This window comes from Schistosoma haematobium, chromosome ZW (genome assembly GCF_000699445.3).
Source record: "Schistosoma haematobium chromosome ZW, whole genome shotgun sequence".
In the NCBI taxonomy this organism is placed as follows: Eukaryota; Metazoa; Platyhelminthes; class Trematoda; order Strigeidida; family Schistosomatidae; genus Schistosoma; species Schistosoma haematobium.
Window position 1 is genome coordinate 48,811,513 of NC_067195.1, and position 214,910 is coordinate 49,026,422.

Consider the following 214,910-nt stretch of genomic DNA (forward strand, 5'->3'; position numbering starts at 1 on the left):
TTTTTTTATTCATTTTTTGTCTTTGTTACTGTTTTTTACGTAAGTAACTTGTTGAAATACCTTCTGCTGAGAATTCTATATTGTACCAAAACATAGTATTGAATAAAGCCATTAATAATAATAATAACAGTAAATTCACTCTCTAATTCGCCAGCCAGTTTTAATACTCCATCTGATGAGTTTTAAGAAGTCTTTATAGATGGTTTCGCCGATGCCTTCCCAAGCAGGTTATGCATTTCTCTCGACACTAAGATGGCATCCTATGCCGCCTCAGTTTGAGGATCTGTTGATGTGATGTTAATTTCGATAACGACATACTGAAGAAAATGATTTAGATTCAGTTGACTTTAACTCGTGTCGAGGACATCTATTTTTTTCTCGGTCGTGCAAGTGCGACTCGATGGACAGTGACCTATCTGACATTTATGCTACTTAAATAGGCAGAATCGCATATTATGTCAAGCACCGCATAACCAACAATCATTAGTTTGTTTATTATGAAGTTTCCCGAATATTCTGAGGTCTCAACCCAGTGGTAGAACTGACATCATTGAAGATTATCTGCGGATTTACCTGCTCAACCAACCCATTGTCGTGTCTGATTGTTTGCAGCCGTTTACATTCGCATGTAAGTGCCCCGAGTGTAACGTCTGGATCTTGATCCAGCTGGTTTCAAAATCTAGTTCTAATCTCAGCATTTTGTGACGACTGAAGAGCTTTGATGAATACTAAGCACTTAAATTAGTCATCTGTCGACTAACGTAACTTGAACCGTTTATATTTTGTTGACGGCATCTGCTAGAGCACTATTATCATCAAGTTCACGTCTCATCAAATTTAGACGCTTTAAAATTATATGCTAGCTATGGCAAGATACTTTTATGCGAAGACGCACTTCCGACCAGTCAACTAGTACAGTGAGATTAAATAACCGTATGGTGCACTGGAAAGTGTTTTGCTCATAAAACAGGTCGATCCGACATGTTAATTTTTTCCACTCAACCTCATCAAGAGTATGACAACATACTGTTATCTTATCTACTCCGAAAGGATGGGAATAATTCGAGTCATATCCGAAGATTCTTTTTCAGATTCAAGAAAGAAAATCAGCGAAGATCTCACAATGGACCCAAAAATTATAACCACATGAAAATGTTCTCTGAAACCTGCTATTTTACTCCAAACAAAAACCACAGAGAGGATACGATAAAATAAGAAGTTCAGCATAGCCGGCTTGATTGTTGACATACCCTTCGCGCTTCGTAATTAATAAACTTCTCTAACCCCACACTGAGTTAAAGGTCGGAAAGAAATCTGTGGGATTTTGTGAGGGAAAATTCTTATCTACTGCTAAAAACTAACCACGACACAACTTGTTTAGATCACCTTATATATCCAGGACCCTACTTGAATTTATCAATGACTAGCTTGCATAGGGGATGGGAACCTGTTAACAAAAGCTTCTTCCACTACTATGTTTATTCATTCGAGCTATCTGATAGATGCTTAATCTTAGGAGACAAACAAAAACTAGTTGACGCGGTTATCATATATGTTTCGTGATATTGATAGAATAAACCAGACAAGTAGTGAATAGGTCTTTATTTAAATCTTCACGCAGTCACAGTGGGGCGTTGGGATTATTTGTTCAGACAAACAAAGCCTCTCAACATTCAGTATACGATAATAGGAAATATGACGCCTATACAAAATAAGGAAGTGGATGAATACTTGAAATATACTGTTTTGACATATGCTTAGTTGTTTGAGGTGAACTCTTAACCAACCAACCTAAGCTATTACATATGTACAAGTGTGATATGTGAAAAGGGCAACGAGGTACAACCCGGACTCTAAATCATCCTTACTACATCTCACGTTGACAGATCATAAGAATGACGTCGCAAACCCCCATTATATGTTACCCCTAGGTAAAGATGACCATGTAGCTCTAGCCTTTGATTCCCATATAGTTGTCAAACACGAGTTTGCCAGTCCAATTCAGACCAAATGTCTGGAGAGCAACTATGCGACATGTACATTTAACGTCCTCAGTAAACTGATCAATAGTGTCAGGGTCCCCATTTAGAACGGCTTTGGATGTATTCAGAAATTTAAGCACAAAAGTCACTGTACCACAAATCCCGTAGACTGTACCAAAGAGTTAGAGAAATTCCACACCGTGGTTTGGAAAAAAGGTCTGTGCTGTTCTCCGTAAGAGGAGAAGAATGTGTGAGAGACTTAGGTCACAGAGATGAAAAAATCAAATTATCGGGAAGCTTGAAATAATAGTGCCTCGACCATCTGGAAGTTTAGAAGGTTGCAGTAAGAAGAACTTGGTAAGGAGTCTATAGAATACCCTAAACACTTATATTTGTACACAAACCAATTGATTAGGAAAATAGGAAATATTCCAATATTATGGGGAGATATGAGTGTTGCGTCATCAGTAGAAGAAGATTACAGTAAATCTCAGCCATTCTCAAGTTACTTTAGCAATGCATATAACGTAAATATGCTTTCCTCTTCATTCCTTACGAGCCACACACATTAAACGCTGTGACCACTGAAGAACTCGATATCTTTGGTCTGCTAAATGACCTTAATATAGGCAAATTCATGCAACCCAATGAAATACATCCTAGGTTATTAACAGAACTAGCAATTTTTGTCACGAATACCTTCAGAGTAATTTTTACTCTATCTGTAATCCGAAGTGGATTATCGAAAGACCAGAATATGCTATAGTAAGACTTATCTTCAAAACAGGTACAAGCATGGTTGTTAGAATCTTAGAAAATATTGCTTGGAAGGAGCCGTCTACTTATCTCGAATAAGGCCGAATTTTCTTCGGAAAAACAGCGTGGTTTTAGAGCAGGTTACTCATATTATTAGAAGTACATGAAGGTTGATGCATCTTTAAAGATCAAAAGTTATCTAAAGGTGTAGCCTATACTGACTAGAGCAAGGCTTTTGACAAAGTCCCTCACAACCAGCTGCTATGTAAGTCAGGTAACATTGGGATTAGAGGCATTTTATTTATTATGATAAAGAATATCCTAGCTGGGCACCAACAAAGAGTACAGGTGAACTGAAACTTCTCTAGCTGTAAAACTGTGTTTATCGGAGTGCCTTAGTGTACAGTTATGAAACCACTGTTGTTTCGCCTGTATGTAAATGACCTTCTTAGTCCCACATCATCACCGGGGGTGATCTTATCCGCAACGCAACCATGTAAACTTAATGTATCGCACACTGTCGTTTGTGCGTTCAAGTAACCACAGATTTTGCCATTTGATAAGGTATTTTTAATTAAATAACCAGATTATGTAGTTAATCTTGATCTGTTTTTAATTTTTATTCGCCACGTCCGACTGCGTTACACTGTTAGTCCATTGCACGCTGGGATGATATCTCAAGTCATAGTGGGTTTATTCTCATAGTTGATTGTTTCCAGATAGACTGTCAGTGTATGATTTTACTGAAGAAAGGTTTGTTGTACTGTAAACTATGTTTCTATGAACAACTGCCTGTTGTCTTCAGTATGAAAGCAGTATATATGTATCCTTCTTTTTTTCTTAGTTAAGTTCAACTGGCCTATATTTCCTGTTTTGGTTTTATCGGCTTAATTATGTCCATTTAACTTCTTTGAGCAACATGTCTTTGCAAGTGAAACAACAACTATGACACTTGCTTAGTTTAGTGTTCTTGGTTGTCGTATAATTCAGTTTCGTTGAAAGAATTATGATATACTTAAGTATAGTGCTTGAAGCCTGTAACGAAACAGATCAGTTTAGTAAGTAGAGTTGCCTGTTTCCAATGTGTATACGAATTCAGATCAGTCTGATTAAAATAGGAAAAAACGTGCCTTTGATGCTGTTGCTGTCATACATTTGTAGCGTGGCGTCGAGTTGAGATTAACTATGAACACCGCTACCAAGAAACACGTGCCAAATAGATCAGAAGGCGTAAGAAGCTCGTTCCAAATGACTCCATAAAATCCCCGAGAAGCCAAATATCAGAAGGCAATTAATGGACCAAGTCGAGTTATATTTGCTGGCGATCTCGTGGCATCGAAAGGATACCGAGATCGTGCCAGGACACAACCTTGGTTACAGAAGGTAACCGAATTCGCGCGAAGTTACAATTGAAGTGTCAGTATAAGAATGGAAGCACAAAATAGCTGTCATTAGCACAGTCAAACAAAAGCACATTAAAACAAACACTGGTACAGTTGGTTATAATAATAATTGTTTTTATTAAACCAGTCGTGTTCTCGTGATAAATGTGAGTCACTACACATTATAAGATAGCGATAAGTATGTTTGGTGTTTATTTCTAAACTGTACATCTATCACTGACCATATTTCATGATCACTGTCATTAAATAATTTCCCCAGCAATAACATCGGTAGCAAGTTAGCTAAGCGTCTGAGCTTTTAGTTACCCGCAAAACAGCAGTATACAGTCTTAGAAGATGAGTGTTCTGTGTCTCAATTAAATGCAGCTGGCTGTGGACAAATGTTAAGAATCTTTTTGACAACTGGGACTTTTAGTTTATCAGACACTTACTCTGCTTGTATGTTCTCCTGTTAAACTAGACGCAGATGCATGGGAATACTTAAATGGGAGCAAAATAATAACAGCATTGCAATACGGTACTAAGCCCATGTTATGCTTTGCTCAAGTAATAGTAGCTGACGTTATCTAATATTGATGAACTCAAGGTAAATCACAACTGCATAAATTCTTTGCTAAAAAACATGTGATTTGGTTATTTATATATTCCACATTTCTGACTAAATTCATCAATATTTTTTCTTTAGAATGCAACAGTAGTGAGCCTTCACAGACATTAAAAACTGTTTCGCCCTTGGAACTATGGCCCTATGGAACTGTTTACGGGAGATCCAGCGAACAGCAGATGATAAAAAGGATGCTGGACTTCCATTTTAGTCTCACAACCACTTCCAGTATTTTGTGACTTCTTTTACTCTTTCGTTTGGAAAAAAACAACAAGAACTGCAGCTTAACATTACCAATACAACTTTTAAACAGGAACTTGGTTTAAACCTTTGTTTGATATTCGATTCTTAATGAAAGTTCTTGAATAAATTTTTGAATCTAATGCTACTTTGTTTTATCTACATAATCGTTGCAAGAAACTTGTGATAAGCGAGCCTCTCAGCACCTAGTTCATGTGTTCAAATGGTTGTGGACTGAATAGAAGAAGCTTTCGCTTAACAGGCTTCCGCGTCTAGTAGCAGGGGATCACCAATACCTCAAGGCAGGAAACTAGGTATGTTAACAATAAAAGAGGAAAAAGAAATCGGTAAATCATAGTATGATACTATACTTAGTCCTTAAGAATAAATCCAGTTGCCTCTTAAAGGACTCCTGGGAAGTCGCTTGGACTAGCTCAGCCGGCAGAAAATTCCAGCATTTGACAACTCTTAAGGGATAGAAGTTGTGCCTACAGTCCGTTCCGCTATGTTGTGTCTCTAGTTTCTGGGTGCTACCCCTTAGGTTAGTGTTGGAACTAAGCTTAATTAGGTGTTTTAGGGTATGTCCAGGAGTGTTAAGGTTATTGTAAGCCATTAGGTCACCTCTAATGAGTGGAGGTTAAGTGATTGCAGGCGCTTTTCATAAGGTGACTTGGTGCATATCTTCGTCATTTTCTTGCGAGACTTACATACTCGGGTCCTCTCATAACTTATTCTAACCAACATGGGTTGTCACGACAGCTGATGGATGGACACGCGTTACACATCCTAACCGTACCTGCGTCTTATCTTATAGCTTCTAATTCAAATGACAAGCAAGCAATGCCTCTACCCGCACTAATGAAACACTAACTAAAATGCACCCCGTATGGTACCTTACACTGGTTTACGCACTCGGTTAGCTCTTTAGTGAGAATATTAATACGGTCCTGTTGAAAATCCCATGAACCCCTTTACCTTCATCAAAACAAATAAGTCTGTATTTGCTGCATATAGCAATTTTATTATTCCAAAGTAAGATATAACAGTTAGAATTGGAGTAAAATGGCAGTATACAGCAGATGCACGTGGTACATGTCTTCATCGATTAACTGAAATAGAGAATACGGATATTAGCTTAACAGGCTTATTTAGAAAGACTAGTGTCTAATTTGAACTTACTGCGTGAGAAAGTTATACTGGAACTACGAATGTTGTAGAAATAGAGTTTCTCGGGGCGTACGAAGCACTCAGACTGTAAGACAGTTGTCCAAAAATAATTCGAATATGAAGGTGAAAATTTGCAGGTACTTTTCATCGTAAGGGTGAACATATTAGGTACCAGTTGACATCATACCGTAAGAAAACACAAATTTGCGAGTGGTGAAATACGATCTATAAAAAAGTGAGCTTAATAACAGTTAATTACCTTTTTACTCCCTGATCATGACACTTCGGCTTCCTTTTATGGCCAAAACAGCAAACATACACTACACACTGGTAGCAGATTTCCCGCTTTTCAATGTTAAGCTTGCTTTAACACACTGCATAATGAGTACAACCCCTCTATTACTGCTATATGGCATATTTTTCATAACAAACCCTCTGCAATAGATTGGTAGCATCTGTGACTTCATCTATAGTTGTCGGAAGTCTGGGTCCTTTCGAAATCAATACCGATATACCCTACTCCTTGGCACTCTGTATTAGTTTGACTCGTTGGTGGGATAGTGTTGTCCATAATACGGAAGAAAATTTAAAAAACGCAGATTGTTTCCTTTCGTTTTGCCGATAACATCATAAAGGACAGTTAGGAACGAACATGCGAACAGTTAGAGTCACAGGCGGCAGCAACAATTATTAAAGCTAAATGAAAACGAACTTCAGCTTTGGATATCTAGGAAACAAGGTAAAACATAACCGATTGTCGTTTAAAAACGTAAGGTCTTATGTTAGTACTAGCCAGCTTAGCTGAATAAATACAGTGACTTCATTAGCAGCAGGTAAAACCCAGAAAACAAAGCGAAATCAGGGAAACTTTTGCTCCAACGTTCAGAGTATTACACTAACTTTTGGATTTTAGCACACTGAAACATTAAATTCTGTAGCTACACAAAAGAAATAGCGGAAAAAACACAGAACGAAGAAAGCCCGCCGACATTTTATAACACAAGACTAGCCAGATTGCCTGAAGAAATACATTGATTTGAGTAGAAGCAGCAAAAACCCAGAAAACATCGCTGATTCGAAATAAACTTCACACCAACATATAGAACATTACACTAAGTGCGGCATTTTAGCACACTGAGACATTAAATTACACAGCTACACAAAAGAAATAGCTGAAAGAAGCACAGAACGAAGAAAGCCGACCGCCACTGCTTACGAAGATGGCGGATGTAATAATTCCCGCCTCATTCTGATTGGTTGCTAAGCTGAAGGGCACATTTACGAAATTGAGTTGCCTTTAATTGCAGCCCATCACCGGCCTTTTCATATGCTGACGATGTCAAGATATGGAAAGCGATAGAAAATAAGGGTGACTGTTAAGAGCTGTAAAATGATCTACAGAAATTACCAGAATGGTCTAGAATACAGCAGTTGCTGATAAGTACATCCACGTACATTATGATCTATATTGATCACCGGGCACAGAGACAGATACGATGAATAAAACTGAGCTACATGTTATCCGAACACACAATGATCTATAGGTCATCGTTGCCTGGGGCTTAAAAACTATTCGAAAGTAATTAGTTACTTTTATAAATTTTGATAGAACGGTTAGATCGACTCCGTCTTGTAGTTGCTCTTGTAGCGGTAAATAAATCCCCAAAATAAATAGCACTAAGTTTTCGACATTGGATGCTGACCATATGTTTTAGTGGACTCACCTAGCTGAAGGCGCTCGGTCAGGCATCCGCACCAGATCACGTGTGGTAACGCCGTGCTCAACATCAACCGCAATCGCTAGCCAGATTAGATCAGAGAATTCCGGTATATTGGTCATCGCCAAATATACTCTTCCGATCTCCTCGACTCTGTCTTTTGATTTCTCTTGGTGGGAACGAAATATATTAGAAGGTGTTACTGGTAGAAGCGTCGTCAAACACTGAATACCTGTGACATCATCATTGGTGAACCCGACGTGATCTGGTACACCTAATTGCAACTGTGAGTCTGTTCCTTTTTGGGATTTTTATATATCATTGCCTTATTTTTTATTTTTTTTTTAACATTGTGATTTTTTTTCGTGTTTTTTCTTGGATATATATATATATTTTCCCCTCGTTCATTATCGTACTTCATACTTCATCATGACTGAACAGACACCCAAAGTACTCAAGCTTAAGACTTTGTCCCCACCTTCGTTTCAACTGATGCCTTTCTGGCCCGACAACATCGAAGCCTGGTTTTGCTACACAGAAGCCGACTTCTCCGAGCACGGCTCGATCGACACACGTGCACAATTCCTCGCAGTAGTCAAGGCACTACCGCGCGAATTCAACAGGTACGTAACACCTAGTATGTTTACTAGTGATGTTTCCGATCCTTACGAAATCTTAAAACGCTCGATTCTTAAACGAGGAGATCTAACCGATCGACAAAGGTTAGATCAACTTTTCAATAACATCGACCTGCAACACGGTTCTGCGACAGACATGTTGCAACGGATGAGAGAGGTTATAGGCCTAAGAACTTTCGACGAAGGTCTATTCAAACAACTCTTCTTGTCAAAACTTCCCCAACAGGTGCAAGCAGTTCTGGTCTCGTTCCAGAACAACGGCTTAGACGAGCTAGCTGCATCTGCCGACCGCATTCTAGAAATTACGAAACCTTCTACTACCGAGGTATTTTCAGTCAAAGAAAAGCCTCACACGACTCAGAATGATATAACCGACTTATGTCACACACTCACGCGTTATCTTAGTCTTTGTACCGACCGTAAGAGATCGCGCACACCACGTAGAAGCATTTCTCGTAAGCGATCTGTCTCTAGACCACGAGAGACAGATAACCCCGACTGGTGCTGGTATCATAACCAGTATGGAAAGCTTTCCAGAAATTGCAGAAAACCCTGCAATTTTCCCAACACGAAACCGACTGGTTCGAAAAACAATTCGGGAAACTTCCAAGCCGGCACGCGTTAACGGCAACCGTAGCCGGCGAACAAAGCCGTCTGTTATTCGTCACAGATGTGACAACGAGAGTTCGCTACCTCGTCGACACTGGCGTAGAAGTTAGCGTTCTCTCAGCAAATCCTAACGACCGGCTTCACGAATCGACCCTAAACTTACAGGCGGCAAACGGAAAACCGATCGCTACGTATGGCAAAAGGTACGTTTACCTTAACGTGGGTTTACGCAAACCCATCCACTGGATTTTCGTTGTTGCAGATGTTTCTATACCAATCATTGGTATGGACCTTCTACAACACCACAATCTGATCATCGATACGCGCAAACGGAGGCTAGTAGACGGGAACACTAATTTGTCCGTTTGCGTAACTTCTTTTACTGGTTGTAGAGTATCCCCAGTCACAGTTAAACATATGATAGACCCACTCTATCAACCACTACTCGATAAGTACCCTGGGATACAACAAACGCAACCGAGATTACCGTGTGTAACCAGCAATGTTACACATCACATCACGACTACAGGACCACCTGTATTCTCTAAAGCACGACGACTAGCTCCCGAAAAGCTAAGGTTAGCGAAAAACGAATTCGATCACATGATGGACTTAGGAATCATACGACCGTCAAGTAGCCCATATGCATCTCCGTTGCACATGGTCCCTAAAAAGGACAGCAACGATTGGCGTCCAACTGGTGACTATCGGCGATTGAACGCGAAAACCATTCCCGATCGTTACCCGTTGCCTCAAATTCACGATTTGACAGCTACCTTGAAAGGTACAACTGTCTTTTCGAAAATCGACTTGGTTAAAGCGTATAACCAAATCCCTATGGCTACTGACGACATACCGAAAACAGCTATCATAACTCCTTTCGGACTCTATGAATTTTTGCGAATGCCTTTCGGTCTAAGGAATGCTGCTCAAACATTCCAAAGATTCATAGACGACGTTTTTCGAGGTCTCAACTTCGTACACGCGTATGTTGATGACTGTCTAATCGCAAGTCCGGACAAAGAAACACATCTCAAGCATCTGGATCTTGTTTTCGAACGACTTCAAAAACATGGCATTACTGTAAACGTTCAGAAATGCCAATTCGGAACCGACTCGTTAGACTTTCTGGGACACACTATCGATGCTCAAGGCATTCGACCTCTTAGGACCAAAGTGGCGGCCATTCTGGATTACCCAGAACCGACCACCGTCAAGCAATTACGCACGTTCAACGGCCTCGTAAGTTTCTATAGACGTTTCATACCGAAATGCGCATTACTTATGAAACCTCTTACCGAACAACTTCGTGGAAATGCGAAATCCATTAATTTGGACGACACCGCACGAAAAGCATTCTCCACAGTTAAGGAACTGATTGCTAAAGCAACAATGCTCGCACATCAGGACACCCGAGCACCCATTAGTATCGCAGTAGACGCATCCGACTCAGCAATCGGAGGAGTCTTACAACAATGGGTTAACAACTCCTGGCAACCCTTGGCATCTTTCTCTAGAAGGTTGCTAGACACCGAATCGAGGTACAGCACATTCGGTAGGGAACTCCTAGCTATGTATTGTGCTGTACGGCATTTCCAACACTACATCGAAGGTCGTGAATTCACTCTTTTCACGGACCATAAACCGCTCACTTTCTCGTTAAGCTCTCCTTCTGACAAGTACTCTCCCCGTGAGTCTCGACAACTGGACTACATTTCGCAGTTTACTTCAGACATTCAACATATCTCTGGAGCAAACAATGTAGTTGCAGACGCTTTATCTCGCATAACTTCCTTGAACGGTTTCCAAGGAATCGACCTTCCTAAACTCGCCGAGCTTCAAAAAGAAGACAGTGATCTTCAGCACGAGTTATCGTCCACAACACTTAAACTACGCATCAAACAGATGGGAACAGGTAAGGAAACCTTACTTTGTGACACATCTACAGGTAGGGATCGCCCAATCGTGCCGAAACATTATCGACGCAATGTCTTCAACACATTGCACAAACTTTCGCATCCAGGTGTTCGTGCAACCATCAAGCTTATAGCAGAAAGGTTTTGCTGGCCTGGAATGAATAAAGACGTGAGGGAGTGAGCACGCTCCTGTGTAAGCTGCCAAAAATCTAAGGTTATCAGACACAATAAATGTCCCTTAGGCTCGTTTAAAACTCCCGATGCTCGTTTCGACCATGTTCATTTGGATTTGGTAGGACCTTTACCAGATTCAAATGGATACTCTTATCTCTTAACCTGCGTTGACCGTTTCACTCGATGGACAGAAGCAGTACCTATTAAGGACATCACTGCTGAAACAGTGGCCCGCACCTTCGTCGAACGATGGGTAGCAAACTTCGGTTGCCCTTCAACCATCACTACAGACCGCGGACGTCAGTTTGAATCTGATCTTTTCCGTCGTCTGACCACACTTTTAGGAATCACTCGCTTCCGAACGACCGCCTACCATCCACAAGCAAACGGGTTGGTAGAACGTTTTCACCGACAACTGAAAGCTTCGCTATCAGCTGCAAACGTTTCACAATGGACCGACGCTCTTCCACTCGTCTTACTAGGTATCCGCAATGCAGTGAAAGCTGACATTGGATACACTGCGGCTCAACTCGTTTATGGAACGACACTTCGACTTCCAGGAGAATTCGTGGATCCTTCATCCTCTTCAATGAACATGGATCTAACCTCCTACACGAACAGGCTTACAAACGCAATGCGTTCAGTTAAACCTGCTTCCACTCGACCTCAATCAACTGATGTTTTCGTTCAACCTGGCTTACGATATAGTACACACGTTTTCATTCGTCGAGACTCGCATCGACGACCATTCGAATCAGAATACGAAGGACCCTTCAAAGTTCTTTAACGTGAATCTAAGTACTATATAGTCGATAAGAACGGAACAAACGATAGCATCAGCATCGATCGCTTAAAAGCAGCGTATTTAGAAGGAAATCCTATTCACGTCGATTTTCCTTCGATACAATCGAACGACACGACTCCGACACTTACAATACCTCATCCGACAACCAACACACACGATGATACTTCGACAGTATCCGAAAATAAACTTAAAACGACGCGTTCTGGAAGAAGGGTGAGATTTCCAGAACATTTAAACGACTATTGCACGTAAGGCACTTCTCGACATTTTATATTATTTTTTTAAAAAAAAACAATTTTAATATGCTTATATATTTTTATTTCTATTTAAAAAAAACAAAACATAAAAACAATTTTTTTAATGCTATTACGTGTTCATGAGTTTATTTTCCATTTTTTTTTCCGCCGACATTGTGTTTTTACGCACATACGAATGTATTTCGACATGCACTTACATTTTATTTTTTCTTTTCCAGGACGGCTGGAAAAGAACGATGACGTTTATGAGGATCCGAAATTTTCATTGTACATTTTCTTTTTTTACTATGTTGTACCTCCGTCCCATATAGTAAGGAAAGACGACCAGACGCTGCTAAATTTAGTAAGCTATCAGAAGAGTGTTTACCAACGACAAACTCGTTGGGTTTAAACTTCTGGCTGGCCACGTCTTAGGGTCGTCACTGCCCCACTAGGGGGGGAGTGATCTGTAGCGGTAAATGAATCCCCAAAATAAATAGCACTAAGTTTTCGACATTGGATGCTGACCATATGTTTTAGTGGACTCACCTAGCTGAAGGCGCTCGGTCAGGCATCCGCACCAGATCACGTGTGGTAACGCCGTGCTCAACATCAACCGCAATCGCTAGCCAGATTAGATCAGAGAATTCCGGTATATTGGTCATCGCCAAATATACTCTTCCGATCTCCTCGACTCTGTCTTTTGATTTCTCTTGGTGGGAACGAAATATATTAGAAGGTGTTACTGGTAGAAGCGTTGTCAAACACTGAATACCTGTGACATCATCACTCTATCGAAATATAAAAACTACTGTAACTGCCATGATATAGCCACTAAAAGGTCCGGAACCCTGTGGTTCAAAGAACCGCGACTGAGTCGGGTCCCAGAATGGCAAACGTGCCGTACAATACTCGACTGGCTAAACTAAACCTATTTCCATTTTCATAAAGAAGAATCAGAGGTGACTTGATCACAGTTTTTAAATTACTTAGTGACAAGTTTGTATTTAATATACTCTCATTTTTCTCGTCTTTCTGAATATAAAATTTTCAAGGACACTGAAAAAATTCGCAATCCCAGAATAAATTACTTAGCATCTGACTATCGAATCATCAACGAATGGAATCCACGACCTCAACACGTGATTGAAGTTCTACTTGTCTACGCTCTCAAAAGCAAATTGGATCAGCTGAGAGATCACCATCTCCAGGACAACACTTGGACACCTAGCCTGTCCTTCCAAAACCGAAATTGAATTGAGACTGAATTGCCGAGCGGTCAATTTAGTTTTCATGTATACAGAAGGTCATGGTATGTTGCAGTAAGCATTGTGGTTGTTCTTTCTTAACGTATGTTCAGTGATGTTAGTGTAACTTCGAGGTAGAGTGTCCCAGTCGACTACTTGATAAACGTTTCAGGTTACAGTCTCGAATATGATCCGTTCTAAGAAGACCAGGAAGATAAGACTTGCTAACACACAAGTTGTTATTTGAGGTACTGGATATGTATATGAGATCACTTTGTATTCTATGAAAAAAGAAGAGAATTATTTGTTTTGCTCGGTCACAGTAAGGTCGAATTGGCACCATTTGTCCGCTCAATTCTACCACTTAAATACTCAATATATTTGAATGGATCACATTTAGTAAACAGAAGGCAATAAAATGATAACTTGAAGTCATATTAAAGCACATGATCCATCTATTTGCATAGCAATATTCACTGCTTTCTGAATTCACTGTTATCGGACCCGACTCACGTGCCTTGATATACGATAAGTTTAACCATTTGACAAATGGTTAATGGAATTGCCATATCTCAAAATCTTCTTTTAATGTTTAGTCGCTCTCTCGTTTCAGATGAAAATTAAAAGTGCAGCAGTCAAATCCTTTGTGTTTACTATCTTAGTACCATATAGTTCCCGTTATTTCGTTGAATTCACTCGATCGTTTTGTGACCGTGTTGAAATTCTTGTCAATACTGTTATTCATTCCGATTATATTCTGATTCACTGTAGTGTTATTTAGAATTAGTGTAGAATTAGGTCATGCAGGCTGTATGGCATGTTTTAATAGATTAATGTACGCAATTATCGAAATAGTGAGTTAACCTGTTAATAGAGGACATTTTGAAGTAATTGAGATTTAAGTTGCTCGGAAAATGTTTCGATCTGAGATTACAGACTTCCTAGTCCCATCTGTACCTTTCTGTAAAAAGATTCAGTAAATTCTTAGCACTGAACTTGCATCCTGAGCTGTCTATTTGACTACGAAACATCAACAGTGTGCTGACTTTAGTTTCTTTATGTGAGAATGGGATGTAAGTCCAAAAATAAAGCGCAAGTGCCTAGATTCGAATTATAAGCTGTTGTTCAGCTGCTCAACAACTGATGGGTTGTGCTCACTACAAAATCCTAAAATTCTGGGTTCGGTATTTTGTGCAATGTTGAGGAGCTCCAATTTGGACCAAAAGTCCACCCAGTAATTCTTAATTTTTATTGGTTTTTCATTGAGTATCAGTTTATAGTGAAAAAGTCCTCACTTATCAGAAGGGTGTTACTAAAGAACCTGTTTCGGTATGGGCACCCAGTCAGTATTACACCCCACACACAAATCAAGTGACTTGTGTGGCGCATATGTATTCGGTGCCCCCTTTGTACCAATACTCATATGTTCAAATAAATAAAATGCTTAAGATTGATTAATTAGCTCCTTAGTGTTTTTTCCATTTTTATATCCATTTACCTTTTGTCTCGACTATAGCTTCCACTTAATTTCAGGGCGTGACTAATTTATGGACGACCTTTGAACGAATCATAAGTGACCTTGAGAAATATTAGCCAATCAGCAAACAGTCAGTACAAAGTAAAAATGTGTTGTACAAAACCAAGGAACTAAAGTGGATACACTTCTTATACGTGGTTCAAAACCTTGTCAAAGTTAAAAAGAGATTTAAAGGTTCTAAAATCGTAATACATGCAGTAGAGGAAATCATCCATACGGCTACAAAATAGCCGGCCTCTGGAGCCGTGATAAAGTCTCAAAAACTCTTTCAGCCTCGACCACATAGCTTCAACATTGTTTATGTGCACTCCGGTTGTTGAGTGCACAAAATGCTACTTGTGGATAACGGCACGATGCACATAACCAAGCCTATGTAGGAGTCTGTACACTCTCCAAACATCAGTATATATTGTAGTACATAGCTGCAGCCAGTGTTACTGGTGCTTTTATTATCCAGTTCGCAATAATTGTCACAATTTGCCTTACTTCGGAATTATATATAGGGTTTTCATCACAAACTGACATCAGCTATAATGCCAGAAATTTATTTAGCCAAATGGATGAAAGGCTTTCGCGTTAAAATCCGAAATCTATTATCTTTTACCTGATTGATTCGTCCATAAATTAAAGTCGAACCGTTTTATTTGCTATAGCCGCTCAATTATCACGTTTTTTACAAAATTCCCTGTAAATCGATCATACGTTAGCATTAAGCACTGAAGTTGGCGCCGTAACCTTGAAAGCTCTAAAACGCCTCTGAATCGCTCGTCCATAAATTAGAGTCTCGCCAAATTCAGTAATCAAACGTTCCCATTGTAACTATCTTATAGAGATAAGTTTTGATTATTTGAACACAAGCACTGGTACAAGGGGGCGCCAAATATATGCGCCACACAATAAGTCCAGTAGTAGTTATGATTGATTTTTGTAAGGACTGTGATACTGTCAGGGTGCCCAAACAGAGGGAGGTGGTCTTCTTAGGAGGTCACTCCCCGAGCCTTTAACCCAAAGGTCTAATCCACAAGGCAGTGGAGCAACGTTAGGAGATGCAGCCCAATCGTAGCCAGTGACCAACAATAGGTTCATACGCCATTTGTTCCTTCAGGATACTGGAGCCCATGTGCACTATTGGTTTGGAATCAGGATTTTCCAACTCCTCTAGTTAGAGCTTCCATACCCAATAACCCGGTTAAAGCACTGGAGATTCGCTTTTCGTCCTCTCAATCTCGTAAATAACACCCCTCCCACAAGGAGGTAGTGAGCAGAACTCCCCTGGCAGTGGTTGTTTACGCGTGGTCATGTGAGAGCATTTCGAGAGGGAGAGCTGACTCTCCCCCACTCGGCCGTACCTTGTTTATTAAACATTGTTATAACATGCATATAAGCTGAAAAAGTAGGGACGATTGGAAAATATTTGACTTAAAATCAACACCTCAAATCACAAATCTCTAACTCCATCAGTAAGCGACCAAAAAGTATCAACTTCCCAAAATGCAATAAATCAAGTTTGCACGTTTTATCTGTACTCATTTTATATCATTGTTGTAGAAAACAACAAACTTAGTTCTAGTTTACTTATATATATGGTACCGCTGTGTTCTCAAAAATATATTGTTTATGTGGTTAGCTTGTCATTGCTCTATTGTCCTTTTTTACCCAAATATTCATCGACTGAGTTTGTAAAGCCTAGTTTTGTATCATTATAACTCATTAAACAAAACGTTCGGGTTTTCTTTAAGGCTATTGTCAATAGAAAGAAGACATATGCCATCATTCGTGCAATATACAATCATAGCCACTCTCCTGAAGACTTTGAACGTGAATTAGATTTTGTACTAAGTCGTAAAGTGTGTATGGTCATTATTGAACCAGAATCTCTCGGTGAAGTAACGTGGCGATGGATTCGTACGGGTAACTGGTTACATAAAACAGCTGTTATATCAGGTAAGATTTTTAGCATTTTACCATCATCGCCAATTATAGTTTCATTGTATATTTTTTACTGCATTCGAAATAATGAAGTGCCTTATTTACTGATAACCGTCTACAAAATATCTCACCCTGTTTCCCGAGTTATGTGTTCCGAAAGCTACTGTTCAAACTTTTATCATCATAGTACAAGATTACTTCGTAGGGATTCTCCCCACTCATTGCTGAATGGGAGATGACTGTATTGTGTACATCATATGCCTAGGATCTGTTTGTTTGCTAAACGGAATCGTGGTTCTGAACATTTCGTTGATGTTGCAGAGTCAAAAATGCCGCATTCATATTACTTACTTACTTACGCCTGCTACTCCCAATGGACCATAGGCCGCTGACCAGCATTCTCCAACCCACTCTATCCTGGGCCTTCTTTTCTAGTTCCTTCCAATTCTTGTTCATTTTTCTCATGTCTATCTCCATTTCTTGGCGTAACGTGTTCTTTGGTCTTCCTCTTTTCCTTTGACCTTCAGGATTCCATGTGAGGGCTTGTCTTGTGACGCAGTTGGGTGCTTTCCTCAATGTGTGTCCTATCCACTTCCAGCGCTTCTTCCTCCACTGGGATCTGGTTCGTTCTTTTCCACAGTTGGTCATTGCTAATAGTGTCCGGCCAACGGATCCGAAGTATTTTGCGTAGACAACTGTTCATAAAAACCTGTATCTTCTGGATGATGGCTTTCGTAGTTCTCCAGGTTTCTGCCCCATACGGTAGAACTGTCTTGACATTTGTATTGAAAATCCTGACCTTGGTGTTGGTTGACAGTTGCTTTGAGTTCCAGATGTTCCTCAGTTGTAAATATGCTGCTCTTGCTTTGCCGATCCGCGCCTTCACATCTGCATCAGATCCACCCTGTTCATCAATGATGCTGCCCAAATACGTAAAGGTTTTTACATCTTCCAAATCTTCTCCGTCAATTGTGATTGGATTGGTGCATTCTGTGTTGTATCGGAGAATCCTGCTTTTCCCTTTGTGTATATTGAGACCTATTGCTGCTGAGGCTGCTGCCACACTGTTTGTCTTCTCCTGCATCTGTTGTTGCGTTTGGGATAGAAGGGCCAGATCGTCTGCGAAGTCTAGATCATCCAACTGCATCTTAGATGTCCATTGTATCCCGCGCTTTCCTTCAGACGTTGACGTCTTCATGATCCAGTCGATCACCAGGAGAAAGAGAAAGGGTGAGAGTAAGCAACCTTGCCTAACACCGGTCTTCACTTTGAACGACTTTGTCAACTGTCCTCCATGCACGATTTTGCAGTGTAATCCATCATATGAGTTCTGTATGATATTGACTATCTTCTGAGGCACGCCGTAGTGTCGAAGAAGTTTCCATAGTGTTGTTCTGTCCACGCTATCAAATGCCTTTTCGTAGTCAATGAAGTTGATGTAGAGTGATGAATTCCATTCAATTGATTATTCCACAATGATCCGTAGAGTTGTGATTTGGTCTGTACACGATCTATCCTTACGGAATCCTGCCTGTTGGTCACGAAGTTGGGCGTCTACGCAGTCCTTCATCCTGTTTAACAATACCCTGTTGAAGACTTTTCCCGGTATTGAGAGAAGAGTGATGCCCCTGTAGTTATCACACTTGCTGAGATCGCCTTTCTTCGGTATTTTGACCAGAAGTCCTTCTTTCCAGTCTGTTGGTACTTGTTCCTCATCCCAAATCTTATTGAAGAGAATGTGGAGTATCCTTGCAGTTGCCGCTACGTCTGCTTTTAGTGCCTCTGCTGGGATGTTGTCCGGTCCTGCTGCTTTGCCACTCTTGATTTGTCTGATGGCCATGCTGATTTCTTCAATTGTTGGTGGGCCAACATTGATTGGGAGGTCCGTGGGTGCTGCTTCGATGTTGGGTGGGTTCAGTGGAGCTGGTCGATTCAACAGTTCTTTGAAGTGTTCTACCCACCTGTTTTGTTGCTCTTCAATGTTGATGATTACCTCGCCTTCCTTGCTTTTCACTGGTCGTTCTGGTTTGCGGCGATTTCCAGAGAGTTTCTTTGTCGTGTCATACAATTGTCTCATGTTCCCTTCTCTTGCAGCCTTTTCCGCCGTCGTTGCTAAATCTTCCACATATTTACGTTTGTCGGTTCTGATGCTCCTCTTCACTTGTTTGTTTATTTCCGTGTATTCAGCTTGTGCCTTGGCTTTTTCTGCTCTTGTTCGGCTGGTATTGATCGCTGCCTTCTTGTTCTTCCTTTCTAGAATCTTATCCAGTGTATCAACAGTGATCCATTCCTTGTGGTGGTGCTTCTTGTGACCCAGGACCTCATGACATGTTGAAGTGATTGCCTCTTTGATCCCCTTCCAGTTGCTCTCCGCAGTAGTTCCTTCTCCATTGAGTAGATCATGAAAGGCCTGGAACTTATTGCTGAGGACTATCTTGAATTCGTTGAGTTTGTTAGTATCCTGAAGAAAGGCCGTATTGAACTTTTGTGATACTGTCTGCCCCGTTGTCCAGTGCTTCTTGAGTTTCAATTTCATCTTGGCGACCAGTAAGTGATGATCTGATGCTATATCAGCTCCTCTCTTGGTTCTCACGTCCTCTATAGTCCTCCTGAACGTTTTGTTGATGCAAATATGGTCGATTTGGTTTTGTGTAGAGTGATCCGGTGAAGTCCATGTGGTTTTGTGTATGCGTTTATGTGGGAATATGGTGCCGCCTATGACCAGCTTATTGAAAGCACATAGATTTACAAATCTCTCACCATTTTCGTTTCTTTCTCCCAGTCCGTGTCGTCCCATGATGTCTTCATATCCAGTGTTGTCCGTTCCAACCTTGGCGTTGAAATCTCCCATCAGAATGGTCAGGTCCTTTGTTGGGCACTTCTCGACTATTGACTGCAGCCTATTGTAGAATTGATCTTTAGCGTCTTCATTGTAGTCGTTGGTAGGCGCATAGCATTGGATGATGTTCATTGAAATGCCCTCTTTCTTTGTTTTAAACGAGGCTTTGATGATCCTTGGTCCATGAGATTCCCATCCTATAAGTGCATTTTGCGCTTGTTTGGACAGCATCAATGCAACTCCTTGTGTATGTGGTGCATTTTCTTCTTCATGGCCGGAGTATAACAGGAACTCTCCTGTAGTTAGTCGTTGTTGTCCAACTTGTGTCCAATGTGTTTCACTGATCCCAAGTACCTCTAGGTTGTATCTTCTCATTTCTGGAAGGCTCTTCCGGTGTCCCACATTGTACGAACATTCCATGTACCTAAATAAATGGTCGCTCTGGTTGTCAGAAGGGGCATCGGCCTCATAACTTCCGAAGGGATTCGGCTTTCATCATGAGGCGTCATAATTCTTCTAAATGAAGATCTTCTGACTCCCAGGGCAGAGTTTAAAAGGTTTGAATAATTTTTTCTGGTTAGCGTTTTTTTAGCGAGTAAGTTTTCTACGGGATGGGGACGCTAACCTCATGCCCAACCCTCCTTTATCCGGGCTTGGGACCGGCAGTAGCCCCCGGAGGGACTCCAGGCGGAGTTCGCATTCATATTAGTAAGGTTAAAATAATATCCAGTTCTATAATTCGTTAATTATACCCAAGTGACAGTGTAGCACAAATTATCCATAAACAACGTGAGATCTAGTAAAAATGTCTGATTGTCTAAATTCCCACAATTTACATCAGCGTAGAGAGTCATTCATGAACAACGTCGAAGCTGGGGCACTTGTGCTTCTTTAAAAGTTTTCACACCACATCAGTACAACGGCATCAAATTATCAAGATAAATAATGGGGTAGTAGATGTGGTAACAGTTCTTGCGATAATAGGAAATATTAATTGCAGAATATACAATTCTATAAGGAAATACTAATTCGTGGGGTAGTAAAAAATTTAAGACAATTCGCAAACTTAGTATCTGAAGAAACAGAAAGAAAAATTACTAATTTGAGTAACATATGAGGGTAAGTAACATCAACTTCATTGGGAGTCTAAATATTAAAAATTTAACTCAGTAAGAATAAATGTGGTCAAGAGTGAAATATAGAATATGATACAAAACTCAAGGTTTACAAGGTAAAGAATAAATGTAGATACTATTGTCTGGCAGCCTTAACTATTATACTGTTCTACTTAATTTGCATTAATTCACCCATTATTTCAGATACCTTCTGAGTATTCAATTGAAACACAGTGAAGTATTCACTTTTCATTGTCAGCCAAATCCAATGCTTGCTAGGGATACCCATACACGAGTAAATGGCACATAACGATGAATAAAGTTTAGTGGCCAGTAACATGTGCTCATTTGTTAGATAATCTTAACATTCCTATGGGGTTATAGCTCAGTTGTAATTGATTTCGAATTGCCAAACTGCCTGTCTAAACCTTTCTTCGTATCCTTCATTTTGGGTGCCCCGTTGGTATCTACATTCTTCATATAGCAGCTATGACCTAAAGATTAATATTTGTACTTATTTACGGATTCTAAAATGCGAATAAATATTGTTAATGTTTTTACCAAACATATATAGCCGTGCGTAGTTTCATTCCATACTCTTATAAATGTAAATATGAATTTTTATTTTCCAAAAACGGCCATCATTTTTTAACTCACTGGTGATGAGTGTTGATTTGTCAATTATTTTGACACATGTAAGTTAAAAAAGATCGATCGTAACGGATTTATTTGTAGGAGTATTTAGAATAAATGTGTACTGACTTTTGTTAATATATAATACTGATGACCAAAAACTGAATATGTTTCGTTTTAAATTTGCTTGTCGTTTTCACAGGAATAACTGCTGTAACTACAGCTGGCATTGGTTTGATGTGGAATTCTACATTTTCTAAAGTATACTTTCCGTTAGACCTCGGTATTCGTTTGTTTCCTACTGTTCGAACAAGTGGTGCCTTGATTACAATCACACCAAGTGTTATACGATTTATTACAACTACATTGAGTGCAATTAGTGCCTCTGCTGCAGGATTATACGCATTGTTTTGGCAATGGGATCCATGCTGTAAGTATCAAGTTGCACCATCGCTAGCATCTCTGCCAGTTGGAACAGCTTCCTTTGTAACAAGTAGTAGTCATGTATTGACGAATTCACATCCAGATGATAATTCGCCAGGCAGCGGAATGAGCAACGGTGAAAGCCCCAGTGGTTCTTCGGAAATGAGCAATGGAAAGCGTACTCGAGCTATCATTGCAGAGAATCATTCCAATTCAAATAGTCCTCCATTACGTCCAGTGGTTTTAGTTCATCGAGATGATGGAAGACGAAAAATACTGCATAATGCCGTCTCTCTGACCTCTACTCTAGTCGCTTGTTATATTCTTTTTAGATGGTCTAGACATTCAAATATGATTGTTAGTAACCCTTAATTTTATTGTATCTTTCTCCATCGTAGTCTGTCTGTTTTCTTATGTGTAATAAACAAACTAACCTCTTTCTCCCGACATGTAGAGAACAATTTCTTCCTTTTAGATTATTTTTTTTCCTAAAATCTGCGTTACAGTATCCTATAGTTTCATAATATTTTTAACTGTCGTGTACTATAAGTATTTTAGCAAGCATTTTTACAGTCCATATATTTATTTTTTTGCCCTTGTATCCATGTTAGTATGGATTTAATTAGATCACTTTTTCGTTGTTATAAAAAATTACTATTAGTACCGGTCTCTTATTATTTCTATAGTGAGAATCACTTATTGCGCTTTTTTATTAGTAAAAGGCTCACATGCCAATTAAATTGTAAATGTATTATCTTCATAACAACTCTCCACATAACAAAATTGAATCTTTCTTGTGTTTCTTAGTTTTTATGAACTACTTGAAAGATTTTCAGTTTTATGCTTACATTTCAATGTTCGGCCACCAAATATCGTGGTTTTTCTGGCTGTATCGATTTAAAGCACTATGTAAGTAGATTGTTTGTAAATGTTGCAATCACAAATTTGATAACAGTTCGGTCCTTATAGCGTACGCTTAATGATTTGTACAAAAATATTAGTACTAACAAAGAACGACAGGGTTTGCAGACAATATTATCAATTTATTGTGTTCTCTTCAGTTACATTTATGACAGTAAATTGAATTATTAACATTTTCGGAAATTCAGATACGAATCATTCAATAAATTGTCTGGGAAAAAGAGGTAGAACGCTATTTGAAGGTGAAAAATAACTCTGAAGGAGGATTTTTTATCAACTGTGATGTTTTTGAAATATTCGGATAGATGGTTCCATTATGCCTTGTAATCGGATTTCTAAAAACAGGTTGGTAAGAAAAATGACAGATATTTCAAAATAAGTTCACTGAACTGAAATCGTAGTTAAGAGAGGAAAGGACTTGTATTGTTTACTGCTATTATTGGAGAAACTAAAGTTTAACAACTATCGTTTCTAAATCGCTAATAACTTCAGTGAATATAGTAGAATTTTTCTCGCTACTGATAGTTTTGAATACTTATTATATGGATCGTATATGATGGATGGTACCATATCGAGCTATGATACCATTTGGTCCAATGTGAGAAAGGTTCTTTAAATACGCTAATTGATGCCTCGATATTCCTTCTCTTGTACTTTTCTCTCTCTCTCTCTCTCTCTCTCTCTCTATATATATATATATATATATATATATATATATATATATATATGCATTAGATGAGTTATATATTTTCCTATCTTTATTATTATTATGTTTGTTGACGTGGAGATATACTCACATTCTAGTTAGGCCAGTCACGTGTCCTTAATCCAGGTTGTGCTGACGTCCTGTCGAATAAACACTGGGAGAGTATATAGTGTAGATATTTATCTAAACTAAATTAACGTACCATTTGTGTGGGAGAAAACCGGACGTTGTATATATATATATATATATATATATATATATATATATATATATATATATATAACTATCGGTGATGGTTGCGTTATTTCTCAAAGTCTCAGCTCCGTACAGTAGAACTGTCTTGACGTTCGTATTGTAGATTCTGATTTTGATATTGGTTGACACTTGTTTTGGGTTCCATATGTTCTTCAGCTGTAGGAACGTTGCCCTTGATTTGCCAATCTTTATCTTTACGTCTGCATCGGATCCTCCTTGTTCGTCGATGATGCTGCCCAGGTAAGTGGAGCTTTCCACATGTTCCATAGTTTATCTATCAATTATGATTGGGTTGGTGCTCTCTATGTTACATTTGAGGATCTTGCTTTTTCCTTTGTATATGTCAAGGACTACTGATGCAGAGGCTTCTGCTACACTGGTTGTCTTGACCTGCATTTGTTGGTGTGTATGGGATCGAAGGGTCAGGTCATCTGTGAAGTCCATATCGTCTAGTTGCATCCAAGCTGTCCATTGTATATGTCTGTGTGAGATTACCGTGATCGATAAAGATGTCGAAGATTCTAGCAGAATATCATGAATTCATTTTATTTCGTAGGTTATCGTCAGCTGCTTACAACCTGTGATATTTAAAAATCATAATTACATAATGAGTTTAAATTGCTAACTGAATATTGTAAATATATACCTAATGTGAAAGAATATTCTACAACATTAATTGTGACAACAGTTCAAAAGTGGGTTAGAAACAATCGATTACATAATGAATAACATTGAGGGAATGTAGTGAGTAGAGTTCAGTTGAAAGATTATTAATTTGAAAGATAGTTGAAAAAATAAAATAGAGTCAATGATGTAATAAATGCAAAAGAAAAAGAAAATAAAATTTCATGGTGCAGTGAAGGAATATTTATCACCAGGCCGATGTACCTGCCAAAGCAGCTACATCGGCCGAACTGAAAGGAGAGCATATCTTAGATTCTTTGAACATGTTCCAAAAAGTCTTAGAACAAGGGAAAGAAAGACCAAACATCTTGATACAGGACATCAGGTAGATACCTTACAATCCTTTAGGGTGATTAGTAAGCAGCCAAACTCCAGTCTTCTGAAGTTTGCTGAAGCCATTGCCATCAGGCGTCAAAAACCTGACCTATGTATTCAAAAGGAGACGGTGGTTAATCTTTCCTTGCCCTGGTGACAAATATTCCTTCACTGCACCATGAAATTTTATTTTCTTTTTCTTTTGCATTTATTACATCATTGACTCTATTTTATTTTTTCAACTATCTTTCAAATTAATAATCTTTCAACTGAACTCTACTCACTACATTCCCTCAATGTTATTCATTATGTAATCGATTGTTTCTAACCCACTTTTGAACTGTTGTCACAATTAATGTTGTAGAATATTCTTTCACATTAGGTATATATTTACAATATTCAGTTAGCAATTTAAACTCATTATGTAATTATGATTTTTAAATATCACAGGTTGTAAGCAGCTGACGATAACCTACGAAATAAAATGAATTCATGATATTCTGCTAGAATCTTTGTTCTTGCTCTTTTCAAAATGATAAAGGGAACTATGTGTATGAAAAGATGTCGAAGGTGGATAGGGTCTAAACAGGTATCCAGAAACTAGACATATATGATCAATATATTTAGGCATCTTAGACTAACTATTAAGTTTAGCTTTGAAAGAGGATGCGTCTACAATTTGTATACTGTTCAGGTCATTTATGTGTTTATTAGTTGTAAGTTTGATGGTATATAAAGTCATATCAAATAATTTAAATATTTCTCACACACGATTATAATAAATTTCTTATGTATGATGGCGAAGTATATTCATACAATTTACAATTAAATGTTTTACTTCTGGAATACTAATAGTGTACACAATCCAACAATTCTGCAACCGGAACTCATCTCTATTGCATATATTCTTGGGAAATCCTTCATTTGGAAATCAATTTAATTCATGATTTTATTTTAAGCATATACAATTAATAATCTTTGTGGTTAATCAAGTCAATGAATTTATAAAAATAACCAATACATCATCTTCATGTATTTATTTTGCTAAAAGTACTAATTGATTAATTCGACAAATTATGATCTTTAATGTTGATCAGTTCAAATTATTTTCGTATTGTTCATTAATTAAATGTAGAATCCTATTTTATGGAATCTGAATTAACATAATAAAAGGAAATTAATTTTAAATTAACCTAATAATTTAGGTTACGCATATTTAGTTATAATCCCTTACTTCCAATAATGAAATTAGAAATGTTCTAAATTCAATTAACCCTTTTCCTCACTAATAGAAGTTCAAGATTGTTAGCTATTAAAAATTAATAAATCTAGTTTAATTCATGTTAAGCATTCTTGTTGCGGAAAGCATAAACCTTATTTCTAAAATTAACATAATACATCTAGTTAATATAGTTTATTATGGACAACAGATACTCATTATGGATTGTAAATATACTGCTTTGTATTTATCACTTATGTTGTATGAGAACTATCGATATTATTTGATTACCCATCTTTATGTCTAGTGTGAACTTTATAACAAGAAATTTTGAACAAGTCGATATAAAGTCAGACTGTTCAAGATGTACTACAGAGATAATATTACCAAAACAAAGATGTTTTCTAAGATTCTATAGTCTAGAGATTTCGTTTATGTACTACTATTGGCTTCTTAATTTATTAGAAGATACATTTTAATCATAAATAAATGTGAGTTATTACTATTTTGATGAAAGATATATTTTAAACATAATGAAAATATTCACATGAAACCATATTCAAAGGATTGTGATACAGTGAAATCACAAACAATGGTAATGGAGTGACTCACACTACATTCACTTCAATTCCCTATGACTAAGCTTTTAAGCGACTTGTATGTAAATATAGGCGTGAACGTGATTTCATTAATCAACAGTAAATATTTCTTTAAATAAGCTATACAGATAAGTAAATTTTAGCAGTAAAAATATTTAGCTTTAACAAAAACCAGTTTCTACTGAATATCAAAGACGTATTATAATTCTGTAATTTAGTAAATTCCACTTTAAATAGTGAATTCAAGTCATATCCTTAATGAGGATAATGACATTTACTAATGTATGTATCACTAAAAACTGTCTACTACTTTAAAATAAGACTTGAACAGCATTCTCATTTTTAATACGGGCTAGTACTTGTGTTTTTCTTAATTTAAAAGAATAAGGTCTAGTCCACTGAGGTTATATTAGTTTAATGAAGAGGTAATATTCTCAATTATGACATTAAGAGGTAAATAATACGATGTTACAGACTCAAACCAGGGACTCGATGTTAACAAGCTTTTCAGAATACTAGATCTTGGATCTATTTATTTATTTAAAATACATAGGTGCTGGTGCAACTGGGCCCCAAAATAAATATGCATCACACAAATAAGAAAACAGAATCATAAAAAGACAAAGAGAGGTGAGAAAGTATAACCAAAATAAATGGAAGAGAGCGGTATATAACAGGATAGATAATTTATTTACAAAATACAACCAGGAATAATTCTTTCAGTAAGACAAGTTCTCACTCCTATAAACCGTCATTGGCTTGTGCTCCGAGCCATACCTTATAACATCTAGAATCACTGAGTCGCATCTACTTTATGACTTAAACTAGAGTCCCAATTGACTGACAGACGGCAAAGCTGTACAGCTTCCTTTTATACCAAGGTGTCATATCATAAACTGACCACTTCTCAGCTTTTTCCACAAAGTTCGAAAGGACAAAATAACGAGATGGTCAGTTTATGAAATGGCCCTACATATTTATCTTTATAGAGGATTGAATTCATGAAACGTTCAGGAGTCGGGAAGCAAAGCAAAGATTTCTTTCAACCCTATAATTATACGTCTTGAGGAGATCACCAAAAAGGACTGAAAACATCTCAAGCGAAAATAATTTATTCAAGGTAAGCCTTGGACTGTAAAAATACCACTTAATGCTATACTGCAACATCACTAAACTCTACATTTTCACACCTTCCATTACGCTTATTGTTTGATATTCATCAATCTGAATTTGTCCTAACCAAAGTTACTTGCAAACCATGTTTATCCAGATAACGTAAAATTAGACATTTTTCACAAGGATTACATAGCAATTTATATCTATTTGGTCAAGCTCGTAAACGGTTGTGTAGTGTAGACTAATTTCCAGAATAGAAACTATTATCATTATCATTAGAGTTATTAGAATCCCTTACTGTACCATACATTTACTACCTAATATGGTGATTGTGACTCGATCATATTAAAACCGTCTGTCTTCTGCAACTAAATTCGATACCGGGTGTAATCATCACGAGTCCCATAGTCATAACCAAACTATGAATAACTAATATTTGACTCCTCTTTCTCAAGTCTGACTGATAGGGTTAATACAGTTTTAAATAAACCATTTTGTTGGGACTGTGAACCACTGAATGAAAAGTTTGAAGTTAACGTGCTCTCCTCACGAGATTTGATGACAATACAAACAAGTCCTATGTTGTGGAGAGATAGTTACCAAGTCCTGACTGGTTATTACTATTTGTCTAGTTAATCAGTCTGTAGGATTAATTCTGAGCTATTCTCTAGACCGTCGAATACAGAGTCTTGGTTTGACCAAAGTCAGAACAAACAAGCTATTTGGCTAGATAAACTTTATCTGTTTCTAAAACAAATTAACATCGCTAGTGTACAAACAAACTGTACGGTCTATCAATACAGGGAAAAAACACAAATAACATACTGAACAGTAGCCAGAGGATAGGAAAAATGAATCAACAAGTAAAATTTTGTTTTACAATGGACATCAAACTGTGATTGGTTAATAAAGAGATACAGTAGTACAAGGTCAAAGGGAGTTAATGTGGTGGTGGGCGTTTCCCTTTATTATTGGTGAGTTCGTCTATCGATCACATTTTACACAGTCTATAATGTAAATATACAAAATGAATAATCTCTAAAATACCTCCTACACTGATCTTACTCAATGTTATTTTATGTACTTTACCTTGTTTTACGAAGTCAGCGTGATTATGTATTTGCGTGAGAAATCAATTGCTTTACATTGAATAGTAATCTATAAAAAGTATCACGTAACAAAGTGTCACATCGAAATTTTTATCAAGGTTTAATCAAGTAGTAAAAGACAAGATATAAAGCGATAGATTGTGATATTTTGGTACATCAGCCAACCTAGTAGTTTGATTGCACAAAGAATAGGTGTAGCATCACGGAAACAGCTAGATCATATTGTCTGTTCTGTTTATTTGGTAAACATATGATCACTTACAACTTCGATTGAATGAGATAATGTAAAAACCATGTAATATTCAGATTCACACTCTCTAAAATCTCTGGAATGTTGACAGTTTGAACATCCTCTTAAAAAATAAGCCTCAATTCATCAAGGAGAAAAACTATAACTGCAAAAAGCCCTAAGATTGAACTTTAAATAATTCCGTTTCCCAAGTAAAAATGGTTCAAGGCTTATCAAAAATATGTAATCGAACACCCAAATTATCAAATATATATATACATAGTTCACTTGTTAACTGTTTACTAAACAAGTTGTCCAATCATGTTAACAGTGTTGAAAGTGAGGCTTGGTGTTGTGTGACGAGTCATTCGGTACAAAAAGTGGAAAGCTTAAAAAAGTAATTCTGGTTTCCGATATCTACAAAATAATACTAAGAACAAAACGGACTAACATTTCGTCACATAAAACAAGCGAGCTTGTCTGAAGGAATACACTGAATTTAGTAGCAGCAGCAAAAATCAAGAAAGCAGGGCGGATTTTAAAAATTCAGCTCCAACACTTAGAGCATTATATAAATTGAGGAATTTTAACGCACTAAAACAATAAATTATGCAGCTATACCAAAAAAAAACAGCGTAAAAATGCAGAACGAGACAAACCAACCATCGTTGCTTATAAAGATGGCGGCAGTGATAATTCCCGCTTCATTCTGATTGGTCGCCAAGTAGACTATCAAAATTACGAACCGGAACTGAGTTTAATTCGTCATAGAAACTGTGGAAATAACAGTTGTATGTCTGTATATTTAAATGTGATGTGAGAAAAAATCATTGAACATATGTCGCCTCAGGGATTGTGATGGAATTCAACAATCTGATAGGATGTATGTATCAGACATGCCATTGGATGCATAAAATGAGAATAAATAAAAAAGTGAGTATAAATTTACTATTGTACAGTTTAGAAAATAGATTCACTGAAAAGAGAAATCTTCACTGAACCATTTTTTTCTTATTTCGAATAAATGTAAGTTTGTGTTGTTGAGTTAGCCAAGCTAATTGTCCATCGTATTTTCAGACCAACTAATTGATTGGACCAAGTGAAATTAATCATTGTTGTTCATATAATACGAGCCAGAAATCAAATGTTAAATGGTCAGGCTTGTTTATTAATTATTAGTCGCCATATAACTAATTGTACACCACCTCGCCTATTCATACTGCTTGGATTTGTCCATATGAGTGGGGCTTCAATTTTTTATATAAATCAAAAATGTTTGGGGGATTCGTTTGCCATTGAAATAAATTGTTCGTCTAGACTGTTAAATGTAAAGCTATATGTTACTTGTGTTTTGATGATTTAGGTATATGCTTCTTACCTTCACATTCATCTGCAGTGATGTTTCACCTACATATGCGCACTACAACCACTACATTTGATCCAATATACACAATTTCGTTGTTCCTCTTTTGATATTCAGTTTATGACTTTCACTAGTTCAGAGTATTGTTTGTTTGGAAGAATACTGCTATATTGTGATAGTTCAGGATCTTTATGATTTCTTCCGAAGTTACTCTGGATATAGGATCACTACCGTATTAATCCATTCTTTCGGTTTTTCTTTTCTCTTATTTTTTCAAAACACGAATATTTTATTTAATAAATTCTCTTCAGCTTCTGCAATTAAATATCCAAGTTAATAATCCAAAAAGTGGCCAGAGTTAAAGCAAAGTACATCGTTTCAAGTTATATCAAGTGAATTTAGGATTGTTAAATAAAATAAAATTGTTAATAAGTATCATTACCAAGGTTTAACTTGATAATTTTGAATAAATTGAGCATTGGATTAGTTCTAATCTGGTTATTTATTCTCTGAAGAAGTGGCTTACACTAAGTCACGAAACGTCAGAAAATCTAATTTTTCTACTCATTGGGATATTACAAATATATTATTTATTCATAAAATTGTTAATGTTAAGATGACTGGTATGCAATGTTGAATCAGCTTATATGTTAAGTGAAATTATGAGATCCATGATCAGAATAAATCTTAATCTGATAGGGTGAAGGAAATAATGCTGTAATTATAAATTAGATCAACTGTTTAGTGGAAGGCCATAGAGTGTAAAAATTCATATGAAATTGGTAATAACTAATAGAATGGGGTGAGAGAGTAGATTAATTACTTATTCGGGAAATTAGTAGTGATTTTAAACCAATAGTAATAATAATACAAAGATATGTGAAGAGATAACAAAAACAGATTTATTTGACCAAGAAAGTCTGGAATTATTTTGATCAAATTAGGTTATTCATTAGTTAATGTTAATGTTGATTAATTGGTGCCGAGTTAGGCCAAGGTAAGAGAATCAATTGAAGATACTACTTATGTACACATAGATCCGGTTTATTAATCCGGATGGCTACTGCTTCTACCGTTTGAAGGACTTTGAGTCTGACAGGCTTCAGCAAAAAATCATTGGTCTGAGAAAGACTAGCTCATAATGGCACTATGACCAGTTTGCACTAAATAAGACGATATCAGGCCGTTAACTTTCCACACTTGTCCTTTGCTTAGTCACGCTGGGAGGTGTTCGCAAGCACGAAAATATGAATTCATAGAACTTTAACCAATATAACTTGCTCCACTGTACCATACAAAACGCGGTGGTCATTCAAGGTAATTCTTCTTCTAGCATCGATGTCACCATTGGGTGCGTAGGAAAAGCTAGTCGTAGTTCTCCAACGTTGAGTGTTTATTAGGTTGTTCTACTTAGGCTGTGGATTATTATTTCACCAGCTACATCCCCTCTGAATTGTAGACGCACGAACATGGATTTCTTAATCACTATTTTATTTCTTCTATTCTAATCTACGTTATCATATGTTCGTTTATAAACTTTCCAGCATGTCTTTTTCATTTTCATTCTTAATTATTCTTCTTACCAAGTCCTTAAGATTATTATTCATCATCAAATTGGACATAACCAAATTCAACTCAGTTTGCCTTTCATTCCGTTGGGTAACGAGTTGCTAATCTCTATTGATGATAATCTTAGTAACGATGACGTTTATAGAAGGGATAAGTGTTGATTTGTAATCTATGTATTTCCTAGAATACGTTGGCTTTTGGAATATAATAATTACTAAACAGTCAGTATGTTTCCTTTCAACCAAACAGTCGAGAAAAGCTAGTTCGTAGTCAGAGGATTCGATCCTTTTAGTAAACTTGATTATATTAGATATACTGTTGCTGTTTTAAAGAAGTTCATCTAATTTATGTTATCTACACACCTCAACCAAATTTTCGGTGAATGGGGACACTTTGAGATCACAGTTGTTTCCAATGAATGAATAAATTAGTTCATCAAACAATCAAAAACCGGATCAGTAACTAAGCACTGCTTTTTCTAGTAACAACCGCGTATTTATAATAAATAGATTCTATCTCGCATTCACCAATTAATGATTCTCAAAGTTAACCAACAGTTTGTATAAATTCACCCCAAACATTTTATGCTTCTTTAAAAAGCATCAATGAGACCAATTGAAAGTTTGGAATAGTGATTGGGTATCTAAAATTTTGAACGAATAAATTTACGAGATTTCTTCATGAAAGATCAGTAAATTACAAGATTAAGTGAATTTGCCTGTACAGTTATTTTAAGAATAATAAAATAGTTGTAATGGTTGAACGGAGATTTTGGAGGGAATGAGAGAAAAATAACGTATCACTGGTTGAGTTGGAAACTACCTATCTGTATTTCTGGAAAAGACTATCATTCTGTTTTAGTGAAGCCTAAGGTGTATAACTTATAAGGATAATATAAGGTGTATAAATTAGGATCTATTTGAACATTCCTTAATTAATCATCAACTCATCCTCATAAAAGTTTAATGAAAATGTTTTCATTATTATGAGGAAGGCTACATCATATGAATAGGCAGTTAAACTCCCAACCTAAGATAGGATTAATGAATTTATTATTAAATAACACGATTGAACTAAATTAAATCAAGTTTACAATCCATCACAATTCCAGTCCATGTATCAAACCTTTAGATCACTCTGATCCCAGTTCATCAGTCAGAAGATAACTTAGTTATTTCACTCCGATTTATGACATAACAGTAAAGTCATATAAATACTTTAAACAGTCAAATATATCAAATGAAAGTCTGTCAATTAATTTTGTGTTAATAATGAAACGAGATCTTTTCAACGAAATCATTTACTTAAGCTGTACATTCGTATATATAGTTATATGGGAAATATATGTCTATAGGAGGATAGAAAAGATTGCATCATAAAATGGATTCAAGACTAAATAACAAATGAGGTTACGTAATCAATCTTTTCTATCCTCGTATAAAAATATATTTTCCATATAACTATATATACGAATATACAGCTTAAGTAAATGATTTTGTCGAAAAGAAAATTTTCTTCTCTGAATTTTCTTTTTTTATTCAATGAAACAAGAACTTTTGATTGAATTAAAAAATAAATTCAGATTTATACAAAATAGTTTATAAAGATAAAACAGTAAATAGTTACTCTTTAACGATCTAATCTCTACAAAATAAATATAAATGTTAGGCTAAAAGGTTCAACATAGGTAATACATACCCTTGTGACTTCCATCATCATTCCGACTCGAGCGACACATCCACCATTGTCGTCAGCGAGTTACTATCTCACAACTGAACCGGTTGAACTCCACTGGTCACTGCTCCTCCTTAGAACTCCGGGATATACCTCTTGAAGCTAGTCACTAGTGAGCATATGTTGATTCATATCAGAAAGGTTCTGTGGAGATAAGTTAAAGGTATACTTTTTTTGGTTTTTACAGTTAACGATATCTACTTGGTGATGGATTCGATAAATATTATTTTAATGAAACAATATGAGTAACTGATCTTTCGAAATATAGCCAATAAGTATTTCTGTATTTTAAAAATGTTTTACTTACGATATTCTCTCGTTATTATCATCTTTCATAACACTATCATTCTTTCGTATGATGTACTTTTTACTTTTGTCATCAATAAATAACGAAAGAACTAAATATTACTTAATATTCAGACCCTTTGATTGTATCACTCACTCAATAGTTGGATAATATCATGAAATACAATTACAAAGGAAATAGTGAAAAAACTTTTGTATAATGTATTGTTTTAGAATGAATATTTTCAATATTGAATTCCATATGATTTGATGATGAAACAAAGGTATATACTGTTAATATTAACATTAATTTATAAACTTTAGTGCTCTAAATAATTTCAATGTATAGTCTAAATCACTTGATCTACTTTAGTATTAAAATTTATTCACATTATTTTCGTTGAAGACTGAAAAATTTGAATATTTACCTTAGCATTGTAATAATTGTTTACTATATTTTAAAATTTATAATCTTCATACGTAGATTAAAGAGAAGTTATCAATTCTTAAACACCATAACATGATATGAATAATAAGTTTCATAAGTGGGTAAGAACTAATGATAGGGAGTGAAGTAGTTGAGTGTGTCGACCACTTCACTTATCTTGGGAGTCTCATCAGCTCTTGTGGTCTGGTGGGTGATAAAATCTCAGCACGGATACAAAAGGCTTGACAAGCTTTTGACAACTTGCGTCATTTTTGGCGTCGGCGACCAACCAAAGGACGGGTTTACTGCGCAGCAATTCGTTCCATCCTACTTTATGTCTGTGAAACATGGCCTGTAAGAGTAGAGGATATTCGTAGGTTACTAATGTCCGATCATAGGTGTCATCGAAAAATTGCTCATATATCATGGGACAACCGAGTAAGTAATACAGTTGTTAGGAAACGGGTATTAGGTAAGGATGGAAAATCAATTGATGCACTAGTGAAACCTCATCAGTTGAGATGACTAGGACACGTATTACGTATGCCCAACCACCAACTGACCCGACGTGCGATGTTTTATGATGTAGGAGTAGGTTGGAAGAAAGCCAGGGGCGACCAGACCAAAACATGGCACAAATCCATGAAGTCACTGACCAGTGGGCTGAGCCATGTTGGTAGGTGTAGACTACCTGGTTGAGATTCGCGAGACGATAGCAACTGATGATTAGAGACCTAGAATGACATGGTTCAAAATCGTTTGCAATGGTGTGAGCAGGTGCATCCACTCTTTGAGTTCTCCCAAATTCTGATCTTCTGAATTCGTCATGTCCGTTTTTTCTCCTTCAAAACTAATTTCACTGGATTATATTCCCTGAATAACATCTTCAAACACTAATGTTTCCGATTACTGATTACACTTTTACTACCTCTACCACTATGGGATTTGAATCGACAATTGTAACTGTGTGATATATGGTATGGCAACTGGAATCGATGTACGTACGTAAGAAGTTCTACGTTGTTGCTGACTGACTTACTGAAGAAGTATCGTAACATACTTTCCTCATTTCAGTTTAAAGTTAAACGGTACATAGGGATATATTTCTCAAGCCCTGCCATTCAAAATATTTTCTTTTTTAATCTGACATGTTCAGATGCGTGACATTGACTTTTTACCAACAGACAGCTGACGATAACAACTGTTTTTTAAAATGTTGTTAGTGAAAATTACATCCCAATATGAGGCAACAACCCACCAAATGAAGGAAAAAAATATGCGAAGGCACTAAATATTGCATGTAATGTCGACTACTACGTTAAGCCTACATAACTTATTCGAGCTTCTGAAGAGGCCAATTATTGACTTATCAACCCTGACTGTTTTTAAATGAGCGTATTTGTGTGTACATCTTATCCCACTCATCATATGTCTGTAACTTAGTTGTAACTATCAATATATTGGTTAACGGTTCGTCAAACGGAGTTGGTTCACACACCTTCTTCACTGTGTGTCATCTTGCTTCGCTCTCTTCTCTTCGCTTCATTCCTTTGATTATCTGTTCAAATCAATGAGTGTACAAAATATACGCATTCAAAATTCTTGTATTTGGCTTATTTAATTTCGTTATTCACCAACGCGGATTAAGTCGATAATTATATACGAGGATCGGCGACATGCATGCATGCATTTAGAAATGATCGAACTGGAGTCAGATATAGGGTCACAAAAATCACACTTAGTGAACATTGAAAACTTAACGGATACCAATATCTTTTAGGAATAAATGGTCTATTTCTTGCTCATAAAATTAACAAATGAAAAAGGGAACTCATTTTTGTACATATCAGATCTGTTATGAATTAACCCAGATAAAAAAATCAGTATCATTTGTATTACATTGTGAATATTTACTTACCCGAAGTTACAATGTATTTTATTATTTAATGACAAGTTGTAAAAGTAATGAATTAACTAAATTCTATTCATTTATTTTTATTTATGATGCATAAGACACATGAAATGTATATAAAGAGATAAAATATCATAAAATAATTAGAATATCTAACTTAGTAAACTGTAAGTGAATAAAGTTGAAAAAGCATCATCCAGTCATATGTAAATCAAATTACCACTATATATTATGATGTAATGTTTGTAATATTTTGTCATTAAAATGAAATCAACTAAACTTTGTACACTGAAACTATCCAACACCAATAATAAAAATAAATTGGTAAATAAAATATACGGAATTTGGAACGAAGTCAAAAAGGACAATATTTATGGAATACGATAGATTGATTGCATTTCGCTATTTTTTTTTATTTAGCTACATACAGGCTGGTAATTTGAATGATTTAAAAATATCAATATAGTTTGTAATTTGAATATATGAATCGTTAGTGAAACTATAATTGATGCACGACCTTTGAGTGACGCCTTAGTGACTTTAAGAATGTCCACTTACTTACTAGGGCTAAATGAGGATTAAAAAGTAGTATAAAGAATAGGGATTATGATTTACAATTGATGGTTAGGATTAAGAATTAGGTTTATGATTTTTATCACGAACTGACATCAGCTAAAATGCCATAACGCTATTTAGACAAATGAGTGAATGAATTTCGTGCCAAAATTCAAGATCTGTTATATTAAATCTGATGGATTTATCCATAAATAACAGTCTCACCTAATTGTTAATAAATAAATAATACATCATTTGGAATGTACATTAAGAAAAGAGTTAAAGTTTTCACAGGGTTTCCATATATTTAATTATTTTTCATCTAACGTATTCTTTATTGATAAGTAACTCATTTCTTCAAGCTACAATTTTCTTACATAATTTGTAATAACTAAATTTATTAATTTATATATAATAAAGAGAAAATAATGAGATAAAATGAATTCACTGTATTCTACACACATTATCATTCTTATTTTATTTAAATCTAAGAAAGTAATTAATTGCACAAAATATATTCAACACTTAATTATATCAGAAGGGATTTTGTGGAGATTGTAGTACTTCCAATAGATCATGACCCCGTTGCGTCTTTTAGTATGCTATTTGGTAACTCTCCCCAAGGATGGTTTTGCACTACATATATACGTTTTGAATTATTTGTTGTTATCGCTCGTTTCTTGCCATTCCAAGCTTGGACTTCTCCCTCTAGTTAGCGGGGCTAGGACGCATCAATAGCTAGCTTACTGGTCTTTGGTCACCGAGTCTTGTTCTCGTTCGCAGATCAAGTGAGCTCGTGATAGCTTCAATTGACTTATCATCTCAACCATTGAAATTACTATAATATCCACAAAAACCTTTCTGATATGAATCAACATATGCTCACTAGTGTCTGGCTTCAAGAGGTATATCCCGGAGTCCTAGTGAGAAGCAGTGATCAGTGGAGTTCAACCGGGTCAATTGTGAAATAGTAACTCACTGATGACAATGGTGGATGTCGCTCAATTTCGTGGATTGGTTGAAGTTAGACATTAACAGCGTTGGATGCCGGATCAGTAGTCTAGTGGTTAAGCGCTCGTGGGGGACTAGTAGGTCCTGGGTTCGAATCTCGCGAGGCGGGATCGTGGATGAGCACTTCTGAGGAGTCCCACAATAGGACGAAATGGCCGTTCAGTGCTTCCAGGTTTTCCATGGTGATCTATCTTCAATTGACTTAATTATATTTCAATAATCATCAAAATAAGATAAACAGACTAATTAATATGGAATTCAGTTAATAACTTAACGTTTAGATATCCGATATATTTCATGGGTTATTATAGTTGTCTAGACTTCAACTACGCTTCAAATACTCTCATTTATATATTATTAAGTATTGCGTTAACATACTGTTTGACTAAGCAAAACAATTAGTTTTTGTACAGATCAGTATGTGGATGAATTAAAGCATACCATAGAGAATAAAATGACATCATTCTATAACCTTTGTTATTCTTGTTTTACAAAGGTTTATCAAGGTAACCAATTGAATTAAGCTTATGTGCAGTTAGTTGCTAACAGCTACCAAATTGTTGTATAAAATTTGACAGCGTGAATAAAATTCTTAAATTCTCCAAGGAATGCTTATGTAAACTGTAGGCTTCGAATCAATACTTAAATCAATTTACTTTTAGACTCCTTAATAAAACATATCCTCAACGCTGTAGAGTCGAACCCAGGAAGTTCATGTCTCCCAATGAACCCAAAACCTTCAAACTACTGAGTCAAAATCCAATGGTTTACATCTCTAGCATTAATCAACCCAGTTCTACTAATGATGTCAATCTCACTACCCATATGCTTTAACTCTAACACATCGCTTAAAAGCTCGTGCTCTATAATTCGTAACTTGCTATGACTTTGTGAATATAACCTTCAGAATAAACAATTTTCAAAAGCTCTAGCCTGTAAATAAATTTATGGTAAACACTGTTGTTTCATCTGCATTACTAAATTCTCGAAAATAATTAGTGAAGATAATCTTTATCTTCAAATACAATGTTGTATGATCAAGAAGATTAAAACGATAATAGGAATGGGTTTGTACTGTTAATATACGGACCGACAATAAAGATAATGAGTACCTCCCAGAACCTTATATCTTACTAAACTGGGAAATATCAGGACACAATAACTGCCCTTTGACTGAGATGAAGTAATATTTAATGAGGTTGACTCCTTATATACAGATCTTCCAAAAAGTCTAGCACTACAACGAATGCTTTGATGACGATTGATCTAACAATAACACTTGTCCAATAGTTATTCCGATCACGTAATAATAAAATCAAAACCCAGAAAAAGAAAATCTCTTATTTCACTGACTAATGTCCTGAAATATTGATCTCTAATTCAGCCGCTTCCTATCACAAACAAAACCAGAATGTGATTTAATGTCCGGTTGGTTATCTTCAATATTAACGCAGATTGTAAAAATATGTTTTGAGAAAATTGTTTCATTATTAACTCGGATTCTATATGATTTTATATCTTCCAGTGTCATATTTGTTTCACGATGTGAGTTAGTTTGTCTGGACAGTTTTTTAAAGCCATTAACAAAACAACAAGATTCATCTATTAGCAATGTCTCGATGATTTAATATATGTCTGGAACAAACAACTTTCAGTCGAATTTCTGAAACACCTAAGAAGTGTTGACTGATTCCAAATTATTAACCGGTGTAGAACATTTCTAAAATAAACGTTGATGAAGGGCCAAATTATTTTAAAGAGCTTGTAAGTTTAAATGCCTTTTCAGTCCGATTTTCACATGCTTTACAACCATTATCTTACCGCCATAAAAGATGCTTTTACATGCAGATTTATTTGTTTAGCACCCTGTTTTATGACCATTTTAATGCAATGATTGTACTCCTAGTAAGTTTCTTATGACGAATCCGAAAGATCATCAAGTCAACATACGGCTCTTACCTCTGAATTATCCCGAACAGCAGAAGAGGAAACTGTTTTTATAGGTAGTCACTCTGATTACTAGTAAGTAGAATTACATTATAGCTGATTTCCGTCTAACAAAAGATACAGCTACAGTTTAAAGAACACTCCAACCGGAGATCTCCGACCAAACCTGTCCTGAGTTCTCCTTTCTACTTGTTGTCGGTGCTATTCATGGTCTTGATTTCGGTCTACAATTTTCGATATCATGTGTTCTTTGGTCTGCCTCCTTGTCTTTTGTTCGGAGGATTCCAAGTTAGGACTGTAGGATTTAATTCCAAACTACTCTCTAGACTGTCGAGCACAGAGTATTAGCTTAGCCAAAGTCAGAACAAGTTATCTATTTGGTTCAATAAACTGTTCCTAAAACGTAAACTAACACTGTTAGCACACGGAATAAACAATTATTACAGTCTATTAAACAGGGAAAAAGAAAGACATGAATAACATATTGAACAGTAACTAGAGGATAGAAAAATGAGTCAACGAACTTAATATCGTTCAATATAAACATAAAACTATGGTTGGTGAATAAGCAAAGCATAGTCATACAAGGTCAAAGAAAGTTAATGTTATAGTGGTCGTTTCCTGTTGTCATTGGTGGGTTCGTTTATCGATCATACTTTACAAGGACTTACCTCGTGACACAATTTATTGGTTTCCTCGGTGTGTACTATCCATCCTAGTGTCTTTTCCTAATCTCCGCACTTTTAACGTCTGTGTTGGAAATTCTGAATTTGGTCTTGCGTGAGGGCTATTTTATGTTCCAGATATCACTTAATTATAGAGATGTTGACCTCGTCCTGCCAATTTGTCACTCTACATCTGAACCAGATATTTTTTGATTATCAACGATGTTGCCCAGATATGTGAAGGTTCCACCTCTTTCATAGATTCACCATCAGGTGTGACTTGGTTGGCGTTCGTCGTGTTGTACTTCAGAATCTATAGGAAGGTCTTTGTGCGCTCTTTTGATGTTCGTTGGTTTCAACAGCGCTGGCCTATTCAAGAGCTCTTCAGGGTGCTCTACCCACCTTTTCCGCCGCTTTCGAATCTCGGCGATCGTTTTACCTTCACTGTTCTTGACCGACCACCCCGGTCTACTACGTTTTCTTGATAGCTTCCTAGTCGTTTTAAATAGTTCTCTCATACTTCCTTCTCCTACAGATTTTTCTGCTGAAGTTACCAGGCCTCCCACATATTTTCGCTTCCTACCTCTAGTGCTTTTTACAGCCGTTTCCTCCTGTATATTCAGCTCATTTATTCGATTTCTTTGCTCTTATTTCTCCTAGTTCACCTTGAGCAATGATGCTTTCATGCTCCGTGATGTCCATTTCGACCCTGGCATTTAGGTTCCCCATTAAGTTGGTCATGTGTTTTCCTGAGGATTTTTCTACAATAGGCTAAAGACACTTTCATAAAATTGATCTCTAGCATTTTCGTTGCCATCATCAGTTTGTCCGTATCCTATAAGCGCCTTTCGCGCTTCTTTGCATGGCATTAATGTAACTCTGTATGCAACGAGCATTGGCTTCTTCATAGCCATAATAAAGTAAAAACTCCTGAAGTTAGTGTTTTGTTCGGCTTGTTTCACTTATTTAAGGTAGACCTAGGTCGTATTTTCTCATTTGCACTACCATTTGAATGACTATCTCGATCTTCCACATTGAATTTGTTTGATCTACTACGGATTTTATTAATCTTATTGAGCTCACTATAAAGTATGTTTGAATATCATAACTTTGTAAAGTAATAATACTAGAGTAAACATGAAATAGATTTATCGAATAGTTATGTCCATGTTTCGAAAAAATTAAAAGTAAGAGGGTTCAAACACCACAGATTTATTATTCTGAAAAGGGTAATTCCAAGTATAGTATTTCTGTTATTACCATTGAAGGATCTACGTCGGGTTTGATCGAGAAAAGAAGTTTTAAAAAAGAGAACAGAATCAGTTGTAGTCTGAAAGATGGTCGTTGGTGTAGCTGAGAACGTGAGGTGAGTTAACAAACACAGCGCACTTCGAGTCACAATCAACTAATGAAGTGTATTAGCACCGGGAAAGTAGTATTGAGATTTAAACGAAAATCCTTTATAACCAATAATCAAAGAAATCATAAACTGAATAGGATCTCGAAAAAAGCAAGATCGAAATTTATTCAAGAATCAAGGCCTTCTGACCATCATTACAAGTAATTGTGTTTCATTTGGGTTTTTTGGGGAAAATTTAGCAAGGTACTTTCTTTTTTATCACTGTGTATTATTGGACAAGAATTATCACAAATGACAAATAAATGTTATTGACAAAAAAATACCCTAAGACTAGCTTTATATTAAAAACTCCGTGATTCATGGATAAATGATTGTTCAAGTATCCATGCACTTATAAAGACAATCCTGACCTATTCTTTTGTCTACTGTAAAACAATTTAAACGTTCAGAATAAGAACCTTAATAGTAATAAACGGTGAAAATTAATGGCTTGTATGCTAAAAATGACTTTCGTAAACTTCGTTTTCTAGATTAATAAACATATCAGTCGATCAATTTTCACAACACATGTATGTAATACGAGTTGATGTTAACAAGATAGTGAAGAACTAACATCGGAAACTTCAGCAACATCTATTATTAAGATATTACTATTGACAAGCTTTGATTTTGTTTATCTGTTTACTGTAGTATGAGACTTTCGAAAGTAAGAATTCATATGCTGACTGCATAATAAAAACATTGCAAACCGACTCTTTATTTGCATCGATCTCTGTCAAACCAATCAAGTTAATTCCGGTGCCCTGAAAACACCTTTAAAATTCAATTTTTAGCTCGCCCCCAAATCTTTGGTACGGTCGAGCATGGGGAGAACCCACTCTCCTCAAAACGCTCTCACATAGCCACGCGTATAGTCACTGTTAGGGAAGTCCTACTCATTGCCTTCTCGCGGCTGATGTGCTGTTTGTGAAATCCAAAGAGCGAAAAACGAATGTTCGGCGCTTCAACAGGGTTGGTGGATATAGAGGGTTCATCTAGGGGAGTTGGAGAACCTTAACTCCGAACCAAAAGTTCACATGGACTCCAGGACCCTGAAGCAAAAGATGGCCTATGAACCTATTGTTGGTCACCGGCTACCATGTGACTGGATCTCCTAACATCGCTCCGCTACCTTGCAGATTAGGCCTTTAGGTTAAAGGCTCGGGAAGTGGCCCCCTAAGAAAAACACTTGCTTCGGTCCGGGCGCCCGGGCAGAATTTAAGCCCTCGCAAAAGTCGAATGATGAAGTGTGGCGCATTAAATTCGGTGCCTCTTTGTACCAATATTTATGTGTTTAAACAAATATAACATGTCTTAATGAAGTTGTTAAGTCTAAACAAACTGATATCTACGATAAGTACAAAAAAGACATAGAAGTTAGGTGATAATTAGGTTTGTTCAGTTACTGACTGGAACAAACGAACATATATGTTATGAGTTTTTAGCTAACATCTAATATTCTCCAATGTTAAAAATGTCAACATTTTGAACTTTGTGCATAGCTTTATCTTGATGACCATCATGGAAGGTGGAAATAACTTCAAGTTAATTAATAACCTCTGTCTGTATATGTACAAAAGGCTTTATAAAAAAGTATTTTATGAAGAGACACCATTAAAGCAGAGTGAAGATGTAATAGTGTTATCTCCCGATAAGAATAATGGATGGTAATTTTTGGGATCCATTTATGGACCGATACTATGAGTATATTTTTATCGTGTAATTGTCATGTAACTAAACTGTTCATATTCATGTCCCTTTTATTATAAGTTTTATTTCGACCTATGAACTATTATTATACGATTTACCATTCTTGACTTATTCCCTACCTGTTAATCACTACCTCCCCCACTCACAGCCACTTTTGGCCAAATATCGTACAAATGTTAGTTTCTATTTTATGGTACGTTGTGGACTGTTTGATTGGTATATAAACCCTGTATGTTTGAAATAAAAGACTCATATTGCAGAGGCTGAGATTGGCGTTCTGGACTTAACTGGCTGGGCTAGACAGGAAGTAGGGCCAATCAGGACTCTAGGCTGCTCGCACATGTTTTATGCGTCACTGGTTCGGTCGATAATTCACTGCTCTCTGACTGGCGGTATCGTTGCGTTATCCAATAAACAGGGCACACAGGTTCACAAGTTATAGCAAATAGTACATAAAAAGAGGATGTTAAGTAGTTTGGTTGCTTTATCAAATGAAGCAAAAATAACAAAATATTTGTTACAAATATGGATATCAGTCTATCAGCAGTGTTTCTTGGTAATTCCTACTTGAAATCTTGCCTTTCACCTCTAAACAATAGTAAGCCTCAAAATATTTTCTTCCTATACAAATGTGGTATTCCGTAATATTTTAGACTAGAAAAAAATGATTCGATCAACAAACTCATTACTAGTCATATTGACAACCAAACAAATTTTTAGAGAATATATACAAGAAAACACTTTATCACGATAATCATGAAAACGATTTCCAGGAAGCATATGCTTGTTGAGAACAAAACATACTGAAAGTATCTATCTAAGTGAAACGGATTCTGGACCAGTCTCAGTACCAGATCCATTTGATTGAGAGTTACTGGACATTGCAGGACCAAGTGTCGGAGCTTCAGGATCACCACGTACAGCTCGATATTTAGCCATTTCATTTGGAAATTGACGAGACAATTCGGACATAAGTAACATTCGGAAACGACGAAGGCTGTCTAATTTTCCACGGACTGCCTCATTCTTGGCTAGTGCTTGTTCCATGCACTCACGAGTGTACAACTGAGGGTTTTGACCAGCATCGATTTTGGAAAATAATTCAATAGGAACATGTACATCTTGCATTTCAACTTGCATACGATCCACATCCTTTAAAAAGTAAGCAGAGTGTGAAAATCACACAAACATAAATTTACAGTAAATTCTAAAAAATGACAGTTAATTTTTAGCAGTCTCATTTAACTTCCATTCAGTTCACTTCTCCGGAATTTTACAAGGACAAATACAAGAAACTGATAACTGTTATGACGCGAAACATTTCACTTTGATAGTTTAAAAAGCTCTATTTTTGAGGAGGTCGTGGATATGAATTTCTGAGTCTTATACTAGGACGAAAAACACGTCCAGTGCTCCTTGGTTTTAAGTAGTTGTCTAGTCAAAATCATTACGCAGTGTTAATTACGAAACAAATGTTTTTCTAATGTGGTGTAATAAGATCAATATTTTTGAATATTTTAATGGGATAACTTAGTATAAAACACTCAAATATCACAAACTGCAGTTAGAGAGTCTTATACTTAATATATCTATCTCTGAACAACGACAAATGAGCACTATGATGCCATCATAAGAGAAATAACAAGTTGAAAATTTGAAAAACAAAATTCGGTTAACATCACAGATAATACAATTCGACAAGAGATTTTATCCAATGACTGGTTATTGTACTTGTATCAGTTTTAGAGAGGATTAATTGAGGATAAATGGCTTTGACTATGGTGTTGATGCATGCAAATATAAATCCCCCGAAATACTATACTTTTTTTTAAATTGCAAAAGGAAAAAACGAAACGTCATTTTAGAGCTGTAAGCAAGTAGCAGTTTGAAGCTGGCTGTATCCAATATGAAAAATCTTGTTAATAAAACCAAACGTTTACTAATTAAGTTATGATAATACTCCGTTATATTCCTAGCTCTAAAATTCATGTACAGAATACCAGGTGTATGACATAAACGGTATGAGGAAATTCACTCATTAATACTTGAACACTACACTTTATCATGACACAAGTGTTGTTATCCATAGTTTGACATAACATTAACTTTTTTGAGAATGGTCTTTAAAGTCATAGATTGTACCACCACTAGAAACGAAATTACAATTCGGATAGTAATGTCCGTGATCTTATTAGGAAGAAAACTTTAACACGTTTTGTATGCGGTCGCAAAATATGTATACAAAACTGTTAAGTGTCAACCAGTCCCATTGCTTTATCTCGTTCAATTTTTTATTGATGTCAAGAATAAATGGCCTAATAAAATATTTTAAGGAGGCATGGATATCTAAGCAACGGATTAGCCATGAAAACGATTTGGTCATACTTTCCAACGAGCTATTTTAATTACGATGGATGGCATTAAATTCAAAAGCAAAACAAACTCTCCTGGACTGCATTCCGATAGACAATCACTTATGTATCTCTATGCACTCGTTGATTGGAGTTTTGATGAAATAAAGGATGAATTTCATATAAATCTTCAAAAAGCTAAATGTTCAGATGTGATAATAATGGCAGGTGCATTTAATGCTCAAATAGGTAGTTTAAATCAAACTAAAAGATACTAAGGTGAATCCTATGGTGTCGCGGCTCAGAGAATAGATAGTAAAGACTGGTTGCTGCAACCATTCTTGGATAACCGTTTCTAGCGACCATCAGGTATAAAAAAGGTATTGACATGACGACTCCCACAATCGATCTAACGATGAATGCCAATAGACTGCACTGTCGTTAGATATCGTCGGAGGCTTGATAGAAGACTGCAGCTTATTCTGGAGCACACCGTTAGACTCTTATCAAGCTCTATTGAGGTAGATTAGTGGTTTGGGCATTCGAATGTCTAACCCTGCTCTACTTCGGTTTGAATAATCAAGTAATATCATTAGCCCTCATACTTAGTGTGGTTCATATCCACGTATCTGAAAGATGAGTTAGGTTGAATTTTAGATTTCAATGCTCTAATGCAAGCACCTGTTTGTCTGCGTTTTGCTGGACGCACAAAAGTCACAGTAAGAAGACCCTTTGGAGTTTAGATTAATGATGAAAAAGTTAGCAATATATTTCAAGAACAACTAGAGAAGCAGTGAGTCAACCATGTAAGTGGTATCCTCCCAGATGTAGCTCGGCACGATATTCAAACAGCTGTGGAAGCAGCAGTGATGTATACCAGTAACATACACCGCAAGGTTAGGAAACCAGTGGATTTCGGTAGCGTCCGCTGAAATAGTAGATGGCTTAAAACGCGATGAAGAGCAAATAGATGTAGACTGACAAAAATTCTATGAGATGGTCGTGAGGAGTGGTGAGCAACTAAACCAAAAGTGATGGAATAGGTAATAGTAGACACGTTTTGGAAATTATCAAGGAAACAGGTAATAAATATTTTGGAGTTAGTGAGACTAGTTTTGAAAAAGATGGGAAAATGACCCACTTTCAACACAAGAAGCCGGAACAATGAACAGAACACTTCGGACAGTTTAACTGCTCTCTAGCTACCACTCAATGATCAATTTTCACCAAACAACCTGAATGGGACGTCAAAATAAGTACCCCGACTCATAAAGAGGTAGAAGCCATAACTAAAGTGAATGAGAACAACAAGTGCTGATGGGCTAACCCCTAATATCACTAAAAGTCGTGTCCCAGTTTTGGAAGTTTGATGAACAGAAATATCAGCTAGTTTAAGAACTGTGTGCTTTCCTAAGTGACTGGTTAAATTTCAAAGCGAAATAGTGGAAATTTCGTAGACTGAGCTATATATAATAGATAACAGTGTCTGCGATTAAACACTTAAGTGGCTCACATATTTTCAAGAGGAAAGTGGATGTTAATGGAGAGAATAATGCTAAACGAACTCTAAAATAAGGTTTAAAGACACATATGATTCTGTGGTTGTGAGAAAAATGGTGAGACAAATAAATGGAATGATAATAAAGATATTTTTTGAATACATAGTTTACACTGAGTGATTAAGGACTCTAGCTAAAAGTCCACGGAATTTGCATATGATCAATGAAAATCCCGATTACATTACTTATCATTAACAAAGTATTCAAAACCGCCTACATAGGGAATAACCGCAGACGAGACTCAAAATGTGAACTAAGTGGTGCATGATATACCAACTTAATAAGGAAACTTGCATAATTTAGCGAACTAAATGGTGAATGAATAACATTGCAAAAAACAGTTAAGGCCACATTATTTATTCCTAACGAGCCAGGCGGTCGACTGCTTAACTAAGTAAAAAAAATATGGTATTTGACTGAGTAAACATTAAGATTTACCGTCAAGAATATTAAAATCAACAGTACCTGTAATTTATACACTAGATCGTTGATCTTTTTCTGAAACGACACACTTGGTTGATAGTCACAAACAACAATTCCAGCCTCCCTACAATGATCAATAATACTTTCGATGTTTTCTTCCAAAATTTCGAAACGGTTACGATCGACCATGAGTGGGTTAACAATTATTAGTGAACAACGGAAACAATAATGAGACCTTCTGTAGCGAAAAGTTGAGCAGGACGACAACCGTGGATTTTTATACAATATTGATGTGAACTACACAAAACCAAATGCTTTTGGTTGAAGCATGTAGGCTTGACAGACAAACAGGAACGAGTTACAAGAGTGTATTACAATATACACTCTATGTGGGGCTAATATGAACCGATTATTTCCTTTGCATTTGTTTCTCAATGTTGAGATAGATGTTTATGGTTTTCAGCACAATCCAATCAGCCAACTAAGTTCAAACTCAACGTAATTCAAACGGACAATCTGAAAGAGAAAATGTAGCGCACAATCCGGAAAAACCCGAAACGCCCGAATCAGATTCAGATTTGTGTAGTAAGGACAGAAAGCCTACGGCCTATGTTATTCTTTCTCTAGTATGCTTCTGTGAGTGTCCAGTTTTCTCTTGAAAGAGTCAATTGAAGGTGCGGACACCACTGCTTCAGGCAGCAGGTTCCAAGTATTGATGACTCGGTGTGAAAAACTGTATGCCACGGGTATTTTGTTCGTTCTTGGCTTTTCTACTCGCCTGCTATGTCCTCTGAGGTGTCCCGATCTAGTGGGAAGAAAGAGAGAGAATAAGTTAGGTCCGAAATCATTTCTCAGTATTCTGTACATCAAGATTAGATCTCCCCTTAGTCTGCGATAGGACAGAGTAAAGAGGTTCAGTTTTTCAAGCCGCTCTTTATATGATAAACCCCGGAGTTCCGAAATTGCACGCGTAGCTGCCCTCTGTACTTTTTCTAGTATGTCTGAGTCACCTTTTAAACAGGGGCTTGCAGCCTGAACGCAGTTCTCTAACTTAGTTCTCACTAAGGATGTGTATACTGTGGTGAACATGGTAGTGTAGGGCCAGTGAAATGTCACTGAGCTCCAGCCAAATCATCCGGCAGTTGGATCACTGAATGTCGAACAGATCGTCGCTCCCTGCCAAGGTCATGTACAACCGACGCGCATTAGTTAATTGTATGTCATGGACTGGCCCATGCGGCAGTGGTCTTACTTTGGCTTGTATCTACTTTAACTAATATATTTCTGTAATAACGTCCTTTGTGTTGTACAGTCTTCAAAGCATCTATAGTACCTTGTTACGTCAATGGGGGTAGTCCACGTAAGGTGCTGACCACGAGGTGTGACTTCGACGTTAGTTGGTTCGTCACACTATTCACGTCTAACTCGAGTAGGCCTCCAATCATTTCGACATAGATCATCTACGTTGGTGATCTACACTGGTGAGCAAGACTTCGAATAACGCAACCTATCACTATAATCTTTATTATTGTATTCTATACTTATTCTTTTTCATTTTTATCATCGCCTATGTTAATCTGTTACTGTGAACTTTCGTTGCTTCATGTCAATGTTGATTAGCATTTAAACCTAAATAATTCGTTCAATCGACAGAACTAACCAATCAACTACGATTATAATCGGCTATCGTGGTTCTTTAACAAGCATTAGCAGCATGTAAATGCTCCTGTGTAATATGTCTGTTAAAATATCAACCACTCGTGAGTATAGCCACAAGGCAACACGAACGCATATCTCTTTGTACCTTATCGACTGGTATAAATAAGACAAGATTAACTATCGACTATAAATTCATCTTTCTGCTTAACCACTATCCACTAGAATGTTCTGCTTTTTTTTACCACTGCCTGCCTAATTTCCAATTGCTGAGTTCCATGGCCAAACAGAGGATACGAATGCTAGAAATTCACGTCTACAACGCTGTGTTAATCGAAAAATTTAATCAACAGTACCTCGTACATAATCCAGATTCAAACTACTGCCTACTTCATTACTTAAAGGCAAGGGTAACCCAGGCGAGTTTCATAATTTCATTAGATTATTTCGTACTATATTTATGATGCGTGATAACATTTCGTAGTTGCTTTCACGTAAACTAGTCATATATTCTGTCACTGCCGTCAAGTTTTAGTCGAAATCATGTACATTTATGACTCGTTAGTCGACATACTGTGGTGAAACATATTGCATGTACACGAGCACGCTTAGTCCATGTCACAAGTACACATGTTGTCGTACTTAATATGTCACTTAACGCTAGGTAATAAGCTCTTTGTATCAGCCTTTTACGAAATGGCCACGTTACCTGGACCCTCTAAACCTTAGTTACATTGGTGGTTACCATTTTAATTAATGTTTATTATGCCCCTTGTATTTGCTAATAATTCACACGGTAAATCATGGCTCGATTTCCTTATTACACGACAGTCATTTTAATTCTATTTTCGGTTTATTTACATGCGATACGGGTTTGGAAAATATCTAAACGTCCTCGAAAATTCTCCACGAACCCAACCATAGTTTCGTATATGTTTTTATTCACACATCCAACTGTTACGCTAATCATACCTAAGCGAACGTTCAGTGCAACTGTCAATATACGTAAGAACGATGTTATTTAGACTTGACATTGTAACACATCTGAACTATTGTAGTTGTTCTACTTCGATGTCGTACTTCATTTTATGAAGTATTGTTTCCTCGTGGCTGTTATTTAACAGATGATCCCGGTACATCAATCGGCTGTTCAACTACTCGACGATTTACAACCTGTCCAGTTCAATTGGTGGTCTGACGACAATATCATTCGCGCGAATCATCAGTTTATGCAGTCGAGCGAATCTCCTGCAAACTGAAAACGATATTGTCGCCTCTATCCCAACACTGACAGCGTTTTTCACGGGTATCATTGACATGAGTCCAGAGTGACACTCTTGGTTTCTTATGTTCTTTTCGATATTTTTCTGTTCACTAACCGAACAAACACGCAGCATTCACCGTTTATCATCTTTTAGAGACTTCATCGTGCCACCTTTGCTGTGGATTTGTAGCCTTCAACCCTTACTGACTGTAACAGCAGTCATCGACTTTTCAAACTGTGACTACAAGTTGGTCAATAGCTTCGCACAACGAAATAACGACCACTCTTCACTGTTATACTTCTGTACTTACGGTTAGTCTGTTAGATATAGATATAACTAGAATTCGACACTAATTAATGGCTGTCAACGACACTGCCCGACTTACAACTTTAAACTAATGACAGTACAAATATGGACATCGATTGATAATACACTTATCCTACTATCGCTATAGCATCATTACTCTTGCGGCAGACTTAACGTTTGTCATCGGAGGAACTGAATTACTTGTCAAGGCTATATATTTCAGCGCGACTTGATAGAACAATAAAACGTTTTGTTCTTTTCATTATTTCTATGGTTAATCAATTTACGTTTAAGCAACGACCTACTAACATATTATGACTCGCTGTTTCCCGACCAGTTTCTGCCGCCTCCTTTCCATTTGTTTTACAGATAAGCAATACCTGGAGAATTTATAATATTCGTTTGGCACTCTCCGGCGCGCGACTGCTCCCAACATGTTTGGTACCGATTCAGACGGCCGCTGAATCTGGTGGGGGAGTATTGTAGGGCCAGTGAAATGTCACTGAGCTCCAGCCAAATCATCCGGCAGTTGGATCACTGAATGTCGAACAGATCGTCGCTCCCTGCCAAGGTCATGTACAACCGACGCGCATTAGTTAATTGTATGTCATGGACTGGCCCATGCGGCAGTGGTCTTACTTTGGCTTGTATCTACTTTAACTAATATATTTCTGTAATAACGTCCTTTGTGTTGTACAGTCTTCAAAGCATCTATAGTACCTTGTTACGTCAATGGGGGTAGTCCACGTAAGGTGCTGACCACGAGGTGTGACTTCGACGTTAGTTGGTTCGTCACACTATTCACGTCTAACTCGAGTAGGCCTCCAATCATTTCGACATAGATCATCTACGTTGGTGATCTACAGTAGTATCTAACTTAGTGAATGTCCTTTTTAAAACCCAGAGGGTTCGAAACCCCTTAACTGCGACCTCCCGGCAATGGGCCGTCGTCTTAAGATCATTGCTCACTGTCACCCCTAGGTCCTTATGAGGCCGGACTACGGGTAATGACACATCCCCTATGTTGTACGTATTAACCTTTGAATCCCCCAAGTGCATGTAGACACACTTTTCCGAGTTGATAGGCATCAGTCACTCTTTAGACCAGTTTATCATATTATTTAAGTCCGCCTGAAGAGTAAATGCGTCTTTGTCACCAGTTATTACTCGCCCGATTTTTACATCGTCAGCGTATAATAACATTGGGGACTGTACTATACTTGTAAGATCATTAACGTACATTATAAAAAGTAAAGGACCTAGGACGGAACCTTGGGGTACTCCACTAAGTACTGGTCTCCAGATGGAGCACTTGGGATTTATTCTTACTTTTTGCCTACGACCTACTAGGAAATCCTTAATCCATTTTAAAAGAGGTCCGGCAATACCAAGGTTTGCCAACTTCAATAGCAGTCTATTAGTTGGCACCTTGTCAAAAGCCTTACTGAAGCCTATGTAGACAACATCCACTGAATTTCCGTTGTCTAGCGCATTAATCCAGAGCTCCCTAGCTATAAGGAGGTTCGTTGTACAGGATAGACCCTTTCTAAAACCATGTTGTGCCATGTTCAGCGAGTTACTGGTTTCCATAAATGCCGTTATGGTCCGTTTGATTATTCTTTCCAGTATTTTAATTACAACACTGGTGAGGCTTACAGGTCTGTTATTCGATGGAACTTGTCGTGGACCTGTTTTATGTATGGGAGTGACGATTGCGTCCTTCCAGTCCATAGGTAGCACACCTTGGTCAAGTGACATTTTGAATATCACAGTCAGTGGGGCTGCGATATATTGGGCAATATGTCTCAAGATTTTAGGGTGTAGTTCATCTGGTCCTGTTGACTTTGTAGAATTATGGTCTACTATGATATTAGTACTGCTCTAATAATGGACCTAATCCTAAATTTTGTAGATTTGTCATGATATAACTGCCTAATCTATAAGATCTTACGTGGAAGTCACACCATCGACTACACCAACTCATTGTATCGTATCAATTACCAATACATGATGTAGAACAAGGTTAGGCTAGAGAAGGAACAATATATTTAATATGAATAGAAGATATAAGGTAACATTCAGATGGACCACGCCTGCATGGTCGAGCCATGCCATCCGATCAACTCCAGTCCATTCAATTCATTGTTCGCGCCTTCTCCATTCTTAGGTATTTCTCCGTGTTAAATATTGAATATCTATTTTCTGAGTAGTCTTGTGTGGTTATGGTCAAATACCATTCGATGGAACTTGTCGTGGACCTGTTTTATGTATGGGAGTGACGATTGCGTCCTTCCAGTCCATAGGTAGCACACCTTGGTCAAGTGACATTTTGAATATCACAGTCAGTGGGGCTGCGATATATTGGGCAATATGTCTCAAGATTTTAGGGTGTAGTTCATCTGGTCCTGTTGACTTCTCCATGTTTAGGGTGCTAAGAGCCTTAAACACATCGTTTTGGTCGAAGTCCACGGTGAGCAGCTGGTTTGTTGACTCTGTAATTGGGTCTGGTTCTTCCTCTAGAGGAGGTTCCTGAGTGAAAACTGCCCCAAAATAGTCAGACATAACCTCTGCTTTTTCCTGATCTTCCTCTATCATTTCAGATTCACTTCCTACTTTAATTAGGTTGGGAATCCAATGATGAATCCTTGTTCTGTAGTTTATGTACGAGAATATCCTCTTGGGCTGCTTGAGTGCAGATTCTGCCAGCTGCATTTCATATTTTCTTTGCGCTTCCCGAATTTTAGTTATACACTCGTTTCTTATCGATCTGTAGCGTTCCATCGTACCTGCTGTGCCAAGGCGGATGGCAACATCCCAGCATTTCTTCTTTTGTCTTAGTAAGCGTCGAATATCCCGCCCTATCCAGGGATGTCTGTGTTTCTTTTTCTTTGGGACAGTCCAGGGTATGTATGGTTGAGTTACCCGATTGTATAACTGCCTAAATAGAGTCCATGCCTCTTGTACTGATGCCTTTGAGTCAATTTCCCAGTTCTCAGCCGATGCTGCGGAGTTAATTGCCTGCATATCTGCCTTCCATATGTTAGAACGGGCCGGCGCAATTGTTTGACAAGCAATCTCAGCCATGAATTTGAATAAGATGACTGCATGGTCACTTCTCCCAAGTGGTGGGAGAAAAGCCATTTGACCAACATCATCACCGTGTGTGAAGACTAAATATAAAAGAGAAGAAGAGTTGCTTAAGTCGTATCTTGTGGGATCTCTAATTTGTTGGAATAATGCTAGTCCAATCGAGGTTTCTAACAGTTTGCAGTCGAACGACGATATGGATGACCCTACTTCTAAGTTAACCCAGTTTATATATGGTGCATTAAAGTCGCCTACTACAAGGCTTTTACCGTTGTTACACCAGGACTTAAGTTCACATAGGAGAAAATCATCTGCTACACATTCTGGACTGCGATAAACTACAACTATTTCAATATCTTGCCTTCGGCATTTCAACTTACATCTCACCAGTTCACACGTCCCTGAAACATGTGCTACTGTCTCAGCTAACCTTATGGTTAGGGTACTTTTCGTGTACACAATAACCCCGTCTCCCCTTCGGTTTAATCTATCAGCCCTACTGGTTATGAAACCAGTCAACTGGATTTCACTATCTAATACTTCTGACGTTAACCAAGTTTCCGAGACAGCAATAACGTCCGGTTTTTCTTTATCCACCACTGACTTTAGCTCCGCCATTTTATTTAGTAGGCTGAGAGCATTTGTGTAGCACACTTTTAAGTCTGTGGAGAGCTTTCCCTTGCCACCCAGAGTGGCTTGGGGATCGTTTTGCTCCGAACTTTTACAATCTGAAAACCCTTAAGAACGAGGTTTCTTTCACCGTTTCGGCGACGCTCGTTTATTTCCGCTTCTGCAGCCCTTCTCTTAATACGATCAGCTAGGCTGAGACCCTCACGGATATATATTCCGGATCCAATCAGTTTACGTGAATTACTTAGAATCAGGTTCCTTTCTTCCACCGTGTTGAATGTAACCTTTAGGAGGCGGTTTTTCGGAGGACTTTCGGAATCCACCTTTTTTCCAATTCTATAAAGCTTACAAATACTAACTCCTGAAACTGTATCTGAGCATAGTTTACTTAATGATGTCTTAATATGATTGAGATCATGTTCAAATCTTGCCTTTGGTTCAGTATCTGAAGATTCTTTTATCTTATGAAAAATGACTGATCTATCAGAGAGATCTGTCCTGTCACGCAGTGAGGATTTTTCTTCTGATAACATCCCTTCCAATGCCTTGGTCACCAGCTGCGTTTTGCCTACAGCCTTTTTCTCCTTATTTTTTTCTTCTTACCGAAGTCCATTTGTCGCCACTCAGAACAGCCACACCTGGACTATGTGGAACGGTGACAGTTTTATCCGGATCTTCTATTTCGACTAGAGGTGTATGACTGCCGATGTCAATATCAAGCGACACTTCATTCCTCGTTAATGTCAACTGTGATTTCACGTTCCCGTCAACCGCAGTCAGGTGTTTAACGGGTCCAGTAGCAGCACTTACTACACTGACACATTCTTCATCGACAGTGCTCCTGTTATCAGTGCTTCCGCCATCGTTTTTCTTGTAGGCCAAAGCCAATGGGCCCATAGCCTCCTGTATTAGTACCTTTTTATCCGTAGAGCAGAACATACAAAGCCAATGCTAGTTAGGCTTCGAGCATCTTTTGTAACCCGTCGGACTTAGTCGTGTACACATTTTGTGATACCACTTTTTACAGTCGTCACACTGCATTCCCTCCTCAACGGAGAACAAACAATTTGGTTGCCCACATTTGTGAGTCTTACCAACCATTGTAATTCGATTTAAAAGGTTTAAAAACAAAAAATGATCACAATGTGAACACAAGTGTTAGTCAAGGACTAAAAACAGGTACTCAGGACAAAATTTAGCAAAAAATTTCAAACTCTAACCAAAGTACTCTTAGTTAAAGTAGACCAAGAATGCTTTTTAGTGTAATAAGTACCCAAAGCAAGTATAATCACAACAAGTACAAAAATCACTGCCCTTTTTGAAACTAGCGTGTCAGTTTTGAAACGGCAAGAGGCTAGGTGACCTATCTTAGTCCTGTCAAGTATGCACTTTCAGGTGATCCAACTATATTTCGGAAGAGTCGACAGATGGAGCTGCAATCATGTGCTGAAGTAGTGAATTCCACTCGTTGATGATTCGATGGAGAATTCGATAGCCAGATGAAAATTAGTTTGTTCTGACACCGCGAACCATTTCAGAGTGTCCTCGTAAATTCTCTGTTTACGAAGACGATAGAAATGCGGGTATATCAGGTGCAAGCTCATTGCTAAGAATTTTAAAAACTGTGATCAAGTCACCTCTGTTTCTTCATTGTGACAATGGGAATAGGTTTTGTTTAGCCAATCCAGTATCATACGGGAGCTTCGCCATTACGGGAATCTGCTCAGTTGTTGTTCTCTGAACCTTTTCCAAAAGCTCACTGTTTTTTCTAAGAAGAGGCTAACTGCTTGTATGCAGTACTCAAGTTTAGGATGCACGAACACCAAGTCAATAAACTTTTAGAATCGATATGGTTAAAGGCCCTACGTATTGACCATAGGGTTTTAAAACCTTTGGCGGCTATTGCACGGCAGTATGCAGTAGTCTTTAAGTCTTGGCCAATGATGACTTCTAAGTCATTGTGTGTATGGACAACAGGTAGTTCAGGGTTGTTCATCGCGTATGTATCTGTATCTTGATGACCGATATAAGTCACAATACACTTGGAAGTACTTATCGACAACTGCCAGGTCTGAGACTATTCAGATAATTTTCCAGGTCATTTTGGAGTTCTAAGTTATCACCCTTACATCGTATCATTCTCCATATCTTGACATCGTCAGCATATAGCAAGACCGATGATGACAGGAGAGGAGGAGGATCATTTACATACAAGAGGAATTGCACAGGCCCCAAAACTGTACCCTAGGACACTCCACTTAGCACAGTTTCCCAGCTAGACAGCTTGGAGTTCATCCGTACTCTTTGTTAGCGGTCAACTAGAAGTCTTTTATTCACATCAATAAATTGCCCCCAACCCCGACATTTCTTAACTTATACAACAGGCGGTTGTGGGGATCTTTGTCGAAAGATTTGCTGAAATCAATGTAGGCTACGTCTACAGGTAACATTTGGTCCTTAAGAGCGCACCAGCTTTCAAGAGCCACTAATAAGTTAGTGATACAGGGATAACCTGTTGTAAAGTCATGGTGCTTTTCCGAAAGAATCAGGTTTTCATCGAGTTACGTAAACAGATCCTTCCGAATAATCTTTTCTAAAATTTTAACAACCACGCTGGTTAGGTTAACGGGCCAGAGGTTCTCAGGTTTATAACTCGTGCCTGTTTTGAATACAGGACTAACTATGGCGTAAGCTTGTTCCTTTAGCCACCTAAGATATATTTCCTCGGGTCCCATGGATTCGCTTATATCAAGCACAGTTAGCAGAACAAAGACATCGAGTTTTTTATAGTCAAAATGGTTTCAAATATTTTTAAATGGTTCTAAATGGAATAGAGAAAGCTTCCGCTTAACGGGCTTCCGTATCTACTGGCAGTGTATCACCTAGGCCTCTTGGTAGAAGCCTAGATATATTTAACGGCAAAAAGAGAAATATTAATAAACTATAGTGAGAGACTTTTCCCAGCCTTTAATAATATACTATTCAAAGACTCATTGGAAGTCGCTTGGACTAGCTCGGCTAGCAGCGAATTCGAGCATTTGACTACTCTAGTAGCAGTGGACCACCAATATCTCCAGGCAGTAACCAAGGTATATTAACGATAATAGAGGAAAGGGAAATCGGTAAATCATAGTAAAATATTATCCTTAGTTATTATTATTATTAGAAGCTTTATTCAACATTATATTTTTGGTACAACATAGAATTCTCAGCATAAAGTATTTCAACAAGTTTCCTTTTCTTATACCTTGATCGATTGTGACGATAAATTTTGAATGATGACCAGTTAGATGTTAGGAGTTCGGTAATCCACATTTGGTTAATGTTCATTCGTTTCAATGCATATTGCCGGCCACCATGATGTCGCTGATTGTACCTTTTTGTATCCCGTATAGCGAAAGGTTGTAAACTTTTCATAAACGCGCCTGAATAGATTGTGTTCACAATAGAGATAATGATGTGCTAAAACAAACAACAAAACAGATAACTTGATGAAATATCTAGATCGGAGGAACAGGTAGCCCTGATATTCAAGCAGGCCACCTTCAGTTCTTAAGAATATGTCAGGTTTTCTCTTAAAGCACAAATGGGAAGTCGCTTGGACTAGCTCAGCCGACAGCGAATTCCAGCATTTGACTACTCTTAAGGAGGAGAAGTTGTGTGTACATTCCTTTCTGCTGTTTTATATCTCTAGTTTCTAGATGTTACCCCTTAAGTTTTTGTTGGAGCTAAACAGAAGTGGGTGTTTAAATGGATGTGCAAAATTGTCAGGGATGCTGTAAGCCATTGGAATGTCACCTCTAAGACGCCTGTACTCTAATGAGTAAAGGTCTAGTGATTTGAGGAGCTCTTCATAAGGTTTGATTTTGAGTCCTCGAAATGATTTCGCGTCCCGCCGTCGGATACGATCCAAAAAGTCCTTACCTTTTTGGAATAGGGGATAAAATACCATGTTTCCGCATTCCAAATGGGGACGAATGAAACTGTTGAAGATTATGTGGAAAGCCCTTCCGTTAAACTGGTCAAAAATGCGCTACAGCTCTGCCAGTACAAAGTATTCTCGGAAGGAATGTTTGTCAAATTTACCGTAAAATTTCAAATCATAGGGTGCCAGTACTTTTAATTTTTTTCAATTCGGGAAGTTTCTAGATGGGAGTTACATAAGTTTTATTCATATTCTGCAACATGTCTTAAATGAACTACTTTTAAAGGTACGTCCGTTGTTGTCCGCACGACTGTGAAGTCTAGTCACATCCTCCTGAAGTGCTAATTTATCCTCTCGGGTGTAAACTTCTGTCTTAAGTCTCACATCATCAGTGGAAGGTAATGAATCTGACGAAACCTGCTGTTGAAGATTGATTATATGAATTAAGAAAAGAAGAGGTTCTAGTACTGAAACCTGGAGGATCCCATTAAGAATTTCCCTAGCCCTAGAGAAAGTTAAGTTGACTCTAACCTTAAAAAGTCGATCATTTACATATGAAGCAAGTCAATCAATTAATTATCTGATACCTAATCGTTTAAGCCTATTGACAATACACATATAACTGACCATATCAAAGGCTTTTGAAAAGTCAAGGCATATGATTTCAACCTTCTCCATGCGATCAAAGATGGTTGTTCACAAAAATGACCTTTTCTCAAACAGTGTTGTTGAAGTGAAAAGAAGTTTGTGGATAGTAGGTGTTCACGTAGACCGCTGAGTCAGGGACTCCATAATTTTTGTAGATACTGAGATAAGTGCTACGAACCTGTAGCTTGAAGATTCGCTGCGACAACCTCCTCCGAAAGTTGGTGTGATGTGAGCCAACCTCCAATTTTTTGGTAATGGGCCTCTGCTTGGCGAATGTGAGAACACGCTAAGCGGTGTTGTCAAGATTGGAGCTGCTTCCCTTAGCATAGCACAATGGACCATATCCTTGCTACACAACCGCCAAAGCGCGTCAAATTAGAGAAAATGCACTTCATTATTCGATGATTATTCGAATATATCTAAGTATACCTTTTTCTTCGACCTCTGTTTTAGATGGCTTTGGAGTCCTCACATTAGTTGTTTTGGACTGTAGAGTTGTTAAAGACTCTATCCGTGAATTAATTTTTCGCCAATGGTTTAAGTATTTGAGGATGGACGAGGGGAAGTCTTAACTTAACGATCTTCAGCATCTACTAGCAAGTTATAATCGATGCTTTTGCATACGAATCTAGGTATGTGAAACTTCCAGAGTTAACAGAATATATCGGTGAATTAGTGTAATATGCCGTTCTGAGTTCTTGTGGACACTTTACGTTCATGGTAAATGAATTCCTCGGAAGGTCCCAGGACCGCCTTGATCGCTAAAGAATTCTAAATGTCATTAGAATATCGAATCTGAGTCACCTGCATTTAAAGGAGCAAATATTCAGCAAATAAAAGCGTTCGTCATGAGGCCTAAATTTGAGTTCTCAAACTGACTTGAAAGCTCGCCTTTTGCTGCTGCCCCCCCTCCATGGCAAAGTGATTGGTAGAAAATGCGATTGTGTGATGCGGTAAATATCATCGGGGGTTCGTGTCGCTCGCATAAAGCGTTCCTCAGTTGATTTACTTAATTACACCAGTTACTCCCAATGAAGCATAGGTCGCCGACCATCATTCTCCTACCCACTCTGTCTTGGGCTTCCTTCCTAGTTCTATCCAATTGCTGTTCATTCTTCTCATGTCATGGATAATTTATCAATACGAACACAAGCTTTACCTATTGTAAAATAGGTTAATGAGCCAGACAGTTAGTAGTTTTGATGCACAATTTTACTGGACAGAAGCGGGAACGAAACGATCGCTTAATTCGTCCGAACACAGACCTCTAAAGCCGGCAACATCGTTAGCTACTATTTAGCTCATCAAACAACAAAACTTACATGATTGTCAGCCCATATTATCAGTCCTTGACTTTCCCCAAACTAGTGAAGTAAAAGTAAGTCTAAAGAGTAACTCTCGCCAGTTAAAATGAGTGTCCGATTGGTAAAATTGGTAAATTTCGCGTCAAAGTTCTCATGGAGTTTACCGCGACACTAACAACTGTTCATGTCATTTCCATAGACATGAGTTCGGAGTTGTACTCCTTTTGATTACAACCTATGCTCTCCATGATAACCACATGAGCAGCACTAGCTGTTTATCATCCTGTAAGTATTTGTTTAGCCAAAAGCATTGTACACCACCATATCACCTATATTTGTAGCACATAAGCTCAGTCGATTTCGACAATTTATGATCACTTTATTCCAACTAAGTTGGTTCGTATATTACGCCAAATTCCATGCTTGCAGCTAACTCGTTGTGGTGTTTGAACAAACTAATGATACTTTTGTACTTGTGGATTGCACGATTTCGAATTCCAAATACAATACGTTCGTTTGTGCTTGTGTCTCACTTCTTAATTCAATTGCGTTATTTCTGGGACTCTTAATTCGTGCTATAATTCAAATAATTGAAACATTATATTGGCGTCGAGATGGAGCCTACATTGGAAAAGTTGGATATTCATTCAACTTCGGAAGCTTTTGAGGATTATTTGGAAACGTTTGAAATCTGGAGCATGACTAAGAAAGATGTTAAAGGTGATAAAATTGTGGCACATTCCCTGACATTCATTGGGAGAGAAGCGTACAGCTTATTAAAAACTTTGGCATATCCAGAAAAACCTATCTCACTTTCTTATGCAACTCTTAAGGAGCTATTATTAAATCATGTAAAGTGCACCAGTTTTGAATGCCATGAAAGGGCGCAATTTCATAAGATGGTTCGTCAAAATGACCAAAAAGTTCAGGAATTCATCCTTGAATTACAGAAACAAGCTGCCAAGTGTAATTTCGGTGATCAACTTCATGTGCAACTGAGAGATCGATTAATTGCAGGAATTAACATACCGAGTTTGGAAAGAGAGTTGTTAAGAATGCCAAACTGTTCCTTTCAAGATGCTAGAACTGCGTGTATTAACTACGAAGCAGTAAATAAACTTGATATCCAGTCGATGAAGATTTCTAATACTTTGCTTAGTTGTCATGATGAACTACAATCTCAGGGTCAATCAAACTTGCGTTCATTTAATAGTGATTCCTATTCTCGAGTAAATATGAAAGGTGTTGCAACAAGGAATTACAAAGCAAATCACGAGGGTGAGATGAAGTTTGATAAATGTTTATCATGTGGAAAGTTTCATTCTCGTAATTCATGCGCATTTCGTAGTGCTAAATGTTTTAAATGTGGTGAGATAGGACACATTCAGTCAGTATGCAAAACTACTGTCCATTTCGCTTCAAGTAGTACTAAATCTTGTCATTTAAATCTCAATAATTCGGATGTTTCTAGTGATCATTTATCCTTGTCTACTGTTTCGAAAGGTAATGCTTTTATTCAAAAGCGACTATATACATCGCTTAGTTCATTTCATGACTTCATTGTGGACACAGGCAGTGTAGAGTCCATCATTTCATTCAAGAACTTGAAATCCTTAGATCCTAACGTTGTGGTATGACCCACTGAAGTATCAATACTGGGGATTACTGGACACAGACTGCCCATACGAGCATGTTGTGAATTGCTAATAAGAGGTGATAATTCTTCATACATGCGAAACAGGACTGTCAATATTAGGTTTAAAGAATTTTAAAAGGCTTAAAGTGGAGTTGTCCTTCCTAGTTTCTAAAGAAAATTCTGATACTTTACTTAAAGATTTGATAGCTATGTGTGCCAAGTGCGGTGGAGGTATGAAAATTCAGCCTATAATACTTCAAGTACAGGGTGATTCAGTCTTTCTTAAAAGACGAATAATTCCTTATGGTATTCGAGAAGCAGTACATAAGACATTAAATGATTTGTGTGCGAAAGGCATAATTGAACAAATTCAGTCTTCAGCATGGGGTACTCCTATCGTTACGCCACTGAAGTCGGACGGCGAGACCCCTAGAATTTGTGGTGACTATAGATTAACTCTGAACTCCCGTTTGTTGAAGCAAACGTGCACGACGGTAGAGGCTGAAGATGTTCTAAATCGACTTCATGGTTCCAAAGTGTTCTCGAAAGTTGACCTAAAAATGCTTATCTTCAAATTCCTTTAGATCACTCTTCATCTATTTTGACAACAATGAACACTCCGTTTGGTCTGTTCAAATACAATTTCCTTCCATTTGGTCTAAGTTGTTCTCCAGCCATATTTCAGGAAGTTATGAATAAAGTAGTTAATGATCTTGAAGGTGTTGAAGTTTATCAAGATGATCTCATTGTTCATGGTTTTAATAAGGTAGTTCATGACCGGAGACTTATTGCTTTATTGCGTCGTTTAATTGAGAAGAATATTACAGTGAATCCAAATAAGTGTTCATTTTGTGTATCTAGTTTTGAATGCCTTGGATACCTAGTTGATGGTAATGGTTTTAGACCAGATATGAAACGACTAGCTTCACTGACTAATGCACCGTCTCCGAAAAATCTTACGGAATTACGTTCACTGGTGGGTGCTCTTCAGTACTACTCCCGTTTTATTCCTAATTTTTCTTGTCGTGCGAATTGTTTATTTAATATTTTGACATCCAATTCATTCAAATGGAGTGAGGAACAAGAGTCATGCTTACGAAGTTTACTAAAGTTTCTTCAAAGGGATGCTGTTCTTAGAACGTACTCCCCTAATGCATATTCTGTGCTTATCACTGATGCATCACCTGTGGGAATTGGTGCAGTTTTGGAACAGGAAGGTAGACCAGTTATTTGTGTTTCACGCAAACTTACTGTTACTGAACAAGGATATTCACAGACTCAGCGAGAAGCATTAGCTGTGTTTTGGGCTGTTAAAAGACTTCATAAATATTTATTCTGAAAGAAATTCACTATTGTTACTGATCATGATGCTTTAAAGTTTATTTATCATCCTGAAAAATCATTAGCACGTTCCTCAGCAGCTATGGTTCAGCGATGGAGTACTGCTTTGAGTGCATATGACTATACGGTTCAGCACAGAAGTGCCAAACAGATTCAACATGTTAATTACATTTCTCGACAGTCATTACAAGATAAACCTATTAATACTTCGGATTGTTTGTTAGTGCAACCTTTACCAGTGAGACGTTCAGATCTCATTAGAGAAACGCGTATATATTTTGGATGTATACTCAGTGCTATAAGGAAAGGTTGGAATGCTAATTTGAAACGTAGATTTCCTATCTATTTTTCAAAGCGGGATGAGCTATCTACTACTCCTGATGGTATTCTGTGTTTAAATGATCGTGTTGTCATTCCTCCTTCATTGCGTAAATCTGTTCTTGAAGATCTTCATAGTGGTCATTCATGTGTTGAGAAAATGAAGTCCTTGGCAAGGCTCACATGTTGGTGGCCACAGATAAATGCAGATATATGTCGTACGGCAAACAATTGTGGGAAACGTCATCAGTTGAAAAGTCATCCGTCGACGTGGGTGCCATGGTCAGTATAGTCTGAGGCCTGGCAGAGGATTCATGCTGACTATTGTGGACCATTTCTTGGTAAATACTACGCACTAGTAGTCATTGATTCTTTTTCAAAGTGGCCTGGAGTATTTTTACAACTTCACCAAATTCTGATTTCACAATACAAGCATTAAGAAAGATGTTTAGTCGAGAAAGGGGTTCCCATGGTGTTGGCGACTGATAATGGCTCACATTTTGCTGCAGATGCAGTCACTACCTGGTTGAACGGTATAGGGTGCAAACATCTGTTTACTGCTCCCAGACATCCGTGTTCTAATGGTCAGGCATAGAATTTTGTTAGGGCATTAAAGACTGCTACTGATTCTATAGCCCCCTCAACATTTAATGAGCTGGACAGGGGGGTAGATACCTTTCCATTGCAATATAGAAATGCCAGACATTCGGTGACGAAGGAGACTCCAGCGAAGCTATTGAAAGGAAGAATTCTTCGGTCGAATATGAGATGTTTGGGGTCTGCAGAAGTTACGTACTACCGAGGAAATGATCTTCGACCATCTACGGGTATTGTTCTGAAGAATGTCGGAAAATCGATGGTGCGAATTCTAGACATCGATGACTTAAGTACACACAGTCGACATATAGATCAAATACAATTTCAGGTACCAGGTGAGTCAGTTCCAATTTCGATTGTTAATTCTAATGCTAATGAGCATATTCTAGATAATACAGAATCCTTATCCAATACAATGTCAGACAGACTCAGGATGAATTTGAGAAGAAGACGTACGATTGATTACAAGCACTCAGACTCCAATTTAAGCTGTGGAGGATGTGGTGTTTGAACGAACTAATGATACTTTTGTACTTGTGGATTGCACGATTTCGAATTCCAAATACAATACGTTCGTTTGTGCTTGTGTCTCACTTCTTAATTCAATTGCGTTATTTCTGGGACTCTTAATTCGTGCTATAATTCAAATAATTCAAAACATTATACTCGTATGCACTATCAGCCGGCAAACAATAATATAAATAATTATTTATTGTACATCAAATCATTGAGTCTAGATCATGTCTCTCACGGACCCACACACAATCAACAAATTACTGATAGCTATCCGTAGGAAATTCACATGATTGTAACCATTTTGACGTTCGGAAATCATTTTTGATAATAATTCGTATGTATTGGTAGTTTTATCAAATCCTATCACAGTTATGTAATAAAGAAGGTCAGGAAACTCTCGCAACTAAATAAACCATAATAAACAAGTCAGATTGAGACACTGGTACGAATTCTTCCTCTCCGCGGTTTCATTTTTGTTCCTTCAGTTAGCCAACTAGTGCAGATGGAAATCCACTCATTCCAGCATGAACGTCAACCGGCTTTCTAATTTACACCAAAGATAACACCATTATCAATGTTGATACAATATTCACTGATTTTCTATTTCTAAGCATACCGCCCACAAGTATAGCTTTTTACTCATCGGTTATTACTGTGCATCTTAATGTGGCTTGTTCAAACATCTTTAAAATAAATCATTCTTCATCATGATCTCACTTTTTTGCCTTTTAAATATTATTCACGTAGATTTTCATTTTGAGCCTGCTGAGAATTAAACTAAACATTTTGGAATTGTTGCATGTATTTCTCGATCAGTTGCTGCCACTTTCTTTTTGATTTATCTTTCACCATATCAATACCTATGGATTCTTATAATTGATTTGACAACGCCCGGCAAGCGACAGTTCAACTCGGCTTCGTAACGAGCCATAGTCACATTGATTCTGGTGGGAACGTAGTGTAATGGTACTGGTTCCTAAACGCACGATTCTGGAAGCTGAACATATTATTACTGAAAAGATTTACATCCAACATGTAACGTAGAGAAGGTCAGCAGCAATGAACACGGCAACATGGACTGGCTCGGTCATTCATTTGCGGTCACATAACCTCCCACTTATTGTATCAAACATATTACTCTTCGCTCAGCTCAAATGTGTTCTTCAGAAGTGCTAGACGTCATATTGCTGATGATCGCGATCGTACAAATCAGTACAGACAGTGAAGTGACTTCCACATAATATCGTATAGATTAGGTAGTCAAATCATGACAAATCTACAATTTTGCGATTACGTCTATTATTATGGCAGTACTAATACCAAAGTAGAGCATGATACATGTTGTTAACTGTAAAAAAAACAAAAGATGACCAAAATACAGAGCGTAGAACAAAGCAGTAGCAATGATGGGGTTTGTAGAATACGGATCTGGCCCATAACATACCACCAGCATACTTCTCTGGTTGGTTGCCTTAGATGGAAGAGGGAAATTCAATCTTGATAAGCTACAAATTAAGTTATAAATAACAAGACAGATTAATATTACCAACAGTCTCAACAGAGTAATTGTAAAAGAACTCTACAAGTCAATAAAAAAACATGTAGTGTCAGGTAGTAGATCGCGAATTCAAGTTTCAACGAGGCATCCAGCACAATTCTCTTATTTCAAATATATGATGGTGATGATTCAGATGATAACGTGCTGGATGATGATATATGACCAGTAAATTAACTTAAAAACTCAACACCCGAGCTTCTTAGTGGCATATCATCAGTCTGAGAAGCTATTTCACGGAATTCGACGCTCAATATAAAAATCAACATAGACGCCCAAAGGAGTTGTCCCTTCCTGGTGCGAGAAAACTAACAGTGGTCGATTCATCATGGCTGGATTGGGAACGGTTTACAACATTTAACTTCACTTACCTCACTGCAATTCTCAGAATATTCCTGAACCAGCATATTTCGCCATCGAAATTTAGGTTTCTCATCCTTGCATATAGTCAAAGAAATGACGCGAAATCATCATTCAAGTTAAAACTTAATTAACTTGAAAAGCACAATCCTAGAAGGTTGAAAAATAATCATTCAGGAAAACGTCCTTTCCCTTAACGAAACCAATCATGCTTCAGGATATCTATAGCACAGCCTGTGGTAAAATTTGCTGCTTACAATAAAGCCTTTCCACCCAAGCTGAAGTTTGAGCACAATGAGTAAGTATTGATGAGGTGATGTGATTTGACTTCGGAAATACCGTCAATCCAGTCCGAAACAGTAATATTTACTAATAGTGAAGAGCTTGTGAGTTGCAGATTCCTCTTCATGTTAATCCAGGTGTTTCCTTCCGATACTTGGAAGAAGCTGGAGGCAGATATAGTTACTTTTGGAAAAAGGTACTTCGCGCCGCACGACAAGACTTTGCACTAGACCTGATGTTGTTTGCACTTAATATTAACGTACTTTTGCGCATCTCCAGATCTCGAATGTCACTTCACACTGATAGTGCTAAAGTATAACGAAAAGTTGCAGAGTAAGATGATATTTTTGCACATTGAGGTAACATTGATACTTTACTACGTTAGTCTAAACACATGTTTAATACCTACCAGTCCAGCTAAGTATATCTACACATGCGTCGAACACTCAGCCTCAGCAGCAACTCGTCGATAGTCCTAACTATTAACGGCCTGAAGGTCTCAATACGTCCTGAATTTAGAAAAACCGCTTTCTGCCATTCGGTCGAAGTCAGGAAAGTTAGGTCAAATCCTTCAATAGGCCAGGTGCGGCAGTGATCATTGTGTGTTACGACATACATAAGAACGCTTTAAAACACCACTGATTATTCCAGTGTTTGCTATTTAACAACCACTCGTTTCTGAGATACTTCAGAAGGTTTAATTTAGCCACTCTCTTCTTGTGGTTCAAATGACAGAGTAGAATGAATGTTATATGCCACACTGAGCCTAAAAATTTCTCAGAAACTTCATATGGTGTAGGACGGATGTAACGAGCTGTTTGTCGATGAAGTTCACAGTCTTTATTGAATTATGTTATTCTTAGTTATAGAAGGGTATAATTATTGAGACATAACTTCTGAATCTGGAAGATCAAAGTGTTGGCTTATAATGAATGCTATCAAGAAATAAGACTTTGAACAATTTTCCCCAGTACTTATAGAACTAAAGTAAATCTCAAATTGTGTTTTTGATGTATCCAGAAGTACCATTATTAAAGACACTAGTAGGATTTACCAAAACTTGGTTCCAACTGCGAAAATGCGTCATCTGTTTCGTATTCTGTGAAAAATGGATGCTGCTCTACTTCGTTGTTTCATTGAGTTGCAAATGTGATAATATAAGGGTGAGGGGGAATGTGAACTATGCAATACACTAAGATCGTCGCACCCTTAATCCATCCATGACCCGAATTTCAAGCTGTAAGTTGAACAGAGCAGATCTCTTTTTTAATTGGATGACCATTCCAGCTTCTGTTCTCTAATCTCATTTCATTAAATATATATCCCGTTCAAAGTGAAGAAACATGGTACAAACACTTTCTCAGTGTGATGTCTTGAATAAACCTTGTAAACGACTTTGATTATTTCTGAGACCAAACTACCTGGATTTACTTACTATAAAATCTTAAGAAAAACAGACAACTGAAGCATTATATAAGCTGATATTCGGGTCCTTCTAGACAATGCGATAATGAATAACCCAGTATGTTCTAGGTAGACACATTAAATCGGCTAATTTTTCGCATTCTGCTTTTAATAATGTTGAGACAGAGGAGCCTTAAGATGGTTTAATTGTATATTCTTACTGAGTCATTTTGAAATGTAATAGTACCAGCAGGACCTCTTAACTCCCAAGTGATCCTAAAAGCACTGATTTCAATTATTTTGGGGACCTGGGTTCTCGGTATATTTTTGCTGGACAATATAAAGTGGTCTTGAGATGGACTCTTGAAGTGCTCTGACTGTCACTTTAGGCCAAGCAAACAAGGTAGAGAGAGTTCTGGCGGCTTATATTATCCTCTTTATGTGGTCCGAAGGCCACTTCATTAGATGTAAACTACTACTTATGGGTCCCAGCCTTAACATAATAAGTTTTTCTTTCGTGATCTTCAAAGTTTTTGTCAGAAAATTCGGAAGCTAAGCCAACCGGACACTTTGTAGAAGTCTAAGAGGCCTGATTTCAGTTGGTCGTCGTGACCTACTGAAAAAGTCCATGTACCTCAAGCAGTCAACATTTTTGTACCACAAGGCCCGTTAGGAAGAAAACAGTGTTTTGATTCGGACAAAGTGAGGTTGTTGAGAAGATTGTTCCGAAGTGATTATTCGATTACTATTTTTATGATATCCGTGTTTGCGATAAACCAGGAATTCAGTAACTGAGATCTTCCAGCAGTTCACCACTGTTATATACTGCATACATACACCTTTGTTTGTAAGATAATCGAATCACACCAAAAAAAGCTTGAAGAAGGCAGAAGGGTGAAAAGAAGGAAGATCTGAGTATTACTTAAAGACTGTAGGTAGGATTTCATCAGAGTATGCAAATTTCTGAGTTTAAACTGCAAACATCTTACCACTGCAGAGCTGCTTGAAATTTTAAAAATAATTTTAGGACAAGACAAGGTTTTTCAAGCTTAAGGAATGGTGAGTAATAGTTTTACGATACATTACTGATTTGGGGGCTTTAGGCGCTAAATTTATATGCGCTGTACCGCGCGTGATACGTTGAGTGTAGATTTCTATGGCGCAAAGGATTTTCCAGTCCTTCCGTAGGATTCCAGGACATTTCCCTGCTTTTCGTAAAAAAGAGGAGCATCTCGATATACAGGGGTCGAAATATAGGGTTTCTGTCGTAAGGAATGCTTTTTATTGTTGATATTCTTAGTGTTCTGATTATGGATTTCCTTCTAAACCTACGTCAGTTGCCTATGACCCTGTTATCGATATGTTAGCTGTCCTTACGCGTGATGGCAACATTTATATGTATCCTTTTAGATACGCTGATCAGTCTATTGCCTTCTCAGTCTCAACCGCGTTGCGTGTTCATATCAAAGACCGTGTATTTTTATATTTTTTATTTATCATACTAGGTCTTTTAGCTGTTGTGATTCACTAAGCTGATGTATCAAATATACGGGTAGTTTCCAGCTTGTTTTCAGACATCTAGGCCGTGTTTTTTAATCCACCAAATTCTCTGTGTTGATTTGTTTGGAGATTTACGAATACGATTGGGCCTTCTTAATCAGTAGGTTTGCAGCTATGAGTAGCCTTATATATTTTGGGTTTTGACGAAGAAGTCAAGTTCACTTTATGGCAATTCGTGTATCATACATTTCACTTTTCTGTATTGCCATAACTTATCTAGACTGCTCTAAAAGTTGCTCTTGTAACTGATGAACCTACCATTTTCGGCTGGTTTTCGTCGAAACGACATTCAAAGGCTTATTTTATTAGTACCTGCGAAATACTTATGGTGTGGTATTAAGGTTCATCATGGGTGTTGAATATACATGTTCTAAAATTTTGAAATCGCATTTCTTTAGATTGAGAAAGTAGGTAACTTATAGACAAGTTTTATTTGTGATGTCATTAGGTTGTAATTCTCACTTGAAAAGTCGAGTTCCTAGATCCTTTAGTCTTCGTTTAAATACAATTCCTTAACGCTTTTAAGATACGGGAAACCAGGAATATCGTTTTCTGCTGTACATGAAACGAACGCTCAGTATATTCAAGTGGTTTTCTTGACTGGCAGTGTAAGTAGTTTATATTATATAACTGTTTTAGAGAAAACTGGTTACATTGACTGATTCAGATGATATGTATTTATGGGAGTTGACTTCAGTCAGTCAAACATCTTGTCAACTGGTCCAAAGATCATGTCTCAAAAGAATTATAAGTCAACTAAAGTCTTTGCCAAGTGGAGTTCCAAGTATTTCCACCAATAACGAAGAAATTAGTCACGTCACTGCTTTGTGCTACGCCTCCGACGGTCGTAGCATCCTGATTGGAACTGATAATGGTTGGGTTGCCTCTGTTCGTTTAAATACAAATACAGCCACTGACGACTTCACGAAATTCTGGTGCTTACCTTCAGCTGATGATGCAATTAATCCTTCTCGAATACTTGATGGGTAAGATTTGACCTATTTTCGATCTTTACTTTGTTCGGTAACCCACATCAGGAAATTATTATTTATGGAGTGGTTTTTAGCCTTAGTAGTTCTGGCCTGTTTATCTTTTTTCATATAGTTCGTTTCTCAGACTTAGACTGAAAATTTTAGACAGTTTAAATATCTACTAAGTCAATCACACTTATTCATCTGAGTTGAAAATTGTCATGTTTGGATTGCTAATTTATCTCAAAAACAAAAGATAAACTCGTAGCTCATAATACCAGGTTTCTGGTATCTGCTATTCGATTTGATTTGTTCGAACCTTCGCGTCATAATTAAAGCGTTACATTACAGTTAGTTCTGCAGTACGAAACAATGTAAGTAGTCGGAGTGACAATTTTGTCAGGACGTATTAAATGTAAGGAAGACGAGAAAGAAGGCAGCTTCATATGCGCAAACGAGATTCACGTTTAAAAAATCTATGGGATCCGGTGGTTCTTTTGAAGACACTGAAGAAGTGGGTCAGTATTTTGTGCAACGTTAAAGACCAATGGACATTTGCTTATGGCCTTTTACACATGTCAATAAGTTCATTTAGTTTTTTAATAGGACTCGCAGAAATATAAAGCCTTAGAACAAGACGAAGCATGTTAAGTTACTGTGTTTAGGCTCTTAAAAAATAACATAATTCTACCAACTTTCCAAATTATTTATTGGTTTCTAACTTCGTATAACTTTTCGGAAAAGAATTACTATTCCCCTGGAACGTTAAAATAAGGTAGGCTTTTAAATCATTTCCTTTTTCAAAAAGACCTGATGTTTTTACCAATAAATAGATAAATTCAACTCGGCAATCAAGTGTGGCTGTTTGCTAATCATGTATAAAGATTAACCTACATATGTTGAGCTAATCCGTAACACAGCAGTCGTAATCTATGAAAAACCAATTGTTTCACCTTTTCAGGTGCATTGTATGTAAGTGGTATGTATCGTTTTAGGTGTAATAATATTTGGCATTAAGTATGTTCTACTGTTGTTGGCTCTACGTTTCATGAACTTGACATTTGATGTTAAACTTTCAAAGTCATTTCAAAATGTGCATATGAATGCTGTCTTTTGTTGTTCTGAAGTTTCTTATGTTACTGAGTATCATTTACTGTATGAATCTTGACTTGAACCTAATACATTTACTTGTTGTGGTTCCTTTAGCAGTTATCGGCGTTTTTAATGATAATTAATGACGACAATTCATGTAATCAGTTTGGTTTCCCATATGTCCACTTTCCAGCATTTCACCTGATCGTCGTCAGCGTCTGCGGGCAGATGCAGTGGTGGTTTTATTAGAAAGGCCAGGGTTTCCTGGACAGTTATTAATTGGCTACAATTCTGGTCTAAGTTTATTATTTGACCTCCGCTCAGATCGTATTATGGCACTATTACCGTGGCAACATGGCTTGGAAGCTGCCGCTTGGTGCGGCGGTAGTGGCCAACCAAATAGGTCAAACCCAACATCTCATCAACCCCAATTAGGGATGCGTCTCTTGACTGCGCATTCGGACGGATCTCTGGGAGTTTGGAGTTTGAAGGAAATCGGCTTCGGTACAACAACAATATCTCCCATTCAACCACCCTTGCTTCAAATGGAAGAAGCTCCAAGCATGCCTTATGGTAAGTTGGCTAAATTCTAATGATTTCTCGTTTAATTTGCCATAGATTCAAGGGAGATCAAAGGTTTTATTTATTTAAACATATAAACATTGGTACAAGGAGGCACTAAACAGATATGCGCCATATAAACCATTCGATTTGTGTGAGGGCTGGGATGCTGCTGGGACACCCAAACTGAAGCAGGTGGTTTTCTTAGGGGGCCACACCAGGAGCCTTCGACCTAAAGGTCTGATCCAAAAGGTAGTGGAGCAACGTCAGGAAATGCAGTACCATGGTAGCCGGTGACCAACAACTGGTTCATATTCCATTTGCTCCATCAGGATACTGGAGCCTATGTGCATCACTGGTTTGGAATCAGGATTTCCCAGCTCCCCCAGGTGGATACTTGATAAAATAAGATGAATTCATGTTATTCTACTTACCTTTTCATTTCTTGCTTTGTTCGAAATAATAAAGGGGGACTATGTGTATGAAACTTACCCCAATTGTAAACGGACGTTTGTGAGGTTTTTTTGATAACTGACGGTACCTCAGTCAGTCAGTAACAACGTAGAACTTCGTACGTACGTACATCAGTGCGAGTTGCCACACCACATTAGCACAGAGATGCAGTGGTCGATTCAAATCCCGTAGTGGTAGAGGTAATAAGAATATAAGCAATAATCGGGAAGATCAGTGTTTGGAGATGTTACTTAAAGAGTATAATACAATGAAATAAATTTGGGAAGAGAAAAAAAGAGACGAGGAATAAGGAGATCAAAATTTGGGAGAACACAAAGAGTGTATGCACCTGCGCCATTGCAAACGATTTTGAGCCATGTCATTCAGGGGGGGACATATGTCATACAGTTATAATACCGTTTCTTGTATTGCACAAGAGTAGTTGGTTGCTACATATATTATCCAGGTAATGCAGTTTCATCTATTGCTAAGTATATCAACAGTATATGGAGTTTGTTTCTATATATGATATGTCAAGAAGCTTATTTGTCAAAGTTGGTTTAAGTTAGCATTGACATGACATAGATCAGTGTTTCCTGAACTTTTTTTCTACAATCCAATCATTTTGAAATTATGTGTTCTTCGTTTTGATTTCAAACAGGCTTTAATAATTAGTTCTCTGTGGTTAAATGCATAGTTTTCATCGATTTCCTTGGTTTTTCTGTTACTACTGTCTCCAGATGGAAGCTTAATAAAGCCTCAACTTCTGTAATCTAGGCATTCATCTATCAGTCATAGTATAATGTTTTAAATTCTGTTTAATTTGAATTAAACATTCAAATAATATTGACTGTTGTACATAACATCTTGCGACCAATTAACAGATTTGAATATAGTGTCTGGAGTATGACTTTTCTTGATCTAACTCTAAAGCTTGGAAAGTGTATTTTTTGGGCTTTGGTATGTCGAATTATGACTTCTTATTTGTAACATTGAAATAATTTACTTTTTTTGTTAGGACCTTTCCCGTGCAAACTGATCAGCAAAGTCTTCTGGCTTCCATCTGCTCTGTAAGTTATCCTTTGATTTTTACAAGCTAGGCTCTATGCCTTAAAAAAATTCCATGTGATACAGAATGCTGTGAGCAGTTAGCATAAAAAAATGTCACCGTTCATTAAGCTTTACTCCTTAAATAACTCTGTTCCCCGTGTCTATTTCAGGCTCATTATCTTTGCTTATAGACGTAATATAAATTGATGTGTAATTTACTATATCGTTCAACATTCACTGTAATGTTAGTTAAGATAATGGAATAATCATTGAAAACAGAAGTTGGTTTAATTTCTGAAAGAAAAGCTATGATAAGTTGTTTCAAAATTATGACGTAATTTAAGTTTTTCATGGATAATACACTTATTTTTGTCATATCTTTATTTATACGCATAATGATTTGATTAGGCTTATTTGTCGTAATATTCCAAGAGAACACATGTTATTTATTCGTATTATCCATTATTTTGTTTATTCTCAACAGGGGGGGTATTACTGTATTTGTTGGTGGAATGCCACGTGCCACTTATGGTGAACGTCATACTGTAAGCATATTGCGTGGATCCAATATTGATCAAGCTGCTAATGCCAGTGTTGTTGCTGCCCGACTTGCTGTGGCAGCTGAAGCTGAAGATGATGATGAAATACCAGAAGAAAGTTCATTATCAGCTCCTCCTATACACGTTTTTGATTCTGATGCACCTGAACATGTATGTTTGGACTTACCATCAAGTCTTGTTGATTTAGTTCCTGTTGGTTCTGTTGACGGACCTGTTCAAATACTAATACTTTTATGTGAAGAAGAAATGGTTGTGATTGATCTTATAACTTCTGGCTGGCCTTTTATGCGTCCTCCCTATTTAACTTGCTTGCACACAACATCCCTTACTACATACAATTTAATTACACAGGTAAGTTATATAGAATTTCACTCATTTGTTTGATAACAATATATTTGGTTGAAATGGTTCAAACAACCTTTGAAAATGTGTACGCAATGTAATTTGAACTCGTTTGCTCTTTCGGTGTATAGTCGTGACTCACATATAGTTTGTTAGCTTATTCAACTGATAATAGGGAAATAATTCTCCCTTTGAAATAAATTAAATTTTTTCTTCACTATTTCATGTTTCATTTATTACATTTGACCGTTTGTATCAGCTTTCTCATGGTTTGTGCGTTAGTTATGGTCATTGTAATTCTGTGGTTTTCTTTTTTTCGTATACGTCTATTGTAATCATAAATTCTTATGGCGATAAAATGTCTCAAATTATATACTACTTACAAACCTTCACTGAAATGCTTATTCCTAGTTTAGGTAAAAATTCAAGATTTTCATTGAAATTTCTGTTTAAAAACTTTCGTTGGTTTTATATACTATACTGATGGGAACTGTGATATGTATGATTGATACACAGATTCGTACAGATTTATAAACATCGTCAACGTAGAGCTGGGCACTGCTCTGCGTTGGCCAAAGTTCCCATGCTTGATTAGCACGAAAAAATAAAAATAACAAGAGATCGAAATAATGTATTAGTAGTAACAAGAAAAGAAAAAACCTTGAGGATATCATTTGAAAGAACAGTGAAAAGGTGCGTATGAGGGGATACTGAAATCCAAAGCTATGAGGAACAGTGAATCCACTTGCGCCATCGCGTGAACCCTTATGAACCATGTCACCAAATGTTTCTAACCACCACGAAGACCTCAACCAAGTAGTCTGAATCTACTAAAATGGCTTAGACCAACAGTTAGTGACTTCATGGACTGATCCAACGTTTTGAGTTGACGGCCCCTAGCTTTCTTCTAAACTTCTGAATTAGCAACGGCCGTTTTTCAAGGTAGACTGTGGTTAAGCACACCAATTTCCTCTCTCACACACGTTCCATTTGCCTAACCCCAACATCACTCATTCAGTCATTACACAAAACGCGAGCAACGCTCCGAAAACGCCTATTATCAAAAACCCTTAACCTACCCATCTCTTCTACCTTCACAGACCACGTTTCCCAGTCATAAAATAGAGTGAACTGTACCTCCTGTCTGTTTTGCCTCTGACAACATACGATTTGTACGACATTCTACATTTTACTTATCCGTCTGTCCACAAGTAGATATCAATGATATTTTATTCGGTATAATTATGTATCCGTTCAATTTGTCACACTAGAAAAGAGTAGCTGTGTAAACTAGAAAAAAGGCATGTCACTTACAAGGATTTATAATATCCTAGAAAGATAGCATTTTATGGCCTGCAGTTAATAATGTAAATATAGGATTCCCAAAATTATTAATATTATTTGGTGACAATTTTGAAAAGTTCAATGACGAAAGGTGTAAAAAAATGGTTCATTAATGGAGGGATGGGCTTGAATAATAGATCTAAACTAGAGTCGATTTAATTTTATTCCTCGGGACCGAGCACTATTTTAAATTATTTATAATATTTATTCCGCAAATTCATTCCTTTTAGAATCACATATTGCATCCCTAATGTTTTCTACGACTACGGATACTAATACTATTTATACTGCCTTGCCATTTTGTTTTGATAATTTCATCTTGTTGTTATGAAAACTTTATATGAAGCACATATCCCCCAGTCTCTATGTTCCTCGAGACTGACTGACTGAAACTAAAGATGATGTAAACTGGTCATTTACACTACTTAACTACCTAGAAATTAATCAAAACGATCATTTCCACTGTGGTAAGGCACTGTTAGATGGATTAATACCAACCTTAATGTAGGGTAAATACCATTTCAAAAAGCTGCTGTTGTCAGAAAAGTGGTGGAAAACCGACGCAGACCTATTTGTGTATCTGTTTATCTTAATGGATGTTTATCGTTGATATCAGCGTAAACTAGAGGTATTTTCTCTAAAGTAGTTTTTAATGTTACTATCTGTGTACAATATCCTGGCATAAAAATCTTTACTTACTGACTTTTCTGCTTTACTAAACATTGATTACAGCTGTCAATAAACTGCTACTTTAGTGTACATATAGATAGACAAATATTTCAATATGAGACCTCCAGTTTTTTTTATCTACATAAAGTATGTCTATATAAATTCACAAAACATATTGTGATAAATTTTCTTTCCCAGTAAATTTGCTACTTAAATTTAAAGTCAATACTCCTTTACATTGTAATCATTTTATCGTACAAAATAGGTTAGCCCAACCTTGCTGTCAAATCTTGAAGCTGCTGGTGCTTACTATGGTCCTGAAGGGCGTTTTGGTCGTGGAGGAGCAATTGCAGATAATCCATCAGGTGGGGGTTGGTCCTCTCTCCCTTGGCCAATACAAGGTGGTCATGCATTAATTAATGGATCTCGGTTGTCTACAAGCTCTTTGGGTGGAAATATTCTGTACACAGATGACTTACTTCTTACTGGTCACGAGGACGGTTCTGTTGCATTTTGGCGGCTCAGTGCAGGAGGCTGCCTTCGACGCATTTATACCTTATATACAGCTATATTATTTGAAGATGTCAGCCAATTGGTAAGTCGTTAGATAGTCATTTGTTATCTATGTGATCATCCGCCAAGATTTGAATTTACAATTCTATAAAAAGTTAGCACCGAGTGTATGGAAACACCAGATATCAATTTATATTTGTAAAGTCCCAGTGATTAAAATTTTGATCGTTCCAATTTTTCACACCTCATTTTTATTTACAAACCTTTTGTTTTGAGCTCGTATGTGTAAATTTGTCTATAGTTGTAGGCCTTGTATCCCATAGGTGCATAATACCTAATAAAGTGTATGAACCAGTTGTTTATTCTACTCGATTCACTTACTGAAACTCAGTCAGTCAGTCAGTAACAACGTAGGACTTTGTACGTACGTACGTCAGTTCGAGTTGCCATACCATATTAGCACAAAGATACAGTTGTCGATTCAAATCTCGTAGTGGTAGAGGTAGTAAGAGTATAAGCAGTAATCGGAAAGATTAGGGTTTGAAGATTGGATGAGTTTTCGAGCATCTATCAGTGCGGTAGATGCTGCTGAGATCCAGTGTTTCTCCCTAACCTTATGGTTCACCTTACTTGCAGACATCAATGTTGTTTCCACAGCTTCCTCGGGATGGGCATCACTCACACGGCTGACTAACTGTTTTTCTAGTTGTTCCTGAAATATATTCTTAGCTTGGTTATCATTAAGTAGGACCCTAAGGGGTTTCCTTGCAGCGTCTTTCCTACGTCCAGCAAGATATAGACAAATACGTGCTCGCACTAGAGCGTGATTTAAATCTAAGCATGTGCTCCAGAATGAGTGGCAGTCTTCTATCGAGCCCCTCCATCGGTGGCTGATAGCAATCTGATCTATTTGGGTCCAATGTTAGGACGTATTCAAGGATTGCCATGTCAAATGATCTTTTGCTTATGCTTAAAGTTAGTATTTGCAAGAAAGAGGCGGTTATCTGAGCATAGCTGCAACAGACGGTCGCCAGTATCTGTTCTTTGAGCCACAACACCATTAAATCCCCACCAAGGTATCTTTCCTTCTCTCTTAGTTTACCTACTTTAACATTAAAGTCACCATCCGCTGTTACTATGTCAGAGCGCCTAACATTTTGGAGAAGGTCGTAAATCTTTCTACAAAACTCATCTTTTTTATCATCTGAGCTGCAGCCAATGGGAGAGTAGGCAGAGACGACGAAAGGGCAACGACGAGTGTTTCTATCTTCCCGAGTCTACTGGAATCCAGTCTAAGAGGGCTAGTTCTACCATAGGACTCAATGCTATATCTACACCTACAGCGAGGCCACAGGAAGCAGCACCAGGGCTTCCAGATAGACGAAGCGTGAATCGAGATGGTTCTTTATTTTGATATGGAGAGGTCAAATGTATGACGCTACTTGGATCTTGTATGCGCGTTTCGGAGACGCAGTACACATTAATGGCGCGAGATTTTAAAGTCCTAGCTAAGGAAGCCTGTTGTTCTCTATGGCACAATGTTCGGACGTTAAAAGCTTCTTCATGTAGTTTAGAGTGTGGTTTCAGGAGACGAGGAGTAACGTTCCGCGTACTCGAATCGTTCGTATTAGCGGCGCGAGGTGATAAAGGGACGTGAGAAGGGTTAGTCGAGGAGATAAGAGAGTTGTTAGGAGGTGTAGGAAGGATTTGATTGTGAATAACTTGGTTTCGTGTGCTGTTATGGGTATAAGAGCTAATGTCACTTCCCTGATGCCCACACCGTGGAAGGGTATTTCTTGAGGAACCTGAAAAGGAAGTTGGATTAATGTTGGCCTCAACGACCTGGGAGCGTGACTGCAGAGCCCAAGGGACAACTGCTTGAGGTCGGTCGCGCACGATCTTTTTGTGGGTTTTTTTTACGTGTTAGCTCCGTTCTTCAAAGGGCCTTACCGCCGAAGACGAAAATCCGTGAGGTAAGGTTAGGCGTGACGTTTTTAGGATCAACCTTTTCTAACCCCTTCCTTCCTTGTGATAAGTCAGCAGGGCTTCAGATGCTGGTTGTTCGAGGAAAACACCTTACTGCTGTCACACCCCTCTACAGTCAGCAATACGACTTCACCCTCAGATCATGAGTTGCTGCTTTTAGTCTTACCGTTCTCCAATCGACCTGCCTGGCATGGTAGAACCTACAGGAACATATGTTCCAGCCAATATAGCTCGGTTGGGTCATCACGACAGGCATGCCCGACCACCGCGTCAAAGTAGCAGCTACGGTCGAGACTTACTGAAACTACAAACAATAAATAGAAAAAACTGGTTTACGTGAATCATATATACAGTGGTTTCTTTCTAAAGTCTCACAATAATAAATTCATGGTTTTTAAGACACATCTTGATTTCCAGTAATTATGAGTCCCACGCTCACCACTAATCAATCAATAATGAATCTGCATTAGATGATGACAAAATGTTTGTCCGGTTTTATAGGTAAAAGTGTTGAGACACTGTTAAAAGTATCGAACTCGTATCATCTTTCTAGCTTTCGTTGAGGAACATTATCTACGTATGATAATCTGAAGTCGATATATTCTAGTTGAGAAAGGTTTATTTTTATTTTTTGTGCAAAATAACGTACAATCATTAGGTGGTGGTGTAGTGGTTAGAAGCGATTATTTATGAACCAATAGATTTCAGGCCTGAACTTCACCGCACTTGCCTTGGTTCAAGAAACCGAGTAGTGTCACCAGCCTCAACATAAATAATGTAGCTCAAGGGCGAATACACAAACCTATACGTGGTAAATGATTTGCACAAATAAAAAATTCTATCGAATTTTTCGTCTTCATTCATCTCAAAATTAGTGTATTTCAATCTGTGTTGCTTATTCGATTTCCAGACTTCCTACGAAGCTTGCTTCAAATACTTTAAGCTTTATTTTTAATTGGTCATTATACCTACACTAAGTATCAAAAGCCAGCTATTTCAGTAATATTAAAGTACCTTTTCCGTCTCTCTTACATGAATGATAGTTCACTTCAAACGTCTTATTAGGATGATGGATTTTTAGATGATCAGGATTTATCCTCCTAAAATACTCCAGTTGGTTTGACTACCTTTTAAAAAAAACACAACCGCTTATTTGTACGACATTTAGAACAAGTCTGTTATCATCAGTTGTCGTCGAATATCACATGATTTTGCGCACCGCTTCATCATTTAAAGTAATCTTTCCAATTTGTCTATTTACTTTAGGATCATCCTAATGGTGTTGATGATGATGGCGATGCATGGCCTCCCTTTCGTCAGGCAGGTGTATTTGACCCTTTCATGGACGATAGCAGAGTAGCTATACAATTCATTTATCTTGTTGATAATACACTGGTTGTGGGTGGAGCTGCAGGTCAGGTAAGATATATATTTCATCATTTATCACTATTCTTATACCATAAGATTTGTCCACTTATCCCATCTAAAACTTTAAATACAAAATAATACCAGTTAATGAAAATAAAACGACTGTTGCTTTTTCACTTTACAAGATTATTAAGTTTAAATGGATTTACCTGTATAAATGTGTGACAATATTTTGATAAGAGTTTGTAATATTAGAAAACTGCGAGTTCAGTCTTGCAATTGGGTTTCTATTTCAAATACTGGTATTTTATAGTTTTTGAATGTCTGATTACTTTCTTTTACCATGTAACAAGTGAAATGCTTTCTGTTCAATCAATTGTACAAATTTATAGGTAAAATTGTTATACAGTTTGAAAGATACTAATTAATTATCTGTGTTAAGTTTTGTTGACTGACTTTGCCAATGATAAAACCTCATACCTCAGCTCGTGCAACAGTTGAATGCAACGTGAATGTTGTTGATTTGAATGTATCCATAGTGTAGGTTCCTCTTTAGTTATATTATTTTTCCCCTTATCCATCGTGAATATTGTTTACTACTAGCAATATTCAATACTAAATTTCTCCATACAGAAATCGGTGATAAGATTTTCATTTAAATCGTAAACAATCTTCTATATACGTATTATTAGACAAGATTTTATAGGATTCGTAATTTAAACTGATTAGTTCTGTGTGTAATGAATTTAATAATCTGTGTGAAAAATTCATTGTTATATTAAGTATCAGTTTGACATGACAAGTGTTTGTTGTGATTGAGATTTAGATAACTTTGTCATATAGCAATATTTTATACAAAAATGTAATATGTTTTCAAACTGTGTGTAAATGTAGTGACTGAAGTAATCTTGTTTCGATAGAGTACTTCGTCAGTTTTGTATTTTTTCATGTGAAATAGAATAAATCATAGTTAAAACTGACTAATGGAGATCCGTGAGTATCTTTTGATTCATTAAATGAACTACATTAGTAACTTGGATTACAGCAACCCCGAATTCCGATACTTTTGTTCTTCGGCTTCGACCTCTATTCCTTTTTTCTATATGGTAAGTTTCTTTGTGGATTGCTGTCATAATAGGGCATAAATTCTCGTTGCTGTAATATAGGCTTTTTTGGCCAAGCCTTCACAATATTATTAGAGGCTTTAATTAATGATAAAATGCTCATGAAAATAGGTAAATAAATCTTCATCTCACTGATGTAATTAAATACTGTAGTTAATCTTATTCAACCTGTCTTTAATTATATCTATTCAGCAATTAAATATTCTTATCTGAAGGAGTTTGAAAAATATTACCTTATTAGTATTTTACCAGTGAAATTGCTAATCCATTTTACTACTTCACATAGTCAAATTTTCTTCCTAGTTTCTAAATTCCGATTGAGCTGTGGCTAATTGGTTAAACTACTCATTTTTAAAACACTAAGTAGCAGATTTAAACCCCCTACTGTACATACCTTCATTTTGAATAGCTACATACTAAAATTAACCCTCATCCAAATTCTCCCAAAACCTGGAATCTCCATCTGTACTTGGTTATTAAACTTCCCAAAGGAATAAAATCCATTCCAATTGTTTTGAGTTACTAAACTACCTTTTTTATTTCTTTGTTTACATAAATCTTTTAGTCGCCGTCTAACAATACATAGTCATTATATGCTATCATATATTATTGCTTCTTATTATTTTAAGCCTGTAAAAACTTTTTATTTGTGAATAAAGTAAGACTTCTTATCGAGAAGTGATGAGATTTGATCATGAACTAGAAGATCTCTAGTGCTGTTACAGGTATGAAGACAGTTGTCATTCCTTGGTTTCCCACACCGTGGAATGATATTTCTTCCCATCATGGGAAGGCAACATCGCTGCAGATGCTAATTGCCCGATAGAAGCACTTTACTTCCGTCTCATCTCAGTAGAGTCACTAGTACGACTTTTCTCTCGGACTATGAGTTTGCTGCACTTAGTCTTACCGCAGTATGACATAGTTCACAATCGTTAGCAGGTAAATTCACTCTTTGTCTTCCCGTCGTTTCTAAGTTTCTAAATTGCTCATAATTTTTCTGTATTATTTCACTAATTTATATTTTCTCCTCGAGTCGTATGTTCGATGTCCAATCTTCTCTATTACCAATAGTGCTTTTAATACATCTACTACTCTGGGATTTGTTTTGACGATCTCGTCGCTCTGTGCTGATGGGGCATGGCAACTTGAACCGATGAATACACATGGCAAGTTGTACATCGCATTTAACTGACCGGTGGCATTTTATCAAGTTTATTTATATATAGATGAAAAAAAGCGAATGGTACCCTTCTTTTTTCGTCCATGGATCAATTTAATAATCTGTCGATTAAGTTTGATTGATTAGAACCGTGTTTTATATCCAATAAATGACTAACTTGACGACTTTACACAAATTTTATTCCATTAAAATGAAAATAAATTTATGAAAAATTGTCAACAATTCCTTTACCTCCTCGAATATTCATTATATTGTTTACATAATAAACAGTATATAACGTTGTCTTTATCAGTTGTCATCTTTTATATTTGTGTGCTTTAAACTATTTGTTAAACTCTCTTTTATAACCATTCCTATGTCAGTGATCAGTGTTTGACGTGAAATTCTAGCTATCCATTTTATTGATCAACCATTTTGTTATTTATCCTACAACACTACTAAACATATAAGCCTTGTATATGTTCATTTTATTATCATACACGATTTCGTACATTTCTTGTATCATAAATTTAGAAAAGTGAATCCTTTTTAATAAAATCATTATTTTGTTATATTATTTTGTGTTGTTATTTCCTGTATATATAAAAATGTATATATTTATTACTTCAGTGACATATTGACGATGTTTTACATTGTAAGCCTTGTCTGTTAGTATTCATTTTCTCTTTATTTTACGTCTGAAGTATCATGAAATAACAGAATATTTATAGCTTAGTGTAAACTTGCATTCTTGTAATTTTTTCCATCTATAAGTCCCTAAATTTACAGTATTTGCATAGTGTTTTTTTGTCAACTATTCGATTATGCAAATTTTCTTATCCTTAAGTCACTTAGAAAACTCATGATATATATTTCAGTAATGAGACGATAGCTTTCCTATCCAAATCTGTTTATATACACTAATAAACATTTTCTGATAAAATGCATCTCAATTTGTTATCAGTACTATCTTTATGGTCCATTGTATCTTCCTCTACACGTTGTTAGTAATTAGGTATACTGTCTTGTTATAATATGAATTCATTAGAAGCTTACTCTTTATGGATCATTAATTATCAGTTTATGTGGCTGTAAAATGTTTATAAAATTTTTTATCATATCCATAGTTTGTACATTAACATGAAAGTAACTATGGCGTATTCGTCATCGGTACAGTCTTACTTATAATCTAATGATTATTTTAATAGGATCATTTTAAAGGTCCTGTAATTGTCCAGACTAGTTGTTGATAGTGGTCGTACTTAAAAGTAAGTTTGGTTTTAATTCTTATGGATATACTTATAAAATTGAGTCGGACAATCCAAAATGTCACATCGATCGTTGGAGTCATACAGTATTGGACTGAACCATATAAGTAGTACTTAAGCTGTACTTAATCTTTTCTATCACTATTGACACTATTAATCTTTATACTACCCCAATATTTGTGTTGATAATCTGATCTCGTGCTGATATGCTGTGAGAACGTGTATCAAGCACACATTTCCCAAGTTGTACATTGCTTATGACTGACTGATTTGTCAAATATCAAAGGTTTTCATTTATAGACTACTTGAGTAGTATAAAATGTGTTTACCTATTTTGAATGAAATATATTTGTATTTAAGTTGATGTTTTACTTCATAGTGTTGATAGGATCGTTGGATAAGTACACTAGATTTTAGTGTTGAGCAACTGACTTTCGGATTATTGCTGGCAGTTAATAAAGCTTTCTGTAAAGTTTCAAATAATTCTTATTGATGAGTACAGGAGTTATTTATTTATTTAAACACATAAACATTTGTACACTCGGTTTGTGTGAGGGTTTGGATAGTGCCCGGGCGCCCAAATCAAAACAGATGGTTTTCTTAGGGGGCAACTTCCCGAATATTTTTACCTGAAGATCTAATCCACAAGGTAGTAGAGCAACATTGGGAGATGCAGTCTAGTTGTAACCAGCGACCAACAATAGGTTTATACACCATTTGTTCCCTCAGGATCCTGGAGCCCATGTACAACATTGGTTTAAAATCAGGATTTTACAACTCCTCTAGGTGGATCCTGGATACCCACCAACCCTGCTAAAGCACCGGACACTCGCTTTTCATCCTCGGGATTTCGTAAACAACAATCTGTCCTCAGAAGATAGTGATAGGTGTTTCTTGACAGTGGCTGTATACTCGTGACCATGTGAGAGTATTTCGAGAGGAAGAGCTGACTCTCCCCACCCTAGACCGTACAAGGGCATTTGGGGGACATAAAATCTGTGTAAATTTCTATAATTGATATTTATCTCTGAAGAATAATAATGACAGTTAACTTTTGATCGTTTGCTATATTGATAATTAGTTAGCTGTTCATAAGAAAGCAAATGATAGTTCTTCGGATATCTTACTAAAATCAGGCATTATGAGTAAGAAAACTAAATATGATCCCATTAATATCTCAGCTAAATTGCTGCGTTCTTTCCAGTTAGTAAATGTATTATTATTTGTATCAGTCGCTTTCTGAAACTTTTAGGCCATTAGTTTTCTAAATTATCATTTATTATCAGTTTAGGGTTGTAAATATTGTTGATTTTTAATTGCGATCATGAACCGACCAATGTTAGACCAACATTGAAAACCTGGAAGAACTAGACAGTCGTTTCATTCTAGTATGGAACTTCTCGGCACTGCTAAAGAGTTAATGCTCATAAAACGGAAATTCCGTTTCATTTTTTAAAAAATATTTTGTATTGAGAAGTATGATACTGAATAAAGCGAGTAAATTAATATTATTATTACCATTATTACTACTATTATTATCACCACTATTATTGGTTATTCAGCTCCACTTAATGAATCATCAAAAATAAGATTAATTTGTATGAGTATGTAGTGTACTTTCATTTTAAACTGGAACAAATTGTGAAACACCTTTTTCTATTTAAATCATTTGCATATAATTATGTTATGTCACACAAAATAAAAGTAATTTAACCTTAGTTATTCATACATAATTATAGAAAATAATACTGTTTCATACTTTATCATATATTGAATAATAAATTGAAACAGTTTTTTTTTATTCTTCCACCTTTAAACTCAATAGCTTTGTTTAAACTCATATAATTGTAAATCTAACAATCAAAAATTAATTAATTTTAAAATATACACAAATAAATGGAACCAATCAGAGATTATTAAGGTCCGTTGAATACATGAGTGAATAATTGATTTTTTTTCTCCTGTAATTATGTATTTTATTTCTCATTTCATTATAAATGAATGTGATTAGTAATGTAAATAATTGAGTGTATGTATTTATTCTAACATTTCACATATTTCATTCTTTTAGGCAATTGTATATCAATTTCTTAATTTCACTCCGTGTATTGAACCTGCAATTGTAACAATTAAAAAATCAATGCCCGGATTTCAATGGAAAGGACATGCTCCCCTTACAGTAAATAGTTCATGTTTTATTCATTACCAGTAAATATTTTTAATTCCAATTCATGTAAAATTAGTTGTGAGAAATGAAATGTAATTGAAAACGTGATAAATCTATTCAGTGTTGTTTAAGTTACCTTATTTTGATTGCATCTTCAACTCGTCATGTTATCTGGATTATGTTTTTCTTGTCAGTCTTATTCATTAACAACTTATTATCGGCTTAAATTTGGTAGTTAAGTATGAAAGGAATACTAAGTTTGTATGCTTTATAGTACACACCTTTAAGTTCTTTTTGTGGGATAAATGTATGTATATCAACGTAATATGACCATTGTTTGAATATTTTTTACAGAACGATTAAAAATAAATCGTCAACATAGTTGGTTGTCACTCTTGTATGGGAGTTTTATTTAACTTCCTGTTTTATTGGTTCTCTTCTGTTCACGTTTTGTAAGAAACCTCTGTTTAGTTCACCTCATGTACTTATTTTACAGCGTTATTTATTCTAAGTTACAAGTGTTAAGTTTGCGAAGCGCAAAAAATGTGAGGAGACTAAAGGTATTTAATTAAAAACAGCTTTGAAGTATCACATGAATTTAATGAAGCAGGTTTTGTGGACTTATCTTACAGGGCAATTTGTGATTCTCATCGACTAGATAATATTCAATGAAAACAATACTTTCCTAGGTTTTACATTCAACCAGTGGTTTTCGTTTACCGTTTTACAAGCATCAAGATATATCTAATTTTTTACACAGTTCGAACGCGGACGATGAAATAATGCCAGAATATCCCTAAATAAACAGTCTTGTACTCACCTATTAATTATTTAATACTTGAGGTTGGTATATTCCTTAATATTTGTTCCTAGTTGTTTGCTTAAGCAACCAAACATTATTTTAAAGTTGTAAGTTTACCAGTACTTTTGGAGTAAAGATATCTAACACTTTGTTAGGCTTGAAAAATTTCGAATTTTGAACCTTTTATTTTTTTCTGTTATGTTTTTTTCGACTAATACGAAGTAGTTTCTTTTACTGTGTTTTTAGCTTCGAAAATGCTTTAGTAACAAGATCACTGTTAATCCAGAACAAGCTACTCCACTCCCTGCTCAATTACAAGCTACAGGAGTTATTTTCGTACAGCCTCCTGCACGTATTACATCACTTCTTTCAAGTGAATTTGAATTAACTCATCTAAAAGAATTTAGTCAAAACCAAACAAATAACATTGGTGGTGACGGCGGTTTACAAATTTTACTTGCTCTTGGTACACCACATGGTTTCGGTGTAGTTTTTGTACCGAAACCTTTATCTAATAATGATTCAAATACAAAAAAACCATTACCTCCTCAACCATTACTTGCTGTGTCAACAATACCGGATAATATTGATGCTCTTCAAGAAGCTGCTGCTGGTGAAGGTTGGGCGAGGCGACGTACTCGAGAACTTAAAAAAAGTCTTCGTGATTCGTTTCGACGTCTTAAAAGAGTACGATCAACTAAATCAAATTTTCAACCAGTTGCCCCAGCTTCTACTGCTAATGTTAGTCGTGCTGGCATTCGACGTACTGTTACTCAAGTAGGTTCTTTTAACCATCTTAGGTTTATTTATTTGATTATTTAAAGAAGCAATAAGTTAATTGAACTAGATAAACTAATAAAATCTAATCAGTCGTCATCAGTTCACTTCGAATTATTTTTCGAATACCATTTGTCGTTTTTGTGAAATGAGTTTCTTAATAAGTTTTACGTGAGCTTAAACAAACAAAAAATATTCTCTTAAGTAATAAGGTACAGATTCATATAGTAGACTCCAACGTCTCTATATTGTGTAGCCAGATAAAAAGTCGATATATCAAGTGGTTATAGGTAGTCGACAAGTTTATGACCAGTTGGCATTCATAAACAATGTATATTTGCAATCTTTGGGAAAATTGGTGTTTGCTGTAGGATCCAAATGTATGTTACAATCAAAGTCAATACCACTAAGTTGTTAAGGCTGCGCTAACATATACTTCTAGTTTTCTTTTTAACGTTGATTGATCACTGAGTGGTAACCAGTGTCATACTATTTAATCTCTAGCATTGATCATGATCTGTCGATTGATTTTCATTCTAGTCACTAGTCTATATGACTTTGAATTGCTAATCGTCGAATAGTTTTCAGACCCTCAACATTAAACAGTCTATTTCAATGTTAAATTATTTAGACCAGTGACTATATTGCAACTTGACTATAACAAAATTGAGTAGTAAATTTAATAATCAGTGTACGACTGAATCTCTACCTCAGCCTTGTATTGACGTTTACTGAAACATAACTTATTGAAAAATAGTATGAAGTGAATTTTGAAAGTGCTTATTACATCTTCGAACGATACTTAAGTGTGTTGATTTTTCATATCACTTTGTTATGCTTCAATATTAATGGATTCGAAATCGTTAAGTTGTAAAATATGTATTTTCAGCTTCTGAACCAATTTGGTTTATTTTCTTAAAGAGGTTTTCACTAAGGCTGTATTCTTGTGTCTTTTTATGGAAAATAATGAAAAGAAAAAGCTATTCGCTGTCGTGATGAATTATTATCTAAATTCTTCAACTTAAGGAAATCGATGTAATTACTTTCGATTACTGTATATTCCATTTTCGGTCATGCATACAAATGGTTCCATAGCATATTCTGAATTACGCATATATCTTTTATATTTATCTAAGTCTAATCGTGCTGCTCCCAATCAAACTGATGTGGCTCCCCTTGATGAAGCAGAAAGACGTAGTGGACGTGTCCCAGATGAGAATATATTATTAATATCACAGTATAATGTTGAAAGAGAAATATGCGATCGTGTTCAAGATACTGCTAATGTAGCTATTGTATCCTGTTTTGCGTTTGGTCCACCATTGTTTAAATCAAGTCCATCAAATTCTCGTCCAATGTTACATCCAGTTGCTACACTTTTTATTGGTACTAAAGCTGGAACTGTTAAATTATATTCTATTTTTGTTGACAAAACATCATTAAATTCTAGCGTTCTACCTAAACTACAGCTGTATTATTCTCGAGAACTTATTTTACAACATCGTGCTCCTGTTCTATCACTTCGTCTAATCGATGCTAAGTCAAATATGCCTTACTCATTATCGGGTATGTGTTGTTAACGATATTACAATTGTAATACTTACAAATTTTTTCTCTAAGGGTAGAAGAAATCATCCCATACATATTATTCTCACGAAATTATAACAAAATCATTTAGATTTTAGTAATTCTCTAATTGGTTTTATAGTTAAAGAAGTTATATTTCTATTATTGAATGCCGAACCGATAATCATTTAAATATTTCGTACATATGTAACTCTACTTCACACATACTCCCCAAAGCAGTCATATATAGTAAGTTAGCTTGACAATATTAATAGTCTAGTTTGTTGTTAGTAGAGTTATTAAAATATCAATATGGAACTTTGAGTGTTTTTCTCTTGCAAATTTTTTTTTACATAAAACCAATAAATTAGTACAAATATAGTGTTCAAATTGTGCCGTTTACTACATTAATCAATACCATGAAATATGCACAGAGAGGTACAGAATAAATTTTAAATATATGAATACAGAAAATTAGTAAAAATTGAAACAAGTAACAAATTATATTTATTTTTAGCATGAATTGAAATGATTCACTAAACAAAACAAACTTACAATAAAGTTCCATCGAATTGTTGTTTGTTTAAAGTATTCAGGAATAAAACATCTTTTTATAATAAAGAGTATCCTTGTAGATTGGAATATATTAAGTAACCTGGTTGAAATCAATTAACAGTCCAGTCATTTCGAATTCGTAATAAGTTTCACTGGGTACATAAGAATATGTGTATCTGTGTTTCGATTAGTATTACTTAATATTACTATCTTTCGTACAAGATCAATTATCTAATAGTGTTGTTTTCACTTGAACTAAATTAAATCATTATTGTCACACTTTGTTCTCCATATTGGTTTTCCTTTAACATATTCTACAAGTTGCAGGAAAGATGTAATTTAAGGTCCAAAGTGTAGCAGCCGTTGGTTTAATGGTTGAAGATCATTCGACTTTCAAACCATATTTGTAACGGGTTCAAGTATCACCCTGCTTTGTTTTAGAGTCCTCGAACAAAACGCTGGTCACTCAGAGCCGAGTATTTTTATTGTCTATACCCGACAAATGAGTCACATTAAACATAGTTTTCTGAAATTAACTGTCTAGTTTGCACTCGATCATTGTAATTAGATACATTTGTTCCCCTTGTTTCCCATTACTGGATATAGTATTCTCTTTTTAATATAGATTACAAACATTACATATCTGATTCTGGTAAATCTCATAATCTACCTGTATTATCAGTTGTGAGTGAAGAACAAATACGATTATTTAATTTGCCTAATTTACACCTAAAATTCAAAGCTCGTATTACCGCTATTGATGGTTATCGTATCAAATCTGCTTCAGTAGTTGGATTTCGAATACACGGAAAAGCCAGTTCATCATTATCAAAAGAATCCACTGGTTAGTAATTAGAAATCACATTTTATTTGGATAATTTCTGTTTTTTTTTTCGACCACTTACGTTTTATTTCAATTTGAAATGGCTTGGATACCCGTTGCACAAGTGATTGAGTCTATACTGACTTGTGTTATAATGGCTATATCAAAGCAATCCACATACGTCAACCAGGACTGGTCAAATTTCAGTAAAATAACACCAACGGGATAATCTAATCTATTTTTAGTCGAATTAAAACGCGTACCTGTTCCATAAATAAGTGGCTATCTGGACTCCCTAGCTAACTGAATAAAACGTCAGCGTATAAAGCAAACAGTACTGGTCTCGAGTCCTGAATTGAACACCGATTTTGGTATAGGTATATCCATCTGACTCGTTCCAAATAAGATGAAACGCGCTTCCTTAATCCCACTACTAGCCACATTTTGTCTGTTCTATATTATGACGCACGTTGTTATAAGAGTTACGGTTATTTATTTATTAGTTTGTTCTTCATCTCCATCTTTACTTACATAATAGTTGATTCTGCTTGTGGTGATCTTGAACGTTCAAATACAAGTGGTATATCTGTAACATCTCAAACAAATCAAAACTGTGAATATTCATTTGTTTTTACAAATGTTGGTGGTCAAGCTGTTTTGCTTAGTATGCCGCAACTTCGACGAATGGATACCTTACATTTGCTGGATTCTCATGATGTAGTTGCAGTCAGTTCAGTTGTATTTTCTCAACCTGGCAGTATAAATGTAAATACTTCGTGTTATGTTCCTGGACCTGCTCTCGGACTTTATCAGTTGGCACCTGGTCAAGTATGTATACATTCTGTAAATGGTTAATACTTTATGGCGTGTGATTTATCCTTAAGACACTGCGAGTCCATGTAATCGACTGAAATTTGCGTTCTGGAGCTTGAGTTCTTACTTTTTTTCTCTCCACAAAATACTTCATGTATGAATGATTTACATAATCATAAGTATAACATTGAACCATTTATCCAAACCAGATACTTGTGAATACAGATATGGCTGTATGGAAACGTAGAATTATCTCTTTTAAACTTGGTCTTATCCATTATTTCTAGTCTTACACTTTTACAAGTGTGTTTCCGAAAATAATTATTTTCTTGAGAATTCACAGAAACGGTGGGACTAGTGTTCATGCTTTTTCCTGTATAATAGAGTATAAGATTTTGCACGGTCCAAATATTTAAATATATTATCAAATAAATCTATAATACTTCTCTTTCCTTTACACTTCAAGTCTGTTAAAACCAGGCGTTTTGAGAAATATGTAATTAGGCAAGTTCATTTGTAAGTATTGGTCTTTTTTGTATCATCTTTTCTGAAAAATAATGCGTCGAGATTGAAGCAAAATTAAATCTGTTGAATGTTTACATCTCGAATATTGACCACTATCAATTTATTTTATGCAGAAATTCAAGTAAAACACTTTAGAGATGTCATGTAATCTTCATGTTTGCTTTTCTATTTAGTATAATTCCATAAAATAATGAATCCCTTTACACGAGAATCATAGGTTTTTGTATGTTTTGAAATGTATGGTCAACTCCTATTTTATGGTGACCAAATATTCTACACATTTATATAAGTTATAAATTTTGAAAACTTATATACCATAATAATATGTCGACCAAATGTTTTTTTTTCTAATTTATTTCTATTATTTAAAATTGATAAATTAAACCAATAACTTGTTTATTTGTTTATTATAAAAAGCTTACACTTTTTGACGTTGTACGTACTGGACAAAAAGCTAGCTCACTTGGAGTATCCTATCGTCCTATATATCGACTATCTCTTATTGGCAATCCAAATTCAAATATGAAAACTTTATGCGAAAAGACAAATAGTATTGGAGATAGTAGAATTTCTAATAGAAGTGTTTTATCGACCAGTCAGTTGCATAACATATCACAGACATCTAGTGTACTTAGTTCATCCGTACAAAATCAATCAAATTCTATGTCATCACACAATCTAAGTGATTCAATAAGAAATGGTCTCGTTTCACCTTCTGTATCATGTACAAGTGATAGAAATAATCACAGGTACTTTTAACGTCTTATTTTGAATTAATTTCATTATTTCTTTTCACTATGAAGCTATTTCTCTCCTAAATTCACTCACAATTACAAAGCAAATCTCAAGAATTCATTCTGTTTTTACTTTGATTTTCTTTTCTATACTTACATTCATAATTTTTATGTAAGATTTAATAGTTGAAGTGCTTTTCTAGTTTAAAGGCAGTTTTATCATGTACTAAGATCAGCTGAGAAATAATTAGAGAATACATGTGACACACAACTGGAAAATGTTTGTGTCTTACTAGTTTTGAACTCCTATCAGTAATTAACTACGCGTGAGCACATGAAATCGCCTAGAAAAAAAACTTCAGGTCTTACAACGAATGTGACATTTTCAGACTATTACATTAATATTCATAACTTTATATTCGCTACCTCAGTTGTTTTAAAGTATATAACTTGACCATTCAATATGATCAGTAATTTGGTGTATTTATATATGAAAATTTCCGTTTTATTTCACAAGTGATAACTTAATTAAGTCTATAACATTTAATAATACATACATATTTTATGTGGGAATTCAGGAAATATTGTAGATAACTAATAATTATGGTAAACACCTTATTCAAAAATCATTATTCTTGGTTATAGTAAAGAATTCTTATCAGCAAAAAATATATAATTCATTTGGTATTACAAACAAAATGAATCTAAACTTCACCCCCTCTCACAAGCAAGTGGTTATCAGGACTCAGCAGTTAAGTGGATGACGCGATGATGTTTAAGGCGAATGGTATTCGGTTCGATTCATCTGACGAGTCCCAGGTAAGACGAAATGCGCGTTCTAGATTCCACTACTAGCCACCATCCATCTTTGTTTAAAAATACACAATATTGTAAGATATTCTTCTAATATCCATTCAACTTGTAAATATTCAAATACCTTAGTGAAGAACATTTCTAGTAGTCACTCATTTTTCAAATTCACCAGCGAATGAATAAGTTCCAATGTAATCAATTATTTCTTGTTTCTCCAAATATTATACACAGAAAAAAATCTATTTACCTTTCATCGCTGATTTTTCACTTTTCAGTGTTTAATTCCTTAACACATTGTAAACTTTTAGTGAAACTATAACTACAATAAATAGTTAAAATTGGAATAAAAACAAGAATTTAGTTTCAATATATGCAAAGTTGATCGGTTGAAATCTATGAATTGAGTATCTCACGTTTAATAACTATCACAATATTAATTCTGTATGGTGAGTGGTATTGTTCAGTCATCATAATTCAATTAGGAAATTAATTGTATGCTAATGAGTTATTCATATATTGTCCTCATACTTTGTTTTATTTATTTATTTATTTACAGGAATCGTGTATCCTAAATAATATAATTGATTATTCGATTTATGCTAATCTCTCAGTAACTATATACTAGGTCAGTGCTACAATTTACCGCAAACATATCATGCTTTTTCTTTCTTTTCTCTCTCTCTCTCTCTCTCTCTCTCTTATATATATATATATATATATATATATATATATATATATATATATATATATTTATAGGTCTGCCCTTCAAAACAATGTTTTTGCCTTGAAATGATCTTCATTTCCCTAGACTAATAATCCTGGTGTATGGTTTAGTCAAAAACTGTCACTAATTAATTCTTTATTTCTCTTATCAGTTTAATATGATCTATCAGTATAATAAGTTTTTCCAATATTATTTGTTTTAGCATATTTGTTTTCTTTTCGTTCAAGTTTTCTTCCTGTTGTTGTTAGTATTATACACACTGCTTTGCTTTATTTTTGTTTTCACTATCTTTATCATGTATAATAAAATGTGGATTGAACAATTTTGATCTATGTCCATTGTTCAATTTTCAAATCACCCATTTACAATGTTAGAGAAGAAAAAAAACAAGAAAATATGTACTTACAAAATATACACTGTAATACTTTGTAGGTCTACGTTTATTTTAATCTGGAAAGCCTTTAACGCCATATTTACATATTCAGTTGAATTTTTTTTATACATAATTTTGTCTTTTCTGTTTACATTTGCTATATCCTTGTAAACTTGACTTTATTGACAAAAGTAATAGGGTAATTGTTTTCAAACAAATTGTTTGTTCCAATTCTATTTATTATTTATAATTGTTTAATTTTAATTTGTGGCTTATTCATTTAATAATGACTGAAATACACATTTCATATTTTATTAATTAATATCGAAATTGTTTCTTTATTGTTTCAGTTATTGTATACATTTTTCTAAATAACTTCCCCTCACTGATTATTGATATTTGGCGAATAAAAAAAGCTTCATATTTCATATGTATTTGAATGAGAATTGTAGTTTTTCTGCAGCATGATCAGTGTTCTTAGTAATAAGTATTTTTTTCTAATAACAATTGTACTTTAAAACACAACAGTAGACAGGAGGAATATGTTTGTGTAAAGTTACAAAGTACTTATATAATACATTATGCATAACCTTCAATCGTTCGTTTGCGTCTTTCGGTGTGTTCTGTTACCTGAACTATCTTCTCGTCTGGTCTCCAAATGTTCTGCCAGCATTGTGTTTTCAATGCACTGAAACTTTTTACTCCGTCTGATAATTATAGCAACTTCGATGTGACGTCCCGCTACACACTACTTACAAGAAATTTTGCCACTAGTGTCCACTACAGTATCTGTATTCATAGACACTAGTTTGATGTCGCTTTGTCTGATAAAATTTGTTTTAGTGAAACTGAGAATTAAAAAGGTTCATAAAAGTAAACAGTTTATAAGTCATGAAGATTTAGATTATTTGTTAGTTATAAATGAATTCGTAAAAAACGGATGTACACTCGTTTTGTTTGTAATAGTTGATTCTGACGGTTACTATATTTATTATGTTGTAACAGTTACCAGTGATTTTTATTTTCTAGCTTTGTATGAAGATAAAGTTTAAAAAACTTATTATATGTTCAAGCTTTTTCTTTCTGCTGTTTTTAATCACAAATTTTCTTTATTATTTGTTAGTTAATAGACCAGACTAGACCCGCCCCCAAATGCCCTGGTACGGTCTAGAATGGGGAGAGTCAGTTCTCCCTCTCGAAATACCCTTACATAGCAACGCTTATACAGCGACTGACATGGAAGTCTTACTCATTGTCTCTTTGTGGCAGGGGTATTGTTTACGAAATTGAGAGGACGAAAAGCGAATGTCCAATGCTTTAACCGGGTTAGTGGGTATGGAAGATCCCCCTAGAGGAGTTGGAAAACCCTGATTCCGAACCAATGGTACATTTGGGCTCCAGGATTTTGAGGGAACAAATAGTGTAGGAACCTATTGTTGGTCACTGGCTACCATTGGACTTCATCTCCTAACGTTGCTCTACTGCCTTGTAGATAAGACCTTTAGGCAAAATGCTCGGGAAGTATCCCCCTAAGAAAACCACCTGCTTCTATCTGGATACCCGGGCAGTATCATGGCCCAGACATAAAGCGAGTGATGCACACATATGTGGTGTCTCCTTGTACCAATGTTTGTGTTTAAGTAAATAAAGACTGGACCAGATAAATAAAGGCAACGTCAGAGTAATATATATATTTGTGTGAATAAATATATTAAAGTTTTGTTTAATGATAAAATACTCAAGTGATGCTGACTGTTTACCTGCATTTTTGTAGGTGAGAATATCTTTATACAACTTCTTAATGCTGTACATTTTTCATTTAAATAACAGATATCATATGATATATTATTAAGATTATGAGTTTCACTCTGCATAACAACGCTAAATCGTTTTTAATAGGATTCATTGTAATTGTTATTCAAATGAAAAAAAACCATTAAGTTGAGTTCAAGACAATTCACTTATTCATGATTACTTCTCTAAATGGTGGGAATTACTGGCTAAAAGGAAGAATTCTTAAGATATATATTCACTAAAAGTGTGTTGCCTCCTTATATTTTTGATAAGTCTCAGTACCGTATAATTTATTGCTGATTGTTTAACAAAGCAATAGCTAAATTTTGTGTTACACTGTACAGGTTTTTATGAACATGGCGTTTCGATGTGTTTATCCGTAGTAAATTTATTTCTGGCTGTTGTATTTATGATCAGAAATGCATTATTGAATAACCTACTCTTATGAGTTTTATCCATATATGATCAATTTTGCCAATTTAACGATTTGAAAAAATAATAATAATGGATTCCAGACATGATAGGTGTTTTGGTCGTTTTAATGTGATTCCACAGTTAAGATGGCTTCGTAAATACAGATATAATTATTTTTACTTTTATACGAGTGATATCTTATTCACTGTATCGGTGCAGTAAACATATATATTTACCTTAGTAACTAAACTATGTAATATATAATAGAATACTTTTACTGTCTCTCGTATAAGTAGATTCAACAGTGATAAGATTTATATCTCTTGATTTCTTGTCCGATGGACAAGTTGTATTTCTAAATGCAGTAGTATAATATCTCTTATCGCTAACCATAATCCCTAACGAAATTTTCAAAGATGGTTATTAAAACATACGAAACACTAGTGTGAAAGACTGTAGTGCCTGAAACCAGAACTATATACTGAAGTTTTAAGTAATCGTCACTGACTGGTCTCAGTCTCTAATCTTCCGAGTTTTTAAGGTAAAAAAAATGATTGTGCTGCAGCTAGAAATAAATCACCCTGACTTATCTATTTTAGGAAACACAATCAATGGACAGCCAAATGTTACTCATCAAACTGGATATAATCAAGCAATTACTGAAACTTATAGTGTTCTGTTACTCCGAGCTTTTTATGCGAATACTTGTTATATTGGTCATGCTTACCTGTTGTGATGGCCCAGTCCTTGGTCTGAACAGACAATCAGGGAGACGGAGCGAAGATGAGGAGAGAGAGAGAAGCGAATCTGAATGACGCGCAATGGAGGAGGCGAGTAGGCCAACTCCATTAACCAAGTGTGAATCGATATTTCTAGTCAAACAAATGTAATTTACAGGTATTTGATTAGTAAGATAAGAAACACGCCTACATAAACACAGTCAAGGTTGATAAGCGAATAATTAACAAGCTCAAAACGTGACTCAAGAAGAATGGATAAATTGGCCTGACCGGAAGCTAGAATAAGTTGTGTGGGCTTGACACAGCAACCGACACTACAATCTACTTTATCTAACGTGCAAGTAGTTTCAAGTTATATAAAATTAATTCGCTTACTCTATATGGTGGTTGGTTAGTTTAATAATAATTTTTCTCACAGTAATCAGTTAGAAGCTCATCAGCTGTATGAATCTAAAAATAAGGTTATGTAATCGGTTAATCATAAAATTTCGTTAAGATTAAGAACTAAGAGAATTCGAAATTAGATAACTGAATATAGGTTTTTTGTGTTATCTTTAATATTAACAATGTGTAATTAATAAAATCAGTGTAAAGAAAATTTAGGAATTAAATTGTTAAAATGCACAGATCATATAAAATGAAGTTATAATTCAAAATTGAATCGAAATAAAAATTTTGAGAAACGTATCCAAAGGGAAAAAGGCCATAGCATCCTGTTTCCACTCTTTACTGTTCGATCCTATTGTTTCTTTGCTGCCAGACCTACTGATCACGACTACCATCATATACTACTCATGTCGATATAAGTAGCACACACCGTATATATATATTCTTATTTTATAACTATTCAGTGACTAGATTATGTATATCTATAGTCCCCTTATAATGTTTATTTATTTAAACACACAAACATTGGTACAAGAAGGCACCAAATAGATATGCGCCACATAAATCATTCGTTTTGTATGAGGGCTGGGATACTGTTCGAGTGCCCAAACCGAAGCAGGTGGTTTTCTTAGGAGGCCACACCCGGAGCCTTTGACCTAAAGGTCTGATCTACATGGCAGTGGAGCAACGTAAAGAGATGTAATCCAATGGTAGCCAATGACCAACGATTGATTCATTCGCCATTTGTTCCTTCAGGATACTGGAGCCCATGTGCACTATTGGTTTGGAATCAGGGTTTTTCAACTCCTGTAGGTGGACTCTCCGTGTCCACCAACCCGATTAATGCGCCGGACACTCACTTTTCGTCCTCTCAATTTCGTAAACAACACCCCTGTCACGAGGCAGTGAGTGGGACTTTCCTGGCAGTGGTTGTATGCACGTGGCCATGTGAGAGTATTTCAAGAAGGAGAGCTCACTCTCAGATGTACTAGGGCATTTGGGGACTTCATTTTGACCCTATAGGTTATTATTATACGATCTACTCTTCTTAAGTTATGTTAACTTTATTGATTACAGCCTCTCATGTTCACAGCCACTTTTTGGCTTGATCTTGTATAAATGTTATTCCCTACTTCATGGTGTGATGCGGTCTGTTTGGCTGGTATATAAACTAAGTGTGTTTGAAATAAACGATTCGTAAATTGCGAATTGTTATTGGCGTTCTGGACTCAACTGGACAAGCTAGACGAACAAAGGACCAATAAGGACGCTAGGCTGCTCATACCGGTCGAACGTCATTGGTTTGGCTGTGCTAAGATTATATCGGTCGTAGTTCGATTGGCAAATAAATCACGTGATAAAAAGACAACAAATGTGGTCACTCATAGAAAAAGATAGTAAAACACATAGTGAACGGTAGTCGGAAATCTAACAAATAATAGTAATACAGAGTGGCGATATTTATAAGAAGAATATTTCTTTATTAATTGATAGTTAGATAACGTTAGGTAACACGAAAGCCAAATTAAGTCACAGCTGTAAGCGTTTAAAGTAAAATATTGTATGGTGAAAAACGTCTCAGTCAGACACTAAGTAGAAAGACTAATAGAGCGAAGAAATATTTCTTTTCATTTGTTTTTCCATCATAGCTCTATACTAATATAATGTGTTAGTTTATCAAATGCATACATTCTTCCATGCATCCATGAAAAACACAAACCGACCACCCATCAGTACTTTCGATCAGTCCATCGAATTATCGAACGTCCGTCTGCAATCGGTTCTTCAGACCGTCCATTGCACCATGAGTGTGGTTTGGTTGACATGAGTGATCTTCTCTCATTTTGATCTCGGTTTTCACCTCATTTTACCTCTCCATCTGATCAGTTGGAGTTGTATTCTGGTCAAAATTGTAGTTGTTTTATGTGGTGTGTAGGTATTATTAAATAGTGATTATCGTTGGACAGGTTGTGCGAGGTGCGTTATTTGATGATTGTTCCAGTTGGTGATTGGGGTTGTTCGTGTGTGGATAGGATGCATATATATATATACCAAATAATTGTGTTAATAAAAATACAAGTTCAAGTGTCTATGAAAATAATTGTTTAACAAGACATGTAAATGAAGTGGATGAAATGATAAATGTTCAAAGATAATAATTAACAAATGAACAGATTGGATTATGTGCGTTAAGGATCGATAATAGTAGAGTTGATAAAATATTTAATAGAAAATCAAATATAAATAACAGTTACGTCCTAAAAAATTTGAATATGTATTTGCAAGATTAAGAATAAAACTGATAAAATACTTGATAAGAAGCTCAATACTTATAATAACAATTGAAAAATGCCACTGATGTACTGATAATTGTAAACTTTAGTAAGAATAGAAGCAAGTATTAAAACTATGTAAAAACATTCAAATGAACGAAAATTTCAGAAAATTTGCAAATTTAGACTTATTCTTCCATGATATCCATTGGTCGCCAAGTTAGAAAGAGGTTTGTGAACTTCCTTCGAGTACAAAGTTTGGGCTTCCGAATGTGGACTGCGATGGCTTCAAGAGATCCCCAGGATGAACCTGTATTACTATTATCACTTCAATTATAGTCATAACTAACGATCCCCTCCCCTTAAAATGACTAATATGTCCTCAATCCGCGATCATCTCCGTCAGATAATCTATTTTCCTAGTAAACGTAGGCACTTTATAACTAGTGTATCTTCTCCAATTTTTCTCCTTAAGTATGCAGTTCTTGGATGGACACAGTTCACCTGCCCAACTACAACTATCGACCACAGACTACTCGACAAGTCGACATCGCTTATCACAACTAAGTTCTTTATCTACAAATTTATTTGTATTTTTAATCATTTGGATTGTACATAGGCAATGGAAATATTTAATTCCAAGACAATTTGTAGGCTTAAAAGGTGACACCAAATTCATATTTTCCATTTCCATAAATTGTTTGGTCGTACTAAGAACTAATTAACTGAAGATATTCATTTGGGGGGGATCAGCTTTAAGCTACGGTTTGTTTCTCAATAACTTTGTAATTGATGTCAGTCCAATAATAAAAATATTACTCTAAAGATGGATAACTGTTTAAACGAACCGCAAAATATTCTACAAACTACAATGGTATGATTCAGTCATAAAAATTATTTATTTATTGATAAAATATGTTTTTAAAAATGTTTTATTATGAGATTAGTTATGAAAATAATTTAAACATTGTGGAGGTTCCTAGTATATGCTAATTTATAGTGTACTCTAGAAAAATCGATATGGCCCTAAATCACATGCTTTATAAGTAAAGATAGATAGTAGTTAGCAGTGGAATCCAGAACGCGTGTTTCATCCTATTTGAGACTCGTCAGCTGGATATACCTGCATCCAAGAGTCGATGTTCACTCCAGGACTGGAAACCTGTACCCTTATTCTTTATTTAAATAAAAAAAACAGTGTAGATATTCATAAAAAGAATTGTAAGATAGAATGAATCTACAGTTTATTGAATAAAATAATCAAAATGGAATTTACTTACTGATTATCTTATTTTGGTTAATGTGAGTTTCTGAGAGCAAGTTGTCATAATCATTCCTTTAATACGGGTCTATATACTCTTCATAATATTGGATCAAGTATATTAAGTTACAGGGAGTGAATGATTTTCACTTTAATAAAACATTTCTCATTCCCTGACTAGTTCTTAAAATACATTTTACACACTAAATGCTTAAATAGAAGCTGGTTACAGTACCTAGATACTAAAACATTCTATCAGTAACCGATGAGCACATGAATGAACGTTAGCATAAAATAGCCTTCACAAATCGGTATTTAATGCAAGACAAAGATATTTCGAGAGTTACTTTGACCAACTCTAGTGACAGTGCATACAGGTAAACAGGAAGTATTTTACGTATGCAAAAAGATTCACAGCTCGAAATTAAAACACATATATACGAATGGGTATTTTGTGGATATTATAGTAATTTCAATAGTTGAGATCATGAGTCAACTGAAGCTAGACCAACATGGAAAACCTGGAAGGTCCTAGGTTCGAATCTCGTGAGGCGGGATCGTGGGTGCGTACTGCTGAGGAGTCCCACAATAGGACGAAACGGCCGTCCAGGTTTTCCATGGTGGTCCAGCTTTAGTTGACTCGTTATCTCAACTATTTTTATATACAAAATATAAAACATTGAGTTTTTACAATATGGTTAAATTATTTTTTAAAGAAATATACTTGTAAAAGCTACTAGCGTAATGATTGTGAACCTAATAAGGCGAATATACTGAATAAACAAGCAGATGGGAATGAATCAATCCTGACATTCACTTTCCAAATTTATATTTTATTCTACACGTACCCGAAAATAGTACCTAAATAACTGGAATTTATTTGATTTCTTAAATCTTATTTCAGTTATTTAGATAATGAAGAATCGAATTCACGATTTTTAATCTCATCTCACTAATTTAGTTATAAATTAACCAAATGTGAATATATAATGAACGACAATTCAGGTGGGGAAGACCAATTTACTTTTGAATGCAAAATTACAAAGTTCTTTCGCAAAATATGAAAACTATACAATAAATACATAACTTGCACATTTTCCATCAGTTGTTTATTGCATGCTTCATGATACTTTCAATACTGTTATTACAATTATTCCTGTTTCCCCTTCTGTTCTCTTCAATTGAATCTTATCAGTCTTCTACTGGTAAGCATCCCACTTCCTATTGGTGTCACATACTACTTAGTTTTATTTCCAATTTTTTAAAATCAAAATTAGTAAGTAAAATTTCACTGACCTAAAATGACTCAAGGTTTTAATTTTCAAAACTTAATACGATTCGCATAAATTTACTTTAAACCATTTTATATTCTTCGAGTGGATTACTTTCAAGAAGTTTAAAACTTCATGGTTTCTTTCTAGATCTTCTTAATTAATAATATTCAATCGACAATTTAATTGAAACTATCTATCAAATGATATCTTATATAATCAGTCTTGAAGGATTTTATTTATTTAGTTGGAATCATGGGTCAATTGAAGCTAGACCACCATGGAAAACCTGGAAGCACTGAAATTATTCAAAACCACAAACAAATGAAATAAAATAGTACTCTGGAAATCTCAAACTATATAAATCTGAACTAATTAATAGGTTTTTAGTTAAGAAATACAACAAACAATCAAATCGCTTTTTATAAATATAATTCATTTGATAGAACATTGTTTTTATTACTTTAAATTGATCATATCCATTACTTAAGCATGTTTGTTATAAATTTCCGAAATATAAATAAATTTTTAAAAAAATACAAACTCATGCATTTTACACAAACAAATCAAAATTTATACTAATTAGGATGTAAATGAGCTACATTGAACATTTAACTGTTTGTTTGGTCATTTATAGCTGTATTTACCAATCATAATGTTTTTTTAAAATACTAAATCATTAACAACAAACTAAGAACATTTAATTATAAAAGTTTGAAAATTTTAGTTTTAAATAAGTGTAGTTTTATAATAAACTACCGTCAGTTTAATTTAAACAATTGTCTATGATTTAGTCAATTAATTTAAACAATGCCATCATAAGTCCGTGTACTGACATAAATTATTTTATGCATTACAATTTTTTTTGAAAAATAAAAAAATCTTTCTAGACATTTCGTTGTTAGTTTTATAGACCTATATTTTAAAGAAAATGAGGTATTTGCATAAATTCGGTGAAAATAAAAGTTCTAAAGCAATAGGATCTATGTTAATTTATTAATTAAATTAAATAGAACCATGGAAAATGTAAGATAATATGCAATTGTAGAACTTACATTAGTATACATAGTATTGTCTGATTACCAACAACTTTTAATTTACAAGATATTCTAGTTAAGACTCAATAAAGGAAAAAAAGGAAGACAGTAGCCAGTAACAGCAAAACAAGAACAAAGTAGACGATGACATGAGCTTAATATACATAAGCAAACAAATGAGTGAAGAGAAATATTAGAGGTAACAAACAAAAATATGTGGAAGATATGAAAAATTCAGTAGAAAAGTCAATAGGAAAAGGAAGTATGAGACAACTGTCTGAAACAACTAGAAAGCTAGCAGGAAGACGTAGTAGATCACAGCAATCAGTCCGTACTTGTTTCTCAATTATTACTAACTAAATTCAATTTAAAATGATCGGGCATGTACATGAGATAATATACTGCGCACTTTAATAAGATGTTCATTTTTTAAGGAGATTCAGTGAATGTATACTACCTCTAATTGACAGTAACCATTAATTTTTTTCAGCATTTAAAAGTTTTCGGTAGCGCTTCACCTTTTTGATTTTATGGCTTAACGATTTCTATTTCAAATAACACACAACTATTCTTTTTGTCTAACATAAATATAGTCAATCAATCGTATTTTTAACGCCACGACGAAATTTTTTCTGTTCATTTAATGCTGGATGCTAGTCCATTCCTACTTTTATTTATTGACAAGTCTTAAAAAACAGCAAGAATACTACGTCTGATAGAAGTAATATTACTTGAATGTACCACTGTGCATGTAAAATAACTCTGTTATATCATGATCCGTTTCTCACATCAGGACAATTAAAGTAATCCTGATTTTGTGAACAAGCCACAATGGTGGCTTAAATAAGATGGTGTTTCAGCCGTATTAAGTTTAGTCAAGCCTTATTCAGTGTCGCATATCGCCTTTCCTGAAAATAGTCTCCGTTTGTCAAGTCTCACAAACCCAGTGGATGGATATTATTTCGTGGAGCGCAGGTGTCGCGCGAAGAGGAAGTCTACGTTACATATATACAGGTAAAACACAATTTTTCACTCATGCATCCAATAGCATAGATATAGATATATTCATCCACCTTGGAAGCTTGATGGTCACCACACACTTCTAACGTACTTGCTACTGACTGTTTCTTGCCCGTTACATGCATACCACTAGTAACAATACTTTCGTTCACGCACTTAGTGACATACAACTATAAGCTTTCTCAGGTAGGGTTAACAGTCACCTCTCCCTAGTATGGTTACCGGTTTCATTGTTATGTCTTCTACCCGAAGGATCAAACCTCTGATTTTAGTATCTTTTATTTTACTAAACATAAGGGAGATAGTTTATCGGGCTACATTCGTTTTGTAAAATCATGTGCATACACTTTATCTATACCTACATACACAAAATACATAAGCCAAGAACCATTGAAGTCATATACGTAAATACATGCTTCTTGAGCATGTAAGACTTAGTGAATCCCAAGATCGGGCACCGAAAAATCCATTTTCAGCATGGGAACAGAAATGGCAAATGGTTTCAGTGGTTTTGGACTGAACAGAGGAAGCTTAAGCTTAACAGGCTTCCGTATCTAGTAGCATTAGATCACCAATACCTCCAGACAGGAACCTAGGTATATTACCGATAATAAAGAAAAATGAAACTGGTTAATCATAGTAGAATATTATCCTTAGTTCTTAAGAATATGTCAAGTTTTCTCTTAAAGCACCAATGGGAAGTTGCTTAACTGGCTCAGCCGACAGCGAATTCCAATATTTGACTACACTTAAGGAGTAGAAGTTGTTTCTACAGTCCGTTCTGCTGTGTTGTGTCTCTAGTTTCTAGATGTTACTCCTTAGACTTGTGTTGGAGCTAAACATAAGTAGGCGTCTGAGGGGATGTCCAGAAGTGATAGGAATGCTGTAAGTCATTAGGAGGTCACGTCCAGAAAGCCTATACTCTAATGTATAGAGATTTAGTGAATGAAGGCGCTATCAATAAGGTTTGAATTTGATTCCCCGAACTGATTACGTGTCCCACCGCCTGATACGATCCACAGTGACCTGATCCTTGTGGAGTGATGGAGGAAATACTATTTTTCTTTACTCTAAATGGGGACGAATGAAACTGTTGAAGTTTCTGTAGAAAGTTCTTCCGTCAAACTGGCCAAAAATGCACTTCAATGTTACCATTACGAGGCTCGCTCCAAAGACATTTTTGTCACAATCAGCGTAAGACTTCAAACCGTAGGGTACCAGCGCTCTTAAATCTTTTTATACTTGGGATAATTCTAGAGAGGAGTTTCCTAAGTTGTAACTGTAGTCTGCAACATGTCTCAGATGGACTACTTTATAGTTTGAAGTGTTGAAGGTATGTCCGTTGTCCTCTTCCCAAATTTGAAGCCCAGTCAGATCCTCCTGAAGTGCCAGTGTATCCTCTTGGTGTATCTCTTTCCAAAGTTTCACACCATCATCAAAAAGTAATAAGTCAAACGACAGCTGTTGTGGAATATCGTATATATAAATCAAAAATATATAGGTCCTAATGTAGTGGACAAGAACACCAGCGGGGTAAAATCGAATGTATTTGACACAAAATTACAGGACTTGTTAACAAAATCTAACAATCAAATAGTAAATACGTAATTCGAAAACTGCCCATCAATTATTTCTTAATGACTCACACTTCATTGTTCTTGCATTTGCATAAAAATTGCATTCTGTTCCCATTCTTTACTGTTCGATCCTCTTGTTCTCTGCTGCCAGACCTTGTGTTCACGACTAACGTCATATTCTACTTATGTCGGTATAAGTAGCAAAAACCACACTAGTACTGAATCCTGGGGACCCTACTAGTACATTCCATAGCATGACAGAAAGTGGAGTTAACTCTGTAATTAAAATATCGTTTTTTTAGATGTGAAGTGAGCCAGTTATTTAGAGGTGATTTGATACCCAGTCGTCTGAGCTTATTGATAAGACATACATGGTTGACCCTATTGTTATGACGTGAAAAATAAATGCTGCTGATTAAGGGTAGCGAATTATTGATCGGACCAAAGACGCGCAAACACGTAGAACGACCTAGGGTTCTGATTGGTCTCGCTTCCCTGTCTAGCCCAGCCAGTTGAGTCCAGAACACAAGTCACAGCCTCTGAGTTATGAATCATTATATTTCAAACACACTTTGTTTATATACCAGTCAAGCAGACCACAACGTACCACAAAATAGAAAATAACATTGTACAATATTGGCCAACAGGAAAATAACACGTTAAATAAATATTGACCAATAAGACGATACCATTTCATGTCCAAGGATAGCATTAGGCTTAACAGGATAATTTTTGGGATATTTTCCTGAATATCCCAACACCTATCAAAGCTTTTGAGAAGTCAAGGTAAATGAAGTCAACCTTCCCCTTTCGACCAAGGATGGTTGTCCATCTGTCTACCGCAGCCACCAGGTTGGTTATACTAGAATGACCCTTCGTGAAACCGTGCTGTTGGGGTGAAAACAAGTTTAAGGATAATAAATATTCGTGTATACCATCGCATATCAGGGACTTCATGATTTTTAAACGTATGGAGAGAAGGTATACCTGTTGGTAGATCGTAGATTCGCTGCATCGACCTCCTTTGGGAATTGGTTTGATGTAAGTCCGACTTTCGCTGGCCACCCAAATTATATAATCTGGTTATCCCCTACCATCCGTCAGTGTCAGGTGGAGGCTTTGAGACGGATTGTCTTATAAGTGCGTTCTGTCGAGAACAGTTATTCTCTGTGAATATAGAAATTAAATATAAGGACGTTTTTATGCAGATAAATGTAGGAGAGTGTCGACAGAACACATAAGCCAAGCGGAATATGCGTAGCTCTATTCGATGGGAATGTTATCTCATTCACCGTTATCGATAGCACGTCCCAGGAAAATGGGGATGCTGCTTGAAATGTAAAGGACAATGGTTGCCGACTGGTTTGGTGTACCATAGTTTAGGCTACGAGATAAACGATGTTATGCCAGACGGTTCAAGCACTTGATAATCAAGGGGTAAATGTTTGATTTTAGGACACTTTAATACACCCACAGTAGACTGGAAAAAATTGTGTGTTGAATTGTCAGATAATTCCTTCGAAAAGAAACTATTTGATGCGGTTATCTTATGTGCTCTAGTGCAACATTTGAAAAGGGCAAGTAGGTATGACTTGGACTCCGAATCATCCTGACTAGATCTCAAGTTGACTCATTATAAGAATGATTTAACAAACATTGACCATACGTCACCCCTAGGTAAAAGTGGTCATTCAGCTCTAGCCATTGATTACCATGTAGCTAACGATAACGAACGTTTATCACATCAAGCCAGACCAGATGTCTGGAAGGAAAATATGCAATGTATTGTATACTCAGTATCCTCAGTAGGTTGGCCAATAGAACCAAAGTCCCCGACTGAAACGGCTTGGGATATATACAGGAACTTGTAGATTAAGGATACTGCACCGGAAATGCTTTGGGCTACATCAAGGAACACCGGAAACTCTCCACCGTGATTCAGTAAAGAGGCCCGCGCTTTTCTTCGTAAGAGAAATATTCAGGAGACATTAAGCTTACTGTGTACTGACAGAACAAACTCTTGTCATTGGGAAGCTCAAAATATTTGTGCCTCTATCCTCCATAAGTCCAAATGGTTGCACTAAGATGAACTTTCTAAAGGGTCTATAGAATACCATAAACACGTCGAAGGTTGGTTTTGGCATGCTTTAAAATGAATTGCTGGGGATAAGCATTTCAACTTAGGCAATTCACAGTGAGAGCGAATTCATCTTCTGAGGATTCTTTTGAACACATGTTACGTGCGCGGTCAAAATTAGACCCCTTTTAGTAACGAAGTGGAAAGAAACTTGTAATTCCGATAGACCTCACATCATGTATTTTTGTGATGAATGTAATAAGTGCTTCAGAGTGCAGTCATGGAGCCAGTATTGTTCCTCCGGTATGTAAATCACCTTCCTATTTTACATCATTGGCCGACGATGTCAAGATACAAGGAGTGACAAAATATGAAGATGGTTTGAAGTTTCGACATGACTAACAGAAATTAAGTGAATAGTCCAAAAGTGTGGCAGTTGCTGACAAGTACGGATACGTACACAATGGAGAACACTGAGCTACGCGTTGTCCAGACGCACGCTGGCTTAGGAGTCATCGTTACGCAGGTCTCTAAAACTACCGCACCCTACCTATTAATAACCTCCAAAGGTTTTGAAACCCTATAATCAATAAGGTGGGCCTTTAGCCAAGTGACGATAAAACATTTTAGACTTGGTATACAGAATTCATTCGTCCAAATCTCAAGTACTGTCCCCTCTTAAAAAAGACAAGGGGCTTCTGGAAAAGGTTCAGAGGATAACAACTGAGTCGATTCTCGGAGTGGCGAGGCTCCTATTTGATGCTCAAGTGGCAAATCTAAATCGATTTCCATTGTCATGAAAAAGAATCAGAGGTGACTTGATCACAGTTTTTAAATTATTTAGTGAAACGTTTGCATCTGATATATCCTTATTTTTACCGTCTTCCCAAACAAAGAACTTACGGAGACACTTTGAAATGGTTCACGGTTTCAGAACAAATTGCATTTCATCTGGCTACCGAATTCGCCATGGAATCATCGAGTGGAATTCACTACTTCAACACATGATTGAAGCTCCATCTGTTGACTCTCCCAGAAGAAAGTCGGATCATATGATAGAGCATAAATGTCAGGACTGACACAGGACACTTAGCCTCTGTTCTTTCTTTGCGAAAATTGAAACTAAATCTGCATTTTAATTTACTAGTGTTTCAAGGTTGTATGGGTGGGCGCCATGTCCAGAAGCTTTTTACGGCGTGTGGTTTCAGTTGTATCGTCTTTGGTTATGAGTTCGGTCATGTCAGTAGAACGTGGGACTTCCAACTCCTTATCTTACAGAATGTTTCTCAGTGAGTTTCTTCTCTGTATTATGATTGTTTATTTATTAACTCATCGAACACATTTCACTATAGATTTTTAGTCGGGTTAGTTAGCTTAGTCACTGCCATCAGTACTAAGTAGTGTTTTGATTTTTACTGATCGCTTACATTGGAAGATTTGAATTACTTTATTAGATGTTTATCCCTTCTCTAGCTCATGGCGGATCTCCTATTTCATGTTTTCATGATGTCCCATTGTTAACCGATACAAATAACTATTACAATATGATAGTTGAGATACCTCGCTGGACAAATGCAAAAATGGAAATTAGCAAAGAAGAACTTATGAATCCTATCAAACAAGATGTCAAAAATAATAAACTGCGTTACGTGAATAATGTATTTCCACATAAAGGTTATATCTGGAATTATGGTGCCCTACCTCAAACATGGGAAGATCCAAACCATGTAGATGAAAATACCAAGGCTAAAGGAGATAATGATCCTATCGATGTGTGTGAAATAGGTTCGAAAATTTGGCCCTCCGGTTCAATAATACCTGTAAAAGTATTAGGTATATTGGCAATGGTAGATGAAGGTTAGTTTTCATAGTTCCTTTTAACCTTCATCACCAAAAGTTTCCTTTTATTATTTATAAAAATGTAAGTTCTTAAGCCGTCGAAGTAAGTTTCGGCACTGGTTTCACACTTATACTACATGAGTTCCCCACTCCTTTTACTGGTACTAGTTTTTCTTACTGCTTTCAAATCCGCTTAACAACTCAGGAATAAGAATTAAATATTCTGGTCTTCTGAATCTACAGTAAAACTTCTAATAATGAATCAAACCACATGATATCTCACTGATGATAGCGCACTGCTCGGAACATAATTACACTCACAGAAATACCAAAATATGTAATGATTTTCACTTATTTATTTAAACATTGTTACAAGGAGTCACTAAATTTTTATACACCACACCTCATCATTCGATTTGTGTAAGACGTGGAGTGTTAATTTAGGTCACTTACATGTAGTAATTTATGTGACCTAAACTAACATGTGTAACATTTGTGTAGCATTGTAACTGTTTGAAGCTTAGATGACATTTTTCAAACTGACGTTTGGACGCAGGGATAACATCGAGTCTGAAAATGAAATACGAATATGATCAGATTTCAACAATACTCGCATCAAAGTTTGTCATGTTGAGCAGCGAGCTGGAGATCCATGAAAACAGTAGTGTTTGCTCGTAATTCGTTGTGATTTAGTGCAGTCCTGTTTAGAAGAAACATAACCTTGTCAAAAATTCGCGACACGAGTATATTCGAACGTAACCTATAGAAAATTGAAGTATTGCTTTTTATAACTAATGCAATCACATCTATGAAATTACCACACTGAAACAAATCTCTAATTTTCCATTAGTATGTAGTTGCTGTGATTAATTTATCTGAGTGCTAACACATCTAAGTGACCTAACTTTCTAATTTGTAGGTGAAACTGATTGGAAAGTTATTGTTATAAATGCAGGTGATCCAATGGCTGATAAACTAAATGGTTAGTGAAAATTTGCCTAAAATTTTATTTCAAAAAGACATTCATGATGTGGATACTCATATGCCGGGACTTCTAAAGGTTAGTTTTCATTTAGTTTTATTTCTGCAAATAATTCATGAGGTGGCTACAAATATGAGAATTTTGGCACTTCAAGTACTGTCATAATAAGTAGAAAATGGACTGTTATCTGGAATGCTGATTTAACTGAATATTTTTGACTCTAGATATCATTGCCTGCTGTGCTATGTAAATTCTGGTCATGTTTGTTAGTGTTATTTTAGCCCATAAGAATAGCCTGTTTATTGGTCAGTTAGACCATTTTTTTATATTTTAGTAGCATAATCTTTTCCATTTCTATTGTAGGCTACACGAGACTGGTTTAAGTATTACAAAGTTCCTACGGGAAAGCCCGAAAATACATTTGCCTTCAATGGAGAGTTCAAGAACAAAGTAAACTTACCGTTGGTCTTCTTATTTTACTATACTGTTTGTTCACACTATAAGGTTCTTTTATAATTCATATCAGTTTGCATAAGGGACGTAATCGAAAATCCCCGTTGGATTCACTTTTATACCTGTTGTCGGAACTGCCGATAGTAAGCAAGTCACGGGAACCAAGCAAAAGTTCATGTACCCAGTCTTAAACCATACTTTTTGTGTTAAGATTAGTTACACCACCTGTCGGTTTGCAACGATGCAGATAGAACCATGCTGGCACAAGGGACCTAGTTGTTAAAGGTTGAATTTTTCGGCCGAAAGATCATTGTCGCACATTTCAACATTGCAATATACTTTTCCCAGACTTCCGTTTCAGGACACCCTAGAACTTTATCACTCTTGTGAAAATTGATCTGATTATAACAGCGAAAACGCTGATCTTTTCAGTTAGGCAAAGTGTTATAACTTGTGTCCTTGTGCCCTATTATTATATAATGTAATTATACCGCCAACTAGGAAACAGTGATTTATCGACTGGACCAATGACTCATAAAACCCGTACGAGCAGTCTAGAGTCTTTATCGGTCCTACTTCCTGTCTAGCCCTTTCTGTTAAATCCAGAACACCAATCTCAGCCTGCACGATATGAATCATTTATTTCAAACATACTGAGTTTATATATGAACCAAACAGACCACATCGTAACATAAATTATAAAATAAAATTTACGCAAGATCTAGCCAAAAGTGTCTGTGAATGTGGGAGACTATGAATAATAAACCGGGCATAACTCAAGAATGGTAATCCGTATAATAATAGTTCATAGGTCAAAATAAAGCTTAGGAGGAACACGAATATGAATAGTTTAGTTATTTAACAATTATTCGATAAAAATATACGTATAGCATTAGTACAGAAATAGATTCTAACAGTTACCATTCATTATTCTCATCGGGATAACACAAAGTATTCTTCAAACTGCTCATAAACTTTTACGTAACTTGTCACTATTCTAGAGTGCTGATTTTAATCACATTAATAACCGAGTATTATTTCAAGACAATTATTTTCTTTAGGTAATAATAAACGTTTGATGAGTGGTAGGTTGAATGGATTCTCAGAAAACCAGATTACTGAACTTGTCACTGCTTAAAATTTTAAGCGTTATCAATTTGATAAACATACAACAACAATCACACATATGTGATTGCTCAAAAACACCCGATGTAGTCTAAGCATCGATCGTAATACTTTTTACTTGCGTATATTCCAGACCAAAAGTTATGGTATTTTCAGGATAAACGATAATATTGTAGTTTTGTATTTATGTACGATGGGATAATCATCCATCTGGTAATCCTAAGCTTTCGTGATAACGTTACATAATCAGTGAAAGTAATTCTAAACTAAAGGGTTCTTCTGATATTCTATATTTGCAGTATGATTTATCACACTAATATTAACGTCTGATAGCTTTCTTAACAATGAAAATATGAATGAGTATCACGTCAAACATATAAATAATATCATTTGAATGACCTGTTCCACTAAGTAACCCGTTTTCACTGATAGATATGGGTCAATCACTTATAGTAGGTGGATTTTGAATAGCTTATCTAAATCATGTTTCATAGTAAGTAAAAAGGTACATTGTTTTTAAACAGCACTACTGTACAATCTTACATGAATTATTAATCAGGTTAACTAGGTTTTCACATTCACTGTTTGAAATAGATGTGAGATAACACGACTAAAGTAATGAGAGTAACAAATTATTACTATATTTGAGAAATTACAGTATTTGTCGAAAGTAGACTCTTCATTGAAAGTTCAAAGAACTGCATTTTTGGTTGATCGTAGACGCAAAGGGATAGACGGTAAGCCGAACTAATTTCAAAAAATCCTATTTCTCCTTTCAATACTCGCCTTTATTAATAGATGCCCCTTAAATGGTCGCTCTTATTAAGGCTTGCGTTTTAATAGTCGCCCTTTTACTGGCACCCTCATTATTGTGGACCTGTTAAGATAATTTGAATACATGCTGTTCTGTTATAAGCATAATAATAATAGTGAAATTACGTTCTTGCTCATGACTTACTAGAAGCCAATAAGCCACATCATGTATCTTTGCTGTTTAATAACAATAAAGTTATTAACATATATTCTAGATTCTTCAATTATAGAATGAATGGTTATAGTAATTTGGTTTGGTCTTCATAGTTTTGTGAATTTTCCGCCTTTCACTTACATCATTTTTCTGTTTCATTGCCTCTGTATGTTCAAGGAATTCGCCATAAAAATTATTTCCCAAACACATGAACAGTGGCAGAAACTGATATCTACCAAAGTTGAAGCTGGTTCTATCATACGGTTAGTTAATTTGGCTTCGTTGTCTTGAATCGGACTATTAAACCATCTTTTTTTCAAGTTTGATTCTTATAAAAGTTTGTAATACGACTATAATAAAGGTATGTTACATGTTCTAAAACCGGACTCACAACCCCAATCACGCTATGTATATTTTTATAATTACAGCCAAGGCTACTTTATATTTCTAGGGATTAGTATCTTCTTGTTGATATGATGGACTACCATTAATTTATCTCTATTAGCATATGTGCATTCTAGGAGTATTGCCACGATGTTGCCTTTTCATTAGGTACTGGGTTCGAGTTTATATGAATATCAACTCTGGGATAAAGGTACGTCTAGCTGACGAGTCCCAAATAGAATAAAACGGTTGTCCCACACTCCACTGTTAGCCACAATTCAAGTATTTGTAATTTCTAAACAATAGGATGGCTTAAAAATAGTCTCCAGTTATTTTATGGATACTATTATCAATGACAAAGATTTGGTAGTTTATTTTTTAGTTGGTTTTGTCTTATGGTTTCTAAATCGTAAAATTTTACATCATAACTCTTAGTTACCCAGTGATTTTTCTACAGAGAGCTCAGTCAACAGTCTACTAGTCCCTAATGCCAACACAACACATAAACTTTGAATGTTTGTATCGGAGACCAGATTTCACGTCGCTTCTGTATTTACGTAGAACTACCTCATTGTGTAAACACAGTTAGGTAAATCAAGCTTCGAATTTCACATTTTTTGTTTTCACCTCACTAAATGTGTAAAGTTATCCTTGTATGGTCACTATTGGATAATCCATACCCTTTAATGCCTATTTAAAAAATTAATCTATATCGAATTCGAAATTGTGCAGATGGTAAGCAGCTTTTTCCCACATATTTTTTCACCGGTACATCACTAAACCTTTCTCAGATTACTTGTTTCCTCCGATTCGCAAGTTTTTGGACATACTTAATTTTTGAGATACGTTCAACTAAAGTCTATATTCCTGGTAAATTACTTTTACATAAGTATATACATGAAAAATGAAATCTCATCCATTTTCCTAAATAATAAATAATGCTTTTGTGAATTTAACAATTAGGGCGAATGTTACTGTGAAAGGAAGTCCCTACATCGTATCAAAAGAAGACTTTCTCGACGCTTTGCAGAAGCATGACGCTTTTACACATGGAAGTGAGCCAACAGATCAAGCTAGTAAGTTTTTGTAATTTTTTACATGGACGTTTGCTTACTAGATGTTTTTCTAAAAACCTCATGATACACTGCAGTACTGTCTGGTTACCTGGATGTGTAATTGTTACTGACGGTAGTCATAATTGTTTGATGCCGTTTTCAATCAAGTTTTGGATTTAACTATCGCTGATAATTAAAACCAAGTATCTTTTATTCGTTCATAGTCTATTTCATATATCCCATGTTTAAAAAGATTTACAGTGGTAAATTATTATTATTTCCTACGTAGTAAATTTGTGGATTCCCATAATGCTGTAGTTTTTAGCAAATACTCTTCAGTAGTTACTGAAGTCTTCACCTACATGGTAGGTTATTAGAGAAACTCTAACCGTTGTTGCCAATAAGTTTGAGACGAAGCTGGATTAAATGTTAGCTATCGTAACATTGTAAATTATAGTTTAGAATAGTCTTCCAATATAGGACCTGGTACAAATGTGTATTGATCCAAGTTACCGTGATTTGCCTCAGTACAACTAAAGAACAAACTACTCGAGAAAGCGTAAAGAAATTAATCATACCAAAACTAGCGTAAAATCAAAAACAGAGAAGGTAGTTCAGAAGTGACAAATAAAATCGTAGAATTAAGAATATGGAATTCTATCAATGTTCGTTACAGTATTTTCTTTATATTGAGTGTTCATAAAAAGGATCTTTGTTGCTGTAGATATTCACGTTGTTATTCCGACTTCAGATTCTTATCAATGAACCTAAGTAGATAGCCGAAATTAAGCGTATTACCAGTACCAATTCGTTTAGCTTTCTTAGATAAATTGATAACTAGGCCTCCCTTCTGTTTCAATGCGACCCAGCTTTTGACATTCTTGTACTGCCCGTTCCTGATTGACTTTTTATATACTAATCTACATATAACACCGTCAGGTTTCTTTTTCAATAGAAAATCCAAGAATTGGGACTGTGAATTCAATTCTATTGTAAACTTAACTGATTGATGACAGCTATTAAACTGTCAATTGTGACCACAAGATAGTCAAGTGGAAGTGGTGTGAGTAATGACCCCATCTTTACGCCATCGGTTTTCCTGTAAAGCGAATCATCACATTTAAACTAAACATTGAAAGTCTATCATAATGATTCCTGCAGACAGTATTTTGAAATACTAATAACGAGGTTGTTGTTTCCAGTATTCACATTTTGTTTTCGAATCTCAAAGTAACTAATATTCATTGATTTCATTTTACTCACTGGTTTTAGTCATTTGAATAATTTTGTTTTCAGTTCCTTACTTCCAAATATAATGATTTTGTACAGGCGTTGATACACCTCTCATTTTTTTATTCCTCCGACAGAAGTTTAATATATGTAATCAATAATAATAGTATAAATGAGTTTATTGTATTACTCTCCTAAATTTTAGTTGATCAATGGCATTTTTGCAACCCGGATGTTTAATTCTGCTTCAATGGTCAACTATCTTAATCATTGTTGTGAACTAATCATGATCTAATCTACAAAAGATAATTACATATCAAAATTTACTCATCTTATAGTATTTAATAAAAACTCAGCGTATAATTGTTATTTACCTTTTTGGTTGTAACCCTAAATGTTCGTCTGTATTGGTCTATTGATATTTTTTAAATTAGGCCAGTTAACGTTATACAAATATACATATATGTTTGGAAATTAATTCTCCTTTTTTTCTTAAACAATTGAAGTATATAGGCGTAGCCCGATTGATTGAATTGAATTTCGTACCCCTAGTTCTTGTGTTTCCCTCTACTCACTTACTTTAGTTTGATTTGATTAGTATATTGAAGAATGCAAAGTTTATTAATCATTATCTTATTTCAACAATAATTTATAGCTTACTTTCTGATGTGAATGAATAAACTATATCCCTGAGATAAAGAGTGGGTGTGTAAAAGTTTCTATTATGATTTTTCTTCAAATTAATAAGTAACTCATTTAATTTTTGTGTTATCAAGGGTTAACATGACAAAAAGTTGAGTTTTTTCGTTTAAGTAAACTATAAAAGTCAAGAACTGGCTATCACTGTCACTAAGACAGAAGGGTAGTTGATCCAATCAAAAGTTCATTGCATAAAGCGAGCTCTATACTTTAATTAATTTTAATATCTAGGTGTTAATTTCACTACGTCAACGGATAGTCAATATGGATGCGGAAAAGTTTAAAACAACCTCGAGTAAGCCATTAACCTAGGTTCTCAACATTCTGGTATTCGTTCGGAAAATTATTCTTTTAATGAAACCTTGCTACTAATTAGAAGAAGCGTTAATCTTGAGACATCAAGAAAAAGTCTAAATTATTGATAATGCAACTCAGTATTCAACTGCATTAATATCCAATTACTATTGCCCAATTTTCTGACTCATTTGATCTCACTACATGTGATTAACTTGTTTGGTTTAGCCAACCTATCTGTATTCGAATGGACGCAACACATCATTTGTCTGACATCTCTAATAATTTTCAAATTTATGTTTTACCTCAGATGGATAAAACAGATTCTTTTTAAAAGCAAATTTTTAGACATACTCTTAACTCAATGTTTTGGCAGTAAACAATTTTTCTGTACGTGTTTCAAAAGTGCTGTCAATATAATTTACTCATAATTGTCGTTACTTCTAATTGCATTTGTTCGATGACTTCATTTTCTATCACCTAAATGCACTAATTGGTTTGGCATCTAAACATGTCTCTACATATTGATGTACACTAATACTCTTTAGGATCGACTGAGAATTCAAACAATATTAGCTGGAAACTGATAAGAGTTATTACTTCCCGAGAATTGGACAATAGATTATCCGTTAACCTGACTGAATCGTGGCATCTTTTCGTTCAGTTAGTTAACTGTACACCGTATGTAAAGCTATTTCTCACCTATATTCTACCCTAACTGGTGGAGTGAAGTGCAGTGGAATTCGTTCTTCAAGTTTAAAGTCTTTGGAGTTATCCAGTCGAACTTAGTAAATTGAAACATTGGTGGTAGTTAAAGTTTAATTGTAAAGTATATAACATGAAGGCGGTTGTATCCGAATTTCTAAGAGGAGAAATAATTTGTGGACAGAATACGTAAGGTTGTCAGTTCATCAAATCAGTGATGTAATGGGCTTTGTAGTTCGTGAGGAACACTTCCAGATACATGTTTTATTTAAAGGATTTACAAGGACTTATTACATAAAACCACGTTTGTTTACTTCTAAAAGAGTTTACCTCTACGCTTAGCAGCTATTAATACTGAACGTTCTTTTGGTCTTTCCAATTATGATGTCCATGAAGACTCCTACATAAGATGTAACTTCATTTTCACACAAATTCATTGTAACATCCTATAAACAAGTTAGGTAAATAAACTCTGAATTGCTTAAAACGAATTCATCATGACAGCTTTATAGTCATACAGTCGACTGATACATTTAACAAAATACCATGAAGATTAATAGAAGTATTTATGTGAGTGGGTGTACCACATTTCATTTACTCATCTATTACTTTTTATGGGTTGTGATTACAACAACTACTTTTGTCGATAATTCAGAATTCATTTACACTACAATATATCTTGTTTCTTTACATTGAGTATTTCTGGATTTGAATCATTTTAATATAATTACAGCATCATTTTACATAAACAAATGTATTCTTCGTTTGCAGTTGAATAATGCAGATCATTATTTTGTCTTGGTTTACAACTTTTAAGAAGTACAAAATTCCACCAAATGAAACCTCGAAATCCAATCTTTTGAATTAAGTAACTTACAGTTGTTCTGGTGCAATGGCATCATTTTTTTTAGTGTTTTCCAGTCCTAGTAAAGACGGAATATAGTTTGTCCATTATTCAATGTTACCTTAACGCACAACAAACACTTAAATGACATCACGACTAAAAGTAAAACTTTTTGAAGTGTAATCATACAGAATCAGTACGCTGTATAGTTTGAGTGTATTTTATAATAATGTGTATATGAACTGAACTTAAAAAAGAAATGAAGTATACAAAACATTTAAGATACTTTTCTGAAATCAATTAATCTACATTGATTTTACAGTAAAAGGCGTATAGTCGATCGTATATGAATTTATTGTTGACATTTAAATGATTAGATTTGGTCCTGTGACAGATTGATGATAATGGACTAGTTTCTTATTTCGGACGTCATATTACACTATAAATAGGATTATAGTACTCAATTTAAGGTATTACATCTCCAACTAAATCAGTGCATGATAAGGGTAAACATTTCCAAATGATTATCCGTTTCTTCATTAATTAAACATAACAGATCATTAAACAATTATAAGTATTACATATTCTGAAGATAATATTTACAGAATTCACTCCAGTTTACGGGTATGATCAGTTTGATACAAATAGTAACATTAAATGTAGAGAACAAACATGTGATATAAATTTACTTGTTCAAAAATTGTTTAGGTATTATATTTATGACCTGTGAGTTATTTTATCTTACGGATAGATTGTGGTAGATTATTTCAGAGTCTGGAAAATTTACAGGTAAAGCAATTCATATAGAGAGCATTACATTTGAATAGTTTCAGAGATTGGAATTTAGATAATTTCAACATTTCGTCCACCAATCTGGTCCGGACTCTTAGGTAGTAATATGAACGAAATCAACGTTTTCAAAGAATGTATATCAGTTATAAAAAAACAAAATCACAAAAAATTGTCCAACTCTTTATTTCATTTACAGGAAAGTGGAGATTTAGTGGACACAAAGACAGAAAGTAAATTCAAATCTCGTTTGTAATGTCAAGAATCAACCTAACAACCGATCAGAACAAAGTGAGGATTACCATTACTATCATCTTTGTAATTCATGGTGGATAATATGCTTTGTGCTGTACACTTTTCATAGGTTTTTTTAGTGTTACAGTGATATTTAGTTTTTAACTGTGTCAGGTCTACGTTACTTATGTAATGTTTCAAATGTTCACGGTCAACTTTTTTGACTGAATTACATGTTTTCTCAGCTTCTTGATTTCATACTCAGATTAGTAAATACTTTCTAGCATGATCATGTGTTATACATGATAAAACGCTAACGTGTTTTATTTTGAGTAATATTCTGTAAATATCGGAAGCCAAAATAAATTTATTTTAGCTGAACTCAATGTTGCTACCAACTTGAATTTTCTAAGTGCCTTGATATTCGTTCCCAAATGTTCTTTAGTCGCCTATTGCCTAGGAATTTATACAAAAGTCTGGAGAAAAATAATGGTTTGTTGTCCATTGTAATACTGTAGATAATCTCGTGTCGTCAATCTTAAGAAAATCTAAAGGCCAACGTAAATTTTAACATTTATCTCATTCTAAATATTCACAAATAATAACTGACGTCTGTTGAATCGGTACATTAGTAAGTAAAAGAAGGTACCAAAATTTGCCACGATTCCAGCTGATCTTATTCTTGAATTCGAATGGATTTTATTCTTTAATTTTTTGACACACTGATGATTATCATTTATATAGTTTGTTTTTAACATCACAATTCACTATGTGAATGATCTGTTACCACATATACTTCGTCTAGTTTATTTTGCTTCCAGACTAAATAAAAGAATTTATGTAGCGAAGGAATCCTTTTCAACCAGTTCATTTTCAACCTGCTCATTTGTATGTATGTAAAAAAAATATAGGCCAGTCAATAATTATTTATATTACAGATTTACACTAAACATAAACGATCAGTTGTTCTTGAGCGTCGACAAAGAAATTTTCTCACTATCTTTAATAACAATTAAACACAGATACCAACATACGGACGCACATTTAATCATCTCTTGTCCTTGTTGTAAACAAAATAAACATGATTGCACAAGTCTTTAGTGTGAGTTTTTTTCATACCTGGTATTTTTTGATAGTGTTGATTCCGATTATATTACTACAGAAGAAGCCCAGACCAGATTGATGGATGAAACGTTGGAACTATTTAAATTTCGACTGCTAAAACTTCAAATGCTATTTTTACTTCTAATGTCTTTTGCATACTCGGGTATAACTTCTGTTAAACGCTAAGTGGTGTTGTCAAGATTGAAGCTGCTCCCCTCAGTATAGCAGAATGTACCGTATCCAGGCCAGGAGATGTGTCTTGTCTTAGATGCTGCAGTTTCGGTAAGGCCTGTTTAGTTACAGGTTAGGCTTTTATCTATATAGTTAATGTGGGTGAGTTGAAATGCCCGAGAAATTTGTCCAGCCAAAAGCTTTGCGGCGTCACCGCCGTTATTGGTCAGGCCATTGGGACCTAGCAGTTGGGAAATTCCAGTTTTGGCTGCATAACTAAATAAGCTTTTCGCACTGAAGACAAATTTATCGATAAGCTTTATCCGGTACTGAGGTCTGACTTCTCTTGTTGCATTTGTGCATATGTTCCTTATATGTTTGTAATGCCTGTACGCCGTTGATGTCATTTCGTTTGTATTCTGCCCAATAGCGTTTTTTGCGGCCCAGCAAACAGAGAGTGCGTTTCTTGATGAGTGTAGGTTGCTTGTAGATTTTTGGGACCATTTGAGGAACAGACTGCTTTATAGCAAGTAAGAACGTGTGCAGTAAACATCCCAATGAGCATCCACTGCAAGCTGAAAGTGAACATCCCAATCCACCTGTTTTATTATAACCAATTGTATCAGGGATTTTTTTTACCGTAATTGTTTGTTTAACTGTGCCAAAATACATACATTCTTTCTTCCGTTGATTGTGATTTTGCACGAATTCGGTTACGCTCAGTAACCACACTTGTAACCAGGCACGATCTCAGTATTCTTTCGATACCACGAGATCGCCAATAAATACTTCTCGAATACAGCCATCAACTGCCTTCTGATATTTGGCTTACGGGAGATCTTATCGGTTAACTGGCACGTAGTCTTCCTGTAGTAGTGATTATAGTCGACCGCGACTGGACGCCACCCAACAATATTTCTTCAGCGTAAAAATGCATGTCAGGTAGAATTATTACTTTCCCATCAGATTTTAGTAAATGAATAGCTAGTAGGATATCCTCTAAAACACTAGCATTAGTGAGTGTTACACGAAGTAGCCTTAGATGATGTTGGTGCTTAGAGTCCTTTCCTCGAGTGAGCCATGTGATCGTCAAAGGCTCATTCTGGGAAGTCCAAGCTTCATGTTCAATTCTCCCCAGAACATCCTGTCATTTTTGTCCTGCGAACTGAGAGGGAGATCAGGGCTGTCTTTCAGGTTCATGATTATGAGAGAATCGTCACGAACCGTTATTGTTTTCTCAGATTTTTCAGTGCATTCAGGTTGAAAACTTTGTTGCTTGGATGTCGAAGCGAGTTTCCGATTGCTGGGCTCTTTGATGGCAGGACGGACATTATTGATGGTTGACAGTGCCGCTAAATCACCAGTTGATTTCCCTACAATTCTTGGGACGTTCAGCTTTTCAGACAGTAACGCCTGATCCTTTTTAACTTTGGTGTCGGGGGTCCAATCACCTGCAGAGTTTTTAGGGACAAAGACTTGGGAAACCCAAGTATGCTGAGGGAATCTATTACCGTCGATGTTATGATAGTGATGAGCTTCAGCATGTAATCACCGGTGTTAATAAATGCTCCATCAATAGTAGCGCTGTCCAGATCCCCTGTCTTGTTTTCATTGCGCGTCCTTGTTTTCAAGTTTGCTGACAACTTACTCCGCAGACCAGTAAAGAGGACAATGATGTCATCCAGCACAGCTTCTGCATCTGTGTTGCACATGATACGTACCCACCTATGATCCGACTCACTGAGTCTGTTGTAAGCAGTTGTTTTGAGATCTGTGCACACCTCATGGAACCAACCTTTGCAGTTTTTGCACTGCATGCCACATGTAACAGCAAAACGTTATCCAGTTCCTGTGCATGAATTTTTTATGATTATAATGATGAGAAATTTTTTATAGATGCTGGCGAATGCCTAAGACCGCAAAATAATACAGCACACTGAAATCGGGCAAAAATTTGTAAAAACGGTTTGGGATAAACTGAAGCTAGCCTTTACGTGAAAACTAAAAAAGTTGTTAGCTGAGACAAAACCACAGTTAACTATTAGGTTGGGTAAAACTCAAAAAAGTAATCTCCAAACGTATAGATCAGAAAAGATTTTCCAGATCAGAAATGGTACTTTTGTTGCGTAAGAACACAGCGAAATTTCGAGTAGTGCGAATCACGTTAGGGCTCAACTTCTCGTTCAAAAAGCTGAAGGTCACGAGAAGAAGTCAATTTCTTTTATTTCGTGCAAAGATGGAGTTGGAAAATGTGAGTTAAGACTCATCGTATTATGCCAACGCACAGTAAAAGACGAAAGATTTATCCGCAAATGAGGAGACAACAGATTTACGAACAGTTCAATTGCTATATATCCCATCCCCTAGTCACGCCAAAAAATACTTGAATACAGGTAACGTTTACTACATTGTATTGGTAATAATTTACAATATGAATATAAACTTTTTACTTAGTGTGCAGATACTGGATACCAAATCAAGTTTTCTACGAACATGCCACTTATTTTTGCCTAATTATTAAATGAAACCAACTTCACGAGATTGCTAAGTCTGATGAAAAGGTAAATGAACGAATAGTTATGCAATACAACGAACATATACATAAATCTGGACAAAAATATGCTAATGTTTACACTTCTTGTTTCCGTAACTGGTCTTCACTTTATGGTTCCTTGAATTATAGAGTTCGATGCTCATAAGTCTAATAGTTGATTGTGCAATCTCACAAATTCCAATGACAAAGTAGCTACCTTGATTTAATTCTGATCATTTTATGCAACCTCAACCGTTCTTTGATAGACGGTTTCATTTAATACTTCATTTCACTTCTTCCAAGCGTCAATGTCAACTAACTTAGTGATTTTAATTTAAAAAATCATACATTTCAATGAGTTTTCTGAATGGCATTATAATAGTAATTATTCCTGCTATTGGCTCTTTGCAAGGATATTGGCAACCTAAATATGCACTCCAGAGTATACTTAAATTACTCGACAGCAATACTTCATCTAAACGCAAGTATTTTATGAATATAGAATATAAAGCCGTAAGTAGTAAAAGCCCAGAATTATCAATACTTCGACTTTTTAAATCCCGTATGAAGTCAAATTCCCTTGGTACGACTAAATTCTTCATAGTTAACGGAAGCATTGTTGACGACCTAAATATTATTTGCGAACAATTCAGCAAGCACTTCTCGCAGTGCTAATAAACTGGAGCTGAAAGCTCTATCATTGCATTTCCAATGCTGACATCCAGACACATATCGAAAATTGATTTTATACCCTCCAACATCAATCAGGCCATAGCTGACCTGAAAAAGTCTTATGATGATGGACCTGACGGGATCCCTTCACCATTTGTGAAATATGATGGTAGAGAATTACCGCTGTTTTGTTTGAAACATTTCAAACTATCTATGTAATATGGGACCTATCCACGCCATGTTGCTGGCGTCTGCTGGGATCACCAGGTAAGTAATAGTGAGGTTAGACACAAGGTATTAGGATATGATGGTAAATCAGTCGATGAGGTTGTGAATCTTCATCGACTGAGATGGTCGGGCCACGTGTTACGTATACCCGAACACCGGTTACCACGACGTGCAATGCTAACCGGTGTTCGGGATGGTTGGAAGAAAGTTAGGGGCGGCCAAACCAAAACGTGGCATCAGTGCTTGAAGTCACCAACTTCTAGTCTGAGCCATGTTTGTAGATGCAGACTACTTGGTTGGGGTCTGCATGACTGTCGTAACCAATGGTTGGAGACTCTAGGTGACATGGCTCAGAATCGATCACAATATCGTAGGTGTATACACTCCCTATCTTCTCTTAAACTAAGAGATTAAAATCGCTTCATATCTTTCTTTCTACGAGCTAATTCTTTATTACGGTACTATATCCTTATATGCAATCTTTCTTTTATATATTACCACCTCTGAATTAACTACTTTTATGAATCCGGTGTCCAAAATCTCTTATGACATCTAGATTCAAAACAGCATCTCGTAGTGATATTGTTAACTATAGGCCAATTAATTTAACATCCGTGCTCTCAAGAACCATGGAAAAACTCATCAATAAACAGTTATTGTCATTTTTCCTTTCGGATAGACTGATTAGCCCTCCGCAACACGGGTTTATGACTAAACGCTCGTGTTTCACATCGCACCTGGAATTTCTTGATCAAATTACCCAGAGAAGAGATGTTGGTCACTCAGTGATAATTCCTTACTTCTATTTTAGTAAGGCTTTCGACAGTGTCTCACACAAACTTCTTCCTTTAAAACTCTCTTCATTTGGCATACAGAATCCCCTTTTATCTTGGCTCAAATCGTTTTTAGAAGAACGTAGCCAAATCGTTCGCTTTGGATCTCGCTACTCTCAACCTGTGAATGTAGCCAGTGGGGTTATACAAGGAAGTGTGGTTGGTCCATTACTCTTTCTCCTTTTTATCAATGACGTGTGTTCCCTCTTTCAATATGGTAAAACTTCCTTTTTTGCAGATGACCTAAAAGTAGTTTATTCATTCTCTTCTCCCACCAAAGAAAGCTATATTTCAGCGGTAATCCAAGAAGAAATAAGCAAGTTATATGAATGGACAGTTTCGTCGGAGTTGCCAACTAATTTTGACAAAAGTGGATTTATTCACATTGGTCGCTGCCTTAACTTAAATCTGACTACACACAAACATACACTCAAACCTCTCAACACTGTTTGTGACTTGGGTTTAAGATATAGCAACAGTCTTAACTTTTCTGAACACATTGCATCTCAAGTATCCAAAGCTAGAAAGCTCATCGGATTCATAGTGATAAACTTCAATAATATCGAATCGGGATTATTATTATTATTATTATTATTATACAGAAAATGTATCTCACCCATTCTTGAATATGGTATTTTAGCTTACAGTAATTGCAGGCATAATGACCTGATTAAAATTGAAGGTGTTCAAAGAAGGTTCACCAAAGTTGTTCTGGGGTATTCCGACAAAAAAGACTATCACCAAAGATGTCAACAACACAAATTAGGACCTCTCTGGATCAGATGTATCAAATTAAATCTTGTCTCTATCTACCGGCTTATTAACGGTATTTCCTACTCTTCGGTATCCACCCCTTCATACTCTATGATATCATGCCCCAATCTACGCAACAAGGAGAATGTTCTAGCGACTCCAACGACCCGCTCAAACTTACGCCAGAACGTTTTCGCTATTCGCTACCCAACTATGTGTAACAGACTGCCAGTGAACCTCCGTTGCAGTAAAACTACAACCTGATTCAGAAGTCTCATTGATGATTTTCTTTCCGAAAGTGGATTGTGTCACCTATTAAATATCAATGTATTTAATAATGATTTGTACAAACAAGGTCCGTCATCCATCTAATTGACTGAAAAGCAAAATATAACCTTTGAAACTTTTCACGTCTATTTTATTTTATTTCTATTCATCTTAACATATGAAGTCTGCTTATGTTCGTATTTACAGTTATTACCGTTATTAATATCACTATTGGTCCCCCGACACATTAGATATTCTTTTTATCTCCTCTTGTCCTTCTAAACATATTTAACTCCAGATTGTTAAGACAATAACTTGTATTACACTTAAACTAACTTCTCAGACTCGTTTTATCTTCACTATGCATATATGACTCATACATATTGATATTTTGTTATCCTTTTCACTTAATTGAGACCTTCATAGCATCACTCCAAACTATGACTGCACAAACATTTATTCCAGCGTCATATCTTACTCCAGTAACAAGTTATTTTTTCTTAATTATTTTCTGTTTTATTTTTGTTACTAATTTGACGATAGATACATAGTCGTTTATTCTTATTTTGTGTTCATAAACACGCCTATTAAACTATTTGCATATTTCACGTCTCCTTTATTTCTATCCCCTTATTTTCTTCCTTTCCTTCTTTAAACTCAATTCAACATTCTTCCCAATTACACAGAACCTGATTTATTATTATTCTATTATTACTACTCTCTGTTTTCAGATATGGCAAATATAATGCTAACGTTATTGAAACTTGTGTATTATTGAATTTGTGAAAAAACCCAAAATGGTTTCTTCACAGCACTTATGTACTCATAAGATGTTTGTGAATAATAGTAATAATAATAATGAATACTGAAACTCCATACGGAATGTGATAACCCTCTGATGTTTTCTCGATCCCTGGTGAGTCTCACATTTGCAAATGAGTTTGATTTATTTTCTGAAATATAATGATTCAGTGGCTTATAAATCTAACCAGAGAAGTTGGAATTAACAGCTCAGTATGGGTTATTATAACTTGAAGTATATATCCAACCCTAAATAAAACTAACGTCTTCACAATCAATTTCTCACATGATGGTAGAACAAAATGTTGAAAATCAGCTGAAATGGCAATAAAGAATGCAAAAACATAAAACCTTATAATGACATCGTTGCTTGCTGGGTAGTTTCTGTGGCCATGGCCACAATCCTGCTTTGATGACGATATATGCTTCATTTTCGTTATTTCACACAAAATTTGGCCAACAGTATAATTTTAGTTCATGACTCGCTGAAAATCAACGCTTTTTTAAGACTCAACTGCAAAAACTGTTCCACAGAACATGAATAATGAATTTTCATACGGCTATTCTGATCTATGTGGAAAGCCATAATCTTTTAGCCGGAAGAGTGCAAAGCTGGTTCACAGCATACTGAACACAAATTTCAGTACCATATTTCTTACCTTTTGCTACTTTTTACAACTAGCCATCTGAGTAGACATTCTAAGGAATTCAGAAGGCCGAGACCAACGTATATACGTCTGAAGTTCCATATTTTGAAATCAGAAAGTGAATTACTGTAATTCTCTGTCAGAACGCGTAAGGTCAGCACCTTTTTCGACACACAACAAGCTTTGGTCTCCACAGTACTGCAAGTTGCAGGGACCAATATAGTGGACTGAACTCCTATCCTTACTACTGAAGACTGGCTACATTTAATTGAACCATTACTGTTACGTATATCACTCATTTAACAACATCCTGTTTTAAGATGGTTGTGGACGGAATAGAAGAAGCTTTCGCTTAACAGGCTTCCGTGTCTAGTAGCGGAAGATCACTAAATCCTCCTGGCAGGAACCTAGGTACGTTAACAATAAAAGAGGAAAAATAAATTGGTAAATCATAGTGTGATACTATCCTTAATCCTTAAGTGTAGACCAAGTTGCATCTTAAAGGACTCCTGGGAAGTCGCTTGACTAGCTCGGCCGGCAGAGAATTCCAGCATTTGAAAACTTTTAAGGAGTAGAAGTTGTGTCTACAGTCCGTTCTGCTGTGTTGTGTCTCCAGTTTTTGGGTGTTACCTCTTAGGTTAGTGTTCGGACTAAGCTTAAGTAGGTGTTTGAGAGGATGTTCAGAAGTGTTAAGGATACTGTAAGCCGTCAGAAGGTCACCTCTAAGACGCCTATACTCTAATGGGTAAAGGTTAAGTGATTGGAGGCGCTCTTCATAAGGTTTAAATTTGAGTCCTTGAACTGATTTCGTGGCTCGCCGTTGGATACGCTCCAGGTTGTCCTTATCCTTTTGGAGTGAGAGAGGAAATACTATTTTTCTGTACTCTAAACGGGGATGGATAAGCTATTGAAGATTATATGGAAAGTTCTTGTGGTGTTTGAATGAACCAATGATACCTTTGTACTTGTTGAATGCGCGATTTCGAATTCCAAATACAATACATCCGTTTGTGCTTGTGTCTTACTTCTTAATTCAATTGCTTTATTTCTGGGACTCTTAGTTCGTGTTATAATTCAAATAATTCAAAACATTATAGTTCCTCCGTCAAACAGGCCAAGAATGCGCTTCAATGTTACCAGTGCAAGGTTTGCTCGGAAGGTATTTTTGTCACAGTTAGCGTAAGACTTTAAATCGTGGGGCACCAGGACTGCTAAATGTTTTTCGACTTGGGATACTACTAGCGGGGAGTTTCCTAAGTTATAACTGTAGTTAGCGACATGTCGCAGATGGACTACTTTACACTTTGAAGTGTTAAAGGTAAGACCATTATCGTCTGCCCAACTTTGAAGTCGAGTCAGATCCTCCTGAAGTGCCTGTATATCCTCTTGGTTACGCATCTCTCTCCAAAGTTTTACGTCGTCGGCAAAAATTAATAAATCTGACGTTACCTGTTGAGGACGATCATTTATATGGATCAAGAAGAGAAGAGCTCCTAGTACTTAGCCCTGGGGGACCTCACTAGGACATTCCATAGCCTGAGATAAAGTGAAATTAACTCTTATCCTAAAATGTCGATTCTTCAGGTATGAAGTGTGCCAATCGATTAGAGGTAGTCTGATACCCAAACGTTTGAGCTTATTGATAAGACATGTATGATTAACCTTATCAAAAGCTCTTGAGAAATCTAGGTAGATGATGTCAACCTTTCCCTTGCGATCGAGGATGCTTGCCCATCTGTCCACCGCAGTCAGAAGGTTGGTAATACTAGAGTAACCCTTCCTGAAACCATGCTGTTGGGGTGAGAAGAAATTTAAGGACAGTAAATAGTCATTTATACCATCGCATATCAGGGACTCCATGATTTTTGAGGGTATTGAGAGAAGAGCCGCCAGTTGGTAACTTGAGGGTTCGCTGCGTCGAGCTCCTTTGAAAATTGATGTGATGTGAGCCAGCTTCCGATTCCCCGGTGGTTTTCCTCGGCTTAGGTAGTGTGAGAACATCACGCTAAGCGACGTTGCCAGGATTGATGTTGCTTCCCTTAGTATGGCAGAATGAACCATATCCGGGCCAAGAGAAGTGTCTAATCTTAAGTGCTGCAGTTTCCGGCACACCTAGTGAGCTCTCAGGTTCACTTCGAAAAGTCTTTGGAGTTGCAGATGAAGCTTTCGTCAGCATAGTTTATGTGGGTCGTGTGAAATGCCTGAGAGTATTGTTCAGCTAGAAGGTTAGCGGCGTCGCCCTCATCGTTGGTCGGGAGGTTAAGACCTAGCAGTTGGGAAACTCCAGTTTTGGCTTGACGAAGAGAGGCTGCATAACGGAACAAGCTTTTCGGATTAGAGACAAATTTGTCCTTAAGCTTTGTTTGGTACTGAAACCTGTCATCTCTTATAGACTTCGTGCACATGTTCCTTATATGTTTGTATAGCCTGTGTGCTCCGATGCTGCCATTTCCTTTGTACTCTGCTCAACAGTGCCTTTTGCGGCTTAGCAGGCGAAGAGTGCGATTCCTCATGATTGTGGGTTGCTGATAGCTATGGGGGACAGTTCGAGGAACTGAATAATTTGTTTTATGAAGTAATCATTGTGCTTTATGTCATAGTTAGTGTTGCAGTGCTGTCGATGGCGCAAGTTAATTCATCGTCAAAACACGCTGCTGCAAATACAGGGCACTGGCCGAGGTAGTAAGTTAGAGTTCCCTAATTTTCCGATTATCTGCATTTTCAAACCTATCTACTAGAAATCCCGTGACTGTATTGCTTTCACTGCCTCCGGTGACCAGTTATAAATTCATACAATCTAGAGCTCTTTATCTTGCCTATATTTACACTAATGTAGCTCTTTATTCATTACACTTCCCCACTTTGCAACTTATACAATCTGGTTCAACACGTCCTTCATTTAACTGTATACTTCCTCAAAATGAATACCACTTAATGATATTACTGCCATTTTTGAAACAACCACTTATTGTAATTCAATCAGTGACGGTTTGAGTTCACAATCAGCAGTCAACATGCCTAATCAAAAGACTCTTTATGACAGATATTTCTTTTCAATTTTAATATGACTGTGGAAATAGGGACAGGAAGGCTGCTTGATAATTGGGTTCTAATCAACTATGGGTACTGTAACTAGTTGTGATACCTTAGTGAAGGAGAACACAGATGAGAACAACCGACTATAAATAGCACAAAGTTCCTGAGTTGTTTGATAAAATAGAAAAACCACACTCCAGTATTTCGTTTGCAAAATGTTGAATAATTGTCTCGGACTTCACTGTTCCTGCGTTTCCATAACAATCGCTTACCGTTCTAATTCTTTCCTTCTCAATCTTCTCGACCTTCTGCTGCCAGATATTTTATATCTAACTAGCATCATACACTACTTATGTCGATGTATGTGGCACACACCAAAATACGACTTCCTAATTGCTTCCATTTGTGTAACAGGACACAAGTGAAACCCACTTGTTTTCTGATGGTCATTCGGCCCACATGTCCAAGTAAATCAATGTAATGCTGAAAGCGATTTACTAAGGCTATTATACGAACCATTTCTATGAAAATAGTTGGGTTTCTCCCAGTAACATGAAACCTGGCCTTGTTTACCATTGCAACAGCATTTAATAACAGTTTCAGTAGTCACGAACCGTAAAGGCTTCATTTAAGCATCATGTCACACATATAAGCTACTTCGTTATAAACAAACATCCTGTTGAGTAGCAACCCAAAATACTAGAAGCTATGATGTAGATTTTTCTCTGAATGTGAAAGCAGAAACTGAACCGATTATTTTAATTAGGTGGAAATTTTTAGATGCATTCAGATACTGTTGGGAGGAAACGCTGTAATAGTAGAATCCGTACTTTGAAGTTGTATAAACTCCTATGGACGTTTCTCAAGTGAATAGTAGTTGAGTAGATAGTCCGGATAAAACAGATGACCAACACCTGTATGTTTGTTTTCGAAACACGTAAGGCTGATATTATTATTCAGCATTCGCACATGCCTACGGGAAAAGAATGTATAAAATAGCAATTAAATGTCTCTAAGCTGCATCAGTTTACGTCGAGTAAACAGTTAGTGAGCGTCAATATCCACTCACAGGAAAAACCGTATTCGGGGGTTGCTTAGCGCCCAGACGTAATAACCTAGTTAAAAGTTTAACAATGCTCACAAATGAGGTTCGTCAGAATTGTCTGATGTTTGTTTGATGTTTCGCTAGACACAAAAGAGAGAGGTTTAAAAAGCTCGAAGATTGAGAGAAAAAGCACGTAACTGCCAGTGATTATGCTAAAAAGAGAATTCTTCCAGCATCACGAAAGTGTGTACTTTTAAAACATTTCAAAACACTTTATACATACTGACAAACTCTGAACTTTGCTTATTCTTCATGCTCTCTGTACATACAAAACTATTTGGCCCATTATACAAATTTTCCAAAGGTCACGGTGCCAAATTTGTTTTAGGTTCTCCAGTCAAGGTCGAGTGAGTTCTTCGCTACTAGTCTTTGCTACCTAATTTCACTGTTTTTAAAAAATGAATTTAAGGCATTTCCTATTTGTATGTGTCTTATCAAATCCTTTGGAAGCGGTTAGTCTATATATTCATGACTCGTACTTCAATTCCATCTCTACAGCTAGCATTATTTGTTTTATAAGGCAACTAACATATATGGAAGTATGAATATTTCCTCAAGTTTCTTGTGCCTTTTAATTGAACTAAAACACGGTCTAGTTTAACCTGTTCAAAGACCAGAAACGAGATTCTTTTCGTTTTGATTTTTGGTCAACGGAAAAACGGGATTTAATTAAAGCCTATATATATATATATATATATATATATATATATATATATATATATATATATATATATTAGGTGCGGTATATACTGCATGTCATTAGGTTCATCAATTTTTTAAGCGTATGGACTTGTGTGTACAATCTATCACCTATACTAAATAGAAGTTGCAACGTCTTCCAGTCCACTTCTTATCATGTTTTATTACGATTTTCGTCTAAAAACTGACATCTCAAGTCAGCGTATTCCGCGGTCCTTGTATTCTTTATCATTACCAGGTTCGTATTCGGTAATGTACGTCAGTGATGAAGTAAACGCTGAGTTTTCGTTATACGAATGCTAAGGCTTTCACCATAGATGGGGCATCAGCCACGTAATTTTCGAAGAACCCCGGAATTCCTTCGCTAGATATCTTGTTAACTTCTCTTCTGACTGTTTAGAGATTCATGATGGAAAGTTCCATCCTATACTACTCAAACGAGACCTGTTTTTTGTAAGCTGCTGTGAATGGAAACATTGTAAAATTAGTTTTTCATAACTTCAGGTTATCCGCTCTAAAAACCCACACTCCGGGTCAATATCTAAGGGCTGACTTCTGTCGTTGCACTACCATCCTGAATTCCGACTTTATATATTGACTACCCTCACCTCTCTCCCAATATGGACTAACGTAAAGATCTTAATTAGCATAAGCTTAAATGGCACCCGGGGCTGTAGAATAACTAAATCAAATATCACTTCAAAAACTGTGAACTTTTTGAAGAAGAAGCGCACTGACTAATATTGAGTTTTAACTAGTTAAAAGCTGTCTCAAACAAAATGATCTAAGAACTAACAAGGTATTTATGTATGTTGTGACTGAGTTGATGAACTATTTGTGTGATAACCCTAGGTAATAGAAACATGGATATTTGCATAGTCGTTGTTACTCACTATTTATCTCCAGAAATCATTTATAGTCAGAAACCCGGATCATGTGTGTCGGTTCACGTTGCCACCCTTCACATTTCCATAGCCTAGAAGTGAATTAAGGCCAAAAACAAAGGATCGGAAATCATACGATTCATAGTGATAAAGTAAATACAGGTAATATGGGTCATGGTAAAAGATGAAGATTAAAAAAACCTACGATGGTATAGCTTAATGTGCAAAAGAAGCAAACTTGACCGCTTTGAAGTCACGTCAGTAAGCCACAACTTAGGACCAGGCACATATATGCATCGGTCCAAGTGGTCATACCTCATTAGTACAGCAACATGAACACTGGACTCATACAAGTAGTTAATTCAGTGGTGGTAATATATAAAAGAAAGATTGCATATAAGGATATAGTACCGTAATAAAGAATTAGCTCGTAGAAAGAAAGATATGAAGCGATTTTAATCTCTTAGTTTAAGAGAAGATAGGGAGTGTATACACCTACGATATTGTGATCGATTCTGAGCCATGTCACCTAGAGTCTCCAACCATTGGTTACGACAGTCATGCAGACCCCAACCAAGTAGTCTGCATCTACAAACATGGCTCAGACTAGAAGTTGGTGACTTCAAGCACTGATGCCACGTTTTGGTTTGGCCGCCCCTAACTTTCTTCCAACCATCCCGAACACCGGTTAGCATTGCACGTCGTGGTAACCGGTGTTCGGGTATACGTAACACGTGGCCCGACCATCTCAGTCGATGAAGATTCACAACCTCATCGACTGATTTACCATCATATCCTAATACCTTGTGTCTAACCTCACTATTACTTACCTGGTGATCCCAGCAGACGCCAGCAATATTTCTGAGGCATCTGTGGTCAAATACTAGTAGCTTACGAGTGTCTTCTACTCTTAATGGCCATGTTTCTCAGCCGTCAAGTAGAACAGAACGGACTACCGCGCAGTATACCCGTCCTTTTATTGATAGACGGATATCTCGCCTTCGCCATAGGTGACGTAAGTTGGTGAAAGCCAAACGAGAACCGTGCAGAAAATGTCGTCAGACACCAACCCAGACTTCCAAGGTAAGTGAAGTTGTCAACGCGTCCGACTACTTTACTTGCCATCAGTCACCGTTGAGGAGGCTCGATAGAATATTGTCGCTCATTCTGGAGTACCTGCTTGGATCCCGACCACACCCTAATACGGGCACGCATCTGCTTGCGCCTCACTGGACGCAAAAAAGCCTCAGTAAAAAGAACAATTAGAACTGATTTGAGTAGCGAGAAAACCAAAAGTAGGTTCCAGGAACAACTGAGGTCACACTTAAATAGTTCTGAAAACGAGGCTGACCCAGATGTTGCTTGGAAAGCTATACAAACAGCCCTGGAAACAGCAGTGACATCAATCAGTGATTTAAACCACAGGGTTACAAAGAACCAATGGATTCCCCCAAGGTCTATTGCACTGATGGATTCTCGTAAACTCATCCCATCAGGCTCTGAACACGATGAAGAGCGACAACAAATCAGATCTAGGTTAAGCAAAAGTCTAAGAAACGATCGTGAGCAGTGGTGGGCAACGAAAACAAAAGGAGTGGAAAAGCCGGCGGCTGTAGGTAACACAAGACAGCTCTACAGACTAATAAAAGAAACTGGAATTAATAAGTCAAGTGTAAGTGAGACGATTTTGGAAAAGACGACACTACTATCTGTTTCGAGCCCCCAAATGGCCTGGTATGGCCGTGAGTGGGATGCGTCCGCCCTCTTTCTCGAAATGCTCTGACACGGCCACGCGTATACAGCCTCTGCCAGGGAAGTCCTGCTCACTGCCTTCTCATGGCGGGGGTGTTGTTTACAAAAATGAGAGGACGAAAAGCGAGTGTCCGGCGCTTAAACCGGATCCCAATTCAATGGTGCACATGGGCTCTAGTATCCTGAGGGAACAAATGGCGTATGAACCAATTGTTGGTCACCGGCTACCATGGGACTGCATCTTCTCACGATGGGTTAGACCTTTAGGTCAAAGGCTCGGGGTGTGGCCCCCTAAGAAAACAACCTGGTTCGGTTTGGGCACCCGGGTAGTATCACAGACCACACACAAACTTGATGAAATGTCTATATTTTTGGGAAATACTTGTCTTGCTTCGATTAACAATCAAACAATTCACATTATTATCATTATTAATATTATTGTTATTATTATTTTTTACGTCATTTATTCACTCTCTTTAATTCCCACTCTGTGTGTCCTTATTTTTCGACTTATACAGCAGCTCGCTTATGGTGGAAACGCGGTTCTATCTAAACGTTCTTGGGTCACTGCCTGGTGGAAAATTGTATGCTACCACCGAATGCGAGGACTAAAGCAGTTTTTCTGAAACCACGTGCACCATTCAAACTGGCTGCTTTCAACGTTCGCACACTTATGCAGGTCGGACAACCGATAGGGCTGGCTATGTCTTTGGAAAGTCTTAATATCGACGTTTGTTGTCTATCCGAGACCCGTATTCAAGACTCTGGTGAAGTACTACAAATTCGCTCTCCATTTGTCGCTTCAAAAAGCTTGTTTTATGTGCGCTTATCCGGAGACCCTGTGGCATCTTCATCTGGTCTTGCTGACGTTGGTGTCGCACTAAGCGCTAGAGCTGAGGCAACACTAATCGATTGGATCCCTATTAACAGTCGGTTATGTGCTGTTACATTAGAAAGTTCCATCAAAGTGAGAAATCGACGTGAGAAACGATGTGTTTTCGTCATCTCCGCCTATGTCCTGACAGATTGCAGCCCGTATGAAATCAAGGATGAGTTTTACCACTAGTTATCTGTTCTTCTCCAGAAAGTGCGTTCGACAGATATTGTAGTACTAGCCGGAGACTTGAATGCTCAGGTCGGGCGTCTAGGCACAGAAGAGAGTCGTTTAGGTGGCCGATGGGGACTCGTTGGTCGCAGGTCAGGTAACGGTGAGCGTCTACTGCAACTGTGCACAGACCACAACCTGTTTCTGGCTAGAACTAACTTTCGGCATAGTCATCGCCGATGTGCCACCTGGCGTCCTCCCTCTGCATCTCAAGCCTGGACTCAGATTGACCACATCGTGATCAGCTATCGCTGGCGTGGTTGTGTAGAAGACTGCTGCTCCTTCTGGAGTATCTATCTGGACTCGGATCATGCCCTGGTCTGCGCCAATCTTATCTTACTTTTCAGTGGCCAACGAAGTGATCGTCACTAAAGGATTGATGTCAGCAAGTTAGTTGCAATTTCTGTTGCTAGTAATTATCGAACCGAGCTAGCTTCTAGGCTAGCTACCATTCCACAGAAAAGTATAGACGAACATTGGTTGCAACCTCATGACGCCATGAAAACGGCGAGAAAAGTCGCTTGCGGCTTCGCGAAACGTCTCGCTTATAAGCACTGGGTTTCTTCTAGTTCCTTACAATTCATCGATGCCCGTCAGTGTACTTAGGCTGACCGTGAGTTTGACCACAAACGAAGGATGTTACGTAATGAAATCGGGCAAAGCTTGTGTAAGGACGGAGAAGCCTGGTGGTCGAAGCGTGCTAATGAGCTGGAAGCAGCAGCTGCATTTGGTAACTACCGAAAGTTCTTCCAACTCATCCGAGCCACTGGCAGCAAGAAGTCTGGTGTGAGCGAAACAATCTGTGAGGATGACGGGATGCCAATCACTAACATCCATCGACGTCTTGGACGATGGGCACAATTCTTCGAAGGGCAGTTCAACTAGCCTGCTGCTCCGGCAACATCGGTCGGACTGTCCTGTCCTCCATGGCCGGTGACGTCCGATCCACCAAATGAGGCGGAAGTCCGCAAGGAACTTCAACCCTTGGAGCGTTACAAATGACCCGGCCCAGATGACTTACCTCCGGCCCATTTTAAAGATGGTGGTAACTTTCTGGCTAAGGAACTGACTGTGTTGTTTATAAATGCCTGGAAACTAGAGAGTGTTCCAACATCATGGAATGAGTCGATAGTTGTCTCTGTCTTTAAAAGAGGTTCACGTCGTTCCTGTAACAACTATCGTGGGAAAAATCTACTTCCGATTGCGTCCAAGCTATTGGCTTCCGTCATACTTCTTAGGTTGTTCATAACCCGAGAAAGATTGACTCGCAAGGAGGAGACTGGGTTTCGTTCTGGTCAAGGATGTTTTGATCATATCTTCACCCTCCGCCAAATGTTAGAACACCGTCATAATTATCACAGGCCAACAATCGTAGTGTTTCTTGACATCAGGGCTGCCTTCGATTCGTTGAACAGGACTGTTCTCTGGGATCGTCTATTGAAGATGAGTGTGCCTGAGAAGTTCATTAACATCCTAAAAGCCCTATATACAAACACCTCAGGTAGAGTGACGGCATACAACCACCTCTCTCCATTGTTCCATTCGAGCAGTGGGGTTAGACAGGGTTGCCCAACCTCACCATTCCTCTTCAACTTTGCCATAGATGACATTCTGGAAACAGCTCTGATGGATGTAGGTAATGGCGCTGTGGATCTGTTGTCTGGAGAAAGACTTCTCGATCTTGAGTATGCGTATGATATTGTCTTACTGTGCGATAATGCCCAAGCCATGCAATCCGCACTTAATCAGTTGGCAATCAGTGTCCGTAGGTACGGTATGTGCTTTGCACCTTCGAAGTGCAAAGTACTTCTACAAGACTGGCAGGATTCTAATCCTTTACTCACCCTGGATGGTGAGCAGATAGAAGTAGTCGAGAAGTTCGTGTATCTAGGTAGCTGCATAAATGCTGGTGGTGGCGTAAGTGATGAGATCAATTCAGGCATAGTGAAAGCCAGAGCGGCTTATGCCGATCTGGGCCATCTTTGGCGCCTTCGTGATGTTAGTCTGGCTGTAAAAGGTCGAATCTACAAGGCGTCGGTGAGAGCAGTTTTGCTCTATGCTTGTGAAACCTGGTCTCTCCGAGTTGAGGATGTTAGACGACTCTCTGTGTTCGATCTTCGTTGTCTCCGAAGGATTGCTGACATCCAGTGGCAACACCATGTTGGTAATACAGAGGTTCGGCATCGTGTGTTCGGGCACAGAGACGATAATGCAATCGACGTCACCATCTTGAAACACCGACTTCAGTGGCTTGGACATGTTCTACGAATGTCGTCCCAGAGAATTCCACTTCGTGCATTATTTGCCGACTCCGGAACTGGTTGGAAAAAGCGGAGAGGTGGTCAGTGTATGACATAGTGTCGTGGTATGAAGGAATGTTGCAAAGAGCTGGCTTCTGTTGGTCCTTCTCGACTCCCTGGCTGGGGTCCGATAGATGGTGCATCACAGTGGCTAGAGACGTAATCAGATATGGCTCAGAATAGAAGCCAATGGCGATCCTGCTGTAACCTTCTTTTACTTCATAAAAAGTGGTTGTATCTTCTTTAACTGGAAAATTTCTGATCGTAACTTTCCGTTTCCCTCATTATTAATATTATTACTATTATTTTTATTATTATTACACTACCTTACACTAATCTGTTCGTTATTGTTCAATTTTTTACGCTCCTTACCTTCTTTTGTTCTTCTCTTCGAATTCTCATTGTTTTGTGTGGCGCATATATCTTTGGTGCCCTCTTGTACCAATGTTTTTGTTGTTTGGAATGCGCTTCTCTCCCTCTAAATGCAAGTTGTTGCTTCAGGACTGGTCTGTGTCAACACCTGAACTAAGGATAGGGAGTGAAGTAGTCGAACGCGTTGACAACTTCACTTACCTTGGAAGTCTGGGTTGGTGTCTGACGACATTTTCTGCACGGTTCTCGTTTGGCTTTCGCCAACTTACGTCACCTATGGCGAAGGCGAGATATCCGTCTATCTATAAAAGGACGAGTATACTGCGCGGTAGTCCGTTCTGTTCTACTTGACGGCTGAGAAACATGGCCATTAAGAGTAGAAGACACTCGTAAGCTTATAGTATTTGATCACGTTTAATCCTTACTAGCAGGACTTGAAAAAGGTACTATAAGATACTACTAGCACTCAAGCTTTTATGGAAGTTAATAATCTGTCATTTTTGACGAACTAGGCCGAATAAAATTAATGTATTTCTTAAAACTTTCATAACAGTTGTAGCATATTGAAATCACCATCACAATTATACTCAGACATACATGAAAAGTAATTTTACTTTTCATTCTATCAACCTCTGCTTCTGCGACTGCATGTTCTCTGTATAATTGTTCACTCGATCATTTTCGAGCTTTCGACGTTCTATCAAGATTACTGCTAAAGATTTTCAAAAGTTTACATTAGTTTCCTTGGTATAACATGTTAGAACGTTCAGTCATACTGAGTCGAGTAGCCAGTTATGCCTGTAGGACACAAAAATTAGTCATCAGTATTTTAGCAAGTTAAAACAACCAGATGAGTATGTAATCGTTTTCATCATCCTCACAGTTAGGTCGGTCAGCTCAGTCATTTGGTGGTGTGGGAATACACCCGTTAAACTGTTTACTCAACAAATATTTCCAAGATTCTAGGAAACCCGTTAGACTTATAGAAACCACCTATTACCCTTAAGCACTAATGTTTCTACTCATTGATATTTAGTGTATTTTTCCTAATGAGTATATCAATCCTAATATATGTGTCTGGTTTATAGTACAATTGTCCAAGGTTTCCACCAAAATCTAGATCTACGAACTACGGTTACAGAAATTTAAGACGAAAATTTCCCAATTATAAGAACAAATTCAGTCGCAAATAACCCTGAATGCTTTCTAGAGTCGGGTAGGACCACCCAGTGAATAGTTGTTATGGTTTAAAACTTCATGATTTTTATTGTAAAATGATTGCATCAGTCAGTCAGTCATCAACTACGTAGAACTTCATACGTACGTACATCAGTTCAAGTTGCCATACCACATTAGCACAGAGATACAATTGTCGATTCAAATCCCATAGTGGTAGATGTAGTAAATTATAAGCAGTAATCAGAAAGGTTAGGGTTTGAAGATGATATTCAAAGGGTGTAATCCAGTGAAATAAATTAGGAAGCAGAAAAAGGGACATGAAGAATTCAGGAGATTAGAATTTGGGCGAACACAAAGAGTGGAAAAATGATTGCATAGAATACTGATCAGTTGCCAAAGTGGATCAATAAAATGTATCTGATTGATGACTGCTCTCAATCCCAAATTATTGATCCAAACTGCCAAATGAACTGACATCAGAAGACAAGGCAGCTACATAAAAATAGGCTTATTATTTAACATAGTAACATGCTTACATACAAATTACTAGCAAAAAAATAAATATTATTTAATATCACAAACAGTTGCAGAATATAAAAACTTTTATTCGTTCAATAAATTAAGACTTGACCGTTAGTCAGTGTTGACATAATTTGTGAATTTCTACGTGTGATAAGTCAGTTAATGAGGTTCATTATTTTTATTGGCTGAGATGGTTGATATATATTACGTCTATTTATCAAATAACTACCTTGTTGTATTATGCTGGTTAGTAACTTTAGTGCACCAGACATAAATGTGACATCAGTACATGAAATTACTAGCACTTCAATATCCCGCCACAAACGTTAAACCTGTGCTAATAGTGACATGGCTCGGAATTGCTTGTACTAGCACAGATTCATTTACTTTTTACAATCTTATACACTGGATATTGTGATACTTTAGTTTTTGATTCCCAATATATCTGTTTATTTTGAAATTTCTCTTTTTTATTTCTCACTACTTTTATCTCCGTCGTGTTCACTCCTATGCTTTCCCCTTGTTTGTTTCCTATCAGTATCCTGAAATATAGCAACACGGACCAATGCATATTTCAACAAAGTCTCACGCCGTTTATCTCCGACTCCCGTAGACAAATTTTCTCCAGAAATTTAGGACGTACTTCGTATGGCCTAATGGCATTATTATTTTAAGCGTGGAAATGATTTTTCACGATACCCACGAAATGATATTACTTTCATCCTCACCCATAGTAAATAACAATTTAACACGAACTTGGTTCTCTACTCTGCCATATTGTTGTTGAATAAGAGTATATACCTTGGGTGTGTTTTTTGCTAGATTATACAATAGAGATATACCATGTGTTATATAATCATTGGTCAACTGTTTTTCAAGTCAGTTCTATTGCTTTATTGTCTATGATGAGATCCATACTCGTTTACATGCTTTTATTATGAATTTACCTCATAGAAACATGAACTCTTTCGATAATCCTGGGGAAGGTGATCAAAACAATCCTCGACAGGCTGAAATCGAGCAGAAAAAACTCGATATTGCATGTTACAAACATAGCTTGGAGCTAAACCGTATTGCCCTTAGCAAGACCATTTGGGATATACGTAATTATTGTTTCACTAACGCTCAAAATGACCCCTTGCTCTGTCCCCCAAGAGACAATCCATATAAATCCCAACGATCATGTACAGTTATTTAGGTTTTCTACAGTTGCTTTCTTTTTATATATATATTTGCTTCCTTGATTATAACCTACTTAAAATGCTTTTAATTATTTCACGCTATGGAAATAGTGATTTCACTAACTTATTTGCAAACATCTGATTGGTACTGATATTGTTGTTGAAGCCAGTGTCTATGGAAAAATGTCAAAATATAACTATATTGCATAAGTTTTGTTTCTCAACCCACATGTTGTGTGATCTATCAGTCAGTCAGCTACAACGTAGGACCAGGCACATATATGCATCGGTCCAAGTTGCCATACCTCATTAACACAACAAGATGGACACCGGATTCATAAAAGTAGTCAATTCAGAGGTGGTAATATATAAAAGAAAGATTGCAATAAGAATATAGTACAGGAAGAAAGAATTAGTCCGTAGAAAGAAAGATATGAAGCGATTTTAATCTCTTAGTTTAAGAGAAGATAGGGAGTGTATACACCTACGATATTGTGATCGATTCTGAGCCATGTCACCTAGAGTCTCCAACCATTGGTTACGACAGTCATGCAGACCCCAACCAAGTAGTCTGCATCTACAAACATGGCTCAGACTAGAAGTTGGTGACTTCAAGCACTGATGCCACGTTTTGGTTTGGCCGCCCCTAACTTTCTTCCAACCATCCCGAACACCGGTTAGCATTGCACGTCGTGGTAACCGGTGTTCGGGTATACGTAACACGTGGCCCGACCATCTCAGTCGATGAAGATTCACAACCTCATCGACTGATTTACCATCATATCCTAATACCCTGTGTCTAACCTCACTATTACTTACCTGGTGATCCCAGCAGACGCCAGCAATATTCCTGAGGCATCTGTGGTCAAATACTAGTAGCTTACGAGTGTCTTCTACTCTTAATGGCCATGTTTCTCAGCCGTCAAGTAGAACAGAACGGACTACCGCGCAGTATACCCGTCCTTTTATTGATAGACGGATATCTCGCCTTCGCCATAGGTGACGTAAGTTGGCGAAAGCCAAACGAGAACCGTGCAGAAAATGTCGTCAGACACCAACCCAGACTTCCAAGGTAAGTGAAGTTGTCAACGCGTTCGACTACTTCACTCCCTATCCTTAGTTCAGGTGTTGACACAGACCAGTCCTGAAGCAACAACTTGCATTTAGAGGGAGAGAAGCGCATTCCAAACATTCTGGCATTGTTGCTCAGTGCTATCAAAAGACTCTGCATTTTATCAGCTTCTTCACCAAACAGGACTATGTCATCTGCGTATTCTAAGTCGATAAGTGGACCTCCTGGAAGGGGATCAATACCCGAGAATTCAGTAGACGAGAATATTATCTCCATCATTAGGTCTATGATGAAGTTAAACAAAAATGGAGAAAGTGGACAGCCTTGACGGACACCACTTGAGGTTGTAAAAGCAGATGACAGTTCGCCATAAGCTCTGACTCGACTGGTAGTGTTCGAGTAAAGAGCCTTCATAAGGTTTATGTACTTCTGAGGTACGCCTCTCAATGACAGACACTGCCACAGAATCTCGCGGTCTACCGAGTCAATTGCTGCTTTTAAGTCAAGAAAGACCATCATTGTCGGACGCCAATAAGTATGCCTATGTTCTAGAACCTGACGAATGGTGAATATGTGGCCGATGCAGCCACGACCAGGTCTGAAGCCAGTTTGATTCTCTCGTTTTTGCAGTTCACGAGTCTTAGTTAAGCGTCTGATAATTATCGAGGCTAGTATTTTAGATACTATATTAGTTAAACTAATCCTTCTATGGTTGTCACAGGATGATTTTAACCCTTTCTTATATATTGGGACGATCAGTGATTGTGACCAGTCAGATGGAATAACGTATAACTCCCAGATCTTAGCTAAAATATTAGTCAACCTAATCGCTAAAATTGGACCACCATCCTTAAAGACCTCTGGAGCCAATCAATCTGGACCAGCTGCCCTTCCTCGTTTCAGATTATCTATAGTTTTCTGAAATTCAGCTAGCGTCGAGGGACCTACTTCAATGTTCTATTCACACTGTATGGGAATGGTGGGTAGTTGTAGGGTAGCTGAAGGCCAGCTGAAATGTTCCGCCCATCGTTCTAAACGTCTGGACTGAGAGCAGATGTGGGTGTCGTCTTTTCCAAAATCGTCTCACTTACACTTGACTTATTAATTCCAGTTTCTTTTATTAGTCTGTAGAGCTGTCTTGTGTTACCTACAGCCGCCGGCTTTTCCACTCCTTTTGTTTTCGTTGCCCACCACTGCTCACGATCGTTTCTTAGACTTTTGCTTAACCTAGATCTGATTTGTTGTCGCTCTTCATCGTGTTCAGAGCCTGATGGGATGAGTTTACGAGAATCCATCAGTGCAATAGACCTTGGGGGAATCCATTGGTTCTTTGTAACCCTGTGGTTTAAATCACTGATTGATGTCACTGCTGTTTCCAGGGCTGTTTGTATAGCTTTCCAAGCAACATCTGGGTCAGCCTCGTTTTCAGAACTATTTAAGTGTGACCTCAGTTGTTCCTGGAACCTACTTTTGGTTTTCTCGCTACTCAAATCAGTTCTAATTGTTCTTTTTACTGAGGCTTTTTTGCGTCCAGTGAGGCACAAGCAGATGCGTGCCCGTATTAGGGTGTGGTCGGAGTCCAAGCAGGTACTCCAGAATGAGCGACAATCTTGTACCGACCCTCTCCAACGATGACTGATGGCAATATGGTCTATTTGAGTCCATCGTTGGTTTGATGCAGGCGCTCGCCATGTTAGGTGATGTCTCTCCTTATGCTTGAAATTGGTGTTTGCTAAAAATAAACGATTGTCTGAGCACAGTTGCAGCAGACGATCACCACTATCTGTTCGCTGAGCCGGAATACCAAAATACCCACCTAAATCCCTTTCTATTTAGTTTAAACTACCTCTCTGGTCATTAAAGTCACCTGCTACGAGTACTATGTCTGAACGTTTAGCTTTCTGAAGAAGTTCGGACAGCTTTCTGTAAAATTCATCTTTCACTTCATCTGATCTGCAGTCAGTGGGAGCGTAGGCAGAAACGACGAAAAGGCAACGACGTGTGTCCCTATCCTTCCGAGTTCTTACGGAGCCGTTTAGCCGAACAGCACATAGACGACTGTTGACGGGAATCCACTCTAGCAGTGCTTGTTCCGCCCTCATGCTTAGTGCTATGCCTACTCCTGCCAGTCCACGAGAGATGGCCGTCGGGTCACCAGATACACGGAGGGTGTATCTCGTTGGCTCTCCGTTTTGCCGAGGTGAGGTCAAGTGGATGATCACACTGGGATCCTGTATGCGTGTTTCGGAGACACAGCATACATCAACGGTACGAGATTCTAGAGTTCTAGCAAAGGAAGCCTGTTGACCGATTTGACATAGGGTGCTTACGTTGAAGGCTCCAATGTGTAGTTTGGAGCGAGGTTTCAGTAGACCTGGGACAGTGTTTTGAGCACTAGAATCGTTGGCTACGGTAACATATGAGGAGGAAGCCGAAGAAGGAAGTTTAGAGTTGAAAGTCGATGTAGGAGGAATAATAGAAAGTGAAGAGGAAGGTTGATTATGAATACAGTGGTCTTGAGTGCTGTTAGAGGTATGAGGGCGGTTATCACTTCCCGGCTGCCCACACCGTGGAAGGGTTGTTCTGGAGGTACCTGAAAAGGAACTTGGATTAGAGGTGGTCTTAGTGACCTGGGAGCGTGACCGCAGTGCCCAAGGGACAACTACTTGAGGTCGGTCACACACGACCTTTTTATGGGTAATTTTTGTGTCAGCTCCGTACTTTTTGGGACCTTACCGCCGGAGACGGATATCCGTGGGATAAGGCGAGGTGTGCATTTTTAGGGTCGACCTTTTCTAACCCCACCCCTCCTTGTGGGGAGTGACAGCATCGCTGTCATGCTGGTTGTCTGAAGGAAACATCTTACTGCCGTCACATCTCTGTACAGTCAGCAGTACGGCTTCGCCTTCGGACCTTGGGTTTGTTGCTTTTAGTTTTACCGCTCTTCAGCTGACCTGTCTGACATGGTAGGACTTGAGGAACAGTTGTTCCAGCCAGTATAGCTCGTTTGCTTCATCACAATAGGCAAGCCCGACCACCACGTCAAGGTAGCAACAACGGTCGGGTGTGTGAACTATCGATAGCTGTTTGGTAGCATTTTTCTGAAAATATTGAAACTGTACTTGACAAACGAATATACTCAATTCGTGTAATTGTAGTCAAAAATTACAACATATATTATCTCGAAATATACAACAAATACTGAACTACTTTTCAGTTAGAAACTGACATCTCGATACATACTGAGAGCACTAAAATATTGTCTTTGATACGCTTGTTTTGCATAGCACATCTCTATACTCTAAACAAGATGACTAATTGCAGTCTGATATATTTAGAATTATAGTTGAATCTAAATTATTATTATCCAGAAATCACTACAAAACCTGTGGAGAAGACAAATACGGTATTATTATTTATTCGTTTGTATCAAAAACTAGGAAGTCTTTTTTCAATGTCACCTGATCACACAGGTTATAGACTAACTTTTAATACACGTAACTTTTGTTTGTAACTATCAAGGTAACAACAATAAAACTACTAGAATTTTGCCCTTACAAGATATGTCAAAGAAACGATCTGTACGGAGTATCTTTCGTTTACCTTTTCTGTAAATGTACCAGCAGTATTTTGGTTCCACTGGGATCCTAACAACATATAGATGGGTTCATAGTCGGATAGGATGTCCCAAATCAATTAATTAGATGCAGTTCTCTTGTAATGTGAAAATGAACAATATCTAGATGACCGGTGTTGTTCATGACAAATAGTTAAATAAATTTCTGATTCACACAGCGGAATTCAGACGTTTCGATTTAACTTTAATATTATTTACATTAGATTTTTAAAAAAATGGTTATGATGAAGAAAGTTAATTCGAGTTTTTATCAGAAGTTATTGCTTCTGCTAACAAGTCACAAGCGCCCTTGTGCTTTAACCAGTGCTTTACTTGACATTCTCGACCACAGTACCATTCCTGACGACATCTTGAACATCGTTTGGAGGCAATTTCTCCACATGTTGGACATCTTGGTGTTGGATATAGAGGATTTTCATCACCTGAATTCCCCAAGGAGTAGGAGAACAATTGACTGAGATGTTCTTCAGAAAATGTCTCAGTCCACTGCAATGCTGCCTTTTTCGCCGCCTCTTTCCCACGATTAGATTCAGTTTGTTCTTTGAATAGTGTGGCAAGTTTCCTCCATTTATTCTTATATCTGAAAAGATAATGCAATAAAACTATTTTTGTATTTAGTTGCTATCGGAGTAAATTGTGTTTCAAAATTTCAGTAATTGTTCTATATTATTGATAAGTACGATTTAGATTTTAAAACAACGGAAAATATCCAGGTTATAAATATATATGGCTTAAAAAGTAATAGGTGTATTAGGATAACAGGAACATTTAGTGTCAAATACCATCTACAATTCCGTTAACCACTAAGTCATAAATTCATTATCTTATTAATAATCAAACATTTGGTAAGACAATACCACATAATTTAATTAACTAGTAGTAAATATGTCTTACAGTATCGTATATAATATTTACTGAACTTTGCATACCGGTAGTTGTTAAAGCCTTTGCAAAATATACCTCTGTGTAAGTCAGATACTATCCAACTACTAAGAACGTTTCCATTCCGGTTCGTTTTCTGGACTCTGATACTAAGGGATGTCCATCCGTTTTCATTGTATTTCATAAAGAGGTTTATCAGGCTTCCTCTATTCCAAATATCCTGAAATAAGACGTACAGAGCAACTGATTGTTCGGTATTTAAACCTCCTAGAGTATCTGTTATTCGTAGAATCAGTCAAGCCTATTCTGGATGCCTTTCATTTGTTTGATCAGTTAACTCTCTACATAATTTATGTCTTTGGACATAAGTTTACAGAATTCTCTAAATAATGTTTTAGGATTATGTGATTTAAGTAGTTCCTTGTGTATATATACTGGAATTATGAATATCTATATGTTACATATAAAAAAAGCTTGTTTATTACTTTTGTTATCTCGCATAAATAAGATTCAACAGCTTTTGAAAATGAAATCACCGAAAAGAAGCTTTATTCCCTTCAATGTTTATTTTATTTCCTGGTGAGGATAATGAATCTTCTAAGTAATAAGATTTTCGATAAAATATTATAATTGCCAAAATGCTTCTTTTAATGTCAGATCCGAATTGGTTCATAAATGTTTTAGATTTTATTTAAAACGTAAATTTACCAGATAACTTTTGATAAAATTACCTTATCCAAGCTATATGACTTTATTGTGAAGCTTTCATTGTCGTTTCGGACACCTCTACCAGTACTTACGTTGAAGCTACAAATTTTGCATATCATCATTTAATGACTACTTTGTTATAATAGTAAATTACACATTAATTTAAATCCTGTTGACTGTTGGATCGTCACTATTAGACTGCAGCTTGTTTTAATGCGGTTCATTGCTGTTTATTGTTTTAATGTGTTCAAATAAATAAATAATCTAGTAGTACTGCCACATCTACACATAGAAATGATCATTTATACTCCTGAGAAATAGAAGTTGATACATAAACTTTTTGTGTACTACTTCTTCGACTACTGCATACGACAATAAAAGCATAAACACTGTATTATAAGATAAGAATATAGCATTATTTAACAGACATTCAAAGATGATTTATTTTGATGACTATTAATTATCCATCTTAGTTGCATCGAAGAACTTTTGTCGTCACAGATTGGATTGAAACAGGCTTCATCAATGTAAATAGAGGTCTGAAATCGAGTCTTGTGAATAGAAAAATAACCATAACTGTAATTAATTATATTCTAGTAAGAAGTTCAGGACATCAGCTTGTTTAGTTTACTAAACACAGTTAGAAGCAAAAAAAGTAAATGAGGTCCGTACCATACATCATCTGAATTTGATTAGAACGACTATTTAGTGATTTCAAGTGTAACAACGTGGTAACGTCTCACGAAATAGTTTCTCTAAACTACGTCCCATTTTTTTCTAAATAAAGAAGAGTTCGATAAACAGAACCATTCAGCATCATAACTTCAAATAACGCAACAACAACTATTTAATTAGGCCTTGAATTCTTAAATTGTTAGCTACATTGAAGGGTATTGTGTGCTTTGAATTTAAAAGTTTTCTGTTATCGTCCTGATTATTTATGGAAACTCCTCTACACTTTGGAAATATTAGCACATACAAATTTAATTATTATTTTCAAAAATAGCCCTTAAAATACTTTACTGACTGTACAATAAGCTGTAGAAGCTTCATGAGTGTATAAATTGAACATAAACTAGTGTAACAAGACTACTACACCCATCATATAAGACTTACTTGCTAAACAATGATTCACGAATTTCTGGTACTACTTCTATAAGGCACATATTAATTTTATCACTTGTGCCTCCATACGATTCATTAAGACTTAAGTCCTCCAAAAAGCGTCTTAGGTCAATTAAAACAGGTAGAACATCTAGTTTTAATTCGGTAAGTAGTGGACGTAGTTTCAATAAAGCAGTCCTTCTGTGGCTAACTGAACAATCATATTTTAGAGAAGAACTATTGGCTAATAGAATTTGAAATAGACATAACCATATCTATAAAATACAAAGATAAACATTGGAGTAAGAATATTAATATATTTTTCGATAACTGCATACTAGTCGACAGCCTTACCTGAAATTCAAAAACACTAACATTTCCGAAAAGAATTGTAATGTGTTCCTTCTATATACATCAAAATGGTGTTATATTTTTAATCGCAATCTAGAACGCATACCTTTTATCTTAGTACCAGAGTTATCACATTTTTCTCATTCAGTGTCTAGCTTTTTTATGTTTGACTCGTGCTGGTCTTACCTGCTTTGCAGTGTATAACTATGTACTCGTTATTATAACTTTCTATCAAACACTTTCAAAGCTGGTTCCATAGCTTATCAAACGATAAACAACCTATTTTACTCCTGCTAGTATTTCTTTGCTCATTTCATCATTTTTATGCAACTTCCTAAGCAAGTGGATTAGCTAGCACTGTTAATGACTTCACTCCTGCATCACAAAGTAGATAATATATAAGCAAACCAGATCTACAAAACCTTTTTAGATCGCAATGGAGAAACGCATTCGATGTAACCTGTCTCTGTAAAGACAATGAATTAACGGTATGAAGTAATGGAAATTAACGTGTCGGGTCTGATGCAGTTATCCACCGACGACAATGAAAGATGGTCACTCAATTTCGTGGGTTAGTTGAAGTTAGATAATAACAACTTTGAATACCGACTTAGCGATCTGGAGGTCGGGGGTTCGAGCAAGAGGCCGAAGGTCCTGGACTCTATTCTCGCCTGCAAGGTCGCAGATGTGCACTGCCGAGAAGTCCTATATTGGAGCGAAACGACCGTCCAGTGCTTCCAGGTTTTCAATGGTGGTCCGGCTTCAATTGACTCATGATCTTAACCATTGAAATTATTATAATATCCACAAAACCCATCTGATACTAATAAATATTTTCTTTACTACTTTTTTGGAAGCACAACAGTGTTCTGGATATTTCATTTTTGAATCTGTTCCTAAAATATACCAGACCTGATTTAAAGATATGTTTTTCGTTCTACTCATGAGATAAAATAATCCAAGCCCTAGTTTCACATTGGTTAAAGACTTAAATCATTGGTTTCTTATCTAACCAAATCCAGATAAACATTATATTAATATTTACCTGCGCTTCTGGCTTGTGAATAACACAGGATGTTTTTTCATATGGTATCCATGACCCGTTCTCATGCCAAATATGTTGACGACGTTGTGTATTAGATTTGTCATAACCAATTATTATCCATGGTTTCTGTTCAAGTAATTGACAAAGTATAATTGGGATATCATGTGTGTAAAGTAAACGACGTCCAATACTAGGAGGTAATCCACTGTCTGAATTTAAACAGTTTTCAAACAAGTGTCTAACAATAGTGATAGCTTTAATACCCTTTTCATATTCTATAACCTTATACTGACGATCTAAATCCTTCAAATTACTGGTATCACTAACCTATATTGTTACAAGGGATAAATAAAAGATTTATAATGTTTTTTTAATGGATAAACTTAATCAGTTATATGAATGGTTGGATAATTTAACTCTAATTCTGAAGTCTTACCTTTGGTTTCTGCTTATATTAATAGCACAAATAGGAAATAAACACCTTTCATATGATAAATCAATAACTTCGTTACCTAGGTTATTTACTTGGCCTCATCAATCTCAAAATCGATAGGCCAAATGTTCTATCAAGGTTCCTTGGGCATTTGTAAGATTCGATTCAATCGTTTATGCGGTTTGGCGATTTCATCAATTAATTTACCAGCTCTAATCAAAACTTAGCACTAATTTTCAAAACTTCATATTATGTGACTGCTCAACAAATGAACATTTCTAGAGTATTGTTAGTTTTAACCTAATATTCATGCCTTCTAGTTTGACTACCGAAAATTCTGTCCATCATTATTTTCTGTCGTATTTTATAAACTAAGTATCATCGTAAATCTGACTTTACAAGTAGTATTTTGTTTGCTCAACCTTTTCGTAATCGAAGAAAAATATGATATTAAACACGGTCTTTCATATTCACCAGTAAGAAACCGTAAATGCCAAAATAGTTGCTATATGTTTCATTTTAGTAAAAAGCCATTCAGATTGTTTGTTTTTGAAGTACTCCGAAATTTCTATGACATCCACATAGATCACTATGTAGCAAATTTACATTACTTTCATTACTTCATATATACCTGCCTATAAGTATTCAGTAGTTGATTGTCATGGATGTCTCATTTGTACTTGGAAAAACGTTTTGGTGAATATAAAAGATTCTCAATCCGTTCAAAATTTCTTGTCTGACAATTGAAGTCGTAAGTTGGTCTCAGACTACTAGTAAAAACCTAGAAGCATTGGGCGGTCGTTTCGTCCCAACAAAGGACTCCTTAACGATGTGCGTCAACGATTCCGCACACGCGACTTGACTCGTGATTTCAGTTGTGAAGATACTATAATCTCCGCTAATTCCCTACACTAATGTCCGAGTTAACTTTTGTTTTGTTTCATACATGACCACCAACCAACTGAAATAAACAAACGAATACGTTTCCTCCCTTCTAAAGCTTCTAGAAATAACTTCCGTGTCACCTTGTTGAATGAACACATGTCTTTCAGGTTTTTAACGAATTCCAGTTGTAAGTTCTTTACAAGACATATAAACTTTTGGACTACTTCAAACGAAACATTCTGGACCAAAACGTTAAGAATTAATAGAAATACCTATATTTTTGCCTTCTTGAACGAATGATAACAGGAAATCTTTTCTGTTTTATGTTAAACTAAAGGGATATTGCAAACCAGTATTTCACTTTTGATAATTGTTCCAGTTTTCAACAGCTCGGTGAATTTTGTGAGAGCCGACGTACATTAATAGATAATCAGTACAAAAAGCCCTAACCTTCAATGATTTCCAAAACTTAACTGATTTACTGACAAATTACTTTATTAACCCCAGAAAATGTTGATAAGTACCTTATTTTTCAATTCGAAATACACTGACTTTTCCTTTTCTGATGCTGATTGAGTTACGAGATAACACAATGACCGATGGCACCAATCCCCTAAATCAGTAACTGAATCTCCAAAGGTTTCTACTGCATCACTGTGGAATGTCACGGTTTCTAGTAAATTTGCCAACAACAGTTCATGATATATAATAGTATACAATGGGAACGCAGATTTAGGTTCCTCTTTATCGCTTAATATAATCTTAAACACTTTTTGCTTCCAAAGTTCAACCATTATTAGATCGTGAACTAGAATCGGTATCTTTTGATGACTAACAAGAAATTCTTTGATAAACTCATCTGATTGAGTACGAGCCGAAGCAACAGCCTGGAAATAAAATAAATTACTATTTGTTTTTACCTGCATATTTAGCTTGTTTAAATACCCATGATAATTAAACCACCTTTCTAAACCGAAATCTCCATATTTTACAAGTTCCATGGACCGTATAAAAATCTCAGCCTCTCCAGAATATATAATAAATTGTTCGTTGCCCTTGTACTGCAAGGAATAAAATATATCACTAAATAATGCACTCGAAATGACATTTGTTACATGTATACACAAACTTATGAAAATAAGAATAAATAACCTTCGAAAACTTAACATTGGGAATGTCTATTTAGCTAAAGCACATAATTTCATTCGCTTATTTTCCTAAAATGGCAGTTGTCTGCGATTTCAGCTGTTTGGAAGACTGCAATCTAGTCAGCATGAATATTAATAAAGTCACTGAGAAGCCGAACTAATTAAATGTTATTAGTATTACTACGTACTTAAGGAAATCAAATAGAAATAGAGTCTTCAGCGTTATAAAAACTGTCTAAACACATTAGGTTCCAGACATCCAGTAAATGTTTACTATTTATACCAACAGATGAACCTCAAACTTGACTGTTTTTTGCGTTCATTTTTCACGAGATGTGGTTGAGAACAAAATTATTGAAAATTTCAGAACATGCAAACTATACCAGTAAAAATTATTATCCCGAATTCAGTGGCAGTGTCAGGCGTACCAAAGGAGTACGTCTACCACGTACAGGCTCTCTACTCGAACACCACAGTTTGAGTCACATCTTAAGGTGAACTGCCGTTATATTTGGCTTCAAGTGGTGTTTATCAGGGTTGTCTGCTTTCCCCATTTTTATCCAACTTTAACATGCACTTAGAGATAACGCTCTTGTCATCCGGCTTTCAGATAATGGTCTTCTACCAGGATATTCACTTATTGACTTAGAATATATGTTTCTGTTTCGCGAAGACGCTGACAAAATGCATAGTCTTCTGACCACCTATAATTAAGAATCGAAGCATGCTTTATATGTGGTTCTCTGCCTTTAACTGATAAATATTACTTCGGCATTGGCTTACGTCATTGCTCGAGTCAATGTTAGTGAGTGAAGTAGTTGAAAGCATTGACCAGTTAGCTTATCTTCAAATTTACGTCAGTCCCGATGGTCTGATATCAGTCTGAATCTCGATACGGATTTTAGAAGACTTGATCGACTTTTTCAAACTTGCATCACATGTAATGTAGGCGAGGTACCTGTCTTCCAACCAAGAAGTGAGTTTGCTATACAACACTCCTACGTCATGGATGTAAAACATGGCCATTAAGAAGAGGGGATATTCGTAGGTTACTTGTACTGGATCATAGTTGTCTACGAAGCATTACTCGTGTAGTTCGAGACCACGGAGTAAGCAATCCCTTGGTTGGAATTATGATATTAGGGTGGAAAATCGATTGGTGAGATAATTAATCTTCATCTATTGATGTGGTTGGGACATGTGTTATGCATGCTAAACCAATCCCCACCTCAAACAAGGTTGCTTTCTGGTGCGGGGGTAAGCTAAAAGAAAGGCAGCCGAAGCGTGGCATCAGTCCATGGAAGCACTGAAAACCGAACTTAGCCATGCTCATAGGTATAGATTACCTGGTGGGAGTTTGCGTGACTATCGTAACCAGTGAGTAGAGACTTTGAATGATATGGCTCAAAATTATTTTGCTGTGGCGTATATGCATCTGTTCCTTGCCTTCTCACAAATTATAAATTCCTCAAAACCTTTTTTGCTGATACCATTATTACCTCTACTGTTCTATAATTTGGCCTGGTAATATCATTCCTCTGTGCTAACGGTTATAGCAACTTGAACTGCAGTAAATAAGTACCAGGTTCTATATTGTGACTGACTGGTGTTCACAAAGATATTGCTGTGTTATTAAGGTGGGATGATTAGTGATATAGATCAGCTTGCACTCATATTATATGATATCAGTTAAAGAAGCTGATCGAGATTACTTTATGAACATTATCGTCTAATATAACTTAACTCAAACTATCAGTCTTCATCTGAATTGTTATTCAAATTAATGACAGATTTCGTTTTCTCTTTCTCAAATGACTGTATTTCGTACCACGCTATCTTGACAAAAAATCTTTTCTTACTCCACTGAACAAGCCCTTGTTATTTTTCGCATCGTAATTAAACCGAAAGACATTTTCTTGTACTCTGTTAGTAAACCGTTGATGGTCCTGTGAGTCGCGATACACACGTGTTTTCTTCATGACAAACTGTCCAATTATAATTCAGCCTTTATTTTAACGCAATAATTTATGATAGTTGACATCTTTATAAGACATTAAGTATAAGGAACTGCCAAAAAATAGATGCTTTTAGTAAACTGTTATCTATCTCAACCACTAAGCGTTTCCAATACTTCTGCTTCTGGATACATTAATCGTAAAATATTTGACTTTAGAAAATTCAAATGAATGGTGTTAGACTACTCCCCAACAAAGTCTAGCTTTTTTATATTAAAAAATGAGGTTTCGACCTTCGATAGTTAAAAAGTTGCAGTTTAACGATTAAACCCGAAAAGCCGAATTCTGGTCGAAACCCACCTCTTTACACTTTTCGGAACTGTGAACTAGTCAGATAATGAGTATTTACCTCACAAAACTCCCATAATATTTTTTATACATATGAAACAAGTCCTCAGAAAATAAACAATGATTAAAGAAATAGCTATTTTAACGTCCATTTTTCCATGGATATCTAGCTGTTTATGTCATACCAGACAGTATAAGAATAGTTTGATGACATTTGGGTGACAGCAATTTTTCTGTAAAATAAAACATCTACTGTTCCCATTCATTTTGACTTATTAATCGTTAGCTTCCTGTGCACATCTAAATTACGCAAAACACCAAATGAGATAATCGAACCTAAATGGCTCCAGTCACAGTTTGCACAGGAGTTCCCAAGCTCCCAATTTTTTGGGGGAAATTGGGCCATTTTGAGGAAACGGTCAAAAAACCCGAAATTTCCTCAAACGTTGGGAAAGTTCCCCTAAAGTTGGGAGCTTGGGTTTGATCAACCTAACGTAGGGAAATTAATTTGTGAGTTATTCGCTACTGAATGAAACAAATATTTCATTAAACTAGGGTGCGTCAATGACGAACACTACTTGAAAACGCACTGAAAAACATTGAATATTCATTGAAATTAAGGGTTCATTCGTATATATTACTAAGGAAGACTGGATGATGACAGTGAAGAATCATGAAAATTACTCCAGAAGCACTGCGTGAAGAATTACTTCACTAATAAAACAAAAAATACGTTAGCTACAATCATACATAATTGTCATACGAAGAAAACATGGTAACTTCTCATAGAGACTAAATGAAAGTGAGACATTTACTGCATCTTAAAATGTTAAGTTATTATCAGTTGAAATCATCCAACTTATTCAGTGTCTCACTTCACGAAGTGATATGTTCAAAGATCTGGCATGGAAAACAAAATTGATAATTTGCTCCTACCTCTAACATCATTAGTAATTTAGTCACTCTAGGTTGTCATAACTACGATGCAGCAAAACAAAATATGAGTCATCGTTAAATACGGTCACGAGAACGACACATTCTTATGCTACCACAATCTAATTTCAATTCAACACTTATTTGTCTTGCTATTTATTGTCACCAGTACGTACAGAGAATCATAAACGCAGTTATCGCGATCACCAATAATTTCAATTTGCGTCAAAAATTCAGCATACACAATAAACAATCGCTCGATTTGTTGAATACTTCAAACAATAAACGAGGTGAATATCATCAGCAAGAATGATACGTTTGATCATAAACTGACTTAAATGAAGACAACAAAGGGAATGTAGAGGGTACAATTTTCGTGAACGTTTGTCTATGTTGACGGCTTTTATCTAATAGCTGAAAATATTTCTGAAACCGAAAAAGAACGCCTTCAATTCTAATTGTCCACCAAACTGTTACATATATATTTAGATTCAGTATCGTAACATGAACTAAGTCAGTCTGTCATATTCATTGCATTCTAATCCTGAATTCTTTTAAGAACGCTAAATTATCTACGACAGTTTGTCGTGCTTAATGATAAATGATACTGAAAAAGGTTAGACTGGGATAAATCGGATTGTACTAAAATGTTAATGCACCAAGTTTCGCTTAATTTCTTTGCTGTCAAATATATATAAATAAAATGACTTACAAAGTCGACAACTCTAGATTTAAACATCTATGGAAAAATATTTCGAAAGTCATTTGATTATAAAAGTGATAAGTCCCATAAATGTGTACCTAACAGTGGTACATTTTCTTTTGATTTCAATTACACATAACACATACCTTATGAGGTAACTTTCATGTTATAAAGTATACTGTACTATTTCTTCTCTAAAGTCGTACAAGAGTCTAAACACCACAGCTGATTCCAGCTCATCCGATTATGAATGATTTTGATATTATTTTGACAAAGTCTACGCTATTAAGAAAAATCGTGAAATATAATAATCCTCAAACTGTAAGACATCGTAATAAGGACTTTTGTTTGTTACGAAAAAAGACATCTATTTCCTAAGGCTTTGAAACCTGACACTAAACGATAATTTATATTAATGTATTCATGGTTGTGGTTATTCTTTTGCAGGCAACTCTTTTAATCCTCAGGGTCTCAACCGTTATCATCATTACGAAGATCATCATAAATATGTTAAATTTCAGCATGAGATGAAATTAAACAAGATTCATGTTTTTATAAGTAGATTAGTGATATGCGTGCTGCGCTCAAACTAGTAATAATGGGAACAACATAATGTAATAACTGCAGTAATATTTACTGCTAAGGTTACTGTGGGGCTCAACGTTAAGCAAGAGACGGACCCCTGCTTGTTTTTAGTGAAATCCGAAACAAATACAATATTTCAATGCAACTGAATTCTCGCTTTAGTGAAGCGTGATACCATATATTGTTCACTTAAATTTTCTTGTAAGATTTCTCACTTAGTTATAAATGAACAATGTGACACACTCTCTGACTTAGCGTACTTCCACGATAACTAAATATATTCGAGTTAATATGCTAACTAAGAATTTACGCCATGGTCCTATCCAAAGCTAGTGAAATTATATAAGCACAAATGGACGTATTACACTTGATATTCGTAATAAACACGCTAGCAAGTATAAAGGGGTCAACATTTAGTTTAAATACCAAAATTGTGTGCCAGAATTTCGAGCTCATATAAATGAACAAGCGCTCTAGAAAGTGCAGACTAGATTTTAAAGTTGAAAGTCGAATAACTGTCTGTAATTCACCTGAAATATTTTCAAACTCCACAAAATGTCAATTTCTACAGATATCCAGGTATCTTTCTGCACTAAAACATCTGAAATACACATCCTTCTGGCAAAAGTAAGACTCTTTTGTAAAGTTACTCGATAAGTACGACAATTTGGCAATGATATATTAAAGAACGAATCCAAATAGTCACTAAATGTGACGTTCACAAACGATTGCACAAGTTGTACCATTGCACATCTCTAATTTATACTGTGAATCACACGGTATAGGTAAGGATATACTACGACTATAGTCTGAAATCTACATAGTTCTGGAATTAACACCTGTAATTTGGGTAATTCTTACCATAAAATTAAGTTTTGTGTAACCTTTTAGTGGCCCGTGGATCTGACTCCTATTTAGATCGTACGAATGTTTGTTATCGCCTATTCTCGTATATCATCGTCGACTTGAATCGCGTTAGTCAATAACGGAATTAAATAAGCCGAATAACGAGAATTGACTTGTGAATACATATATTTTGTATATGAAGCGAATGAAACAGAGCAAAGCAAAATGACACGCAGGGAAGATGGCTGGGAGGCCAACTCCATTTTAGTCAAGTGTTAATTAATATTTATCAGCAGACAAAATAAACTACAGATATGTGATGAGACATAGGATATGAAGTGTACACACATATACGCTCATATAAAAACAGCCAAGACTGATAAGCAAATAATTGACAAGGTCAAAATATGACTCAAGTAGAATGAATAGAATGGAATGTCCGAAAGCTAGAATAAGATATATGGGCTTAATATAATGACTGACACTACAACCTCTAATCTTGTAATTCTAAACCGGTTGATTTCGTACGAGAAACGCCCCTCCAAATAAAAATTCTGTATTATGGTGACTCACGATTCCCTCCCTTCATGCTTTACTAATCTATTGAACTACGCTTATTTTATGTACGTTCTTTCTTACCCGATAACTTCCGTTGTCTATTGATTGTTCAATGAAACACTTTTCTATTTAGTTCACAGTTCCATATAGTATTAACTTTTTATTCAGTGAATGAATTTTCACTCCAATCCACCTCGATTCTCTAACCGTCATCATGCTGAACCATCCTTACCCGATGAATACTTAAGCCATTACCTATCAAACTTTCCTTGTTTTAAAAAAAATTTTTTTTCTAATACCGTTGTCTATTTAACCTCACTGTCACCATGTATAACAGAAGTTTATTATCAGTATTATTATCACCCTGTAAAAATAAGTATATATATATTTGCGATTGTACAGCTTTGAAAATGAATTCGCCGAGAAGAGAACTCTTCACTGAACTAATCTTTCTTTCTTATACTGCAAAAAAACATTCAACTGGCTAGTACGGTGATAAACGATAGTTATTGCAACACTAATGCAGTGGGACAAACGCATTCACTAATCACTTATGTCGTGAAACATGTGTCAGAAGCCTCTGACATCTGTGATTATCGGGGTTCTAGAAGATGGATCTATTCAAACCTCTACCTAATATCAAGAAATATATATAACCGTGTATGTTAAAGGACTGTATTCACAATTTTATGAACTATCATTTAAATCAAATTTGGATACTATAAATTGTTTCATTTCCGAAACTACCTGTCCAAATTGGTGAGTCTGTCACAGTTTGTTTTTTTTGACAGTGTTTTTTTTCCAAAAAGCTGTTTCATATATTTGTTAAAGAAGCAACATAATAATCTTAGACGGTAATAATCTTCTAAACTACTTATCTCTGCACCTCCCAATTTTTACTAATATGGACTTTCAGTTTATATATGTATCACTTACCGTACTTTTTTGATTGTCTGATATTAATTAACGACATTTCTAAATTACTTTACTATATAAGGCTATCTTTCGTGTCACATATGTTAAAATTTATACAACTTGCTCCTTTATATTCTATTTTGCCTCCACACAGATACTGACATAAATACTTCATCTCCCCTACTATCTTCCTGCCATTGTCATCTTTTGATTTTAACACCACTAATCCTCACGATACATTCACTCTTGGTTAAAACATAGATTTTGATTTTTAGACTAACTTGAGCCCTCGGAATTGATTTTTTCACCCCCTTCTATTTCCAACATTCTGTTCAATCCACTTGCTATACGTCACTTTCTTATCATGCCACAAAAGAAAGTGAAGACCCCTGCTCCTAAGCGTTCAGCCAAACGTAGGAAAACGACACAATTTAACACCACTACTGACACGATTTCCAACAGTTTCAACGAGACGAGCCACTCCGTTCATCCGGAAGCAGACAAGCTTTTACCAGTTGTCTCCATTCCAGACATGTTGAAAACTCTGATGGTAAACAGTGATGGTAATCGCAACTGCAACCATATGGATGCTATAAAAAAGTTGCAAGTAGACATGAACATTCTCAGTCCGCTTAAATATCTCATCAACCCCAACCTCACAGAGACTCCAGATCAAATGAATGACATAAATATTTTCCTAGATCGTGTTGCATCAGAGGTATTTGAAAGAATAAGGCGATCTAGCAATGCATTTGTGTTTAATATACCGGATACACATGCCCTTAAAAATACCAAATCTAGTCTGCTTAGAGCCAGCAATATGACACACGTACCATGTGTATGCACAAGATTAAAAAGAATTCATCCTGGTATGCACTCACCGATCTTGTTCAAATTCAACTCATCTGTAGACGCCAGTGAATTTTTAAATTCCTCCAATTCATTGAGACGAAAACAGATTTTCAAGGATATTAAGACTCTTCCGGATAAAACACCATGCCAGCGAAAAGCAGGAAGGGATAACTACAGACCATCAGCGTCAAACTCTCAAACGCATCATAATCCTAATGGTTGTAAAGTTAAGTCCGATTCTAAGAGGACGTCTAGCTTAACAACTTTGCCGCCACCGAAAAACTCTTCTGAATCTCATAAAGTTCAAAACCCAGAAGAAAGTAATCCCGATGTAGGTGGTGTCCATCCACTTAAGAATGTTGACTTAGATTCAACCCGAAGTAGTTGTGCTGATGAAGAATGGGATAACACAATCCAAACCCCTGTTAGTGCAACACCCAGTTACAGTAACTGTGCAACGGATAACAGGAAAACTAATCATAACATTCATATAACTGACCACGCACTTAACGTTGATATATTCGAACCTCGCAAACCATCGCAAGTATGTTTAACAGTACACAATCCTCTCCAACTTATGAAGAAGCCGAAATCAACCACAAACCTTGGAAACAAACATCTTAAACACGTTACCCATACGTCAGGTATAAATAGTTATCTGAATTGTAATTGGCCACTCGGTCACAACCATAGACCTGATAGCCTTCTTGGTCCGGCTCCCAATATGTACAGTATGCCCTTATCAGATGTTATATCCAATAGCAATGAGAAGACTTTTTGTAATTCCGCCGGCTTTCCTGCCGGCAACGGTAAACATATTTCACATGGTGACAAAGTGGTTGAATCTATTTCCCCTCGCAAAACGACTCTTACCTTAGCTAATCCTATGAGTATTCATGGAACTACCAATTGCGATTTATACTCTAACCTGCTTCACTATGATGACTCTGAGTTTCTTATTCTTTCGTTCAATGCCCGCTCTCTGTCCGATAAAATTATTCATCTTAAAACTCTTTTATTCCTTGTAAATCCAACCATTGCACTTATTACGGAAACGTGGTGTATTTCATCTATATCCGATCATTCCTTGAATGTAGATAACCACGTTTTCTTTAGAACCGATAGATGTTATGGAATAGGAGGCGGTACAATTATCTACATCCGTTCAGACATTCAAGCGTGCAAATTTGAGGATAAATCCCTTGATACTATAGACGACTCCACTTGGGTTACTGTAAACTGTGGATCCCAAAATTATTTACTTGTGAGATGCATATATAGACCACCTCATGCGGATACTAAGTTTGACAAATTACTAACAAAAATATTTTCCATTGCTTCGCACCAACCGCATACTTTTAAAATCATCGTAGGTGATTTTAATCTGCCAAAAATTACATGGGGCTTGACTCCGGTACCAGGTCGATATAACAAGCTAGTTGAAACATTAGAAATTTGTGGATGGGTTCAACAGGTCCGAAAACCAACCAGGGGGAATAATACACTTGATTTAATGTTCACAATCAACATAGACTCTATCTCAGTGCATACCAATCATGAGTTTTTTATGAGTGACCATAGAATTGTATTGAGTGTTATTCATTCTTTAAACGCCATACAATTGAAATCTAAAGCTTCAATGACGTACCAGAGCAGACATTTTGATCAACAAACATGGAAACGGACTGAAGCTCTCATTCAATGTTTACCATGGGAAACTTATTTTACCACAAATAATGTTGACATTGCGCTTTCCAATCTATACCACAACCTCATATATTGACTTGACTGCACTGCTCCAGTTATTGGCCGTGTGGCTTATAATGCTAATAGGGGCCGAAATACTGTACAGACACATACACTCAAACCTCTCAACACTGTTCGTGACCTGGGTTTAAGATATAGCAATAGTCTGAACTTTTCTGAACACATTATATCTCAAGTATCCAAAGCTAGAAAGCTCATCGGATTCATAGTGATAAACTTCAATAATATCGAATCGAGATTATTATTATTATTATTATTATTATACAGAAAATGTATCTCACCCATTCTTGAATATGGTATTTTAGCTTACAGTAATTGCAGGCATAATGACCTGATTAAAATTGAAGGTGTTCAAAGAAGGTTCACCAAAGTTGTTCTGGGGTATTCCGACAAAAAAGACTATCACCAAAGATGTCAACAACACAAATTAGAACCTCTCTGGATCAGATGTATCAAATTAAATCTTGTCTCTATCTACCGGCTTATTAACTGTATTTCCTACTCCTCGGTATCCACCCCTTCATACCTTATGATATCATCCCACAATCTACGCAATAAGGAGAATATTCTAGCGATTCCAAGAACCCACACAAACTTACGTCAGAATTCTTTCCTTCTTCGCTACTCAACCATGTGTAACAGACTGCCAGTGAACCTCCGTTGCAGTGAAACTACAACCTGGTTTAAAAGTCTCCTTGACGATTTTCTTTCCGAAAGTGGATTATGTCACCTATTGAATATCAATGTATTCAATAATGATTTGTACAAACAAGGTCCGTCATCCATTTAATTGCTTGAAAAGCAAAATAAAACCTTTAAGTCTTTCCACGTCTATTTTATTTTATTTCTATTTATCCTAATATATGAAATCTGCTTATGTTCGTGTTTATCATTATTACCGTTATTAATAACATTATTAGTTCTCCGACACATTAGATATTCTTTTTGTATCTTCTTATCCTTCTAAACATATTTAACTCCAGATTGCCCTTTAAAAGCAATTTTGACTTTCATAGCATCAATCTTAATTATTATTGCACAAATATTTATACTAATATCCGGTTTCATCCTGTATACTATTACATGAATCTAAATGTATTCATCCGAGTGCTTTAACGGATTATAATTATTTTATTTTTTCAATTGCTGGTTTCCTTCTGAGGTTGATATTCATTACACAATGATTATTCTTATCATGGATCAGAACTTTTCACTAAGTGTTCACTTCTTTTCTCTCTTCTTTCCCTCCAAATAAATATTATTCTTAAGATTACGAAGTTTGTAATTAAAACAATAAATTGTGTTACACTTAAATTAAATTCTCAAACCCGTTTTATCTTCACTATGCATATATGTCTCATACATATTGATATTTCATTATCCTTTTCATTTAATTGTAACTTTCATAGCATCACTCCAAACTATAACTGCACAAACATTTATTCTAGCGTCATATCTTACTGCCATTATAAGTTATTTTTTCTTAATTATTTTTGTTACTAATTTAACGATACACACATAGTCGTTTATTCTTGTTCTGTGTTCGTAAACACGCCTATTAGACTGTTTGCATATTTCACGTCTCCTTTATTTCTATTCCCTTATTTTCTCCATTTCCTTCTTTAAACTCAATTCAATATTCTTCTCAATTGCACAGACCCGATTTATTATTATTAATATTCTACTGTTATTGCTCTAAATTTTTTTAAATGGCAAGTATTATGCCGACATTATTGAAAACTATGTATTATTGCATTTTTTGAAGAAAACTGAAATGGTTTCTTCAAAACACTTATGTACCCATAAGATGTGAATAATACTAATAATAATAAATCTTAACTCCACTATAGCTGCCATAGGTATTCGGATTGTGGCGCTTTTACATGTAACACCTTTATGATTAAATGATACTAACCACGCGCGCTATTTAAAAAGGACAGTGGTATTTTTCCTCGCTGAGTAAATTTCTTTGTTTTGATCATTTATTACGTATCAAGACTACTGTTTTCACCTTGATTGAATTTATTTCAGTTAAAGTATTCGGCTAAAGTATCGTTTTTACTGTTCTCTCAATTAGTTTTGTCGTTGGTACTCTTGAGTACCTCTTTTTCAACTGTATCTGCTAGTACTTTTGGTCATAGCAATCTGCGGCTCTTCACTTTTTTGGTCATTGATTTTTTTTTGTTTTTGAGTATCATCGCATCTTGAATTAGAACCCCTCCTAAAAAACCGGACAGTGTAAAAAAAAGCAGTTGCCAACGTCCGGGTTGTCATTATCCTGTTGAAAGCGGCATGCAGTGCAACGAGTTCAAAGGCTGGTACCACGAAGTTTGCACGAACTTAACGCCTGCCGCTTTCAAACGGTTCAGTAAGAAGGGTTGTGTATGGCTTTGTCAACAGTGCTGCTCGGATGCAAACAGCTTGTTAACCGAGGCCATCTCACTGGTTGATGCTGCAAAGAAGTGTTTTAGCATGCATAGTCGGAATGCGTCAAACAGCACTCGATCTGTAGACACGCAAATCAACGTGAAGGAAACTAAGGTTAGTCCGATGATAGATGACTCACGCCCGTCAAAGAAAAAAAAGTAGTCTCCAAAGGGGCCTGCCGTAAACAAAAGCTCAAGAAAAGTATGGTCTTCTGTTTCCCGTCTCCCAGATGGGATCCAGCAGGAAACACCTGGAAGCCGCAATCGCAAGGCTCGATCGGTTTCAAGCGGTAAACATAACCCGACCTCTCAGGTCGTCGACAACCCACCAAAATCCAACACTAGGTTTGGCGCAACTGTTATTGCTTCTACCAGCACCGCTGACGAATGGGTACAGGTTGTAAGGAAGAAAAGTAGGGATATAAAAGGGAACCCTGCCTCCCGTAAAAGTAGTTGAAAAATCGAAAGCTAATCATAGCGACAGATCAGCTATTTTTCATAGAATCAAGGAGAGTGAGAGCTTTGAACCTAAAGCTCGTTTTGAGCATGACATTGTACTGATTAGGCAGCTGCTTAATCAACTCATGCCTCAAAATATCACCGAAGTCACCTTGCTAAAGGTGTACAGAGTAGGGAGTCTAGCGGACTCGAAAACAAAACATTCCAGACTGCTTAAAATAGTATTCGGCTCTTCGAACGAACGTGACCTAATTTTACATAATGGACACAAATTAAAGGGTTCAAGAGTCCTTATCCGAAAGGACTTACTGTTGGCAGACCGTGTTAAAAGACGGGAAGCCGAGAAAGAACTACAACTCAGGAAAGCGCTGGCGAAAAGGACCTGAAAATTGTAAATTTTTTGGTTGTAAGACTTCGACAGACAATGATGCCGAAGCCATTCTGGGTGAAGCACGAAGGCACTTAAACAGGCTTCGGATCTGTTACACGAATGCACGAAGCTTACTTAATAAGCGATCGGAACTAGGTGTACAGATTGACTCTAAAAAGCCAGACATAATCGCAGTAACAGAAACCTGCCTGACACACTACGATCCGGACACTGAATCATCCTTATTAGATCTTATACTGACTCACTATGAGGATCATGTAGCAAACCTCCAGCATATGCCACCCCTAGGTAAAACTGAACACTCACTTTTAACTTTCGAGTTCCATATAACTGATAGTCACCAACACGCGTCAGCAGAGTCAAGACAAAACGTCTCGAAAGCAAACACACCAGATATCATGCACACAGCATCGTTAATACATTGAAATATAGACACAGAGTCCTCAATTGAAACGGCCTGGGACGCATTTCAAAATTCATACTTAAAAGTTACCACACAACACATCCCTTGGACTATACCAAAGGGGCCAAAAAACTCCCCACCATGGCTCAGTAGGGAGGTCCGCATCCTTCTCCGTAAGAGAAGAAAAATGTGGGATAGATTTAGGTTACTGGGGACTGATGGGACAAAATCTCAGTATTGGAAAGCTCGGAATACCTGTGCCTCGACCCTCCGTAAGTCTAGAAATTTGTACGAAGAAAAATTGTTAAGGAATCCATAGAATGTCCTAAACGCTTGTATCCCTATATAAACCAAAGGACAAGGAGAAAAGGAAATATTCCTGCACTATGGGGAGACAGCGCTGTCGCATCATTAGTGGAGGACGACTTTGGTAAGGCTCAAGTGTTCTCAAACTAATTCAGCAATGTATATACCATAGAAACACCCTTCCCGTCAGTCCATATAAATCCCTCCACACAAACACTGGATAGCGTGGCCATTAAGGAACTCGATGTCTTTGGTCTGCTAAATAAGCTGGACATATGTAAATCCGCGGGGCCCGATGAATTGCATCCTAGGCTACTGAAGGAATTATCTAACTTCGTTGCGAACCCTTTAAGTATATGCTTTAACCTATCCGTAACGCAAGGTCGTTTACCAAAAGACTAAAAAACGCCATAGTAAGTCCTGTCCTCAAAACAGGTACGAAACACAAACCTGAGAATTACCGCCCCGTTAGCCTAACTAGTGTGGTTATTAAAATCTTAGAAAAGATTATTCGGAAGGAGCTGTTTAAGTATCTCGATGAAAACCGGATCCTCTCGGAGAAGCAGCACGGTTTCAGAATAGGTTACCCTTGTCTCACTAACTTATCAGTGGCTCGTGAAAGCTGTTGCGCTCTTAAGGACCGAAAGCTACATGTAGACGTCGCCTTCATTGATTTCAGTAAAGCTTTTGACAAAGTTCCGCACAACCGGCTGTTAAGAATGTCGGGATTGGAGGCAATCTATTGATGTGGATAAAAGACTTCTTAGTTGGGCGTCAACAAAGAGTAAGGGTGAACTCAAAGTTATCTAGCTGGGAAACTGTGCTTAGTGGAGTGCCCCAGGGTACAGTTTTGGGGCCAGTGCTATTCCTCTTGTATGTAAATGATCGTCCTCGTCTCCTATCATCATTGGTCTTGCTATATGCTGACAATGTCAAGATATGGAGAACGATACGATGTAAGGGTGATAGCTTAGAACTCTGAAATGGCCTGAAGAAATTATCTGAATGGTCTCAAACCTGGCATTTGCCGATAAGTACTTCCAAGTGTGTTGTGATGCATATCGGTCATCAAGGTACAGATACATACACGATGAATAACACTGAGCTACCTGTCGTCCAGACATATAATGACTTAGGAGTTATCGTTAGTCAAGACTTAAAGACTACTGCACACTGCCGTGCAATAGCCGCCAAAGGTTTTAGAACCTTATGGTCAATATGTAGGGCTTTTAGTCGTGCCGACGCTAAAATGTTTTTGACTTTGTATACAGTGTTCGTACGTCCTAAACTTCAGTACTGCATGCAAACGGCTAGCCCCTGCTTAAAAAAAGACAGTGAGCTTCTGGAAAATGTTCAGAGAGAAGCAGCTAATGCTGATTCCAGGAATGGCGAAGCTTCCGTATGATGCTCGACTGGCCGAGCTGAACCTATTCCCGTTGTCACATCGTAGAACTGGAGGCGACTTGACTACACTTTTCAAGTTGCTTAGTGATAAATTCGCACCCGATATGCCGTCATTTTTCTTGTCTTTCAAAACAGAGAATTTACGAGGACACTCCAAAAAAGTTCACAAACCCAGAACAAATTACTTGTCAGCTGACTATCGACTTTCCCATCTAATCATCAACGAGTGGAATTCACTACCTCAGCACGTGGTTGAGGCTCCATCCGTCGACTCTTTCAAAAGAAAGTTGGATCAACTGAGAGACCACTATTACCATGACTAACACAGGCCATCGAGCCTCCTGTCCTTCACAAACTGATACTGAAACGCGGAAATTTCAAGGTTTATTTGGAAAGCTACTGATTTTTCCAAAACCTATAGCATTGACTGATTCAATTGACTAGACAACTCAAATCGAATGTAATCAAACCGCATATAAATATGCAGCATTATTTCATAACAGCTTATCACAAAAGTATTGAACGCCGTACAACATCCAATGGTGAAAAAACGCCGCTACGCACAAACATAACATTTTTAATACTCAAATCTACAGGACCAAATTGTTCCGAACAACAGATTGTCTTAACCCCATTCTCATACTATTTCTGGTCATTTTTAGTTTCCTTTTTACCAGCTGTCAGTGCATTATATGCATTTTATTAGCCGTTAATATATTTGCGCTTTTAAGGGATAAAGATTATCTGGGAGAGAAAAAATGCTTTTTCTTTTCTCTTATATATAATCTTGCATGCTATTCTAAAACTCTCTTAGCGCACAAAATATCTCCAAACAAGATTGAGACATACCGAGGTTTAATCGTTGCATATTTTGTGAGACTATAATTTCAGTAATTGTGAATAAATACTTCAACATCTGCTTTTAAATTTTGGTAGACATATCCCCTCACATTGTGGTATTCGAGAATTACGTACATACATAAGTGTACATGTGTTTGTGCACAGTAGGAATCATCATTATAAATGAATATAATTTGATTCCTTATATTAGGAATTGTTTTTATTTTACCTTAAAGAATTATTTATGATTTAGCTTATGCACCCAAGCTCTCAACTTTGGTGAAATTTCGGGAAATCCCCAAAGTGAAACAGCTGTTCCTAGAGTTCGGGGAGATTTCGGGGATCTCGTGCCATTTCTCCAAAATTTCCCCGAGGTTTACTATAGCGGCTTCCCTAAAATGTGCCAAATTTTCCGCGGAATTGGGAGATCGGGCAATAGTGAATATAGGATTAATCGTTCTGAAAACTATTTTGAAACCATTAAGGGAATTTAGGACCTCAAACCCAACTATGTTTGAGCAATATATAAATAGTTCCATAATCTTTATTGTAGTACTTCCGATATACATTGTTAGTAAAACTCAGAATTCTCAAGACTTGTGGCTTGAGAAACTCAGAAGAAACATTTTCAGCGCAAGCTTTTGCATAAATACGTCCGTACTAGATCTGCCGTTCCAAATTTTCCCAACGAGATGAAATTACCAAATGAATAGAAAAAGAGACAACATAGTATGGTAGCAATCATGACAAAAAGAACTAAGCATGAAGAATATGGCTCAAAGTTAACGAATGGGATGGTATGAGTACTGTGACTCATGACCAGGAGAAAAATAAAAACACGACTACTTATATTGTGACTAATTTTGAGCAATATTAGTATCAGTTTGTGAAGGACAGGAGGCTCGATGGCCTGTGTTAGTCATGGTAATAGTGGTCTCTCAGTTGATCCAACTTTCTTTTGAAAGAGTCGACGGATGGAGCCTCAACCACGTGCTGAGGTAGTGAATTCCACTCGTTGATGATTAGATGGGAAAGTCGATAGTCAGCTGACAAGTAATTTGTTCTGGGTTTGTGAACTTTTTGGAGTGTCCTCGTAAATTCTCTGTTTTGAAAGACAAGAAAAATGACGGCATATCGGGTGCGAATTTATCACTAAGCAACTTGAAAAGTGTAGTCAAGTCGCCTCCAGTTCTACGATGTGACAACGGGAATAGGTTCAGCTCGGCCAGTCGAGCATCATACGGAAGCTTCGCCATTCCTGGAATCAGCATTAGCTGCTTCTCTCTGAACATTTTCCAGAAGCTCACTGTCTTTTTTTAAGCAGGGGCTAGCCGTTTGCATGCAGTACTGAAGTTTAGGACGTACGAACACTGTATACAAAGTCAAAAACATTTTAGCGTCGGCACGACTAAAAGCCCTACATATTGACCATAAGGTTCTAAAACCTTTGGCGGCTATTGCACGGCAGTGTGCAGTAGTCTTTAAGTCTTGACTAACGATAACTCCTAAGTCATTATATGTCTGGACGACAGGTAGCTCAGTGTTATTCATCGTGTATGTATCTGTACCTTGATGACCGATATGCATCACAACACACTTGGAAGTACTTATCGGCAAATGCCAGGTTTGAGACCATTCAGATAATTTCTTCAGGCCATTTCAGAGTTCTAAGCTATCACCCTTACATCGTATCGTTCTCCATATCTTGACATTGTCAGCATATAGCAAGACCAATGATGATAGGAGACGGGACGATCATTTACATACAAGAGGAATAGCACTGGCCCCAAAACTGTACCCTGGGGCACTCCACTAAGCACAGTTTCCCAGCTAGATAACTTTGAGTTCACCCTTACTCTTTGTTGACGCCCAACTAAGAAGTCTTTTATCCACATCAATAGATTGCCTCCAATCCCGACATTCTTAACAGCCGGTTGTGCGGAACTTTGTCAAAAGCTTTACTGAAATCAATGAAGGCGACGTCTACATGTAGCTTTCGGTCCTTAAGAGCGCAACAGCTTTCACGAGCCACTGATAAGTTAGTGAGACAAGGGTAACCTATTCTGAAACCGTGCTGCTTCTCCGAGAGGATCCGGTTTTCATCGAGATACTTAAACAGCTCCTTCCGAATAATCTTTTCTAAGATTTTAATAACCACACTAGTTAGGCTAACGGGGCGGTAATTCTCAGGTTTGTGTTTCGTACCTGTTTTGAGGACAGGACTTACTATGGCGTTTTTAGTCTTTTGGTAAACGACCTTGCGTTACGGATAGGTTAAAGCATATACTTAAAGGGTTCGCAACGAAGTTAGATAATTCCTTCAGTAGCCTAGGATGCAATTCATCGGGCCCCGTGGATTTACATATGTCCAGCTTATTTAGCAGACCAAAGACATCGAGTTCCTTAATGGCCACGCTATCCAGTGTTTGTGTGGAGGGATTTATATGGACTGACGGGAAGGGTGTTTCTATGGTATATACATTGCTGAATTAGTTTGAGAACACTTGAGCCTTACCAAAGTCGTCCTCCACTAATGATGCGACAGCGCTGTCTCCCCATAGTGCAGGAATATTTCCTTTTCTCCTTGTCCTTTGGTTTATATAGGGATACAAGCGTTTAGGACATTCTATGGATTCCTTAACAATTTTTCTTCGTACAAATTTCTAGACTTACGGAGGGTCGAGGCACAGGTATTCCGAGCTTTCCAATACTGAGATTTTGTCCCATCAGTCCCCAGTAACCTAAATCTATCCCACATTTTTCTTCTCTTACGGAGAAGGATGCGGACCTCCCTACTGAGCCATGGTGGGGAGTTTTTTGGCCCCTTTGGTATAGTCCAAGGGATGTGTTGTGTGGTAACTTTTAAGTATGAATTTTGAAATGCGTCCCAGGCCGTTTCAATTGAGGACTCTGGGTCTTTTGTCCAATCTACTCAGTGTCTTAACTACTGACCGCGTTAGTCTGAATTTAGTGACATTGTTGGTGGTTTCATAGAGCGTTATCATTTTCTTGTCGAGAAGACCACAGTTTTTTGCGACTTATTACTCCGGCCTACATTGATCGTCAAGGGAGGCAGCGGTTGAACATAGATAACACAATTTGAAAGCACCCTGATTGCTGGATACCCACTAACTTGCTATATTTATCTGGTGGCCCATGACTAACTACAGCATTGTTCACTCAACAGTTACACAAAATATGACTAAGACCTCAAAGTCAGAAAAGCAAACCATGCGCATTTTGCTACTTTCAAAGACAATGTCATACTTCGATGGATGAATATGAAGTGGACTATTGCGGGACGTATACGCTCATTCGTTGGTAAATAACTATATGGCCAACACCGAAAGTGTTGAAATCCGGTATGCGCTAACTGACTCTTCTAAATCCGCGTATCTAATGTAAGTAAAGTGGTCGAAGCAACAAAATGCTTCACTCCCTATGGTAATCTAGGCAATAAAGACCAGTTCAGATTTCTACAACCATTTGAATTCACGTTCTACTTTGGTCTCTTTTCACTTATTAACAAATGTTTAAAGAGAGGTTGATAATTGTTTTGTATATGCATTATTTTGATTATTCACTTTACACTACTTTGTATCATCAGTCGATCACTCAATACCTGATTAAAAGTAGGTAAAAGCAGTAAAACTATTTTTTCGTTATGTATCCACAGACACGTGAATTCTTCGAATTCGATTACGTTATAAATCTGTTAATAGAACTGGTATTATTTAGTAATAACATGGTTCCACGTTGTACTTTTCTGGTACATCTATTAATGCCAAACACTGCCATAGACCATCGCTGTGCAGGAAGCAAACGTTTACGTCAAGTCAAAAAACAACTGCCGTCGAGAGACGCTAAATACACTTACATTCCAGAATCTGATGGAAGATATGTATTTGGTCAATACGTCTAGTTTCAGAACTGAAACCAACTTTGTTTTTCTGTGATCGACATCTACGATCCCTAACTAAACACCGCATCGATTACTTATGGAGTCTAATATCTTAGACACTATTTTAGTTAAACCAGCCCCTCTGCGATTATCAAAAGAGGATATTAGTCCTTTTTAATAAAATGCTATAATTAGCAACCGAGACCAATTAGATTAGGATATGATCAGATCCTCAACTCTAGTCGGCATGTGGGTCAATATAACTGCTAAAACTGAACAACTACTCCGTAAGGTACTCTGGAGTTAGTGTATCCTCCACTGCTTCTCGACCCTTGCAAAATAAGTGCAGAGAAAGCTGTTTTACATATCACTGAAGTAATATAACCTTAAAGTCAGTCAGTCAGCTACAACGTAGGACCAGGCACATATATGCATCGGTCCAAGTTGCCATACCTCATTAACACAACAAGATGGACACCGGATTCATAAAAGTAGTCAATTCAGAGGTGGTAATATATAAAAGAAAGATTGCAATAAGAATATAGTACAGGAAGAAAGAATTAGTCCGTAGAAAGAAAGATATGAAGCGATTTTAATCTCTTAGTTTAAGAGAAGATAGGGAGTGTATACACCTACGATATTGTGATCGATTCTGAGCCATGTCACCTAGAGTCTCCAACCATTGGTTACGACAGTCATGCAGACCCCAACCAAGTAGTCTGCATCTACAAACATGGCTCAGACTAGAAGTTGGTGACTTCAAGCACTGATGCCACGTTTTGGTTTGGCCGCCCCTAACTTTCTTCCAACCATCCCGAACACCGGTTAGCATTGCACGTCGTGGTAACCGGTGTTCGGGTATACGTAACACGTGGCCCGACCATCTCAGTCGATGAAGATTCACAACCTCATCGACTGATTTACCATCATATCCTAATACCCTGTGTCTAACCTCACTATTACTTACCTGGTGATCCCAGCAGACGCCAGCAATATTCCTGAGGCATCTGTGGTCAAATACTAGTAGCTTACGAGTGTCTTCTACTCTTAATGGCCATGTTTCTCAGCCGTCAAGTAGAACAGAACGGACTACCGCGCAGTATACCCGTCCTTTTATTGATAGACGGATATCTCGCCTTCGCCATAGGTGACGTAAGTTGGCGAAAGCCAAACGAGAACCGTGCAGAAAATGTCGTCAGACACCAACCCAGACTTCCAAGGTAAGTGAAGTTGTCAACGCGTTCGACTACTTCACTCCCTATCCTTAGTTCAGGTGTTGATACAGACCAGTCCTGAAGCAACAACTTGCATTTAGAGGGAGAGAAGCGCATTCCAAACATTCTGGCATTGTTGCTCAGTGCTATCAAAAGACTGCATTTTATCAGCGTCTTCACCAAACAGGACTATGTCATCTGCGTATTCTAAGTCGATAAGTGGACCTCCTGGAAGGAGATTAATACCCAAGAAGTCAATTATGTCACTAATATTTTTAGCTTGGTACTTGTCAGAAACCAGTTAGCTTACTAACATCAACACACGTAAATATGCATATTCGAAATCTAAGATTACAAAACATCGCGCACAGATGAATAATACTGAACGAATGAAATGTATCAATACAATGATTCTAGATTGCACTTATTTTATATGTTTATTCAAAACGTACGATATACATACCTCATTTTTGATAAATTTTCATATTTCCTTCTAGAAATTAAATTAAGCTACAAACAAACAAGATATCCAATTTCATGACAGTTTGTACTAATGGACAAGTTATATTAGAAGAAAAGTATCAACGCTGCAGATTCACTAAATCAGAAATCGTAAGCTATGCTAAATGGTTGGGAATTAATCTGAAACGAGAACCAGAATTATATCCCTTAATATATGAAGGAATCAAAGCCCCGCTTCCGGTTGGTTGGAAACCTTGTATGAATACCAATGGGGATATATACTACTTCAATTTTTTCACAGGTCAGTCTACGTGGGACCATCCTTGTGATGTTTATTATAAGAATATGGTATTAGAATGCAGAAAAAATAAAAGCTGCACGAACGTAACTGATAGAAAGCAAAAGTACTTAAAAAAACCTCTACATAAAAAGTCATGTGGTCCTTGTCATGGCCTCAAGCTACTCCACATAGAAACATATAATAAGCCAATCAGTAACCGGACACAGAATAATGGTACTTCGTGGAGTAATACTACTCATAATCACAATTTAAAGCTTTCGAATGAAAACCCAGTCTTCAAAAACCTAAGTGGGACAGGAAATGAGCCTTTAGTTTCCAAACCCAAGCCTTCTGAAAATAACGATGGTCAATTTAGGAAAAGCACAGGTGTCCAGTATGAATCAGCATGTGAACTGCAAGCAATACGAATCAAAGAGAATACAGAATTGGCACTGGTTAGTCAAGTTGATGAAAACCTCCTGAATTTTTCATTATTAAGTAATTCTGAAGACTTAACTAACAGTATAAGATCCAAAACACGAAATGTGACTAAATCGTATGGATTTTCTGAAGCATTGCAAAATGAAACAAACTCAAACAACTGCTGTAAAATAAAGATCAAACAGAATACGTCAACAGGTTACCCGGTATACGGACGATCGGAAGAATCAATGAATAATAAAAATACCGGCAATTGTGACAGCGATAGTTCAGTCCATAAGCATCTTCAAACCAAAACAGGATCAGAGTGTATAACAAAATTATTAAAGAAAATGGAACAAAATCATGAGGAAGTACTAGGAGCAAGTTACAAATTATGTTCAATGCAAAACGAACTAGTTAACTGGTGTAATGAAATCGAAAAACGCCTATATGATATTGATAGCAGATATAAGATCACTTTTTGCAGGGATAGAGCGTTAATGGGAAATAATAATCTACGCATATTTTTAGAACCGCCTGAAAATAATCAACAGGATTACGTGAATACTAGTCTATATAATAAAGTTACATTTAATGGATATCCTTCATACAATTCTAATTTGTCGGTTAATACAAAAAATAAACGACCACATTCTAGCGATGATTATCTATTGAGTGAAAAACACACCTGTACAGACACAAAAACAAATGCCATAAGTACAAACTCTTTAGTATTTAAAACAAACCATGTTGAAAACTTGGTTCCCATCAGTAATTCTATATCACAAAACCTAGTGAAACACTTGTCAATAGTCGACATGTCCAAATCAAGATATACTGTCACAAATTGGAACAGGATATCTAGTGACTGGAATACAGTTAGAACAAAACTATACCATGGGAAGTCTCTTTATTCACCAAGAAACCTCCCGCAAGGCATGATAAGTCAACAGCTTGAAGATTATTCAAGATGGTTAGAACAAGCTGAAGCATACATGAAAACTTTACAGTCCGTCTGAATATTATTAAAATATTAACGTAATTTCACTCGGATTGTGTACAACGATGTTAACTTTGCCACAAAATCCCAAAAAAAGTAATACAGACAATAAGACCGGCATTTTGAATATCAAGTGCTTCGAGAAAATTACAGTTGAATTCAGATGTTTGGTTAAATGTTTAATAAACCCATTGTAAAATATCTAGTTTGTTTTTAAACATTCCCCCTAAATTTCTTCGACACGCCATTGCACAAATCTACCCCTGGGTAGCCAGTGATCTGCAGTAATGACCAGATATTTAGTTTATTCCCAATAAGTGACCACACCGAGATATTGTAAAACAGTCGATCTAACACGACCTGCCGAATTGGAAATAAGAATGCGATGCTAGTTCTTATGCATGTTGACATTTATTAACAAGGCATATGTGCAATCCCAGATGTATTCACTGTTTCGTTGGAGACTTTCTTTAAGGGCGATATTTCAACTGTACGCCCATGTAATCTGAAAATAATTAGAAACCCTTCTTGACATTAGACAACCATTACAAAGTTCCGTGTGGTTTAATATACAGTCACACTTTTTATTTTGGAGGTAGCTTAGATGCAACTAATTACATTCACAATATCTAGGTTCTTGTTCGATTAACAGGCACAACTAAAACGTACCTACTCCATCCATAAAACACTAAGCTTCATATGATAATTAGAAGTATCTGAATTACTATACGAACTAGGAATCCCAGAAATAACGCAATTTAGACCAAGAAGAACTAGGTGAGCACAAACGAACGCATTGTATTTGGAATTCGAAATCAGGTAGTTATCAAGTACAAAGGAGTCATTAGTCCATACAAGCACTACACCTCAGCTTCGAGAGAGAAGTTCAGAATGATTAAACCTGAAATATACTTCATTTACGATCAATTAAAAATATAACCTCTGGATGGTTATAAAAGTGAAAATATAGAGATCAAGGTCAGGGCGAATCCCGTAGTACAAGTAACAAATGAATCAGTGGCAATAAAAAAGATTAGAGATCGAAGATACGATTTTAGAACATATATACTTATGAGACAAAAAAGAACTATTAGAAATTTAGGAACTTACGATATAAGAGAAGACAAATAGTAAATGCATCTGCGCTATTACAAACGATTTCGAGCCATGTCACTCAAAGACATTAACAAGTGGCTACGATAAACACATAGACTCCAACCAGACAGTTTGTACCTACCTACATATCTCAGTCCAACAATCAGTGACTTCATGCACTAATGTCATATCCTTTTTGGCCTCCATCTAGTCACTACGTTACATCATTGACTTCTATTATGTCCTCTGACCCGTCAAATATCACGTGACAAAATCCCTAATCGGGACACCGACTTCTATGACCTAGTCCCTATGCTAAACCAATGGTGCGTCAAGCAACACCAGCGGCCTTGATTCAACTCTCAGACTATTAATACTCTGTATAGCAGCTCCTCGCCCAGCCCAGAACATAAATATAATCTTCCGCAATATAAATCGTATATTTCAGATATACGCTGTTTATGTACAAGCATACGAGATCGCATCACACTGTAAAATGAAAAATAATTATTGTGAAAGATCAAGCCAGAAGTAGCTGAGTATAGCAGGTTGCAAACTAATAGATTAGGAATAAATTAGGGAAAGTAAATCGTACAACAGTATCCAATGGATCAAATGAAAATTTGTGATAAAAGGAATGTAAACTTATACGATTTAGTTACTTAGCGATTGTACGATAAGAATACATATACAACAACAAGTTATAAATAACTCCTGGAAGTTACAACTCATTTATTCTTTGTTCGGACATAACGGTTTGGTTTACCGATATTTTCTGGGAAAGGCACTAAAAAAGCATTGTATTTCTAGCACCAATTTTCTGGTTTTAAAAATAAAAGTTCATCTAATTTTTTTGAGATAACTAGTAATTGATATTCACACATTAGTGAAAGAAAACCACGTTCTTAGTAATTCTATATTTCAAAAATAAAAGTCAGGAGTGTGCATATTAGATTCTGTATTAAAATAAACTATACAAATGTATGAGGTAGCAATGAACATATCGTGTCAATATATTACAATGTTGCTTCATTGATCCAACCTTTCTGCCACTGCCAAGTTTACTAAGAGATAACTAGCAATAGACTGAAATTTATCACGCAAAGTCCATACATCATCCAAGCGACCACGTGAAGGTAAATCCAGTTGAGATTGATCACATTTTGACCGATGTCTTATTGCAAGTTGTTTAAGCAAAGAGCGAAAATGTCGGGATGTAATACTTCTATTTACAACAGTAGCGTTATTTCGAATATTTACTGTAGTACAACCATTGTTCTCATTCAGAATAGATTTAAAATGTATTGCTAAATATTCACTTGTAACAGTATTCGAACTGCCAAGTGTTCGAATAAGTTCAGCACAAAGACGCTGCATTGAATGATTTAACACAGAATCAACTGATTCGGTACTAGATGAACTGTGTAAATGATTATGACGAATGATTTTACGCGAACGTATAAGACTTAAAAGTAACTCTGAACTAAATCTAACATGTAAATTAGCTGAATTTTCATTATAAGCTTTTTTAGTTGAACATTCAAAATCACTTGATGCTTGTAAAAGTTGAATCTAAAAATTAAAATAAATAAATTTTCTTGAAAATCGTATATATCAAAATCTATACAAATGTAAATAATCGAATATTCACTTCAGATTTCACGGTTGAATGATCTATGGATTACTGCAAACTTCCAACTTAAATCTGCTTCCCTAAATTTGTGTTTCTATGGAATTGAACCACTTCAACTGGGCAATACTAACGTATTATTGTGAATTTACTACAACATATTTATCTTAAAAAGTCACTTTTGGGGTATATTGTTTGTTTTGTTTTTTTTTTAAAAATCACTCTACAATTATTAAAATTTAGTTTAATTTTAAATCATTACTTTGTTATTTTAAACTTTTCGATACGATCTAGATCTGGTAGCCTAATACACGTCATTTATTAGGCATAATTCAAAATAAAACTAGGAAAAATCTTCCAAATATATATAAGCTTTCCACTATTATTGTCCTCGTTTAAACAGTGTAATTTGACATTCAGTTGAGATAGAATTGGAATATTAACGATACATTGAGACTGAACAATGTACAATTGAAGCATGGTAAACATTACTTTCTAAACATGTTTCGATTGATTAAGAAATCTGTAAACAGTCGATGAATTTATAAATCACTGTAAAATTTCACATATACGAATAGTCATATCAAATTGAAATGATTTAAAAATTTTCAATTGGATGTTTACTCAACTAAACCAACTGAAAAACATTCTTTTAGTTAAATTTCGCAACGTATTTTAATAAAAGTACAGTTAATTACATAATAGTATATTTTTATTGCATAACTATATATATCTACTCAATGTATCAGAATTTTCTATCATTATCGAAGTGTTTAGTTTGTTTAGTGGAATGAAAACATGAGTTAATAAAATTGACAATTTATCTATTACTGTGACCTAAATTGAAAAAGAAAACAATTTTTTTTAATTCTACACTAATTATTAGCCGCAAGTTATAAAACAATAAATAAAGAGAGAAGTTTAAATAACCTAGATTAAAGCGCCAATCTGAATTCTTAGTTTTTAATTATAAGAAACAAGAATAATTAAATGTATCAAATATTCACTACTGTGAACTTACATAACCACAATTAGTTGATTCATTTCGATTCCAAAGGAAACGATTTTTAGCTTGACCAAAAGGATAAAATACTAATCTACGTTGAGTTATTTCTGTAGTTTGAGAAAAAGATCTGATATTACTTTGCTGCCAACGCTTGACTTCTTCTTCTAAAGTAATAATAGCTTTATTCGCTAATCGATTCACGGCCAATTGGTCAAATGAAGAATCAATGTGATTTGGATTAGTCATTTCATCCAATAATTTATCATGATGTACTATTTGAGTTATTTGACGAAATATCGGTGAACTGCTTGCGGACATTTTTTGTGTGAATTTTAATGATTTATGGGAAGAAAGTGAATGGAAATCTTGATGATCTGTACATTTAATTTTCGAAGATTTTCCATTTTTTGCCTTTTCGACATCATCTAGTGGGTATAAAAGGAATATCATGAGACAGATAGTAAAGGCTTTTATAGTACAGTAAACAAGTTAGAACGTATTGAGGCAAACCGGTCAGCCAAGGACAATACACAGTCTGGTGCAAGTTCGCATAAGTCTATTTTACCACAAAGAGGTAAATCAGTTGATGGTTTTGTAAACATATCAATGAAGGTGACTGTAACATAGTCTCTGTCATTCTCCTATACTATGCTGGAAGAAAATGTACGATGAGAAATCAAAATTAACACTAGTTTATGAACTCTCTTATTGTTGATTGCTTCCTTCCTAATAGTTGCTTTTGAGGCAAATGAAATCACTGATGAGAGATCCAGGGTCTCCTTCCACGGTGTGGGCAGCCGGGAGGTGACACCAGCCCTCATACCCGTAACAGCACACGAGACCAAGTTGGTCACATTCAAATCCTTCCTACACCTCCTTATACCACTCTTATCTCCCCGACTAACCCTCCCCACGTCTCTTTATCACCTCGCACCGCTAGGGCAAACGATTCGAGTACGTGGAACGCCATTCCTGGTCTCCTGAAACCACGCTCTAAACTACACGTAGGAGCTTTTAACGTACGAACACTTTGCCAAATAGGACAGCAGGCTTCCTTAGCTAGGACTTTAGAATCCCGCGCCATCGATGTGTGCTGCGTCTTCGAAACGCGCATACAGGGTCCGAGTAACGTCATTCACTTGACCTCACCATGTTAAAATAAAGAACTGACTCGATTCACACTTCGTGTATCTGTAAACCCTGATTCTGCTTCCCGTGGCCTCGCCGGCGTAGGTATAGCATTGAGTCCTAGGGCAGAACTAGCTCTCTTAGATTGGATCCCAGTAGACAGTCGTTTGTGCGCTGTCCGACTAAACGGAACAATAAGGACCCGAAAAGATAGGGACACTCGTCGTTGCCTCTTCGTCGTCGCTGCCTATTCTCCCACTGACTGCAGCGCAGATGATGTAAAAGATGAGTTTTACAGAAAGCTCTCCGACCTTCTCCGAAAAGCTAGGCGCTCGGATGTAGTAATAATGGCCGGTGACTTTAATGCTCAAGTAGGTAAACTAAGCGATAGGGAAAGACACCTAGGTGGATCTTATAGCATCGTGGCTCAAAGAACAGATAATGGCGACCGTCTGTTGCAGCAATGTTCAGATAACCGCCTGTTCCTTGCAAATACTAACTTTAAGCATAAGGAAAAACATCTTTTAACATGGAGACCCCCTAATTTGTCCCAACGTTGGACCCAAATAGATCACATCGCTATCAGCCACCGATGGAGGGGCTCGATAGAAGACTGTCGCTCATTCTGGAGTACATGCTTAGATTCAGATCATGCTCCAGTGCAAGCACGTATTTGTCTGCGTCTTCCTGGGCGTAGGAAAGACGCTGCAAGGAAACCTTTTGGGGTCCTGTTTAATGATAGTCAAGCTAAGAGTATATTTCAGGAACAACTAGGAAAACAGTTAGGCAGCCATGTATGTGATGCCCACCCCGAGGCAGCATGGAATGATATCCGAAAAGCTGTGGAAACAGCAGTGATATCTGCTAGTAAGGTAAACCAGAAGGTTAGGGAGCAACACTGGATCTCAGCAGCATCTATCGCACTGATAGATGCTCGGAAACTCATTCCACCTGGCTCTGAACATAATGAAGAGCGGAGTCAGCTTAAGCGCAAGCTGACAAGAAGTCTACGCAATGATCGTGAACAGTGGTGGGTAGCGAAAGCAAGAGAGATGGAAAAGGCAACGGCAATAGGTAATAGCAGACAATTGTTCAGACTTGTTAAGGAAACCGGTTTTAGGTAGTGTAGGTCCGCCGACTCTTTACGAAACTGAAAAAGCCATAGGAAATCTGAAGCGACAGAGAGCAGCAGGCCCTGACAGATTTACTCCTGAGATTTTTAAGGATGGTGGTCCAGTATTAACAGTGAGATTGACTGAGGTCTTAGGTAGAATTTGGGAACTGGACGTAATCCCATCTGACTGGTCTCAATCACTGATTGTGCCAGTCTATAAGAAAGGACAAAAGTCCTCTTGTGACAATCACAGAGGAATCAGTTTGACAAATATAGTGTCTAAAATATTAGCTTCAATAATACTTCGACGCCTAACTAAAGCTCGTGAAGAGCAGACTAGAGAAAATCAGGCTGGTTTTCGACCTGGACGTGGTTGTATAGACCAGATATTCACACTACGTCAGGTTCTAGAACACAGACACACATTCAGACGCCCCACAATGGTAGTATTTCTCGACCTTAAGGCAGCATTCGACTCTGTTGATCGTGAGGTTCTATGGCAGTGTTTGTCACTGAAAGGAGTACCAAAGAAGTACATTAACCTTGTAAAGGCTCTCTACTCGAACACGACTGGTAGAGTGAGAGCTTATGGTGAACTGTCATCAGAATTGATTACCTCAAGTGGTGTTCGTCAGGGCTGTCCACTCTCCCCATTCTTGTTCAACTTTGTGGTCGACGTACTTTTAGAGATAACACTCTCCTCATCTGACTTTACAGGGGTTGAACTTCTACCAGGAGGTTCACTTGTTGACTTAGAATATGCTGATGACATAGTTTTATTTGGTGAAGACGCTGACAAAATGCAGAGTCTTCTGACCACTCTGAGCAACAATGCAAGCATGTTCGGCATGCGATTCTCCCCCTCGAAATGCAAAATGTTGCTTCAGGATTGGGTTGCATTGACACTCGAACTAATGATAGGGAGTGAAGTAATTGAGCGTGTCGATCGCCTCACTTATCTTGGAAGTCTCATCAGCCCTTGTGGTCTGGTGTGTGACGAAATCTCAGCACGGATACAGAAGGCTCGACTAGCTTTTGCCAACTTGCGTCATTTATGGCGTAGGCGAGATATCCGTCTATCAATCAAAGGACGGGTTTACTGCGCAGCAGTTCGTTCCGTCCTACTTTATGGCAGTGAAACATGGCCGGTAAGAGTAGAGGATATTCGTGGGTTACTAGTATTTGATCATAGGTGTCTTCGAAATATTGCTCGTATATCCTGGGACCATCGAGTAAGTAATGCAGTTGTTAGGAAACGGGTACTAGGTAAGGATGGCAAATCAATTGATGAAGTAGTGAAACTTCATTAGTTGAGATGGCTGGGACACGTGTTACGTATGCCCAACGACCGACTGCCTCGATGTGCGATGTTTTGTTGTATAGGAGTAGGTTGGAAGAAAGCTAGGGGCGGCGAGACCAAAACATGGCACAAGTCCATGAAGTCACTGACAAGTAGACTGAGTCATATTGGTAGATGTAGACTACCTGGTTGGGGACCGCGAGATGATAGCAACCGATGGTTAGAGATCCTGAATGACATGGCTCAAAATCGTTTGCAATGTTGCAGGTGCATCCACTCTTTGTGTTCTCCCAAATTTTGATCTCCTTATTCCTCCTTGTCTCTTTTTTCTCTTCTCAAATTTATTTCACTGTATTATACTCTTTAAATAACATCTCCAAACACTAATCTTCTCGATTACTGCTTATACTCTTATTACCTCTACCACTACGGGATTTGGATCGACCACTGCATCCCTGTGCTAATGTGGTGTGGCAACTCGAACTGATGTACGTACGTACGTACGAAGTTCTACGTTGTTACTGACTAACTGATCCCGGGTCTATTGACATTTATAGTATTGCAAATATCATACTAATCCATACCTTTTGTCCAAAGTCTTAGTCTTGATACCTGACCTTTATTTCTTTAGTTATTTACCACTTTTCACTTTACACTTTTTATTTTTCCTATATTTTTACCCCCAATTTTTATTTATTCATTTTATGTAAAATTATTGCTCAGTTTTAACTTGCCTTTTTTCTTGTATCAATTAACATACAACCTAATTTGTTAAAACAGAACAATAGCAATTCGTCCCTTCGATAAATTTACATAATCCAATGAAAAGACAAAATGTAATATATTAGTGCAATATACATTGCAAATAATTTGATTTCATGTTTCGTTGTTAAGACATTAATATACATATGAAAAATGGAAGTCAACTTGAAGGATAAGAAAAAACAAAGATAATGTGAAAACCATGTGAATCGCCATTCTGGATAATAAATTAATATAATCAGTGTAGGTTTAGTGTAACTGCAACACCGTCAATGTGTGGCCACACATGTGAGGAGGAGTCGTGATTTCCAAGTTAAGGCGTGTCTAAACATGTACCAAAATGGCCACAGGCAAAAATAAAATCGAATGGTTCAATAAGAGCAGATGATAAAAACACTCATCTTCCACTATCGCTAAACACATAGTTGAAACAGGTCTTAACTTTTTGGGTTGTTCCGGTGTGAACATTAATTCTGGGGTCCAGGTCCATCCAGCTGACGAAATGCGCGACTTGGATTATATCACTAGATCCTTTCCAACTCCGCTTAAAATACCCATCCTTCCTCCTGATAATTAGCAGTAACAGATTAGTAAGCTCCAGTGAAGTGGCTTTCAACTTGGTAACGGACAGAAAATGTGCTGCTAACTATACTGTTTTTGGCAGCGTTTCAGTAGCCTGAAGCATTAAAGAACCCTCTCAGAGAATTCGAAAGGCCAAATATTGGTATTTTACGGCTAGCGACTTTCATTTTCAGAAGAATAAAAAGCCATATAAAATTAGTATGCTAGAGAAACGGTCTCAGAGCGCTAATACATCATACAGTTCCGATATATTCCGTTTTTTTATTGCATTACAGAAAGACAGTTAAGTCGTAATAGTAAAAAAATAACGAAACGAGTAGGTTATTGTAACTGAGAGTAATGTGAATACTACTTTTTACAGATAGATTTACACAACATAAAGTGGAATAACAAACAAGAAAATTCAGAAAGCTTAAATAAATCATAGACACTGTATTATATTATTTTGATACTGTGTTCAATTATACGAAAAACGTCTCAACGGTGAAATTCTTACTATTGATACTAACATACAATATTTCCTATAACAATGTTAGTTATTTTAATTGACAGGGAATCATTTGCTAATATTTAAGGACTACAATAATTTTATAGATATCGGTAGAATAACCATTCAATTTTAGTTTTGATGAAACTTTCTTTTGTACTAATATTTTCATGAACAAGGACTAGTTACCTGTCTTATTACTGGGATTAGAATGATAAATCCAGAAAGCGCATGACATGACTGAAGTTTAATAACCATTGTGTCTAGACAAAATGTGGCCTATAAACTAAGGCACTTCATTTTACAGATTATTGTTGAAAAAACTCAAGGAAACGTGAAGTGCTAGTAATCAACATCTCAGAGCATATATTGTATGTCAACTTTCCAAATTTCTAACCTTGATTCACAGATAAGAAAAGAACACCTACCTTTATTTTTTCGAAATGACTCTTTACATTTCATTTCATTGGATTGGTGAAATTTCTGAATATTCTTTAGAGCTTCTTTTGCAACTCGACTTGCTTCATCACGCGTATCTTGATCTATCATTGATCGCTTCTCCTTAAAGGAAGAAACCGTAGAGTAGTCTTGCTTATTACTGGATAAGTAATTGCTACTGAAACAAGAACTGGCTAAGACATTTTGAATAAAGTTATCATCTTCAGAATTACTGCTTGTCGCTTTGGTTGGTTCAGCAAGTTGATTTCCAGATAAAGAGATATCCATGCCTTCACCAACATCATACCTGCACTGTTTTGCTACTAGCTTGATTCGTTTTCCATCCACCCGTGTCCCTTTGTTATCAGATTTACGTTTGCGATTTAAACTATATTTGTTTGAAGTCATTTCTTTAGACTGCTTAGTAACCGATTGAACTGAATTATCTTTGTTTGAACATTCCTCCGCTATACGACGGCTTATTTCTTTAGCAAGTTGACGAAGTTGTTCTGTACGCTTATTTTTTGCATCAGGATATAACAAAGTGTTTATAAAATTGTCATCCACAGAAACCTTTGATTCTTTTTCATCTTCATCCTCTTCCTTCTCATCATCATCAACATCACTACCACTACTAATCTCTGTATTCACGCGTGATGATTTGCTTTGCAATGGATTATCTTTCAGTTTTTTAGCAAGTATATCAAATCGATTCTCGGTTAATGAATTAGTCAGTGTATGACCCATACCTTCCGATTTCAAGTACAAAGCTGTTTCTGGGATTTGTATATCTGATTCATCTTCAAAAGTTAATAATTCTTGAAGGTCGTTTGTTTTAAAAAATCGCTGCTGACGTGGATTTTTTAGAATTCGATTAGTAAGAAATTGTTTGAATATTTGTCTATTTAAATCAATAAAATTAACGGAAAGAACCAACAACATTAAAAATAATTTGTAAATTTATTAATTAATTAGTCAAAACAAAACACAAAAAAACTAGATGAAATACCCAAACAGACTCAGATTACGAGTTAAGGGTGTATAAATGACAGACTATGATGAACGATTCATTTAATGTAGTAAAAACGTAGCCATTTTTGTGGAAAAAAACTATGACACAAAAAATATCGATTAGCATGACAATGAATATTTTCCAATAAACACAAAACCTAAAACGTATATATTAGTGTAGACAGAACCTGATGCATGGAAATTTCAACAATTTGAAGTCCTCACACTAAACACAACAGAATAAGAAACGATCAACAACAATTATAAGATAAGAAACTATAAGGAAGAGAAAGTGGAAAGAAGCTCACCCATATGATCCAAACCAATAACATGCCATTACATAGACTAATGCGGTAGACTTTCCAAGATTATTCATTTAAATCATACAATATGTAGCTATTACAATAAATTAGAGAGTCATGTTAGACAAATGAAAAATACGATACGACAAGCAGAGATGGATGCTGGCTAGCAGTGGAATCCAAGACGCGTGTTTCGGCCAATTCCCGACTCGTTAGCTGGATGTACCTGTTGGTGTCTATCAGGACTAAGTAGCTAAGTGGATAACGCGACGGCGTTTGAAGTGAACGGTACAAGTTTCGAGTCCTCGAGTAAACATCGACTCTGGGATGCAGGTACATTCAACTAACGAGTCCCGGATTCCACTGCTAGCAACTATCCCTCTCTACTTATAATGCTTGTGACTGAAGGCAATATCGAGGCAATCCGCACAGGATGCACATATGCCAATAAGAGGTTGGTCCAATCGCAGTCCTAAACATCAATGGGAAGGCTCAAATAATCAACACAAAAAATGAATCATGATACAAGCTTGAAGTGAATATGTAACTTTATCACATACTTTTAGACATCTCTGTCAACAGAAAATTTTACTGGATATTAATAGCACAACAGAGTATACTGTAAAGCATAATATGTTTTTAAATATAACAAGTAATCGGTTTTAACTTTTAATAATCGTAAAGTTGCAAAGCTATCGAAATAATTATATGGATCTTAAAGCTTTTCTGATAATGTTTAAAACTAATAACTATCCAGCTTTAAATATGTAGTTTTGTCTACTAAACCAAAAACAACATACACCTCTGCTATACAAGTACTGGGAATAGCCATAAGGTCGTAGCTGGACATAGTTGACAAGAAACATTGAACCCAGGTTTCATGCCGTTTGATACTCGTCAGCATGGTGCTCCCTGGAATATTAAATCCCATATCACCCAGCTTCACAGTAACAGATGTTACCACTGAGCTATGTATATAAAATTGATTGATTACTGGGTGGTGATCAATGTTACTTATGTCAGATCCTTCTTAATGTGTATTCTATCTTAAAGTTGCAATGTGACCACTAATCTATGCGACACAAAATCTCGTGCACCAAGTGGTTGGAGGTAGTATTGAGGGAACTGAAGCTATAACCAATGGGCTGTCCAATCCAAGCACAATCAAAAAAGATGATTCAACGTTAAACTTACGATGACAAACTTAAAATATTATTTTACATACTTCAACATAACAGTGTGATAGGACTTACCTATGATATATTTTTTCTTCAATAGTACCGCTTGTCAATAAACGATAAATAACAACATCTCTTGATTGTCCGATACGCCATGCTCTTTCACGAGCTTGTAGATCAGTAGTAGGATTCCAATCTGGGTCATAGATAAGTACTCGATTAGCTGAAGTTAAATTTACACCTAAACCGCCAACACGTGTAGTTAATAAAAATAGAAATATGTCTAACTGATCTGTTGTCCTATCTATTTTCTCACTATCCGATGTTGAACGATAATTGAAACGTCGAATAAGTTCATGACGTTGGCTAACAGGAGTTGTTCCATCCATTCTAAGATAAGAAAACTTCATCAACTGTACTAAACGTTCAAGTAATGTAAGCATCTGATCAAAAAACAAGGTATAGACGGGAAAATGTACTTTAGATGACTGATAAAAAGCATACTGAAAAATGAAACTTATGAATAGAAACAAAAACAAATCATCAATTATAAATGCCCTGAAAACGTATTGTATAGGGCAAATGTGAATTAAATCTACATTCCCAGCTTTTCCGAAAAATATACAAAGTGTAAGAAAATTATAGCTACAATTCATTCGGACTTTTGTAAGCAAGTATTATTGGATTGACAAACAATGGCTAACTAGAATGAAGGAATTTAGATGATTTTCAAGATTTAGAATAGGAGAAAAGGTTGCATAAATTTAACTTACAGTTTTTACTATGTTTATCGAAAAGAGACTCAGCAATACAAAGGGTACAGACGAACTGTTTATTAAATTGAATGAGACAACAACATCGATAAAAAAATGTCTGTCTATTTCAATCATGAATTCAATGTTACAATTTTTAGTAAAAATCCAGATCATATCTACCAATACACGAAAAAACCAAGAAAAATTGACTTGAAGCGTTAAGATTCCCTGTTAGAAACTCAGAATCACTTGGTTTGGTTGATTGAATTTTCAAGCCAAATAGAGACTGTTGATGTTATTGTTTAATATTTAGGGTGACTGAATAGAGAATTTGTAGAAACTTATATGAACATATAGCATTCAATAATCATCAATTAAACGGATTATGTATGTTTTTATCAACAAACTGTGTTGATATTCAGTAAACATTTTCAATTTGCTGGTTGTCAAACGCTAAAACTGACAGATGAACTAAATGTAATGTGATTCAAAGGCGATTATTCTACATCTGCCAAGAATTTATTCAAATTCAAGTAAATTGAACAGAATAATCTAATATACAAGAGACCAGACTATTCTCATATTCATTAGATGATAAGTAACACTTCAGTAAAAACAATACGGATAAGTTTGATCCCAAATGACGTGCTATTTATTTCAAATTTATTGATTACTTTAGGCAGAGATTGATAGTGGCTATTAATAAAATGCAGGACCCGCGTTTCGTTCTATTTGGGACCAGTCAGCTGGATAATTATTGTTTAATACAGATGAATATCATATTAAATGTATGCTGTAGTCAAGTTTACTTTTTAAAAAAAAACCAACTTACACGACGACTTTGTGAAAACAGTAGAACTTTATGTCCTTGATCATACCAGTTTTTAAGAAGTGAAGCAACAACTAACATTTTACTAGATCTACGTGGGCAACCAAATCTTGACCATGAATAAGATAAGCATACATTTTCAATACCTTGTTTATCAGACTCAAACTCTTCATTTAGAAAACAACTATCTCTTGGACCACCTGTAGCTAAATCTGGATGATTGCATAAATTTCTTAATAATATTAAAGAAGGAAAAATCTAAAAATGAAAAAGTAAAAAATAAACGTATATTACAGATTAAATATAAAAAAGATTGGTTCAGAGAAAAGTTCTCTTTCCGGCAAATTCATTTTCAAAGCAGTACAATAGCAAATATACATACCTATTTTTTTCAAAATGATAATAATTACAATAATAGTGATAATGAAATTCTGCTAAACGTGGTAACAGTGAAGTAGAATAAATAAGAGCATAAAAATGTTATTTTAACTAAAGAAATTAATAATAATTTTAATTCACTTTTGTATTTGTTGCTTGAATCTTCCGATTGATGTTTAGGACTGCAATAGGATGATTCAAACAAACAATACAAAATGAATTTACACTTCACCCCATTGCAAAAACTAGTGGCTATCAGGATTATGTACCTAAGTGGATAACGCGAAGGCGTTTGGAGCGAACGGTACGGGTTTCGAGCTCTGGAGTGAACATCAACTCTGAAATGCAGGTACGTCCAGTAGACGAATCCCAAATAAGGTGAAACGCGCGGGAAGCACCACTTCCCTGAAGATTGTGTATATGTCCTGAATTGATGAGTGGTCGCTAAGATGTCACCTAAGGCCAAGGTATCCTGAAGATCATTTTTGATCGTTTAGTATAGTAATGTATTTGAAGGGTTACTATGTCTGAAATAGATTCATCTTAAGTAAGCAGTGGTACGATCGCGGAAATATTTACAAATTCGAAGTTCCCTGCATTTTCTGCCTATATTCCTTAGCAAGTCGTTATCATATCAAACATTCAAGTTGATCATCTGCGTTTTATTACATCACATTACATTAGGTATTACTGAGGTATTTGGCACGATGAACCATTGAATATTGATGGTGATATTTCTGGGCGATTACATTTAACCGGATAGAGACAGGTGTGAAAACTGAACATTGCAAAGTTGTGCAATGACTGAATAGTTACAATCCTTAAAACCGTATAAAAAATATGACGAGAACGAAAATACATTCTTAAGAATAAGAATAACCAGGCTGGTTAATAATGTTTAATTGTCAGAATTTTGAAAGTGGGTTGAACAACTACGATTACATTTAAGTTGTTTTCTAAGGGTTTCAATCAGTTAGTCATCTACAACGTAGGACCAGGCACATAAATGCATCGGTCCAAGTTGCCATACTTTGTTAGTACAACAAGATGAATACCAAATCCATAGAAGTAGTTACTTCAATTGTAGTAATGTATATATAAAAGATTGCATATAAAAGAGGAAGAAAGGTATAAAGTAATTGGAATCTCATAGTTTAAGGTGTATACACCTACGCCATTGTGATCGATTCTGAGCCATGTCACGCAGAATCTCCAACCACTGGTTACGATAGTCGCGCGGACCCCAACCAAGTAGTCTGAATCTACCAACACGTCTAAGGGTTTCCAATCATATAATTAAAAGTATCCAAGTGACTGCTTTCTCTTTCTTTAAACTAATCGGTCAGTAACCTAATGCATCAAATATATTTTAATCTAATCCTCTAAAGTCTTTTTTCCAATCCACTTCCACTTCACATCATAGTACACATCAGTGTTGGTGATCGATAAACATGTTTAACAAGCTCATTATCCATCTCAGTATATACTAAGTCTACAACGTAATCGACCAATTTATTTTAATTTCAAATAGCCGCCCTATCGGCATTCCTTTAAAGATAACATCCTATTTTTGGAGAGTAGCATATAAGTACCGATAACCTGCTTTTGAATAACGCAGAAACTCCTAAAATACAGTAAATATCCAAGTTCCTAAACCTTTAAAAACCAACACCAGAAAAAACCGAGCCAACAACAAAAAACAAAATATATGTAAAAAATCTAAAACAACACAACGAAATTAATAAATCTATATACTTTTTTAATAATTTATTTTTTTAAAAATATAATGATTACTGATAGCAACACTAAAGTTAGTAGCTTACATTGCCTTTTCCATTTAGTAAATCTTGACATACTTGAGACTCTAAGTATTCTCGATAGAGTTTTCGCTGATAATCAGTTAGTCGGCAAAACAAAACCTGAACAGAAGAAAAAGATTGACTGAGTGAAAAAAGGTTGTGGGAAATTTTAAAAGTGATTTAAGTATGCGATCATTAGTGGAATTTAGGACATACATATGATAACAGAGGCTACACAAATGGAACAACAATACCATAAAATTATTTCCATCATAACCTACCATCAGTTAAATAACTTTCGACAATTTAGTTGGATCAAAACAGTTGTTGATGAAGAATTTTTTAACAAGTATTAATTGATCATATAAAATAACTAGTCTTTAAATCTTTGGTGATAATTATACAAAAGTCACACTAGATCTATGGATTCTGATAAGTATTAATGTTTATAACCGGAATTATACATGAGGTATGTAGTATTCAACAATAAAATAAATCAGCAACTCGTTAAAGTTTCATGCACCAGGATGTAAACTACGACAATTGATTTAGAGCTAATTGTACTGAACGTTTGTTTGAATCTTGTTAAGCGGAACAGATTTGATATTAACTAGTAGGTTGCTGGTTGAAATTGGAGTGATTAGTCCTACTAATCATAACTCATCTTCGAGTAATTAACTGAACAAAAGTTAAAAACTCGTTTCAAGATTATGAACATATACCGAAAATAGTCTGATCGATATCAGTCCTGAACATCAATCGGAAAGTCTAAACAACCAATATATATAAGGATTAAAATTAAAATTCACTCCACTGCAAAAGCCAGGGGCTATCTGAACTCAATAGCTAAGTGAATAACACGACGGCGTTTGAAGCAGAAGGTACTGGGTTGGAGTAACCATCAACTTTGAGATGCAGGTATATAAAGGTGACTAGTCCTAAATGGAATGAAACGCGCGTCCTGGATTACATTGTTAGCCATTATTGATCTCTGCTTATTCTAAATTCTTTCTTCACAAAATCTACACCTTTCAGGAGTCGAAAGTCCCGTGACCATAATTTTCATATCATAACTAATTCCCGGGAACGAACAAAACTTAGGTTATTAAATGTGAACTTGTATGTATCGGTGTAACAAATGAAAAAATTGGGAAAGTGACTAGTCAATACCCAATATGGCAATATTTAGAACTTACTTGTTCTGATTTAGCTGGCAGTTGAATTTGTACATCAGCTTTAAGTCTTCGAATGAGATAGGGTTTTAAAAGATCTCGTAAAGTACATGCACATTGATAAGCTGTTTCAACCTTTACAGATTAAACAAGAAATAACACTAAAAGAAAGCGTTCAAAAGGATATTGTGAACATTGTTTAATGAGACGTGCGGTTACCTCAGACCTATAAAGGAAAACTAAATATATTATAAAACAGATTATTACGCACTTAGTTTGAATAAAACGAATGAATCTCAGTAACTGTTGAAATTTTATATCAAATAATCCAGTTATCAGGAACAATAAACTCAATTAACATAGGATGCTTACCTGAAGTGGTGAAGCGGTAGCATAACCTCCCTGAGTAATTGGTATAGAAAATTGTTGCATAAATTCTGGCAAAGGTCCTAATCGTCCAGGACACACAAAATCAAAAAGTGACCATAATTCACGTAGATTATTTTGAATTGGACTACCAGAGAGAATCAAACGATGAGGAGTGGAAAACTAAAAATTTATGGGATTTGTATCAGTTGTTTTTGGAGGATGTAAGAACAATATACTTACATGTTTAACAGCTAATGTAGCCTCAGCTTCTGGATTTTTTATTTTATGCCCTTCATCCAGTATAACATACGACCAATTTCGAGATGTTAGCATATCACGATAAGTCACTAGAGTTGAATACGTGGTTAGAAGAACACTTCCTGGATTATTAGTTATCATTTGTATAAGTTTATTCTAAAATGAAAATATAAACGATAACATAAATCCAGATTGATAAACATAGCTTTAAAATAGTCATTTGAATATGATAAATCATTCATACGAAAACACAAGTTCATGCAATCCGCCATGAGCCACAACTCTGTTGTGTGAAGATTAGTAATACAATCGGAATGTTGCAAGATTTTAAACTGCCATTAAGTGATTAAAAGTTAAGTGCTTTACCCATTAAGTAATTGTTGTACAACTTGGTTGTTAAGAAAGCATAAGAGTTATTCACTCAAATTAGGACATACAATTAGTGGTAACTTTACAAGTTGATTTCTCTATTTTTTTGTGATGTTACGTACGATAATCATACACAATGTTATGTTAACCAATGTACTTTGAAAACTATTATATTTAGCTATCCTTTACCACCCCTATCTCAGAGAATTTAATGCCAATCAAAATATCCATTCAAATGTTTTGAAACCACGTTAAACCGTTCAGTATACCTACGTATTCTTAAAGTGTCGGTTATCTATATTTAAGTATGAATACGCTACAGAGATCACTTTACTTTTCCATAACTGTAGTTTTGATAAACACATTTTTGGACAATTCTTCGTTTATCTCACTTTCCCTTTCAATACTTCGTATTATGTGGGGTAATTAGATAATTACATCTGTTAACGAGTAATATTTCTCGTTCCATGGCTTTTGAAACCATTTTTTATCACTTAATGATTTTAAACACAACTCTAGCAGGATTTAATTATTTTGAATCGACTCCCGGTTACGAATTTAAGCACGACCGTAAGGTTACGAAATTGGGATCATAAAAAATAACTTTTAATATTTAGGGTTTGAGTACTTTAAACTTTAAGCTAAAAACGAGTGCAGTGTAAAATATACAAAAGTGTATAAGGTAGTATATAAATTGAATATACTTTTTATTTCGAGGTTTTACCACATACAAATTATATTAAGTTACATTGAGTTCACTTACTGGCTTTCCATAGCCGGATCCAGTCGAATGCAATATGGCCACACGAATCGGAGGCCACCATGAATGGAGTTCTGACATCCACTGGTTTAATACTGTAGCTGGACAAACAATTAAGGTCGGACCTAATCCTAAAAATCTTTATATTATGGTAAAAGATGAAAAAAGTAACCCGATTAAAATACCCTGTAAAAAATATCCAACTTATAATCATTGTACAATGAAGACTAATATATTTATTTTTCAATATTCTTACTTATTTATTTTGGATTATTAAATCACAACCATATAATATCATATGTCCTACTAACTCACCATATACTTATTTGGATAATGATCTGGAGACAATATATTTTTATTTTCAATGAACACGATGAAAACACTTATTTTGTCAATCAGACGGTGGATAGCATTAACTACTTACAACTGTTCTGTTTTTGAATTTCCACAAAAGTTTTCTTATTTTTGTGAATTAAATTGACATTATAAGGGAGGTATACTACTCATCTTAACAAAATGATATCTAAGTGGAATTTACTCAAGGTTGTTCATACCTCTCTTAAGAGCTTATAAACTAACAGTGGACGGACGATGGATTACTGATTAAAGAACTCAACTCAACTGAAACACTTACATCAGTACGAGCAGTAGATTAATATTACCAAGTCTTACACAACTAACGTCTGGATAGAAAGCGATTGCATGAACCTATTGCTTAATACACTATTGCTTAATAAATGAGTTAATGATATGCATCAACAGTGTACAATTTTTTGTGAGTCAAAAAAGAAAATGGAATTATGTAAAACCTTTTCAAATCATTATTGTATTCTTACTGAAGATCATTTGTAATAAATAGTGAAATATGTCATTGATAAATTTGAATTAAACATCAAAGTGTGCTATTTCATGAGTCGATCCTTTTATGTTACAGAATATGTATAAAAATATAACCTGTAATTGCCGAATTGTTAGTGTCGTAATGATTATAGCAGTTAACTTCTGTTCTTCAGATACACCTACAGTGATCCATAGGTGAAAAACGAATTTAGTAAAGACTGAATAAACTAAGAAAAGAATACCAGAACTAAGGTTATATAAATATTGCTATAGTAGGCAAAAAATACTCCACACTGAGTACACTGATGTACATGATAAGTCTGAAAGAAATTAAAAGCTCACGATAATATTTCTAAAATTCATATTGCTTAATATTGTATTGATAAGTTCATACACAATAACATGAAAACACATATTTCCATCGAGAAAATTAAGTAATATGATCTATACAGTTGATATAGGTAAAATATGTTACCACTGGAGATGCAATATTACCTAAAGTCCATAAACAGTAAGACAAGAATGATGAGGTTTAGGAATTTTCCGGTAACAACACAACCAATAAGTGTATTACCTTCTAAGGAGAATAATGTAATTTGACTGGAAAACTATATTCAGTTTTCTCCCCTACAAAATACCAGAAAATTTCACACGCTACAGATGTATGAAAGCTGAACAAGTATTATTGGAGAAGAAAAGAAAATCCTTTTATTTACATAAATGTTTTCATTTTTAGACGCTCATTTCACCGTAACTGATACTTTACATTATCGACAGTGTTTTATGGAAATTTATTCAGTGAAATTAAAACTGACCATATAAAAGATTCTCTTCAAGTTCTACAACCATATATATATATATATATATATATATATATCAACAAGTCATCTGTTTTTGTCTATTATTCGCATAACCTGTTCAGGTGCGTTTATGAAAAGTTCACGACCTTTCACCGTACAGGCTAAAAGAAGGTACAATCAGAGACATCGTCGTGGCTGGCGATATGCAATGAAAAGAATGAACATTATTCAGATATCGATCCCTGGACTGCTAACGTCTAACTAGCTATCACTCAATATTTATTGTCAGGATCATTTAGGAAATAAGAAAAGAAAACTTGTTGAAATACATTGCGCTGAGAATTCTGTATTGTACCAAAAATATGATATTGAATAAAGCCATCAATAATAACAATAATAATAATGATAATAATAATAATAGGTATATAATCGTAGAACATGAAGGGAATTTATCGAAAAAACATATTCTCCATCCATATATCTATGTTTTAATATGATGAGAATCTTTTTAGCGAATATAAAAGATTTAGAGAAAAAAGTAGTCGACCAATTATCTAATTAGAAACTCGAATGTTATAGCCACGATATTCTTCTTATATACACATAGAACACATCTGTATAGAACCTATAAAACTTACAATCATATATAAAGATGTAGGTAATTATTTTATAAATTCAAATCAGTAATAAAGTATTGTTTTATATAATCAGCATTAACTTATACATTTTGTGTAAGGAAGCTGCTAATAATACTATTCATTTGCATAAGCTGAAATATTTATGGCACAGTTTGAACTTTCAACTTAATAATTGAAAAGTGTTTCAACCAATAAACCACCATTCCACAAGATATTATATTTGAAATAATTTCAGAGATTGAAATTTAAATAATTCCAACGTTTCATCTAACAAACTTGTCTGGACTTCTTCAGTATAATAACCAAAATCTTTGATAATTTTGACTATGATTATTGCCCTAAAGAAGTCCAGACAAATCTGTTAGACGAAACGTTGGAGTTATTTCAATTTCAGTTTCCGAGATTATTTCAAATATAATTTTCACATATAGTGTCTTCTACATACGCGGCACCCAATTTCTGTCAAACAATTCGTTCTAATATTGACGAACATTCGTATACACCATTTCACAAGTTTGTGTTAAAAATAGAGTATGATGGTCATAGATTTCATGGTTGGAAAAAGTTTATATTATGCTTGAGTTGTACTATTAACATGTAAAGTTATTCATTTTTGCATTGGTTGTTTGAATCTTTCCACTAATTCCAAGTGATCAGTCTACTTTTGGCATATGTGCATCCTGTGTGTATTGCCCCGATATGACCAGTAGATCAAAATAGAATGGAACACGTGTCCTGTATTTCACTGCTAGCCATTATCCATCTCAGCTCATGTACAGTATTTGTTTTTGGTCAATACACATACTATCATCGAATAGATTAGTGAAAAAAGAAAGGACAAATACACTGAAAATCGACTAGTAGGAACTCACTTACTCTTGCTGACATTCCGAAGTTAGATTACGAGTAGATAGATATAAACGATATGATCTATCTTCTATGTTCGAATAATGCAATCCAGCTAGTAAGGCAATAATCTTGAAAATAATGAAAATTAGTCAAGATTAATCTAATTCAAGTTCACCCTGAATAAAATATCAACTTCGTTATAAATTAAGCAAATATCAATGTCGGTAAAAATCATACTGCTCTACTAATATTACCATTTCGCACTAGAATCACATATCAACCCATAATGAATTTTATGTCAAAAGTAAAACAGATTATATAGTGATTCAGACCTTTAAACAGAAAAAAATGGATAGTATTCAATAAAATATTGTTAATAGTTGTTAATGAACGCACTTAAGATTTGAACATGGGATTGAATTCTGTCCAGTGATTAATATATACCATAAAATTTGTATGCAAGTAAAAAATCCTTAATAAATGAAACCATAGCGCACATTTTGATGTTTTAATTTCTTAATCTAATTAATCGAATATCAAATGCTGGGTAGCAGATTCAAATCTACTGAATTAAATTCAGCGACATCAATATAGTAGTATTTAACTTCTATATAATAAATTTCGGTTATTATTAAGTGAACCTATACGTAACTTGTCACTAAATAATACCTATAAAAACTGTAACGACCAAAAGAGATAAATAGACAAAACCACCAAAGCAAACAATGAGAAATAATTTGTACACTAAATTCAGAAGCTAACCTGTATGGTTTTTCCCAAACCCATCTCATCTCCAATAATACCACCATATCCTTTTTGATGAAGATCCCATAACCATTTGACACCTTTTTGTTGATAATCAAATAATCGACACCAAATAGAACCCGGGACACAAAATCCACCATCTAGTTTTTCATCAGAAGGATTACTAGAAGGTACCTAAAATGAATTCATCTTTTTCTTAAGAAATTCGAGAACAATAGTAAGACGTACATTATAGTAAATCTTATTACAGTTATGCATTAGTTAAAATGAAAACTAGTTCAACGGAAAAAAAGAACAGAGATATTGGTATTTGTAGAAGTAAACAACAAAAACGTTCAGTTCCAGACATATAGGCTTTTTACTTGACTTCAAACCATACTGTTTGTTTGGAGGATAGTGTATTAAGACCTAGTTCCTTAAATCAAAATACATGGGGTGAGCTTTGGCCCTATGACCCAACAGTTAAGAGACCAATGTTGTAATATATTATCTAACTCTCCACATAAGTTATCAATGGTTCCAAGTATGCATCATCATTTGAAGGGAGGAATACACTCACATAAATAAGAAAAAATGACAGTACTACAAGTTCAAACAAATCCACCCAAATTGAAATAAGCTATACTAAACCGCATAGAAATATCTGAAAGCTAAAAAGTTGATAACTATAACAGCTTCCAAATTGACTATCATAACAAATTCGTAATTCAAATACAACACCGAAATGAATAGATATAGAAAAAGCGTGGGACCACTTATACGACCATGATATTAATGACTTGTTATCGTACATAAACAGCAAATGGATACTTATTACACAAAATCCCACAAACAAAAACATTTTAACAGTCTCATGAAACCAATTACTCATAATCACTATGACATTATTAATAATAAAATTAAAATTAATAATAATAATAACAGTAATCCAGACATAGAATTTTAGGACTATCATCAAACAATGCTTTTCACCTTCAAAAGAATACAAACCTTAGTCACAGGAACACAAGCTACTATCTCAGGATCTATAAAACACTTCTAATTACAACTTTCACTTCAGATTATCAGTAAAATATAACTACTCGACATTCTTGAATTAGAGTAATCCTATTTCAAATATAACCAATAATCATTAGTAAACATTACGTGGGGGAAATTCTCCCATTGTACAGTAACTTCTCGAAGAACAAAAAATCTTAGAACATTCACTACCCATTTAGTAATTAATTACATAACTGACTGATGGTCTGGTAACATAATAAAAACATCATGAGGTAAAATGTACTCATTAAAAATGTATACAAAAAATACTAACCTCATGTTCTCTAGCTAATTGCTCCTCTAATAATTCAGTACGTCTTTGACGTCTCAATCGTTCCTGAAACGCATTTATATCAGCATCATCATTATGCTTAGATTTAGACAGCTTTTTCAGTTCCACAGCATTGTTTTCACAACGTTTTACTTTATATAACTTTGTACTGAGGTGTTTTATAGGAGAATTAAAGTCATCTGTGGACAGTGGTTTCACAATATTCACACTTAGCAAATCTTCATCTGGTTCTAGTATTAAATTACGAAAGTAAAACGAGTAACTCTAAATGACGAAGATTAGTAGCGCATAAAACGATACAACAACTACAAAAACAAAATAATCCGATTTCAAAAACTAGTCTTGCAATTTGGTAGTAGAGAAATGTATCATTCTAAGCAGATCGGTGTTAAAAAAAGTCTAATCTACAAGTACATTTAAATATCCAACCAAAAAGTAATATGTACTACCAAAGTGAAGTTATTCACTAGACTACTATTAGTAATTATAGCGAACCCTTACAATCTAACTTTCAAGTATCTGTCATTTGCACTGTAAACTCTTATGACCGTATAATATTAAATTTCACAGCAAAAAGAGCCATTTTGACAGAATTCTACTCGATAGTTGTCTATTCAGTGTTCTATAGAAGGGAACCCAAAGAATTCAGGAAAATACGAATATACACGTTGCCTTTTTTGTTGTCTTTATGTACGGAGTGTAAAACACTGAATTTCCTCTTCTGAAATACAAGTCGCCACCATGTATTTACTATGATAGGGAAATTTAAGTCAGAGATACTATTCTAGGCAGAAAAAATACAACTGATTTGAACACTTCAACGTAAAGATAAGTTGTTTTTTCTCCATTGAAAAGAATCACATGTAATGTGGACAAATTACCATAACTATAAATTCAAAATAATCAAAATGAACATGCATTGACTACATGTCTTGGTATATATTCGTATTTTGTAGTGTAAGATGCAGTTACTCGAAGAGCGTGCGATTACTTTTCAATGACAAAAACTTGAATAAAATACTCACTTGAAACGTTGTCATCTGAAATAAAGTTGGCCTTCTCTAAAGAAGACAGTTTATTCAACAGAGCGGATTTTCTAGATATTAAAGTGTCAATAAGCTTCATCTACAAAAAACAATAAACACTTTACGGGGAGTGAATCTTGCCTTTGTTTCTATCTCCAACTCTAAAGAACGTATTTTCCTATTTTCCAAACTGCTATTAGACACTTCAGTAGACACCTGACTGAGCAGTGTATCAAGTGATAGTTCCATTTTTTTCAGTTCATGTTGAGAAGACCTGTGAAATGAGAGATAAACAATATTAGCATACATTATATCATCGTCTAGAGTAGAAAGTCTTTCCCTTGTCACACTGATCTGAAGACTGTTATTTCTCTTGAAAGTATTTTTAGCTTGCTCAATAACACCTTCATGGAAAAATAAAACAAGAATATGAACATACTTGTTTCAAATTCTAAGTGATCATATGCGACGATACGTTGAATTGAATTCACATCTTGATTTTCAGCTTTTTTTATTACATCCTTATTAATTGAGAATTTCATAGGATTATTCATACACTTTTTTGAGTTACTAGTTGATGAGCTGGGGTACGGATCTAAAGTACCCATTATCAAGGATCTAGTAAAATATAAAGTAGATGTAAAATAAAACCGAACATCGACAGTATTACAAAATGAACAAAACCACTAGTATTTGCAATGAGTCAATGTTAAATGAGAAAATACTATAAATTTTAGTCTTTTGAGATATTAGATGCTAAATGTAACTATTTATCTAATTAACAAATGATAACGAAGGCGATAAGAGGCATATGTTAGATGCCCTCTGATATATTATAAACATCTAGACCGAAATAGATTTAGAAAATCTGAGCACGTGACCCAACGATTATAACATTGAATTTTACGAACGACTATTAATTTACTAGAAAAATATTTAGTCAATAAATAGAACAGATAGTTGTCTAGGAAATTGACAAATGGGATGGAACTTTTTGTTTCGAATATTTCTTAGTAGAGTTTGCGGCTTTTAAATGCTGTTCGAAACCGTTCACCTATTCTCTGTATATCAATACTACTGTCTTAGTAGCAGATCCCAATCTCCGAAGTTTGGGGAAACCTCCAAAGTCAAACAACCTTCACCAAAGTTCGGAGAAATTTTTGGGGAAATCCCCAAAGCCAAATGACCGTCACCAAGGTTAAAAGGAAATTTTGGGAAAATACTGGGGTTTTGGTGTCAATTCTCCAAAATTTTCTATGGCGGCTTTCCCAAATTTTTGTCGAAATTAAGACACCATTGTATAATGATATCAGAAAAGTCACTTTATACGCTTAACACAAAAACAATGTAATCACATCAAAACTTTATGCATTCATCTACGGCCGTTTAGTGAAAATCAACATAGATCCTAACTCAAACGTGCGTTTATCCAACTCGCCATACCACATTAGCACAAAGGGATAAGACTAATAAGGCGAGTAATAAAAGAGTTGAGGCAATGTATCAGTGACGATAATGAAAGACTGAACACCTTTATATAAAGATGTATTGCTTCTGTGTACATAAAGTAATTTGATAAGTTGAGGACTTATTTTTACAGAAAAATGATAACTTAGGGCCAAATATAGGATATCGACCTGATTTCTTTCATATAAAATAGATCTGACGACTTAGCCCTATGCCTCCCCGTGTAACAACCCAATTGGAAAACCCGCCAGTATTTCAGTCTTCAGTAACTTGGATAGTAGGTTGGTGAACCTATGTTGATCCTGAAAGATTACCTTCAAATGAAGGTTTAGCTTGTCTTTGAAATTTTTCGTTGATGGGGCTGATATCAATTGTTCGGGTAAGGCGTTTCAGTTATTAACTATGGGATGAGAAAAACGGGAACCCACGTTAAGTTTATTAGATCGCGGTTTGTGAACCTTCTTGCTATGATCTTGGAGATTTTTAGTGCTGTAGGGAACAAAAAGATAAGACATACTGACACCCAAATCATAGTAAAAGATACGAAATGCTAGTATAAGATCACCTCGCGTCCCACTATACGACAAGGGGGAAAGATTTATGCGTTTTGAAAGCTCATCATACAATGTGATCAGTATTCGCTAGTGAAGAAAGGTGCTGAATGTCGATGACATCCTCACAGTGGTGTGTGGGGACAAGGTACAGCAATGGCGGGTCATGTTTCAAGTCAATATGTGTAAGTTTTGAGATACATTGTACAAGTGCACAATGAATAATGGTTGATAGAAGGTCGCTATCGAAAACCCAACCGGAAGCTGTTAACTCTATCCATTTGATATGCGATGCGTTGAAGTCTCCAATAATGACACAACATTCTGCTTTACTCCAAGAATGGATGTGTCTAAAAATAAAGTCGTCAGCAAGACAACACGGACTACGGCATATTCCCCCTATAGTCACTAACCCGTTTCTAGACTTCATTGTACAACATCCTACCTCACATGTACCACTTTTAGAGCCTCTAGTAAGACTGAATGAACACGAAAATGATCCCTAACGTATAACATTATGCCTCCTCTAATGCGACTTAAAACTAACCCTTCTAATACAAATGTAGCCTATAATGATGGGAGAACAGTCTATATCTACGGTGAGCCAATTTTTTGTGACGATTATATCGGGAATTAACTCATCTACCATCAAACTTTATTTCGAAGACCATGGGCGTCCGTGTAGCATATATTTAAGGTGTTTTGAGAATCATACAGGTCTCCGAAGCATTGGCTTCCAACCCGATAATTTTATTCCATCACGCGGCCTCTCTTCGAAAAGCCAAAAGAGGAGTTTCCCAGTTTTAAGATCCTAATAGTCAAACGAACAGCATTGCCGAGATAATGTCAGACAGTGTTTTCAAATATTTCAACCGTGACGCACGTACTAAATCGACGGGAGCATTACATGCAGCCCAACACGACTCTCAGGAATGAACCTGGGCGCTGAATTGGTGTTTCGAAGACTTCAGCATCTAACTAATGACACACCTCCAAGCGCAGATATAATTCATTCTGCTATACTGAATGAAGCAACTTAAATATCAGAAAAACCGATTAACGTGATGCTTTCACATCCCCTCATTTGATGCATGGTCTCAGAAATTGTAAGCTAGCTCACATTAAATCAATTTTCAAGAAAGGACGACTCAGTGAACCTCCAAACTAACGGCCTGTAGAAGCTCCCTCAATTCATACGAAAATCCTGAAGTCCCCGATGTTCGACGGTCTACGTGACTACTTATTATCCATCAACTTCACTTCTCTCCAACAGCACGGTGTGACGAAGGAACAATATTGCGAAATCAACCTGCTGACCGCGGTGGGCAAATGAACTACCGTCCTTGATAGCAAGGACGTGAATCATGAACTCTGCCTTCCCAAACGCTTTGATAGAATCAATCATATCTTTTATCAATACGCTCAAATGCATTAGTATCACGTCATTATGAATTGATTGCCTTACTCAACATCTGAATAAACGAGTTTCGAACGTCACGTTACACTATGATGATTAGAAGTACTCAAATTCAAGATACTGACCATGAAGTGTATCTAAAATGATGAGTTTTTGACTTATACCATCTTTCTAAATTGCTTGCTGTAACAATGATGACGTTATTTAAAAACAAGTATATATGAAGTTGTTTAACAGCCCAGAACACAGTTAATGCTTCCCTCTGAGTTTGCGAACAACTTTGTTCAGCAACAGTAAGTTTGAGTGAAGCACAGATCACTGATCTAGCTTTCTGCTCCAAAACTGCATCAATACCTACATATGATCCATCAGTAATTAGTACAAGGTATGCACTAGGAGGAAGCAAGTTCGAAGAAGAGCATCACTTTCAAGAAAGTTTAGTTGACTGAGTAGTCACGACCCTCGTTCCTCATCCAATTTAAATGAAATGGATGTCAATGTTTGAAACAAACAATTAGCACGACAAGAAAACTAAGGAACAAAACGGAAATAGTTTAGAAGAGCACCTACAAGTGAACGCAGTTCTGTAAGATTTCTCAAAGATGGGTATTTGGTGGTGGGCTAGTCACTTCAAACCTGGTTAAAAAGCATCACCATCAACTGGGTATCCAAGACATTCAAAGCTAGATGCATTTTTTTTCAATCAAACGACTTAACAAAGCAATGCGTCACTGTTCATGAGCTATTTTATCAGAACCATCAATAGTAAGATCACGTTGATAGACTTCAACACCTTTAAGATCACGTAATTCATCATTCATCACTTCCTCAAATATAACTGGAGAACAACTTGTATTTGAATAGACCAGAAGGAGTGTTAATTGTCGTCGAATTAGATAAAGATTGACCCTAATAATTTGAAGATGAGCATCTTTTAAGTCGAATTTCAAGGATACCTTAGACCTATGAAGTCAACTAAGAATATCTTCAGCTTCCTCCATTGTACACGTTTGCTTCAACAAACTGGAGCTTAGTGTTAATCTACAGCCACCGCATATTCTAGGGGTCTTGCCATCAAACTGCAATCGCGTAACAATAGGAGTATCCTGTGCAACAGATTGAATTGGTTCAATGATACTTTTTGTACACAAATCATTCAATATCTTATGTACTGTTTCTCGGAGACCATAAGGAATTATTCGTCCTTTAAGAAAGACTGAATCACCCTGTACTTGAAGTTTGATGGGTTGAATTCACATTCCCTCTACTGTAGTTAGCACAGGTAGCTTCCAAATCCTTAAGTAAAGCATCATAACTTTCTTTAAAAATTTTAAGCCTTTCTAAGTTTTTCAAAACTAGTATTAACGGTCTTGTTTCAATAACTTAGAATTCACAAGGCATATATTAGGAATTATCATCATTAATTAGCAATTCATATAATCCTCGGATAAGCAGTTTGTGTCCAGTATCCCCAATACTGGGTCTTCAGCGAGTCGTACTACGGAGTTAGAATCTAGAGATTTCAAGTTTTTCAATGAAAGAAGGGACTCTATACTGCCTGTGTTAACAATAATATTATGGAATCGATCAAGGGTGGTACGTAATCACTTCTGAATGTGCAAATTACTTTTCGAAGTCGTGAATAAAGATAACTGATCATTAGAAACACCCGACTTAACAAAATCAGAACTAGAAGGTTTATCATCACTAGTGGCGAGTTGAGCAGTAGCTTTACAGACCGACTTCATATGTCCTATTTTGCCACACTTAAGGCATTTAGCATGAAAGAAGCCCTCTCCACTATATTTGCTGCAAAAAAGTTCCACAAGATGCTGCTTGGCAGGCATTTCACCTTATTAACAGACCATAAACTGCTACTGACAGTTTTTGGATCCAAAAAGGTATCCCTGTATATACAGCAAACCGTCTACAGCGACGGGCAACTACACTGCTGGGCTATGATTTCAAGGTAAAGTATCAACCGACAACGGATTTTGGATAGGCAGATACCCTCTCAAGATTGATTGGTTCACATGCAAATCAAGAAGAGAAGGTGCCTGTAGCTGCCATAGATGTTGGGGCTGAGGTTCACAAAGTATTGGCAGACGCAGTTTCCTGACTCCCGGTCACATTCGAAGCCATTAAAGAAGCTAGCAAGAAGGATAATGCATTGAAGATTGTTCGCCACTTCATACTCAACAAGTGGCATTCATCTAGACTACATGGAGATCTCTTACGTAATTCATCATTCATCACTTCCTCAAATACAACTGGAGAACAACTTGTATTTGAATAGACTAAAAGGAGTGTTAATTGTCGTCGAACTTGCTCCTTTATATTCTATTTTGCCTCCACACAGATACTGACATAAATACTTCATCTCCCCTACTATCTTCCTGTCATTGTCATCTTTTGATTTTAACACCACTAATCCTCACGATACATTCACTCTTGGTTAAAACATAGATTTTGATTTTTAGACTAACTTGAGCCCTCGGAATTGATTTTTTCACCCCCTTCTATTTCCAACATTCTGTTCAATCCACTTGCTATACGTCACTTTCTTATCATGCCACAAAAGAAAGTGAAGACCCCTGCTCCTAAGCGTTCAGCCAAACGTAGGAAAACGACACAATTTAACACCACTACTGACACGATTTCCAACAGTTTCAACGAGACGAGCCACTCCGTTCATCCGGAAGCAGACAAGCTTTTACCAGTTGTCTCCATTCCAGACATGTTGAAAACTCTGATGGTAAACAGTGATGGTAATCGCAACTGCAACCATATGGATGCTATAAAAAAGTTGCAAGTAGACATGAACATTCTCAGTCCGCTTAAATATCTCATCAACCCCAACCTCACAGAGACTCCAGATCAAATGAATGACATAAATATTTTCCTAGATCGTGTTGCATCAGAGGTATTTGAAAGAATAAGGCGATCTAGCAATGCATTTGTGTTTAATATACCGGATACACATGCCCTTAAAAATACCAAATCTAGTCTGCTTAGAGCCAGCAATATGACACACGTACCATGTGTATGCACAAGATTAAAAAGAATTCATCCTGGTATGCACTCACCGATCTTGTTCAAATTCAACTCATCTGTAGACGCCAGTGAATTTTTAAATTCCTCCAATTCATTGAGACGAAAACAGATTTTCAAGGATATTAAGACTCTTCCGGATAAAACACCATGCCAGCGAAAAGCAGGAAGGGATAACTACAGACCATCAGCGTCAAACTCTCAAACGCATCATAATCCTAATGGTTGTAAAGTTAAGTCCGATTCTAAGAGGACGTCTAGCTTAACAACTTTGCCGCCACCGAAAAACTCTTCTGAATCTCATAAAGTTCAAAACCCAGAAGAAAGTAATCCCGATGTAGGTGGTGTCCATCCACTTAAGAATGTTGACTTAGATTCAACCCGAAGTAGTTGTGCTGATGAAGAATGGGATAACACAATCCAAACCCCTGTTAGTGCAACACCCAGTTACAGTAACTGTGCAACGGATAACAGGAAAACTAATCATAACATTCATATAACTGACCACGCACTTAACGTTGATATATTCGAACCTCGCAAACCATCGCAAGTATGTTTAACAGTACACAATCCTCTCCAACTTATGAAGAAGCCGAAATCAACCACAAACCTTGGAAACAAACATCTTAAACACGTTACCCATACGTCAGGTATAAATAGTTATCTGAATTGTAATTGGCCACTCGGTCACAACCATAGACCTGATAGCCTTCTTGGTCCGGCTCCCAATATGTACAGTATGCCCTTATCAGATGTTATATCCAATAGCAATGAGAAGACTTTTTGTAATTCCGCCGGCTTTCCTGCCGGCAACGGTAAACATATTTCACATGGTGACAAAGTGGTTGAATCTATTTCCCTCGCAAAACGACTCTTACCTTAGCTAATCCTATGAGTATTCATGGAACTACCAATTGCGATTTATACTCTAACCTGCTTCACTATGATGACTCTGAGTTTCTTATTCTTTCGTTCAATGCCCGCTCTCTGTCCGATAAAATTATTCATCTTAAAACTCTTTTATTCCTTGTAAATCCAACCATTGCACTTATTACGGAAACGTGGTGTATTTCATCTATATCCGATCATTCCTTGAATGTAGATAACCACGTTTTCTTTAGAACCGATAGATGTTATGGAATAGGAGGCGGTACAATTATCTACATCCGTTCAGACATTCAAGCGTGCAAATTTGAGGATAAATCCCTTGATACTATAGACGACTCCACTTGGGTTACTGTAAACTGTGGATCCCAAAATTATTTACTTGTGAGATGCATATATAGACCACCTCATGCGGATACTAAGTTTGACAAATTACTAACAAAAATATTTTCCATTGCTTCGCACCAACCGCATACTTTTAAAATCATCGTAGGTGATTTTAATCTGCCAAAAATTACATGGGGCTTGACTCCGGTACCAGGTCGATATAACAAGCTACTTGAAACATTAGAAATTTGTGGATGGGTTCAACAGGTCCGAAAACCAACCAGGGGAATAATACACTTGATTTAATGTTCACAATCAACATAGACTCTATCTCAGTGCATACCAATCATGAGTTTTTTATGAGTGACCATAGAATTGTATTGAGTGTTATTCATTCTTTAAACGCCATACAATTGAAATCTAAAGCTTCAATGACGTACCAGAGCAGACATTTTGATCAACAAACATGGAAACGGACTGAAGCTCTCATTCAATGTTTACCATGGGAAACTTATTTTACCACAAATAATGTTGACATTGCGCTTTCCAATCTATACCACAACCTCATATATTGACTTGACTGCACTGCTCCAGTTATTGGCCGTGTGGCTTATAATGCTAATAGGGGCCGAAATACTGTACAGACACATACACTCAAACCTCTCAACACTGTTCGTGACCTGGGTTTAAGATATAGCAATAGTCTGAACTTTTCTGAACACATTATATCTCAAGTATCCAAAGCTAGAAAGTTCATCGGATTCATAGTGATAAACTTCAATAATATCGAATCGAGATTATTATTATTATTATTATACAGAAAATGTATCTCACCCATTCTTGAATATGGTATTTTAGCTTACAGTAATTGCAGGCATAATGACCTGATTAAAATTGAAGGTGTTCAAAGAAGGTTCACCAAAGTTGTTCTGGGGTATTCCGACAAAAAAGACTATCACCAAAGATGTCAACAACACAAATTAGGACCTCTCTGGATCAGATGTATCAAATTAAATCTTGTCTCTATCTACCGGCTTATTAACGGTATTTCCTACTCCTCGGTATCCACCCCTTCATACCTTATGATATCATCCCACAATCTACGCAATAAGGAGAATATTCTAGCGATTCCAAGAACCCACACAAACTTACGTCAGAATTCTTTCCTTCTTCGCTACTCAACCATGTGTAACAGACTGCCAGTGAACCTCCGTTGCAGTGAAACTACAACCTGGTTTAAAAGTCTCCTTGACGATTTTCTTTCCGAAAGTGGATTATGTCACCTATTGAATATCAATGTATTCAATAATGATTTGTACAAACAAGGTCCGTCATCCATTTAATTGCTTGAAAAGCAAAATAAAACCTTTAAGTCTTTCCACGTCTATTTTATTTTATTTCTATTTATCCTAATATATGAAATCTGCTTATGTTCGTGTTTATCATTATTACCGTTATTAATAACATTATTAGTTCTCCGACACATTAGATATTCTTTTTGTATCTTCTTATCCTTCTAAACATATTTAACTCCAGATTACCCTTTAAAAGCAATTTTGACTTTCATAGCATCAATCTTAATTATTATTGCACAAATATTTATACTAATATCCGGTTTCATCCTGTATACTATTACATGAATCTAAATGTATTCATCCGAGTGCTTTAACGGATTATAATTATTTTATTTTTTCAATTGCTGGTTTCTTTCTGAGGTTGATATTCATTACACAATGATTATTCTTATCATGGATCAGAACTTTTCACTAAGTGTTCACTTCTTTTCTCTCTTCTTTCCCTCCAAATAAATATTATTCTTAAGATTACGAAGTTTGTAATTAAAACAATAAATTGTGTTACACTTAAATTAAATTCTCAAACCCGTTTTATCTTCACTATGCATATATGTCTCATACATATTGATATTTCATTATCCTTTTCATTTAATTGTAACTTTCATAGCATCACTCCAAACTATAACTGCACAAACATTTATTCTAGCGTCATATCTTACTGCCATTATAAGTTATTTTTTCTTAATTATTTTTGTTACTAATTTAACGATACACACATAGTCGTTTATTCTTGTTCTGTGTTCGTAAACACGCCTATTAGACTGTTTGTATATTTCACGTCTCCTTTATTTCTATTCCCTTATTTTCTCCATTTCCTTCTTTAAACTCAATTCAATATTCTTCTCAATTGCACAGACCCGATTTATTATTATTAATATTCTACTATTATTGCTCTAAATTTTTTTAAATGGCAAGTATTATGCCGACATTATTGAAAATTGTGTATTATTGCATTTTTGAAGAAACCCGAAATGGTTCCTTCACAGCACTTATGTACCGATAAGATGTTTGTGAATAATAATAATAATAGATGAAGATTGACCCTAATAATTTGAAGATGAGCATCTTTTAAGTCGAATTTCAAGGATACCTTAGACCTATGAAGTCAACTAAGAATATCTTCAGCTTCCTCCATTGTACACGTTTGCTTCAACAAACTGGAGCTTAGTGTTAATCTACAGCCACCGCATATTCTAGGGGTCTTGCCATCAAACTGCAATCGCGTAACAATAGGAGTATCCTGTGCAACAGATCGAATTGGTTCAATGATACTTTTTGTACACAAATCATTCAATATCTTATGTACTGTTTCTCGGAGACCATAAGGAATTATTCGTCCTTTAAGAAAGACTGAATCACCCTGTACTTGAAGTTTGATGGGTTGAATTCACATTCCCTCTACTGTAGTTAGCACAGGTAGCTTCCAAATCCTTAAGTAAAGCATCATAACTTTCTTTAAAAATTTTAAGCCTTTCTAAGTTTTTCAAAACTAGTATTAACGGTCTTGTTTCAATAACTTAGAATTCACAAGGCATATATTAGGAATTATCATCATTAATTAGCAATTCATATAATCCTCGGATAAGCAGTTTGTGTCCAGTATCCCCAATACTGGGTCTTCAGCGAGTCGTACTACGGAGTTAGAATCTAGAGATTTCAAGTTTTTCAATGAAAGAAGGGACTCTATACTGCCTGTGTTAACAATAATATTATGGAATCGATCAAGGGTGGTACGTAATCACTTCTGAATGTGCAAATTACTTTTCGAAGTCGTGAATAAAGATAACTGATCATTAGAAACACCCGACTTAACAAAATCAGAACTAGAAGGTTTATCATCACTAGTGGCGAGTTGAGCAGTAGCTTTACAGACCGACTTCATATGTCCTATTTTGCCACACTTAAGGCATTTAGCATGAAAGAAGCCCTCTCCACTATATTTGCTGCAAAAAAGTTCCACAAGATGCTGCTTGGCAGGCATTTCACCTTATTAACAGACCATAAACTGCTACTGACAGTTTTGGATCCAAAAAGGTATCCCTGTATATACAGCAAACCGTCTACAGCGACGGGCAACTACACTGCTGGGCTATGATTTCAAGGTAAAGTATCAACCGACAACGGATTTTGGATAGGCAGATACCCTCTCAAGATTGATTGGTTCACATGCAAATCAAGAAGAGAAGGTGCCTGTAGCTGCCATAGATGTTGGGGCTGAGGTTCACAAAGTATTGGCAGACGCAGTTTCCTGACTCCCGGTCACATTCGAAGCCATTAAAGAAGCTAGCAAGAAGGATAATGCATTGAAGATTGTTCGCCACTGCATACTCAACAAGTGGCATTCATCTAGACTACATGGAGATCTCTTACAATATTTTCGTCGACGAGAGTCCTTAACGGTTGTCGATTCGTGCATCATGTTTGGCCACCGTATCGTTATGCTCAGAAATCTTCGACACCAATTCATTATGCAGTTCCACAGTGGGCACCCGAGGATAAGTAAAATTAAATCACTAGCTCGCAGCTATACATACTAGCCGTCAATGGACCATGATATAGAACAAAAATGTAGCAGTTGTTGGTCCTGTCTAGAGGCTGCGAAGAATCCAACGAAAGCTGAACCACAACCATGGCCCAAACCGGACGGGCCTTGGCAAAGAATACACGCTGATTTCGCCGGACCAATACAAGGCAGAAATTACTTAGTTGTTGTCGATGCTTTCACAAAACGGCCAGAAGTATATGACATGCCGAAAACGACATCAGAGAGTACAATAAGAAGATTGTCAGGATTGTTTGCTTGTTTCGGGGTTCCAGAGTTCTTAGTGACCGACAACGGTACTCAGTTTTCATCCGCTTTCAAACGCTTTTGCAGTGAAAATCTCCTCCGTATCATCCTCAGTCGACTGGCCAAGCAGAAAGATCCGTGGATACGATAAAAAGAGCTCTGATCAAAGGGGAGGTGAGGGTACCCCAGAACAAGTGATCAGTAAGTTCCTAAGGTCTTACAGAGTTACCCCTAATCCGGCAGTACCAGAAGGAAGTCACCAGCCGAGTGTATGTTCGGAAGGAAAATCCGGACAGTCTTTAACAGTATGTTGCCACCCAGAAAGACAAATAAACCCACGAATGAGTATCGTACGGTCACTCGTAGCTTTCAGGTGGATGAAAAGGTACTTATCAAATCGTATCAAGGTAATAGGAAGTGGGAACCAGGTGTCATAGAACGTCGAATCGGAAATGTACTGTACGTAGTTCGGATAGGTGTCGGAAAATGTATAAGACACATAAATCAAATGCGAAGAGACGGCAGTACAATGGTCTCAGAAAGCCGACTCCCATTTCAATTGCTCGTAGATTCATCTCAGAATTGCCCTCAGGCGCGCAAACATAGAAGATGTAAACAACGCAAGGGCAAAGCAGTACAACCCTCGAGAGTGATGGACCGCAAGAGGAATGTGGCAACCAAGTTTCAGGTGGATCCGAGAAAAAAGT

The 214,910-nt window shown here is 36.3% G+C and overlaps 8 protein-coding genes across 12 annotated transcripts; 5 read left to right on the top strand and 3 right to left on the bottom strand.

Moving 5' to 3' along the window:
* The first annotated feature begins 13,413 nt into the window (after positions 1 to 13,413).
* On the top strand, positions 13,414 to 24,093 carry TMEM11_1 (Transmembrane protein 11, mitochondrial). Of its 2 annotated transcripts, XM_051211617.1 has the most exons (4): positions 13,414 to 13,560; positions 16,772 to 16,976; positions 21,751 to 22,880; positions 24,010 to 24,093. In XM_051211617.1, the coding sequence occupies exons 1-3, from the start codon at positions 13,558 to 13,560 to the stop codon at positions 22,341 to 22,343; spliced, it is 801 nt and encodes a 266-aa protein (XP_051071701.1). In that variant the 5' UTR covers positions 13,414 to 13,557; the 3' UTR covers positions 22,344 to 22,880; positions 24,010 to 24,093. The 2 variants fall into 2 exon arrangements, with proteins under 2 accessions (XP_051071701.1, XP_051071700.1); XM_051211618.1 differs by lacking the exon at positions 24,010 to 24,093 and having other exon boundaries at positions 13,414 to 14,729.
* Positions 23,070 to 49,076, bottom strand: MED10 (Mediator of RNA polymerase II transcription subunit 10). Its single transcript, XM_051211619.1, has 5 exons — positions 48,077 to 49,076; positions 39,940 to 44,853; positions 33,755 to 33,934; positions 25,622 to 29,997; positions 23,070 to 23,227 (listed from the first exon to the last, which is right to left on the bottom strand). Exons 1-2 carry the CDS (start codon positions 48,221 to 48,223, stop codon positions 44,515 to 44,517), a joined length of 486 nt encoding a protein of 161 aa, XP_051071702.1. The 5' UTR covers positions 48,224 to 49,076; the 3' UTR covers positions 23,070 to 23,227; positions 25,622 to 29,997; positions 33,755 to 33,934; positions 39,940 to 44,514.
* Positions 49,077 to 69,959: 20,883 nt separating this feature from the next.
* PPA2_1 (inorganic pyrophosphatase) lies at positions 69,960 to 97,317 on the top strand. The gene is made up of 16 exons (XM_051211620.1): positions 69,960 to 70,131; positions 70,165 to 70,262; positions 70,951 to 71,032; positions 71,064 to 71,410; positions 72,681 to 73,060; positions 74,520 to 74,571; positions 75,036 to 75,462; positions 77,732 to 78,061; positions 81,232 to 81,384; positions 86,959 to 87,066; positions 88,103 to 88,633; positions 89,770 to 90,199; positions 91,380 to 91,598; positions 92,116 to 92,405; positions 93,333 to 93,664; positions 95,019 to 97,317. Exons 1-16 carry the CDS (start codon positions 70,021 to 70,023, stop codon positions 95,032 to 95,034), a joined length of 3,906 nt encoding a protein of 1,301 aa, XP_051071703.1. The 5' UTR covers positions 69,960 to 70,020; the 3' UTR covers positions 95,035 to 97,317.
* Positions 97,318 to 110,562: 13,245 nt separating this feature from the next.
* PPA2_2 (inorganic pyrophosphatase) lies at positions 110,563 to 118,088 on the top strand (the record flags this gene model as incomplete). Of its 2 annotated transcripts, XM_051211621.1 has the most annotated exons (8): positions 110,563 to 110,699; positions 110,884 to 111,267; positions 112,169 to 112,231; positions 112,269 to 112,309; positions 112,595 to 112,681; positions 114,954 to 115,039; positions 116,124 to 116,236; positions 117,651 to 118,088. In XM_051211621.1, 8 exons carry the CDS (start codon positions 110,585 to 110,587, stop codon positions 117,683 to 117,685), a joined length of 924 nt encoding a protein of 307 aa, XP_051071704.1. In that variant the 3' UTR covers positions 117,686 to 118,088. The 2 variants fall into 2 exon arrangements, with proteins under 2 accessions (XP_051071704.1, XP_051071705.1); XM_051211622.1 differs by having other exon boundaries at positions 110,585 to 110,699; positions 112,169 to 112,681.
* A 15,194-nt stretch (positions 118,089 to 133,282) lies between these two features.
* On the top strand, positions 133,283 to 143,963 carry MS3_00001182 (uncharacterized protein). The gene is made up of 2 exons (XM_051208671.1): positions 133,283 to 133,507; positions 142,928 to 143,963. Exons 1-2 carry the CDS (start codon positions 133,413 to 133,415, stop codon positions 143,169 to 143,171), a joined length of 339 nt encoding a protein of 112 aa, XP_051071706.1. The 5' UTR covers positions 133,283 to 133,412; the 3' UTR covers positions 143,172 to 143,963.
* Positions 143,964 to 146,804: 2,841 nt separating this feature from the next.
* ZMYND10_1 (Zinc finger MYND domain-containing protein 10) lies at positions 146,805 to 158,088 on the bottom strand (the record flags this gene model as incomplete). 3 transcript variants are annotated; one of them, XM_051211624.1, is made up of 6 exons in its annotated part: positions 157,832 to 158,088; positions 154,192 to 154,332; positions 153,796 to 154,158; positions 151,954 to 152,280; positions 150,570 to 150,832; positions 148,098 to 148,443 (listed from the first exon to the last, which is right to left on the bottom strand). In XM_051211624.1, exons 2-6 carry the CDS (start codon positions 154,270 to 154,272, stop codon positions 148,098 to 148,100), a joined length of 1,380 nt encoding a protein of 459 aa, XP_051071708.1. In that variant the 5' UTR covers positions 154,273 to 154,332; positions 157,832 to 158,088. The 3 variants fall into 3 exon arrangements, with proteins under 3 accessions (XP_051071707.1, XP_051071708.1, XP_012798697.3); XM_012943243.3 differs by lacking the exon at positions 157,832 to 158,088 and adding an exon at positions 157,659 to 157,831 and having other exon boundaries at positions 153,796 to 154,332; XM_051211623.1 differs by lacking the exon at positions 153,796 to 154,158 and having other exon boundaries at positions 146,805 to 152,280; positions 157,659 to 158,088.
* An 11,727-nt stretch (positions 158,089 to 169,815) lies between these two features.
* MS3_00001183 (uncharacterized protein) lies at positions 169,816 to 178,323 on the top strand. The gene is made up of 2 exons (XM_051208672.1): positions 169,816 to 169,921; positions 175,723 to 178,323. The coding sequence occupies exon 2, from the start codon at positions 175,763 to 175,765 to the stop codon at positions 177,407 to 177,409; it is 1,647 nt and encodes a 548-aa protein (XP_051071709.1). The 5' UTR covers positions 169,816 to 169,921; positions 175,723 to 175,762; the 3' UTR covers positions 177,410 to 178,323.
* A 1,191-nt stretch (positions 178,324 to 179,514) lies between these two features.
* ERCC6 (DNA excision repair protein ERCC-6) lies at positions 179,515 to 204,064 on the bottom strand (the record flags this gene model as incomplete). The annotated part of the gene is made up of 18 exons (XM_035734228.2): positions 179,515 to 180,057; positions 181,137 to 181,546; positions 186,923 to 187,833; positions 189,499 to 189,866; positions 191,011 to 191,265; positions 193,209 to 193,304; positions 194,381 to 194,491; positions 194,729 to 194,905; positions 194,966 to 195,139; positions 196,116 to 196,251; positions 199,267 to 199,367; positions 200,002 to 200,178; positions 201,320 to 201,567; positions 202,363 to 202,462; positions 202,504 to 202,636; positions 202,670 to 202,766; positions 202,802 to 202,980; positions 204,000 to 204,064. Coding segments are annotated over 18 exons (4,281 nt in total), but the record flags the coding sequence as incomplete, so codon positions are not given.
* Between the last annotated feature and the right edge of the window lie 10,846 nt (positions 204,065 to 214,910).

What these genes read in the sequence shown, in the direction of transcription:
- TMEM11_1 (XM_051211617.1), top strand. An exon ending in TAAAACAGCTGTTATATCAG is followed by an intron (nt 16,977 to 21,750) that starts GTAAGATTTTTA and finishes TCGTTTTCACAG; the next exon opens with GAATAACTGCTGTAACTACA.
- MED10 (XM_051211619.1), bottom strand. Translation starts at nt 48,223, where the DNA reads ATGGTCGATCGTAACCGTTTCGAAATTTTGGAAGAAAACATCGAAAGT. An exon ending in ATCTAGTGTATAAATTACAG is followed by an intron (nt 44,854 to 48,076) that starts GTACTGTTGATT and finishes TACTTTTTAAAG; the next exon opens with GATGTGGATCGTATGCAAGT.
- PPA2_1 (XM_051211620.1), top strand. Translation starts at nt 70,021, where the DNA reads ATGGCGCAAAGGATTTTCCAGTCCTTCCGTAGGATTCCAGGACATTTC. An exon ending in TTGAAGATGTCAGCCAATTG is followed by an intron (nt 78,062 to 81,231) that starts GTAAGTCGTTAG and finishes TATTTACTTTAG; the next exon opens with GATCATCCTAATGGTGTTGA. An exon ending in TATGCCTTACTCATTATCGG is followed by an intron (nt 90,200 to 91,379) that starts GTATGTGTTGTT and finishes TTTTTAATATAG; the next exon opens with ATTACAAACATTACATATCT.
- MS3_00001182 (XM_051208671.1), top strand. Translation starts at nt 133,413, where the DNA reads ATGCTCTCTGTACATACAAAACTATTTGGCCCATTATACAAATTTTCC. An exon ending in GGTTCTCCAGTCAAGGTCGA is followed by an intron (nt 133,508 to 142,927) that starts GTGAGTTCTTCG and finishes TTTACCTCATAG; the next exon opens with AAACATGAACTCTTTCGATA.
- MS3_00001183 (XM_051208672.1), top strand. Translation starts at nt 175,763, where the DNA reads ATGACAGTTTGTACTAATGGACAAGTTATATTAGAAGAAAAGTATCAA.